This window comes from Mytilus galloprovincialis, chromosome 2 (assembly GCF_965363235.1).
Source record: "Mytilus galloprovincialis chromosome 2, xbMytGall1.hap1.1, whole genome shotgun sequence".
Taxonomy (NCBI): domain Eukaryota; kingdom Metazoa; phylum Mollusca; class Bivalvia; order Mytilida; family Mytilidae; genus Mytilus; species Mytilus galloprovincialis.
The window spans coordinates 47659871-47948228 of NC_134839.1; the positions used below are offsets into that span (position 1 = coordinate 47659871).

The 288358-nt window shown below is 32.2% G+C and overlaps 6 protein-coding genes and 2 long non-coding RNA genes across 19 annotated transcripts; 5 read left to right on the top strand and 3 right to left on the bottom strand.

Annotated features, from left to right (window-relative positions):
* Positions 1-13777: 13777 nt before the first annotated feature.
* LOC143063720 (protein STPG3-like) lies at positions 13778-42510 on the top strand. 5 transcript variants are annotated; one of them, XM_076236045.1, is made up of 7 exons: positions 13778-13938; positions 24361-24895; positions 38594-38817; positions 39445-39533; positions 40740-40857; positions 41577-41702; positions 42248-42510. In XM_076236045.1, exons 2-7 carry the CDS (start codon positions 24363-24365, stop codon positions 42373-42375), a joined length of 1218 nt encoding a protein of 405 aa, XP_076092160.1. In that variant the 5' UTR covers positions 13778-13938; positions 24361-24362; the 3' UTR covers positions 42376-42510. The 5 variants fall into 5 exon arrangements, with proteins under 5 accessions (XP_076092160.1, XP_076092159.1, XP_076092161.1 ...); XM_076236044.1 differs by lacking the exon at positions 13778-13938 and adding an exon at positions 19365-19505; XM_076236046.1 differs by lacking the exon at positions 13778-13938 and adding an exon at positions 22027-22181.
* A 26656-nt stretch (positions 42511-69166) lies between these two features.
* Positions 69167-75158, top strand: LOC143063722 (uncharacterized). The gene is made up of 2 exons (XR_012975085.1): positions 69167-69356; positions 70927-75158. It is a non-coding gene; the product is annotated as an uncharacterized LOC143063722 (long non-coding RNA).
* Positions 70413-72198, bottom strand: LOC143063721 (uncharacterized). Its single transcript, XR_012975084.1, has 3 exons — positions 71950-72198; positions 71487-71631; positions 70413-71018 (listed from the first exon to the last, which is right to left on the bottom strand). It is a non-coding gene; the product is annotated as an uncharacterized LOC143063721 (long non-coding RNA).
* Positions 75159-84496: 9338 nt separating the features above from the next.
* Positions 84497-125938, top strand: LOC143063723 (cdc42-interacting protein 4 homolog). Of its 6 annotated transcripts, none has more exons than XM_076236051.1 (17): positions 84497-84648; positions 95065-95180; positions 97406-97459; positions 100107-100254; positions 100941-101003; positions 101230-101334; positions 105068-105196; positions 105738-105884; positions 106719-106940; positions 109811-109825; positions 112047-112159; positions 113040-113172; positions 113684-113841; positions 114541-114588; positions 116112-116144; positions 119583-119692; positions 120725-125938. In XM_076236051.1, exons 1-17 carry the CDS (start codon positions 84625-84627, stop codon positions 120886-120888), a joined length of 1782 nt encoding a protein of 593 aa, XP_076092166.1. In that variant the 5' UTR covers positions 84497-84624; the 3' UTR covers positions 120889-125938. The 6 variants fall into 6 exon arrangements, with proteins under 6 accessions (XP_076092166.1, XP_076092165.1, XP_076092168.1 ...); XM_076236050.1 differs by lacking the exon at positions 116112-116144 and adding an exon at positions 117399-117431; XM_076236053.1 differs by lacking the exon at positions 116112-116144.
* Positions 125939-129871: 3933 nt separating this feature from the next.
* On the bottom strand, positions 129872-146158 carry LOC143063725 (calcium-binding mitochondrial carrier protein SCaMC-2-like). Its single transcript, XM_076236057.1, has 10 exons — positions 145937-146158; positions 143918-144044; positions 143153-143240; positions 142746-142860; positions 140763-140921; positions 140028-140180; positions 138151-138258; positions 136901-137068; positions 136031-136175; positions 129872-134356 (listed from the first exon to the last, which is right to left on the bottom strand). Exons 1-10 carry the CDS (start codon positions 146102-146104, stop codon positions 134184-134186), a joined length of 1404 nt encoding a protein of 467 aa, XP_076092172.1. The 5' UTR covers positions 146105-146158; the 3' UTR covers positions 129872-134183.
* Positions 146159-147429: 1271 nt separating this feature from the next.
* Positions 147430-152934, top strand: LOC143062045 (uncharacterized). The gene is made up of 2 exons (XM_076233894.1): positions 147430-147454; positions 151753-152934. The coding sequence occupies exons 1-2, from the start codon at positions 147430-147432 to the stop codon at positions 152724-152726; spliced, it is 999 nt and encodes a 332-aa protein (XP_076090009.1). The 3' UTR covers positions 152727-152934.
* Positions 152935-156278: 3344 nt separating this feature from the next.
* LOC143062266 (uncharacterized) lies at positions 156279-159490 on the bottom strand. Its single transcript, XM_076234010.1, has 5 exons — positions 159331-159490; positions 159052-159137; positions 157594-157671; positions 156952-156966; positions 156279-156580 (listed from the first exon to the last, which is right to left on the bottom strand). The coding sequence occupies exons 1-5, from the start codon at positions 159480-159482 to the stop codon at positions 156357-156359; spliced, it is 555 nt and encodes a 184-aa protein (XP_076090125.1). The 5' UTR covers positions 159483-159490; the 3' UTR covers positions 156279-156356.
* Positions 159491-178772: 19282 nt separating this feature from the next.
* Positions 178773-197933, top strand: LOC143063726 (WD repeat-containing protein 47-like). Of its 3 annotated transcripts, XM_076236058.1 has the most exons (10): positions 178773-180420; positions 182046-182492; positions 182997-183278; positions 185047-185150; positions 187098-187261; positions 187781-187947; positions 188416-188586; positions 192088-192210; positions 192653-192871; positions 193686-197933. In XM_076236058.1, exons 1-10 carry the CDS (start codon positions 178902-178904, stop codon positions 193829-193831), a joined length of 3342 nt encoding a protein of 1113 aa, XP_076092173.1. In that variant the 5' UTR covers positions 178773-178901; the 3' UTR covers positions 193832-197933. The 3 variants fall into 3 exon arrangements, with proteins under 3 accessions (XP_076092173.1, XP_076092174.1, XP_076092175.1); XM_076236059.1 differs by lacking the exon at positions 182997-183278; XM_076236060.1 differs by lacking the exons at positions 182046-182492; positions 182997-183278.
* The last annotated feature ends 90425 nt before the right edge of the window (positions 197934-288358 follow it).

Sequence of the window (288358 nt, forward strand, 5' to 3'; positions counted from 1 at the left end):
GGAGGATTGGACTCTAGGGTAGAAGTGTCCTAAGGAAATGGTTAGAAGTACGCAAGAAGAAGAGGTTGAGCCGGAGAAAACCAATGGGTCATATTCACCAACACGCCCCATCATCTATGAAGGGTTGGCCCTCCAGCAACTTACATTTGGACTTGGGGACTCCACAGCCATTTTCAAATTGGACCTTGGAGTGTCTATACGATTCTATCAAATAAATTTGAATGACTTTGTTCTTAGAGATCACAAAATGCTTGACGCTCTGATAAGAAGGATGACGGCACTGGTAAACATAAAATATGCAGGATCACATACCTTCTCTATCTATATAGATGGTAAACTAAAGTCTATAGTGACTCCAGTAGTAGCTAGGAAACTATCAATATCAGAGGAATATATAACAGATATAAAAACGTCAGATGAACTATTCCCAGGAAAACAGACAAAAGCCGTCACAAATCCTCTATCACTCTGAGAACGCCATCAACATCTGATATTATTTTGGAAGACAGCGACAATGAAGAACCAGAGATTCTAGAGAAAGCAACAAGCCAGAAGAAAGGTAGAAAGACCGAGAAGGAAGAAGATAGAAATGTAGAGAAAAGAAAGAAAAATACTAACGACCAGGAACAGAAGGCAAAGAAACAGGATGAGGAAATGACATTAACGGAGGAAAAACAGGAACAGGAGGAAAAACAAAAACAGGACGATGAAGTCACACGAAAGGAAGCAGAACAAAAGAGAAAGGAGGAACAGGGGAGATCAGACGGAAGGAGGAAGAACGTAAGAAACAGAAGGAGGAAAGCAGACGGAAGGAGGAAGAACAAAAGGAGCAGGAAAAACAAAAACAGGACGACGAAGTCAGACGAAAGGAGGTAGAACAAAAGAGAAAAACAGGAACAGGAGATCAGACCGAAGGAGGAAGAACGTAAGAAGCAGGAGGAGGAAGTGAGACTTAAGGCAGGCAGAACAAAAGAGAAAGGAAAAACAGAAACAGGATGAGGAAATAAGACTTAAAGGGAAGAATAAAGGAAACAGGAAGAAGAAGAAAAAGAAAAACACAATGAAGAAAGTAAAAGAAGGGAACTGGAAGCATCAGAAGATCAGGGCGAAGATTGTATAACTCTCAACGACAACATAACCGCAAGAGAACGGGCAAGGAAAATCCTTAGGAAAGGTGGCATGCCACTTTTCCCAGCTGGAAGAAGAGAATGGAACCAAGAAGAAGTCATCCCGCTGATAACCATCCCAGCAGTTGCTAGTTGGCCACCTCAAAATTGGAAAAAGATGACTCCAGAGCAAAAGTCTTTCAATTGGGAGTATGCCAGTATTGTTTTGGAGTTGAACTCAGGAAAGCAATTGCAATTCTCTAAGGAAGAGTTGCTTCTCAAGTACCACTTTTTAGCGTCACCAGACACAAAAACACCAACAGGAAGTGAAGAAAACACAATGGCAACCAAATCTCGGTTTTATCTATATCAAGCTTTGGTTTATATAATAAAGAGTGACAAAGAAGATGCATCAACTGTACACACATTGAAGATGTTAGAAACTGCAGTGAAAGAGAGAGATAACTCCACAGACGATGTGATAAAGAGAATAGACGATCTTGATATTCCATTGAGACTCTGAGAAGACAATTGAACACTAACATTTTAGATTTCAAAACTTAATCATAATTATGTGCTAAAATTTTCAATTCAGGAGAATTCATTGTCTTTTAAGGTGGGGGAAGTGGAAGGTACTGGTAAATGTTACATAAAAACAAGTAGGTTTTAATTGTGCGGTGTTATTTATAAGTAAATACTTAATCTGTGGCAAGCTTGACAAATATTTTATAAAGATTCTTAACAATTGTGGCAGTAATCCACTATACTTTTAACTATGGTCACAAGTCAAAATTCAAGTTTTTACCAAATAAAAGGGGGGAAGCATTTCATCAGCTATGATATAAATTTCTATTTAATGTTTGTATATAGGTTCAAGATGATGATGACAATTATCAAGTTAATCAAATTTTAATGTGTAAAACACTGGAAGTGAAACGAATTTTTCATTTGTTTACATTTTGTTGTACAAGTGTTACGGCAGGGAATGTATGTAATTACTCATGGCTCACCTTCTACATGCTATATATCATGTAATTCCCGAATTAAGGATCATTTCGTGTAAGCAAATATTCATATTTAAACGTCTGATATGCCTGATATACATAGGAAAATACTTCAACTGCAATAGTTTATTTATGGAGACTTTGTCGTCTGCCATTTTGTGGGGACAGATACATGTGTTATTATATCTTTAAATACCAATTCGCCCCCTGGACATTTGATCTAATATTGTATTTTTAATACCACAGATAAGATATTTTATAAGTATACCCTGCCGGACACAAATATATTGTAAATATTTAGATGGTTGAAATGAACTATGTTGTATGTTATTTACTTATTATGTACTAACGCAGATCGTCTGCTAAATCAATGCGCGCACAGTGGTGTCCAATTGTTTATTTCAAGCTTCTTTATCGATATTTAAGATGCTATAGCTTTGTTTTAATATTTTATGTATAGGGACAATGTTCGGACAACTTAAGATGATATGACGTATATTATGTTTTTCATTATCTGAAATTTCTATAGTTCCGGCTTCCCGGAAAGGGCAAGTTTCCATTGGATTAGTATGTCACGTGACAATTACAATTGAGTATATAAACGCGCGAGCACTCAGCAATGGCAGATAGCCCAAAGTTTTGCTGGCGGCAAGTTCAAACCTTGAAAAACAAATAAAGCAATAATAACCTTTATGTGAGAATTAGGATAACATAATGAAGTTTAATGATGTTTAATTAGCCGTCTTTTGTACAGTAAGCTATCTCCCACGTCGGACACCACGAATATGTATTTAAGGATTTATCATTCAGTACACTTGAACGCAACTGTTTATTTATATAGTTTTACGATGTTATAATGTTACATATTTTTAACAGTGAACAAATAAACTGTTAAGATTGGAAAGATAACTTTATTTTTTATTGAACTTGGACACATACAAAAAGCACATGAATTTACACTGATGAAAACAATAGATGTTGGAGGACGCTCGTTCAAACATAAAAACTCTGGAAAGCCGTTAGGAACAAAATTAGCTCAGTAACACTCAATATAAGGGATCGCTCAATACATACATATTAAACATTCTGAAGACCATACCTGACAAGTAATTTAGGAAGTTTAATACAAATGTAGAGTTGCTACATTAGTCACATACTGTATTTAAGTGTTATTAAAGTAAACAACCGAGTATAGGACAGGATGCTCTCGGGTGGCTTACAGTACTTTATGACGTCTTTAGTAGGCTTGTTTTTACCCCCCTTGGCTTGCTTACGGGTTCGAAGATGAATGGTTAGCAGTAGTGAGCGCACCCCAGTTCGCTGTTAAGTGAGTGGAGCTTCAGGTTTAGTTCTTCAACTTGCTGTCTCAAGGTTATGTCTTGTTCAACTAATTACTCTGGGTGTTTGTGGCCTTTTGATGTAATCAAGCGGACTATGGAGTAATTCGGCACTTCGAGGAATGTTAATTTTCAGTCTGGGTGTTTCTTGAACAGTTGTATGAAATTGGCATATAGTTTTGCTTTATATTGCACTGCTTTCTGTGTGTTTCCGTAATTTTTTTCTCTTGGTCAGATTGCATGTGCCGAGTCAAATGTAAAAGTGAATATTCCCATATTGCTGTATTTTGTCAACAATGTTGTTTTCCAGCCAGCGCAGTCGGCGTTGAATGTCGTCACCGGATTTACGCCACCATTTGATGTGTTTGTTTGCCAGACCTATTTAGTTTTTAACTTCCTGATCGGGATACCTGCTGCTGTGAGCACTCTTCGGCCTTGTACCGGCTTATCTTCTTTTTTTACGCGGCCGGGTCGACTTTAAACATTGGGCCTGATTGACGTGAAAGCGGATCCAGCCATATTAAAAAGGACTTTCAAGCACAGGATAAAAAGGAGGCTCCAACCATAAGTCTCCATACAATAGCATCAGTGGTTGGTGTTTGTTGCTGTGTAACATATTTGTTTTTCATTCATTTTTTTAATTTATACATAAATTATGCCTTTAGTTTTCATATTTGAATTGTTTTACATTTTTGATTTTTGTCTAGAAAAATTCTAATATATTATCTAATGTGCGTTAATGTCTGGTGTATCTTCAAAGTTCTTTTTTGTATTTTAAGTAATACAAGTAACTAGTACGTTTATCAAGTAATAAATTCATATTTATGTCATATGCTAACAAGATTGTGTAAGAATATCAAACTATGCATTTATATACAATATTTACAGTATTCAAACAAAGCATAAATATTTTTTTTTTATAATCATGGCCAAATTGGCATATGGCCTTAATCATACTGATTTGTACCTCTCTTATATGGTGTTGGTGTTCAGTTGGGTCTGGAAAGGCTATATAGAATTGATGCTGCATTTTGATTTGCTTCTTGTCTAAAACAAACTTCTTTATCTTAACCGAAATCAAATCTTTCTCAAATTATAATAATAATGTAGTACTGATTCCAGTAGTCTAAACGTTGAACAATTATTCTTTTATCAAGATATGATTTAGTTTTATTTAAATCATAATGATTTCAACCTTATTACCCATATAAATAAAGATATATTATGTTGTATATTAATATAACAACTCACTTTACATGTGGAGCAGGACCTGCTTACCCTTCCGGAGCACCTGAGATTACCCCTAGTTTTCGGTGGGGTTCGTGTTGTTTATTCTTTGGTTTTCTATGTTGTGTCATGTGTACTATTGTTTTTCTGTTTGTCTTTTTCATTTTTAGCCATGGAGTTGTCAGTTTGTTTTAGATTTATGAGTTTGACTGTCCCTTTGGTATCTTTCGTCCCTCTTCTTTTACATAACTGTCTGGCAAGAATTTCCTGATCAGAACACTCAACAGCTGACTAAGAGATCTAGCTTTTTTCTTGTCTAGATATTCATACTTTAATGTCAAATTTTGTCTTTCAATTCCATTATTTGAAGAATAAGAAAAACTAATGGATCAAAATTGTCAACATGAATCGTGATTGTTTCCCTGCAGGTTTTCAATTCAAGCAATTTAAACTATCATGATTAATTAGACATTTTATTCTGTCAAAATAAATGTGTGTTTCACTTAAAGCTGATCTTTGTTAAATTCAACTGTTAGAAAATGCATGTCAAGTTATTTGAAGAACAAGATATATCAACGTTTTAAAATAACAATTCAGATAAAAAAAATCAATAAAATATCAAGTACAATAAAATTGTATGTAGACAATTAGTGTATTCAATTTACAGGAAGAAGACTCATGTTTGTATACTGTAATTTAGATTGTTTGAATTTCTAATGTTACAGCTTAGTCTTTAGTTTTCTAGGTTGTGTCTTCTGTACATATTATTTGTCTGTTTGATGTTTAGCCATGGCATTGTTAATATATTTTCAATCTACTAGTTTGACTGTCCCTTTGATATATTTTGTCCCTCTTTTAGTCCAAGTAAATATATACAAAAGTATTGCTGTTGACATTTGATAAGTATCACAAATCACTGACTTTAATATCACACTTTTACAAAATTCAACTGAAGAAAAAAGAACATTAAACAAGGATATCGACCATATTACGTTTGGAGGACGTGTTTTTCAACAGACTCGACATTCCAATATGAAACAAATTGTGCCCCTCTTGTCGACTTGTTTCTTTATTATTATGAGGCGGACTTCATACAGGAACTTCTTAGGATGTAAAATAAGTAAGCAATATCCTTTAACTTTAACTTTCCGCAATATAGATGATGTTCTCTCACTAAATAATTCAAAATTTGGTGACTATGTTGAACGCATCTAATCCCATCAAACTAGTGACAATAAAATTAACGGTATCAATTTTCTTGCACCAGATGCGCATTTCGACAATACATGTCTCTTCAGTGATGCTCGTGGCCAAAATATTTGAAATCCAAAGCTTATATAAAAGATGAAGAGCTATAATCCAAAAGGTCCAAAAAGTATAGCCAAATCCGTGAAAGGAATCAGAGCTTTGCATGAGGGAGATACATTCCTTAATTTATAATAATTTCTATCATTTTGTAACAGCAAATTTTAATAACACAAAAAAAAAAATCCGTATTTTCATGGCAGTACCGAAGTACTGGCTACTGGGCTGGTGATACCCTCGGGGACTAATAGTCCACCAGCAGAGGCATCAACCCAGTGATAGTAATAAAATTAACGGTATCAATTTTCTTGCACCAGATGCGCATTTCGACAATACATGTCTCTTCAGTGATGCTCGTGGCCAAAATATTTGAAATCCAAAGCTTATATAAAAGATGAAGAGCTATAATCCAAAAGGTCCAAAAGTATAGCCAAATCCGTGAAAGGAATCAGAGCTTTGCATGAGGGAGATACATTCCTTAATTTATAATATTGAAACAGCAAATTTTAATAACACAAACAAAAAAAAATCCGTATTTTCATGCCAGTACCTAAGTACTGGCTACTGGGCTGGTGACACCCTCGGCGACTAATAGTCCACCAGCAGAGGCATCGACCCAATGATAGTAATAAAATTAACGGTATCAATTTTCTTGCACCAGATGCGCATTTCGACAATACATGTCTCTTCAGTGATGCTCGTGGCCAAAATATTTGAAATCCAAAGCTTATATAAAAGATGAAGAGCTATAATCCAAAAGGTCCAAAAGTATAGCCAAATCCGTGAAAGGAATCAGAGCTTTGCATGAGGGAGATACATTCCTTAATTTATAATAATTTCTATCATTTTGTAACAGCAAATTTTAATAACAGAAAAAAAAAAATCCGTATTTTCATGCCAGTCCCGAAGTACTGGCTACTGGGCTGGTGATACCGTCGGGGACTAATAGTCCACCAGCAGAGGCATCGACCCAGTGATAGTAATAAAATTAACGGTATCAATTTTCTTGCACCAGATGCGCATTTCGACAATACATGTCTCTTCAGTGATGCTCGTGGCCAAAATATTTGAAATCCAAAGCTTATATAAAAGATGAAGAGCTATAATCAAGGATACAACACATACAGTTAAGTCTGTCTCATATCTTGACTTACATCTAGAAATTGACAATGAGGGTCGGTTGAAAACAAAACTTTACGACAAACGAGATGATTTCAGCTTCCCAATTGTAAACTTTCAATTTCTATGTAGCAACATTCCAGAAGCGCCTGCATACCGAGTATCAATCTTCCAATTGATACGATATTCCCTCGTTTGTATGTCCTATCATGATTTCCCTGATAGAAGGTTGATTCTCACAATGAAGCTATTAAACCGAGAGTTCCAAATAGTGAAGTTGAAATCATCCCTTCGTAAGTTATACGGACGCAATCACGAGTTGGATGACCGTTGTGGAATATCCGTTTCACAGATGATATTGAATATGTTTCTTACTTCGTAACTACAATCCCCTTTCCTTTTCATGAATGTGACCTACCGAATGAGACTATTTACCGGGTTTGTAATAACATGAGCAACACGATGGGTGTCACATGTGGAGCAGGATCTGCTTACCCTTCCGGAGCACCTAAGATCTCCCAGATAAGCAACACGACGGGTGCCACATGTGGAGCAGGATCTGCTTACCCTTCCGGAGCACCTGAGATCACCCCTAGTTTTTGGTGGGGTTCGTGTTGTTTATTCTTTAGTTTTCTATGTTGTGCCATGTGTACTATTGTTTTTCTGTTTGTATTTTTCATTTTTAGCCATGTCGTTGTCAGTTTGTTTTAGATTTATGAGTTTGACTGTCCCTCTGGTATCTTCCGTCCCTCTTTTTTTGATGGGGTTCGTGTTACTCTGTCTTCAGTTTTCTAAGTTGTTTCTGTGTACAATTATTTGTCTGTCTGTCTTTTTCATTTTTAGTCATGGCGATGTCAGTTTATTTTCGATTTATGAGTTTGACTGTTCCTCTGGTATCTTCGAACCATTTTTATACATACCTTGCAGTCAGGAAATCTAACAATATGCCTTATCCTCAATTTAACTCCAAAGTTCTTCTTAGTTGGTTAATTGTCTCCTCTGTCTACTGAAATCATGATCCTCCTGTGATAAATGTGTATTACAATTACTGTTATGCATATTATATCTTTTGTTTTTAATATACATGATTTAAAAAAAACAAATATGGTCAGGGCACCAAAAAAGGAGTTATCGAGTCATTTATAAAGTGTCTCTTAATTTTACAGTTAATACGCCAGACGCGCGTTTCGTCTTCAAAAGACTCATCAGTGACGCTCGAATCAAAAAATGTTAAACAGGCCAAATAAATTACTATTTTGAAGAGCATTGAGGACCAAAAATTTTGCAAAAATACAGCTAAGGTAATATATTCCTGAGGTAATAAATTGTAGTAAACAAGCTCGGGTGATTTATTTTTTAAATTCCCTCCAATTACCATGTCTTACTCATTTGCTAGTTTAGAGATCCAATCTTGATACATATACTAGATTTAATCAAATAATCTTTTATCAAATTGAAAAGAAATATGCTGGATGTACCATTTATACTGATGAAACTGCATTTCCTCATTATGTAGGCCATGTCTATCATTATGCCATGCAATTGTTTCAATAAATTTCAAACATATGTGACCTGGCGAACAGTCTGCACTAAACAAAAAGATGCCAATTTATTAAAATCTCACAAGGAAAAAATACAATAAAACGTTTATATAGAATTGCCGTTTCTTGTATTATTTTTTTTTAAACCTGCAACTTGTATTGTAATATCTATTAATGACATAAAGTACAAAAAAGTAAGCATAAAAAAACATACTGTACCTGTTGTAGTAAGACTGGAATCAATTGGTGACTCCACCCCCTGCAAACCAGTAAAACTGGAGCAATCTTAGTAAATGTCGACGTTCTTCTCTTGCGCCTCTGATAAGGGTTTTGGTGGTGGACCACCGCCAGTTGTCTGATGGTCACGGGCCTTCTTTTTGTATGCATTTTTGACCTCTTGGTGCAAATTGGACAATTTAGTCTTAATTTCTTTGGTGGATCTAGGTCACACACCTAAAGACTTGACCCTTTCGGTAATGTGCTCCCAGAACAACCTTTTTTTTTCACTTGTCACGGAACTGGTACCGTGACTGGACTTATATTTGTCACTTATAATTGAAATATTTTGTTTCACCAGTTCCTTGATTAAGGTAATTTCTGACGATTCAAACTTTTTGGACCGATTTCTTGTAGTCTTAGTCGCTTCCATGTCCATAGTCAGATCGTTGTTGATGGTAGCAGACGACAGATGTTTACATCTTGTGGAATTGTGGGAAATATTTAAGGGAAACCCAATATTTAATGATAGCTTAATGACGCATCCGTCATTAGATGCCGATAGATAATAAGTATCAAAATATTGCTTCGTTCAACACGTTTTAATGGACTCGTTAACTAATGTCCTATTAAAGATTTATTGAATCATTTAGCCGTAATGACTCATTTTGCTAATGACACTTTCGTACAACCGGCTGCATGTATAATTAAACCACAGACTTTGTTCACTTTAACACGTTACACCTCGTCTCATTAAAAATTTGCGTCATAAATTAATACATTGTACTGTACAAGTAAGTTATTGAAAAGATGAAAAAATGTACTTTACATTCCTTACTTTCCAACAACAATAAAGGGTACACCAGTAGATGGTATAATAGGCACTGCATCTGACTGGGTATCTTTGAACCAGATCTTCTCCATAATAGCAGAAAAATCTGTCAAGATACAACAAATATATATAGGAAGATGTGGTGTGACTGTCAATGAGACAACTATCAATCTAAATAACAATTATAAAAATAAACCATTATAGGTCAATGTACGGCCTTCAACATGGAGCCTTGTCTCACACCGAACAACAAGCTGTAAAGTGCCCCAAAATTACTGGTGTAAAACCATTCAAACGGGAAAACCAACGGTCTAATCTATATAAAAAACGAAAAACGAGAAACACGTATAAATTACATAAACAAACGACAACTACTGTACCTCAGATTCCTGACTTACGATAGGTGCAAACATTTGCAGCGGGGTTCAACGTTTTAATGGTACCAAACCTACTTCCTTTTTTTGAAACAATAGCATAACATCACAACATAGAAAAACACACGATAAAATATCAATTGGAAGGCTTAATTCAATCAAAAAACGTAAATTTACACACTATGAACGAATAAATTTGATTTGCGATACCTGAATGCAAATGCATAGTTAATAAAAAAAATATTAATATAATATCTAAAAGTAATCTTGGTTCTACAGTACAATATTAACATAAGAAATCGTTATACATATTTCTTTCGCAAATGATAAATTTTTTAATCGCCAAAATTATTATTTTTTGGCAAAATGCGAAAATGGCGACCGCCAGCGGAAACCCGGCCCCCAATATACCGGTATGTGAAATTAAAGGAATTAGCTTCTTTGGTCTTCCTTTTTTGTGAGTTTCTAAAGGAAATTCGATTCATGAAAGTTGACAAGGTCCTAAAGGAGATTCATAGAAATTCGTACAGTTATTAATAAAAATGCCGACAATCTGCTGGAAAAACTGAAAAAATGTGTTGCCAATGAGAAACTCTAGCATTAACTTGTTCTTCAGTGAACAATAAAAAGCAAAAATACCTGAATCAATAGTAATTGCAAAAATACCGGTCTCCAAGGAAAATACAAAACGAAATGTCCTTCATCAAATGGCAAAATTCAAAACTCAAACGATTGGGAAATAAATATCATAATCGTGACTTTGTAAAAAGGAAAATTACAAATATACCGAACTCCGAGGAAATTTCATAACGGAATCAAAAGCTCATACACATCAAAATCATCCGTCATATTCCTGACTTGGTACAAGCATTTTCTTATGTAGAAAATAGTGGATTAAACCTGGTTTTATAGCTAGCTTAATACTCACTTGTATGACACGCGTAAAATTCCATTTCATTGACAACGATGTGTGAACAAAACTAACAGACATAACAGGTCAATATGTCAATATAGGGGCACAACATTCAGTATTGTGTTATATTCTTAATCACTTTAAAACAAAGAAACAAAAAAGGCATAAGATTATAAGCAAAGATGAAATGCAAGCATACAAAAATTTACCGTGAAAGTTCAATAACACAATGACGGGATGTACAAGTACCAAGCCACGTCAAATGGATATCACCAAAAATAGATCTAACAGTAAAAGAAATATTCAAATAAACAAATAAAAGAATATTATATAACGTTTTAAAGATGAAAAACAAAGACTGTAACCAGAATCTACTCTTCGTTGCCATCGTGTATTAATTTTGAAGTTGATACGGATCAGTACCTTGCTATGATTTTTTTTTTTAGAAAAACGAAAAGACTTTCCTTGATATAGCCCTGGTTCATCAACTACTCAGACACTGGGACACTAGAAATGTTTTACAAAGTCTCAGTAGCATTTGCAAGCTCTTGAAAACCGAATAAGTTGTGAAATGTATTTAAAGGCAACAGTAGTATACCGCTGTTCGAAATTTATAAATCGATTGAGAAAAAAACAAATCTGGGTTACAAACTAAAAATGAGGGAAACAAATCAAATATGATAGAACTACGACACAACGACATATCTCATATGCAGGTGAAGTTAGTATATTGCTACTAAGATGGGGGAAATTGATAATTTTAAATTAAAATCATCTCGTTTGTCATAGATTATGTCACTGAGATGACCGTGTATGTCAAATTCGAGGTATAAGTTTAAAATGAGGCGGGTGGAGCCGTGTCTGTTGTTTCTTTAATTTCTAGTTCTGAGGAATATTATTAATGGAAAGAACATCATCAACATATCTGAATGATAAATTAAATGACCTGGCTTCTTTTATCTATTGCTTTTGAGAAGTGTCTGAAGCTCCGACTCATATAAAAATAAGAAGAGGTCAGCAAGGAAAGGCGCACAGTTGATTGCCATGAGAATGTCAACAATTTGTAAAAACAAAAAGGATCTACCTCCAAATTTAACAAATATGTTGCCAATATGAAACTCCAGCATACTGTCCTTGTTCCTTTGTGTAGCAAGCTATATCTTTTTGTTCACTACTAATGAAATATGCTGTATGGTTTCCCAAAATAATAAACTTATAGCGTATGCTACCATTTTTATGTTGAAAAGCATTGTGGATTATTTCTTTTTGAAGTATGGTGTTGTTCCTGCGGAGAAAGCTCAATTAATCGTACTAATACAAGTGTCTGTAAAAGAATAACGAGTAAATGACAATCAGGTAAATAAACTCATCATAGATACCAGGACTAAAATTTTACACGTACGCCAGACGCGCGTTTCCTCTCCTCCAACATAAGTAGTACGATTTGTTGTCAAAGACATTTTTAAGCTATGTCCGCAGGAACAACAACATACTTATCGTGAAAAGACGATAGATATGTCTCATCCTCTTTTTCGCTGAAAACTGACTTTGGTCCATCATTAAAACAGTTTTCAATTTATGAATGTAACATTTTATCAGAGATCTGATTGTGCTTACGAAGTTTCCAGTTCTAATGTTCGTGTAGCACATGCTCTGTCGGAACCCTCAATGGAATCCATGACTATTTTAAAGTTATTGTTTCAATTGATGTGTTGGGACGCTCTAAACTTAGGACCATGAGATGTCACTTTTCGGAGATGTTTAGTTAATTTATGTTTAGATCCACAGTAATAACATAGCCAGAGGAGCTGTAAATATAAGGCGAATGGTAACTGTCACATATCAGAGGATTTTTTTTATGTATTGTTTTAAATATTTGTTGTGTAACTGTAGGAACCAATAGGAACAGAGTGTATTTGAAAATAAAGTTGTACTACAAATGTTACCACCTTGTGATGTAGAACGTTGCTGATGTTGATTGCAGCCATTCCTCATTCTTCATGTAAAGCGTCCGATACCGGTTTAAAAAGACGATAACTAGCTACATCACAAATTATACTGACAAGTCTGTATATTAAAGAAAATGTATTTATGCATCCTTTGTCAAGTGCATAATCTCTCAAACATTTTATAGAAAACCTCTCATCGTTGAACAAATTCCGTCATGCATTTAATTATAAAGAAATAAGATGGAGATCTCGAAAAGCTAAAAACAAAAACCAATCCAGTGAGAGGAGAAGTGACTAGAAAGGAATATATTTCTAATTTAAGGTCGGTAAGTTGAGGCGCACAGTTCGTACTAATTGCATATTTAATCCTACTATTCTTTGCATTAATTGTTGTTGTGCTTTTATTGTTCACTTTGTTTATATAAATAACATTTCATCTAAAAAAAAAAATTATGTCCATTTTATTTTTACAACTCGTACTGTGCATGCTTCGACCGTCTTGCGTTGTAAAACACGTACGTATCCAGTAGAGGTAAAAATGAAATAAGTTGGGAAGTAATATGAAATGAATGATAGTTTACAATTTGAAATCTTTTTACCTAGTAAACATGTTTACTTCACATATTAATATCAAATGTTAAGTATTAATTTAACATTTAAACTTTACTCTTTGTATTTAAATTTATAAATATTGAAAACATATTTAAACTTCAAAATGTATATGTATCAAACACATTGGTCGTAAAGAATTAATCTGTTTAAATGGATGGAAACGGTAATTGCTTGACTATATAATCTATCCGTCAGCAATTCACCATATATTATATACTATCAAAATAAAGGTGTCGGTCTATTAATCAGCCAAATAAAGAATTAAACGGAAGATCTTGACTACCGAACGCTTGATCAGATACAAAATGGCGGTTTAATTAGAAAAATGATATTTTGATAATAGCAACAGTGATAAAATGAACATATGACATGAGAATTTCTTAAAAGGAATTCAACTAAAAAAGTAAGTATTTTTAATTTTGGTTCCATGAATTTTACATATATGTTTAACCCTAACTTTTTATGAATATTTAATGACTACTGTATGAAATTGTTTACAAAAAGGATAATATCTTGAAGTCTGGATAAAGCGATACTTTTTGTAAATGTCATTGAAAACTCGACACTTTGATAAAACTATATATCTGTGTTTATGCCATCTATTCATATCTAGATTAAGAATTTATACATAGCTTTGGGTCTCTTTTTTAAGATTTTATCTTTTCTAGCCTATATTTCATAGCATTCTTGGCGTACAACCTTGTTTTCGTATATATATTAAGCCAATAGTATTATTAAAGGCGATTACTTAATATGTGGTATAATTAGAAATGAATGGCTGATTTTTATATCCGCCCACATATAAATGGTGCCAAATTGCAATTACTAGTCCATAAGGTTTTTTTTCTTCCGTTAACCGTCTAAGTTTGAATTTAACCAATTGAGTACTAGTATTTATAAGCAAAAATAAATTATTCAGTACAGTACACTAAAATATGAATCCCTGCTTTCATTTCACTCTTGTGCTTTTTCAATTTGTTTGTCCTTCCGTTTCTTCCATTTTTAACCCACTAAAACAATCAGTAATGTTTTTTTTCTTTCAAATCTATGCACCTAATAGCATGAAATTAAATTTCCAAAATTACAGACGTTCTTCTGAATGATATTTGTTAAATGTACAACGCAATGTAATGTTAATAAATGTGTTTTTCTGTATACCTTTTTTTTTTAACTAAGGTGATACCAGAATAAAATGATATATGATATATTAAAAAAAATTGACGTAATGTTTCATTTTGACTCTTGGTCTGTTAATTACTGTATGACTATCAGTCCCCAAGGATATGGTCAGCTCAGTCGTGATCAATTCGGTACTGGCATGATTTATAACAAACCTTTTTAAATCGACTCGTACAGTTTCTTTCATATTTTATAACTAAAACATAAGGCAACATAGTGTAAGCCCGTCACATTCTGTTCCAAGTTACGAGCCTGTAATTTAGTGGTTGACGTTTGTTGCTACACATCATATTTATTTTCGTTCATTATTTTGTACATATATCAGGCAGTTAGTTCCCTCGCTTGAATTGTTTTATATTTGTCACATCGGGCTTTATAAAGCCGACTACTTTTCTCATTGTTGAATGCTGTACGGTAAGCTATAATAGTTGTTAATTTCTGTGTCTTTGGTCTCTTGTGGAGAGTTGTTTAATTGGCAATCATACCACATCTTTATATTTTTATGCATACATTAATTTCAAGCATTACAACAGAAACTTTCATGAAAAGTAGCGAAGACTTAATATACTTATGTACACCTGTGAAAACAGTCTATTTAATAATGACAAAATATATACATATATTTGATATGGTGTCTACAACACGTGTTTGTTCTGACAAAAACCTTGACCAAGTAAGCTATTTGTACACTGAAAATCAATTTAAGAATTATTCACTTTCCCATTATTTTAATATCAAGTAATTAAAAATATTACCGTTAGTTTACCAAAGTATATTTAATGATTATGTTTTAGTTGAAATCATCATAAGCCATTTTCGTTTATTGAAAGTTCATCTTTTGAATAGAACAAATTGTGTTCTGCTCTTGAGACACTGTAACAAACAGGATATCAATAATACTAATTAAAATATGAAATTTATTTTTCCTAAACTTTCAATGTGAAAAGTCGTTGAAACAAATTAAGTTTTACCAGTTTAAAACCATGAAATAAATTGAATCAGAGTATTTGGTCTATATTGTTCAAAACGGTTTTAAATTGTTCGATATAATACATTCCCATTATGTCTGAGTATTTAAATCAAAATTGGATGTATTTTATAGTTATGTTTATATTCTGATAACATGACCTGAACTTAAAACTATCAATATTCAAGGCTATTAAATGAAAACCGTACTTTCCGATTAAAAATCGCGTGTTGATTTCCAATTCTGCGTAGTACATTGAACTGTATACTTGCCATCAAACTAGAAGAATTCAAGGAATAAATAAAAAAGTTGAGTATCAGACAGTATTTTTCATATTGAGATTATGTAGTTCACTTTGTTATCAAAATTTTAAAAATTGAATGCCTCGACACAGATTAAAAAAATCAGTTACGTAGTTAATTCATCAATTTGTTCTTATATAAAATGCTAACAATATTAATTCAGGAAAAGCGAGTTAAATAGGACTATTTTGTCGAACTTCCAGGTATGCTTTGTATCAACAGGTTTCGGGTTGTAGTTTAAGCCTATTTTAATTTATTTGCCTGAATATGCTAAAGAAGTGAACACAATTTAATCAAACGTATAGCGTATGTTCTCAGAAAGATTAACCACAGTAAAATATTACTATAGTATGCATGCATACAACACAACACAACAATTGAATTAAAAAGTAAAATCACAAAAATACTGAACTCAGAGGAAAATCAATTCGGAAAGTCCATAATCACATGGCAAAATCAAATAACAAAACGCATCAAAAATGAATGGACAAGAACTGTCATATTCCTGACTTGGTACAGGCATTTTCAAATGTAGAAAATGGTGGATTGAACCTGGTTTTATAGCTAGCTAAACCTCTCACTTGTATGACAGTCGCATCAAATTCCATTATATTGTAACCGATGCGTGAACAAAACAAACAGACACAATAGGTAAAAATGTCAAAAATAGGGGTACAGCAGTCAACATTGTGTTATCATCTTAATCACTATAAAAACAACAAATGTAACGAAGAAGCACAAAAAGGCATACATCAAATTAACATCCTCATTTTGATTATATTATACGATTTTATTTGTCTATGTAAAATGCACCCATCAAGGAAGGAGGGTTTTGAGTACTGGTGAAAATTGCGCGTTTGAAATTCGCACAGGTAGACATGAAATAATTTTGTCGTTCAAAGTATGACGGGATGTATAAATACAGTCACGCAAAATAAGATGTATTAAAATAATGATACGTGAGACTGTACATAGTATATAGATTGTTGTGAAAGTTTACACAATTAGAAACATCTTTGATTCTTTCTTGTAATAATTCCATATCCATTTAAAAGGAATTCAATTCTTTCTTCAATAGCTAGTAACATGAATTATGACCAAACTATAAAGTAGACAGCTCTCGAATACACAGTTCAGATTCTTATAACCACAACGCTTGGACATAAATGATTTTTTTTTACTCTTTGAAAATAATAATTTCTGAAAACGAATGTAGCTATGACCATCGAGTTTACGATTTCACAATTCATTTTGTATAGGTAGTTGGGCTTTTTATTTTGCATTCATGTTCCAGTTTCCCTAGGTAGTCTATTAAAGTTTATTTATTTATTGAATATAATGCACATTTGTACCCATATGGGTTGAAGGCATACATAAATCAACATAGTAATTTTACAATACATCATACAGAAAAAACCAACAAAAGAACCAAACATTATATACATATATGTATCTATCATGCAGTTGTTGAGTCCACCCTCCTCAGTGACCATGACTTTTTAACAAATGAAGCAGCATACTGCATAATTGACGGACAAGAAAGACATAAAACCAATTTATCCAAATTATCCATATTATCTATATAGGAATAGATATTTTTGAAGTAGTCCATCTATTGTATCACTATCCTGTCAACACTGATGTTGTGAGTTGCGAATTTCGCTAGTGGCAGATTTGCTTTACTCCAATATTAATTGACTATAGGACTGTCAGTTTTCCTATGTGAGGTCGGTTGTTTTTATAGCACAGTAATGCTGAAATGGATGTTAAGTATCAATCAATTACTCAAAATTCTTCTATACCCTACCGAAAAGGAAAAAGCTTCTTTTTTTTGACAAAGTATGCAATGCGCTCCAAAATTTAATACTTTGACTTCCTGCCGACATAATTATGATAAACATTTTATCAGATTTATTGTACTGGTATAGATGTTTTCAGTAATAAGTAGTCAATTCTGCATTGGTAAATTCAGTGTAGCATGAACAAATTATGTTGTAGACTAAAGGAGGAATACATGATAAATGCCATTTCACTCGAAACAGCAAAAAAAATTGTGCGACCACAACCCATCGCAATATATAATGTTCTACTAAAGATTCTTCGGGTGTTAAACGTATAGAACACAAATTCCCAAAATAAATAAAAAGTTGTACATGTAATACTTTTTTAAATGAACGATTTGAATGAAGTTCTAAGATATCAAATACTTTATTGCCATATAAATAAAAAAAAAAAACATGATCTGTGACAAACATATATACAAAAATAAACAATACAATATTATAATAGCAGTTCAAATAAATGTTTTGGGTCTCCCGTTCTAATGAATGTCTCATAACAGAAACTGTATTTTTAATTTGACTGTGAGATGTGGGGTTTAGTAATATTTTAAATTTTAGCATGTCATCTTTAGCAGTATCTTTCCACTCAGAATTGGTTTTAATGAAGTTAAAATATTTTGTCTGTATTTAGGGCATTTGGGAAAGAAGTGTTTTTCGTCCTCTATCTCATTACAGAATTTGCAATACCTCTACAGAGACTTTTATATAAACTGTCTTGGTTTTTTGTATAGATGTTCATAGACTTCATTCTCAAAGTACCATGAATTATTAGCAGACATAGTATAACATTGTCATGATTTACATGGTTAGAAAACTATGTTTCTTGTATTCTGTGAGTCCATAATATCCATGTTTTTAAACCATGCAACATTGTTTTAGATATTTATTTTTTTGTAGCTAAGTTGTATAGTTAACTAATTCCACGTCCTTCTACATAAGTTACAAGATTTTGTTTCGCATAAAATATTGTTTAAATTTAATTTCTTTAAGAGCAATAATTTTTTTTTTTTTAATTTTAAGGAACTTAACTTAAAGTTACCCTCTCAGAAGCCTCATTATACAAAGTTTTATTATTTATTTTCATTTTCAAAAGCCATAACAATAGATCTTGTTTTTTGATTATTTTTGATCTGATTCATTTTCCTTTAGATGTCCTTGTCTTAGATCTTTGTTAAATTAAACGGTGTATTGATTTCGATTTTGATTTTGTGACAACGAGGTTCAGAAGGGTATCAAAGCTGATATCAGAAATAAGGTATGATTGAAAATGAATGTTACCGATTTCAATAATATAGCATACGAAACTAAGACTAATAATATAAAACAAAAAAGAATAAATAAAGCAGAATAAATATCTAATATTAAACAATTGTTGTTAATTTGGTCCATTAACTTTTTTTGTTCGAGTGATTGATCAATTGATCGAAAGTATTATATTTCACAAATCACTGACCTTTGAAATTAATACATATATTGTTGTTTCCAAACATAAATTAAGAAATTTTAAAACATAAAACTGCCTTCAGATTTTTATAACTATAACAAAATGAAATTTGGATAGAGTTTAATGTAAATTTACAAAATGGTGCTTATAAGAAATCGTTTGGATAGAGTTTAATGTAAATTTACAAAATGGTGCTTATAAGAAATCGTGCTGGTGAAGGCCAGATTTTCCGTCCAGGTAAGATTTTAAACATATCTTTTTGCAAAATTACCTTATATTTTTCATTGAAAAAAAAACATCCGGAACATAGACCCAAAATGATTAAGTTTCAGTATTTGAAGGCTGCATAGGTGCTATAATAATCTCTGTTTTCGATATACTAACCGGGATCGGAATGATTTCTAAAGGTATTTTTGTACGATACGGTTTTTATCCGATACGACACTGTCACTCAGTTAAATGGAAAAACATTCTGTTCACACAATTTGAATATTCGCAATTTTTAATTCTAATAAAAATTATTATATGAATAAACCCATTCATTTATTTAATTAGATTGACTTAAAATTTTCTTTGTAAACTAGTCGAGCTCGTACCATATATACGCACGTAAGTAAAACGACAGCCACCTGGGAGATGAAAGTTTAACCTGGCAAAATAATAAAAACGAATACCCTGCATCGAGTTTGTAAAGAGTCAAATAACAAAAAACCGAACTCCGAGGAAAATTCTAAACGAAAAGTCCCTTAGCAAATCGCGAAATCAAAAGCTCAAACACTATCAAACGAATGGATATTAAGTGTCATATTCCTGACTTGTTTCAGACATTTTCTAATGTAGAAAATTGTGAAATGCTGAAAGTTTCACAATCTGTATGATCTGTGCCAAAAAGGCAAACATAAAATGAGATAAATTAGATGAATTTGGCAATTATGTTTATGTTCTCTTTTGGGTATATAGCTCCAATACGTTGCAGTGTATTTACCCATCCCTGACTTGCATGATTTTATGGTGTAGGTAAATATAAAAAAAAGGATTTCTGGACGCAAGGAATTTATAAGTGTATATTTAGTGTTCATGCACATGTTCAATTCAAATGTGGACTTAAATTATAAAAAAAACTGTCGTGTGCACTCATATATATTAAACAAATATGTTTATAGGTTTGGCATGCCACAAAACCAGGTTCAACCCTCTATTTTTCATAAAATGCCCTGTACCAGGTCAGGAAAACGGCCATTGTTACATTATGGTTCGTTTCTGTGTGTGTTACATTTTGGTTTTGTGTTTCTGTTGTGTCGTAGTTCTCTTATATTTCATACGTTTCCCTCAGTTTTAGTTTGTAACCCGGATTTTTTTTCTCTATCGATTTATGAATTTCGAACAGCGGTATACTACTGTTGCCTTTATTTACGTACAAGAAAAGATACATGCGATTGCTTGTTGGGAACCATAGAAACAACAATCCAGTTATTAGTGGGGTTCGTGTCGATTTATGAATTTCGAACAGCGGTATACTACTGTTGCCTTTATTTACGTACAAGAAAAGATACATGCGATTGCTTGTTGGGAACCATAGAAACAACAATCCAGTTATTAGTGGGGTTCGTGTTGCTTAGTCTTTAGTTTTCTATGTTGTGTCTTGTGTACTTTTATTTGTCTTTTTGTCTTTATTTTCGACCTATGAGTTTGACTGTCCCTCTGGTATCTTTCGCTCCTCTTTTATTACATTTAATACATACAAGTTCAGAGTGACATCTACTGATTATAAAAAAAATTAAAAACTGTCGTGTGCACTCTTATATATTAAACAAGTATGTTTATAGGAACGATCATTAAAAGTTATAGAAATTCAATATGATGCATCGTCCATTTATAATACTCAAGAAATTCCAAAAACCGAAGAAGATTAGCAATCGCATTATGGTTCTGTTAGTTAGAGAATGACAAATTAATCCTTAAAACTCACAAAATATATAACCTTTTGTTACTATGCGTATTTAACCAAATAGAAAGCTCCAGATGACTTAATCTTATTTGCTTTGTTAACGACAACATTGTAATAAACCTGAATGAGAAGGAATATAGATTCTTACAAGTGAATTCACAATTCCGTATTACTTCCTATATTTGTGATTTTAAAAGTCCAATAAATAGTTAGATCAATCCTGTGTTAAATATACTTTCATTATTTATAGTGATAACTATGCAAGGTTTATCAATATCCTAACCGATACTATAAACAAAGCATATAATGACTAAACTATATTAATTACGTAAGAAGGAGAAAGCCAAATGTAACCATCACGGGAGGGGAAATAACTGTTACAGGAGAATAAGTCCCGTATTAAAATAAGGGTTATGAAGACTTCCCTTTGTTGTAGATTTTGTGTCTTTGTTGACTTTTTATCTTTTTAAATAATACTAGAAAAACAATTTGATTACCAAAGGATTATCTGGATTAAACAAAGCAAGCATGTGAAGTAACATAACTTTGAAAAGAATTTAATCGACATATAGGTATAAAACTTTATCATAATGTAAACTATTTTACAGGTTACTCTGAACCTGGGGTAGTGTTTAAATACCTTTAATTTTTAGTACATACTATTTTCGTTTTACGTATATCTACAATTAGTCAAATCAAAGTATCAGATGATATTGATTAACATTATACAATTCTTTTGTGCACGTCTTCAAGTATGTGCTCGGGCATTTAAATTCTTCAATAATAGTCCCCTGACAGAATTAAACATTTATTAACTGTTAAGATCTCCAGGTTTGATAACAGTATACAAGTGTTTTGTGCTATGTATATTTTTTTTCTTGGATACAAAACAATATTTTTGATAGAATTGCTCTCAGTTGAAAGTTTGATAATAATTCAAGGCTGTAGAACGAAAATATAGTGTGGTATGTACGTTATTTGCTATTATAATTCCTTATTTAAAACATTCCTGAAGGTTTTAATATCCCATTTTATTCCTTTTCTCGTTTTGATATTGTTAAAAGACTTACTTCATTTGACTTTTTTATTGAACTTTTTGTTCGATCTTGGTAATGGGAGACTAAGGAGTTTTTTTTTTATAATATAGTATTAATCATCTGAACAAGAAAAATGGAAGAGTCATGAAATATATTTCCGTCATCATTTAGAGTTCAACATAAATGTATCAAGAATTAGAAATATAACACTTTTTACACATAAAAAAGAAGGTGCATGTGGTAAAATCGCCAATGAGACAACTCTCCACAAGAGACCAGAAAATAACAACTATAGGTCATCGTACGGCATTCAACAATGAGCAAAGCCATTCCGTATAGTCAGCTATAAAGGCCCTAAAATGTCAATGTAAAACAATTCAAACGAGAAAACTAACGGCCTTATTTATGTACAGCAGTTTGTTGTATGATTTGACTTTTTAAGTTCCCCTGGTTTCTCCTTTGAGTTGTAATCGATTGATAGGATTTGAAAAACTACTGTTTCCTTAATATATTATAAATTACTTCGAAAAGTTCGGTTTTGCAATTGGTGTACTGTCCACTATGATAAAACAAAGATTGCAACACTCTAAGGTAAAACTGATATTTAAGGTGTTCTGTTTGATTTCTATCGGAATAGGTGCATTTGGTGTCCCTTGCCTTGGGTCTCGGGTAGATATTGAGGAGACGTGAAGCATGTGCACTGAATCCTACATTTATATAAGAGTATGAGTAAAATATCACTGACATTTGTCTGGTAAATACTGCTTTAAAATCATATATGAAAGTCTACACATGTATGTCAATCATACTCCGTAGGTATTCTCCTATATGGAATTTGTATAGACATTTCCTTAGTCTTTTTTATTTTGTTTTTCATTGCTCTGTTGTGGCTGAATTGGTTTTCTATGATTTATTTTAATAATTTGTAGATAATTGGACCTTCCACACTTTTGGCATCCTAATGTGGGTTTATTCCCAAAATACATACTGTGCGCATTAAATTTGGTGACGTATATATATTATCACATAACGTACTTTTATCTTGTTTTTTTTTTCACTTATTTTTTTAAGTGACAATCGCAAAGTAAATTTTTGAGTTGTTGATACTTTAAGTCATATCAGTCTAGCATTCGACATTTCGGTGTTGATATAAGACATGTTGAAAATGTGAAAACGGTGAGTTATGAGGTTTCAAATTGATTGATCATATATATGGACAAGGTAAATAATTTTGAAGCTTAAAATAGTTAACAGTTACCATTAATTCTTAAATGTAAATACAAAAGATATAAACATCAGCAACATTTGTATAATTCAAATGAACTATTCTGCGTATAATATTATGGATTAATCAATGAGCTCTACCTTTTCTGGTAGTCACATGTACTTTTGTGTGTATTAAAATGTTCTCAGATGGATAAAATAAGTGATATCATTTACATCTGAAAAATGGTAATAAGCTTTTTAAGATTTTTAACAGCGAGAAAAACTCCGAATAATAAACAAAATCGAACAGTAAACGTTATACGAGCGTCTATTAAAAATGCTGATTATTGTCAAATATGCTACTCTTCAATTAAATAGAAAGATCGTTTACTTTTCTATATACACAATGATCTGAAAGAATGATTAACATTTACAAACATCAAATATTCCAAAATATGGATGACATAGGGAATAAAAATATGTCACCTTGTTCTTCTTCCGGCTAGCATTACTCCATCCCAAGTAGGGCGTCTGTCTGGCTGTGCGGGATTTATAAGTACGCAGCCACGTCCGGTTAGACTGGGGATTTAATCCAATGGCTCGTGTAAAATCCGAATTCAAAGCCAAAAACTAATAATACGAAATTCATATTTCTTAAACTATGCTTATAAATAAGGCGTATAGTCTTATATATTAGCCAGGTACATGTATCTTATTGACTTATCTGTATTACAAAATTAATTTTACGAATGCATAAAAATTTTTTTTTTATTCAACATCAATAATGTTTTGTTTGAAGAATTTTCTTCAGCTTCTCTGAATGTTAAATCTTTTACATATTCTATTTCTTTGTAAATCGATTATAAAGAATAAGTAATGAATTATAAATGTTCTCTTTCAGATATGGCGGTTTTAGTAGAAAATCCCACTTCACTAGATAATGAATTGAAAGGTCCGGTTACAGATGATGTGCATCATGCTAAGTTGGCAGATGTTATTCATCTTAAGGAAGCCAGATTCGACGACCGTGGACTTTTACAAATTTCAACAGTCAAACATAAACCGGAAATTATTAAGTATGACATGAAACACAAAACTAGATCTGCAAAAACGAAAGACACCGACAACAGAAGTGAAACAACTAGACCTCTAACTGGTTTGACCAATGAAAATAGATTAGAAGTTGAAAAATCGGAAATTCAAACAACTGCTTTGTCCGTTACCGTTGAACGAAAACCTCTTCATAATATACAACCTGGTAGGAGTGTAACCGAGCATGGACGAAGTTTCGGTGGTGCCCATCCTGTTCATATTGGTTCAGCGCCACCTATGTCTTCACCAACTGCATATGAAAGAGGTATGCTGATTCAGCAACACAGGACACGTCGTGTTCCTACTAGAATGGTCCGTCTAGCAACAGTCTCGATGTCAGCAAAGTAAGTTTAAAATATTTGTTTGCATTTGCTTTTCAAAAGAAGACGGTTGCTATACTGAGAATTTGTTCAAATCATATATGTTTCCAATAGTCTTGTAAGCATTGTTGTGCCTTTTTGCAGCTGTACACTATTAATTGATTATAAATAAGGAAAACATAGCAATGAAATTATAATCTGTTATTGCAAACCATAACAAATTTCAAAGATTTAATTCAATCTGTGTATCAAACTCTTCATGTCACATTCTTCATTCTCGGCATGTTCCAAAACTTTTAAGTTTTGTAGCATACACGAAACTGAATAAAATCCATTTATATGTAAGAATAAATAAAATTCAAAAACTTTATTACAAATTTTCTAAAAAAAAATCAAACGTCCACATAAGGCCTACTTGCACAAGATAGGGGAAATAATTCGATTTCGAAAAGGAAATCACCGTAGCATATAAGAGAATAAATAGATTTGTCGGGGTACGGATTGATAATTTAGTCTTAGATGCATGATTTTTTAAATAGTTGTTAGAGGCTTTGAACTAGCTGTCAGTTAACTGCGGGTACTCTCAGATCCGTACCCAGTGCCTTTTGCTGTTGGGATGTACAAGTACCCGTCCACGTCCACTTGCATTTATATCCTTCTGATGAGTTAAGCCTTTTTCAACTGATTTTTGTAGTTCGTTCTAATGTTTTACTGTTATACCACTGTTCCAGGTAAGGGGAAGGGTTGGGATTCCGCTTACATTTTACATGTTTAACCCCGCCTCATTCTGAATGTATGTGCCTGTCCCAAGTCAGTCTGTAATTCAGTGCTTGTCGTTTGTTTATGTGTTACATATTTGTTTTTCGTTCAATTTTTGTACATAAATTAGGCCGTTAATTTTCTCGATTATATTGTTTTACATTGTCATTTCGGGGCCTTTTATAGCTGACTATGCGTTATGGGCTTTGCTCATTGTTGAAGGCCGTACGGTGACCTATAGTTGTTAATTTCTGTGTTATTTTTGTCTCTTGTGGAGAGTTGTCTCATTGGCAATCATACCACATCTTTTTTTTTAATTTTTACTTGGTCTGATAGATTTACAACCGCACTCATTTGGCAGCACTGATGGAATACATCTTGTAAAATAAGTGACCAAAGCCATCGCTTTCTGAACAAATGGGCGGAGGTTTGATCCGGTAGTACATTAAAGATTACGTTCTTCTGCTTTATTTAAAAAAAAGATTAACACGGAATTAATCTGTTTTACAGCCGATTTTAATGAATATGTAGCTAAAGCCTAAAGGTAATATCTTTGGTTAGCTTGCTTGGTAGCTGAACCATGAAGCCATTGTTAGATAAGGTAGTCTACCCTCATTTCGAAGTAGCCTAGTCCTACAGACAGATAGATTGGTTATCTGTTGGACTAGTCTACTCTTAAAGGAGGGTTAAACCATTAAATAATGACTTCACGATTCATCTATCTAGCAAGCAGGCTAACCAAAGATATAAACTTTATCAACATACTTATTGAAATCGGCTGTAGTTGTGGATATTTTCAACATATTGTACGTGTAGCTGTTCTTTCCTAAAGGCTAGAAATGACAACATCCATTTGCTGTAAAAGAGGATGAATCCTTTGTTCAGTTGGATGAGCTCTACTTTGATAAGGGTGGTCCCGATTTGGACCAGTGAAGTATAGTAGTATTTATTAAAACAAACAAACTAATTTAATATTATTGCTTGTCATCTAACGATGGTTTCCATTTTGTTGTATTGTCTTGTGTACTGATTTTTGTTGTCACCGCATGATCACTAACATATAGAATTAGTATCAGGGCAGTCGTCATACATAGAGTAGGCATTGACTTATTTTCAATGGTGTTTTTTTTTTTGGGTCATGATTGTACATACTTGAATCGATTTTCGAATATGTATAAACAGTCTTAAAAAGCATTTCCCATGTAAAGGGAGATAACTCGATTTTTCAATAAAATTTTGTGAATAAACAGATGAAATGCAAAACATAAATTGGACGAACAAAGTACTGCTACACTTCATAATTTGTCAACAGCTCACCAATGATAAGTTAAAACACATGAGCAGTTTTTGTAATCTATCATACGTTCTTTCTGTTTGCCGGTACTTCGAATATTAAATTTAGTGAATGAACTTCAAATAAGATCACACTTTTCTGTCCGACACCTACTGCACTACAAAATAACTGTGTTCTCGGGCCAAATTGGGTTTTTTTCCCTCAGAACTAAACCCTCCCCCTTTACACCTAGATGTATGGCATAACACATTGTACAAAAGATCAGCTCAGAAAAAAAACACTTAAAAATATTAAATCGGTTTAACAGGGTAAAACATAAGACAATCATATCGTGTCAAAGTTTCCTTGACCTTACTAACTGCGGAACTGTGGTATTTAATCGTACTTTCTTCTTATTCTTGCTCTCATATCGTCCGCAGTTCTGTCTAGAAAATTTAAAACCTCAACCTTGTGAAGGGTAGAAAAATCAATCTTCTGAATTGTAAAAGTAAATTGTATACGGAATGTCAACACAGGTAAGAAAATAAATAATAAATATAGTTTGATTTCAAACTTAAATTATTTAATTGATAATAATGAAGAGGTAATACACACTGAAGATACTCTCACCATAGTATTAGAAGTATAACTGTTATATCAGCAAGTTATTAGCAAAAAGACCCAAAGGATATGCATGGTTTGCCACTAAAGTGCCTTATGGCAATACATCAGCAATTAATTTTTATATTTATGGTGGATTAGTTTAAAAGAAATAAGCCAGTACCAAGTCGGGAGCCTGTAACTCAGTGGTTGTTTGTTGCTGTGTTACATATTTGTCTACCGTTCGTATTATTATTAATTACTTTGGACGTTAGTTTTCTCACATGTCATTTCAGGACCTTTTATAGCTGAAAATGCTCATTGTTAAAGGCCTGAGGGTGACCTATAGTTGTTCATTTCTGTGTCATTTGGCTCTTGTGAATCATACCACATCTTCTTTTTTATATAAACAAATGATCTTCCATTTTTATCAGATTTTGTACAAGAAGTTGAAGTCCAATCAATGTACTTTCAGTATACTTTCATGTAAAATTGTAATTCTGGAATTTTACCTTGGACAAGAAATGGTTTGGTAGTATGAATACATTGAAATGTCGAGTATATGTCAATTAGGCATCAACCTAGCGACTAAAACAAAACCCAACAATATTAAATGATCACAACGGACTTCTGCTGTGAAGTTTTGCGTGAACAGGTACATTATTCAATATATTGGATCACACTTTACTATAATGGAGTAGAAACTACGTGTGATTAAAATAGTTAATTGACTGATCAAAAATTAATAATCTTTATGCGATCACGCATCAGATAAATTCAAACTGTTTAAGCTAATTGTAAAGCCTACCCCCACAAATGTTTATTCTTTACATCTAGAAACGGACTTTAATTCAGTTCCATCGAGATAAAATTGTTCTAAAATCAATGGGGGTATTTAAAGCCTCGTGCTGACAGCAACTTGTTCAAAGAGTCTGCATTAATAAATAATCAAATATATGTATTTGTATAGCAGTTTGTAGATAGTCGTTTATAAATGTTCAGTTAAAAGATTGGTTTACTTTGTAAAGGGGTGTTAAGTCAAAAATTAATACCGTTTTTATAGAAAAGTATTCCGACTGCTATACGTATATAAGGATGTGTTGATTGAAATTTGATCTGTTGTTTGGTGATATCACGGATAGTTTTGAATTATGACAGTATCTGGATGATTAAATTTCTTTATATGTAAGGATATACATATATATGTTTCCTCCTCTTAATGTACCAAAGATTAGAATAGCAAACTGGAGCTATAATGGAAGGTAGGTCTAATGACATAGAATTTTTTTAAATGTTTTAGACTTGGTTATCTATCAAATACTTTTGAATCTGTTGCAAAGTAATTGGACACAATAATGCAGTTTCTCTTTCTGCTGATGTTTAGTTCTTATACTTACATATAAGAGGGTCTGGATGGGTTTAACAAAATAGAGAATAATATGTCAAATCTACAGAGAAAAGGAATATAAAAATATACCAGAAAAATAATGGGTTGTTAAACCAAAAAGGATAGAGAGTAAGAGGCAAAATTCTTAAGAATAGAGAAAAATTATTAAAAAAAATTGAGAAGACAGAACTGGATGAGTTTTTGTAGACGAATCGCGACTGTCGTACACATTTTGGTCTGGTATCTACGACAAGTGTATTGCACATCTAACCTAAACTAGGGGGGGGGACATAATGTTGTATATTGTTTTATTTAATTTTAAGCAATACCTTACTTAGATCATGAAGATGATTGAAACCTTACAATCTGCATTATTTCCTGAACGAATCAGTCTCGAGATTAAAATGTATGAAAAGGTAAAAAAAAAAGGACTAAATTTACCAAATGTGAAGTACTTTTGTAAACAGACGCAGCTCGTTCTCCGCTTAATTTGCATCTGGGTAAAAGGAGGGAAAAGAGAAGTGGCTTTAATATGAAAAGAAGAAAATATAGTATGAATAAATATCAACCAGACTTATTTCCATGGTCCATAAATCGCAATGCACATCGGATAATACTGTCAGCTTTGTCTTTAAACAGAAAAGTGGACTACTTCTTATTACATTATTTCTTCTGTTCAAAAATATCTGTCCAAACTCATGAAAAAGAACTCTAAACTTCAAAACCATTTGTTTGTTCTTATAAGCCATATATACGCATATGATTCCGTTATTTAAGTTTCAAGCTTTGATGGCTTTAACTATTATCTAAATGTCGTTTTGATCATTTGCTTGTTTACACTTTTGTTATAAATTCTGCCTTATCTCAAAACTAGACGGGTAATAGATTTACGGTAACGACAGACATTTCTGCTGTATATGATATTGCACATGTTAAATGTCTCTTTTTAACAATATGGATTTTCTGTTTGTTTAGAACAATTAAATCGTTATCTTATAATCAAGTTTTTATGAACGATTTTCAATACAAAGCATGCATGAATTGAACTATTATAACAATCCGTTTACAAAAGCAAAGTACTATTCAATTTTACTTTTGTTGGTGCTGTTTTAAGTGGTGCTTGATATATGATGAATTTTAAGGGGAAAGCGTAAATTGGTGAGTTTTTAAGATATATTTATAAACTTTATAAAATGAGATGGGTAAATTCATTTTTTACATAACTGAGATAATCTTTTGATTTAAATATTTGTATGTATATCATACTTTAAATTTGAACCCATATCAAAAATGGTGGAATCCTTATTTATACGAAAGGTACTGGATCGATCATTGTATTTGTATACAACGTCAATCTAAAGCTGGAACTATTCCAATATATCACTGTTTTTATACTTTAATTGTTTTACCGAAGCAACGCGTTTTATAGTTGCATGACCCCGAAGGTAGTTTTGGGTATACACGTATTTAGAAGTTTAGCTTATTGTGCTCCTTGCTTTCGGTAGTACAACCCTTGGTGATTGGTTTCAATTTGACTATGGATATGGGAATACACAGTTGCATTCTGTTTTATTTTGACTGCAACTTCAATACCACACTTTAATTCAAACACAAACCCACTCTAGCTCACCGGACGGGTAGGTAGTTGACTTTAGTTACTTATCCTACTAAAACGCTTCGTTTTCCAGTCGAAATTATCCACTAAATCACTCTGGTCATTCTCTGTAAGATTAAATCCTTTCATCTCCTATTATTGACATTAGGCGTTAATCAGAAGAATGTCCAATAAATATTCCTGTGCCGTTTCCATTATTTAAATGTAAATCTTCGGATAGACTATAATTCAAAACAAAGTAAATTATATCGAAAAGGTGATACTATGGCATAATTGTTTCTGAAAGACATAAAATGGATTTTCGAAACGTATGAGAAAAAGGACTGATAAAGTTCATGTTGTTCGTCTATGTTCATCACAATATTGTATGAAATGTTTTTTTAGTATTATCACTAACTGACAGATAAATTCCTTTCTCAGCACAGTAGAGTGATATGAAAAATTATCGCTAGAAACTAATTGCCCACGTGCCATTGTCACTGATGAAATTAACAGCGTCGTCATAGGTAAAATAGCGATAAACATATTATCTTTGGTCATCTACACGGCCGACACTCGGCTAACCGAGAGATTGGTCGGTTAATCTATATTGAGTATGCGGCTATATCGGCGGTTGGTCTGTTAATCGGGTTGGCTAAAGTCTGTTAATCAGGTGTTATCGAGAAAATCATTGAAAGTTCAGCATGTTTCATTGTATAACTTTCTAAATATATTTTCATCATAAAAAGTATTCATGTCTAACAAAACAATTCAATGTACTGAATTCAGTGGTGTAATTATTATTTTTCTAGCTTCGATGTACGAACTATAAAATGAAAAGGCGGGTTACTCATCAATAAATTTATACACATTTTACACACATAAAATGTACACAAAATGACATATTGGTTAAATTTACTGGCATTCAATATTTTGAACATCGAAAAAAGAAAGGCATTATGTTTGTTAACCATATTGATATCATTGTGTGAAAAATCTACACGAAAATCTGTATTTTGGTGACATAAATCAATCTTTATTTAAAACCTGGTCTGTTAATGGGTCGGATGTATAAAACCCGGTCTGTTAATTGGTCTGTTAAGAGTTATGAATGGCAATAAAAGTACAATTTTATTGCTTGGGGTGTTATCGGATCAAATGAGTAGGCTCAAGACGAGCGGCTAAAATATACGAAAACAACACATGAGCAATGAAACATAACATATACGGAAACAACACATGAAATTGAAAATTGATAAAAATGGTTTCAAAAAGTGTAATATTAGGTATTATTAATTTCATCAAAGAATGATCGCATATATCATGTTGATTCTGTTTAATTGTCATGAATGACACAAATTTGTCATCTACATTGGTAACCAGTATATAAATTAGAGATAAACGTCGTAATGTAACTGAACATCAGTAAGTAAAATATATTGGGATGACAAAATATGAAAAATAAAGAAAGAATAATGAGTAAGATAAATAAAATGTAGAAAAAAATGACATAACAATTTAAAGAATACAGAAATAAACAATACCCCCAATCCGGACCCTCATGGTATACACGAGAATCTGGATGGAAACGCAGACATGATATAGAATAACATATAAGGACAGTAGAGAGTGATACATTGCTAAAAACGAGAGAAAAATAATACTTGTTTAAGAATACACACATGAAACACCGATGGCTGTTGAAACAGTAACGGATTGCGATGTACTTATATTGGTGACAAATTCTAGAAGTTTACATGCGGACAACTATGGTGGCAGGTTAATGCCATTTTGCGTTTTAGCGCTTTAGCGTTTTCGCCTTACATATTCTATATGGCGAAAACGCGAAATCGCGAAGTCGAAAACGCGAAAACGCGAAACCTATTTCTCATTTTCGACTTCGCGTTTTCGCGTTTTCGACTTCCGATTTCGCCTTTTCGCGATTTCGCGTTTTCGCCCTATAGAATATGAAAGGCGAAAACGCGAAATGGACTTCACCGGCCACCATAGACAACTGTAGTTCTCCTCTACACTTATGTAGAAAGGAACTAAACGGAATAAAATGAATTGAAACTTAAAATAACCAAATGTAGCTGCATTCGCTCCTTTCCGTTTACTTCGTTAGTGATTTGTAAACAACATATGATTAAGTAATAGAAGAAAAGAACCAATTGGATGATGCTGACGAATTAGGGTTTAACGGCCAGTGACAAATATCATGGTCATATGTGAACGAGAACACGTTATATGTACCCTGTGTTGTGTAAGAAAGACACTTTCAGTCGGAATTGAGAACGTGCTACTTCAAACAGACACAATAATTGAGGCTGATTGAAAACGTCAATAAAAAATTCATGCATATTCCAGAGGCCAATCCATATCACGCTATATTGAAGTGACACACCCTTCAATAAAATGCAAAGAAAGTCAAAATAAAAATGCTCTTTCTAGGATACTGTGGAACCGTATTGTCATTTTTGTTTATTCAGCAACATCTCATTCTTAAATTTTTCAAGGGGAAAATATAAAGGTAGCAAAATTATTGTCGTGGCTAAATAACTCTTAACTGATACAGTTTCAATTGTCCAACCCATTAACAGACTTTATTCCCATAATTTTCACTAAAACGTGGTATTATTCACGTTATTTTACAATTATGAAATATTTACTAATGTCAATTTATTTTTTAGAACCACAGTACTATTTTTTGTCCTTTAAATGATATCTAAATTTGTTTGTTTCGCCTTTTATTAAAAAAATTGCTATGCGTATAAGCATAAATACTACATACTTGCGCGACGCCTTTTAGTTTTACTGAAAACTGCGCAGACTAAGAAATGTTTTTACAAGTGCAAAATGTTCTATGATAGATATCATTTTGTCGGACACTTTTCTTTTTTTTTTGATTTGGTTCTTATAACCTGCCAAAAATCTGTATATTTAATAGAGTTTAACATTAAATTAAGCGTTTTACTCTTAACAGACGTATAACCAACCCGATTAACAGACCAATCACCCATATAGCCGCATACTCAATATAGATTAACCGACCAATCTCTCGGTTAGCCGAGTGTCGGCCGTGATCTAAACCCGATACATTTTCTTACTTTAGCCGTACCGGCTCAAACGAGAACATCATTCTCGTTGAGAGATTATCGTTGGCTATCATTTGGTTTTCTTCTGGTCGGCTATTAAATCCTCGACAAAATTGGGCACCGTATTGCTGTGCGGGATGTATAGGTACACAGCTACATTCGATAAGAATGAGGACGTTAAATCCGATGCCTCGTGCAAAGAACCCTTGCAACAACGCTTTAGGGTCAGCATAATGTGGTCGGTTCCAAGGCCAAATCGCTCGTCCCTATCTCATATATCCTCATTTTCCAATGGCAACTTCCAAATTATCCCGATGTGCATCATGGACGATCTTTATTAATACAGGACCTATCTATGTTTTTATTGTTTATTTATTCACGTCCTGAACATGCGTGAAATATTTGACACTTGACGTAAAGCTACCTACAATCATCCAATAAATTAGAATTAGAGTCATCGATATGTAGACGGTGGTATAATGCATGCATGCATGGTTTTGCTATTGACAGACGAATCATGATTTGTTAACTAGCTATTAGAAACTGTCAGTATTCTTTGAAACAGTTTAAGAAAGTATTGCTGTTCAAATTACATTCACCTTACCTCGTCCTTATATGCATTTAATTAATATTTGTCACTGTACGTTATACAATAATCCATCTAATTTGCCTGTCGACAATCCTCGTTTTGATATATAAAGCTGTATGAATCTTTGATAAATAAAGCTCTCCTGGACCTTAATTATACTTCATATAAAAGGGTGGTGTACTAACAGAGATGCTGATCTGTTACTTATTGTACCGTGGTAACTAGATGTGTCAAAGCGACACGAAATGCCCCGTCTCAAAAAGTTGAAAAATCTGCAATTTCAATAACACATGTGGACACAAGCATGATAGTAGTCTCACATATTAAAAATCAGCTCAAAATCTGGAGACGTATAGAAAAAAAGTCTGTATAAATGTGATTTTCAACAATTTTCAAAGTTGTAAACCCTTAATTTTGGCAAAAATTAGGAGAGCGGAACAAAACTTAAAACTTGATCTGTAACTCATCATGAGTAACTAACATACAAAAAATCAGCCCAATATCCGAAAGCGTTTAGTAAAAAAGGCTGTATAACTATGATTTTCAACAATTTATCATAGTCCATAGCCTGTAATTTCGGCAAAAATTAGCCGTTCAAAACTTAAACTTGATCTGTAACTCACATGCCAAAAATTATCACAATATCTGAAAGCGATAAGAAAAAAGGTCCGTATAACTGTGATTTTCAACAATTTATCAAAGTTCATAGCCCGTAATTTCGGCGAAAATTAGCCGAGCGAAACAAAACTTAAAATTAATCTGTAACTTATCATGCATGGTTAACTCACATACCAAAAATCAGCCCAATATCTGAAAGAGTTTAGAAAAAAAAGTCCGTATAACTGTGATTTTCAACAATTTATCAAAGTCCAAAGCCCGTAATTTTGACAAAAATTAGCAGAGCGGAACGAAACTTAAACTTGATGGTTAACTCACATACCAAAAAATCAGCCCAATATCTGAATGCATTTAAAAAAAAAACTCCGTATAATGGTTTGTTGCGGAATGACGGAATTACGGAATTACAGAATTTCGGAATTACGGACAAGGGTAAAACTATATGGCACCGACAACTTCGTTGCAGGGCCATATAAAATAAAGGCTGATTTATAGATATTAGAATTGATTGGAAATTTCTCTTTTTTCTACCGTGAGTGTGAGTAAATAGCCAACTGTTTTTACAGTGTGTGTAACAAGCCATTTTCTTTTGAAAAATGCAGAATTTTTACTTTGTGTGACAGTCCCACACAAAGGCTGACTTAAAGTCGGTTCATTGCTGGGGTTGTTAAAACCTTGCAGGCAATATTTCATACGAATTCATAACTATTGTATATATGAAGTGCCCTGAAAATCAACCTAACAATCTAAGAGTAGATTTGAGTCTTAACTTCATCCCCGAGCAGTACTGGAACCTGTACATTTCACTTCTCACTTCAACGAGAACAATGCCTAGCATTGCGCAGACGCCTTATCTCCTCCTCTAACTATAGCTGATGTATAGGAACTAATTTTTAATTTAGACATGTCTCAACTTATGTCTGTTAATGAAGACACATTAAGTTTATCTTTCCCAAGGTCATGATTAATCAGGAAGCAACTATAGTATACATGTACATGTACCTTTATTTCTATTACCCTTACTACCCTCAGGAGCCGAGGTCGGTGAGTTCAAGTGGATTATACGTATTTCAATTCGCATCGTTTATAATGGATACTTAAAGGACAACACGCAGGTATTCGTCTCTCTCGGTCTCTCGGGCCTTTGAATTAAACAGCTTTATTTACATGTATGGTAATTACGGTGTAGATGCTTAATTTACAATAGATCACAGTTGGAAATATTCAATGGTGACAAAATTGTGTTAGAAATTAATCCTGATTATAATTGGTCAATTGAACCTAAATTATAAAGTGTACATTTAAAATCAAATTAATATTAATATCCATTATTATACAAAATCCACCAAGCATACCAAAACAGACTTAAAGTATTAAGTAGCAAGTTGTTTAGGGATTATTATGACTGTAACAGTGTTGGGAATACATCTAAAATCAAATATGGAGCAGAAAGGCCGTGTACAGGCATTAAATAATGAGGGATGTTTTGCTATATATGGATTTTCTCCTCTTAAAAGGGCTACAGGATCGGGCAGGATGTTTTCACGTATTTCAAGGTTTGAAATTTAACCTAAAATTTATTCGTAAACTTTGAAAATAACGACCATAAGAGTCCATTTTCTAGTACCGTTTCTCATGAACATTTATAGACAAAATGCGTCTGGCGTACCAGATTTAAATTCTGGTATCTCACACGACTTATTTTCAACCACTGGGTCCATCACACTGATGGTTTCCTCCAGAAGATATCACCAGCCTGAGTAGTCAGCACTTCTGTGTTGATATCACTGATATGGTCATAATTATGAGTTAACTTAAATGTTCGAAGTAATAAGAATTTTCTATCCCTGGAATAGTAGTAGAATACTAGTACCGTACCTTGGCTGCTATATTTGGTAAAACGTTTAAAAATTTGGGTCCACAATGTCAATATTTTACTGGAATAGTTGTTTTCGAGCGCCACTGATGCATCGTTTGTAGAAATAACGCATTCAAATTTTAAGCTTTGGTATCTCTGAGTTTGATTTAAACAATATTTAAAAAAAAATCATATTGACAGAAAATGCAGATTGTACTTGTTTAACTTGTACTTTGGTCACAATTTATAATCAAGAACATCACTTGTTATATAATCCTTAATTTCTGACAATTGTCGGTATGCTTGTGGTGATTCAGTGGATGACAGCTTCTACTTATTTTTTTTTATCGTGGTCCTCTCTATACGAAGCAACATATACAGCTTGACTACGTCCTCAGTAAATTCCAAGATATTTTATATAGTTATATACTCTTATAGATAACTTGACATAAACTTGATGATGAAAATATAGAATTTTTCCCTAACCATGTGTTAAAATGTCATGGTCACTCCATCTACAATGTATCAAGTTCACTTAACTTCTCATTTTGAAATCTATATATACACGGGTCTGGAAAAAAAAGTATTGCAACACTTCCATTGAAAACAATGTAAAATGACATGATTGTAGAATGTGTATAATTTGGGTTTAACCAAATACTTTTAATCCGTATATGGTTTTAAATTGAATTTGTGTTATTAACTTACATTTCAGGCAAAATTAAGACTCGAGAGACGCACCATTAGAACTGTACTGAAAAAGTTATTCAAGCTTTGTCTTGTCTTATATACCGACATTATATAAAAAGTAATCTTTACAGCAAACTAAACATCAAATACAGAAAAATATTTGTTAAACTAGCCATTCCAAACAGTTCTGAAGGAGTTCGATGCATACAAAAATTTGTATTTATTGCAGAACTAATGTTTTGAAAAAATGAGTCCTTCAAAATTTGTGTTTTTTTGTGAAAAGCGCGAAAAACTATTTCCGTGCAGCTGTTATGTCCTATCCATGTGCATTAATATTTGATAAAAATAAGTTAAGACCATGAATTCAATTTTAAACCATATACGGATTAAAAGTATTTTGTAAAACCCAAATTATACACATTGTTCTACAATCATGTCATTTTACATTGTTAACAATGGAAGTGTTGCAATCATACTTTTTCCCAGGTGTATAGATAGGTTGCATTAAATTTTATAACATTTCTTAAGTTTCAATATGTGGATGAATTTACGTAATCCCTTGGTCCATTTTCGGTGGTCTGGACTATTTAAATATTGTGTATTTTATATAGTTGTTTTGATCATCTTGCATTAATGGAGGAGTATTTCAACTGTGCTTACTATTCAATTCGTTTGATTTGATTATCAATAAAAAAAATATTGAAAAGGAAATGTACATAATTGTGCATATTTTATTTTGTTCCTTTCCAAACATTTTAATGCTTATATTTTGTTATATAATGACTGTGGAATCCAGGGGGGGGGTGTTGAAACCCCCTTTTTTACCTTCCAGGCTTTTGAATAGAGACAAATGGTTTGAACCCCCACCTCCCTTTATCCTGGTTTAGAACCTCCTTAAAAAGTAAACTGACGAAATATGAACGAAACTTTCAAAAAAACTTTGAGACATATGACATTATGGCCCTCCTGTTTTTTTTTTTTTTTTTTTTTTTTTTTTTATCTGAATGACCTTATGCATCGCCTTTTCATCTGATGACATTTTAGCAAAACAACGACTTACATATGCCAGTAAAATGTTGACTTCTGAAGACCTTTCATTTTACTCATTGCAGTGAAAACATAAAAGATGGCCTTCTTTTCAGTTTGTCAGCAATTTTTTTAAGCATTATAAACGGGTTTTTACAAACATTGTAGAACGACCAAAAATTATTACCATAATTTCACCAAACAAATGCATTTAATCATTTTTTTCTTTACAGAACGAAACCACAGTCTCGTGGTCAAATGGCCAGTCTTTACTATGAAGAACCAAAGAAACCACCAAAAGTAATTACATGGGATGAGGCTAATAATGCCCGACCACCACTGAGGATTGATATGGAGGGTCCTGGGCCATGCACATATTCAGCGCATAATGTAAAACCACTCAACGAGACCAATTCTCCAGTTTGGACTTTTGGTGGAAAATGTGATCCCGAGAGAGGTAAAATATAACTTTTTGTATCTTGTTCAGTTATATTTCACGATTGTTTTTGGTTGTTTGTTTCCTTTCTTTTCTTTATTATGCAGACTTATATATAAATATAAAATGTGTAAAGGAAAATAGGCATACTTGGATTTATTTTCCCCGTAGCGCCATGCAGTATATTAAGCCGAGTGCTATATTACAAAACGAGAATAGCCATTGCTCTGATTTTGCAACGATTTAAACGTTGGCATAGTTGACCTTAGCTAAACGACTTACTATCAATGCTTACTTAGAACTTCTTTAAATGGAAAGAAACTCCAGGGTTTGAATCATGATTGTTCAAATACAAAGTTCAACCTTTAAGACTGCATTAAAACTAGAGCATTTTTAGATTTGTGTTCGGAGAACTGCAAAGATACTAGGTGGATAGTTTTATTTTGTCTATACAAAGACTCATCAGTTTAAATGGCCTAATAAAAGACGAAGTTGGAGAGCATTGAGGATCAAAAATTCCGAAAGTTGAATCAAATCCTGGTTACCACAGGGTTCAGGTATAAATATGTTTTACCATTTTTATAAAAACTTACTCGTAGTAACTAATATATTCAAAACGATTGTAATGTAGAAATGTTTGTATTTCAGAGGGTGGCTGTAGGACATCCTGGGAGAAAACATGGTTCCAAACTCCTCATATATGGCAAACTAAAGTGGACTTCTATAATGATACCAGTGTAAGTAATTGAAAGTCAACGTGTACGGCGAAGATACATAAATTCTGTTTTATCATATACTATAGAGTAAAAATCTTGCCATTTTTACAGTATGATAATAGCATTAGATTTACATTGATTTCATCATTTAAGAAACTGTGCTTAGCGGACTGAATTGAAAAATGTATTAACTGCCTCCGTTTATTATCAAACGTCTTTCCATAAAGTTTCAGTGAAAAAACATAACAAAGTAGAATACAAAACATATGATAACAAGAATGTACCAATAGTACACCGATGCCCCAACCGCACTATAATTTTCTATGTTCAGTGGACCGTGTAAAATCTCTAATTTGGCCGATTAAAATTTAGAAAGATCATATGATAGGAAACGTGTACTAATTTCAAGTTGATTGAACTTCAACTTCCAAAAACTACCTCGACCAAAAATTTTAATCTGAAGACAGACAGACAGACGGACGGACGGACGAACGGACACAGACTAGAAAACATTATGCCAATAAATAGGGCAGAAAAGACAATATAATTTACTATGTAAAATGTAAAACAAATGATATGATAAAAGATTTTTCAAAGTTTTAAAGTTCATCCTTCTATGTGTTTATTCAACTGACGTTTATGATAAAAAAAAAAATAGTATACAGTTGTTTTTGTCCTCTGTTGAGGCATATGATAGAAAGATTTCATATCGGATGTATTACATTTGGCGTCCGTCATTTGTAAACTTTTTACTTTTTGAACTTCTACTTGAGAACCACTTAAATGGATCAATATATAAAACTGTTATTTTTAAATATTTAAAACGCGAGGCTTGTCGAGTGTGTCCGATGAGAGGTGATCTTAAACATTTGCCGTTCCTACTGATGTACGTATCGTACTTTTTTTTTTCTCAAAATTTTGCTTCTTTAAAAAAGATACAGTAAATCAATTACTTAACTGTCTATAATTGAAAATGCTGTTGTATGTATAAGGCAGTGTCGATGTAGAAATTAGTTTAGCAAACACTGTTTTATAGACTTATTGTAGCATAAATACAATAGTGAGATTTTAAATCGTCTTATTTCTTATTTCGAATAAAATATTTAAATCATACAATGTTTTTGTATTCCATACTACTATTTATAGTTGTTTTAATTATTATGATATTGTATAGATTTATAATTATCATTAAGTTATTGTTACGTATTACTTTTTTTTACTTTTCAGTGGCCGTCACCAAATATATATAAACAAAGACCATTACTTGGCCCAAAGCAAAGAACCTTTTCAGAAGCTCCAAGTTTTACAATAGGAAATAGGAAAAACTTAAACTTAGAGAAGAAAGGTAAATATGCACTAATTGTATCTAACGAACTTCCGGTATCAACGTCTGAAAAGGAGGAACCAGTTTGTCCGTTGCAAGAAGGAGTACACAACCGGTGTTCAAATAAAAAAAAAGGCATAAACTTTGGGCCATTGAAATATATGCATTACACTTATTTGTGTCTTAACCGTACAATTATAAATGATTTTGTGTGTTGAATCGTATTCTAACTCATACCTACTTAAATTTTCCGAAATTGCATTTATGAACCATCCATGGCGGTGCTAAACATTTCATTTTGTATACTTCGACACAATATAAAAAGAGGAGGCTTATTCTGTTAATGTTAAGGGTTTGTTTTCTATTCATTTTCAATAATATATTTTTAATGTCATGCAAGCACTCAGGATTTTTTATATATCTTTAGATATACTGTTGGCATAAAATGCTAAATAAAAACTTTAAAATGTAAATAGAGACTGCACACACAACTGCTTCACATAATTAAAGTATCCAAGTTACATTTGACACCCTGTTCAGAAATAAAAGAGTGATTTTTATAAGACATATTGTTATAAGACATATTGATTGTACTGTTTGTTTATATTTTATCTTCTAGATTGCACTACCAATGTATTTTTTTTGGCTAATATAAACACTTCCTAAAAATAAAAATTAAAAAAGCTCTCAAAATTCTCAAAATTCACATGTACTCATCCTGTCTTTTTCCAATTTATTAGGTTCAGACAAAGAACCGTCACCAAACAGCTACGAAAAATCATCAGCAGATAAATCTACATTTAATAAAGCACCAGCATATTCCCATCAGTTCCGGAGATCAGGGACGGTTCTTTGGGCTCACCCTGGTAAGTATACCTATTATCATTTAGTCGTGTAATTAACGCACAAGGTAATAAAACAGAATACGTTTATTTGCCGTAACTCTACCTACCCAAAAAATAGCTGCCTACTCAAAATCTTGTATTGTCCTGATGATAATGTTTTTTTCTTTAATCTGATAGACATGAAAACTAAAACATCTCCGACACTTTTTGCTGAAAAAAGACATTGCCTACCTATCTACTCACTATATTTACTTTTGGGTAGGGTTTGGGTAAACCAAAATATATTTAAATGTGGCCATGTCAAACACTTAACAGCGGTATACTACTGTTGCCTTTATTTAACTTAAAGGAACATCAGTCATTTGGCAAATAACGAGATATTCAAAATAACACAGAAAAACATAAAACCTTTAAAAAAAGAAGTTATGGTTTTGTTCTTTACGTAAAAAAACCATATATATGTATTAATTTTGTCAAATACAATATGTTTAATTTGGTGTATGTGTTGAGGTATCCGCTTCAAGGTTACTTATTTGTGTTCGTATAATGTCATTTTTCATTTTTAGGGAAAACACCAGGCCCAGCTGCTTACACGCCTAGATTTGATACAAACAAAACGAATAAACCTGCCTTTACTATAAGAAGTTTAAGGAGGGAGAAATCTCATTGTTTAGGGCCATTCTCAACATTTTGAAGCATTACCTAGTGTCACTTTTGTAGAACGGAAGTGACGTGTTTTGATCGGATGTTCGTCAGAAACGATTGGACAGTGGGATATTTATATGATCTGATAAATCAGAACTACAATCTTCATAGTGCTTATCATGCTTATAAAACATGTAAAAGTTATTGCAAATATTTGAACTCTTCATGTATAGGCAAATTATGTTCAAAGTAGCTTGATCAATAATTCAATGTGCATGCATTAACTATTATATCTTTTGAATAATTTTTATTGTAAAATTTTGCATCTTGTCTTTCGTTATTTTATAACTTTTGTAACTCAGATATAAATGTAAAGCAGCAGTGGCGGATCCAGGGGGGGGGGGGTTCCGGGGGTGCGCACCCCCCCTTTATTTTTGCCGATCAATGCATTTGTATCGGGACATATGTTTTGCACCCCCCCCCCCTTTGCCCTGGGTGCCCTGGGTTAGCACCCCCCCCCCCCCTTTCGAAAATTCCTGCATCCGCCCCTGAGCAGTTTCAAGCTTCATTGTTTGTTGTATCTTTAATGTACATGCATGAACTACATGTATATCTTTAAAATAAGTTTTATTGTCAAATTTTACATCTTGTCTTTCGTAATTTTATAATTTTTGTAACTTAATAAGCTCGGATAAAATTTTAAAGCAGCTTTCAAGCTTCATTGCCTGTGGTATCAGTTTTTATACTTATCACCTCTAATGTTTACCAAATTTCTGTGGTGTTTTTTTGCTAAATTACAGTAAAATTTATTGCTGCCAAGTACTGATATTTATGTTTACATGACTGATGTAACCACGTCAATTCCCTGTAATAGATTGTCTGGGTAATCGTAAGCGATACTGTGATATATTTTTGGTGTCTGTGATACATATTTTTTTCAACTTGAAACCTTGCATACTAGTATACTTTACATGTAAATGCAGATATATATACACAATAGATTTTTTTATATGCGCATTTCATAGTTTGTGAAAAATAAATGAAATGTCGTTTAACAGTATTCTTGTTGAAGAGAATTTTTATGACCAGTATTTTTCATTAATTTGTTGACTTTCTTGTTTAAATGTTATTATATCTGTTTTTATATGTTTTGCAGAATATAAGCACAAATAAAATATAATATATAAACGTTAAAATGAGTGTGTTTATTCCAAAAGAAGTATTGCATACACCTTTTAATATATTCCAAGGTTATAAGTCTAATTCGATAGGTCACATTCGGGAAAAGGGCGTGTTGTTACGACAGTAGGAATATATCCGCTATCATATGTGAAACGGATATTCCTTAATGGCCAACTAACTCCTGATGGAGTCCGAAGGGATGATTTTAAATTCATCACTTGGAACTATTGGTTTAATAAATCTATATACAAGCCCTGGTATAATGTAAGAAGAGGGAGATATAGACCCCGTATGTATGCGCTACTGGAACGTTGCTACATAGAAAGGAAAGTTCACAAGCTAAAATCATCTCTTTTGTAGTTAAACAATGTTTTCAACTGACCATCATTGTCTATTTCTAGATGAAGTCAAGATATGAGGCAGACTTAGCTGTATCTGTTGTATCTGTTATCTCAAGTTCGACGGAATGGATGCATTCGACATAGTCATAAAATTTTGAATTATTCAGTGAGAGAACATAATCTACATAGCGGAAAGTAAAGTTACTGCTAACTTCTTTTCTTTTTTTTCGTGAAAAATTTCTGTATGAACTCAGTGTCATATTAATAACGGAACAAGTCGGCAAGAAGAGGGGGCACAGTTGGTTCCCATGGGATTGCGGATTATTTGTAAAAAAAATATGTCCTACAAACAAATATGTTGTCAATCAAGAAATAAAGCATCTTGGTTATGTCAGGTTTAGAAAATTTTTGTTTGAATCAGTGTGATTTTTACAAAGTAGAATTTATCCCTCCCCAAGACAAGATACTTGTTTCTACGTTGGCCATTCTTTTTTCATGAACTGGTTTTAAAAGCTTGTGACTTGCAATATCCGTAATGATAGCTGAAAGTTTGTATTGGTTTGAAATAGGATCGGTACCAGTGGTTTTCAAACATAAGTTGTTCAGAGAATGAAGTTTTGAAAAAGACAATGAGCAAAGCGTCATGCGAATGTAATGAATATAAATGCCAAGCAGGTTATTGAGACACGGCGAGTAGGTGATGTATATTGATAATGACCATTACTGTGTCTACGTCTAGGAGTAGAGCTGAGAATCTTCATCATACCATCAAATACCTATACCATCAAATTTGTCATAGCAACCATATGGTGTCGCAAATCCCAATTGTCGAATCCAGTAGTCTCCTTTTTGTCTATGAAGCGGTGTTGCAAGTTGAGGATTGTAAGTCTTGTGAAAATGTTTCGATGGTGCGAACTTGCATAGACACAATTGAATGATCAGGCGTAATGAAATACTGGTAAACAATGTCGCTAGCACTGATATAAATGTCTAATATATGGTTGCACATACGTTTATTTAACCTTCTTTTTGTTTCACCGACGTATGCCCAACCGCTCTAATGTTTGTTGATTTACAATTCAGATCATCATAAATTTCGATAAAATAAGACTGTTTAGTTACATTGCTACTGATTTGAGCATCTTTATAGCAAAACTCCACATGCATTGCAGCATTTGGCTTCACATTTTAAAATGAGACAGTGTTGTTGAGAGTCATCCAAACGCATTTTCGATGATGCAAACTAGCATAAACACGATTGAATGATCAGGCGAAATAAAATACTGGTAAACAAGGTGTTGTTGATGTCTGATCTATGGCCGCAAATATGTTTATGTTTCACCGACGTATACCAAACCGCAAAGGTAACACTCTTATCTGTAGACGACAGCTATTATTGTCAAAGATTTAAGAGATTAAACGTGAAGTTATGATACATCATACGAACCTGTATAAAAAAGGGATGAAAGATACCAGAGGGACAGTCGAACTCATAAATCGAAAATAAACTGACAACGACATGGCTAAAAATGAAAAAGAAAACAGACAAACAATAGTACAAATGCCACAACATAGAAAACTAAAAATTAAGCAAAACGAACCTCACCAAAAACTAGTGGCGATTTCAGGTGCTCCGGAAGGGTAAGCAGATCCTGCTTCACATGTGGCACCCGTCGTGTTGCTCATGTTATAAGTGAACTGCATATTTTTTCCTCAAAATATATTATTTTATTTCTGTCCTTGATAATGGTTTCTGTCTCGACTATAAAGGCCTGTTGACATAATATAGAACTTAATATAACAAATAGAAAATGTGTTGTTATAAAGCTTATATATCAGATAGCATCGAGGTTTAATCAGTTAGACGAGTTTGCGAAATCTTACTCTTCACTGATGTCTTTTTGTGTACTAGTATAACTATTCACGTGTTTCGGTGCTAATACATCCTTGGCTTTCATAAATGCGACTTTAGCGTACACGCTGAAGATCAATTCAGAAAATCACTTTGGAGGCATATACTTCATTGAGTTTGTTTTTCAGATATACATATAATATGTATACATTAATTATATTTTTGGGGGATGGGAACTACGAATCATCCTATATAAATGTTCAAATTCAATATGTGAGTTGTTTCCTCAAGCTCTTCGAAATTTCAGACAACAATACACAATTTTGGCCCTGGTAATTTGAAAATAAACTTTTTTAAATTAACTTCGATGGAAGATTCGAGGTTTATCGTTTAGATTAGCTTGCGATATAAGTTTTTTTCAAATCTATATTTCGTGCGTTTACTTGGCTTTCAAATATTTGGCTTTTCGCGTTCATGGTGAAGGTAATAAAAAAAGCATTCGGACGCATATAATTTAGTAATTAAGATTTTCATCTCATTTCATCTGACAAAAGAAATTATGTTTGCGTCTGTTTAAAGTCCGGAACATCTAGTAGTCGGAAATAGCCTTTTGTTAGTCTTGTCTGTGATTAATTAAGTTTAGGTTAATTGGTTTTATTTCAAAGTTTATTGTGCCGTCCATTTCTCTGAAGCCCACCTCTGGGTTTGATTTTCCTGCGGCATTGAAAACTCATAGGTTGCCTTAAACTGTATTTTTGGGTTGTTGTCTATTTGACACATTCTCTGTTTCCATTCTCAATTCTATCCAAAGAAGTTGTTGAGACAATCATGTCATTCATTTTAACTTTTAAGTTTGCACAAATCAGTTAAATCGTAAAATGTCTTAAAAGCTGTACATGTTTGTCTTTGTTTGAAATTCACCACGAGTATTCCTCTTCAAAATGAGTAAGCATGGCAAAGGATACATGAACATTCCAGATCACTTCAGTCTTATAAGTGTATCTAACCACATTTTATTTGATATCCAATTGCCAATCTTAATCAACTTTGAATTATACTTCTCACTAGTTTGTTTTCTTACAACATTGTACAATAGCACGTATTACAGCCAGTTTCTACGGCGAAATCCTATATTTGATTTATTAGCTTATACAGTTTTCTTTTTCAATACATTTGACTTATTTTTATTAGAGTAAGCAACACCCTTAAGAGTTTCATGCGTAATTTGTTAACGAAACACTTCTGATGGAATTACTTATATTCTTCAGTTTCTCCAGAAGCTGATGTCCAACACAATGAACATATTAACATGTTCTCAGTTTAAGACAACCGAAACAAAAAGCGTGATTTAGATTCCATCATTTTCAGTCAAGTAAGACTGTATATCTTGAAATTTGTCACTAAAGTTCTGAAAAGATATTTGCTTTTTTACAATCACTTCAGTGAACATGCCCAACAATTTTTCTATGCTTGGTTTTAAGAGAAATACGGGTAGAGCTGACCCTCCTTGCGACCATAGGTTTTTATCTTTAAGAAAATAACTTGTAAGTAACCGTTTATCTATGCAGTCATTAAGAAATGATAGCATTTCCATCATACATTTTGCTATATTTTTGCTTTCGTCGATGCATCGTAAATTATGATGCAAAAGAACTGCTTTGAGCATATACGTTGTCAGTACGTGAGTTTCCTCATGGTACATGCGAATTACTACAGATGAAAATCGGTCCGCAGTAATATTCAAACCAAGTGTTTTCATGTTATCCAAAGCGTCCCTTTGATTTGATTTTAGAAATTTAAGAATGCGGAAACATTTCTTATGTGCACTGTCCATACTTCGTATCATCTCTGTCTCGATGGTAGACAAAGAGAGCCTCCAGCACAACTTCTTGAACGGATCTGAATGACCTCCGAGTTTACAGTCCATATTTACAGCTGGAATTAAAAAGATATCTTTAAAATCTTTACCTGCATTTACAAGTGCATTTTCTAACAAGTGATAATTTAATCCTACAAAAGGAATTGAATCTGAAAATACTTTTAATGCAGGAGTTACGTCGACGCATATGCCATGTCGCTCACCACTAAATGCAGATGTCCATATCATTTCGATTTCTACGTTTGGTCCCTTCACAAACATATCTAAATGTTGTGCCACTTCCTCTACAAGTATGAGATAGCCCATCGGTTTGCTTACTCTTTGTTTATTTTTCGATATATGCACTGCAACGGAAGTAAATAAATTCCAAAATCGAATCCGAAATTTCACTGGCGATACATATCGTAAAGATGAATTTTCTATATTAGGTAAATGTTCCTCTTCGTCGTCTAGAATCTCTACTGGTAGATTCGATGACGTAGAACAACGAATATGTGCAGTTCCAGAATTTCCACATTCATTTATGACCTTTACAGAATATTTCGACTCGTCAAAACACTGCATCAAAGCCACGAAATCAAACTCATCCGGTTTTCCAAGTTTTGTTCCTTCTGCAATACTTCCTACGGACTCCAGTTTACTCACTACAAAATAAGGATCTACTTCTTTGATGCCCCTCAGGATATTCCAAACCATTTCTGTTACTGCCTCGCGGATATCCTCATCCTCCTGTCGACAATCAGTCCTCAATAACCTCTTTTCTAAATCATCTAAATAAGTAGAAAGAAGTTGAAAACCACCATTCTCCTGAATTTCGTGTTGGCCTGTCCTATCATATAAAATCGTGTACACATTTGAATCCATTTTTTACTGAATAACTATTTATAGAAATGGGAAATACCGTTACGGTATCTCCTTTCATTTTATGTATACGGTAAATATGTACACATGACTATAAAACACACATGTGTATGACTTCATACAGTAATATTCTCTTGAAATAATCTAACTTTAGTTTATAGGTGTACAATTTATTTCTAATATTGTTTGGCTTTTTATCATTTATGAATGAAAACAATTTACAAATTATGTAACCCGGAGTATATGTGAGTTGTAACTGATATGGTAAACTGAATGTAATAAACAATATATATGTTACAGTGAATTTGTATAATCAGGGATTGTGCAGAATCCCTGATTTTTCAGGGAATGTGTAGAATCACTAAAACCACTAGTAATTATATATAATCCCTGAAAATGACCAGTGATTTTACATAATCACTGAACATTTTAATAACTATTCTACAAAGTCCCTAATATGATTTCGGGGGTTATCAATAATTTAAGGACCCTTTGTTTGATAAAAAAAAAAATAATATTGACTAATTATCATTTTTTTTCTTTCATATTCCTTGCCAGATGAAATACTTTTGCTTTTAAACACAGAGGATGATCTTAAACATGTTAAAGATATAACCAACACAAAGTTTCTAGATAAAGTTGAAGACTTCAAAATTAATATCAACATTCCATTAATTGCGATAAATCATTTATAGCGATAACTTTGCGTTATTACCGGTGACCTAAACATTGTTAATAACACTTCTCTACCAAATGTGTTATCGAAAGGTCCAAAATATCGTGAGCCTAAATCCTTCAATTGGAAATACAACTTTAAAATTTTGATGGATTCAGTCGAGGATTATGCCAGGCAATGGGTTAAGCGCGAGAATGAAGACGGAGACATTCTTTCCGAATTAATTAAGTCAGTGAGGTCGTTGATACTAATAAGAATTAAGAAACTGAATGGGTCTGTCAATGCCCATGCTACGTCAATCTTTAAAGACCCAAATATTGCAAAACACTTATCCTACCTCAATAACGAATATTTTGTTGTCCCCGCAGATAAAGCCCCAAACAACATCGTTTTTGTGTGTAAAACTCATTACATTAACTGCTTGATAAACGAATTAGGTATTGACAATTCACTCGGAAACTCGATATATACCCTCACGACACTTACCATAGAGGAAATCATGGATAATCATAGGTTTGTTCTATGTTCCTTTGGAATTTCAACCAAAGATGAAGAACTGGATCTTCCATCACTCTATTGGATACCTAAATTTCACAAGTGTCCTTACAAACAACGGAATATTGCTGGGTCTTCCAAGTGCTCCACGAAACCTTTTTCTAAATTATTAACATCTATTATATCAGCAATCAAAGACGGGCTTCAAAGTTATTGTGAAACTGCATATACTAGAGGTGGCGTGAATCAGATGTGGATACTTAAATTTTCCAAAGATCTTTTAGAGTACATACAATATGGTTATCAAAGGTACCAGGATTATAATTTAGTACGGCAGATTCGTGTTTTGTCTACATAAGACTCATCAGTGACGCTCATATCAAAATATTTATAAAGCAAAATAAGTACAATCTAACTCTCTTTCATCTTGTAACAGTATTAAAACATTTGACTTTTCTACTCTTTACACAAGTATTCCACATTCTAAACTAAAAGACAAATTTAAAGAGTTGGTATTGCTTTGCTTAATAAAAAAGAATGGCCAACGTAGATACAAATATTTTGTCTTAGGGAGGGATAAATCCTACTTTGTAAAGGATCAATCTGATTCAAACAAAAAATTCTCTGAAACTGATATTATCAAGATGCTTGATTTCTTGATTGACAACATATTTGCTACGTTCAGAGGACGTGCTTTTCAACAGACTGTCGGCATTCCAATGGGAACAAATTGTGCCCCCCTACTTGCCGACTTGTTTCTTTATTATTATGAGGCTGACTTCATGCAGGAACTTCCTAGGAAGAAAGATAAGAAGATAGCGATATCCTTTAACTCTACTTTCCGCTATATAGATGATGTTCTTTCACTAAATAATTCAAAATTTGTTGACTATGTGGAACGCATCTATCCCATCGAACGAGATAAAGGATACTACAGATACAGTTAAGTCAGCCTCATATCTTGACTTACATCTAGAAATTGACAATGAGGGTCGGTTGAAAACAAAACTTTATGACAAAAGAGATGATTTCAGCTTTCCAATTGTGAACTTTCCATTTCTAAGTAGCAACATTCCAGCAGCACCTGCATACGGGGTATATATCTCCCAATTGATACGATATTCCCGTGCTTGCATTTCCTATCACGATTTTCTTGATAAAGGGTTGCTGCTCACAAGGAAACCAAGAGTTCCAAATGGTGAAGTTGAAATCATCCCTTCGTAAATTTTACGGACGCCATCACGAGTTGGTTGACCGTTATGGAATAACTGTTTCACAAATGATATCGGATATGTTCATTACGTCGTAATTACAGTCCCCTTCCCTTTCATGAATGTGACCTACCGAATTAGACTATTTACCGGATTTGTTATCACATAAGCAACACGACGGGTGCCACATGTGGATCAGGATCTGCTTACCCTTCCGGAGCACCTGAAATCACCTAGTTTGTTGTGGGGTTCGTGTTGTTTATTCTTTAGTTTTCTATGTTGTGGCATGTGTACTATTTTTTGTCTGTTTGTCTTTTTCATTTTTAGCCATGGCGTTGTCAGTTTATTTTCGATTTATGAGTTTGACTGTCCCTTTGGTATCTTTCGTCCCTCTTTTACGTGTACTGTTTGTTAATTAAAAGCCAGCGTCAAATGAATATTCATTTTATATTTGTAAATCCACAGTGCATGTTATTTGTGGTACATGTAAAGCAAATGGTGAAGAAGATTATGGAACATCTGTTGTCTTTTTTCCTTTTTTTTTTTTGTTCAAATGAACAAGAAATTCAAACTAAGAGAAAGGAGGGACGAAATATACCAAAGGGACAGTCAAACTCATAAATCTAAAACAAACTGACAACGCCATGACTAAAAATGAAAAAGACAAACAAAAACATCACACATGACACAACATAGAAAACTTAAGAATAAACAACACGAACCTCCCAAAAAAACTAGGGGTGATCTCAGGTGCTCCGGAAGGGTAAGAAGAACTTACGCATCTAAGTGTATAGAAAAACATGCCGAACTAAGGATTAACATATATAACAAAATGTTAAAGGAAGCTGGCATTTGGTGTTATATTCTCATAGCAATTCCTCAGGGTAAAAAAGGAAACGGAAACACAAAAAACATCAATTGTTCACAAAAAGTCTGAAAAAGATATCGCCTGGCCACCAAATATGTGCTCGGACAAGTTCTAATTCCTTTTTTGGGGAGTAACTTCAGATGTTTTTACTGAACACTTTATTTCTCTTAGGCGTGTCGTAAACTCTAATTCGATATGTGAAGGAAAAGTTCTTTTTTTTAAATGTGGATATTGTGGTAAAAAATATGTGAAGCATATTATTTTAATATATTGTGTTTAACATTTTTATATATTGTGCCTAACATTTTAAAAGTTGGGGTTATCATTTTGATATATTGTGCTTAACATTTTACAATTTATGTTTATAATAATGTTTTAATATATTTTTATAGAATAAATTATTTGACTTTTATTCATTTTCTTGTATATGCATACATTACCTGAAAAGATAAAGCACTATATGTATATGCTCACTTTAATAATTTAGTAAATGTATTGGTCCTTTGTAGATAGTCTGTATAGCGATTGCAAGTTTTATTTTTGCCGACAATTTATTTATACTATAATAAAGTGTTAATACTGCAACGTATACAATATCAAAAATACAAGATTTACACAATTTTACACACAAAACGACTTACCAAATCAAATAACATGGTGGTTGTATATGTAAGCAGCAAAAAAAAACCATAAAAATTCTGATACCATTATTACCAGAATATGGTATTTCTGAAATCATAAACTTGCGGAAATGAGTATGTTTAACAACCCTAATAACCACTAAAGTGTGTACTTAATATTCACAAAGGGATCAAAATGTCATAATCCGCATTTCGTTTATACAGACCCACTCAAGACTCTCCGAAACACACAACACCATACACTAACGAAATTTATACGCAAACACTTTGTTTATGCATCTCTGGATTAAATGAGATCAAACATAAATAAAAGACTACGTTACAAACAGAAGCCAACCATTGATACAAAATACAACTACATGTAGATCTTATTTGGATGACTAGTGACTGACAGAGATTATATACAGTATATACTGTATACTCAAATTTGATGTTCTGAATACAGAAAAGGTAAAACATACACAGAAATCCACAGAGAAAAAGACTAAACAAAATAAGTCGGAGAAACCAAACAGTTAACATCCTTCAGATTTTAATTCGGATGATAGGGAAACAAATGAGAAACACGTGTTTATCATGAACCACTAACGAGCCTTCAAATGTACAGAACTTAAGATAAATTTTTCAAAACAAAATGGAAAAGACCTAGAAATATTTGTCATAAAATTGAGAAAGGAAACGGGTAATGTGTCATTGCGACAACAACCCGACCATAGAGCAGACAACAGCCGAAGGCCACCAATGGGTCTTCAATGTAGCGAGAAACTCCCGCACCCGTAGGCGTCCTTCAGCTGGCCCCTTAAAAAATATGTATACTAGTACAGTGATAATGGACGTCATACTAAACTCCGAATTATACACAGGAAACTTAAATTAAAAATCATACAAGACTAACAAAGGCCAGAGGCTCCTGACTTGGGACAGGCGCAGAATTGCAGCGGGGTTAAACATGTTTATGAGATCTCAACCCTCCCCCTATACCTCTAGCCAATGTAGAAAAGCAAACGCATTACAATACGCACATTAAAATTCAGTTCAAGAGAAGTCCGAGTCCGATGTCAGAAGATGTAACAAAAGAAAATTAAAAAAAATGACAATAATACATAAATAACAACAAACTACTAGCAGTTAACTGACATGCCAGCTCCAGACCTCAATTAAACTGATTGAAAGATTATGTCTTCATCATAGAATGAAATTCAAAACAGTGTGGCTGTGGCCATTGATTGACACATTAAATTCATCCATTGACTGGGACAATTTACGTGAACGTTTGTCTGTAACGACCACTGTTCACGACGTACCTACGATAGACATTTAAACTGTGGGGTCACCGGCAAGGTTTCTTAACGCCTTTAATTATAAAATAATTCGAAAAATTAATCAGAAATAACCTTTATGTTTTGATTTATATAATTGATATAAATCAAAACATCGTGTTATTTCTGATTATTTTTTTCGAATTACTTTATTGAGGTGTTGAGAACCTTTGGTGACCCCATAGTTTAAGTGTCTTTAAAAAGTACATAGTGAGCAGTGGTCGTTACATACAAACGTTCACCTAAATTGTCCCAGTCAATTGATGGTGTCAATCAATGGCCACAGCCACACTGTTTTGAATTTCATTCTATAAATATCAGGCACAATCCCTCCCGTTAAGAGTTTAGTATCATACTTTCATAAAATATATGAGAAGAACATAACCCATGTCATGCCAACAACTGTTTTTAAATAAATGTGTTTAGTTCCGATGCAAAGACCCTAGTATAAGTGAATCAATATTAGAGCCAGAGTATGCAATCTTTAATAACCTGACAACAGTATCGTAACTATGTCCCTTCTTAATAAGTCTGTTTAAAGGTTTTGTAAGCTTTTGAAGTGAATATACCAAGTAAACCCGTCGTCATAGACTATCATTACATTTCATCAATAGTCAATACCAAAAAAATAAAATCACAAGATAACTGAACTCCGAAGAAAATTCAAAACGGAAATTCCCTTATCAATGGCAAAATCAAAGCACAAACACAATAAACAAATAACTAACAACTCAAACTCCTGGTTGGCTTTGACTATTTATCCAGCTGATACAGTATTCTCATTTGCAGTCTTCCCTGTGACAGTTTCTGCTGATGGAAACTGCCTACCTTATTTTGACAGTATGCATGCGCTTGGAAATGAATTAAATAGCAGGGAAATGAAAACCTGGGTTATATTTGAATCTGTCGCTCACAAAAATTAATACCTTAGAATTTTTTTGTTAAAAGTTTTGGTGAGAAAAATATTCACAATTCCATAGCTAAGGCCTTTGCAATGTACTCAGATGAATTTGTACCGGAAACACATATTTTAGACGGTTCTCGTTTATCCAACTTTTCAAAATTATTGGTAGTACAGGTAAAAAATGTTGGATAGATGAGATCAAAGGTAATCAAAAGCAAAGAGTTTTTTAATTAGAGTTTAGGTTGAATGACAGGTGAAAAATAAGACTGAAAATTATACCCGGATTTAATTTTCTGTAATGTTATTTAGCATAGCATGTTAGAATGTGCAACTGACATTTAGTTAATGTAATGTAAATCATTTTAAAGTATTTTTAAGTTTTTAAACCGTTATTTAAAATGTGAATTGGATAGAAAATATCGGTTGCACTTTTATTCATGAAGAAATTTGTCAATGATATGGAGCTTTTATATGGTCCGGCAACGAAGTTGTCGGTGCCATATAGTTTTACCCTTGTCCGTTATTCCGTAATTCCGTCATTCTGTCATTCCGCAACAAACCATTATACGGAGTTTTTATCTTGACGCCTTCAAATATTGGGCTGATTTTTGGTATGTCAGTTTACCATGATGAGTTACAGATCAAGTGTAATTTTTGTTCAGTTCGGCTATTTTTTGCCGAAATTACGGGCTATGGACTTTGATAAATTGTTGAAAATCACAGTTATACGGACTTTTTTCTAAACACTTTCAGATATTGGGCTGATTTTTAGAATGTGAGTTACTCATGATGAGTTTCGTTTTGCTCAGCTAATTTTTGCTCTAATTTCGGGCTTTGGAAGCGAATATAAAATGTTCAGTGGCCCCCTCTTACAAATTTTTTTTCCGCCACTGGTGCATGTATTGTGTAAAGCTGCTTAAAAAGTAATGGACTAGCGTAAAAAGTTCCATCGGCGATTATAGGACTTGACTTAGATGTCGAAGGTTGTCTGAAGTACCAAAAACCAGGATTTTGGCGGGCTGCCTAGGTAGTTCAGTATTGTGCAATAATGAAATTGTGGATTGAATGGCTTTATATACTACAACATGAGCTTAACTTTGAAATGTAGCACATACAATTTTAAAAAGTAATAAAGACAGTCATATTTACTTTCATAAAATTTTAATAAGAAAATATTCCTGAGTTTCTTCTGTTCAAATGATGAAACATTTATTTATTATTTAAAATATACTAAAAAAAATTAAAATAAAATGTTACAAGTTTACTTATCGCCTATTTTATGATCATTTTATATATATTATTTTAAATAATATAAAAACATACAGGAACAAATTTACTGTCAAATTTCAGAAAGACACCTTATTATTACTAAACAAACAACCCAATAATTAACAAAAAAACAAAATTGGCTAAATGAGAATATCTTATTTTAAAAAGTTGGATAAACGGGAAGACACCATTTTTGACAGTCAAGAAACAGAGAAGATATTAAAGGCTGAAGTAATGAAGATTACGAGAAAACAAAACCTAAATGAGGATGGGGAAAGTTTTTGCACTATTAAGCGTGTTATGTAGACGGGTTTACTTGGTATATCACCTACTAAGAAATACCAATGTCAGGAATGACCTTAATCGACTTGTTGAGCCGAGAGAAAGAAAATCTTAAAATGTCGCATATAGTATGAAGACAATTACTAGAACTGACTTGTCACAACAGAATGTGGGTTCCTAACCATTTTGTTGTTGTTTTACCCGTCGATAATCCTTACACCACCAATATCCCGTTGAAATGCAACGTTGGATATTAATCAGGCTAAGAAAAATAGAGAAAGACAGAAGAGAAAAAGTGGAACATGAGGCACACGAATCTGCGTCAAGGAACGACCATGGAAATGATGTAGAGAATATCCTGCTACCACTGAAAAGATTCGAAATTGACAATACTTTAGGTACTGAAACTGCATTTAACCCAGAAGATGTTTTACAGAAACATGTTCTTGTAGACTATGGAGGCAAGTTCTACCCCGAAGTAGTTGTTGTTTGTGTAACCACAAAATACAGGAAAATTGGTATCCAACGAATAATAATGAACCCACAGTATTGATGACAATGAAGTTATGTCAAATGTATGCACCCATTTAGGAAAACGTTTTACTGGCCAAATGCGATAACTGATGTGTGTTGGTATAGTAGGCAAAAGGTAATTGCATGAATACCAGAGCTAGTAAAGACCAGAGGCGGTATCAAATTGACAGTGACGTGTGGGAAACCCCTCTTAGAAAAATTTGTTTCCAAAGTTAATGTTCACAACCCTATTGCTTGTTAAAAGCATCTCAAAAGTAAAATCACAAAAATACTGAAACCTAGGATATTCAACGGAAAGTCCCTGATCAAATGGCAAAATCAAATGATAAAACACATCAAACGAATGGACAACAGCTGTCATATTCCTAACTTGGTACAGGCATTTTCAAATGTAGACAATGATGGATTAAACTGGTTTTATAGCGCTTAACCTCTCACTTTCATGACAGTCGTATCAAATTCCATTATATTTAACACGTTGTGTGAATAAAACAGACATAATAGGTAAAATAGTCACAATATGGGTACCGCAGTCATCATTGTATCACAATCTCAAAACAAACAAATATTTAACAAAAAAGCACAATAAGCATCTATCAAAAAAAAAAAAAAAAAAAACACACCCATTGCTTCGCGTGTATTACTTCAGAAAATATAAACGTCACATAGGAAGAAATATAAATTAGTTTTGTCAAAATTATTATAATTTCACATGGGGAATGGTGGTATACAGGGTTAAAAACAAAAGTTATGTTAGAAACAGACCGAGATTTGAAATTATCCAGAAGTTCTTTAGAATTTTTAAGAATCCACATATGGTTAATACCACTACGCGAGTAAAATAATTTTGTCGTTCAAAGTATTTTCAAATTTATAATAGAAAAATAATAGTATGACATATAATAGAACAATAACATTATGACATATAATAGAACAATAACATAATGGCGGGATCTTAAAAAGTGCAGAGCCACGTCATATGAACCAAAGAAACACAAAAAGTCGCACATACAAAACTCACCAGCAAAAATGAAAGATAATACAACCACATTGACGGGATATATAAATGCCGAGCCACGTCAAATGGATATCACAGAAAACAGACCAAACAGTAAAAGTAATATTAATAATTGAACATATATATATTCCCGTGTTAAGGTGATAAACAAAGTCAATGCGCATAATCTATACATTCAGACCATCATGTTTTATTTGTAAAGTTGAAACGGAATATAATGTTAATTTTCTTAATGCCCTGTAAATGAAATTTTACAAAATATCCTGACTAAATATTTGTCATAAGTTTTACGTGTAACCAGGTACATCATAAGTGTTACTAGATCACAATGTTTATGCTATTTCATTTTTTTCTGCTTCTATTTCCATGACTGTTATTGACTGGCTACCTTTTAATCGACTTACAAAGTTCAATTTGAATGTTTGAATTTATATATTAACTATGAGGGGGAGGACAGGGGTAAGGGAGACAGGGAGAAAGGGTGTAGGAGAAAGGGGTGGGAGAAAGGAGAAAGGGGGTAGGAGAAAGGAGAAAAAGTTGGAGAAAGGAGAAATTTTTTTAATTTATCTCAAAAGGAGATGTTTTATTCTAATTGGAGAAAGGAGAACGGGGGTAGGAGAAAGGAGAAGAGGGGTGGGAGAAGGGAGAAGGGTACCCCCCTGTCCTCCCCCTCAACTATGAAAATCCTCCTTCTTGTCATTGGTGTTACAAATGATGTCATTGAAATTACTAGTACTAAGCTAATGTTGTTGTTATGTTGAGGCTCCCATAGGGTACCCTCCTCAGGTCGCAAGGTCGTTTTTAAGGGAAATGTGCAGGTCGCAGGTCATTTTTCCCAACACAGAGGACGGACGTCGGTCGGAGGTCGGTTTTTTCCAAATTTTACAGGTCGCAGGTCGTTTTTAGAAGGCCCTCAGGTCGGCAGACGCCTCTAAAAAGCCCAGAGGTCGCAGGTCGGTTTTGACCCTGCAGGAGCCTCTATGTTATTATATAATGTTATGTTATATAATTTTATGATTGTTTAGCCTATGATTGGTGTTTTTCACGCACATTTTTTTTCTTTTGAATACTGTTCCTTGTTTTGTGTTCAGTACTTAATAAAAGTCAAATTTGAACTTTTTTATCAATGGTGTTACTTTTGTGTCATTGTAGTTACTGAAAGGTCAGTGGTGTTATTGCATACAATATAATATTTTTTTTTCTCAAAGGCATGTTTTTATGCCGTATACGAAGGATTAGGCACACAGGCACTTAATTGTCTCAGAAAAAAATTCCTATATATATACCTTTAAGTTATACTAAGGTATATAGGGGGAATCTGAGACAAGTGCCTGTGATTAGGCATTATATTATCATTTAGTCCTACACATTTAAGATATATTCAGTGTTGGTGTATTCTTCATTTTAAACAGCTGCCATAATTAGAACAGCTATGTTTTACAAGAATTTATTCTGAAATGTATGTTCAGATAAAATGCATACCTATTAAAACAATGGTTTAATCCTTAACAGTTGTGTTTGGCATCTAAAACTACAACAAGTTTGCTGACGTCTTCGTGGTATTTATCTGTATGTATCTTTGATTTTTTTATTCAGTTGTGCTGTATGTCAGTGGTGTATGTTTACACAGTTCTGGCTCGTGCATCCCAATTATAGTCACATTAACCATTTATGGGTGTTTGGGTTGCGCACCCAATTTTGTCAATAAAACCACTATCATAAAAATGACAGGTTACGCTAGCTATTAAAACCAGGTGTAATCCAACATTTTCTTCACAAAAATCCAGTACCAAGACTATATATATATATATATATATATATATATAAAAGAAGATGTGGTATGATTGCCAATGAGACAACTCTCCACAAAAAATCAAATGACACAGAAATCGGATGTAAAAGAATATTAAAAAAAAATTTAGCAGCAAAGTAGATCTTCGGAAAGCGAGAACGGCTATTACATATAAAATATAACCTGTTGTTCAGTGGTTTATAAGTGTTTCTCGTTTGTCTTTTTTTATATACAAGTACACACCCGTGATATCGCGGGTCCGTGACTGAATTAAAGTATATAACTATGCCTAAGCCTTATTTTAGTAATTAGTATTGTCATCTGATAAAGTCATGTCGATTATAAGATACAAAGTTTTCTCTGCTTTCAAATCTTTCTGTTTGAACCCGTCGACCTGGAACTTATCAATTATTGGTAATATTAATTATTTGGAAAACAAAAGGTCCTGGCTATCCAGGAATGGAGTATTTTTTAATCAACAGCATTGTCCTATATTAGTTATCTTAGAAACTCTTGCTGATTGCTGAATAAAACTACAATAGGGAACAATTTGACAATGATTGAATTTAGTAGTGTCAGCCCTTTGATTATGACCCGTGTATATAGCAAAATCCTAAATACACCGTTTGGTGGTGCGCCTGTCAAATGCGGAACGTACAGATAAGGTAATAGCTAACAGGTGAATATACTATTGGTATCGGTATCGGATTCGACCCGGAACTTGTTAATTATTGGCAATATTAATTATGTGGAAAACAAAAGGGTCTGGAGTGGTGTCATTTTTAATCTACACCATTGTCCTATATTAGTTACATATAGAGTTGAGTTCTTTGATTTGTCGGTTTTACCCGATGACGGCTGACAAATTGGACCTCGTAATCGTAATTTTAGTATTATAGATAGACTAGACAGTTGGTTTTCCTGTTTGAATGGTTTTACAATAGTCATTTGTTGGGTCCTTTATAAGTTGCTGTTGGGTGTGAGCCAAAGCTCCGTGTTGAAAGTCGTGCTTTGATCTATATTGGTTTACTTTTACATATTTTGACTTGGATAGAGAGTTGTCTCATTGATACTCGTACCAAATCTACTTATACCTACAAATAAACTCATCATAGATACCAGGACTAAATTTAGTATATACTCCAGACGCGCGTTTCGTCTACTAAAGACTCATCAGTGACGCTCGAATCCAAAAAAGTTAAAAAGGCCAAATAAAGTACGAAGTTAAAGAGCATTGAGGACCAAAATTCCTTAAAGTTTTGCCAAATACAGCTAAGGTAATCTATGCCTGAGGTAGAAAAGCCTTAGTATCTCAACAAATTCAAAAATTTTGTAAACATTTAATTTATAAATATAACCATATCAATGACAATTCATGTCAATGAAATTGCAACTTCTGTTTGGCAAATCGTCTGGCAGGTTCTTAACACTGAAGCCACTTTACTTATATTGCTCAAAATTATTATTCAATATCTGTAATTGATTTCGGTATCGAGACTGATGTGCAAGTGTTAAATCATTTTTTAATTCCTCGATATTTAACTCGTTATTTATCGAAAGAAATCAAATGAAAGATATTTTTTCTGCAAACACTTAGGTTTCTACCTCGTGTATAATATAATATAATAATTCAAAATTTGGTGACTATGTTGAACGCATCTTTCCCATCGAACTATAGATAAAGGATACTACAGATACAGTTAAGTCGGCTTCATATCTTGAATTACATATAGTAATTGACAATGAGGGTCTGTTGAAAACAAAACTTTACGACAAAAGAGATGATTTCAGCTTTCCAATTGTGAACTTTCCATTTCTAAGTAGCAACATTCCAGCAACACCTGCATACGGGGTATACTAGTATATCTCCCAATTGATACGATATTCCCGTGCTTGCATTTCCTATCATGATTTTCTTGATAGAGGGTTGCTGCTCACAAGGAAGCTGTTAAAGCAAGAGTTCCAAATGATGAACTTGAAATCATCCCTTCGTAAATTTTACGGACGCCATCACGAGTTGGTTGACCGTTATGGAATAACCGTTTCACAAATAATATCGGATATGTTCCTTACGTCGTAACTACAGTTCCCTCCCCTTCATAAATGTGACCTACCGAATTAGACTATTTACCGGATTTGTTATCACATAAGCAACACGACGGGTGCCACATGTGGAGTAGGATCTGCTTACCCTTCCGGAGCACCTAAGATCACCACCAGTTTTTTGGTGGGGTTCGTGTTGCTTATTCTTTAGTTTTCTATGTTGTTTCATGTGTACTATTGTTTGTCTGTTTGTCTTTTTCATTTTTAGCCATGTCGCTGTCAGTTTATTTTCGATTTATGAGTTTGACTGTCCCTCTGGTTTTTTTCGTCCCTCTTTTTGGGATAGATAGTCACCAATTTTGAGATAATTTTGAGCGTACTAAATTATAAACCTTTGATAACCAATTATATAGACGATAACCGCTTTAAAAGCTTTGTTTTGAAAATTATCTCGAAAGATATTCGTTTATTTATTAACTTTGCATCATTTTTTTAATACAGCTTTGCGTCTTTGTTTTCTCAAAGACAAACGATTGTTTCTGTGTATAGTTGGTCTGGACAATTGCTGCTTATACCCAATGGAAGATATTACATACATCTAATTTCGACTTAGATGCATGTTTTTTTATTAGTTGTTAGAGGCTTTGAACTAGCTGTCAGTTAACTGCGAGAACTCTCAGATCTGTACCTAGTGTCCTTTTAGTTGTTAGGGTTTACAAGTACCCGTGCATGTCCACTTGTATTTTTATCCATCTGATGAGTTTAGCCTTTTTCAACTGATTTTTATAGTTAGTTCTTATGTTGTACTATTATACCACTGTCCCAGGTTTATAGGGGAGGTTTGGATCCCGCTAACATGTTTAACCCCGTCACATTCTGTATGTATGTGCCTGTTCCAAGTCAGGAGCCTTTTACATTGTCATTTCGGGGCGTTTTATGGCTGACTATGCGGTATGAGCTTTGCTCATTGTTGAAGGCCGTATAGTGATCTATAGTTGTTAATTTCTGTGTCATTTTGTTCTCTTGTGGAGAGTTGTCTCATTGGTAATCATGCCACATCTTTTTTTTTTTTTATAATTATAGAGCGATGAGATGTTTCGTGTAATAGTAATTGATTACTTGTCCTAGTAAGCAAACTTCCCGATATTGTGACTTTGATGGAGAGTTGTCCCATACCACATCTCCTTATATCTATGTTTAACTTAAAATGAGCTGGCTGACAGTGTAACATTCCGTCACCCTGCTCGGGTACATAACATGACTTCAAGCAGCACATACCAATTGTAAAGTCTGGTGAGACATTGTCTCTGATCATACGCATGACCTTTCACAGTCATGTCGAACACCCTACCATGCGAACACTGAGGCAAAACACTTAACTTCACCATGATATTTTTTAAATATATACCAGTAAATGGTTTTTTTCTGTAAGGAGTATTAAAATCTTGAGATGTTGTTGAAAATATGCATTGATCAAATTCAGTATACGAGTAAGGTTTAAGGTAGAAATACTTTTTTACTGCAGTTAAGTTAGTAAAAGGGAAAATTTAAGCGTTTAAGCTACCATTATCGTATTTGTTTCTGAATCAGTGGTTTCATTTGTGTTTCATATTTTTCATATAACATTGCAAATTATGATATGTATACGTTCAATGATCGTTTTTCGCTCTATTTACGAAGAACCTGTGTAGTTTCTGAATTTTAAAAAGGCCTTTTTTCCAACAGAACACATATATCCAATAATTTTAATCAGTTCTGATTCTGTACTTTGAAAATGTATGACACGAGACGCGTATCCTTAGAATACACCTTGATATATCACTAAGACTTCTTCATTTATTTTTTAACATCAGTAAACTAGTAATTCATTAGATTGTACGTAAAGACCTGATATTTCCGTACTCCGTGCATACCTTACAACAAAATAGTTTGTTATTTACAAGTGTATAAAGGGTACATAATTTTATTTGGCGGCATTTTTCTAAACTTTCTGATAATGTTTTACATCTAACCCCACTTTTTAAAATAATTTTGTATTAATATTATGCCATCGATCAAATTTATTCTTTCAGTGTATGTTCACTTGTTTTTGTTAATGTTAATGTTTTTTAGTCGAGTTAAGCCATTTCAATTAATATTTTATATTGGTTTTTTTTGGGTTATGATGTAACACTACTGTTTCAGTGTAAGGTGAATGTTGGTGCCTATTTAAAAAGATTAAAGCCGCTAAATTTGTTTGCACCTGTTGTCACATCTTCTTGTATCTAAGAATGTCTTTGAGGCAGTGACGATGAGATACCCGTCTCTCCTTTACAACGAAACACGACATTGTATTGTGAAACCAATGCTTCAAACTGAAAGGGAAATTGTTTTTGCTTTGCAGCATGTATGAATTTAGCATTCTTTCTGGATGGAGACTGTAAAGATTGTTGCCAATCTTTAATTCAAAACAATATCTTTGGTTTCTGGATATTAAATAATGACTAAATATCCCACCGCTGCCACCAGTGTAAAGATTGTTGCCAATCTTTAATTCAAAACAATATCTTTGGTTTCTGGATATTAAATAATGACTAAACAACTTTTAAAAGTATCAGAGATTATTATTATCAATAATAATAAATACAGGTAAATGAAATACAATATGTTAAAACGTTTGAATGTGTTTTTCGTGTATGCGTTATTACCTCTCGGATTCTTTCAAGCTTGGTTCAAATTCGTTTCGTTATCAGAAAAGTCCGGTTTTTATAGTTCTTAACACGCCTTATCCTTGCGTGTAAGAATATAGTCCGTTGCCGGTCAAGGTTAAATCATGTAAATAACTGTCAGTACATGCACACATATGAATTATAAAGAAAGCAAGCATGATTTCGTACGTCTCGACACCGATTTAACAATATAAAGTATGTAAATACAAGTAACTAAAGAAATGTAGGATTCATAACAAGCTAGAAAACAAAAGATGTTATTCGGACGTCACATGTTGGCGGAATTTCGTAACGTTAAATCGGCAACTGTCAAATTTGCCGGGAACGACGTTACGTTTATATTTAACTAGTCTGTTTCCCGGCCGTTATTGAAATTCTTGACAATACCGTCCGGTATGGGCTAATTTTACTATTTCAAACAGCCGATTTCCGAGCATGCGCATTCACCCTGGTCGTTCAAATTCTTCGCTTCAAAGATGTGAGAGCAGGACATAAAGCACTGAAACTGTTGACTGAAGTAATTTTGTGTTGCCCAAGTTGAAAATAAGAAACTTATATATCATCTGAACGATATTATTCGGTTTTAAATATGCAAATCCTATATTCTCAGATGGGCAAGCTTTTGAAGTGGCCAATTTGTCCATTGTTTATGTTTTACTCGCAACACCAGCTTCAATTACACAGATAGGAGACGAAACAAACAATGTAAACCATAAATTATCATAATTTTCCCTGTATTTTCCCTGTATATAGATTTCTTCATGAAAAGAAGTGTATAAATAGCTGCTTTAACGAAAAATGAGCTGAAAAACATATTTTAATGGCAGTGTCTGCGCGTACCCGCATGTGGGTACGAATAGTCAAATTGACATTCGTAGGCTACGCGTACCCACATCCGGTTTTATAATAAAATGCAATCAAATCGGGAATTAAACGTGAAATATATACAGAAATTATCGATAATATGGGGATTTCGAGTAGAACGAGTGAAGGGTATGACAAATAATATTTTCGAATTGTATTTATAAGTTAATAATATATAATAAACCTTGCAAATTAAATGCACACTGATTGAAAATGAAATATACAGTCCCTGTAAACTATAGTCCTATAATATATAATATCCGAATTTTAAGTTGCTTCCACGCCTCAGAGGCAAAATATTTTTTGATGCGCTGAATGTTTACATTTTCGTCAAACATTTTGTTATTTATTAACGAAGCTTTCATAGAAGATTATTGGCATCGGCCTTTGTTTTTCAGAAATAATGTATTAGGCCTTCATTTTTCCTGGGCGAACTTGTTTAGAATTTTTTGCCTCCGTGAATACAGGAACAAATTATTCTGTAAAACTTGATTTACTCTTTATTTTTTGTGTTTCCAGTTCTTTTTTTCTCTGCAGGTGCAATTGATTCTGAGTTTGTTTTTATATACAATTGTATAAAATTAATCGACTGATACTTTTGAACAAATTGTTCCAATTTAATTTAATGATAACTTTGAAATGTCTGCCCAACATGTATCTATCACTCTTTTCCCATTTTAAGAATATTTATTAACCGAGAAAAACTGTTCACTTACATAAATGTTTACAAAACTTCTAAGTACACAATGTAGTTGATCAATTTTATTCACTAATTGCGATAATTTCTGTATATATTTTACGTTTAATTCCCGATCCGATGGCAATTTATTATAAAACCGGATGTGGGTACGCGTAGCCTACGAACGGCAATTTTGCTATTCGTACCCACATGCGGGTACGCGCAGACACTGCCTATTTTAATCGTTCTGACATCGCGAGTCTTGACCAGTTTTTCAGAATTTCTTGCAATCACCTTCAACCCACTATTTTATTTTGCACTTTTTATGGTGTGAATATGGGTGAGGATTGGCCTTGTAGAATTATGTCCCTAGACAAAAGGTTTTGATTGATGTACTTAGGTCAAATTGAAAATAATAAAGACACATAATATTGACACCATGGAAGGATCGATCCAAACCCCACAAATATGAAATAGATTTTAAAGGCATCATTTTTATATGTAGAAGAAGGGCTAGTGAGAACCTTTCTAATTCACAGGCTGATTGTTCCCAATATTCTACTCCTAAAACACAGATCAAAAATTTATTGCTAATTAAAAAAAAAGCACTGGCTACAGTTAGATGGAAATGTAACAATACAACTGTATTATAAAGAACCAAATATTATTGTTACATTCATGATTAATTGGTTCCTTACCCGACATTGCATTCCCACAATTACCCTCCAATGTTGCAATAAATTTTATATTAGGCCACACCAATTTAATTCCTTGTTCGACGGACCCGCCCGCACCTATTTTTTTTTTATTCCCGCTTCCCGCATCGGGAAATGTAATCGTGTCCATTTTCCGAACCGTTTTTGTAAATATTATAAAAAGATATATACAGTCTTACTTGTATATAACGATTTTAAACTTATAAGCACCCCATTTGTGTAAATATCTGAAATAATATTTGATTCAGCATGATACACATTTATCCCAAGACTAAAGTGGGAGTGCTCCGATAGAAATATGTAACAGAGGAAAATACCAGTCAAAACAAAACTTTGGTTTCCTTTCCCTTACTTAAATTCTCTATTAAGAAATTTTCGTTGTTAGAATAAACTTCAAAGAACTTCGGAAAGAAATGCCTTCAACTGCATATATGCTGGCAATACAAAACTAATCCATACCCGCCGCATGTTTAAGCACCTTTCCTGATTGCTTCAGGGGCCTGTCGTTCAGCAGTTACAATGTAGATATCGTTTGTTGATGTTTAAAAATTATTTGTTATTTTCCCGTTTGTATATATAAATAATTTCAATTACAAACGAAAGTGAACCAACGCCTGGTAAGTCTGTAGTACGGTAGAGTCCATAAAGTGGATACCTCGCCGAGTATATATAAATAAGATCGTTGGTTTTCTAGTTCGAATTGTGATTGCTCTATGGTCGGGTTGTTGTTGCTTTGACACATTCCCCATTTCCTTTCTCAATTTTACTTATAATTTTGTGTCCCTTATAGCTTGCTGTTTGGTCTGGGTCAATGCCCTGTGTTAACAGAGCTCATATGGGATCATTTTACTGTTGTAGAAAAGAAATACTAAGGATTTGTATAGTGCTTTTATACAAATCAATTGAAAAACTTCAATTTTATTACTTAAAAAAAGGTGAAATACATCATATTTTAAACAACTAGAGGTGTCCGCTTGTTTTAAATAATATTAAATAAAATGTGTTAAAATGTCTAAGGTCAAGGAATATCACAAAATTCTTGGACATGTTTTTATCATTTAATACCAGATAAATATACAGTTCTTTGGGAAAAGATGAGGCCTTTTGTACTAAAAAGTGTTATTTACCAAAAAATACATTATAACTTATATTGACCCCTCATTAAAAGGGATACTTATAAAATTGTTTTTAGGATGAAGAATTGTCTCATTAATTGGCACACATACATATAGCAATTCCAAAAAATAAAGAAATGTCAACATGGTCAAAGTACAAGTGATCAGTTTTAAAATTGTCAAAACCTACTATTTTATGTTTACAAAAAAAAAATATAGCCGCTCGCCTTTACTTTTCAAGCTTCGCCTCAAAAATTTCCAAATCAAATATTTTTTTATTAAAATTTTCAAATCGCTTGCTCGCCCCAATTTTTGAAGTCCAAAAATCCGTAGAACAAGAAATTAAATTAGTGTGGCCTTACTGTTACATTTACATGTAACCATACTGAAGGAATATGACAGCTTATTTAACCTCTATTTTGGGGCTCACTTGGAAACAGATATGATATCTTATAGATTATACTCAAGTTTTATCATTTTTATGAGTACAACAAAACATGAAATTACTCAGGGTCAGAAGTAAAAACCAAAAGTGTAACATGTAATGTAATTAATTTATTAATTATTATTTAACAAACAATATATAGAAGTTCATTATGTCCTGATCAGGATACAATCATGACTTTAGTATAGCAACTTACACAAACAATGCATGCATTTCAAAAATACAAATACAAATTATGATACAAGTACACATGTAGGAGAATATCAATATAAACCAATATGGACCTCTAGATATCAAGTTACTTGCAATGCCTTCTTGAAACTGAATATATAATGTAGTGTTAACAATTTTTTTGTGTGATTAAAATATTGAATGGTGGTGGTATAAAACAACAAAGAACAATATTCAAACATTTTTTAAAAAAGATTGACTCATCACATTTAAACAACCATTGAAAACATCTTAAAAATAAATATCAGGAAAAAAGAACAGAAGTAATCCAACACCTTAAGATAGGTTGCTGATAAGAATATGATTTAAAGTCTAAAATGACTCGGGTCATGAAAAGATAAATTGAAAATTGGTGGCAAAGAAATACTAGGCATATGAACAAAAGGTTAACAATATTTTGTTACTAAAAGAAAATTATGAAAAAAATATAATTTTGGACAATTTGTTAGAAACACACACATCCATGACAGCTTTATGATAAAAGGCCTTATCGGAATATCATGAAGAAATGGACACTTACTATTTTGGTCAAAAATCATAAATGAAATATAATGGACAGTTACAAAAAAAGAAATAGTAAAACTATGCAAAAATAAAGACTTTTAACTGTGTACTATCTTAAATGTTATTAAACATGATTAGTGTTGATTTAAGTGATATAAAAAAGCATATATTTATTTTTTTTTTCAGCTCCTGAGTTCAGTGTATGATTATTGTTTGCTGAAGAACAAAAGATACTGGATAGCCTAAGATGGCAGATATAACATATTTAGAGGTGAAAGCTATACATTTTATCAATCACAAAGTCTTCATTGACATTCAGATTGTGCTCTCTCCTATTTTTTCAATGCCAACTAAAATATTCAGATGTTGAAATAAATTACTATGACATTTAAGAGATAATTGTATTGGCTCAATGTAACATACATGTATATATTTGTATAATCAAATTGATAATTATATTGGATGAAAGGATTTTGTTATTTATTTTACAGATGCAACAGAGATTAATGAATACATAGAACTACTGCTAGATAATGGGCAAACAATACATATTCCTGTGGCAGTATCTGAGTATACTTTCCAAAAATTGAAACCTGACAAGGTAAAAGATTATGCCCATTACTCATTGGAAGTAGGACTGATCTTCCGATATTTTCTTAATCTTTGTAAGGAACCAGTAAGGGAACAGTTTCTCCCACTCCTTAAAATGATGATGGTGCAGCTCAGAGGCCATAGTATATGTGCTAAGTACCCTAAGGAGATTTTACGAATGCTAGTACAGCAATATTCTGTAATGGGTTTACAAGAAGCCTGTCAGGTATTCTGTGCTAGCTTTGTAAACCTTCATGGAAGGAAAGATGGCAATGTTCCCGCTGATTTAGTTCAAGAATGGAACGTAAAAGAAAGCAAAAAACACATTAAACATATGTTTTCAAACAAAGAAAATTCAACAATTGAGCATAAGACTTCAGCTCTACCAAGCATACACAAAATTGCAAGTAACTTTGACACTGAAGTTGGAACTCTTGTTAGAGCCAAACGACACAAAGATAAAAGCTATGATGATGAAGTATGTGTTATTATGGAGGATTTAAGAGAAATTTTGCCATTTACTCATAAAGAAGGAAGATCATATGAAACTTTTAAAAATATTCCTAAGTCACTGTGTGAGAAAGTAGATGGTTTGAAATTACAGAAGTGGTTCAAGAAACACAAAAACTCTTTTCCCTTGTAATCCTATTGAAATTTATCATTATAGATGCTTTTAACACACATTGATTATATCAGACCTACTCCAGGTAGTATGAGAGCATTTCTACAAATTATTTGCTTACAAAATGCCAAAATGTAGTTTTCTAAATTTTATAAAACTATAAATATAGTGCTTATTTTTATTTTTTAATTCACTATGTGCAGTTTGTGCTTTGCTCATTGTTGAAGTCTGTACATTGGCCTATATTAAACTTTAAACAAAATGTAGTTTGCAAAGGTGATTGTATTGATAAATTTGAGAAAATATATATACTAAATGTTTATTTCTTCTTCGTTCAGATATTTGTATTTTTTACATCTGTAATGGAATAAATAAATGTTTACATTACTAATTGCATTAATGCATCAAATTTATTTTTTTCATACTAAAAAGTTAACAGCCGTCAGCAAATCAAAATTACATTGGTCTCATACTACCTTGAATACAAATTTAAATAGACACTGTATTTGTACAGTCATATCTAGATGCTTTCTACTCTGGCTATAATTTTAGAAATGTTAAGAACATAACTCTGCTTTAAATCTGGGAAATCCTCTGATACTACCTGAGGGTCTGCATAACGCTTATTTACAGAAATTTTGAGAGCAAGATTTTCAGACAAACCTGTATAAATTTGTGGCAAAACAGAATTTTGAATACAATTTTCAGATCTGAAATAGGTTTTCAACATATTTAGGGCCACAGCCTTTTGTTTTTTATTAAATAACAAAGATTCTGATGCAGAAGTGATTTCAATGTGTGTGGAAATACACAGTGAACATTGACATGTTCTCCTGCAGATGTCACAGCAGTTGTGTGCATTTCTTGTTTTATCTACTTCTGCCTCAAAGTGGTTAAGTAATACTTGTCTGCGGCATATTGATGTGTTTTTCACATACATTTTCATTTTTTCATTTAGATTTGTTGAACATAAATCTGTATTGTTATAGAAAAGAGTTGCACTTGAGGGCTCACCATCTCTTCCACATCTTCCGATTTCCTGAACAAAAGCTGTAAGTAAAATATCAGTTGATCAAACATTACAGAAGAGCCTACACAACCACTCTATACTTATACATATCCAACATAGAAATTATCTTAATTGTAATAATGCCTACCCATGTTAAACTACAATAAAGTGTGGCTTACATCAGCTATTTCTTAAACTTCCGTTTCTTAGTTGCCATTATAGGTTGGATCAACTCAATCAAATAGTTGAAATAATTGAAAGTCTATCTTGCATGATTCATCTGACCTTGAGGTTATTTCATTTCATGGTTAATTGATTAAACTTTTCATTTTACATGTATTTTGTGGATACTTAAAATTACAAGTCAACTATTTGGTTTATGGATTGGATGAACAATATGTGATTAAAAAATAATTCTAATTCTTTAAATTTAAGACCAAGAACTGTGTTTTAACTTAATGTTTAATAGGAAAACAGTTGGATTTCAATATTGTTTTCATGTAACATACTTTCCATGGTACTTGGAGGCCCAATATGTACCACATGCCTCACATCAGGCACATCGATTCCCATGCCATATGCCTCAGTTGCATACAGTAGTCTTAGACTTCCTTTTTCCAAATCCTTCATGTCTTGGGTGATCCAAGCTTTTAGCTGTGAAGGAGATATGGTTTCAAAACTTTGATAAGAACAGATCTCAATCATTGTTAAACCAAGGTTTTATAATTTTAAAATAATGACAAATGTTATAGATGATATTCACTGTTATAGGAGGTTTCTTCCTTGAATCTTAATATATTGAGAAATGGAACCTAGAAAATTCCAAAATGTTAAAACAAAATTTAAAAAAATACAAAGGATGACATAAATTGATGGCTTACTTTTACAAAGAACTATTGTCCAGAAAAATAAATAGTAAAAAATCAATCAGGGTAATAAATGAAATTGGAATTTTGGTATATTTATGAGTACCTGCTGTGACTGTGGTGAGTGATATTGAGAAACTATAGGAGAAAAACTCTCTGCCTCAGTATCTGAAGTAACATTTCCAATAGATGTCACAGTTCTCTGGTGAAGCACCCCACACCATTTTAAGGGTACATATACTATTGTTTTTCTGTAGTTTTCCATTTTTGTTTTAAGTTCTTGGATTATGGGATCCACTGTTTTGAACATTGACTCCTCTGCAGTATTTTCCCCTCCAGTAGATGGGGGTCTTTTTTCTACACTGAGGTACACATTTGGTCTATTTACAAGAAAATGTTATGTGTATTTTAATGAATTAGTTGTACAACCAGGGTTATAACAGATAAACTCTAATTTGATTTTGAAGAATTTTTTTATGCAATTACACCTTATGTAAGAATCTTGGATTTTGATTGGTTGATAGCTAGTGTATTTTTTCACCAATTTACTGTTATCAAATGAATATCGATCATTTTTAAACACCGCCAGGGTATTTACCTTAGGTGCTACAATGGTGCGAGAATAGGTATATATTTTGCGTATACATTTTTATTGTAAACCTTAACTGGTTCACCATGGGTATGTTGTCCACATGGCTAAGAATATTGTTTGGGGATTACTGGAATACAAGGAATGCTTTAGTATACAGTCCAATTGTTTTAAATGACTTTATAATTTTTGAAAATATTTGATAAACAAACAAACAATCAGTTTGTATGTATTCCAGTAGAGAAATGTGTGTTTTATATATGGTTAAAATAATACCATGGTCTATATGCTTTCGGTGACCTACGAAATTACATATTGGGGCACCAGATCAAGTGGTGTAGTGCTCTTGTATTTAAGACTTAAAGACTCTCGGTGAGTCAGGATTTTATAAGAAGAATGTGCTTCTTAATTAATTCCAGTGTCTGACTGAGTATCAGAGATAAAACTGAAATTTTTTAAGGCTCGAGAAATTTAACATTCCATCAACTGGTATTTTTTGCAAATACTCATCATTCACATAATATATCTGTTTACAAATGAATCACAAAAAAATAGAGTTATTATTGATAGTTAACTGTTATAAAATATTCATAATGTATTGTCAGCTTTATAGTCACCATTCCCAAGTTTTAATAAATTGATACTATGATAGGTACATGTATGAAATGTATAATCAAAAGTTAAATTATAACTTATACATATATTGAGATATATTTTCATGTTTTTCATTTTGTTATTGGCTGTGAACTAACTGTCAGTAGATGTGTGTACAATATATCAGATATAGATTTAGTGTCTTTTTATTGTGGGGATGTGTAAGTACATTGCCAACTCCACTATATTTTTTGGTTTAAATGTTTTTTTATAAGTATCCATCTGATGAGTCAAGCTCTTTTCATTTCATCTCTGATTAATAGTTGTCTGATTGGCAATCATACCACATCACATTTCATAATATCATGTTTCTAAATTTTTAATAAGCTTATGTCTCTACCTATCTGGTGATTCAACAATAATTACTGGCTCTTTCATTCTCAGTGATGAGCAAATATTTTTTTGAGACATGCCATTTGCTGTTGCTGTTAGAGCTAAGATGTTTGAGTCTTTCATTACAGCTCTGAGTAGACCTAGCTTCTGGTAAGCAGGCCGAAAATCAGAGTTTCCCCAGGATAGGATGCAATGTGCTTCATCCACCACAAGATGTGTTATCTATAAACAAGTAATTTTATCAGTTGGATGATATTTGAATTTTTTTTACGGATCAACTCTTCAACATCAAGGGCATTTTTATTTTATTTTTTTCATACTTTTAAGTTTTACTTTTTTTTTCTTTCATCTGCCTGACCACAATGCATTTTATCATTAAAAATAACATACGTACATCTTCACCCACTTTAAGTAGTTAAGTAGTTTGTCCCTTTATTTTGTATTTATTTTGAAATTAAACTGGTTTGTTGGAATTTTGTATCAAATTACACGTTACTGAAGATTCTCCTCAACATTTGCCTTGCACTACATGACAAAAATGTAAGACTATACAAAAACTCAGACTTTAAAAAAACATTAATACCACAGTTTTTCAATTTGATGATTAGGCTGTAAGCTTGCCATACAACACAGTGGTCATTTTTAAAATCAACCAATGGAAAACAACTAATGTATAATTTGTTTAACTAACGAATACTGGTACGTTTGGTGTGGTCTTATACATATATCCAAACACATTTGTAACGAATATGTTGTCAAAGTAAATCTGACAAAGATGTTTACAGGACAAATTTCATTTGGTTAAATCATGTCCAGGGTATAGATCTGTGCAAAATAGAATTTTTACCTATTTTTTTAATGTTCTTGGCCAAATTGGTACAAACTAAGCTATCATAATAATGCAGCTTGAAAATTATACCACATATGTTGTGCTAATATTATTGTTTACTCTGTAACTACTGTTCTATTTTATTTGTCGTATATTGTATATATTTTTGTTTTCCATATATAATTACATGTTTCAAATTTCATGGTTAATAAATTCAAGGTTTTTGGGGAGTAAAGAATAAGAGATTTGAATAATGGGACACTTAAGAGGATAATTTTATACAGTGGTAAAAATTTAATTTCATAACAGAGTTTGAAATTGACAGTAAAATGTATAGCAATCATTTGAGGTACATGATGTTAGAATAATTTTCCGTACCATACCCCTTATTACTTTTGAAAGTGTCATCAGACATATGGCTATATACATATATATAAATGTCTCATATTTATTTTAAATAATGTTGGTATAATAGTACATACACGATTAGCAATATTCTTTTTCATGAGAATCTTTTTAACCTCAGGATGAACAATATGCTCAGGATGAGATATGATATAGTTAATTCCTGCATCACCGTCAGTTAATCTTTGCACAATGAGTGCAGTCTGAAATATTTAGAAGTATGTGTTGAGTTGTACAGTTATTATCTGATTTCAATTTTTATTTTGTTCATTGATTGTTTATTACCATTGTCAAATTTACTTTTAGTCATGTGAAATAAAGGAATGAAGATGTAATAAAAATGTATTGATAAAGATATTGTCTAATTATTTTAATGTATTTAAATGTAATCAATGAAGTTTACAAGATAGATATTAACCTGTCAATATAAGTGATTCCTTTACATGTAGTACAAACGTAATTAATTCATTGCCAAAAAGCAAGGTTAATAAATTGATACCATACACATATAGTTATTTTTAATGATTATATCAAAGAAAGAACTGCAATTGCTTGCTTTCAATGTACAAATGTTTTCAACATGCAACATTAATATAACTGAAATCTTTTAAGAAATTGAACCATTAAATGAAAAAGATTACACTCATGTATGCAGAACACTTCATCGGATAAACAAACCAAAGAAATAAATGTTCAGAAATATCAATTTACAAAAAGCAGTAGTTAAACAATCCTTTAAGTTTACATGAGAGACAAAGGACCAGTTGAATATACATACTCCTAAGTTAAAAGATGGTTGTCAACACCTTGACAAAAAAAGGTGAAATATTACAAAAGTAAAACAAAACACAATATATCAAGAGAAGTTAGTTCAAACTCTTAGAGTTATGCTAAAATTCAAATCTTGTAAGTTAGAAATGAACATGCCAAAGTATGCACAATTTATCCCAAAATATATTTTATGTATAACGATTAGAAAATGTGGTATGGTGGCCAATGAGAAACTGTCAACCATCAATGAAATAGTATTGATAAAAGCAACTATACAGAAGGTCACCATTTGGTATTCAGCAATGAGCAAAGTTCGCTATATTTGGCTACACATGAAAAATAAAGAATTGAAAAGAATGGTGAGGTGTATGCAATAAAGATTAAAGGAAACCCATTATGACCAATCGGTAATCAATTTCATTCTGAAAAGCTAAAGTAACAAGTTCTTCATGCATTACAGATAACAATCAAGATGTTCACAAATAAAAAAAAGTCTGATTGTGTCTGAAACATCTGTTCACAGGCAGTACTGCACAAAATCTTAGAGCAGACATTAATATAAATAAGAAGATTTAATATGAGGGCCAATGAGACAGGATTGTTTTTACAAACTTTATAATTTAAATTGTATATGAATGTATATATATACAACATTACTTTACATTCTGTGGTGTATGTCTGACACTCTAAAAATCTCAGAAAGTTTTAGAACAGTTGAATTTTTTCACGAATTTATTATCGCTTCCCAAGTTAAATAAAAGAATAAAAACCAACAGAATGAAAAAAGTTGTGATAACCCTCACTTGTCAATTAAACAAATTTTTCACTTTCTCCAAATCATCAATCTGTGATTATCATTGCAACAACAGTTAATGCAACAGTTGAAAGCACATATTTGCATAAACAGTTATTGTCAATGCCAAGAGTATCAGGACATATTCTGGGTGTAACATTAACCAAGGTTAATGTTAGCTTAATACCCAGTCCCCAATCATGTATATCAAATAACTGAAAATGCCAAATGTGCAATCTATTGCAATAACTACATTAACTGCAGGCAATGGAAACTGTACTTCTCTATTTCTTTTATCTTTGAAAGATTTTACAATGACACAGACTCACACTAGGCTTTATAAATATAACTTGAACAAGAAAACAGTAACACAATAACAATTTTGAAAAAAAAAAAAAAATAGAACTTTTTTTTTCAATACCTGTTGGTTTTTATACGACCGCAAAATTTGAAAAATTTTTCGTCGTATATTGCTATCACGTTGGCGTCGGCGTCGTCGTCCGGCGTCCGAATACTTTTAGTTTTCGCACTCTAACTTTAGTAAAAGTGAATGGAAATCTATGAAATTTTAACACAAGGTTTATGACCACAAAAGGAAGGTTGGTATTGATTTTGGGAGTTTTGGTCCCAACATTTTAGGAATTAGGGGCCAAAAAGGGCCCAAATAAGCATTTTCTTGGTTTTCGCACTATAACTTTAGTTTAAGTGAATAGAAATCTATGAAATTTTGACACAAGGTTTATGACCACAAAAAGAAGGTTGGGATTGATTTTGGGGGTTTTGGTTCCAACAGTTTAGGAATTAAGGGCCAAAAAAGGGCCCAAATAAGCATTATTTTTGGTTTTCGCACAATAACTTTAGTATAAGTAAATAGAAATCAATGAAATTTTAGCACAAGGTTTATGACCACAAAAGGAAGGTTGGGATTGATTTTTGGAGTTGAGGTCACAACAGTTTATGAATTAGGGGCCAAAAAGGGGCCCTATTAAGCATTATTTTTGGTTTTTGCACCATAACTTTAGTATAAGTAAATAGAAATCTATGAAATTTAAACACAAGGTTTATGACCATAAAAGGAAGGTTGGGTTTGATTTTGGGAGTTTTGGTCCTAACAGTTTAGGAATAAGGGGCCCAAAGGGTCCAAAATTGAACTTTGTGTGATTTCATCAAAAATTGAATAATTGGGGTTCTTTGATATGCCGAATCTAACTATGTATGTAGATTCTTAATTTTTGGTCCCATTTTCAAATTGGTCTACATTAAGGTCCAAAGGGTCCAAAATTAAACTTAGTTTGATTTTAACAAAAATTGAATCCTTGGGGTTCTTTGATATGCTGAATTTAAAAATGTACTTAGATTTTTAATTATTGGCCTAGTTTTCAAGTTGGTCCAAATGGGGGTCCAAAATTAAACTTTGTTTGATTTCTTCAAAAATTGAATAAATGGGTTCTTTGATATGCCAAATCTAACTGTGTATGTAGATTCTTAATTTTTGGTCCAGTTTTCAAATTGGTCTACCTTAAGGTCCAAAGGGGCCCAGTTTTCAAGTTGGTCCAAATCAGGATTCCATATCAAGTATTGTGCAATAGCAAGAAATTTTCAATTGCACAGTATTGCACAATAGCAAGAAATATCTAATTGCACAATATTGTGCAATAGCAATTAATTTTCAATTGGAGTTATCTTTCTTTGTATAGAATAGTAGTTGATAATATATGTTGGAAATTTGCCAGACATGACTATGATGTCATTTTCTATTTTTATTTGCCAATAACTTTATGTAAATAACTTCATTGGAAATTTGCCAATATAAAATGTTGCTGATGAAGTTTTTTTTATTGTTTTATACAATAAACAATGTATATTCACTTTTACTACCAACCAATCTTTACCATTCAGTGATAACAAGCACTTTATTTTACATTTTAATATTTTATGATGTATTTAAAAGAGTAGTTATTGTTGCAAACTCCATTAGAAATTTGAATTGATATCAGTTTTGGAAAAAGGGAAACGGGGATGTGAAAAAGGGGGGGGGGGGTTAAATTTTTCTCATTTCAGATTTCATAAATAAAAAGAAAATTTCTTCAAACATTTTTTTGAGAGGATTAATATTCAACAGCATAGTGAATTGCTCAAAGGCAAAAAAAACCTTTTAAGTTCATTAGACCACATTCATTCTGTGTCAGAAACCTATGCTGTGTCAACTATTTAATTTTAGATTTAAATAAGAAGAAATCTTTAATTGATTTGTAAAAATCTTGACATTTGTTTTGTGTAAAAAAACCCATGTAATGTCAAAAATTTGATCACAATCCAAATTCAGAGCTGTATCACGCTTGAATGTTTTGTCCATACTTGCCCCAACTGTTCAGGGTTCGACCGCTGCGGTCGTATAAAGCTGCGCCCTGCGGAGCACCTGGTTACTATTTGGAGTTGGAAGGTCCTCTAAATATTTTATAATTTCATCGTCAATTACAATGGCTTTGTCTCCAAATCTAGTTTTTTGTTCTTGAATAATGCTTGTGAGGCCATTAATAATGACCACACAAGCATTTTCAGCTGTCAAAAATGGAAGAGCCTGTAAACACAAGTTCTCATGTAAAAGTTTAAAAGTACACTCAAATCTTGAAAGATAAAATAACAGTAGCCTCATCATGAATAAAAATGTATGTGGGATATGATGCAAAAAGGAAAGCCTTCATACATCTTAAATTCTATGGTATAAACAATTAAAGAAAAGTAGTCTGAATAAAATTGGGACATTTTTTCAGCATTTAACTGAACACTCAAATAAAAAACTCTTAATATCCAGGAACAATCTATACAATACTCAAATTGCTAGGAACGAATTTTCTATTTCTTTTTAAATAATAATATAAATACCGTTGTCTTCTGACATATATCGAATTGATAAAAGCTGACTGTCAATGAGTCATTGACCAGATAAAAAAAAATCAATTAAAAACTACTGAGCGTTGCTATCCATTCTCTTAAATATTTATTATCATATCATGTCGATTCTCAATTGAAAATTGAATGATACAGCTTAAACAGCAAATATTTGGATTGTTTATTTACAAAAATAAAATAAAAGTTTGACAGCACATGAAACTAAATCTGCATTTGCCTGTATTATGACGGTTTTGCCGTATCCTGTTGGCAAAACTACTAGCACATCATTCCTCTTTTGACATTCTGTAATTGCTGCTGTTTGTTTATCTTTTAAAGATGAATACTGTGTAGTCATCACAGAGTTCATACGCTGCAAAACTCCAGAAACGTCGTCTATAGACGCTGACGACATTTTCAACTGGTACCGTATGTGGACGTCGTCAAACCGGGAACCGAAACGTTCAAGTTCAAGGCCATCATTAGCTCATACCGACCGTTAATATTTGTATATTCCGAAGGCATACTGAATGTTTTACGGAGGGGACCAACCTAATATTTAACGTTCACAACAGAGACATTAAATATAACTAGAACACACCCGCGAAATCGCGGGCATATACAGCTTGTGAACTGTTGTAGGATGATTTTTTGTAAAAGATATTATATATGGAGAATTTCATAAAAGGTATCAAAAGCCCTCTCCCTTTTTCCAAAGTTCGATATTTGTTTCCTTTCTGTTAAATTCAATTATTTTTGTGTTTCTGCCCTCAGACCATAATATATTCTTCTCCTTTGCTACAATGCTTCTTTTGGTAAAAGTCGAATCAAATTAAAAAATTGCACCGTTTCAAACATGAAATAAATGTAACTGCTTATATATAGACCATTATTAAGTCTAATAAAATATGCTTCTAGGACAATCATGCCATCAGTGCCCTTTCTTTTGAGAGCCTTATTAACATACCAATGGTAGGATATAAATCATGTATAAATGACTAAGACCGGCTTATTTGAGGGGTGGTCGGAGGGGTCTTGATCCTGAAATCCCGGGCCTAAAATCATGAAATCCCGAGATGCAGAATTTAAAGTAATTCATATCCCGAAATCCCGAAATCGAAAAATATATTCCCGGATTCCGTAAGGATCAATCCCCAAATCCCGAGCTTAAAAACACCCGATACCGACGCCCCGAAAAAGGTCCTGCCTCCCTCTAATCTCTACCTTACTTTCATTTTTGCCAAATCACTATTTTCCCTTTCAACCATAAATTTTTATGCCCCTTTTATGGGCATTATATTTTCTAGTCTGTGCATACGTGCGTTCGTTCGTTCGGTCGGTCGTCCGTCCGTCTGTCCCGCTTCAGGTTAAAGTTTTTGGTCGAGGTAGTTTTAGATGAAGTTGAGCATGTTTTACTTATTAATATATATGCAAGTGGTATGACCCCTTAAATAGTAAACATTTCAAAGAAAACAGTAGACAGGATCAGGGACTTTCTATACTAACATAGAAAGTCCCTGACAGAATACGGAGTCTCTATATATAAAAGTAGTATAATCGTAGTTTACATGTAGATAAACGCCAAAAATAATTCTCCTCTCTAAGGAGGTATGATAATTGTGGTTCTTGCGATCTAAACACCATGATATGAAACGCGAAAAATAATTGTCCTCTCTGAGGAGGTATAATAGTTGTGATTCTTGCGATCTAAACACCATGATATGGAGAACGCTCTGGATGGCTTATTTATTTTTCATTTGTGTTATCTATCATACGATTGGTTGTACTTGTGTCACATGTTTTATTTATTTTAATATATTTGCAACTGGTATGACCCCTTAGATAGTAAACATTAACATTTCAAAGAAAACAGTAGACAGAATACAGAGAGTCTCTATATATTGAAGTAGTATAATCGTAGTTTACATGTAGATGAACGCGAAAAATAATTGTCCTCTATAAGGGGGTATAATAGTTGTGGTTCTTGCGATCTAAACACCATGATATTGAGAACGCTCTGATTGGCTTATTTATTTTTCATTTTTGTTGTCTATCATACGATTGGTTGTATTTGTGCATGTTTCAAACCGGAAGTCTTAACTATGACTAAAATTTAGTCTGATGACGGAATCATATCCGGACTTCTTTTTTGCCGTTTTTCTCCCAAAATAACTCAATCTGAAAAATCATAAGAATGGATGACAAATGCGACTATGCATGTTACCTATAGGACACAGAGGCATGATTCTTGATTTATTGTGGAAGGAAGAGAAGCGACACACAAAATGAGGTCTTCTCGTTTAATAGTATAGATGCCTTGTGTAAGGAGAATGCTATGCTCTCTGAAGATGGCCTGTTAAAGGTTAAACATATTGAGTGGATTGGGAAACAAGTAATTGCAACGTATATTAATGCCTTTTCACTTTGCTGGTGCGAGTGCTGTCCTGTAGTGGCATTAGCCTGCTCTTTTTCTAAATCTATACAAGGGTGTTTTTTTACGTGCAAGAGATATTGCACTCTCTTAACGCAGGTCAGCCGTACATATCTTAATTCCCCTTTGATTTGACAATCATTGTTTCTCAAGACCATACTCGTAAATGGTGTCGAGGAGTGGTCCTGTTGGTATGTAACATATGTCCTTAAACAACATGCATGCATGTTTTGTGTTGTTTTTGTTGTTGTTGCTGCTGTGTATGTATTGATTTAGTGTCATTAATAAATTCCACATATCCTTTGTTTTTTTTTCCCATTATACATTCGTATGAAGCGTCAGTCAAAGTTCTTATCGTGTATCCGATCAATCCATTGCATTGCTTACTTATTTTATTTATTATCATCTGTCTTTGTTCTAAATAAACATGAATTATTTACCACTGAACGTAAACAAACAACAATCCATCAATCAAACAATATCCTTCCTTTTCCGTTTGCTTAATTTTTCACACTATTGTTTTGAATCTAGATTGTCGCTTATGATTCATTTGTAAAATGTATTTCATTGTGTAGCAGTAGCAATTCTGCTTGAGCTTTGGGTGCAGACACGGGGGGTCAACTTCCTATTATTGGGTATACGGGGATGTGCCAAAAATATGGGTCATAATTTTGCGAGATTTTATATAAAAATGACCCTCCTTTTTAATGACATCCTATATTAAAATGCATTTACGTTTGATAACTATATATTGATTCGGGGTATGATCTACATATCATATATAAATATGTTATTGAGAATCATACATTATTAATGGTCAATTATTATATTAAATTAAATCAATTCATTTGAAAATTCACCTTTCAAACAAAGTGCTTTCAAATAAGTTCCCAAATGAACCCCGGTGAGTTAGTGCTTATATAAGTATGGGTCATATTTTAAATATTGTATATAAGAATAGGTCATTCTTTCTGAAATATTTATATAACTATAGGTACTGAATTTCAGTGAATGTTATATTAAAATGGGTACGTTTTTTGAGGCAAAATTGGCACACCCCTACCAAGAAAATATCGAAGTTACCCCCCCCCCCCCCCCCCCCCCCCGTGGGTGCAGACCACGGCTTGGTCTAGTTTGTTTTCAACAGAGACAATTGATGCCAAATGTAAAAGCGCTATCAAAATAACTAAGTAAATGAAACCAAAAACAGTGAAACAATATAAAATTTCTTGATCGATGCCACTGCTTGTGGACGTTTCGTCCCCGAGGGTATCAACAGCCCAGTAGTAATATCAATTATATGGTCATTTTAATAAATTTCCTGTTACAAAACTTTGAATTTTCAGAAAAACTAAGGATTTTCTTATCCCAGGAATAGATTACCTAAGCCGTATTTGGGACAACTTTTTGGAATTTTGGGTCCTCAATGCTCTTCAACTTTGTATTTGTTTAACTTTATCTGAGCGTCACTGGTGAGTCTTGTGTAGACGAAACGCGCGTCTGACGTTTTAATTTATAATACTGGTACCTTTGATAACTATTAACTGAAAAATGGAGCATTCAATAACTTCAATATTACCAGTATTATGTAGGAATTTGGTAGCTACACTTTCATTAAAGGGCGATTGCTTTCCTAGGTTGGACTGAACATGTATGACGACCGTTCAACATAATAATTCCAAACCAATAAAACCAATGGTGATTGGAGTTTTTAACGACGGCTCGCACGGTCGTTAAACCAATTATATAAAATGTATAAGAACTATAATTTATTTATAGTCTATAAAGAAGGTTGTAAATGAGTTGCGAAGATGCATGCAAATACTAAACGTTTAGAATATAAATAAGTATCTTTAACAGATGAATTCAAAATATCAACTTGTTATCTATTCAATTTAAAAGCATCATGTAAATTATTCAATAAAAAAATATGCAATTTATATTATAAATAAGAGAGATAACAATAATGATTACATATAGAAACTGTCTGCCGTTTTGGCGTTCTCAGTGTGACTTCAAAACCCTGAATTTGAAATTAAAACTGCCAGCACGATTTTTTTTTTAATATATCAGGCTAGCTACAATTTAATATTGAGGGGGAGAGGGGTAGAATGAAATTAAAAAAAGGCAAATCAGGACTGAGTTTTGAGTGAATAAAAGGGTTAGGATGTGACAAAAAAAAAAAGTCTCGACTGATAAACACAATTAAAAAAAAAAAAACACTTTGCGGCAGGACCGACTATAGAATGAAAAATAAAAAGACAGGACATGGATTACAAAAAAAAATTTAAAAAAAATGCAGGACAAAATTTGTCATCTCCCCATAAAAATCAAATTGCAGCTTCCTATTAAATGTCATGTATAAACGGGAAATTTTCTGAAAATCTGATCTAGATCGAGTGCCCAAAATAATTTTGAAAAATGTGTTTCTTTGTAATAAATATATATATACAGTACAGTAAAGAGAAATATTTACTTTTGTCCGCATACTGTATAGAAAAGTATCCAAATATCAAGTATATCGTACACATGTATTTATGTCTCTGCATAAATTATATGTATAAAAACCCCGGGATAAAAACTCTGATAATTTTGACAATCCTGGTTTTATATATAGCAGAGACATACAATATTATATGTCTCTGGTTATAAAAATCAAATTTTAAACCGAACAAAATAAATATACTTCTAATCTCAATAATAAAGTTAATCTAAAACTTAATTAAACTCTTAACTACTGATTAATTTACATATCATAAAAAAAATGAAAATAAAACAAAAATGAAAAGAGTTGTCTCCCATGATTTTTATGTGTCTGTCAAATACCCTGTAAATAATCTGTTTGTAAAATGGGGATAGCCTGATTTAAACCCAAGTTCATCTTTCTTCATTTTTTTAACAGTAGAAATTCCAAAAAAAACCAGTAACACTATTCCGTATACGAAACTTAATGTAAATAATAATCCCTATTCATTGAGTCAGATCCGCCATATTGGATAAGTAATAAGAGGTTGGGCTAATGTTATTGTCAAATATTTAACGTTTCATACATATTGACTGCCCTAAGGGCTCATTAATGCAGACATGAGCTGGGGAACAGAGCTTTGGGTAAGTTTCCAAATTGTTGCAACGGTCAAAAGTTGCAATATAATTACAAAAGTCTCCCACAATTTACCAAAACAACAGGAAGCCGTTGTCGTTTCAAGGAAAATATTTAGTGTGATACTCAAATCGTTGTCAGCTTGGCTAACAAGGCTCTATAGTGTGATAAACTATAGCACCACATTCTTCGTTAAAGACATGCTTTTGATACTGCATATTAGTTTGAACACAATGAAATAAGTCATGTACATGTATGTACAAATGAAAGGCAAAATATAGTCTCGGAATCCTGGTCCCCTCTAGATCTCTGATTGATCATTTCCATGTTCATCAAATTAAATTCTGTCCCTTTCCATTTGTGCTGAGTTATTTTGCCCCAAATAAATAAATCTATATTTTGTTCGACAATAATATGTTTTTTATTGTCGGTTTTTAATAAATAATAAACATTTTGATTGAACATGATGAATGTGGGATAAGATTAAGTCAAATCAAACAGACTAAAAAGTAAACTTGGACCTTCTATAAAGTCAAATCTGACAGTCAATAAAGTTACCATGGACCGTCAACAATAACAACTGTAACAAAGTATTACATTACAGGGTTTCAGCTAGGATTTCAAGAGCTTTAAATAGTCACTTTTGCGTGAGATGAAAATCAACCTTATTTTGGATAATAGCAAGGGATGGAGGATGTTTATTATACAAGCCATATTAACAAGTCAAAATTGAAAACAACGTTCAAAGAATCAAACCTACACAAATGTATGATTGATTTGGATACAAATCACAAATTTTATCATGTAAGAAATTTCGTTGAAGAGGGGTCTAAATACAGCACAAACAACATTTTCCAAAAGACCAAAAGAATGAAGAAAAAAATATTTTAACAAAACGCATTTGACAAGCAGGTCGAACAACTGATGTTCTTAAACCCTGCTGACTGCCATTGACGATTGCCAAATAAATTGATCACAAGGTGTAAAAAAAATGGATCTCTATATTACTTATAATACCAAGTAGAAAACAATAAACTTGCGTCAATGATGTAAACCACAACATGAGGTGCTAAATCTATTACACCACTCCACTTTTAAAGAGTCAAAATAGGATGAATAGATTATATAAACCAGAGGGAAAATATAATACAAGCCCAAACGAAATTTATATAAACAATTCTTCTCATATATTTTATGATAGTATGATACTAAACCCCTATCGGGAGGGATTGTGCCTGTTATTCATATGATGAAGACGTAATCTTTCAATCAGTTTAATTGAGGTCTGGAGCTGGCATGTCAGTTAACTGCTAGTAGTCTGTTGTTATTTATGTATTAGGCCACACCAATTTAATGCCTTGTTCGACGGACCCGCCCGCACCTATTTTTTTAATTTTTTTTATATTCCCGCTTCCCGCATCCGGAAATGTAATCATGTCCATTTCCCGCACCGTTATTTTTTGGTAAATATTATAAAAAGATAATTACACTTGTTTTTATAATCACATTCTTACCTGTACATAACGATTTTAAACATATAAGCACCCCCAGTACACTGTGTAAATATCTGTGATAATATTTGATTCAGCATGAAACCCATTTACCCAAGTGGGAGTGCTCCGATATAGGGAAAACAGTAGTATTAAATTTTCCCAGCATTAGGTTGGCCTTTTGTGCACCCAAGGCAGGTGAAGGAAGTCAAATTAGGAGCGCTGTGATTGGATGTAAGGGTACAATATATTTTTTATTTATCTATGAATAACTGCAGTGTGTATATTTACAATATAAATTTTGAAACCTATTGAAATATTTTCTAGAGAATTATTCGAAATGACTTCCAAAATTTCGTAAATTTAGTGCAAAATGACGGTGGGCATGGATAACATAAACAATTGCAAGCTCTGTTGGAAGTTGGTCGTGATACTATTTGGCTTTAATTTTTGAAACAGAATAATAAAGTTCTAACACAACATATAACTGTTTTATCCAGGTTTTTATCTTAAAAAGTGGTAAATTTAGAAAATGTTACTATTGTCGCCTATGGCAGAATAAATAGTACCATTTCCCCATAAATATCTACATGTATAACAGAGGAAAATACCTGTACAGAACAAAACATTGGTTTCCTTCCCCCTTTCTTATATTCCCTATCAAAAAATGTTTGTTGTTAGAAATAAACTTCAAAGAACTTCTGAAAGAAGTCTTCAAATGCAATTATATAGCATGCTGGCAATACAAAACTATCCATAACGGCTGCATGTTTATGCACCTGTCCTGATTGATTCAGGGGCCTTTCGTTCAGCAGTTAGATATTGTTTGTTGATGTTCATTAAAAATGTTTGGTATTTTCCCGTTTGTATATATGTCAAATAATATAAATTAGATCGTTGGTTTTCCTGTTCGAATTGTGTACACTTACAATTTTGGGGTCCCTTATAGCTTGCTGTTTGGTCTGGGTCAAAGCCCTGTGTTAAAGGCCGTACTACATGTATGACCTGTATTTGTTATTATAAGGTTGGGAACAATCCTCCCTCAGACAGGGCACATATGGGGTCATTTTACTGTTGTAGAAAAGAAAAAAAGAAATACCAAGGATTTGTATAGTGCTAGTTACAAATCCTTTGAAAAACTAAGAATTTTTTACCTATAAAGAGGAGGAATACATCATATTTTAAACAACTATTCTAAAAGAGGGGTCCACTTTAAAATTTTGAATAATATTTAAGTAAAAGTGTTAACATGGCTAAAGTCCAGGAATATTACAAAATTCTTGGACATGTTTTGACCATTTAATACCAGATAAATATGTAGTTCTTTGGGAAAATATGAGCCCTTTTGTACTAAAAAGTGATATTTCCAAAAAATATATTATAACTTATATTGACCCCTCATCAAAGGGATATTTATAAAACTGAGGGGTTGTTCCCAACCTGATTATGACTTGGATTGAGAATTGTCTCATTAATTGGCACACATACATATATACCAAATCTAATTATTCAATTATTTCTTGGTGAATATAATATTGTCAAAACCTACTATTGTTTACCAAAAAAAATTATAATCGCTCACCTTTACTTTTCAAGCTTCGCCTCAAAAATTTGCAAATGAAATATTTTTTATTAAAATTTTCAAATCGCTCGCTCGCCCCAATTTTTGGAGTCCAAAAATCCAAAGAACAAGAAATTAAATTCAGGGTTCTCGCTAAGGATTTTTGAAGGCGAGTCCAGGGACTCATCATTTTTGGGTATGATGAGTCCAACAGTAAGAAGAAAATATTTTATTGCAATATAAAGTAATATTTTAGTCCCAATTTCCTAACAGAGCAATGAAATCAATTCAAATTCAGATCACTTTTAAACTTTTGCTATAAAATGATGATATTTGTGTTTAACTGTGTTCAGTTTATACAAAATATTTCAATCTTGATGCATCTGTGGACTCACCAGTTTTGAAAATGGTGAGTCCAGACAGATTTTGATGAGTCCAGGACAGGACTCATGGACTCGCCTTAGTGAGAACCCTGAAATTGTTGCGGCCTTATTGTCATTTTGTTTATTTTCTTTTGTTACATCTTCTGACATCGGACTCGGACTTCTCTTGAACTGAATTTTAATGTGCGTATTGTTATGTGTTTACTTTTCTACATTGGCTAGAGATATAGGGGGAGGGTTGAGATCTCAAAACATGTTTAACCCCAAAGTCGGGAGCCTCTGGCCTTTGTTAGTCTTGTATGATTTTTAATTTTAGTTTCTTGTGTATAATTCAGAGTTTAGTATGACGTCCATTATCACTGAACTAGTATACATACATGTATTTTAAGGGGCCAGCTGAAGGATGCCTCCGGGTGCGGGAGTTTCTCGCTACATTGAAGACCCATTGGTGGCCTTCGGCTGTTGACTGCTCTATGGTCGGATTGTAGTCGCTTTGACAAATTCCCCAATTCCTTTCTCAATTTTATTTTAAGTCTAAATTGAAAACAACATTCAATCATATGACAGCGTTGGATAAAAACCACAATTTTTATATGTGTGCATTTAACAAATGTCATTGTAGAAGGTTCCAAATACTGCACAAACAACATTTTCTAAAAGACCAAAAGAGTGAGAAAAAAAATTGTTTTAACAAAATGCATTTGACAGGGTGCTAGTGAAAAATGGCAATTTTACGCGTAAATGTCATTGAAAAAAAGGCAAATATCTAAGCCTCAAAATTTATAAGCATATGTCTTAAAATGCATACATGTACAACAAATGTATATGTACATAATATTACAAACAAAATACTTTATATAACTCGGGCTATATGGTAAAATCAAGTTTCAGTTAAAATGGAGTAATAATATTCAATACTTAAAGTTACAATCTTCTCTGTTTGACTTTAAAATCGCAGGAGATCTATAAATCCCCTGAGAAACGACAGACAAAGGTGCAGGCTTCACCATGAAGGGAATGGGGGTCAATATAAAAGGGTAGGCGCTTTGCGCTGTTCAAACTTTGTACATTAGCTAGAACACTGCATACAAATAGAAATAAGTTAAACAAAAACACTGAGTGGATGTGGCAGGGTACTTGTACATCCCAACAACAGAAAAAGACTAAACTGACAAATGAATGATAAGTGCACTACTTGTTTTATTACGACCGCAAAAAAAATTATAGATCTTCATGAAATTTTTTCAGAAGGCTAAATACCACCTTTTTTTTATGAGGCCAACAGTTCAAGATTAAAGGGCCAAAAAGAGGCCAAAAACAAGCATTTTTCTAGTTTCCAGATAATAACAGTTAAACTTGTGTGTAAGTGTATGGATCTCTCTGAAATTGTACCACAATGTTCTATATAACAAAGGGAAGACTGGGATTGAGTTTTGGGGTTATAGCTCTATTGCACTATAGATTTGTAAGATCTTTGACTACATTTATATTTTATATTGTGTCAGAAACCAATATTATGTCAAAAATTTGATCACAATCCAACCCAAACCGTATCAAGTTTGAATATTGTGTCCAAATTTGCCCCAACTGTTCAGGATTCGACCTCTGCGGTCATATCAGGCTGTGCTCAGCGAAGCATTTTAGTTTGTTTTTCTACCTTTAAAATTGTGCTTTATTAATAGTCCAGGCAAGAATGCTAATATAAAGACAAATCTGCCAACATGATAGAGAGGGTATATTTTTATTGATCTTAAATAAATTTTGTGTTCAGTTTTCCTTTATTTATTTGCTTTTGTTACCAGCTACATGTTTGTAAGTACAAGTTATCACCTATTATGGGCTTGTAATATAATGACTCCGTGGACAACTTGAATGTATCTGAAGCATTTGCAGATCCAACAGTTTATTTGACTACACTTAAGTTAATTCTTTTGGCCATGTTGGCTGAAACAAATTGTAACGAAACTGCCTGTAACTACAAAACTTTAATCAAATTTGAGTAGCGTCACTTCTACGGTTCTTGAGTAATGTCAATTTATAACGTAAGATGCAGGCATCTTTAAATTTTGTCAATCAGCCATCTGCATACATGTACTTTTTTTTGCTGCATAAGAACCTTCTTGCAGATGGGAATTCATCTACCAGGATGATGAACTTTCACAATTTTGACATGCAGGCAGAGCAGTACAACTTAAATGTTCTAAACAACTGTTGCAAGTCTGAATTTTGCAATGCCCAAAAATCACAAGAAACAACACTTTTGGTTGGCTTATCAATGGGATCATGAGAAACACAGACTAAATGAGTAAATGATCATGATTGTCTAACTTAGAAAAGTTCAAAATTAGGAACAATCATTTATTTTGAGTAGTTCATGTACATGTATGTATTTCACAATATTGTGTTTTAGAGCATTTTCATGATCATGCAATTGTGACAAATCATGAAAGTTAGTACAAATAGGAATTATTGTATGTACATGGCATGCATGGTATGATTTAGAATTACTCCACATTTCAGAGTTACATTTTGTAACATTGTAGATTTGAAGTAAAAAAAAAGATAAGGAATCCATGTAGTTTAAATAGCAGAAATATCAGCTAGACCAGATCTAGTTATAAGTCAAATGGCCTGCAAACTGATAGGAGCTATTTAATATCTTATAGCAATTTTTATAATTTTGATGAAATGTGTATATACATTTGTAAGTAATTATTATATTACAAAGTGGAAGGAGAAAAATTTAAGTGGCCAAAATAATGTGCAAAGGAAGGTCTACAATGTACATAGAAATCAAATGAAATAATCATCAATTGACATCTGATTAGGAGTTATTGCCCTTAAATGAGGAAAACTGGCAAATACTTAGTTCATTCATGTTAACTAGTCAATAACAATTTTTTGACTGGACATACATGTAACTTTACCATTTTTCCTGGTCAAAGTCTTGTTAGTGACAGTTAGGAGTATACAAAATTTATGTTGGTTACATGTTATTGTAATTACTATTAAAGCCTTTTAATGTTTCTTTTCCTAAATAAATATATGTTTGAAAATTTATATATATATATATATATATATATAAGAGATAGAGAGAAAAGAAATCTTTTTACAAAATTTTACTTTGTCAAGGATATCATGAAATATATCCCAGATTTCTGAAATAAACATTGCAATTTGTCTAGACATTGATTTGACATGTTAAGATTTAATCAGATGTTATTTGTCCATTTGACTCATTCTAAATCAGATTTGTTCCTTCTTCAACTGATTGCCAAAAAATGCTTTAAAATGAGTTGCACTGGTGCACCAGCTGCATTATAATACATTATGGAGCTGGCTAACAATCATGATTTTATTATCATAGTAATTGCTTCCTGAAGACCCATTTACATCACCTCTATAGATACATACAAGTGTATTGTTTATAGATTATGTGTCAGATCACTGTCTGTTTTACAAGTGTTTAGAGAATGAGGAAGATGTTGATACTGACCTGTGGTGTTCCATATGCCAGGTCTTTTGATATGACCTTTAGTGCAATTGTACACCTGGATAGAAAATGTTTATCTATTACAGCTGATATATTAGCAAAATCTGCTGCTCCAAGAAGGATGCTCCAAAAATGTTTTTCATGAAAGCTAGGTTTGTTAGATAAAATTTCAAATAAAAAGTTTTATTCAAATCCGAGGAGGGAGGCAAATTGAAAACTTTCTCCCTCCTTTAGACACCTACTTATATGACAGTTAAGTTTCACTCAAAAGAGTTCAAACTAGCATATATATGTGTGTGATAAAATGATTGTCCATATTTATTTTTTATGTGGTTCAGTTGCTAATTAGGTAAAAATATATCCACGTCAAATAACTAGTAAATTTTGTACAGTTACAAAATTTGTTCAATTGTCAAAATGCTATGCACAAATTGTTGTGTAAACATGGTAAACAAAATGATTCACGAATTCCTTAGTTTCTGCTAGACAAATTATGTAACCAATACTATGAAGTGTAAACCTGAGTTTTTGTAATTCATGCTGTCTTTTTCTGCAGATTAAGATCGGAAATGTGGAATAAATTTGTTACCACACCTAATTTGAAATAATTACTGTACTGAGCAGTGATTCAGGGGGCAATAATAGTAAGGCAAAAAAAAAAACTATATTTGTTTAGGATACTCTATCTTTCCTATTTTGAGTGCCTACCCTAAATCAATTTTTGGAAAGTAATCAAGTTTTATACATATTTTTATAATCTGGTAAGTTTAAGGGAACGATGAATGGTTAATCAATATTTTGTATGCAGTTTTACCAACTTTGACTCGTCTCAATCTCATTTTCATGGAGCTGTTATAGGCCCTGACTCCTCAGTCATGGTTTCTTTGATTTTTGGCCTTTTTTTGCATAGTTTTCATGTTTAAGTTTGTGAAATTTGAATAGGTCAGTTTAAAGGAAAACCTATAGCTACATAAACTAGGATCAGTCAATAGTATTTGGTATGTAACTGGATAAGCTTTATAAATTTATCTCATTTCCACTGAGATTTTTTGACCCTTTTACTGTCAGTCAGAATCATGGCTTATTGACTAAAAAATTTCATAATGTGCATGTGAATGTATTGAATAATTGATAATTAAAATTTACTTTACAAATTACATGTCATGCACATATATACATGTAGTCAAGAAATATTTCTGTGTTAAAAAGTTATTTTAGAAAAATCTTCATATACATTTTGGGGCCTTGGTGGTCAAAGTAGTCTCCTGTATCACTAGCCTTTCAACAGTAAGGTTTTAAGTTCAAGTCCAGCATTTGGCAGGTGTGTTCTCCAACCTTAGTTGACTAGGATTGTTAGTTTCCCTACTGAATGTAGTGGTTCTCTCAGGGCACTCTGGTTTCCTTCTAATAGAAATGTATAGATCGATCTGCAACCTTATATTGTTGTACATATGTATTTTCAGTTCTGTCTGTATTGGTAGTGACATTGAATAATCTAATACATGCACAAAAAGTACATATACAAATTATCCTGGTATTTTTTCCTCATATTTAAGGTTTTACATCTGAAAGGGGGTTAATTATTACACAGCCCATTGAAGTTCATACGTTTCATCCTGGTCATTATTTTTAAATATATCTGTATGAATTTTGTTAATATATATAGATCAAAAGGTTTTCAATTTATTGTTCAATCTGATGCTATACAACCAGGATGCAGCATTTATTTGAAGTTTAATATTTAGAACACAGGATTAAAAACACTGTTGTTTCGAAGGAATTTGTGACCTTATATGTTCTTGATGATTTTAATCTACAAAAATGACAGAAAAAAATGACCCAGTTGCAAACAAGGTGAAATTTGATTTGCCCTTGGAAAAAAACATGTACTGTATTTCGTCTCTTCTCTTCTCATTTGTAATCATATATCTTTTTGTTATGTTCCCCATAATCATTAGTTGCTTGTTCTCTTCTTTTTAGTTTAAACTTTGAGAAAAGGTCAAAATTTATCTTGTCTTATATATATTATTTGTCATACTAAGTGTTTACTTTACTTTAAAGTCTGAAAATCATAGATGTGTAAAAATGTTTTAAAGATATAGGTATATATATATATATATATATATACCATATCTGTAGGTATGATTTATGGGTCAAGAAATTTGACCTTTCATTCATAAAACTGTCATTAGAAATTGACATACTTACACTAGTACATGTAATACAACACAAATCATGTGTAAAGATGTATAAACCTTACACTTTAGATGTGGTTTAATGATGTGATTATGTGTATACCAACTGTTATATCAAATTGTCGTAAAGATGATTAAGATCTGTACTGTTATTATGAGAGTTCTACCCATAAGTCATCAATTCCATGTGTTGTAGCTTAAAAAACATGCATTCCTAGTAAAAAATTTATTATATATATCATTCTAAGTACATTTAGTGCAGTATTATTTGTACAATATATATATGCATCTTAATCTTTTTTTTTTTAATAATGCATGGAACGGGTATAAAAATTTTAGTGAAAACTTTCCAACATGTCCAAGGTGAATTCAAATCTTAAGAAATTCTTTTTTGTATGTCATTTTTACCTAAAATTTATGAGTCTTCAAGAACACTGATCTTTTGAAACCATTATGAATTCTTAGTCAGATATCTTCTCTGCTTTGTACTGTACCATGTTCTCTTTCAACCTTCATGTTTGACAATTTTTTGTTCATTTGACAACAATGTTTGGTCATGCAAGTAAATGTACATGTTCAACTTTGTTTATTTTTGATTTGGATAGGAAATAGAATTTGAAAATTTGATGGTTTGATAAACATATCATAGAATTACAAGTTTGAGTGTTAGGATTTAATAGCTTCATAAACACATCACACTGACATATGACCTCAGGCAAGAAAAGTTATCTTAAAATGAATGTCAAATTTATTTATACATTCAGAGATGATATTTCAACTGAAAGATCTTGATTTCATTCATGAGAATAACCATTTTGTAAAGTCTAACAGGAAATCTTTACATACTACATGTACAAAGATGAAATGAAAAAAAATGTTAGAAATTCATTTCATTGTCTATGTAAATATTATTAGATCAAGATGAAAAGTTTATTTACAATGACTTGTGTAGTTGTGATAGTGTATAAAAACATGATGGTTTATTTTCATACAATACACTTTTTGTAGTCCCACTTTTCCACACAGCGTTGATAAAAAACAAGATCAAACCCTTTTGGTGTCTTGGATCAAAGATCAAGCATATTGGTTGATCTCACATAAAACACATTATATATTTAAATCATTAGCCAGATATGAATTTATTTATGTACATATTTTCTTATGGGGAATATATTGAAATGAAGATACATGTAATTACTCTACCAACTAAATGAAAAATATAACCAACTATGCTGTCCCTTTCTTAATTCTTGACTCCTTTATTGTTACATGCTTAATGTATAATTTAATGTATGATTTCAGGATCAGTATGATACAGTAGCTGTTCACACACAGAAAGGAGTGGATTTTTGTGAAAGATTTACTAATTTTCTAAAAGAACGTAGCCATATTGAATTTGAATATGCCAAAAATTTAAAGTAAGTTTGGAGTTAGTTTGAAGGAAATACAAAAGAAAGATTAAACCATAAAAATTTGTAAGGGTTCCGTGGAACCCAGTGTCTCGCCTACTTTTGCTGTTAATCAAACACTCATCAAAAATGATGAAAAAAATCAATAAAATTATTCCTCTCGATACTATCTTTTGATTGTGAGAAGCTTCTGTCCAAGTTTGGTAAAAATCCAGGCTAGTTTAAGAATCTTAAAAATGTTTTAAATACTTTAACTGCAGACTGTATGTAATGTTAACTGGAAGAAAAACTAAGTCCATTTATAAGTAAAATACGGGAAAAATGGAATTTTATTTTTACAAAATTTACTTCTGGATACTATCTCCTGATCATAAACAAGCTTCTGGCCAAGTTTCTTACAATTCCAGGATAGTTTAAGAAAGTTATTAAAATTTTAAAAACTTTAACCACAGAGTGAATGTAATGTTTCCTGGCAGAAAAAACTAAGTCCATTTATAAGTAAAATACGGAAAAAATGGAATTTTATTTTTACAAAATTTACTTCTGGATACTATCTCCTGATCATAAACAAGCTTCTGGCCAAGTTTTGTACATTTCCAGGATAGTTTAAGAAAGTTATTAAAATTTTAAAAACTTTAACCACAGAGTGAATGTAATGTTTCCTGGCAGAAAAAACTAAGTCCATTTATAAGTAAAATACGGAAAAAATGGAATTTTATTTTTACAAAATTTACTTCTGGATACTATCTTATGAACATAAACAAGCTTCTGTCCAAGTTTCGTACAATTCAAGGATAGTTTAAGAAAGTTATTAAAATTTCAAAAACTTTAACCACAGAGTGAATTTTTGTGGACGCCGCCGACGACGACGACGCCGACGCCGACGGAATGTAGGATCGCTATGTCTCGCTTTTTCGACTAAAGTCGAAGGCTCGACAAAAATACATTGTGACTTGGATGTAGAATTGTCTCATTTACACTGATATCACATTTTCTTATATCTATGTACATGTATTGTAACACCCCAGTTCCCCAAATAATATAAATAACCAACAGATATCTTAAGGGTAATATACTATGGTACAGTCTATACAATAGTATATATTTATTATGTGTAGCTTTAAAGTGAAAAATCTATCAAAATTATGAAAAAAATTAATAGGAACAATCAAAAGATAAGCTGTTAACACCCAATTCTCCAGATAAGTCAAAACATCAAGATATGACATGCAACAACTATTAACAAAGTTCCTGACTCACAAAGAACTCATTAAAATTTCCATTTAAGTGCATATAAATATTTCAAATGCTTTTTTTGAAACCAGACACTAGGGTACTTGAGTTGTCAGATGTTGGTTTGTCATGAAAAAAAACAAAGTGGTCCTTTGAAATAAGCTTTTTTTTAATGATTGAGAATTCGAAAGATCTACACAAAGTTATATAGTTATTTGCAACTTAACAGAAGGATTATAATAGTTGTATGAAATATAAGGAGATGTTGATCAGAAAGTAAACCAATGACACAAAAAAATCCATCCGACATCCAACATAAAAATACTGAGTAAAACAAAGTTTAACAACAAATATTCTTCATTTATTATTTCCAAAAGAAAACTGTATAAACAATAGACATGTAATTGTATCAAGAAATAAACATGAGTTTCAATTTTTAATTGGGAAAAACATGTGACTATTAATTTAAGGTGGTACCTAACACTACAGGGAGATAACTCTGTAAAGTCAGCTAAATGTTTTAATTACGTTATGCTGTAAAAAGAATATTCAGCTTCTCAATGATCGAAATTGGTGTTTGTCATATTGCTATATATAACCAGTGTAATTTTTCTGACAAAACGGTTGGTTCAAAATTTTTGAAATTTTTATATTTTTGTTAAAGGGTCAAAGTTAATACTTTGACAAAATTTCATGAAAATTAAACGAGCCAAATTAATTTTAGTGAAAGTGTTGGGTACCACCTTAATTTTTAATTTAAAGTATTTCTTAACTCTTTTTTTTTTTTTTTTAGCTCAGAATATAATGCTTTTACAATAGAAAGGTGTATATCATATTTATATATATGTATAAAAAGATCAAGATTTCAATTGGCATATTTTTTTTAAAAGTAAAAATAGACTGTCAAAGATCAGTTATCATTCCAAAGTCTCTCAAATGAGTAGGCAAATTTGTTAATGCATGCTAGTAAAAAATACTAAAAGAAAGATTTTTAATTGCAGAAGACTTGTAAAGAATTACCAACCAAAAAAGAAAGATGAAGAGGAATATGGACAGTACGTAGGATAAGTTTTTGCAAGGAATTGTGGGAAGACTGGTCACTTATTTAAAATCATATGAACTCTAGATTAGTGTTATTACAAGATCTTGATTCTAAAATTTAGCAATTCATTTACATTTTATCTAGTTTATTAAACGGCTATAAAGATTGATTTTTTTTATATCCCAAACTGTTTATAAGTAAACAGACCTTAGTCAGTTTATTTTAAATGATTGTATCAGGAATGTTATGAAAATGTTTGGTGTTGCAACCAAAATTACTTCAACCTAACTCAGATAAATCTAAAATTGAACAGGCTGTTTGGCTAAGCTAAATTTTCTCCATATTTTTACAATTCTTATTTAGCTAAAGAGTTAATTTAGATTGAACTTTTCAAAAACCAGTATAAGTTTGTTATCATATGTGTAGTTTTGGTTGTTATGATATTGTAATCACGGATAAAAAGGAAAGGATTAACAGAGTGCTATAAAAAGAGAGTAAATGTGTAATCTGTATTATTATATGATTATCATAGTCTAAATGTGCACAACTAGGATAAATGCCTTCCAAATAGAACCTAATTGTAGTTAATCCTATAAAACATTGTGGTCTAACCTATTAATTCACGGAAGGATGTTTGTAATTGAACTCAAGTTGTTCTGAATTTGACCTTCTTCAACCTAGAATTAAAGGGATAATGTATTTCCTTAGGAAATTGTGAATGTAACTTTCTGTTCAATTATCGTTGATCAAGAGATGAAATGGGATATGAGATAATAAGATATGCTGATTGAATTCAAAAATTTATATGTATTATTGATTTTGGCTTTCGATTTTTGTATTGTTCTGCATATGATGAGGAAATTGGTGGTTTGTGCATATAAGATTGATTTTAGTTATTTGTTTTTTCTTAAAAGAATTTAAGAAGGAAGTAATTAAGTGAAAGGAAAAGATTTTCTATTTTTGGTTTCTCTTTGTAGTATGAATTTTGAGAAGACACTTATAACAAGGCAGTATAATATTTCCCTGAACTATTACAGGAAATTGTAATATGATTTGTAATTCCATGTTAGGTTGTAATATTGGATAAAATTTTGAGTTCAACGTTTTTTTTTTAATTTCAACAACTCCCTGTCCATAGACAACAGTACAAATCCAATCTCCATTAAAAAAGAATCGTAATATACTATACTTTGTGCTACTCTTAAAAACAAGGAATCAATCTTTGATACACATGAAGCAATTATTTGTAATCTGCATTCAGTAACATTTTAAAGTTGTGTGACATGCCATAATTACTGTCATTTTATATGTGTGTCAAGGGTTGTTCTATTCTATACTTGTTATGCAAGTACACTTGGAAAAAAATTATAATTGCAAATACACATTTTCTTAAAAGAGGCAAATATGTTTTAAGGTCTTAGGGGTCAGATGTTTTGAATTTGCCCTTGACCATATACAAATGTGTGTAATGTTTTAACTTTAAACTTGTTTCTCCTTTATGTGAAGTTATTTACTATACGAATCATTCAACCATCACAGAGATCTAAATAAAATAGTTAAATGGGTCAGATCTAAATAAAATAGTTAGATGGGTCAGATCTAAATAAAATAGTTAAATGGGTCAGATCTAAATAAAATAGTTAAATGGGTCAGATCTAAATAAAATAGTTAAATGGGTCAGATCTAAATAAAATAGTAAAATGGGTCGGATCTAAATAAAATAGTTAAATGGGTCAGATCTAAATAAAATAGTTAAATGGGTCATCTTCAAGAATTCCAATTGAATGCTTTGAATTGTTTTTCAACTACATCTCTAGCCTGTTAGAGTTCTCTAAAGTTTTTCAATCAAAATTTAATTAGATTTAACACCTCTTAATTTTCTAATGAAATCAACAAAATATTATACTGTTAAAATTGATGATTCTTCAGTATTTTATTTCCTATGCATATAATTAAATGTAAATTCATGGAAAAAAGTGTGAAATACATGATGTATTATCCCCTATTTTTATCAGCAAAATTCTGATGAACAAGTTCATGAAGTATATAATTTGATATGGCTAGTTTCATCATATAATTCATGTTATCGCTATTTTGTGCATTTTTCCTTTGATCTTTTTTTGTGATAATTTTTCATATCATTCTACCTGCTTGAGATGGAAAATTATCGCAAGAAACTAAGCAGGCACGTGGCGTTGCTAACGAAATTGACATGAAATTGACCATGTCGTCATAGGTAAAATAGCGATAAATAGATTATCATTGGTCATCTCAACTCGATTGCCTTTCTCGCTTTCGCCATCCCGGCTCAAGCGAGAAAATCAATCTCGTTGAGATGATCAACGATAATCTATAATTATTATTATATGTAAACCAATGTTGTGTCTTGACCTTGACTCATCCAGAAATTAATAAAATAATAAATACTATGAAAAGTCATTCATATAATAGCATTGAATAGGTGGCTCTTAATTTGTGGGCTATGAATTGTTTATGTTGAACTCACATTTATACAAGGAAAGATAACTCTTACCTGTCTGTACAGTTAAGATGTTTATATCTTTACCATGTTTAACCAGAACAATATATCTTCAATGGATTTAGTGACCAGATCTTTAAATTCAAGTTATTTTTGAACTAAATAACTGTTTTCTTTTTAGATTTTCCTGGGCTAGAGCATTCTGGGATTTATTGAAAGAACTACATGATTTGGCTGGTCAACACGAAGTTATAGCAGAAAACACACAAGGAAATGTTATGAAAGATTTAAGTAATCTTATACAAGACTATAAACAAGATAGGAAAAAGGTAACTTTGAAAATATTTATTCCCTATAACATTTTTAGGCTGTATGGAATTTATAGATAAATCATGCCCATTAAATTAGGAATTTCACTCTTAAAAAACCCAAATTTTGAACTTTCCTCTGGTTAGATTACCTGAAAAAGTTTAAGAATTTAACAAAATCTTAACAAAGTAATCTCAATTATTTTGAGTCAGTGAGTGCAATGGTCATTCATAGGATACACCATCTCATCAATTGCTAATAAAAGGAGAAATATGGTGTATTCAGATAACACTAAACTCGTAGAATTTCTAGTTAATTTCATAGGGGCAATTTCTAGCAAATTTCATAGGGGCAAATATTGAAAAAATATTTGGACATACACATTTTTGTAGTAGACAGTACAGTAGATACAAAATAAAGTGGTTATAACGAAAGAAAATATTAGGATCTAAAGCAGACATCAGCTGTGTAGAATATGGCTGTGCTTATATAACAAATATACTGGTGAGACTGAATATTTATGAAGATGAACCATAGAACAAACTAAGATATAAATCATATCTCTAATTTGTCTATGAAGATAACATTCTAATTTGTCTATGAAGATAACTCTTTAATTTGTCTATGAAGATAACTATGAAGATTACTCTCTAATTTGTTTATGAAGATAACTCAAAAATTAATCTCTAATGTGTCTGTTTTACAGGAACTTCAAGAAGGTGCTAAAATACAGGAACAGTTAAAAGCATCACTTGCTCAACTAGAAAAGGTATGATTATTTAAAAAAAACTATGTCCTTTAAGATAAAACTCAATATTAGGATAAAATGTCTACATTTGGTAAATTATTTTTTTGAGAACAATACATGAAGCAGAGCATTTTGAATTATTTGATTTCCTGTCAGTATTAAAAAGCTTTAAATTATTTTTTTAACTTGTTCTGTTTGTATTGCAAAATTAAAACAAACATAAAATTCATATGATATTTATTTACAGAGAGAAAAGCAATATGAAAAAGCATTTAGGGAAGCTGAAAAAGCTACAGATGCCTATAGAAGGGCAGATGCTGATATTAACCTCTCTAGAGCAGAGGTGGAAAAGGTATTACTACTCTTTGAAAATAGAAAAAAATAACAATGAAAAAAAAGAAAATATTTAAACGTCGTTGGTAATAACGATACCTGAAAAGAATAAAAAAAAAAACTGAAAAACCAAAATTTTTGTGATAACCAGGATATTTATATTATTATGCCTCTTTACAAATTGAAATTTGCTGAATTTTTCGTTTCCCTTCTAAACTGGAAGTTTACCTCAATCAGATGTTATGAAACTTATACACAATGCTTATTACCACAAAACTCAGATCAAGTAGGTATTTGGGTAGCGTCACTTTTACTGTTCATGAGTAATGTCCCTTTTTAATGTTAAATGCATGCAGGGGCATCCATCTGTGTCCCATTGACTAATTCCCCATACATTTTTAGCTCACCTGGCCCAAAGGGCCAAGTGAGCTTTTTTCATCACTTGGCGTCCGTCGTCCGTCGTCGTCGTCGTTCGTCGTTAGCTTTTACAAAAATCTTCTCCTCTGAAACTACTGGGCCAATTTTTACCAAATTTGGCCACAATCATTATTAGGGTATCTAGTTTAAAAATTGTGTCCGGTGACCCGGCCAACCAACCAAGATTGCCGCCATGGCTAAAAATAGAACATAGGGGTAAAATGCAGTTTTTGGCTTATAACTCAAAAACCAAAGCATTTAGAGCAAATCTGACGTGGGGTAAAATTGTTAATCAGGTCAAGATCTATCTGCCCTGAAATTTTGAGATGAATCAGACAACCCGTTGATAGGTTGCTGCCCCTGAATTGGTAATTTTAAGGAAATTTTGCTGTTTTTGGTTATTATCTTGAATATTATCATAGATAGAGATAAACTGTAAACAGCAAAAATGTTCAGTAAAGTAAGATCTACAAATAAGTCAACATGACCAAAATGGTCTGTTGACCCCTTTAGGAGTTATTGCCCTTAATAGTCAATTTTTAACCATGTTTCGTAAAGCTTAGTCATCTTTTACAAAAATCTTCTCCTCTGAAACTACTAGGCCAAATTAAACCAAACTTGACCACAATCATCATTGGGGTATCTTGTTAAAAAATTGTGTCCGGTGACCTGGCCAACCAACCAAGATGGCCGCCATGGCTAAAAATAGAACATAGGGGTAAAATGCAGTTTTTGGCTTATCACTCAAAAGCCAAAGCATTTAGAGCAGATCTGACGTGGGTAAAATTATTTATCAGGTCAATATCTATCTGCCCTGAAATTTTGAGATGAATTGGACAACCCGTTGATAGGTTGCTGCCCCTGAATTGGTAATTTTAAGGACATTTTGCTGTTTTTGGTTATTATCTTGAATATTATTATAGATAGAGATAAACTGTAAACAGCAAAAATGTTCAGCAAAGTAAGATCTACAAATAATTCAACAAAACCAAAATGGTCTGTTGATTTCTTTAGGAGTTATTGCCCTTTATAGTCAATTTTTAACCATTTTTCGTAAATCTTAGTTATCTTTTACAAAAATCCTCTCCTGAAACTACTTGGCCAAATTAAACCAAACTTGGCCACAATCATCATTGGGGTATCTAGTTTAAAAATTGTGTCTCGTGACCTGGCCAACCAACCAAGATGGCCGCCATGGCTAAAAATAGAACATAGGGGTAAAATGCAGTTTTTGGCTTATAACTCTGAAACCGCAGCCTTTAGAGCAAATCTGACACGGGGTTAAATTGTTTATCAGGTCAAGATCTATCTGCCCTGAAATTTTCAGATGAATCTGACAACCTGTTGTTGGGTTGCTGCCCCTGAATTGGTAATTTTAAGGAAATTTTGCTGTTTTTGGTTGTTATCTTGAATATTATTATAGATAGAGATAAACTGTAAACATCAATAATGTTAAGCAAAGTAAGATTTACAAATAAGTCAACATGACCAAAATGGTCTGTTGACCCCTTTAGGAGTTATTGCCCTTAATAGTCAATTTTTAACCATTTTTCGTAAATCTTAGTCATCTTTTACAAAAATCTTCTCCTCTGAAACTACTAGGCCAAATTAAACCAAACTTGACCACAATCATCATTGGGGTATCTTGTTAAAAAATTGTGTCCGGTGACCTGGCCAACCAACCAAGATGGCCGCCATGGCTAAAAATAGAACATAGGGGTAAAATGCAGTTTTTGGCTTATCACTCAAAAGCCAAAGCATTTAGAGCAGATCTGACGTGGGTAAAATTGTTTATCAGGTCAATATCTATCTGCCTTGAAATTTTGAGATGAATTGGACAACCCGTTGATAGGTTGCTGCCCCTGAATTGGTAATTTTAAGGACATTTTGCTGTTTTTGGTTATTATCTTGAATATTATTATAGATAGAGATAAACTGTAAACATCAATAATGTTAAGCAAAGTAAGATTTACAAATAAGTCAACATGACGGAAATGGTCAATTGACCCCTAAGGAGTTATTGTCCTTTGTAGTCAATTTTTAACAATTTTCATAAAATTTGTAAATTTTAACTAACATTTTCCACTGAAACTACTGGGCCAAGTTCATTATAGATAGAGATAATTGTAAGTAGCAAGAATGTTCAGTAAAGTAAGATGTACAAACACATCACCATCACCAAAACACAATTCTGTCATGAATCCATCTGCTTCCTTTGTTTAATATTCACATAGACCAAGGTGAGCGACACAGGCTCTTTAGAGCCTCTAGTTCGTAAATCTTAGTAATCTTTTAGAAAAATCTTCTCCTCTGAAACTACTGTGCCAAATTTAACCAAACTTAGCCATAATCATCATTGGGTATCTAGTTAAAAAAATGTGTCCGGTAACTCCGCCAACAAACCAAGATGGCCACCTTGGCTAAAAATAGAACATGGGGGTAAAATGCAGTTTTTGGCTTATAACTCAAAAACAAAAGCATTAAGAGCAAATCTGAGAGGAAGTAAAATTGTTGATCAGGTCACGATCTATCTGCCCTGAAATTTTCAGATGAATCGGATAAACGGTTGTTAGGTTGCTGCCCCTGAATTGGTAATTTTGAGGAAATTTTGCTGTTTTTTTGTTATTATCTTGAATATTATTATAGATAGAGATAAACTGTAAACAGCAATAATGTACAGCAAAGTAAGAACTAAAAATAAGTCAGTCTGACCAAAATAGTCAATTGACCCCCTAAGGAGTTATTGCCCTTCATAGTCAATTTTTAACAATTTTCTTAAAATTTGAAGATTTTCAATAACATTTTCCACAGAAAGTACTGTTATAGATAGAGATAATTGTAAGCAGCAAGAATGTTTAGTAAAGTAAGATCTACAAACACATCACCATCACCAAAACACAATTTTGTCATGAATCCATCTGTGTCCATTGTTTAATATTCACATGGACCAAGGTGAGCGACACAGGCTCTTTAGAGCCTCTAGTTTGTAATAGAAAATAATCCTTATTTCAATTTATGGGACACTGACCATACAAAACTGCCTATGTGAGCATCAAGGTGTGAAGTCATTGCCTTCATTAAAATTCAAACAGATGACTTAAAATTATAATTGCTACTTCTTAACTATGCAAGCAACATTGAGGATAAAGAGCAAAGACTGGTCATCTCTGAGTCATTCAAATGTTATTGTTACTTCATGGGCTGACAATTAAATGTTAAATAACAGGTTTTTATACACACATCTTACAGAAGCTGAAGAAAAATTAATTGATTCATAAGCTCAGCAAGTTTCTTTGTTGTATGTTTTTAGTGAAATTCTTTCTTTCTGTTTGTAGCATCGGAATAACATGATGTTGAAAAGTCAACAAAGTGACGATTGTAAAAATGAATACGCTTCTCAACTACAGCAAACCAATCAGCATCAACATGAACACTATCATACACACATGCCACAAGTGTTTCAGGTAATACAAAATGTGTCCAAAGTGCTTCAGGTAATACAAAATATTTTAATGTGTTTCTGGTAATAAACTGAAGTCTGTCTATGAATACCTTGTGCTTCAAGTAAACCCAGGTATTTGTAAGTGTCAGTCTACTGCTGATGATTCATATTGTCGAATTTTTTATGTAAAAAAAACAAGATCTATTAATTTCTAATTTCACAGTAACTTAAACATGTAAAAAATGTTTTAGAAAAAGTTGAACACAAGTCGGCCACTGTCAAGCATTTTCAAGTATATAAGCAGTTAAATCGTTTATATGTAAAATACCTTAAAGACAGGAAGATGTTTTGATTAGAAAAATTTCTCTAAAAAAATACCACCATGGGGGCAAATGACTTCACTGGAAGCATACTGAATTGTTCATTGATTTCATCTGGCTTGAATTGCTTGTATCGCATACAGATTAGGAGATACACATTTTAAAAATCTAGATTGTATTATAAAAGAAATATTTCAGATGTATGAAAAAAGTTTATTTATTTTCTTCTTTTTTCTCCAATAGAGATTGCAGAATATAGATGAAAACAGAATAGATAAAATGAAAAGTTATATAAAACAAAGTGCTGACATTGAAAGGAATATCATTCCTATAATAAATACATGTATAGATGGAATGGTGAAAGCATCAGATTCTATAAACGCTGTGGAGGTATGTCAACACTATTTCTTATAATGTACAAGTCTTTAAATGCTATGGAGGTATATCAACACTATCTCTTATATTGTTCAATTCTATAAACGCTATGGAGGTATGTCAACACTATCTGTTATTATGTGAAATTCTATAAACGCTATGGAGGTAGGTCAACACTATCTCTTATAATGTGAAATTTTATAAAAGCTATGGAGGTATGTCAACACTATCTCTTATTATGTGAAATTCTATAAACCCTATGGAGGTATGTCAACACTATTTGTTCTAATGTGGATTCGTTATCATTTGTTGGATACTAATTTTCATGGATTTAGTTGGTATAGATGGACAATTCCGATGTAAAAATATTATTAAAATGCCCCAAAAAACAAACATACTCAACAAAATATGTAATGAGTGTATTTCATGGTCACCATTATACACATACTAAACAAAAATCAGTGGACATAAAACAACCAGAAATACAAAAACAACAGTATACAAAATGCAGCATATATAACTTAAAGACTGAGCAATGCAAACCTATATAGTAAAGAAAAAGCATTGTTATAATTCATTAATTAAATAATGGGGAAAAAGGCATTTGTTATATATTGTATTTACATAGAATATACTACACTTTAAATTTACTTTTCATATATATGGGATATGAAGAGTAACATATTGCTTCAAATAAACACTGAAGTATTGTAGAGTTTATATTATATGATGACTAATTTAGATTAAGGACACATTAGTATAAATATAACACACATTGAAATTTCACATTGATTATTGTTTTTAGGATTCAAGATCAGTTGTAAATAAAAATATGATTATTGTTTTTAGGATTCGAGATCTGTTGTTAATAAATATAAATCTGGTTATCCAATTCCTTCGGACATTGCGTTTGATGACTTAAGTAATTCACAAGTTCCCGATGGACGTAATGGAAATACATTAACAACACCCAAAAATTTAAATCTTGAAAAAGGTAGTGTGCGCCAAACTGTAAGTGGAGGAAAATCAAAGAAAAGAACTGGTATATTAGGATTATTTAGCTCTTCAAAGGTGAGATTCAGAAAATTTGAATTATATGATATTTTTTTTAATGCTCAGTCTCATTTTCATAACTATTGGACACTTCAACTATCGATCAGAATTTCTTGGAGAAATATTTCCTCTCACTTTCATCTTAACATTGTATGGTTAATATACAATGTATTGACAATTTTTTGTAAACGCAATGAAAACTTGGATAAAATTACTGAATTCAAGATTTCTGTTATTGTTGAATTACATGAGTGTGTCCAGAATAAATAGTTAAAGTGGACATGCAAAAATTGAATCTGCAATCAGTTTTGTTTTGGGGTTTGGTATCTTTCTTTTTTTTTACTTTTTGTTAATTAGTGGGAACGAAATTGTCTATAACTGCTATTAAATCAAATCAAATATTGTTAAAAAAACAACTTAAGAGTGACCAAATACTTAAACAGGGATAATGAAGAAGTAATGGTTCACTTAACAAATAGACATCCTTAATCCAGTATATTACACATACTTAAACAATTTGGCTGTATTTCTTTGATAATTTATTTTTATTTTTTTATACTGGATAAGTTATTAGAATGATTTATAGTTGATTTTTCCTATTGACTTAATACTTAAAGTTTGATTATCTGTGGGTTCCATATATGTTGCATAATTACCATGTAATAGATGTTGGTGTATATTTAGTGCTAGCAAGTCCTATGGATATTACACTTCCCATTAAGCCACAAGGATCCTGCATTAGTGAATCTATCCAGAACAATTTGTTTTCAGGACCTGATTACCCCCCCCCCCCTAAAATAAATCTGATCTCAAAAAGTGACATTTAATTTAAATCTTTTAAAATAAATAATAAAATTTGCATGTATGTGTATAATTGTTTGGCATTCTTTTAAATTTAACTAAATTTGAAAATCAAATCAAAGAGCCATCCCCTTTCAATAATCAATGATTAAAAATGCAGTCATCATTATTTCAAATATAAGCACCAGTTGAAAACAGAGTGAAGAAGAGATATCATTTAGTGCCTGGGGAAAGTGTAAATTCCATCAGATCTGTACTGCACTTTAGTGTATGTCATGTACTTGTATATTGCTTGCTGGAACTTGAGAGTTATTTCTTGCTGAGCCTGTAGGGTATCATATCTTCTATATCATGTTTCTCTTTACCATTACATCATGTCATCATCTTATAGTTTCTGTTGATTTTAAGGCACTTATCTTATAATTAAATTTCATACTAAATTGCAGATAACCTGCGTTGAACTCTTTGCTTTGCTATGGCTTGTATGCAAACTTTTATTTTTAATTGATTATTTTGAAATTTATGATTTGAATATACATGTAACATCCAGGTTAAGATAAGACAACACAATTATGTACTCTTACACTAAACCTAAATCAAAAGCAGTCCAAGACAATTTTTCGGATTGATATTTTTAGTATTTTTGGTCTTTGTTTTAAAAATAATTATGCTAGATATTTATGCTACATGTTATATCATGGGTCATGGATTTCCCATTAAGAGTTTATTATGTTGGTCAGCATGGTCAGCAGGTTATAATTAATAATACTTTACTTTTAATATACCATTTATTTTAGCATAAATCATATAAAATATATCAGGTAACTCATATATATATGCCATTTAAATTTAAATAAAAAGTAACTTTTTTTAATCATTTTAATTTGTATTAATTACTTGTACTTACAAATGTACTACTGCAAAATTAATCATCCAAAACATTTCAAAATCAAATGGCGCACATTTATTTTCAAATATTCTATGGGAACAGGACTCTTAACCCTGACAGAGATGTTATTTTCTTTAAATAATTACTAACTAAGATGTTAATAATAAGGGTAAAGGTTATTTAATCTTGTATGACAATATATTGCATCAATAATGAAGATCTGTGGTTTCAAAAATGGTTTAGTATTAAATTATGTCTAGTGTATTATTTATACAATATAGACATGCACCTATTCTTGCTGTACATTATACTACTAAATACAATAAGTGGAACCTTTTAATGATAAAATAGTAACACAGATGTTGTATTTTATACTAAAACATAATCAACAAAGAGACTAAAAATTAAAAAAAAAATCAAATGAATTATAACCTTTTGCATAGAAATAATAGTTCTCGGATTACTGATTACATTTGTATTAACCTATAAGCAAGGCTGACAGAGAAAATTGCTCCCAGGACCCTATGAAAAAATTGATTTCATTTATTATTCTTTCTTTCTCTCCACTTCCCATTGCCCCTTCCCCCTGAGTATTGTTCTCACTATGATTCTATTTTTATTCAATTTTTTTTTTCATCACCTGATTTTACCCCTATTCTGTGTCTAAGTTTTATTTTTTATCTGAAGTCACATTACTTTAAGTGCTTTAAAAAGACAAAAAATAATCAGGTTATTAATTGACCAGGTCATTAATGAGCTTTGACATTTGCATGGTACTTTTACAGAAGATCTCAACTTTTCTACACACATGATATTTTGTTGCTACTGGTCAGCTGCATTTTGATATCAATTCTAATGTGACTCTCTTCTTTCGCTTTGAAAGCAAAGCTGTGTTCTAATTTAAAAAAAAAAACAACAACATGTGGAATTGTGCTTGACATCACAAAAGAATTTGCTCTGTAAGTTGCAATTTGAATGATCCTCTTGATCAAAATAGACAATTTTTGAGAGTTACTTGCCATGAAGTTCAATAAAATCTTCTAAAAGTTTTAATAGAAATAACCATTTTGTAAATTTTTTGGATGCTTAAGCTTAAGTTAAAACTAATTTATAGGACCTTTTTGATGCCTTGGTTTCAGGTATTTAGATATTAATCAATTGCTTTATTAGTAGCGTTATGTATTCTGGTGTATTTCAGACAAATGTAACACGAGTAAGTGATATTACAATGGCAGGGTATATGTCTTGGTACCCTTTCATCTTAATTGTCAAACTAACTATCATAAGCTTCATTCTTAACACTCAACAACATTTTGCTCTGCAATAATTTGATGAAATTATTCTGTCATCATTTTTCTTTTTTCGAAATTTTGATAATAGAAAAAGAAGAATTATTAATACAACTTAAACTTGGAAACGTTTGTCGTTATCTGTTCTGTACTAATTTTGTCAAGAAATAATTGCTTTGTTGTTTTGTGGCTTGAAAAATATCATGAATATATTTTTTAAGTTCAAAAATTTTGTAAGCATTAAAAAGACACAATAATCAAAGCAAAATAATTAGCAGAATATTTTATAATTTATAATTTTGAAAAATAAGTACATGTAGTACATTTGTACTTTTGTATTTTTGTATGAGCAAAATGTTGGAACACTTTTATTTGTAAGTTTTTGGTTTGGTTAAGAGTCTTAGAGTAGTATATATTTGTAGACGGTTAACACAATTTTAATTGGTAATGGTTTATGATACACTTAGAAATGGGGAATAAAAAGGAAAATGTGTTAGAAATGTGGGATGTGAATGTTTTTCTTCTTTTCTGTATATTTTATTTGCAAACATCCTACCTGTCTTGAATTTTGATTTGTTTAGGTATTTCTAAGTACATGTATTTTTATTTTGTATTTTTCTTGTATATCTGTTTTTCATTTTGAATGACTCGTTGTTGTTAATAGTTTTCTTACTTTTAAAGTATGATAAAGAGATGTCAAATGCCTTAAAATTTAACAAACAATTTTACTAGATTTCTTCTACTCTAAAGAATTCAAGAACATTTTATTCTAATCTGAAAGTATAATTCCATTTTCATATTTTTCACTAAAAAAGCTTGAATCATCATTTCATTAGAATCACTATGCATCTTTTATCATATCATTGTATAACTGTATATATATAAGCTATCTGTTGATTTGTTTCCATGCATATCTCAGATAATTGGATTGCTGGTATGTATGGGCATGACCTGTAGCATGGTCTGAATTCTCTCCCCTGTCTGAGTTATGGCACTTGATTTATGTTGTATAATTTATCCCTTGTTTAAGATTGTACGTTCATGTATTTTACATCACCAAAACAGGTATTGCTTTTACCCTAAAAAGGCATTCATCAATATGGTTTCTATTTTTTTTTTATCCAATTTGTATTAAGTTTGCCTCCAAGGTTTGGCTTTTTTACTCAATCCCTGCTTATAGGACCTCGCTTTATTGTGTCTTTGAGCGCTTCTCAAAGAAAACAAATAAGTGTATTGCAGTGTTATTAAAAGAAAAAATAAATGTCTAACAGTGTAAGTAAAAGAGAAAAAAATAAGGTGAATTGATTTAAATAACACCGGTATACTTGCATGTTTTGCATATATGTATGTTATGTTTATAGAGATAGGTTTATTATATATCTATATCATTGCATGACATATATTATATTTGCATCAGATGCAGCGTGTTATTATTATGAAGAGAAGAGGAAACACCTTTTAACCTTGATGTGTACTTAGTTGTGAATTACTGTGAATTTATTTATTCTCGTGGGTATCAATTTTCATGGATTGCTGAAAACTTGCATATTCGTGGATAATTGATTTCGTGGTTTTGCAAATCTCTGTATACAAAGCCTATTGAAAATATGATAATTGTTGAACATTTTAATTCGTGGTTCACCTGTACCCACGAAACCCACGAAAATTGGTATCCAACGAAAAATAATGAATCCACAGTAATACAAATGTAGGAAAACAGTTTTATTGTTTTTACCAAAAAATGTAGTTTCCCATACATTAAAAAACTGATGTGTTTTTTTGAAAAGGTAATATTCATTTGATGTATCTTTTTACATAAATTTGTAATTCACTTCATTGTGAAGTGAAAATGTAATTCCTTTTCTTTTGACAACACCAAACCTTACCAAATTTGAAAATAAACTCTTTGCAAAACATTCTTGTACACATTTGGTTGTTCATCTGTTTAACTTAAGGGGTGAACACATGCATGGGACCCAGGGTACACACTTCAACATTTCAAATTTGCTTCTGTAATAGGTAACCTCATTTTCAAAGTTTGTTTTAATGTAACAGCCTTTTATAGAGGGAGTAACATAATACCTATCCAAGCAATATAAGAATGAGAAGGTCCATTGTTAAGTGTGTTGTTTTCTCTTTTGCCAGAGTGATGATCCTAAAGAAGATTTTAGTGATTTACCTCCCAGTCAGAGAAAGAAACAGTTACTGAAAAAGATAGATTCAATAAAAAAAGAAATAACTAGGGAAACGGCAGAGAGGTATAGCAGCAAATTCTATTTAACAGTGTATACCTGCAGTATATGATGTGCTGGATTTTCCAAGTGCTGAAATAATAAAAAAAAGAAAATGCATATAAAAAGTACATGTGGTATGATTACCAATAAGACAACTCTTCACAAGACTGGGACCAAATGACACAGAAATTAACAACTATAGGTCACCATACAGCCTTCAACAATGAGCAAAGCTCATACCGCATAGTCAGCTTTAAAAATGACAGATGTAAAACAATTCAAACGAGTAAACTATTGACCTAATTTATGTACAAAATGATGGTGAAAAACAAATATGTAACACAGCAACAAAGCAAGCTTTTGTATCTTTTCTTACCATGTATATGACTGAAGGAAAAAGTAAGGTATATAATTGAAGGAAAGAGTAAGGTATATGTCAGTGAGAGAGCAAGCAAAAAACCAGAAATAAAAGTTATTAAGTTCCTTGAGAACTGCTTCATATTTCCACATAATGAATGGAAAACGCTTAAACTAAAGAAATATTAATGAGTTTCACAAGATTTTAGATGTTATAACATTACTGTAAGTCATTGTATGCACCTATTTTTTAAAGTAATAAATTGATTATTGGTGTCTTAACTTTACTGTAGCACATGGGCAGTAATTGGTGGTGAAAGCAAACACTTTTGGAAAGAGAACCAAGAAGCTTCATTACAAATTTAAAAAAGTGCCTATTTTAAAAATTGTATAACCCAAGTAAAAATGATGATTGAGTGAGTTGACTTTAGGCGATATATTTTCTTATTTAGCTGTGTTTTTGAAATCATATTGAAGAAACTATTTTGATAGCAACACAAGTAAATGCGATATCTCAGATGAATATATATACTTTTTGAACTTGCAGGGAAGGCATGTTAAAGATGAAAGATGTTTATGTACAGAATCCAGCATTAGGAGATCCAAATAGTTTAGATAAAAAAATTGAGGAAAATGGTGAAAAATTAGATAGCTGTCGAAAAGAATTATCGAAATTTGTGGTATGAATAACAATATGATAGAAATTTTCCCTGCAGTTTTAGCTTTACACCCCATGCAATGAAGTCTTAAAAAGTAAACTGTTTTTGTTCCATTCTTTAATAATTTTGTTGTCTCTATGCTAGCACCTTTATATTTTTGGGATCCTCTTTAAATTTGAATGAAGGTTTTCACAGATGTGTTTCATAATGGGGGATCTTTTTTTTGAAGTGTTGACTTAAAAATATTGATTAAGATTTTAATGTTGAAAAAAGAGCCTTAATTTTTTAACAGATCTGCTTCAAATTTGTATCAAGGTTTCCATTCATTGAAATATCCTATGAGTTTGGTAATAACAAAAATTCCTTGTTTTCAAAATTCCAATAGGGAACATACTTTTTATAATTGTATAAATAAATTTAAAAAATAAAAAAATTGTAAGTAGGAACAGTTTTTGAAAGACATATTATTTTGATAAATGCATAAAAGTTTGATCTTGATGTCAAAATAATTTTGCCTATGTATTTATTGCAGAGTTATTTAGATGATGCTGAAGGGAAGAAGAGTACAACAAGTTTAGCTGTGTCAGATGATTCTCTGTCCCGAAGTACATCTGATGGTAGCGTTAATCGAGATCCTAACATAATTCCTCCACCTCCTAGTATACAACAGCCTAATAACGATGTCTATACGTATGTATTTATCACAAAATATATTTATTATATGAAAACTATGTATTCTTCTACTGAATATAAATTTCTCATATGCTTGCGATTTTTTATGAAAAGTACTAGCCGGTGTGTGCTTTACCAATTATTATTAAATGTTGAAATAATTTTAGCAACATTTCAGAAAAATTTCCAACAAACTTGGTACATGATGCATGAGCATGGTTAGTTACTAGGAATAGATATTTATTGTTACTAAGAATAGATATTTAATGTGATGTAAAAATCATGTCTTTTTTTTGTGTGGATAATAATTGTTTTTTATGGAAACTGAGATATATAGTGAGAATTTTCATGCAACTGTTGTATGAAAAGTAGTAATAGATTTATTGAAATGGGCAATGTTTAATGACTTTCACATATAGATTCAAATGTATTTGATTTCGAACTGAATTTGAAATGCAAAAAAAAAATAAGATGCTTTCAATTGGAATTAAAAATGCAAAAATAAAAAGACTTTAAACATTTTGTTAAAAAAAGAAAATAATGAAATCCCAGTTTCTCAATTTAAATCAGCTTATTTTATTTGCTGTTTCATTTTATGTTTAATCACTTTTCTTTTATCATTTTCATCAAATCACTGATTTTATGTTGTGTGCATCTTATTACGTTCATTATTAGCTGTGGGTTTTAGTTTGTGTTTTCTGTAATGAAATATTTCAGGGGTTATAGTAGAAACAGTTCAAATAATTGGCCTCCACCATATAGCAGGTTTGACCTTTGTAAAAGTAGAAGTGTAGTTTTCTGTCCGTAGCATCTTGTAGAATCAAGAATATGTTTTAAAAAATTCAGCAATGGGTCGCTTTAATTACTTCGCATTTAGAAAAAGATTTGTGAATAAGAACATGTAAATTATGTTTAAAAGGAAAAGTGGGAGATTAAATTGCAGGATTAAAATATTTTTTTTACATGTGTTATTGAAAGAAAAAAAGTTGCAATAAGAAAGACAAATATTTGTTAATGTAGAGAATATTTATTTCTTTTTTTACGCTATTTAAAAAATATTAGCTTACGCTATTTGAAAAGCTTATAAGAATAATCTTTAAAAAATGACGATGTAGTGTTTTTCCTTCTCTTTAATTTTTTTTTTAATACTTTTTTTGTTTTAATACTTTTATTATTTTTTATTTCATCTAAGTTGACATAAATTGCTGGGTTTTCCTTACCATGTCTTATTATTGTGTGGCTTTGTGTACTTAAAAAAAAAAAGTTTAATATAATCCAAACTCACCATGTTTCTTTGTCTCTGTTTCCTGCACAAGATATTAAAATGCAAAACATACAGATTCGCAACTAATAGATTTTACATGCTTACATATGTGAGAGAAGACTCAAAACATGAGCAAATTATTAAATCACGTATTAAAAAAAATCCAAACCATTTGAATTAAGAAATATATGATTATATGTCAAATGATTTTGTTATGCAAAGAGTGAAACCTAGCCGGGTAGTAAAAACTGATATATGATAGGGTTACATGCAGATTGCAGAAACCATTTAATCAAAGAAAATCAAAAGATAAAATTGACCCCTTGGACTCATTTGATAATAATAATACTGCAATAGAAAGAATTTAAAATGATCAATTATAATATTACAAAGCAGTAATGGAGAATTTTCATTATTAATGTATATGTAATGTATATGTATTTTATGTGTGTATGTTTTGTTATTCTATGTTTAGAAAGGTCAAGGGACATTGTTGTTCCAATATAAAAAGGTCAAGGGACATTGTTGTTCCAATATAAAAAGGTCAAGGGACATTGTTGTTCCAGATATAGGAAGATGTGGTATGAGTGCCAATGAGACAACTCTCCATTCAAATAATAATTTATAAAAGTAAACCATTATAGGTCAATGTACGGCCTTCAATGCAGAGCCTTGGCTCACAGCGAACAACAAGCTATAAAGTGCCCCAAAATTACCCAATATAAAGGATTTTAGGGTACACCATGGAAATTTTTATATGCTATTTTGTTGTATAATCTTAGAAGTAGATTACATTAGTTCCCAAATTGATCTGCTCAAAATTATTTTCTGAATGTTAAAAAAAATTTTCTGATGGCAGCTGACAGCTTTATTATTGCAGCACAACATTTATATATATTAGTAATTTTTATATCAGTATAAATTATAACCAATTTTTTTCTTGAAATAAAATGTCATTTCTATAACAAAGTAAGGGGATTTTATTACACAAAGCGAACTGAATTTTTGTCATTATTATTTCTAGTTCTAGGACGAGATCAGATGAAGTAATTTATTGGTAATACCACCTAAACCATTTCTGTGTCTTTCACACCTTTGAGCTCTGTTTCATTGCTAGAAATTGACCAATCCAACGTTGAAGTGAAGTTTGCTAGAAGATATAATAGATGATAGGATATCTGTCCATTTGTCTATCACGTCTACTTTCCATTTGCTTGCAAACAGAAACACAAGTGCTTTACACAATTGCACTCATAACATTATCACAAATCCATTTTCAAATTTTCTGCATACAAACTTTTAAGTCTAACATATGTATATACTCAAGAAAGCAAAGTTATCAAAATCCAAGACTTGTTGAACATTTCAAAACTGAAAAATGTAGAAATTATAGGTATATAACTAGTCGTTACTTTTTTACAGGGTTTGAATACAAAATTAAGGGTGTTATTGCATCAAATGAAAATGACCTTTATTTCTTGTTCTAGGTCAAAATCAGCAGAAGTAATTTATTGGTAATACCACTAAACTCATTTTAACTGTTGAGAGTGGTTGACTATTAGAGTTAATGGTTTAAAGGGATGAATGATGTTCTATGATGATTTGAGCTAATAATAATAGAAACATATGTAGTCGTAAATTACAGTCAAAGAATAATTTGCCAATCTAATAGAAATAAAATTTCTATAATACCAAAACTAATCACTTCTAAGGAATAAGAATTTGTGAATAGAAGCTATGTCTTAATGATTCTGTTTACTAGGACATATTTTAATTACATGTACTTCATTATCGAAGTTGTCAGATATTAGTTAAAACTGGCTAATTTCAATATCTGTACATTTATTTGGTTCACCTAGAAAAGATTGAACATGTAGTTCATTGATTTAAAAAGTTTGTCTCATTTATTTGCACTATTTGTAGCACCCTCTGTGTTCATGTGGCGGTGCATATTCTTAGCAAGTTTTATTGTGCAACTTGATAATTAGTTACTGAAATGAAAGATTTACGAGTCATCTCAATTTATTTACCTTCCTTATGTCTCCTTAAATCTAAAAGGTTTCCTTCATTTCAAAACATTATTTCATTCTGAGAAATTCAAGATAAAAATAATGCTAGCACAGATCACCCAGGTTGAAGGTAAATCAATTCAGAAAAGAACGATCAGTTGAACACAGAAACATATAACTCATCCAGGGAATGAATGAAAGTCATGATTTGCAAAATTCTTAATGGGTATATCATAAACATTTATTTGATAGTAAATATTTCATTTGAATAATATAACTGACGAAAAATCATTTTACAACAGCCCTGACATCCCTAACAGCCCTAAGAAAAAAAGGTAGGCCATTATTGTCTATAAATTCCTTATAAGGGTCTTGCATGTAGATAATAATAATCACTAAAAGGCTTTTATTTGAGATTATTTTATCTATAGCTATATCTAATGCTTATACTAATACAAAAATATAATCACCAATTGTCCAATATTGCAAATGATAGCTGTTGGAAAAACGGCTCTGACTTGATTTTCGATATTTATATTTGACACATGTTTGAATGAAGTATTGTGGCTCTATATCAGGTAAGGTCCTAAACAGACTAGCCAACACTGTCTTAAGTGAAATTTTTTTGAGAATTGTAACTTTTATACAAATATTTATTTATTTATATATTGTAAATTTACAATCAAATTGTTACATTAAAATCATGCCATTACCAAAGCACTGCAACAGCATAAAGTGTACAGTTACCCTTATGGTTGACACTTTTGCACCATTTTGGTAGTAAACTTAGTAATATTTTTTTTTTATTCAAATTTTAAATGTGAACAAAAATAGATATTGGTTATCAATCAATTCAACAACACTGAAAGCTGAGAAAAGACATGTTCCTGGAAAAACCTTCATCAAGTACTTTAAAAACTTAAAGGGCTTGAAGTCAAATGTTTGGGATTGTCTAAATGAATCCAACTTTGAGCTACAGATTTAATATATATATATATACACCCATACTAATTAAAAAAAAAAACAGTGGGTACAAGGATGTGCATGTTGTAACGTCATTACTTTTTTTTGAGAAGTTTAAAAATTGTTATTTTCAGAAATCTTTACTAAAATACTTGTTGCAAAGTTGCTAAACTTTCTTTCATAATTTCTTACATGATTTGCTTAAGTTTACAAAGAGATGCTTAGTTTTCTTTAGCCTATTTTTGCTTTATCAAAATCAAATGAAAGCTAGCGAAACTTTTTATTCCTATGAACATTGCAAATGAAACTTCATCTTCTAAAAAATACTAATCTTGATTAAACATCCTGCCTTTCTTGAATTATTTTGTCTTAGCTATTTCATGTGAAATGTCTTCTGTGATTTAGCAAACCAATGTCTGCCCTATAATACTATAATAATAAGTTTGTATGTTATAAAATATAAGTTGTGACTCCTTTCATTTATATTTTTTTTATGAATGTATTAACTTTGTCACTCTTAAGACATTACGTTTTTTTGTTGACTGAGGTAAATTACTTGTAACTAATCAGATGTAAATTATTGTGTGGCAATTATTATAAGATTTTATAAGGGGTTTATTTTTTACGAAATTCCTGATTCAGATAAAATTACACATCCTCATGTGTAAGAATTAGGTGCAAAAAATACATGTACATAGAATCATGTATATAGATATAGTCCTAAAAAGTCCATGTAAATAGCCATTTTACAATTTTCAACTGAAATTTCTGTTTAAAATATATTATCCATCTGATAGAGATACAGCTGTGGCAGAACATTTTAACCAAGAGGATCATTGTAAAGAGGACATCACAGTTCAGGTTCTGCAACAGATTTACGATAAATCTGCAAATTACAAGAGATATATTGAGGCACAATGGATGCAAAAATTAAATACAATTAGACCATTTGGAATTAACGTTAAAAAGGAATGACTTTAATTGATCAAAACTTATATAATTTAACTTTCATTCATACAAAAGTATTGTGACGTCATGACGTTTCCAAGGACATTTATCTATAACATCTTTTCAATGATTGAAAAAAGAAATGGCAGCCATGTAGTTTAGAGGAATAATAAACAACTGAAGAAGGCCAATGGCCGAAACGTCTTGAACAATTGGTTTATTTATACAATTATAAAATATATTAGATAAAAGCAGTGATACACATACGGTACTTGCCAACCTCTGACAATGAGAAATCATGACATGTCAATAAGCGTGTGAAAACATGTGACGTAGATGCGGACTTAATATGAATGTGGTAATGTTCATAGTTTCACATTATACAAATTTGTTAATATAAAAAAACAATATTCTACATCAAACTTTTATTGTATTCAACAGTGGTCTGATATTCTGCTTTTAAAAGCAACATCACTATATATAGGTAGGCACATATTCAAAACAACTGCCAGTTTCAAGTATCACTGATACATCAAAGGTTCTGCATGTTTTAATGTTATACATTTGTTTTCCAGTTCAATACCAGATGATGATGAACTTCACAGCCCTGATGAATTTGAAGATCCTGAAATTCTAGAACAATATCCTGTAATAGGCACATGTAGAGCTCTTTATTCATTTACTGGTAAGTTGAATTCCCGGGGTTGAATTATGATGTATTGACTCCTTTAAGTGAAGCTTTGTTTCTATGATTAAAGTAAATCTGTTAATAAAAATAAGTCAACAGTTTTTAATGTAAAACTTCTAAGGATGAGGATATTTTTATGCAATTTTTATACAATAATTTGTATTTTGAACAAAAACAAAAATTGGTAAAAATAAAAAAAAAAGTTGAAGTTGTGGTATGAACTCTCTACAATAAACCAAATGACACAATAAGTAACAACTATAGGTCAACAATAAAAACTATAAAAGGCCGGAACTGAATAACAGGCTTCTGACTTGGGACATATGTATACTAAATGTGGAAAGGGTTAATCTTGTTAGAAGTAAACTGTTTCTAAAATGAAAACACAAAGAAAATAATGTATAAGACGCAATTTGAGTTTGGAGATAGTTTAGGCCAAAAAAAAATATATGTCTGTTTCCTGTTTCCCGACCGACCCTGGCTCAAACCCCCCGACCCTAGATCTTTTTATTCAAATCCGGAAAAAAATCGTTTCCGGTCCGGAAAAATTCATTTCCGGTCCGATCCAGATCCGTATTTTACTGCCCAAACAATCAAAATGGCTGCTCCCAGCACAAATGTGCTACAATTAAGGTTTAAAAAATGTTAGCACTGGGAGGATTATTCAATTAAAGCTTCTTTAAAGGGATTAAATCATTTTGGGGTACAGGACCTTAACCAAAAATGACATGTAACCGACTGCAAATCTGACAGGGAGTGCAAAAATTAAAAAAAAAAAAAAAAAAAAAAAAAAAAAAAAAATCCCGACCTACCGACCCTGATTTATTTGCCTTGGAAGCAGGAAACAGACATATATTTTGTTTTGGCCTTAGAACATGTTAGCTGGAAAACAGGTTTCAGATGTATGGCCAGCATATGTCCAATTCATTGGTTTGAAAATGATTTTAAAATCAGACTTGTGCCTAGAATAAATAGTTAACAAGATTTAAGAATATTTTACTCACTTATTTCACATTTGTGTTTTTGTAGCTGAAAATGAAGGTTCTGTTACAATGGAAGAGAATGAAGAAATGAGTGTGTTAGAGCAGGATCAAGGTGATGGATGGACAAGAGTAAGAAAAAAAGATGAGGGAGAAGGATTTGTACCTACATCATACATACAAATACATTTCTTTGATCAAGATGAAGTTTGATTAAAACACTTTCATGACATAAAATGCTAATGCAAAGGGGAGATAATCATTAAACTTGAGAGAAAAGTCTCAAAATGTTCAAGAACTATATAACTTTCTGAAATGGACTATAAATAGATCATGATATCATACGACTGACTATAATGTATTGAAATTATATTTTATGGAAAGTATTGAGGTGTAAATATACAAGTGTCTGTTGAGAGATAAATCTGTCGACTTTTTTAATGAGATAATTTTACTTTTTAATTATTTTTTGCATCAAATGCTAGATTTGGATTTTTATCTTTTATGTTTAAGATTTTTATGTATTAGTTCATTTCAAAAAATGAAGTGATGGAACAAGAATAAGATAAAAGATTTCTTAGTATCACTCAGTGTTTTTTAATTACTTTAATTTTTACTAGCATTTGTCGTCTTTAACCAACTAACAAATGATATGTAACTTCCAATGTTTCTTAGCATTGACAAGTCAGGAGGGATGCTACTTGCTAATTTATTATCATGTGACCAGTCAATATAAGTGATATTACCCTAAAGTATGACCATTATTGCCTTTAGTAACAATCTCAATGATAAATATTGTCATGATTGTACATGGCGAACAGTGCAATTTTGTAAATATTTTTTTTTTAATTCTCAGTGTCTATAGATGAACTGTATTTGTTAGCTTATATACATACCATGATTGAATTATAGTTCTCTTGTTCAAAAAGGGGAGATAACTTAAGTTATGGTCTCTGTGCTGTAAAGTTTTTATGTAATTGTAATACTTAGAAATGTGGAATCACTGTAGTGAGATGCTTCTTTTAATGTTAATCTCCATATTTTATCTAGATTCAAATTTCTTTTTTTACTTTCTCTAACTCTGTAAACATCTTTGTTAATTAAAGTAATGAATATGCAATCACTTTTATAAATATCCCCAAATCTTTTGACTATTTTCTTACTTTATTCAAGAAGAAAAAAATAATCACACCTTATCAAATCATTTCATAGATAAATAAATAAAGACAATCAACTCTCTATGTACTTAGAGAGAACACATTCTAATTGATTGAAAAGTTTTTTTTGGAATGTTAAACCAAATGTTTAGATCATTTATACAAAATAAATAACTTTTACAAAAATTGTTCACAAAATTTACATGCATAGAAAAAATGAGGGGACCATATTTCATTATGAAAGGTTTTTCTTCATTTTTTTTTCTAATTCAAAACCACGATAGATTTAATCAATGATATTGAGACTGAAGTCAAATAAAAGATAGACATGATTGTAGTTGTACCCGCTAATATTTAATTGCTTTGAAAAATTTCACATACAAAAAATCTACAATCATTGAAATGGAGTTTGTCCTCTGTGTTACATTATTGAAATATATCAAAGATGTGCCCAATATGACTATACATGCTTCTGCTTAACAAGCTATTTGTTAGCAATCAGTATTACAGCATTATTTTCGAGAAATTGACAATTTGAAAAATCTTTAGATGTTTGAAAACAATACTTTAGTATTTTCAATATAGAAATCTGAATTGAATAAATAACGAATATTTTTTTTAGCATTTATTTTTATTGCAAATTTTGAGAAAAACAAATGTACAAACAGAAGAATATTTAAAACATAATCTGAAAAAAAATGAAACATTTTTTTTCAAGTGAGGTACAATATAGTTCTGAATATGAGTAACATCCAACTTATACAGTTACTTCAGAAGAGAATTTTGCACAGAATATTCTATTTCCACCCCATAATTTTTATCAAGAAAGAATTGTTTAAAAAAAATTCATTCTAGGGATAACAAAAGATAGTAATATTTTCATTCATCAGATTTTAATCGAATTGTAACATGTACTCTGTACTAAGTGTTTTAATTTATTTCATATCTTACTCATTAATGTAATATGTTGAATCAAACCATTTCTATCTCCATAATACATATGTAGATTTTGTGTACTTTTTATCAATGTATATATACAACATATACATATAAGTTAACTGTATTTTGATGTGTTCTGAAGCATTTTTTGTATGTATGGTTTGCCCCCCTGTTTTTATGTGTAATTTATTATTAGATAAACGTAACAACTCAATATTATACAACCTTTTTATATGCAAGTTTCTTTTATGGTATTTGGTGCTTTTACACATTTTTTTCCTAGATAAATAAAGTTCCATGACTTTCACAAGCAAATTCTTTGGAATCTATGTTGTACTGTATACCAGACATTAAAATTCAGTTTCTTAACATCGTACCTATATTTGATATATATGTCAGACAAAAAGATTCAAATTTTAGTTTTCAGAATTTTTTTTTATTGTGGCTGTGATTGACATTATAATACTATTTTCTGATAGCATTTCCCACATTTATTGTCAAAAAGTCATTAATTTGACATAAAAAAAAAATTGAAAAGAAATTTTTGTTTATAACTTAAATTGAGAAAAGTCAAATTAAAAAAAAAACAAACTTGATATGGCAGGAAGCTGTTGTTAATTGTCTGGTCCTAATTTTTGATGAAATGAAATGTCCGCCACAATCTACAAGGAAAAGCAAAAAACTTTTCATTTGCTTGAATTTATGAAAAAATTGGGAAATTACGAAGTTTTTTTTTAGATTATCCGTATTGGCTCCACACAGTCATTGATTGTTTCAGGGGCTGTTGATCACTGCAGTTCTTTGGGAAGTTATTTTATTTAAAGGAGGACATCAACCAATACACTAATACTGATTTCTCAAGTCTAATTTTGGAGTCTTAGGTTACAATAGGGCGTAATCATGTAATACTGATGTTACCTGTAATCTATTTCTGCACTAGAACCAATCCATGAATCAAAGCGATATTCAAATAAATTTGAAGTCTTCATAGTTTTTATTCTGTAGATATACATGTAAATTATGTACTGTAACTCTGTTCTATAAATTATGTACTGTAACTCTGTTCTATAAGATATATAAAGTATGCTAATGAGAGACTTGTAGTGTGCTGTATGATATAGTATGTGCTATCTGTTATTTTGGATGTGTGTGGTATGCTATAAATTGTGGAGTTGTGCTATATTCAGCTTGAGTGATATATAAGTGTATTTGCTTATCTTTGTTTATCTGTTAACTAGAGCTATCTTCTGTGATGTGATTTATTTTGCTTTGTTGGATACTCAGAGCTGGATCTGTTGAGTTTTGTAATTCCCCTCCCCCTTTTTTCCCTATTCAGAGATCTATACATTTGATTCATGAAGTCATTCTTAAATCATTCATATCATGATTAAAACCACATAAAATATGGAAATTATATTTATGTATTCTGACACTTGTAATGTAGTTATACTGATTTCAGACTTTCTATCATTTTGTAGTGTTAATTTTTATATAAGTTAATATTGCAAGACATTATAGTGTAAATGATTTCACAATTAATTGATAAATACATGATTTCAAAAGCTATTTCATTTTATGTACAACTAGTAGAACTTGTTTCAGTAGCTCAAAATTATGTGCTCAATACATAAATCGGACATAAGAATATAATAGAGTTATTTTATGCAATGTTATAGTTGTCTTAATTTACGGTAACAGTTCATTTCACAAATCTTGGTTGAAAATCAGACTTTTGACTGCAATAAAAAAACTTTAAATGGCAACTTTCTGAATTCATTTTTGGTGAAAATACTTCTTATAGAAGTCATTATTGTACTTTATCTTTATTTTCCCTTAAACTTAAACAATCAGTTTCTGTCTCTTGAATTACATAATGATATTTAGTCTCGTAAACCATGTCTTGCGACGTCTGTCGATTTGTCTGTGAACAATTAATTGCTTCGAAGTACTTTTTTTCTTGTGGCTGATTTTTGATGGAATATTTAGTTCCTAGTTGTTTATTTCAGACCTTCATTTTTCCAGGCCTCTTAACTTTAGTAACCATGAACTTCAAATGCATAAAAAATAATTGGCATCGAACCAAAGTCTTTTAAATGAAATCAGTCACAAGAATTGAGACAATTTTAGTCCCCATTGAAGATTATCATTTGTTTTGTTCGCTAAATGAAAAGTATTTTATAAAGGTTTTACCCAGAAAAGATTACTTTAAGTTCCACATTGAGTTACTGGTTAACAGTATGTAGTTTATTCATGTATTGTAAAACATTATATTAAAGTAATCCTGAAGACATATACACTAAATAAAGTATGATATTTTTTTCAAAACACTTTTATACTTTATTGCATTGATTGATATACTTTTGTATTGTTTTATACATAGAATGGGATTTAAAATGATTGATTCTAGTGCTAAACTAACATTTTGCATATTTTATTAATCCTGAGGCAACTATAAAAAAGAAAAGACAGTATCAATGAAAGTGTATCTGGGAAGTAACTTATTTTATAAAACCATTGAAGATCTGAAAAAATGTCTTCCAGCCGTTCAAGATGTTATCCTTTGGTCTGAATGAATAAAAGTTTCACATAAATAATCATTTGAATGGTAATAATTGAATTCTTATATTCCAGTGAAATCTTGTAAAAGAATAATTTTGTGGAGTTTAATTGAGTTAAAAACAGTTGTTTTGATTTTAGATTGGAAGCAATCATTTGATATTTATTGGAGAGATAAGGAAATTTGCAAATTCAAAATTCAGAACCATAGAAAAAATAAAAATCAAAGACAAACTGACAAACAAAATAAAGGAAGTACATGTACCGGTACAAAAAATGTTTGGGTATAAAAGTTTAAGTTACAATTATCAGAGGTCACAAGCCTCTTTGTGTGCCCCAAAGTGAAATGGTTGCTCCCTAATCTTTAAAGGTTCAAATATTTAATGGACAAATCAATGATAATCTACAATGGCTCTCTCTAATTGTTTGTATTTGTACATATAAATATAATCTGCATTTTATGTGGACATCCTTAGACTGCTGTCATATTGACTCCCTAAGGGTAGTGCCAAATTTTTATTATTCTATTATATATATATACTTAACAGTTTTGTTTATACAATGATAATGCAATTCAAAACTTAAAAAAATAAATCTGAATGAAAAGTTAATTTGTTTTTAATTAATTTGTTGTTGGTTTGCCATTTTTTTCTGCATCAATCCAGCTCAGTCTGCTTTTATTTTTTTAAACGTTTCAATAATACATGTACCTTGAAAAAAGACCAAACAACATTAACTTAACACCAATTAACCATGAAAATGAGTAACCTGTCTTGCTGACATGTACATAGTAAAATATTTCCAAACACCAAATATAGTTGACTTGCTGCAAACAGTATTAGAATCAAAGAGCAGATTGCTCTGAGGGATACGATTGCCGTTGTTTCATTGACACATGTATACATGTACATGTAGCTGGATAAATTATTTTCAAAACTAATTCAACTGCACATGTAAATAGTTACAAAATAGCCAAACCCGGATAAAAGTGTATGAATAATGTAATTAGGCCTATTCTGTTTTATTTTTGTACTATCAATTCCAAGTTTACTTTCCACAGCAGTCACTGAGACTCAAGAGTGAGAGTGAGAGAAGGTATTTCACTTCGTATCTTATCACCTATTTTCCTACGTAAATTCTAGGAGGAACCCCATTCCTAACTCTTTAAATATTTAATTTCCTTTGGGTCAGTGATCATGACTCCTTTCCGTACACATTTATCGGTTTAAATTGCATTCGTTTTCTAATATAATACGACGTTTATTGACAGAACGAGCTAATACTTGACGTCTTGTTTAGGTTCAGAATTCACGGAAGATACTTCCGGAAGGGAGACAACTCAAAACGATAATATGGAAGACTCCATTTCGCCTGAAGGGGTGTTCTACAATATGGAATACATTTATTTTAATTTAAATGATGCATATGATTTAAAATTATGCAACAACAATAACCCTCAATAGCAGACATTCATAGAAAAGATCCCACGAGTTATAAATTAATTAATTGAGTGGGGAATCCAGATCAACCATTCAATCTAAAACCCCTTGAAGTCAAGAAAACTATACGCATGCGAATAATTTCCAAAACAAACCCTGGGGCAAGATATATTAAATGTTTATTAAACGACCTAGATGGTTCTCTATTTCTTTATGGAAGTACAATCTCAAAAATCAGTTTCATAACGGTAACATATAAGAAAAACTCCACTTCAGTTCTTATATGACAGAAATAGATTTATCGGTATTCAGAGAACTCTCACATTTTATCAAAACTGGGAAGTCCCTCTGACGTGTTTCTAAATTTATAAAAACACTAAATATAAATACTGCTTAATTCTGATTTTCCGTGTTGTTAAAAACACGCATATAAGTCGAGGGAATTATCAAACATGAAGATTATGAAAAGAACATTATAGGAAAGTTGATTAAGTTCAATCCCTTTGTTTGTTTTTACCTTTTAAAGCAAGACAATCATAAGAATCTGAGATGTTCCTTCATGTTTAGAATAAAACGATTGACGTGAGGGCAATGCTCTGAGCCACCAGTATAAGTCTACAGATTGCTTGAAAGCAATCGTATCCCAAAAACATACCAAAACTAACCAGATGCTCCGCAGGGCATAGCTTTATACGACCGCAGAGGTTGAACCCTGAACGGTTGGGGCAAGTATGGACACAACATTCAAGCTGGATTCAGCTCTAAATTTGGATTGTGATTAAATAGTTGACACAGTATAGGTTTCTGACACAGAATGAATGTGTTCTAATGAACTTAAAATTTTTGTTTTCTCTTAGAGCAATTCACTATGCTGTTGAATATTAATCCTCTCAAAAAAATGTTTGAAGAAATTTTCTTTTTTATTTATGAAATTTCAAATGAGAAAAATTGAACCCAATTTTTTTAATCACATCCCCCTTTCCCTTATTCCAAAACTAATCTCAATTAAAATTTCTAATGGAGTTTGCAACAATAACTACTCATTTAAATACATCATAAAATATTAAGATGTAAAAAAACTGCTTGTTATCACTGAATGGTAAAGATTATTTTAATTTATCAGTTGGTAGTAAAAAGTGAATATACATTGTATATTGTATATAACAAAGATTTAAGTTGATTCTGGACAAAGAAAGATAACTCCAATTAAAAAAAAATCTTGCTATTGCACAATATTTTGCAATTAGATATTTCTTGCTTACTATTCTGGACAAAGAAAGATAACTCTAATTAAAAAAAATTTGCTATTTCACAATATTGTGCAATTAGATATTTCTTGCCATTGCGCAATACTGTGCAATTGAAAAGACTTGCTATTGCACAATACTAAATATAATAATTTTAGATCCTGATTTGGACCAACTTGAAAACTGGGCCCATAATAAAAAATCTAAGTACATTTTTGGATTCAGCATATCAAAGAACCCCAAGATTTCAATTTTTGTTAAAATCAGACTAAGTTTAATTTTGGACCCTTTGGACTTTAGTGTAGACCAATTTGAAAACAGGACCAAAAATGAAGAATCTACATACACAGTTAGATTTGGTATATCAAAGAACCCCATTTATTCAATTTTTGATGAAATCAAACAAAGTTTAATTTTGGACCCCGATTTGGAGCAACTTGAAAACTGGGCCAATAATCAAGAATCTAAGTACATTTTTAGATTCAGCATATCAAAGAACCTAACTGATTCATTTTTTGTTAAAATCAAACTAAGTTTAATTTTGGACCCTTTGGACCTTAATGTAGACCAATTTGAAAACGGGACCAAAAGTTAAGAATCTACATACACAGTCATGACAGTTAGATTCGGCATATCAAAGAACCCCAATTATTCAATTTGGATGAAATCAAACAAAGTTTAATTTTGGACCCTTTGGGCCCCTTATTCTGTTGGGACCAAAACTCCCAAAATCAATACCAACCTTCCTTTTATGGTCATAAACCTTGTGTTTAAATTTCATAGATTTCTATTTACTTATACTAACGTTATGGTGCGAAAACCAAGAAAAATGCTTATTTGGGTCCCTTTTTGGTCCCTAATTCCTAAACTGTTGGGACCTAAACTCCCAAAATCTATACCAACCTTCCTTTTGTAGTCATTAACATTGTGTTTAAATTTAATTGATTTCTATTTACTTAAACTAAAGTTATTGTGCGAAAACCAAGAATAATGCTTATTTGGGCCCTTTTTTGGCCCCTAATTCCTAAACTGTTGAAACCAAAACTCCCAAAATCAATCCCAACCGTTCTTTTGTGGTCATAAACCTTGTGTCAAAATTTCATAGATTTCTATTAACTTAAACTAAAGTTATAGTGCGAAAACCAAGAAAATGCTTATTTGGGCCCTTTTTGGCCCTTAATTCCTAAAATGTTGGGACCAAAACTCCCAAAATCAATACCAACCTTCCTTTTGTGGTCATAAACCTTGTGTTAAAATTTCATAGATTTCCATTCACTTTTACTAAAGTTAGAGTGCGAAAACTAAAAGTATTCGGACGACGACGCAGACGACGACGCCAACGTGATAGCAATATACGACGAAAAATTTTTCAAATTTTGCGGTCGTATAAAAATTCTTTACAATGAGCAATGAAATGTGCAAATGAGGTAGAAAAACCAAAACACAAATACTTAACTATAAGCTCTGAACTGTGACAATGAGGTCCATTTCAGATAACACCTGCCAGTTGGACATGTCCACCTCACAATCTGACATGTATGAGGTACAAATCTACCAATTATAGTCATCCTTTTACTAATAATAAGAGAGAAAATTAACATTACAATAAATCTAAACTTTTTTCCCCAAGAGGTCAAGGACAATAGACATTTGACAGACAAACCAGCATGATTCTTCCATGGATTGGTGGGGCTTGCAATAATTGGAAATATTTGAATTTCAAAACAAATATTCAAACAGGATAAATGATTAGTAAAATATTTCTCTGAAACTTCCACTCATAAGTGTTAACTTTTTAAAAAATACCAAAAAAAACCAACATTTGATTCGACTTCAATTAATAACATCAAACACACAGTGAATTTGTATTTTTTTTTTTAATTGTAAAAAAATAGTGACATATAATACAAGCAGAAATATCCTGCATTTTAAACAGGACGTTCATTACAACGAGTACAAACTATTTCAGATTATTAATAATTATGGGTAAAAAAAATGAGATTTAATCAAAACATTAACGAATCATCACATTTAAATCACATTATAATATATAAGACAGCAGATTACATGACATATCAAACATTCATAAATATTTTTGGTTTTATAAGCATATATCTTGTATGATTCCAAATTTACTTTATTTCAATGCAAACATGTAAGGTGTACATATATAAGCAAAGTTCTCCAGGTGTAATCCTCAACCTGACGTAATAGACACTTCTATGAATCCCAAGCATTCTGTAAGACATAACTACAAACACTCACAGACAGACAGACAAACATACATATATGTAGTCAACTAAAACACAAAGAGTATAGAAAATCTTCAAAGAGGTACTTTTTTTATGTAAAATTGTTTAACACATAAATTCCATGTTTATGGCAGCTATATTGAAAGGTATAACAATCAAGCATCAAAAACGCTTGTCTTTTAAATCCATAGAAAGGTTAGAATTGTTTTTCCATTTCCATTTTTCTTTTTATATAAATCAAATGAAAAATTAAAAAAAAAAAAAAGAATCCTCCTCCTCAAATATAACTTACCCTTTCAAAAGTGATCAATTCCATCAGATTTGTTCCTGAATATTGACTTATGTTTAAAATATAATATTGTTACCAAAGCTCTGTTTTACAATCTCTTTTACATAAATATACATGAAGCATTTAACAATATAGATCTGTATTCATTATCAATGAAAAACAATCATGTTGTGCAATGCATGAATTTTTCAATAAATGAGCAATATTGTATATTTTTATTATCAGTCACAACTTTCATTCATACTTGTAAACCAACATTCATAATCATTTTTCCTATATTTAATCACTAAATTACACATGCCTGCAAGTTATAAACAATGTAAATCAAATATATGGTGATCATCCTTTTCAAATAAGATTTTACTTTGTATTCTCCATTTCTATCTTGAAACTGGAAAGACCAAAGATTAAATTATACAAAAAGCATCAAGTCGCAAAAAAAAAAACTTGTCAGCAGTTTGTAGCTTAACACTTTGTTTTATCAACTGGGAGTTGGGGGCTGTATATTAATTACAGTAACCCTAAAGATTTGTAAAATGTTCAAAAATAAAAACAGAACTACAGAATAAAGAGCAATTTAATTGTTCATACACCAAAACTAAAAAATAAAACCCCACCCCTCAAGACTATTACCACATATTGCAATATTGAAGTATGTAAGTTTTATCATCTCCCCCTTAAACATGTAGACCTGAGACTTTATTCCTTGATGCACATTCTCAGCAGCGCTATCAAGATGTTAATTACCAGTCACATAGACATACAGACAGAAATTCAGACAGGCAAACTAATTGATTCACATATACTCCCAAAAAACTTTTTTTGCAATTGGAGGGAAGGGGGGGGGGAGTATAATAATTGCACTATTGATAGGATACCCACTGTCAGCAATTTACTGTATGCTTTAGGAAATATTATGCTACCACATTAAATACTGAAATGTTACCAAAATTTCGATTGAAAATAAGATATAACCAGAGACAAAAATTTGCCATTAGCTTTTCACTGAACTTATTTTTCTAACTACTACATCTTATCTTTTTTCAGATCAACTGCTGTTTATGTACATCATATATCTAAAATCATGTATATATAACATAAAACTGTCAATGTCAAATTTGGTTTTCACTAAAATTTCGAAATTGTGAAATCCCAAAACTTAAACATTATGAGTATCAATGTCGTTTTATACAAATGACTATGGCTAAATTACATCCAATACATGTATACTAAATGCATTTGAATTGTAAGTTGGTGAATTTGACGTGACAATTTTAACAAACTAATTAATAAAAAACACGGAAATTTCTACATAGCCAATTTCTATAAAAAAAAAGTACTCAAAAATTTTGGAATGCTTCAGAAAAATATGTCATGGTAAAATGTTTTGAAAACAAACATATCACTGATACCAGGCTTAAAATGTGTAGCCAGATGTGTGCTTTGTCTACAAAAGACTCATCAGTGACTCTTGAATCAAAAATGTTTAAAAGGCCAAATTAAGTACAAAGTTCAAGAGCATTAAACATTACAACAAATACTTTACATCACAGTTAAGACTGAATACATGTCTTTAATAAAAAAAATAAAAAAATTCTGAAACAAATTTAAGGCAGGTAGATGACAGAGAAGGTTTGCAATTCTTAACATTTATTTGCAACATTCACAACAAAAGAAATAACAAAATTTAACTGCACCAATGAAAAAAATACAAAATTCCTTAGTAACCAAATCATGAAGGGGAAACAACTAACCGTTGGTCCATTGGGTAATCATTTAACAAAATAAACTTAACAAAAGTTGCTGCAAACAAAACTAAACCACCTTTCTGTGTTCTCCCACATATATACAAGTAGCACTTTGCAATTTGAAATAGCACTGCTTTTCGGAAATTATACCAGCACATTTATAAAACATTTTATTATAAATTTATTTTGTCCTGAGCACTGTGGAAAAACACATATAGTGCGACGGGTTCACAGTGCTATATAGCCCTGTGGAAAACACTGCCTTTGTAAATAAACATAAACAAAAACAAGTTAAAATAATTGTCAGTATTTGTGTTTTAAATAATAGAATTCAATGAATTTAATGCAAAAAGGTAAGTACTAAAATCCAAGACAAATTAAAAATGGGGAAAATATGAATGATGTAATGGTTATAAATTTCTTTGGCTCAAAATTTTGAATTTAAAGTGTTGTCAATGTAGGGAATGATTACTGGCTATTTCATTCGGGCAGTGATGTGAGGGCAAGGTTATTTCATAATTCCTGAATTGCAAAAAATAATAATCCTTTCAAAATTATGCTAATTTATTGAAAAGAATAAATGGCACAAGTAAGTGTTGTCACTTTAGTACAGAAATGTCATTTGTGATGTCAATTTAACATTCTTAGCATATCATAATCTTGCTCATCTATTTTGTTAAAACAGATATGAACATCCTATCCCAAAAAGATATTTTTGGCTTAAAGCAGCTTTTCATCATCTTGAAAAAAGACATTGAGTGGCAAAAATTTTAAACTTAACAGGATGTTGTAGTATCAATTTAAACAATTTCTAACAGATTAATTAGGAAAATAAAAAACTTCAAAATTAACAATCAACTTATAATAATTATAAAATGGTTCAGACATTAACAAACCGTTTCTATATAACTGACTATATAAATATTTGAATATTACAATACAATAATACAGCTATATATATATATGAGATTTAAGCCTCTGTTAGTATGGTTTTCTATATCCTTAACAAAAATACATGGCACACAATTAATAATTTACTAAGATATGATTATTACTTCAAATAAACAAGAATGTGTCCAAAGTACACGGATGCCCCACTCGCACTATCATTTTCCATGTTCAATGGACCGTAAAATTGGGTAACAAATCTAATTTGGCATTAAAATTAGAAAGATCATACCATAGGGAACATGTGTACTAAGTTTCAAGTTGATTGGACTTAACTTCATCAAAAACTACCTTGACCAAAAACTTTAACCTGAAGCGGGACAAACGGACACACAGACGGACGAACGAACAGAGGGATCAGAAAACATAATGCCCCTCTACTTTTGTAGGTGGGGCATAAAAATATAACATATCGTTATCTATTGCATATAATCAGAAAGATAGAATAAGAAAAACATGAAGATCTTCTCGTAATTGAAAAAAATTGAGACAAACTTAACTTCTTTGGACAAATTCTTTTCACCAACCATACTTTAGCATTTATGTCCTCTCAAACCTTTTTTCTTATCAATATAAAGAATTCGTAAACAGCAGAAAATGGTTTTGAAAGAAAATAATTTTACTATCAACGATTCTCATAAAGATATAATTTTTAAACTCTGTACTGTAAAAAATTGCTACCACTCGAAATATCCTTAAAAGTTACAATATCAACTAAATAAATAGGTTCCAACTAAGAAAGATACAAAAATAAAGACAGCCTCAGTCTGATTTCCAGTCACATGGCATGTAACTTCCAATCAAAAAGCCTGAACATTAGTCTAAATCTCTTAATTATGCAAGTGCTTATAAAATTGTAGTAAATGTATCGCAGTTTAATAATGGACACTTACAATAAAGTATTTATAATAAACACCTAAATAAAAATCTACATTAAGACATATTTACACCAAGTGCAGTCCGAGTCTTTTCATAAACCACATAACTTATACTAACTGCTGGAAGAACTTTGAGAAAATTAGGTGTCAAGCCACGATACAGTCCCAATGGTCCATCTTGTTTGATGATTTTCTTAAACATTCCTGACATTGTGTCATGTCCTTCTCCTGCAAAAAAACACAATGTATATGATAATTTTTTTTCCTCAATTTTACAGGAAATTGAAGGAAGTCAGGAATGAGGTACTAGGAACGAAGGACAAATATGTTTTTATGTGGAAATTATTACTTAACTAGTATTTCTTAGAGTGACATTCTTGTTTGTAAATTTAAAAATTGGACAGCAGTAATAATGTTTTTTCGATTTTCCATCGTCATTGGAACCACTGTTTTTATTAGCGTTTTCAAATAACATGTATGTTGTATTATTTTCCTTCATTTAGAGTGCATTAATATACATCAAGAAATAACTCAGTGATAATGTTGGAAAGTGAAGAGAGTAGAACATGAAGTATTCACAAATACACCTCCTCTTTCATGATCTTTGTTGCAAAAGGGTTTCTATTCTGTTTTTTATCTCAATACTAAACACATATATTTTTTGTCATGATTATAGTGGTAGATAATTATATATAAACATATAATATCACGCGAAAAGTAGGTGCCCATTGATTATGTTAGACAGGTGATTGATGAAGAGAGTTAAATTATATAAAGAATACATTTGGGAGAGTCTTAGAGTGACAGTTAGAGACAGGTGACTGCTGAAACAAGGCAGGTTTAACTGTACCAGAATGTCCCATAATTATTATGTTCAAGTCAATATACAGTTCTTCCAGGCAAAATAATTCAATTAATGAATTTATAAATATATTCAGTGATATTAATATATATTGTCATGTCAACACTTAGGTTACTTATTGAACACATCATCCTCCCATGTTAAATGCTGATTTTTATGTTCAGAATTCATGAGAAATACTTTAAAAAAAAAAAAAAAACACACAAGCAACCATAAAATTGAATTAGTTTAAAAAAATACAAAAAAAAATCACCAAGATTTTAAAAATGAAATGATAAACACCAATAAAAAATAGAATTAAATAGAATAAATGCACAAAAAATTCCCTTGTATTGCCTTGTATCAGATATTCCAAAAAAATTTTTACAACACTTAAAACAACGAAATATAAAACTTATAAAACCCAAAAACAATGCTTTTTTTGGTTTGTTTATTCCCTATGATGAAGTTCTTATGACTTTTGAAGGTACAAAGATGGCAGAGCATTGTTTATTGAAACAAATTTTACATGACATTGCAAGATTAATTTACAGTGACAACATTTGTTCACACACAAACAATACATACTTGTCTTTACATGTCTTTCTAGAACATAAAATTCACAGAATCAACTTGTTATTCAATTATTAAAGATACACAAATGTAGTAAATTGGACAGTGGTTGGTAACTTTCATTACTTGTTTTAATGTAATCCTGCTTACTGATGTTGTCCTTTAAAAACTGTGTTTATCACTTATAATCACTGCTTTATACATAGTTATAGAAGACTGTATGACCAAAAAAAATCATTTATAAGGACTATATAGTATATAAAACTCTTAAAAGTATTTCCAATAAAAAATAAATTCTCAAAAAAACCCTATACAATTGCTTCAGCCAAAAAGAAAGAATAAGTTAGTAAACCAAGTCCTTTCAGAAAAACAAAACCTGGGACCACCGTAAATCTTATTAAATCTGAAAGTTAAAAACTGCCAATATTTGCATTAATCCATAATAATCAAAGTGTTGTCATTTTCTACGAATGTCTTAGAATACTTACGTTGTGCCTGTAGCCTCGTTCTGACCAGAGCTAGGGGATAACTAGCTAACTGTCCACATGTACTACTACATGTACCACAAGCTAATAATGCAAATATTCCTGGGTCAGCTCCTCCTGTTCTCTTTGTGTAGATGTTTCTAAGTGTCTGAAAAATAGAAATTTCAATATCTAAAAGTGTGTTTTCCAAATGGAATTCATTTTCCAATTTAAACTAAATAGCAAAATACAGTAATTAGAAAACTAATTCATTTCCTAACTAAAAACTTTAAACTCTTAACTTGAAAATCCAGCTTTGTGTGTCTGTTAAGTATTAAGCATCATAGGGCTCATATGAATATTGTATTAATAAGTTCTGGTCTGGACTATGCATTTAATTTGCTGCTGGATTTTCAAGTCATCATCATCCCATTAAAAATTGAAAATCATTTATGGTTATATTGAGGGCCAATATGATTTGCTTTCTTTTATCACCTCCTGTTACTAACATTAATGACTTGACTGTGGTTCTTTCAGCAGTTTGTTAAAATGAAAAAGAATTTTGATTTGATGAAACAATAATTATCTTTAATAGGTGGAGAGCAAGGCTAGCAAGGCTTATTATCAAGTCACAGTAACATAATTTTTCAATTAAACATCATTTAGTCAATATCAACAAACATTTTCAGATAAAATGGTAATGCAATAAAAATGTACAGAAAATTTAAACTTCTCAAAAAGCAAATTTCCTTTCAGATTCTTCTTTGGAAAATTCTGAACATGCTGAAGTCACAGACTTTAATTACTAAACAATGATTTTTAATTGAAAATTGATTGTAGCAAAAAACACCATTCACAAGTTGTAAATCTTAATATATAGTGGATAGTTCTTACCTCATATATCGCCAGATCTATGCCAGCATATGGAATAATACCAAGCATATTAGGAACATAGCCTCGGTAAAATACTTGTGCTCCTTCTGACTTGTAAACTTTCTTTGCACAGTCAATGATACCATCAAACTGACCAGTCTTCCTCAATGCTAATCTTGTCTTTAACACCTGTAAGAGCAAATGTCAAAATTTTAATTTCATTGTATTTCATCTCTCAACACTGCTGTCAAAATTTAAACAGTTTTTACATTTATTTTTTATTTATGTTTTTACATACAATGAGATGAAACTATACATATTTGTCAAAAGTGGGATTCAGAGAAAACTTTAATAAATCTGATTAAATTGTTCAGCTGATTTAAACAGAGTTATCTCCCTGTAGCGTTAGGTATCACCTTACTAATTTTTTAGTTTTCAGAGACAACACAAAGCAATTTTACTGAAAATCTGGTGTTGAAAGTGTGTTCCCCATTATTTATCATATCATATATCATAGTGTCATATAGAAATCCCTTCATGTATTGCCCCTCTCATAGAAGGCATTGCCATCATACTAATGGAGTAATACTGAATTATTCAAGTCAAGGTTAGTATTTTGATGTATATCACCTTGGGCCATTTCTAGAAAAGGCAACAGTTTCTCTACTGTACTGTAGGGATGGCCTTTATGTTCTAAATATAATAATCTGTCCCTTTTGAGCACATCCACCACAGGAAAATGCAGCTCTGCTTATACTTTGACTGCTATCAGCTCTCGATATATTCCTGAAGTTATATACACTAAGACTGGAAACACTAATCTGTGGATTCATCATTGTTTGTTGGATACCAATTTTTATGGATTTTGTGGAAGCAGGTGTGGATGGAGCAGCCAAACTGTTTCCATGGAAATGAGATGTGCCAATTCTTATACATCTGCATACCAAATATCATTGACTAATAGTAACCACTAATAGTTCCTCTCAAACTGTTTAACTGACCTAACCACAAACTAATACGTGTAAAATAGGCAAAAGTTTAAGTCAATAGTCCATCACCGAGGTGGCGGGTAAAAAAATCTACATGGACATAATATGCCAATGCTTATATACATTTCCATACCAAATACCACTCATGGTTTCCCATAAACTTAACCTTATCACAATAGTCTTGCTTTTTCAATTTTGCCATAAAAAAATCTGAAATCCTGAAATATCTTCTATTATGGTATAAACAGGCTGTGATAGGGAATATTTCACTTAATAACAAACCTCCATTGGATAGATAATTGTTTGTGCTGTAGCTCCTGCCAAAGATCCAGACATTAATCTCTCTACCATTGTAATTTCACTTCTGTCACCTTTGAACAAGGATTTATACTAATAAAAGAAAGTTTGTATTATAAAGCTATGTCAATGAAGGTATGATTCCAGTTTCTTTAATTTTTGTACAAATATAATTTATTCCAGTGTTCCAGCTAGGTTTTCAAAAGGGCAGGGTGCCAATCCTGAAAAAGGGCATTTAACGCGCGATATGATAATATGAAAAGGGCATATTTTAATAAAAGATGTTAATCAAACATTTGTGTTTATTCGTTGAATCACAGGTTATACAAGAACAACATCTTTAGCCCATATAAAACTCTATCTTTCTACTTTTAAGGCTGAAAAACTTGTCAAGCAGCTTGTCACACAAGTTTTTTTATCATTGCTTGGCACAGTTAACTTTATATGCAGTATGTTTTGAAAGGAGATCTGTTTCATACTGTTTCTATGGTCTACCACATTTTACCAGTTTCACCTTTCTACCCCTGCTGTGCTTGATGGCAATACAGCACAAAACAGCTGTGCTCAGTAAATTCACAATTTTAGGATATAAAGCAACAGTGAAAAATAGTATCAAAAATAAAGAATACAGAAAAAGATGACCAAGGCACCCTACCAACACTGCTACTTAGACCCTCTTTAACTTTTCCCATAACTCAAAATAAATACCTAAACATATATATTCTTAAGCAAGAAGTATGGAGACACATTTTAGAATATGTAAATGGGTTACTCAATGCTAGGAAAAAAATCAGATTGAATCATTGAGTTATCTTTCTTTATTCGGGTGTGCTCCTTCTTTGGAGGATTATAAACAGTACGTAAATATGATGTAAATATGATCACAATATGGTGGCCGATTTTGTTATTTTCGTATCAAAAATGAAGGCAGTCAATGACAAATACGTCTGAATTTTCTGTTTATTTCACAGAAAACAAGTAAAACAATGTCTTCAACGAGTTTATAATGGTTTTCCAACTTTCTGTCATTACGTTTCTTCCATGAAACTACGGTAAACATCGCAAATTGTGCCCAAGTTGTTGTATGCACATTTCTTCAAAGATAATTGCCGACTGACCGATTCTATTTGAACGAATTAATGTTGATGATCATTAATGACCCACCGAATAAACGGATTACCTATAACAACAGATTATGACACCAGTTGTAACCATTGATTAGCTTGGGGTGGTAAACAAAGTCATAATCTTTTCCCCAGGTAAAATTTAGTAATTAGCGTATCATATCAATACGCAAATTAATATGCAATCGATCTTCAAAAAAGGCAGGGCGCCCTGGAAACTGTAAAAAGGGCACAGGGCGCCACTCGGAAAAGGGCGGGCGCCGCCCCCTCTGAAAACGGCCTAGCTGGAACACTGTATTCTAAAATACTTCAAAGATACAATTCAATAACATGGTTATTTTAATGTGATACTAAAAGAACAGAAATGAAATATTTTTACAAATGCGAAAAAATGTAAAATACGAATGTCAAGCTGAATGAATCAATGCTTTATTGGAAACAGCAGTCAAAGGTAGATCAGTACTAAAATTTATAAATAACATATTTTTCATTTATAATTTGTTTAAAAAAAAACCTAATTCATTTCAAAAAAGATGATTTTTCAAATCCAACCCTTACCATGCTTACAGAAAATACAAAAAAAAATAATAATGACAAAATTGCTTAAATGTGGCAATGTTTTGTATTATTATGAAACAATTGAATGTTTGTTATGTTTTTCAACATCTCATTTTTCTGTTATATTCAGTTTTTGGTTTTGATACTTGTTTATCTCTTTTATTTACTCTGAATACTTACTTGTTCATAAGCCATAAATTTGATAGCAGATTCTGGTGCAATTTTAAGAACGTTTATAAAATTGCCCCTCCACAGAGATTTTACTCCTCCTTCTTTGACCATGTACTGCAATCCATTTACAACACCATAATTTGAATTTTTACTACCATGAACCTATAAGAAAGAAATTATACAGTAAAAGCCATTTTCATTCTGATCTTAATTAAAAGGGGAAATATGAAGAATTTCAAATTTTGAAAATTTAACAATTTTTGGGTAATCTTAAATACAATCAACGGGATATTGTTGTAAAATGTGTTTATTTCTTCCTGGTTTCACTCCTCCAAAAATAAAAGTTTTCTTAACCAGATATCGTAGAAAAGAGAAACACAGTATAGGGTTATGTGTTTGCTACAAGATCGCCATTAATTATAACATCTTCGCAGCTGTTATCATAATGCTAGCAAGTTAAAGGTTTGGTTGATAAAAAGGGTCTGGTAAATAAGTGGTTACAAATCGTAACAATTCTTTTTATGTCACAACATGCTCCTCCCATATTCCTTGCATTGACATTGAACCTGTTTTTCCTACATACATTTGTTAGTGTTTTCTGCTTAAGACAAAAATTCAGAAACTGAAAACAGATGTTTATTTGATAACTGATTATTATCCCTGACCTATTATTATCATAACAAAATTCCATATTCATGATATTGATGATGAAGGATGAAAATTTCATCTTGATGCTCAATTTACCTGTAGGAATATTTTAATACGATCCAGCGGTGCAGTAGCTGTTCTTGATACAGCTCCAGCAATTCCTCCTGCCACTAGGTGACGCCACCACATTCCAGTCTGCATTTCCTTCTCTGTAAAATCATCAGGTACAATGGCATTCTCACCAATGTCTATAATCTGCAAAGATTACAAGTTCTAAAATTTTACATTTCAGAATTGGAAATGAATATCTCAATAGGACAGATTCACTTTATTAAGATCTAGAGAAGTCATTGTTGGGTTCTAAACTAATGTTTACCCAAGATTCAAAAATAGCAAAGGCATTGAAAGTTATTTAATGGTTAATGCTGACATGAATCTGCATCTGTTTATTTTATCATGTTGAAAGTGATAACTGGACTATCATATGACCAGTACTCTATAACTACAGCTTAATCTCATCTCACCTCACAAGGTAATAAAGGGCTGCACGATACGCCCGTCACTATTTTTAACATATAAAGTTCCATAAATCCTTTATAACATATCAGAAATTAATAAAACAAAAACTTAAGGGAGGTTATCTAATAGATATAAACCAGTAACCAAAATTCATGAAAACTGCTATTGGTATACTGAGTAATTTTCTGAGACTGGAAAATACCCCCTTTTATGAATAAAATGCCATAACTCAGAAATGTAAAATCAAAAATTTGTAAAAATTAAAAGGGAGCTTAAATCAATAGATCTATGAACAATTCACCAAAGTTTTATGAAAACTGCTCAAAGCATTTCTGAGTTCATGTCTGAAAACAAGAAAATACCCCTTTTTTTAAATAATAAAACCCTTAGAAATGCATAATCTTAAAATTGACAAAAATCAAAAGGGAGCCCCCCTTTCCAAAAATTAACCCAATCTTGCCACACACATATACACAATTGCAAACAGATGCAAAAGAAAATCAGTGCTTACCTCATTATTTAGAAGATCACATCTTATTATGTGTGTCCATCTAGCATACATATGAATTTATTAAGTTGTCACATGTTTTTCATAAGTATTTCATCCTCATCTAGTTTTATCTTATGATTAATGACAGGTGAATTACACCTCTCTCTGTTTTACCTGTTGTTTTCCTTATTAATTACACACAAAATCATGTACAACATGCATGATGTTGTTTACACTGATAAAGAAAGTACATTTAACTTAACTGGATATAACCAGTTACATGTAGTCTAAGGGAGATAAGGCACAGAAAAAATAATTTATTATCTAATACATTTATTGTTTATCTTGCACTTTTAAAATCATCTTTATTGAAATAATTAATTACTGATGTCTACTAAAAACAAAATCATGTTTTGCAGTCTATTTCTTTTATATCTTGTTACATGTTTAAAAAAATGTTGACTTATTACATTGTCTACTTTGCTAACAACAAAAAATCTATCATCATTAATGATTGCATTATTTTCTCATACCTGTTCTGTCTTTTATAAATATTTACATGGAGAAAAAACTATGCTTTGCAAACTATTTGAAGAAATATATGTGATTTCAATACTGTAAATTCAGATATTATTGCATGCATTTATTATTGCTTTTTTGTCATTTTAGACTTAATGAGAATTGATTTTTTGCGATATTGAGAAAAATCTTGTTTAATTCATGTAAAAAATTTCAAAATGCGAGTTTGAATTATTGGAATTATAATCCTGTCACATTTTTCGCAATAATTAAAACATCTGAATAATTTCTGAATTTACAGTACTTGAAAGCAACTTGGAAAAGTAAAATGACACACATAAAAACACCTTCTTTTGTCCCTGACAACAGTTTAAGAAATATATGAAACATGACTAATATGCACTCTGGACATTCAAAGAGGAAAAATCAAATACGGTGCTTACAAACTCCATGATCCTGAAAAAACATCCGCTACAAAAGTGTAAAAGCTTAAACATGGACAGCAATATGATCATATGAGATTGCATTTACTACTATTGTCTATAACTTACTGTTGCATGTCTCCAGTAATGAAGTATATCCTCTAGTTTAGTCACACCAGATGACAATATTAAGTAGTCCCGCCATTCATGCCAATTTATCTTCCTAGATCCATCTTTATCCATCCTGTCAATAAATTAGTTATTACTTTAATTTTAATTTTACAGAATGGATATTTTTAAGGGATGAGTCACAACATCTCCCATGCAATTCAATCATTATAATTTGTTCAATGTCGTCATTTTATATAAAATAGTCAACCATGTCCATAGAGAACTCTTTCTGGACTAAAGATTTTATCCTTTACTTTGGGAGAGTATTGTTACAGAAATTTCAACATTTAACTGGCAAGATAAGATTATGCCCCAACTTTCCAGGAAATGAGCAGTAAAGCAAAACTTGAAAAATTAATACTTACATTTTCATTAATTGATCTGCTTCTTTCCTTTCTACCTTCATGCCTAGCTTCTTGAAACTTTCCATTATTTCATTCACATCAATAGAACCTAAAATATAAAGAAACTTTAAAATATTTTTTTTTTCCAATTTGTGTTCCATCTTATTTTGAAAAATAGATGATATTTAAAGATATGAACAAAAAATATATGAAAAAGAGTATCTTGAGACTCTTAAAAAACCAACTACATGTAGAATAAACAACTTTGCTAAGCGCAGCTGGATATGACAGAAAAGGTCCAAACTTGAACAGTTTGGGCAAAAATGGACACAATATTCAAGATACCGGTCTGAATTTGGATTGTAATTTAATATTTGACACATTATAGGTTTCTGACACAGAATAAATTTAGCCAAAGAACATAAGATAGGTTAAATGATTTGAATTTAAATTCAATTGAAGAGTTCTTGCTTTTGTGCAATAGTGATACACTGTCCTGTTGTGCAATACTTAATAAATCTGTTTTCAGACTATATACAAAGAATAAGCAATTGTGATCCCCCAATTATTTTTATGGAAATTTGACATTTTCTTAAATCTTGAAGAATAAATATTGACCCTTCCCCCCAAAAAAAGAAAATTGTTTTACTCCCCCTTCCTTTCGGAAACTCTTAATGTCTTCAGACAACGACATGACAGCAATATACAACCTCAAAATTTTTTGATGGTAGTATAATAAAATTAAAACATTTTTTTTTGGTCACATTCATAGGAATTCATACTTACCATCACGATTTACATCTACTTTTGTGAAGATCTCGTGAAGTCTTTTCTCGTGCTCAGAAATAAATTCTACAAATTCTTTGAATGTTATTTGCCCATCATGATTTGTGTCGTGTCTCTGGAAAAACTCCTGAAAAAATAAATAAACTTGTGAAATTTTTGTTCATCCAATATGTGTAAAAATTTGTATTCTTGGCAAATAACTGTGTTTATACTGTTTTTCTAAATGATCATTGATGCCAAACTCAACAACCAAAATTAGTTAAAATGATAAATATTCAATTCTTCTGCAGAAGTTATTTTTATACATGTACAATGAATTGAAAACTATGGATACCCAAAATTAGATTAAGAAGTTGAATGGTCCTGGCTAAAGAAATTTATTTCAACATTTCCTTTAAAAATGAAATGAATGAAGACCAGTCCTGAATTTTTAAATATCATTAAATCTGACTCTGAGATTATAACAATCAGTTTCTCTTATCATTGAATAAATATGCACCAAAATATATCAGTTTAGAATTTAAATTATTTATATAGTTCAAGTCTAGAATTATTTTTTTTGCACAGGATGCTGATGACAGCTTTAATTGGGGTAATCTTGTAAATGATCTTTTGTTCCAACGTTGGAAAGTTCCGGACGAAAAGAACTAACTAGCCGAAAAGTTCCAGAGGAACTTATTAACTAGTTACTTTGTTCTTCCTCTGGTTTAAAAGTTCCACCGGAACAAAGTGACTAGTTGAAAAGTTCCAACAGAACATATCAACTAGTTATATATATTTAGAAAGTTCCTTTTTGCCAAATTAGTCAAAATTGGAACTAACAAACTAGCACCAAAGTTCCAACAGAACTTATCAACCAGGCAGAAAGTTCCAATTGGAGAATTGATGCAAAGTAAAAGCGCAACATATATTATATTTGAACCTTTCAAAGGGAAACCAAGATACTGATTACAAAAGTCAAAAGGAACTTATCAACTAGCCACGAAGTTTCTCTTTGGCAAATATAAGTCAAAACCAGACTAACAAACTAGCCCAAAAGTTCCAACGGAACTTATCAACCAGTCACAAAGTTCCATTTGGAGAATTGATGCAAAGACCCACATGACGAGGGGAGTATTCTTCCCCCTCTTGAGAATACTATGAATACTAAATTTGCATGATAATGCAACTTATTCCGTATTATGTGAGCTATGAAATACAACTTAAATTTATGCTTGGGGAGTTTGTTCTTCCCCCTCAGTACATCAAAATTTTAAAAAATTTTCATTATTTCCCCAAAAGTTCCATGCGCCTTTTTTTATATTTGTCCCAAAAGAAACCCCTTTCAGTGTGTTGGGTAGTTGGTAAATTAATGATTAGCTCTTATATATACTGATACTCATTCTTCCCCCTTTCTACAAAATGGACGAAATATAGTATATTCAGAACGATGTAACTAGTTGTTCCGTTCAGCCAGATCTATTCAACTAGCTACAATATTAATATTCCAGGACTTTTCAACTAGCTACTTTTCCAGAACTTTTCGACTGCACTCAGAATAAAACAACTAGTTGGAAAGTTAAATCAGAATGAAATAGCTAGTTGAAAAGTTCTGCCGGAACAAAGTAACTGATGGAAGATAGTGGCTGTTACAATCTCAGGGACTGTATAAATCTAAAAAAATATGTCTCTCTACACCAAACTGGCATATAATCTATAATTTCAAATAAGGCTTGATGAGAAAGACATATTTTCCATGCAGAATATGTTGTGGCACTATGAACACTATCATTTTATTTATTAAAGGAACATATAAAAAATATTATTAGAGAAATATTGAGGCAGGGTGGTGTAGAAAGAGAGCAAGACCTCAAGTTATAGTTTTCATGTATGAATGATGTAGATACTTCATTTCAAGTTGTTAGTGACTGTTGACGTATAAGAGAAATATGTAATATTTAGTTAATATGTGTAGGCGTATCTTATATTCAGAATGTTTTTCAAAGAGTTAATGAACTGGAAGGACAGGTAAAAAAGCACCTGTGCATGACCAGGCAATTGTGCCACTTTGAGCTCCGATAACGCTGTGCTCAAGTCTATTATGTCTATCTTTCCATCCCTATTTTTATCTATTTTGTTAAACAGTTCTTTCAGTTTAGCTGTTTCCATAGGATTCAGTTTGTATGCGTCTTCTTCGCCACTAGACATCGTGAACTGTATGTCCTGGTCCTGTCAACAGTAGACGATATTTTGGTTGAACAATCCCGCAGTGAATGTAAGATCGTTTCTAATTGGTTAATGCACATGTTCTAGCTAATCGCCACAATAAAAGTTTAATAAACGTATTCAACAACGTTTATATAATACAAGACCATAATCATATTAATCTATTGCAATAAAAAATCATAATATCTTATAAAATTTGTAGATTTAGCTAACAAAGTCCTTATATTTGTATAAAGTAACATTCGTTTATAGTGGAATATTGGTTCGACGTTGAATAAGCCACAATTAAAAATTGCTTGCTAGTCCCCAGTGGCGTAGCTAGGCTATTTTTAAGTGTACGCCCAAACATCGGCGAGGAGTTTGAGAGCTCCAATCGGATCCAGGTTATAAAACCTATTCATAGTAGTGGGTAGGAGGAGGGGAGTTCCATTTCTATCATTAAAACGAACTGCATGTATTAAGTTGAACATACTTTAGAGATTATTGTTTTTAATCTTTTATGTTAATGAACCCATTTTGTTGATTTGGAATCTTATGGTCTTATGTTTTAAAGGAACCGTGGGCTAAAGCAATTACTTGACTAAAACCCCTGTATTTGTGCAAATGAATATGAAATGATAAATTTGCATAGATTTTTAGGTAAATTATGAAAATTCGTAAAGGGGTCCGTGGATTACCGTGATTCTCGTCTGAGATTAACCCTTCAAAAAATGAATCCATCAATCAGTCCATTACATTACAAGATTTACAATAATCAAACATTAAGTTTCTTAAGATATTTTTTTTTCTTGATCTGGAATATTAACTTCTGCCAAAGCTTCAATACAATATCTGTAGGTTTTCAAAATTGTCTAGTAAAAAACAATATTAACCACAGACCGTCTGTTCATTGCTAAAAGTTGCTTAAGACATTAATCATGTTAATCACAAAAAAAAAAGCTTCTGTCACAGTTTCATAAAATTCGATGAAGGTTTAACAAAGTAATTGAAGTGTAACACACTTTAACCACGGACTGTATCTACTCTTTAACTGCAAAAAAAAATCCCTTTAGCAGTAAAATACGGTAAAAATAAAAATATAAATTCATCATTATGCTTTGGATACTCTATTAGGAATAAAAAGCTTCTGTCCAACTTTCGTAAAACTTCATGAAGGTTTGACAAAATTATTGATATTAAAATAACCACATATTGAACCTAAATGTTGACGCCACTGAAGAAATCTAGGTTCGCTATTTCTTTTTTTCGCGTCATAAATGTTGCAGGCTGGGCTAAAATTCAAAGCACATATCGAATCTCAGCTGATCATGAATTTCTTTGAACAAATGAAAAGTAAGAAGAATTACCAGGAGATTCAGACTTTGACCGAAAGAAAATAAACAAATATATAATTCGGTACTATTTGATCGGAAGTAGATTTCGTCACTTTTATAAGCAATTACAAGCTATTAAAGATTGATCTACAACACTGATGTGCTTTAAACCAGATCTTTTTAATGGAGCTAATTTTTTTTTATCAAAATTCAAGTGTACGCCCGGGCGTTTTGACGTAAACGTAGCTACGCGCCTGGTCCCTCTCTGTGATTACCATTCGATAACTCTGGTACATTTCCCAATCAATCTATTATCAAGGGAAGGTAAATAATTCGATATATGTGGTGGTGTTTAACGACCTTGACTGGCCTTTCAGCCCTCGCACGGTCGGCTCGTGCCCGAAGGCGTTTGGTGAGCTTTAAATATTCTGGAGCCATGGGTCAGGAACAAGTAGTGGAGGTCGCAATATGGAGGCCGCCATCTTGGTTTTGGTGAGTTGTTTTTGGTTTTTGACTATTTTGTTGTTTATTCTTCACTAACGGCTGCTTTCAGGGCCAGTTTGGACAGCTTGGCAGCCCGCTAGCCTCGATGATGGAGTACTGGTAGATGATCTCGGATGTAGTTCGAAAGATGACAGGAAGCATTATCAGGACCAAAGCCGTGAGGCAGTGAAATGAAGGTCGTATCACCCAACAGCCTAGGATACAGCCCTCGGACGTTAATCGGCATAACACTCCCCATAATACAATGGTTTTGGAGTGCATGTTAACGCGGGTGCGCCAACCGCTACGTCTATCTGTACGGCATGGATCGGTTTCTGTCATCTTAAGTAGTAAGTCGTTGATATCTAACTGTAAACCCTCATCGAAGATAGCGGGTAAAGGAGAGCTGGCCCAGCACGTCCGTTCAGCTGTAATGACTGAGACGTGACTGGTAATGATGAAATAATTCGATTGTCATTCATAGTCTTTTTCAAAAATGATGAACGGTTCTTTATATTGGGATGTAATCATTTTAAACGTTTCAAATTTATGAAATTATATTCGTACATCAATGTTTTTGATACACCAATAACAAACACTGAAATATATTGAATTGATACATTTGTACAATTATTCAAAATTATATCAGAAACCTAAACTTAATTATAAAATAATGAACCTGTTAAAGGGAGACAATACTCGCATAACTTTTTCGAATTGGTACATAATACAACGGAATGTCACTCTTGCATACAAATGGCACATCAATATAATTAATTAACTGTGCAATCGTGCTCCACCTTCAATGATGATTCTTAATTATAAATATAACCAAAAGTTGTTAATCTACAGATAGTGAAGACTAATGAAAGCTAACCTACTGTAAAAATATTTCTTTGCAATTTTTTAAAACTTCCTCAGAAAAATGTTCGAGCCACTTGACTTTCATAGCTCATAATTAACATTTTTACACAATATTTGAATAAAGTAATTAAAGATTATTCGCTTCTCAAAGTGTAAGACGCAATAAAAATCGTATACTTGCACCATCTTACCGAAATACGGATTTAATTAAGTCCTAAACATTTCGACATTCGTTTATTTTTTATTAAAACCGGATTTAAACAAATCACACTTCCGTGTTAAGATCCGACTAAATACCTATTTCCCGATATGGTCAGGTAAATTTGTTAGGTAACCATTGTTCTTCCATTTGTATTTTGGCTAAACAAATGAAAAAAAAATAAATATATATATTTATAATATATCTAATTTTATTCAGAGATTCATCCTATGGGAGTTTGATATTGCACAAACTGTATATAATTTAACTTGAATCACTGTATTTAAAGTTTATAAATTATATTAAGAAATAATAATAAAAAAAATGTAGTGTATTTACCAGAAAACAAACACCATCTATAAACCGTTACAATGATCAATTACATCGTTCATGACAGAAATACTAATACTCTTTCCGCTTTATTCAACTAACGAAGTAAAAAAAAATACAAGATGCATTTTCTAAGTATTCATTTAATTCATAAGTGGGACTAGTTGGTAGGCCCAATCTGACTGAAATACATATCATATGCCCAAGCTTTGCTTGTACAAGGATCTGAAAACGCTCTTTTTTTACTTTCTGTTTTAAAGAATTTATAGGTTTTGTCTGATTGATACATAACGCTTCAAAAATTTGAAGGCTAGCTAAAATGTCATTGGCTGATTTTAAGAACAGAAAGTTAGATTACTAAAATCGGACTTAATATACTAATAATTCTGTAACCATGGACTTTTAATACTAGTAAAATTTGTCCGCCCACACATATTTTACCAGGTCACATTTATCTCTTTATTATTATGAGGCTGACTTCATGCAGGAACTTCTTAGGAAGAAAGATAAGAAGTTAGCAATATAATTTAACTCTACTTTTCGCTATATAGATGATGTTCTTTCACTAAATAATTCAAAATTTGGTGACTATGTGGAACGCATCTATCCAATCGAGCTAGAGATAAAGGATACTACAGATACAGTTAAGTCGGCCTCATATCTTGACTTAGATCTAGAAATTGACAATGAGGGTCGGTTGAAAACAAAACTTTACGACAAAAGAGATGATTTCAGCTTTCCAATTGTGAACTTTCCATTTCTAAGTAGCAACATTCCAGCAGCACCTGCATACGGAGTATATATCTCCCAATTGATACGATATTCCCGTGCTTGCATTTCCTATCATGATTTTCTTGATAGAGGGTTGCTGCTCACAAGGAAGCTATCAAACCAAGAGTTCCAAATGGTGAAGTTGAAATCATCCCATCGTAAATTTTACGGACTCCATCACGAGTTGGTTGACCGTTATGGAATAACTGTTTCACAAATGATATCAGATATGTTCCTTACGTCGTAACTACAATCCCCTTACCTTTCATGAATGTGACCTACCGAATTAGACTATTTACCGGATTTGTTATCACATAAGCAACACGACGGATGCCGCATGTGGAGCAGGATCTGCTTACCCTTCCGGAGCACCTGAGATCACCCCTAGTTTTTTGGTGGGGTTCGTGTTGTTTATTCTTTAGTTTTCTATGTTGTGTCGTGTGTGCTGTTTTTTGTTTGTCTTTTTCATTTTTAGCCATGGCGTTGTCAGTTTGTTTTAGATTTATGAGTTTGACTGTCCCTTTGGAATCTTTCGTCCCTCTTTTATCACTTACATTATCTATCATTGCAGGCAATGCTTGGACACATGAAAATATTGTGGTAGGCTATAATTCAGTACTGGGTAATCATTTCTTTCATTTAGTGGGACGAGTTGGCGGCAGACGTTTATTCATTGTGATTTAACTCATTTCATAAGTGGTTCGAGTGTGTATTCCTTAATGCTGTAAGATAAAATTCTTTTATCAAAAGTTGGGCGAGTTGGCATGAGTGAATCCAACGATCTATTACCCTTTTCCTTAAGTGGGTAGAGGTAGAAAAGTATGGCGATTTGGCAGTGGGGATATTTTTCAAGGACTCTAAGTAGCGATGGTGCCCCTAAAAAAACTCGAGACGGCTACTTTAGAGCTTATTATTGTAGCTGTATATTAATCATCTTATTGTGTTTTTGTTAATGTTTTCGTTTGGTTGCTGTTTCATCGGTGTTCATATTATCTTGTCATTTTAGTGTTATATTTAACATTGCCATAAAAGCGCGAGGTTTTGCTCGCCACAAAACCTTGCAAGATTAACCCACTATTTTTCTTAAAATGTTCTGTTTTAAGTCATGAAAATCGAAGTTGTTATCTTATAGTTCTTATCTTAGTGTGTTGCATTGTCTTTTGATTTTTTTGTTGCACTTCAGTGTTTATGCTGTTTCGTTGTTTTCCTTTTATAGTTGATGTGTTTCCCTTGGTTTTAGTTTGTAACCCGGATTTGTTTTCTCTCATTCGATTTGTGACTTTCGAACAGCAGTATGCTACTGTTACCTTTATTTATTTATCCCTGATCATTTAGAACAAATAAACTCAAAAACTCTACGTTCTTTGAGGAGTGGAGTGAGTTCCTCGACCGTCTAGTAGTCACACCGGAAGAGTTGGTTATCACAGGAGATCTTAATTTTCATCTCGATAATAAAAACAATTGTGATACCCGAAAATTCCAAGAGACACTTAGAGACCATGGTCTTGTACAACATGTACGAGGCCCAACACATAACCATGGTCATACACTTGACGTGGTAATTACAAGGGAAAACAGTTTAATACTTAAGACAGTACCATCTGTCCAAGATCCTTCCTTGTGAGATCGGAAAGGAAATCCATCTGGTGATCACTTAGCATTGTTTTCAGCGTTGGAAATATCGAAACCTCCAAGAGAACGCAAAGAAGTGACTTATCGAAAACTGCGTAATATCAGTACAGATGATATAATTCACGATTTGGTCAATTCGGAAATTTTTCAGAATCAAGAAAGACCTCTCGAAGACTTGGTGAACTTATATTCTACTGAGCTTAGTTCCATACTTGATAAACATGCACCATTAATATCTAAAAACTTAATACTACGACCTAATAACGAGTGGTATACAGACGACCTCCGTGTCGCTAAAAGAAACCGCCGCAAAGCAGAACGACGTATGCGGAAAACGAAACTGACTATTCATCGTCAAATGTTCCGAGAGTCTTGCATTACAACAAACCAACTTCTTATAAAATGCAAGAAAGACTATTTCTCCAGTAAAGTTTCCGAAATTGGACACGATCAAAAACAACTGCATCGCTTGACTAATGATTTGATGGGAAATAAAAGAGAAATATTTCTACCCGAGCATGAGGATGACAAGTTACTTGCCGACAAGTTTTGTGAATTCTTTGTTGGGAAGATTAGTATAATTCGTGACAGCCTGTCAACAACAAACACCTCCTCAAGTGACAGTAATCCTATGAGAGCTGACATTAAATTTGAAGGTAATCAACTAACATCACTGTCATCAGCATCCAATGAAGAAATACGGAAAATAATTCTAGCGTCTCCAAAAAAGTCATGTGAACTCGATCCATTACCAACCCAACTTCTAAAACAATGCTTGGACTACTTGTTACCAGCTATTACAAATATAGTCAACAGATCGATATCGGAAATGTGTGTTCCAACGCCTTTTAAACAAGCGTTAGTGAGACCACTATTGAAAAAACCGAGTTTAGACAAAGAAGTGTTAAAAAACTATCGGCCGGTCTCAAATTTACCATTCATATCCAAGATAAATGAGAAAGTCGTTGCCACTCGTTTTGATAAAACCATCGCCTACCTGACAATAACATAAAAAATAAGGAAAAATATTTCAAGATGCTATGAATTAACCAGTAAGATGGGAAAATTATGGTACATGCAATTTCATCCTGGTAAATGCAACATCTTGAGGGTAAAAACTAGAGGCTCTTAAGAGCCTGTGTCGCTCACCTTGGTCTTTGTGCATACATGTATTAAACAAAGGACACAGATGGATTCATGACAAAATTAAATTTTGATGATGGTGATGTGTTTGTAGATCTTACTTTACTGAACATTCTTGCTACTTACAATTTTCTCTATCTATAATAAACTTGGCCCTTTAGTTACAGAGAAAAATATTTTGTAAAAATTTACAAAAAATTACCAAACTATAATGAAAATTGTTAAAAATTGACAATAACTCCTTAAGGGGGCAACTGACCATTTTGGTCATGTTGACTTATTTGTTGATCTTACTTTGCTGAACATTATTGCTGTTTACAGGTTAAATCTATCTATAATAGTATTCAAGATAATAAACAAAAACAGCAAAATTTCTTTAAAAAATACCATTTGGGGGAGGGGGCAGCAATCCAACAATCGGTTGTCCAATTCATCTGAAAATTTCAGGGCATATAAATTTTGACTTGTTAAACAATTTTATCCCATGTCAGATTTGCTCTAAATGCTTTGGTTTCAGAGTTATAAGCCAAAATCTATATTTTACCCCTATGTTCTAGGGCGGCCATCTTAGTTGGCTGACCGGGTCAGCGGACACATTTTTCAACTACATACCCTAATGATGATTGTGGACAAGTTTGGTTAAATTTGACTTAGTAGTTTCAGAGGAGAAGATTTTTGTAAAAGATTACAAAAAATTACGAAAATTTGATGAAAATTGACTTTAAAGGGAAGCAACTCCTTAAGGGGTCAATTGACCATTTTGATTATGTTGACTTATTTGTAGATCTTACTTTACTGAACATTCTGGCTGTTCACAGTTTACTTCTATCTATAATAATATTCAAGATAATAACCAAATATGGCAAAATTTCCTTAAAATTACCAATTTAGGGTCAGCAACCCAACAACGGGTTCTCCGATTCATCTGAAAATTTCAGAGCAGATAGATCTTGACCTAATAAACAATTTTATTCCTGTCAGATTTGCTCTTAATGCTTTTGTTTCAGAGATATAAGCCAAAATCTACATTTTACCCCTATGCTCTTTTTTTTTTAGACATGGCGGTCACCTTGGTTGGTTGGCTGGATCACCGGACACATTTTTAAACTAGATACCCCAATGATGATTGTGGCCAAGTTAAGTTTAATTTGGCATAGTAGTTTCAGAGGAGAAGATTTTTGTAAAAGTTAACGACGACGGACGATGCCGGACGCCGGACTCAAAGTGATGAGAAAAGCTCACTTGGCACTTAGGCCCAGGTGAGCTAAAAAGGAAACACCAGTTAAAGCATCATTTCATGTCATGACCACAGTTGAGAAGTAGTACAGTCATCCAAATACTTAGATATCACCATTTCAAACAACCTGAAATGGAGATCAATACACACAGCAGGTAACGGACAATTCAAATAACACTTGGATTTTTGCGACGAAACATCAGAATTTCATCGACAAAAGGAAAGAGCCAAGCTTACATTGGACTAGTCAGATCGCAGTGTTTGGGACCAAGCCACAAAAACGTCCATTGAAACGCTATTCAAAAGGTGCTGGTAGAAATCGATACGTATCAAAGAAATGATAGACCACGTACAAATGGAAATCTCCACAAGCTCACAGAAAGGAAAACCAGACTAGTTACGTTTTATGAAATAAGAATAATATGGTAGCTATTTCTTAAGAAGTAGGACTCACACCACCAGTGCATCAAGGTATAAATATTCATTAAATGGCATACCTAGTAAAACACTCATGTTTTCATGTATAAATATTTCTACTTGATATCCAACAATCAAAGAAACCACTGGAACCATAGATGCTCCCACCGTTTCAGGCCATTTTTAAAAGTTTAATTTCACTTGTATATATTGATTACCATTGAACCCCAGCACAGAAGTTCCTTACATGCGGTTTTCTCAATCAAACGAAACTTGTCAGATAAAACAAATCTTATATATCAGAATCTTCAATTTATTGAAGGAGGATATAACCCGACAGAAAAAGAAACAGAAATGTCACTTTGATTTTGACACATGCAGTGTTTGACAACATTGTCTATCGACAAAGAATGTCTAACGGACCAATAACTTTTTGTTTTGTAAGTATTCATTTTTGCAACAAACACAAGAAGACAATATCATCCGTTTTATTTTATATGCAAATTGAAAAATAGTTATGTTACTGTCTTAGACCATTCACTTATATAATAAGTCGTTATTCATGTTATTCATGCACACAACTTACGGAATATTTCATTTTCCTGAACTGAACCATGCACAGTTTTATGACTACAAAACGGTATAACGTTCCTTTGTAGTCTTTACTTATGTAGGTAAATAATTATGTTAACTGAAGGATGTATGATCTAAGGACCCTCACTGTATTTTTTTACACTTAACCCTTAATTTTGAAGGAAAAAACATAACTTTTCCTTTCCAGATTTACTTGTGATATTAGATTGTTTTATCTATTTTATCACCATTTGGTTTATCCATTTATTGGTGTCTTTGAGAACTATCGGTCAATCGACATAAATATGTTCAAAGAACTATGTCAAACATCTGTCGAAGAAAATGAGAAATGGAATGATACAATATACCAGAAAATTCAAACGGATGCACTTCTATCTGCTGATAAACTACTCATCAGAGATACCAGTATTAAAAATGTGTACACCAGACACGCTTTTTGTCTACAAAAGACAAATCAGTGACGTTTGAATAAAAAAGTTATAAAGGCTTCAAGAGTATTGAAAACACAAAACTTCAAGAGGCTTTACCAAATACAGCTAAAGTAGTCTATTCCTGGTGGAAGCAATCGTAGTATAACGAAGAATTCAAAGTTTTCTAAACAGTTAATTTATAGTTATGAATTATTCATGTCAACACAAAAGTTCTCACTAATGGGCTGGTGATATCTTTTGGAAGAAAATCTAAACCAGCAGTGGCATCGACCCAGTGGTTGTAAATACACACATCATAGATACTAGGATTAAAATTTTGTATGTATTGTATAAAGCAAATTAAGCAAACATTTGATTTTCAAATACCACTTTTGCTGTCTTTATACATTATTTCATAGTCAAATCGAGACGCAAATAAGACAAAAAACACGACAAAAATTAACAACAAAAAGAGAGCATATATTCCGTATATTTAAGCACTATTTTTTATTTTACTGTCAAATGGAAGGTAAACAATACAACTATGCAAATAGTAAAAATATACTAATTTATGTTTTTGTTTTGTATTAAGGAGTTAAATTTCTAATTCAAAGCTTAAGAACCTTTAAAAATCAAATTACATGTAAGATTAACACGTGTATTAGGAGAAGGGAATTACGCCACACAGAAAAGTTGTAATGGTTTCAAGGGACTAGTCGATATAGAGTTCATATATGAAAAGGATAACTAAGATGATACTAGAATGCTGATATTTTATTTCATTTATTTGCTTTCTATATTTAAAAATTACAGTGGTTCAGCATACTTTTTCCTTGAATGTTTAGCGTTTGTAGTAACTTCTAGTAAATAAATCATAGGTTGATTTGTCCTCCTCTACGGGATATGAACCATAGGTTGATTTGTCCTCATCTCCGTAATTTGACTCTTCACACGAGCTACAGCATATGTCATTATTTGGTTGGTTCTTTTCACATCCATTGCATTTCTTTGCTGTACTGTCTCCTTCTCCCAGAGGACAGTTCTTTGGTACATTACATTCTAAAACTAAAAAAAAAAAAAAAAAGATGAAAATGTACAACATTTTGTTAAGAATGTTTTAAATTGGTGAGTTATATAGTTTGCGCGACAAAACCCATAACCTTTGAGAGAGATTTACCTGTTGAAAAGTTTTATGTGTGTGCTAATTAAATTTTCTAATAAAAAATGAGGAAAATTGGAACATAGAAAAGTGGTTTAAAAACGGCCGGGATTTGCGATTTGCAATTCTTTCAACGGAGAAATTTAAGTGCAGTTTTATTTTAGATGATTAAATGTCAAATGGTTAACGCTACTGATAATAAAAGCCACAAACTATTTGCCAACTAGTTAATTAAAATATTATTAAAACAAATTTAAGTTTACTGAGCCATACTCACGAGTTTTCTCTTTTGCTGAAACAAAAAAAAAAGATAGGTGTATTGAAATATGTGATTGATAACGGGGGGAAGGAACCACAGTGGTCATTTTGCATGTTAAATTAGTTATCGGTCTTCAACTTAAACAATGTATTACACATCATATTGCTGTATATGTGCTTAAAGATATTTAGTTAGCTATCTACAAAAATCACATGTTATATAATTGTTGACGAGACAACGTTCGACTGAAGTCAGACTTTGATTTCAGCTAGGTCACCACATGTTTGCAAATGTCAAATGAAATATTTCTCACTTTGACTGTGCTGCTCTAAACAGATTGCAGTTTATTCAAAGTTTTCTTTAAATTGCTATTTCTATTTAAAAAAAACTAGCTGGTCACAAATATTAATCAACTGCTGCAGAATACCTCAGTCAAATCATCAAATAGAGTGGTGATAAGGTTAAACACACTTACAATCCTACAAGACTAATTTACTTCATTGATAGTAAACCTTAAGATTATGGACACAACTATTCACGTGAAAGAGCTGCAATCTTAGTGTGAAATGTTTTCCGATTCCAGACAAGAGCGTGCCTTTCCATAATTAAGATCCAACAGTTTCTTTGTTATTGCAACATGTACATTTTATTCGTACTTACCGACCCATACTTGTGGTTTGCTGGTTAGTTTCGCAGGAGAGCAGATGTCACACAAATTCGGGGGAGAGTCCAGTTGGTCTGTGTTACAAATAAATCATTATAAAACTGGATTAGTGAACTATTAGGAATATGGAAAGGTTGATATAACAAAGTAGTATGTAATAATTGCAAAAGCTTAAAGGTTTACCAGACTTGCTAGTGTGGTCTTAAAATACAAAACATTACATCCGTACACATTTGGAATATATAGCCCTAATTGATTAGATAAGGCAATGGTAATTAAAAACGATGTTCAAAATTCATGAGAGTGATAGTAAAACTTGTGTAGTAACGATTTTCGTCTATTTACCTTATACGGTAACACTATTTGGTGCAGTTTTTGGGTAAGGATCACACCCTTGTAAATGAAGTTCGTTCAGTGTCAACATGCACGAGCGTAATATACACACGAGATATAACTGGGATATGTTGAGATGCAAGAACCCACTGAAATGTAGATGGAATGTCATCAATTTGTCTGAAAGGGAATCCAAGAACTTTGAAAGAGGGACGAAAGATACCAGAGGGACAAACAGACTCATAAATCGAAAATAAACTGACAACGCCATGGCTAAAAATGAAAAAAAGACAAACAGACAAACAATAGTACACATGACACAACATAGAAAACTAAAGAATAAGCAACACTTACCCCCAAAAAAACTATGGGTGATCTCAGATGCTCCGAAAGGGTAGGCAGATCCTGCTCCACAGTTGGCACCCGTTGTGTTTCTCATGGTATAACAAATCCGGTAATTAGTCTAATACGGTAGGTCACATTTTATTTGTCGTTGAGAAGGTTTCGTATATATTCTTTTTTCAAAGACTGTCTGTTGAAATATCAATCCAGCAAATTCGACAAATATGCTGTCGATCAAGAAATCCGACATTATGTGGAAAAGGATTTGCTTATTCTGCCAGAGCACCTGAGATAACCTCCAGTTTTTGGTAGGTTTGTGTTACCAAAGAAACTGCGTTGTAAAAAAAATTGTAATGTAAAGCCTAAAGTGGACAACGTAGACTGCATGGCTTTGCATAAAGAGATACCTACAAAAGGTAAACTATCAAAATACCGAACTCCAATGAAAATTCAAAAGCTCAAACACATATAAAACGAATAGAAAAAAACTGATATATTCATGGCTTAGTACACTTATTGATCATCAAACAGTTAATCTATTAAGAAAACAATATGCAATAGTTATCAAAGATACTAGGATAATGATTAAATACGCCAGATGCGCGTTTCGTCTACATAAGACTTATCAGTGACGCTCAGATCAAAATAGTTATAAAGCCAAACAAGTACAAAGTTGATACCAATTGCATTTCCCTTGCTACCATGGTTACATTTTCCAGTGTATATCCTATTTTCAGCATTTCTCTTTCCTTTTCTACTTTTGAGATAATTGAACTTACATAGATTCGTCTCTATCACAACAAAGCTATCATCACACACGTCGTTAACCTTTATACATCTGTAAACGTCTTTATTGGCACCTCGTCTGAAGAAAAAAAAAATCACAATGTATCATTGAAAAAATAACTATGTATTTGTTGAGGCCAATTTTTTCCCAAATTGATTGTTTTGTTATTTATTTCAGATTGAATAGCATCATACCAGACAATTTTCATTTCGACAACACAAAAATAAGATTTTTACAAAAAAGAATACGACTGAAACGGCATTTTACTCACCTGCTCACAATGAACGGTCCTTCTCTAATCAAACACTCTATAACAGTGTCAGGTGCAATCTTTAATTGGTATGCATTTGGAACAAGAAGATCAACTTCGGCTGCGTCATTGTAGAATGTTCGCTCTTGCCAATTACATGGCCATGAACACATACAGTTCACTTAAAACAGAATGTACATATGTGTAAAACATTGTCTTGGTATTGATTTCTATCACTACCAATTGTAAAATTGTCAGTTTACGTCATTATATTTTATAACATCTACACGAAAATCCAATTGTTGTTTAATTCCGCGCATTCTTACAATATTATATCGCAGTTTATCGCTAAAAACTAATAGAGATTGCTTATTAAAAAAAGTATCAGAAAAAACTAAAACAATACCATATGAGAAAAAGAATATTTGCCAATATTAATATATATTTACACCAACTTATTTCAGAAAATACACAAAAACAAACTGAGTATAGTTAAAGGAATTAATTGCTTTTTATTGGAAAAGATAAGCAACAAAGTATAGATGTATGTATTTCAAAAGTAATTAAACTCATCAAAGATGCCAGGATTAAATTTTGTATTTACGCCAGACGCGCGTTTTGTCTACAAACGACTCATACGTGACGCTCAAATCCAAAATAAGGCCAAATAAAGTACGAAGTTGAAGAGTATTGAGGACCAAAATTCCTTGAAGTTTTGCCTAATACCGCTAAGGTAATCTAATCATGAGGTAGAAAAGCCTTAGTATTTCAAAAATTCAAAAGTTTTGTAAACAGAACGATTTTGAAAGAGACGACTCTTACACGACTCTTCATCTTTTATATAAGCTTTGGATTTCAAATATTTTGGCCACGAGCATCACCAGGGGCGGATCCAGGATTTTGGAAAGGGGGGGGCGAAGGTTATAAATTTCGCCGAGCGGAGCGAGGCGAAAATTTTTTGAGACCTTTTTTGAGCTAAAAAACATAAAAATAAGTGTAATATGCACTATTTAAACGGTTCCTGGCGTGGGGCATGTATATTTCATAGTCGCTGTAAAGTGTAAGGGTTGGACATTTTTCATGCTGTTTTCTCCCTATTTTAAAATTGTCTATCATAAAATGATAGTATTGATCTAAAGCTATGTACTGATATATTTGATGTAGAACTTGTCAGTAAAAAATAGACATGGAAATTCGTTGAAATTTACAATACGACCGACACGAGTTAAAAAAGACAAAAAAGCAGTTTTTATCAAAATATGTGACTAATTATGTTTCACCCAACATAACTAAGGGAACCGAAGTGAGGGGTTCCAAATCCACCAAAGACTACGAAAGTGTCTGAAATGACAACAAAGTTATGAATGACGGTCGACAAATGGAGACATAAAGGTCACATCCAGCAGGCAGGTTACAGTCTGGTCTTGAAAAAAAGTATTCAATATATATAAGTCCGGCGAAACAGACATTCCGGTCAGACATGCAAACCCCGGCCACAAAAAAATACGCCCGTTTTTATTCATCATGTTCATTAAATGCTAAATAATTATGTTGGAAATTTTCGTTTTTAATAGCAAAAAAGTGGAGAAGACTATTTTTTCAATCCAGATACGGCCAGAATTTTTGTTTAAGGCAAGAATCAGTCATTTTTTTTCTCTCAAATATCTCAGACTGCCTCCTCAAATCAAATGCTTCGTACCTGAGACTTGAAATCTTTCTAATACTGACTGGGGATCCTTATTCAACTTTTTTATTTATAAAATATAAAATAGGCTGGGGCATTTGGGGTTAGACATGTTTTCGTATGTAAATAATATTGTGGAACTTTTTTTTCATGAGAGTATAATAGTCTATAGAGTATTTACTATTACTTTCTTTTTGGTGGAATAGTGAAACAGAAGTCAATACGTTCTTGCTCAATCCTGTGTCGCTTTGAAGGTGTCCTGATTGTCATGTCATCCTCAGCCTAAGCAATGTGTATTACTGTAATTTGAATTTCAAAATGACCGAGTGACGTTTTTTCAACGCACTGGTCAACTCCACCATAACAAAGCACATGACTTTGACAGTCAGTAAATACCAGCGAAAAATATCTTCATAAGTAAAGAATTGTCGTATATAAATTAAATACTCGGGAAATGGCAAAGTTCACGAAGTCTAGTCTGATTAATCATTTTACAAAAAAAAAAAAAAAAAAGTCCGAGCAAAGGGGGGGCGTACGCCCTCTACGCCCCCCCCTGAATCCGCCACTGAATCACTGAAGAGACATGTATTGTCGAAATGCGCATCTGGTGCAAGAAAATTAGTACCGTTAATTTTATTACACCAGATATTAAATGAGCATAATTGACCAACTTGATTTTAATCATCACGAATTACGTTTTGAAAACGTTTTAGACAACAAGACTACAATATAAAGCAATATGTAAATATGTTAGATGTATTTCAACACTCAATAAGTATTTCGAATACAAATATCTTAATGTGAAAACAGTATGATACTTTTCGAATAAAACGATTTCACAGTACTATTTATAAGTAAGTGATAACATATTTACCTGGTTTATAACAAAAAAGAACAGCGAACACCAAAGCAATCGTTGCCCTAAGAAACATGCTGAAGTTGGAAGTGCTAAAATCTACACTGACGAAAAACAACCTTTTGGTGTAGCGACTTTCTTGAAGGGTTGTAATATATATTTTGCAATTATCCTTTTTGTGCTTTATCGAAAGCAACGAATTAAATTGCATATATTGACAAGTGTCTTATTGTGATTGGATGAAAATCTCTTTCATTCGAAAAATCAGTTTTAAAAATCAATGATTGTATTCTTTTGAATGCACAAAAATAATTTAGAAAAAATGTATACATAAATATATACATAAATATATATATATATCAAGAGCGGCTTATGTGAAAACAATAACGATACTTGCAAGCACCTGTTACAACCAGCATCAAAAGCACAGCTATTTCTTTGAAAGTTGTATTATAAATTAATTTCATTTAAAAAATCAATAGGTTTTTTAGATATGTCAAAATTGATCACGAGTTGAAATCGTAGGAAGAATACCATCTAACGGAATCAAATAGACGCTAAGAGTTGAGTTTAGAAGACAAAGTGATGATATGATGAATATTCTCTGAATTAGACTCACCCTACACATCATCAATTTTAAATTGTCTTCCAGAAGGAGTAGACGAACACAGAAACTGGCGCTTTCATAAATGTATGGCCGCAGGACAATCTGCAGAAATTCACAAGTCACAAGTCGGAAAAGAATTGATTATGACATGGAAAGAAAAAGGACGAAAAGACGAAAAAGTCAACAAGACTCTACACAAAAAAAAAAATGAAAATTTAACAACACGAACCTAAGAAAAAACCGAGAGTAAAGTAAAGTATTCCTGAAAGATAAGCAGGCCATGCGGAACTTGTCGTGTTCTTCACGTACAAATTATGTGGCAAGTCTCGTTCAGTGATGGCACAAATGGGGGAAAGAAACAATGCAAAATAACGTACTAATAAGGTCAAATATGGCAGCACATGTGAAAAAGAAGGGAAGGATGTGTAAGTTCAGGGTAAACACTTATATAAATCAAAATCTAACGTCCAACAAACTTAAGGACACAATCTCCCAATCTCCGGCGCAGAGATCACATATCCGTTCATATTAAGTGCAGTATTGCGGAGAATGTATGGAACGGATATGAACTCTGCGCCGGAGATTGACAATCTCCGACACAGAGATCATATCCGTTCCGTTCAATACTTTGTAACACTACACTCATAGTTGAAAAAGGCTAAACTCATCAGATGTATAAAAATACAAATAATACAAATACAAGTGGACGTGGCCGGGTACTTGTACATCCCAACTACAAAAAGACACTAAGTACATATCTGAGAGTACTCGCAGTTACTTACAACTAGTTCAACGCCAATAACAACTAATTAAAAAAAAATCATGCATCTAAGACTAAATTATCGATCCGTACACATCCAACATCCAATGGATTTAGTTTAAAGACGTCATAAACAGTCAAAGAAAGACATGACCTTTTATATGAAAACACTAGATGTAAGAAGATTTTTACTACTTTTTAGTCTATAAACTTTATGAAAACTTTGGGCGAGACTACAGTGCTACTATCCCTATATATACTAGATGCTAGAAGATTTTACTGGCGGTACTGAAACTTACATATCTATAGATAGGTCTCTTCGTAGCCTTAAAAGTGTGGTGTTTCTCTTCATAGCCTTAGAAGTGGGGGCGTTTCGTAAGATTCTAAAACATATATACCGTATAGTCAGCTATACAATGCCCCGAAATGACAATGTAAAGCAATTCAAACGAGAAAACTAACGGCCTAATTTATGTACAATAAATGAACGAAAAACAAATATGTAACACATAAACAAACGACAACTACTGAATTACAGGCTATTGACTTGGGACAGACATATACAAAGAGAATGTGTCGGTCCCAAACAAGTACTGTAAAAATGCAGGTTCGAATACAGAAATCTTATCAATTCTGTATATGGCAGATGTACCGTAAGATTAAAGTTTAGGATACGTTCATCTTTATTGTTTCGTTATGTTTACCGTACTCATATTTTCATAACTCTATACCGGATCGGTATCATTCTTGACGGCTAACAAAAGTACTTATTGAAAGCTATTGCTCCTTGTCCAGATTTGGATATACGTAATGTCGTTTTTGTTTGATCAACGTCTTGATGTTCAAATATCATATGATAAGAGTTTTAGTTTCAAATATTATGATGTCGTGAATCACTGAAGAGACATTATTTGTCGAAATGCTCATCTGGTGCAATAGAATTGGTACCGGCTATTTAATTGAATTTTGCATATATGATAAATGGACGTACGAGAATAATGGGTAGTGGTATATTGAAAAATGTCGCTTATTTGCGCGCTTTATTATTGAGAAAATGTATCATATTTTACTTAATAAGACCACAGGCACTTCTCTCAGAAAAAATATTTCCTATATACCTTAAAATAACAGGTATATATAGGTATATAGGATTATTTTTTTTCTGCGACAAGCGCCTGTGTCCAACCGGTAACGTAGTAATTTAGCCGACATGCAATATCTCTATATTGGCAACAAGGACTTTCTTAAAAGTTAACACCGTTAGTTATTTATAATTACTTTTTGAACATTACAAAACCTTCATCATACTTTTAGACTTTTTGATCGGCAACATGTATTTTCAGTTAGGTGGGTTAATAATCTCTGATTATGCACTACAACTGACTGGCCGAATTGCTTGTGTACTCATATAAAGCAGAGTTTATACCTAACCTTCTTAAACAATAGAGGAAAAAACATCTTCAGTTACACAGTTGTTTACATTTACTTTAAGATATATTGATGATGTCCTGTCCCTTAATCCACATTTCACTGTGTGCTTACATCTCAAAATTCAAATAAACTAAATATTAAGGATCTGATTACCCAGTAACCCTTCCGGAGCACCTGAAATCCTCCCCAGTTTTGGTTGGGTTTGTGCTGTGCTGTATCCCTATTTGTGACCTTTTTTACCTTTTGTGTCGGTTTGTTTTGTTCACACATCGTTGTCAATATAATGGAATTTAATGTGACAGTCATACAAGTGAGAGGTTTAGCTAGCTTTTATATCGGGTTCAGTTCACTATTTTCTACATAAGAAATGCATGTACTAAGTCAGGAATATGACAGTTGTTTTCCATTCGTTTGATGAGTTTGAGATTTGATTTCGCCATTTGATTTATACGGACTGTCCGTTTTTAATTTTCCTCGAAGTTTTTTTTTTTATTTACTTTCCCTGTTCGAATACAACAATAATAGGGTTCGACTTTTAAGATTCAAGACTATTACATTCATCTTGATGGAAAAATATGGCAAGATGGGACCCAGCTATAAATTATCTTATTTCCTTCAAACGTCTGTTAAATTCCATGGTTTTCGCGTTTCTGTATACTATGAACAAACGCAAAAATCATGGAATTTAACAGAAAAACAAAAAAATAAAGGACTTTAGAAAAAAGGGAGAGGGCTTTAAATAATCTTCCTGTCTCTAAGTACCTATGAATTTTGATGACTTTTCTAGAAATTCTCATCTGGTTCAATAAAATTGGTACCGGCTATGATATAAAACTGCGAAAATAAATTGACGTCCGGGAATCATACGTACCAGCTATGTTATTAATCTGCGCACTAGTGTTGCATAATCAAGAAAAAAACGAAAATGATCATTTAAGATTTTAATTTAGAGTACAAGCAGAAAACAATGACATTGTTCATATGTGAAAATAATAAAAACATATTCTTTGAAAGCAATTGTTTTGTTACAATCAGTCAAAACTAGACAAATATTTCTACATATGTTGTATCGTAAAAGTAATTAAAAAAAAATGATTTGATATCAATTACACATTTAAAGCTAGTCAGAATTGCCATGAATCAAACAGATTACAATTGCAGTTGGAGAACAAAAAGAAAACAGTTGCATTGTTGTAACATAAATTGATACAATCAAATAAAGATTTGCAAATAAATCAAAAGTCAGTGTAATTAACTGTTACAGCTTTTACATTAAAGGGAAACTTCGCAAAAAAATCAAAAATTGATATTATGTCCATTCTGTATAAAAATGCTCAAATTTATAGATATTAAAGTTTTATTCCGCTAAATAAGAGATCACCATCGATTTTAAATTTTGAGTATCAGTTCTCTGCTCTCCGCCATCTTGTCACCTTCTCCGATGAAAAATCACGATATGTCTATAAACCACAAAGGAACAAAACTACAGTAAACGATGTAGTCGTAATTGCGTGTCGATATCTTGTCAATCGTACGGTTGTTTTATCTGACTGACTAACTTGATACGGAAAATGGTCTTATATTTTTAAATAACCATATAGTCTGTTATTTTTAAACTGTTAATATTGTATATTGTAATTAGTTAAAAAGTCAAAGTTCAAATCATAAATAAGTGTTCCGTGGAAATTGTTTTCGAAAATCTAATTCGTTCATAATTCTTTCAAGTAATAAACTTTATTTAAATAAATTCGGATCTTCCCTCATCGGATCATCAGCATGGCTAAAGGTATTACTCCCAAAGGTATTGGAAGGGGTGTAAGGTGACACGTCCAGGTATTCAATCGATTTCCTGTCCGGCGGGCTTGCAAGTTCATGCATCGTTTCACTTCTGTAGGTATTGATCAGTGTACACGACCGTTACTTATAACTTTCCATTTTGAACTATCAGGTGCATGTATAATATACATTTTTGTCTTGCGTGTCCGAAAGTGATATAATATACTAGTCATTACTGAACTCATACGCTTGTTTATAAATAACATTTCTGGTGTAAATAATATTATTTATAAAAAAAAAATAATACAAAAAAAAAAATTGAAGAAATACAAATCTATTTACATATTTTTCCAAGGGTTAATTTGGGAAAATGTAATATATACTCGTTGTCAATAGTTTAGGACAGTTTGGAACATACCAGAATTATTGATTTAAAAAAAATGTGCGCACTTGTCGACGATTCGTGTATACATACGCCTGGGTAGAAAGTTACGGAACTATAGTCAGTAGCGCAATTTAAAATATGTATACATGTATACATTGAACATAAGAAAGAAACATACATTTTGTGTAAATTGTGGTAAAAGTTTTGTAAATAGACTAGTCCACGTATGTCAACAGTATGTAATCAACGAATTCGATAGACTATTGTATACCAAAAGAAGAAGAAGAAAAAAAAGAAACAATTTGATTTAAATACAGGTCAATTTATAACTTGCTTTGGTTCATCAATGTTAAGAACATAGTAAACTCACAGATTTATATATCAATTAGATTGTTCTCGAATAAAGGTCTTAGGACGAAATTCGTCATCATCACAATTGTTCCAACATTCATGTAAAATATATGCAACTGGACGTACACTAATAATCCCCAAGGGATGTGAATATTTTCTAGGAAAACTATTGAGTATCAATTTCGGGATTTATTTTCTTTCTTGATATTCAATGACAGCAATTTAAAGAATAAACTGCTTGTCGGATATTTGTCCGCTTTAGGGGTATTCTTGCAAGTTGAACAGACTTATAATAACATTCAAAAATAGGGAAAGATAACATTAAATTCGTTGTCTTTAATTTTAAACATCGTTGGTCAAATAGTTATTTAAGTATATATATACGTTGGGAGACGACGATTATTATAGTAGTCTCAGATTTTAATAAGGACGTTCCCGATTATGAATAAATTTGGTCGAAGTTTTTCACACTTGAAAAGAATATCTATTCGTAATTTTTCGATTCCATTCCAATACAAAAGTATTTTTTCTTTATTCGTACATATTATATTCCGCTTCGGTAGAGTTATCTTCAGATAGTTTCATATATTACTTAATACATGGCTTTCAAAAGTCTAAATGTAAGTGTTCTCGTACATTTTTTCGCCTAATAAAGACAAATAAAAATGATTTAGTAAAGCTATTTCTAATTTCTAAGTCCCCCTTTTTTATGAGACATAAATCAAGGACAAGACTTGTATATCATTTCATTCTGACATATGAATTGAGTTTCCCGTCTTTAACCGAAAATTGTGTATTTCTTAGTAAATTAACTTATTTGAATTCAAATAAATAATAGCACCAAATATAATTAAATAATTCCACGGCGACCAATTTTTATTTGTCACCAACTTGAATATGTTTTTTTTATGTGTGTATTAAATGCTCCCACTGATCCGAATAGACAGTCACACCTGGCAAGGTGTGCCCTAGAGGCGTGGTTAAATACCGAAGTGCAAATAACAATTTACCTTTCAACAAGCCATCTACGAGTACTGCCACAGAACCGTGAATACACACATCGTATAAACCTAGTCATAGCAGAGATAGTAAAAGGTCAATAATAGTACACCAACATATTGTCTTGACAGATTATTGTACTTTAATTTGTTCACCTTATCAGTCCGAAAATGCATTTATTAAAAATAAATTTATAACTTTTTGTGTTGTCTACAAAAATAATTCGAATATATACGTTTAACATAGATAATTTATCTCACGAATGAGTACAATTGAACGTTTGTGCGTTTTATCTTCTTATTATCGGATGGTTATTAGATAAAGCATAAGTCATCGGCGCGCTTACGATTACGTTAAAATATGATTAAAAACCAAGACTTTTAATGATTGTATTTTAAATCCCGGCATGCAAAAATCAGGAGAAAACGTCACGACCTACAGGAAGTAGTTGATATTTTTTCATTAATTATTGAATTTCTCCTTTATTACTGCACATATAGCGATAAAACTTTGTGAATATATATATTATGTCATAATGAACATATTTAAACCATAAGTAAAAAATCGTGAATTTTCCCTTTATGCCCGCGTCACACTGTCCCGATTTTTATATACGATGGACACCCGAATGCGAAAATTGTAAGTTCCTACGAAGTTGGTCCCGATCTCGTTAAAATACCAAAAAGTGACCGAAGCAAGTACGATGAATAACGAAGTCTATACGATGGTGCCGAAATTATATACGATAGCAAAAGATGGACATACGAAGAATAACCGAATACGGGTATTTAAGCCTCATATCTCAGCCGAAGCCTACACGATGGATCACGAAGGCTACAAGATGGATTACGAAGGCTACACGATGGATTACGATGATGGCGCGATGGTCATACGATATTTAAAAAACTAATATGTTTTAAAAGATTTTAACCACATTTGGTATAGTGTTCCTCCTTGTAATGATCTGACATTTTTTACGTTCAAGGCCAAAGGTCAAGGTCATGCAGATGGACTTGTTTTTAATCCTTGAAATAGCATAATACACAGGACATTGGTTGCTCATTTTTTTACCTGCTGGTTCTAAAGACAATATTAAAGGTATTCCCAGTTACTGAATGTTTTGGTTGATTTCTAAAAAAAATAGTTTATGTATCAAATATGCATATTCAATTTACCATTTTCTGCATGTGTAATATACAAATATAGTGTCCATATTTGTCCCCAATATGTTACATACGAGGGGATGCCACGCTCGGCATTGCCTTGTTTGAACTGTAAAAATGTGTGCACTAGTCTGAATAATCACCCATAATTATGCCCATGTTTACTGATCTTTCTTAAAGGTAAGGTAATGGGTTCGTTGATCCCTTTTATTCAAAAAGAGTTCTTTCCAAGAGAATATCATAATAATATAGACAAAAGGAAGGATGTGGGGAAAGCAACAAATGCGGCAAAATATGACATATAGAAAACAAAATGGTTATGGAGTAAACATTTGTGTGACAACAACTCAGACGATACATAAAAAATCAGAATAATGAAGAAAAAGTTGGTGTCCCTATATACGTGTACCTGCAGTGTTGGTGTACGAGGCGCGTTTATGATTTTTATTATGATACTTGATATGAAAAATTGACAAAAAAATAATATTGTACTTGTAAAAGCATTTGAATTAATAAAAACAACGCTGTCGCTTTTCTTGTTCTCATAGAATCATATGATATGAGCTCCATGTTTTGTGAACGTCTTTCTTAACTGTCGTATTAGACTGACCAGTGCATATCGCGCATGGCACTTTAAATGTATTTTAGCGCGAAAATTAACTTACATTTAGCTGGATTTATTGCCGTCGCAGTTCCATCTTGTCGCCTTCGTACATTTATTCGATGGCAACACGACGGGATTACGAGGTCTTCACGAAGTCGTGTTGCCATCGTAAGACCTTCGGGTAGCTTCGTGATTCATTCGTGTAGACATCGTAATGTCAAAACTGCCCGATGGAAACGATGGAAACACGACTGCAATACGATGTTCAAAGATGCATTCCCGGTGACATTACGATGGTGAGGATGGTGATACGAACTCAATACGAACCCTCAACATCGGATGCACCTTCGGGGATTTTTTAACATGTTAAAAAATTTAGAACCCTTCCCGAAATTGTCCCCGAAGGCAAGAAAAAGTGGCCAATGGTTCTACGATGGTTAAAGATGGCACTACGAATAGCCCGATCTGGAAACGATCAGTCCCGATTTTGAAAATTTCCATAATCGTGTTGCCATCGGCGTAAAAATCGGGACAGTGTGACGCGGGCATTAATGCTGGCAAGACAAATCTTTGTTTGGCTTGCTTGCTTTCTTTGTATCAGTGTTTGCTCAAGCATGGTAATTAAGATAGGCGGGGCTTCAGCTTGTATACATCATTAGATTGTATTGGACGTTATGTCTGAGGTTAAGGACACTTAATTTTAAAACATCACATGACAAATATTCTCACATGTTTTCTCACCTGTAAAAATACAATAATCCCAACACAGAGTAAAGGAGTGGGAGGTCCAACTATATGCAAATGCATTGATCGGCCAAAAAAAAGGGGGGTTCCAACCCCGGAACCCCCCCCCCCCCCCCCTGGATCCGCCACTGTCTGTCCTTCGATTATGCAACTCAAGAAAATATTCCAAAAAATGGGAAACAATTGTATAGAAAAGAGAAAATCGAGTGCACCTTTTTTATGTTAGGGTGTGTTTGAGATGAATATTTTGTCTTGAAAATGTACAAAACAAGAGTATTTGATACATCATCTCGCTTCAGACTCTATCATTTTATATAGCTACAGGTTGACTTCATAACATAAAAAAAATCACAGTACTAAAAGATGAAATATAGGGGTCAAGTGAAATACCTATCCAATGGATCACAAAATCAGAGTAGGTGTGTTCGAATAGCTATTTTACTTTAAGTTGGATCTCTGAAAAAAATTGTCTTCCGTTTCTACGATTGTGAAAATGAACTGGCGTAATAGGAAGATAATTTCGACGAAGTAGAATCCTGTCTGTATTGTATATTTACAGGTAAGGAAACATGTGAGAATATGTATCATGTGATGTTTTAAAATTTAGTGTCCTTAATCTCCAACATAACGTCCAATAAAAATTAAGTATGATGTTTACAAGCTGAAGCCCCGCCTATCTTAATTACCATGCTTGAGCAAACATTGATACAAACAAAGCAAGCAAACCAAACAAAGATTTGTCTTGCTAGCATTAATGTAAAAGCTGTAAACAAAAGTTTAACTAACGCCCTGTTCTAAAAACAAGTCCACATCGTTTGTTCGTCCTGAATGTTTTTGTATTTATTTGTACTGTATTCCTGTCATGTAATGGTCTCATTTTAGTGTTATATTTAACATTGCCATTAAAGTGCAAGGTTAGGCTAGCCACAAAACCAGGTTCAACCCACTATTTTTTTGCTTAAAATGTCCTGTACCAAGTCAGGAAAATGGCCATTGTTATATTATAGTTGGTTTCTGTGTGTGTTACATTTTAGTGTTGTTTTTCTGTTGTGTCATAGTTATCCTCATATATTTGATGTGTTTCCCCCAGTTTTAGTTTGTAAGCCGGATTTTTTTTTTCTCTCAACCGATTTATGAATTTCAAACAGCGGTATACTACTGTTGCCTTTATTTCGTACAAAGTAAAAACACACAGTTTATAGGACCTCGGTAAAATTGAAAGTTATTGTGCCTAAAAAAAATAACCGTCATAAATTGCTGATATAAACATCGATATCGTTTTACGTAGGTTTTTAAGGGAAAAGTTTTGCTACAATTTGCATTCTAATATTCATACCAGAAATTACTGCTTTTTTCAATCGACGTTTTTGGTACAGTTTTACGGGGGAGAGGGGGAGGGGGGTTGACGTGAAAAGTACCTGATTGTTTGTTTGATATCTTGAAAATCTCAATGGTTTCAGAAATTATATTACTCAAAAGAATTTAAATTGTGGCAAATAAAGTCAGAACTATGATGTTCCTATGGATAACACAATCAGGAAACTTTTATCACAATTATACTATCGAAATTCAATTTGTTTAAGACACAGATAACATATATTTGCATGTATGATACACGCAGTTGGTCGAAAGCAATCTTATTTCAAATTGTGCATTGCTTCCTAGTTGTATCTGAGGGGAAAATGCATGTTTCAAGATAAATCATGGCTCAAATTTGTGGTTCGGTCTTCAGTGTGGATTTGAATATCAAGAGTAGTAAGCCATAGACGCTTACCCAGTTGGTCGACCGGTTTCACCCCTGTACATTCTGCAATTCCTTCTATTCTCTCTGGGTTTTTTTTATCATTTTATCAGTGTTTGTCTTTTAACCAATTTATAATATTTTAATAGCGGTAAACTAGTGCTGACTATATTGAACCGTGTATCTTATAGGCTTCATGGACTAATAACTATAAAGCCTCGGTTTTCATGTTTAGAAATCAAACAAATATTTTAGCAGGTTTTAATGTGTTTTACAAGTTTTTTCAATCAAGGCTTTTATATGCTCAACACATCAAAATTGATCGTTACGCGCATCTAAATAGAAAATATTTCAAATTAATGCTGTCCAAGACACGGGTTATTTTTAGATTTGAAACATATAAAGACCGAAACAAAATAAATAGTGCAAGAAATTCAACCAAATATTGATGCAGAAATAATAAAGGGCTACTCCGACCTTGCATTTCTTTCAACCTCTTTTCAAGCACTAGTATACCATGTCAGGAATGTGACAACTGTTATCCATTCGATTGATGTGTTATAGCTTTTGATTTGCCATTGATTAGGGCTTTCCGTTTTGAATTTTTACTCGGAATTCAGTATTTTTGTGATTTTATTATTTTTCATATCCACTGTATGTACACAATACTGATTATACAGCATGATTTGACTTACTGAAGTATCATAGTGTTTAAACTAAATAAGAAAGATAGTAGCATAACACAAAATAGAATTCCTCCCCCTTTTCTATTTAAGTTGAAAAGGGGGTGTTTTGACGATGAAAAAAAAACCAACACTGACAGTGTACTGAATAATATAAACAAATGCAATCTAGGTATCTCCCACATGCCTTAGCTTTACACCTTGCTAATTAAACTGGTCGAAAATTGCATTTCCGATGTCATCTTGGAATTCTTATATTTAAGTATAGACCAATTTCCTCAAATGATACAATAATTAACCAAAAAAAACAAAAGTGGTAAAAAGAAAATTTTGACCAAAGACACTCTGTCTACTATAAACCAGTCATAATAAACATGCAATTAATTCTTGTCCAAATAAATGCCGCTGAAAAATTGAACATTCGTGTTTAGTCTCAAATGTAAGCGTGTAAATTGACCAAATATGCTGATATAACTCATTCGTATGAACGTGTAACTTGTCAGTTTAATCGTGTTCGTGTTGTTTATTCTTTAGTTTTCTATGTTGTGTCATGTGTACTATTGTTTGTCTGTTTGTCTTTTTCATTTTTAGCCATGGTGTTGTTAGTTTATTTTCGATTTATGAGATTGACTGTCCATCTGGTATCTTTCGTCCCTCTTTTAATCGCTGTGCAGGTAAAACGATTCAGTCTAGGGGTATCAATATAGGAGGATGATACGGGAATATAAGGTTTTATTTAAAGAAATTGAAATGTAATACCATTCTGACAGTTAAATGACTTTTTGTTAAAAAAATGTAAAACTATGGCAAAATATATATAACAATATACATTTATACAAGTAATATTGATGTCACATTCACTATGCATGAATGATGCACCTCTAGAAAATGTCTCAGAACATAAACATCTTGGTATAACCTTATCAATTAATGCCAAATGGTCTAGTCACATACAGGATATTTATTCAAAAGCTTGTAAACGTCTTAATATTATGAGATATTTAAAACATAAGATTGATAGGCAGACTCTGGAAAGACTTTATATTGCATTTATAAGGCCTTTTTTAGAATATGGGAACACAATTTGGGATAACGGCACACAAGAAGAATCAGATCTAATTGAGTCTGTACAACAAGCTGCTGCCAGAATTGTAACTGGGCTTCAAAAGGGAACTCCTAGATGGAAATTTTATAAGGAATTAGGTTGGGATTGATTCCCTCCAGAATAGACGTCAGAAAAACAAATTATTGTTTCTTCATAAAATTATTTCTGGAGATATTCCTAATTATATTGCTACTGATATCTTGTATACAAACACTAATGACCAGTATGGACTGAGAAAAAAAAGGGAATTTAAAACTCCTCAGTGTCGAACCACAGCCTATAAGAACAGTTTTATTCCACATACTCTTGAAAAGTGGAATTCACTTGATGGAGAAGTTACAAATATTTTAAGCTTTACAGGATTTAAAAGCAGGGCCGTAACTACATTGAGGCAAATGAGGCAAATGCCTCATGCTGGAAATTTAAAAAAAAAATGAAAAAAAAATTGTCTTTATATCAAATTGTTTTCACGGAAAGTGTCTTGCAAGAAGCAAGTTCTCTTCACTGGACTGATGTCGCCCCTGCATTTTTTTCGTGATCTATGTTTCTATTTTACTTTTGGTTTTCGGAGTTGATGGTCTATTGTTGGTACAGTGGCGGATCCAGAAATTTTCATAAGTGGGGGCCCACTGACTGACCTAAGAGGGGGCCCGCTCCAGTCACGCTTCAGTGATTCCCTATATAAGCAACCAAATTTTTTCCCAAAAAGGGGGGGCCCGGGCCCCCTGGGCCCCCCTCTAAATCCGCCTCTGTGGTACTTCTGTGTCTCGAGTTTGTCTTTTGTTCTTTTATTGTCCTACTGTATGACTATAGTCTGAGTGTTGTTTTTCATTTGTAAACGTGTGCAATGTTGCATGTCCACCGATGTCCAGATATTGTGCGGGAAAATATTTAAAGAATATGCTCTCGTTTTTTTATATAGATTAGACCGTTGGTTTTCTCGTTTGAATGGTTTTACACTAGTAATTTTGGGGCCCTTTATAGCTTTTTGTTCGGTGTGAACCAAGGCTCCGTGTTGAAGGCCGTACATTGACTTATAATGGTTACTTTTATAAATTGTTATTTGGATGGAGAGTTGTCTCATTGGCACTAACACCACATCTTCCTATATCTATCTACGATGCTATACTGGACACAGAAAAAATTGGCGTTTCTGCATGGATAATTGAACTTGATATCAAAGAATACAAATATGTTTTTGTCTTTTTTTTCCGTTGATTAAGATATTCAGTTTTCTATATTAATTATACATATCTATCACTTTTGTGCATGTCTCACCTTGTTTCGAGTCAGAGAAAATACCAGCAATCTTTCTTAGTATGGATTGTAAAATTGAGTATTTTCTCTGAGTCGTTTAAATCACTCGAAACTAGCTATATATAGGTGAGACATGCACAGAAGTGATAGATATGTATTATAAATATAAAAAAAATACTATTTTAATCAAAAACAAAAAAAAATAACAAATAATATCTGTATCATATACCCAAGCTCCTGTGGATAAAACTATATAGCTGACATGGTTTAAATTAAAGAAAGACCACCAATTTCCCGGTATCAAATCATTTAAAAAAAACAATGTATTGCCATATAACCTTTTACATTGAATGGTTAAACTTGCATTAAGTCGTGTTTAGACAGAAAATAAAGGAATATGGAGTAAACGTGCACGGGACCTAATCGCACACAAAGTCAATGCATAGAAAAAATACAAATGATCAATGGTCAAAGTTTTTATTCCTGTTCTATAGTTGCTGGAGGGTCTTGGACTTCAATAATCATTAAAACCGTAAAAGAAGGTCAAGATGGTCCCTATTGTCGACTTAAGCAGTACTAGTACTTAAAGTATAATACTGCACTGTCACTATATTTAAATCTAGTCATAAAAAAATCACCAAAGTCAGCACAATAAAAGACAAGAGCAGACAGACAGACCCGGTATTAATGATTATGAGAAATACGATTTTTACTTTATCCTACATATCGGTCTTTTAATGTTGCCCCTAAAACCTAAAAGATTTAAATTACAATAAATCTATGTTTTTGCTTTGAGACTAGAATGTTGTCGAAAAAGTAGCTAAAGATTATTTGCGTTTCAATGTAAGAAAGAGTCCGTGGAACGCTCAGAATGCATGATATTGCGTTATTTTTCTCAGAGCTTCTGGGGGCCTTGAGACGCCTCAAGACCCCTCGACAAAATTTTTTCTCCTCGCTACGCTCGGCGAATATGTTTTGCCTCACTATTAAAAGAGGCTAGTTACGGCCCTGAAAAGAAAACTGAATGAGGACATAAGTCCTTGTCCTGTTTTCTTTTCTACTGGTTCACGTAAAGTTAATATAATCCACTGCCAATTAAGAACAAATAGTGATCTAAAAGATATATTCATGAAACTGGAAGATTTTTTATAATATTTCATGTGATACTATACTGTTTAGAAATCAGCTTATAACCACAGTGTACCACTCTTTAGTCTTAATTAAAAACAAACCTAACTTTTAACACACAAAAAACAACCAATTGTGTTTAGCATCTTTTTGCAAATAAATTTATATATATTTTATTTTATTTTTTGTATTAGTAATTATATTTTCAAAAATCAAGAAATTAATAGTCTTGTAATAAGATGATACACTAAATTACTTATGTATTGCAAAAAAGGGCCAATCAATTCTTGTTATTCATATAAATAGAACAACTTTGTTGCAGTGAGTTTGTGAATTTGAGTAAAAAATCACTTAATGATCTACTTGATTCCTAACCAACACTTATTAATGTGGTATAAAATTCGACACCACCTTCATTAGGTATTGCTTTGACTTTGTTAACATAGTTATTTATATACGTATACACAATAAAATACTTCAAGAAGTGAGGGAATTGCCTCCCCTGACTCACTGCAACACCGTATGATCTATTAACTTATCAGAAAATTATATACTATCATGCATGTTATTCAATCCATCTTGTATGGGAAAGGATTTGTATAGGCACTGCCTTTTGTCCAATCCCTTTGTTTAAATGTACATTTGATATTTGAACAATAAAATATTTTGAATTGAATACATGTATACAATTTGAAAATACCAGAAACAAATGATACCAACTACGGGACATACCATTTAAGGTCGATACATGTTTTCCCCACTCGTCCTGAATTAGGACGAAATGACAGAACCTAAATAACAAAATATGAAATTAAAACTTCAAAATACAGTGTTTGTCTCTGTTATCAACTTTTTATTGACCAAAGTTCAAACAGTTATCAAAGGTACAAAATTAGATTACTTCACTGAAATACTGTCATTAGTAAAATATGCCTGACCAATGATATTTGTAGAATCCGGGTCCGTTCGACCTGATTCACGTTCGCCCTAATACATGTTCGCCCAGGGTCCATTCACTATGATTTTTCTTTTTTTCTTATTGGATTTGTTCTCTAGTTGTATACTGTTTATTATTTGAACAGACTATGTTACAGTTTGTTGAAAAATTCGCCGAATATTGCCGCAATCAATTTCTTATTTCCCCTTTGATGTGCATTGTACAATATTGAAATACAATATATTTATCTTTATTGATAGATAGATGTGGCCCAAAGGGCACTAGCTGTCAAATTCATGTTCACCGATATGACTCAAATTATCATATTTGATTTATAACGATGTAAAACATTTATCCAAATTATAAAAAGTCTAAAACAAACAATTTACAGGATGATCGACTCGATAATATGTAGCTCCGTCTAGACGCCATCTAATAACCTATCGAGTTGACCTCCGAAGACCTCCGAGAGTCATAAAAGCGATATAATAAAAAAAAATAAAGATATAAATATATTACGAAATCGTACAACTGGATTGTTCTAGGTCTGTTTAATTTCATATTATAGACTAAATATAAATGTTAATCATCGTTTTTCCCTGTATAAGAGTGATTTTCCTTGTTTCACTTTTAATGTTGACATTCTTTTCCTTTACATAACTTTACACGAACAATTCATTTGTTATCCAATTCTATCTATTAAAGGGATTAAATTGCAGTTCACATGAATACGGATTCAATGAGGTCGAGTCGAATTATTCACTTGCAAGTGAATAATTCATTATCAATATGTATAAGCTTATTTTGACAAAATTGAACGAGACTTTAGTCATAAATTGAAAAAAAAAATCATATTTTCAGATGTTCAGTCAAGTTATATATCTCATAGCTGCTCTGCTTTAATTTAGATACATTTTTTAAATAGGGAGAACGAACCCAGGGCTAACAGACTCTATGGACGAACGAAAAGGACCCATGGTTAACATGTAATCAAGGCGAGTAGATCCGATACCGCGTATTTGTTTGAAAGAGAGAGAGAAAAAAAGCTTTGAAGTTTGTGTTTTTTTCAAAATACGGAATAATGTAAAAGCAAAGCAAAAATATACATACAGTATTTCAATGCTATAACTTTTTATATTGACCACGTTAGTATACTCTTCCAATGTAAATGTATGCATTTATGCATTTCGGTCGATGTCGTGACGCTTTTATACAATATAATTTTGGTAATGAGTCAGAGCTTCTCACCGGAAGTGGATTGTGAATCAATGAAAACATGGAATGTTAATTTTGACAGTTGTGAAGAAAATGTTGTACCCTTGTAATTTATATGAAAGTAGTCAATCGCAATGAAGAAAATAGTTTAACCTAACGCATAGCAATGTCATCGTCAGGCCTGTCAATAAATGAAGCGGACATTGTCCGTTTAGTATTGGAGTTTCTCCAAAACCGGGAACTCAACATCTCCATGTTGTCGGTCGAAAGAGAAACGGGTATTGTAAATGGAATTTTCTCAGATGACATGTTATTTCTTCGTCAGCTTATCCTAGATGGTCAGTGGGATGATGTCATTGAATTCATTCAACCTCTTGGTTCGATAGATGGTTTTGATTTGCAGAAAGTTCAGTACATTGTCATGAAACATAAATATCTTGAGTTGCTTTGTATAAAATCTGAACCAAGTGCATTTCAAAACTACGAACTTACAGTAGATGAAGTTGTTAAATGTCTAAATAGTCTTGAAAGTCTTTGTCCTTCAAAGGAAGAATATAATGTTTTATGTTTGTTACTGACTGTTCCAAAACTTTCTGACCATTCTGAATACGTAAACTGGAATCCAAGCAATGCTAGAGTGAAATGTTTTAATGACATTTGTCCGTTTATTGAGAAATTCTTAACTTCTGAAAAGAAAAAAACACTTGCTGAAAATGACCGCCTAATGCAGTTGATTCTAAAAGGGATGTTGTACGAATCATGTGTTGAGTTTTGTCAGACCCAAGCTACAAGCACCAATAATGAAGGGAACGAGGAATTAGAGTTGTCATTTCCTTCGGTATTTAGTAATTCGGGATTTAGTGATGCTGACTTAAGTTTATTATCTTGGTTACAGTATATACCATCAGAAACATTTTCCTGCCCGTTTGAACAAAAACCTTTGAAGGTTGATGTCGATCCATTAGTAAAACCATCACTAGAGGCTTCATGGTCAGAACAAATTTTAGTAACACCAATTAAACCAAAAATGTTTCCTCATTCTGCTGTGCCAACATCACGACCAAGATCGGCTGACTTCATGACCAGATCGTTAAACCCCCAGTTTGATGGTCTTGCTTTTGGACTTTTAAAGAGAGGACCTATTAGTATGACACAGTCAATTAACACACCTAGTTCTCTTTCACGATCAATCACTCCAGGCTTTGGTCTGGATGGTGCTAATAAAAACCCAATGTTAATGTCAATTGACAGAATGTTTTCACAAGGAGAAGTCTTAGATACAGAAGCATCTATAAGTGTGTCTGAAGAACCTAAATCACCATTATTAAAGACAGCCAATGCTTACTCTGCTAAGAAAATCTCTATTGAACCTACAGGTAGAAAAACACCACCAAAAATTGCAACACCTCCCATGTCTCAAGCTAGACGGAAAAGTTTGACTGGTGATTCACAGTCACCACGTTCTCAATCCCCAGCTAGGACAGTTTCTACAAAGGAAAGTATCAGTGAAGTCTCGGCTAGCACAGAACTTCTACACGAATACCAAAAACAAAAGCAAAAATTAAAGGAAAGACTTGAGAAACAGGATGTGGAGAGAGAGAAAGTTCAAAGAGAATTGATGGAGATAATGAGAAGACAAGATGAAATTGTGATTCAGAGTCAAGAAAGGCCGTTTCAATCACAGGGTAAGGAATGTAATATGAAGTACATGTATTACACTATTTTGTGTATTTGCACATATATATATTGCCTTTTGACTTGTACATTTCTTGACTACATGTACATTTATTTAAAAAAAATTCTCAAAATTATGTCTTGGTTTGCTTCGTGCATATCATGATGCAATGGAAATTACATTTAACACATGTTTAAAGCCCTTAATGATATATGTCTTTTGCTAATATTCTGAAAAAAAATAGGGTGAAATGTTAACATGATTAATAGTGCTTTATTACTGTGCTTCTTAAAAAATGAAGAAAAAAACCTTTTTAAGTTGGATGTGCATGTATATGAAAAATTTGACAAAAGCTGTGGTTAGTCATGTTAGTGGAAGCACAGGTATTTTGTTCTGTCTAATATATATATATACATGTATATATACATGTTGGTAGATGCATCTTCTTCTTTTTGAAAAAAATGTTATTTTGACTTCAATCTACATCATGTATGTACATGTTTTTTAAACACTGAGCTTTTTGTTTTTATAAGTTTATCTTCATTTATTTTAAATTTATTGTTGTATTTATAAATGTCGTATACTTTATCATGTTTATCGTTCACTTTCCTCCCCAAATACATGTTCCAGTTCTGACCTCACTTATTGATTGTTGTTAATACATGTACATGTATTTATTGTCCTATTGCAAATATTTCGATTCAGTAGGGATAAGAATTTTGTATTTATTTGATCTACCCTTTGGTACAATGTAGTTAATTCATTGTTACTTAATTTTGTATCCATATTTTATAAAATGTTTAAGATTACACCTTCACTCATACCAATATACACTAACATATAAAACTACATATACATGTACTTGTATAATAAAGATGATATCAGCGGACAACCTGTATACATGTACATGTAATTCTAGTAGCAACACGGATTAAGATGAAAGGACCATTCACACCTGGATCTGTTGATTAATGACCATACTACCTACCATAAAAATGTCGGATTATTCATATCCGACTAGACGGATTAAGACATCCATAAAAATAAGTCACTACCCGTACTGTATCATGTGTATCTATGGATTTAGAATAAATTTTACAACTCTCTTTTACCAAACATGCACTGAAAAATAAATGCTACATCTGTTTTTCCGAGAGCACCTTTTGTGATTTTTTTATGATACTAATAAAATTGAGAATGGAAATGGGGAATGTGTCAAAGAGACAACAACCCGACCATAGAAAAAAGTTTACTACAGCTCCTGTGATCTTGTCCAATTTCAATATCACTCCTCCTTTGTGGGACTTTGCAGAGAGTCAGAAAACTTTGAAATGGTCCCATGGTTCACCATGTACAAAAATGTATAGAGGACATACCAGGTTTTTTTTCATCATAGGAAATGGAATACATGTACTATAAATTTTTCTTAACTTGGTACCATAATAACATACAAAATGTAAGCTTTAGAATTTAATATAATTACAATTTCTCAAGTTAAATTGCAGTTGGCTTGTCATATTAGGCAAATGAAACTGACAAAGTCTACATGAGCTGTACTTTAATCATATTTTTTTGTAATGTAATTTTCTTGGTGTAATATTATTTATAGATGTTGTATGTATTTTCTTTGTTCAGATGATTTTGATTTAGATACACCACAAAGAATGGCGGCTATGGCAAATGGCCCAGTTTCAGCACCAGTGACTCCTTATTCCCATGAAGGTTACAATATCTTGGATACTCCACAGTTCACTCCCTTTATAACACCAACAAATCATAAAACACCCCTCCAAGGACCCCCTATTTTTGATTTAACAAACAATATTTCTGATAGTGAAACAGATGGCACATTCATTGAGAATGACAAAAACAATTCAGTGACTAATACAAGTAAAACAGTTAAGGCCTTAGTAAATCAGGAGGTGAAAGATAACTTGAATAAAGACTGTTCAAGGGGAAATAACTCTACTCTGGACCAAAACAACATTGTAGAAAATTCAGATCGTCAAAGTGATGCAAATAAAAGAAACAAGTCCATATCTTACAGTATACCAACCGAAAAATCTGATTTGAATAAGATTGGTAAGTGAAATGTATAAACTAACAAAAGAATTACATATATAATATACATGTATATAATATAACAAAAGAATATTTCAAGATGGATATTATAAGGAAAATTAACCTGGCTGTCCATCCTATAATTTTAAATACCATATATATATATATATATATATGCCTAGTATAATAATTGTACTGCTATACATGTACATGTACATTTGTATATTGCAGAGAATTGAAAATTTTAATATTTATAATTTCAAAGTGCATTTAATGTCAAAATCAGAGGCATATTTTGAAGTATAGATAAAAATTGTAGTCTAAATTATGAAAGAAAATACTAGTACATAAATTGATTTTTTTTATGTTCTGAAAATGATCTAGTAAAAATACATGTAGAATTTTCAGATGGTAATTAAATTAAAAAAAATTGCAAGAAACTTGAACAGCATTTACATGTACATGTATGGACAGAAGGTGTGACAAATTCTGAAGAAAAAAAATGATTAATTTTTACACGGTTAGGCTCAAGTGCTACTTTGCCAAGAAGGAGTGGACCAAAAGTAAAGGGAAGTGTTCAAACCACTGGCAGAGTTTGTCGTTCAAAACTGACAGGAACCAAAAAAACAGGTCTTAGTCCAGGACCTAGCACTCCAAAATGCAGTCCAAGCAAATCTAGTCCAGGACCTAGCACTCCAAAGAGCAACCCAAGCAAATCTAAGACATCACCAACAAGACCAAATTCACTGAAAGTACCAAGCAAATTAGACAAAACTAAAACTGGGTCTTCTCCCCTTGGAAACAGAGGTATTCTGCATGATGCATGTATCATGCATTTCCTCTGGGTCAAAACTAAAGAAAATTATTAACCTCAGACCTGCTCTCAAACACTGGAACAGAGGGCTTTTCTGTTGATTTGCATGCAATATTTTTTTTATGTTCACTGTTTCAGTTATATTTTCTATGGCATTTATTCTTATTTTTAATTCTGAATGTGCTTATAGTAAAGGTATATTATTCTTTGTTTATGTGGTTTTAAATGATTTCAGGAAAACACAACAGACTTCCTTTTGAAATATGACAAGAACTCATCAGCTGTAGAAATGATTGTATCTGATAAATAATGTTTTTATCAACAAACAACAATAAACAATAATTCTCTAATTCTTCGTCAATTTATCCCTTTCTGCACCCATTGTAAAAAATTTAATCAACGTGTGGTTCGTTTGATCTCAGTACTTTATTGGTTAAAATCAGATTATGACGTCAAATTTTCTTGCTTTCCTCTGAATTTCCTATTGTGACTGCATGAAAAAAGGCGACAGTGCCTGATGATGTCAAGTAGAAAGAACACATCTTTTTGCAGATCATTTGAAAAGAAGGAATAAGTTTGCCTGCATAATGTTAGAAAATCATTAGAGAAACAGATTCCACTACCAAATCTTGTGTAATACGATATTTATCCACTCTGGACAGTTAAATTTTAAATATTTAAAACGCTCTGGCAAGCCTTGCGTTTTAAATTTGAAAATTTAACTGTCTCGAGTAGATAAATATCGTATTAAACTCGATGCAGTGGTAGAATCTATATAAATCAATTGGCTTTATTAGTTCAGTCTTTTTTAATAAGGGCAAAAAAAGAGCTCAAAACTATATATACTTGTGATTATTCACTGATATCCCATGATCCCTATCACTCATGCCATTCAATAGCTTATTTGATGTCAGTGGTTGATAAAGTGAATTGCAGGTTTATTCTTAAACAATTGCATCTGAATTCATTAGAGGTGATAGCAATATAAGTCCACATGAAAATAATATACATTTGTATCACACAAGCATGAATGACTAGAAAAAAAATAACTTTATTCTTTTTGATTTTAGATATTCAAATTAAAAATTTACCTTTTTGCTTTATGGGAGCTTGTAAAACTTTTTCAGGAAAAACTTTAAAACTAAAATCATTTTCCAAATGGTGTAAATATTGAAAGGATCTATTTTATTATTTAGTAGCTTTAAAACATTTGCTTTCATAACAGCTGTTCACATTTACTGGAAATTTCCCATAGGAATGCAATTACAGAAACTGTATAATATTGATTGAGTATCGTGTATTAATTATTCCTTTATTTATTAACGGAGCTCATCACTTAATGACTATACTTATTGTCTTGGTGTGAATTGGAATAAATGAGCTTTCCTTTTCCTGAATAACTAATATACCTTCCATGCAATGCCTATAAAATCTATTTATATATGCATGGATTTTGACACACATGGCAAGGAATTTTTTTTTACTGGTTAATTTTAGAGATTATAAGATACTTATTTACTTATTGAATTTGGATATAAATATCAGTATTAAAACATCAAACATTAGAATACTTTTTAGCTTCAATTAAACCTTATCTGTCATATAATATCATATCAAAAGAAGTCTAAAATTTTCAAAAGCAACAATTTTTTCTCACATAACAGTTGATTTACTACCACTTTGAAGCATGATATATCAAGTGCCATATATATGTTTTCTATGAAATGTTATATATATATGAATGTCATGTGTGCTCCTTAGAAACCAAGCCCCATAGAGACAGTCCAACAACAGTCCAACACAGAGCAAGTCCAAAGCCAAGTCCAGAACAAGTCACATCTAGTCCAAGAAGGCAACCAAAACAGGTATACAATAATGCAAGGTATTATCAAGAAAATGTCTGAACTAATTTCTCAGTTGACTAAAACAGTCAAAAGCTTATTCCTTTATACATGTATACTAGAAAGTAGTCTTAACTGAAGTCAATTATCAGAAAATACAAAAATACTGCTGAATATTTTTTTAGAGTAAAAAAAAACCCAGAACCATCCATCATTTATTCAAAGAGTTGGTTGCTAAACCAATTATATTGTAAGTAAGGTGGACAAATGAGATTTTTATGCCCCACCTACGATAGTAAAGGGGCATTATGTTTTCTGGTCTGTTGGTCCGTCCGTTTGTCCCTCTTCAGGTTAAAGTTTTTAGTCAAGGTAGCTTTAATACAACTGCAAAAATTGAAAAATTTTTTGGTAGTACAAATGTATATTGGTATCACGTTGGCGTCGTCGTGGTCGCTGCAGACATTTGGTAACTTTAGTAAAAGTAAATAGAAATCTATGAAATTTAAACACAAGGTTTATGACCATAAAAGGAAGGTTGAGATTGATTTTGGGTGTTTTGGTCCCAACAGTTTAGGAATTAGGGGCCAAAAACGGCCCAAATAAACATTTTTCTTGGTTTTCGCACAATGACTTTAGTATAAGTAAACAGAAATCTATGAAATTTTAACATAAGGTCTATGACCACAAAAGGAAGGTTGTGATTGATTTTGGGAGTTTTGGTCACAACAGTTTAGGAATTAGGGGCCAAAAACAGGTCCCAAATAAGCATTTTTCTTGGTTTTTGCACAATAACTTTGTTTAAACTTGTTTGATTTCATCAAAAAATGAATTATTGGGGTTCTTTGATATGCCAAATCTAACCGTGTATACAGATTCTTAATTTTTGGTCCTGTTTTCAAATTGGTCTACATTAAGGTCCAAAGGGTCCAAAATTAAACTTAGCTTGATTTTAACAAAAATTGAATTCTTGGGGTTCTTTGATATGCTGAATCTAAGATGTTCTTAGATTTTTGATTATGGGCCCATTTTTCAAGTTGGTCCAAATCGGGGTCCAAAATTATTATATATTAAGTATTGTGCAAAAGCAAGAAATTGCCAATTGAACAGTATTCCCCAATAGCAAGAAATCTTCAATTGCACAGTATTGTGCAAAAGCAGGAAATTTTCAATTGCACAGTATTGCGCAATAGTAAGACATCTTCAATTGCACAGTATTGTGCAATAGCAAGAAATCTTCAATTGCACAGTATTGCGCAATAGCAAGAAATATCTAATTACACAGTATTGTCCTGTTTTCAAATTGGTCTACATTAAGGTCCAAAGGGTCAAAAATTAAACTTTGTTTGATTTCAACAAAAATTGAATATATGGGGTTCTTCAATATGCTAAATCTAACCATGTATTTAGATATTTAATATTTGGGCCTGGTTATCAAATTGGTCCACATTGAGGTATTGAAAATTATTTGATTTCATTCAAAAATTGAATTTCTTGGGGTTCTATGATATGCTGAATCTAACCATGTATTTAGATTTTGGATATTGGACCATAATAGGTAAATGTTCAATTTAAAATTTTTAAGTTTTTAAGTTTAAGCTCTTAGACCACATTCATTCTGTGTCAGAAACCTATGTTGTGTCAACTATTTAATCACAATCCAAATTCAGAGCTGTATCAAGCTTAAATGTTGTGTCCATACTTGCCCCAACTGTTCAGGGTTCGACCTCTGCGGTCATATAAAGCTGTGCCCTGCGGATCATTTGGTTTTATGAAGTTGAAGTCCAATCAACTTGAAACTTAGAACATATGTTCCCTATGATATGATCTTTCTCATTTTAATGCCAAATTAGAGTTTTAATCCTAATTTCACGGTCCATTGAACATAGAAAATGATAGTGAGAGTGGGGCATCCGTGTACTTGGGACACATTCTTGTTTTTAGTATGTCTAATCATAACATGACTGATTTCAGATTGAGAATAAAAGCAACAAACCAAGATTTGTACCAGTAGCCAGTCTAGAAGATGCTCAAGCTATTAGAACTGTTACCTTTCACCCTGCAGGGAACCTGTTTGCTGTTGGTTCAAACTCCAAAATACTAAGAATATGTGAATTTCCTGATGTATCTAACCTAAGGTTTGCTTTATTCTGTTAGTTATTTTTTTGAATGTGGTTAAGTTTGTCACCATTGTTTGATATAATGTATTTCATTGCTATAAGGAATTACAAGATGTGATGGAAGTGATCATATTCACAATTTTGTACACAGAAAAATATAAGTGTGTTGATACGTTTTTGCTCACAGTTAATATCAAAACATCTTCCATGAGAAGTTTCAGGCACATATAAAAAGGGCTGGAATAGTTAATATATAATAATAGTTTTAAAAAATAAATATGATTGACTTTGTTGTGCAAAACCCACTCCTCATAGATACCAGAATTAAAAAAATTGTACACCCAGACACATTTTTTATTAAAAAAAATTAATAAAAAAAGTAAAACAGGCCAAATAAAGAACAAAGTTAAATATATTGAAGTGAGATAAAAAAAAATTCTACAGTGCAGTACAAGAGAAAATGCTTTCAAAGGTATAATTTAAATTCTCTTGATTACCTGATGTCATAACTTCATATTTGGATCTCTTTTATTTTAGTGAAAACTGTATCGTAGAAGATGCCAAAGTTGTTCATAGTAAGAACAAGCACCACAAAGGATCCATATACTGTTCAGCCTGGAGTCCTATGGGAGATATTATAGCTAGTGGCTCTAATGATAAGACCATTAAAATGTTCAAGTTTGATGTAGATAAAGGCACTGATGGTAATGACCAAAATTTTTCAATACTGACTAATTTATGGTGTATATAATTTATATGAGAGTTAGGGACGACATCTAAAGTTCAATGAAGGATAAAAAACTTAATTCACATAGTTTTTTCACTGACCTCATCACCCCCTCTTAACTTGATTTGGGAAAAATTGATTGACCCATATGGATATATGTAAAAATTAATGTCAAATAACCAAATCTTGCATTATTCAGTGTTACAAAAAAGTAAAAAGTTCTTAAATTCTTTTAAAAAAAATATTCTTAACAAAATAACATATGTTCACTCAACCATTTAAATGTTTATAATCAGGTCAATATTTGTACAGATTAAGACAATATTCAAACATCTTTCAATTATTATTGACAACTTTAATGAGTAAGTATATATATAATGAACAAAAAAAAAGTCTCAATGGATTGACAGGCATCTCTAGAAAAATCATCTCTGTTTATTTTAAGGGCCAGAAATGGAATTAACCTGTCATGATGGTACTATCAGAGATTTAGTTTTTATGCAAGATACCATAAATAGATCATCTTTACTGGTCAGTGGTGGAGCTGGTGATTGTAAAATCTATGTAACAGATTGTGAAACAGGAATGCCTGTTAGGGCAATGATGGGACATTCAGGTAAAGAGGGAAGCAGAAATTTCCATCAAAGATACAAATGATAAGTGCAAAGCACATTTTAAGTATAAAATAAGAGATTTTTTTGGTCATTTCAACAATGAATGAAGGGCAACTTTTTGACGCTATGAATTTTAAAATCAACAAGGTTTTATAAATCTATCAAATAATACCTAGCAGATACTCGTAAGAAACTAAGACTGAAGAGGGCAGTATATATTGATAGGACATCTTTATGTTTGCTTTTCTGTCATTCAGTCCATTTTGTATCTGCTACTGCTACTGAACTGACATTTAAAGAATCTTACTCTCATAATATACTTACTTTTACACCTTAATTTTTCATTTCTTCCAAATGAATAACTGCCCCAAGTGATGGAGGTTGTGTGTTCAATCCTTAGCTTCTTTATGTATGCAGTTTTGCATTACCCCCATCAGTTTAAAGTATATTTGTTCTATGGTGTGAAAATTTAGTAGAATTCAAATACATATAAGATCATAAATTCCATAAAGATTTTCATTGTTTTAATAAGTATTAGCCAAATATTTTTGTTGTTAGACCAGTTTTACATATCCAGAGTTTTGATATGTCTGGAGATGACAATGATCCTCAGAACTTATTCAATTTTATGACAAGAAAAACTTGAATATAAACCATCATTTACCATTCAGTAACAATTATTATAAAATAATCTTATTAGATAGAAGAAATTGGTCATTGTTTGACAGAATGGTGTACTATTAATATTTTTTTCATAGAGTTAAAAAAAAAAAAAAAAAAACAAGGATAAAAGAAAAGATCTCATTCCAAGTTTTGCAGCAAGTAAAATTCTATGATATCTATAATTGGATACAGGATGAGATTGTGACTTAAATAATGAATATATGCTGCTTGAATATAATTAGTGGTTTAATTTATAGGTGATTAAATAATTTTAAATTTACCATTAAGAACCTTTTTTACTTTTATCTCATCCGTACTTTAATATTTATATTTTGTGACCTGCTCTTATCAGCAAGCAAAGCTCCAAAACTTCCTTTTTTACTTTTATCTCATCCGTACTTTAATATTTATATTTTGTGACCTGCTCTTACCAGCAAGCAAAGCTCCAAAACTTTTATTTTTTTTCTTATCTTTACTAACCTGTTTTCTTTTATCTCTTCGTACTTTAATATTTATATTTTGTGACCTGCTCTTATCAGCAAGCAAAGCTCAAAAACTTTATGTAATTTAGGTATCCAATACATAGACTCTGACATGGGTCTATTTTTGTTGTAGAATTTTCAAAATAAATGAACTAACTCAGTCAATATTAAAGTTTTCCTATTCAAATTTTCTTTTGAAATGATAATTTGTTAAAACTAATGAATATTGTAAGACCACAAATTGTAATAAGAGTTCGCATATATGAATAAAATAGTCCATCAATTGTTTATTTTCAAAATAAACATAAAATGTTGTATCATGACATATCAAGGGAAATAACTCAAAATAATCTTGTGTAAAAGTTTTGTAGATTTTAAATATCTATTAAAAAAAAAAATAATTCATTGCAATGTGACTTGTTATTATTTTCAATAATAAAAAAAGAATATTAAAGTATACATACATGTAGGAAATTGTCTTTGACAATGCCAATGGAGACAGGTCTGTTGAAAACTATTTTAAATATTTGAAAAATAGAAGTATTTTAAATATTGAGTAAAAAATGTTTACCTTCAGCCAAAGAATTGTATTGGAAAGGTTGACAATAAAATCACTTCTTTTTTTAAACTGTACATTTTTATGAGATTATATTTGAGATCTTAGAGGTTATCATAAATTTGCATTACCTAATATTAGGTATGTTTTTCTATAACTCATTTTTAAAATTAACCCTTAGACTGCTGCATTCATTTCTATTGTACTTTTGTGTATTGCTGAATAAAATTTGAATCACTGATGAAATAAACATGTTCACTTACAATTGCTGTATCTTTGTAAATATTGAATATTCAACAATAAAAGTTATATAAAAAAGTATTGTTAGATTCTGTATTTTTCATTTATTTTATTTTTGTGTGAGTCTCTGGTCAATTTTTACCTGTACAGGTGCAAATAGAGGTAAACAAAGGTAAACTTATTTTTTTCATGTTTTATTAACGAATCCATCAATGTAAAAGTATCCATGACTTCAGAATTAAACCAATATAGTTAAAAATCTCTTTTAAGAACTAGTTCCATTGTGATTATCAGATAAAAAAAAGTTTCTTCTCGGACCAACAGCCTTTTTTATGCAAATATTTTCCGGTATTTTTCTCCGACTTTCACTGCGCCGACTTTTACTTCCATGTACAAATATATTTATACAACAAGTTCATTGTTATAGCTTTCATCAATAAATAATCTTGACAGACGTAAAGTTCGGATCTATCGATGTCAGTCAATATTGATTCACATTTGAAAGGCAAAATGATAAACATCGCAAATCCTGTTTCATGTCATCCATTTTGAACAAGGTCTGGGAATCCCTGTGGTTCTCGCTTTAAAAGTCTTCTGTTCGCAGTTTTGATAGAATGTTTCTATTTCCATCTATTATATCTTCTGTTCTCGTCCAAATCCTTTTTAATCGGCCGCCGCTGTTAAATCGTTATCATTGAAATACTTCTGAACGTGTTGGCCATTTCTCCAAATAATATCCGCCATTTTGTCACTTTTTTCATCAAAAATTTTCACTTTCGGTTTTATCTCTTATACCTGATTTAAAGTCAAGAGACACTCGAAAGAACGCAGATTTTTAACCAATCAGAATCCATACAAGTCGAAACTGCCGCAATCTCATGAATATTGGCTCCGCCCATTCCATGGTAACTGTGTAAACAAACGAGGTACGGAAACGACTATAGTCGCGCGTAGCAGTAGCGGACTGCTTTATCGGAACGACAATAGTCGCGCGTAGCAGTCTAAGGGTTAAGATATAAGAAATGAATACTTATAGATTGCATAGTGGTTGAGGATGTTAAAAAAAATGTTTGCGAAGTTATGGCAGTGTATTATTTCTTCAGAATTGTCTATATGACTTGTTTGGTATTAATTTTTTGACTATCAAGACATTTTAAGGTGATACCCAACACTTTCACTCAAATTAATTTGGCTCGTTTAATTTTCATAAAATTTTGTCAAAGTATTTACTTTGACCCTTTAACAAAAATATAAAAATTTCTAAAATTTTGAACCAACCGTTTTGTCAGAAAAATTACACTGGTTATGTAGCAGTTTGACAAACACATTGAAAAGCTTAATATTCCGTTTACAACACAACATAATTAAAACGTTTAGCTGACTTTACAGAGTTATCTCCCTGTAGTGTTAGCCACTGTTAGGTACTACCTTAAACTAGATTCAAATTTGAATATTCATCAATGTAAACTAACAAAGCTTGAGTGTTTTGTGTTTGTACTGAACTCTATCCTCAGTAAACTGGAATATATAAGTCACAGTAAACTTTTATTTTCATATTGCAGGTCATGTCTATTCCTTACATACAACAGGAGGTTGCATGTTTGTCAGTGGGTCACAAGACAAGACTGCCAGATTCTGGGACCTAAGAGCTTCAACAGCTATTACAGTTGTACCTAGTGCTACAGGTAAAACTCAGACAAACCTCTTTGAGTCAATATAGTTGTTGTCTCTATCTGAATGATTTTAGTTATCTTAAATTCAGATATTTTTGTTTGTATTTAATATTTTGAGTGTTGAGGAAAATATTTAAATAAAAAGATTATGACCGTTCAAATATCTTTTACTTTTTTCAAGACTTTAAGATTTTGTCTAGAATTTTGAATATGCATGTTCCATCTTCTCCATTTAATGTCATTAAATGCTTACAGCAATCATAGGGGCTACAGAGAACACTTTAAAAGATTGTATTTCAACAATTCAGGAGAACAGTTTCTTGTGAATTTATAATTAAAAATGTATTTGCTAAAATAGAACAAACATTGAAAAGATCACATTTTTTAGAAATTTCAGGGGAGGTAATATTATGAATTAAGATTACTCACTGTAGGACAATATTTTTGTTTTCAGGAAGTGCATTTGCATCTGTTTGCATAGATCCCTCTGGACGTCTGCTAGCTTCTGGCCACGAAGATGGCAGTATAATGCTGTATGACATTAGAGGCTCCCGAGGGATACAGAACTTTAAACCGCACAAAGGGGAATGTAGATCAGCAAGATTTTCGATGAATGCATACTATCTTTTGTCTACTTCATATGATCAAAAGGTTGTTTTGACAGATTTGCATGGTAAGCCTGTGTTTAATAATGATTCATTTCAAAACTGTTCAAGTGTATTGGAAAAGATGGCTCTCAATCAATCTGAATTTGCTGTTCACATTAAGAGTCAATAGATTTAAGAAGATGTGGTACGAGTGCCAATGAGACAACTCTCCAAGCAAGTCACAATATATAAAAGTAAACCATAATTGGACAAAGTACCATCTTCAACACAGAGCCTTGCCAATGCACTCCCAGTTCAGGTCTTTATTTCATTTAAAGAACTTAATTTTAATTGATATAAAGATGAAAGAATTATCATCAAACAGCTCATTCTAATGTTTTGTTTTAAATACTGAAAGCCAACTTCTTTCTTTGATCATGACAAGATATTATAGATAAACTGAAAAATTAGAGGAGCACATGAAAAATGTAACAAAAAGTAAAATAACAAAATACTGAAATTCGATGAAATTCAAAATGGAAAGTTCCTAATCAAATGTAAAATTCAAATGATAAAACACATCAAACGAATGGACAACAACTGTCATATTCTTGACTTGGTACAGGCATTCTCAAATGTAGAAAATGGTGGATTGAACCTGGTTTTATAGCGCTAAACCTCTCACTTGTATGACAATCACATCAAATTCCATTATATTTATAATGATGTGTAAATAAGTTATTGGTTGAATTTTACATCTGATGTCTTAAATTCCTTGAATATTCATGAAGATATAAAAAGCATTCATTTCAAATGAAGTCATTGTAAAAGCAAAACTTGCACATTGTTCAAGGTTTTTTTTACTACAAAAAATGATATTTACTCATGTTTCTATTTTAGGTGACTTATTAAAGCCTTTACCGAGTGTAGTTGTTGCAGAACATCAAGATAAAGCTCTGCAGTGTAGATGGCATCCCTCTCAACTAGCATTTGTTACAACAGGTGCTGATAAAACTGCAGTATGTTGGGGTCTTCCAGTAGTCTAAGAGTACAAACAATAGCCTGTATATAACTGCTCAGGCCTTTGTCTTTCTTTTATTGTTATGCTTAGTGATACACGTGTGTATTTATAAGAAAGAGTATTGAGGAGGTTACAGAAGTTTCAATGTGTTCATGGTGACATTATAGTGTTGGTATAGATCTGATCCATTGCAAGATGTAATATATTTATTTATTGATTTTTTGTGTGTATTTATTTGTTAATTTAGTAGTAAAGCATAGATCTTTAGTGAGTATTGTATCCATTGGTCCGTAACTTTTTCATCTGCAATATCTCCTTAACTATTTCCTGAATTCTAATAAACTTTCAAGAAATCATTAGTGCCTATAAATAATAATGTTTACTAAGTTTTTTTTTGTTTTTGTTAAGATTTTATAAGATTTTCAATACTAAGCTACAATAGAAATATGTCTCAGTTTTACAAATGAGAAAGTATGGGTATAAATTTAACCTCTTCTCAAACTATATTCAGTTTATAAGTTTTCCATTGAATATTTCAAATTTTGTAGTACATTAAACAAAAATTTGATAGGTAATATATTTGTCTAAAACAGACCTTTAATTAGTTCAAACATCTGTAAATAATTAACCCGTATCAGAAAATAATGATGTCAATAGAGAAAAGTTTTCTATTGACAATATAACACTTTACATGAATCCCTCCTGAACTTGACTATATGCATAACTTTTATGAAACATTTCATTTAGGCAAGTGGGTTAGTGTTAAGGTTTTTGGTTAGAGTAAAATTTAGAATTTTTGGGCAGAACAATCATAATCCATATCATCGTATTCACAGAATTCCTTTAAATGTATCAAAAATATGATCTATTTCATTGTCACCATTTGACATTTTAATCATTTCTATATAGCATTCAAAAAAGTAAGTATAAAAATGTAAAAATATGATAAACAGATGATGTGGTATGATTGCCAATGAGCTAATTTCACATCAGATATACTGATAAGATAAATATTCAAAGAGCTTATTAACAGTGCTGAATTGTTAACCTTTTAGACAAAAGTTTATATAAAAGATTGATACGTTTTCAAGGATCATATCTACAATAACAGGCTCAGTAAACCACATCACTGTAAAAATAAGAATATGCTATCTCTTTGTTTCACAGGTTCATTGTTCATTATTGATAAGGTGCCTTCTTAATAACACTTTAACAAAGTTTTAAGGGAGGGGCATGAATTATGAAAATATATTCTTTATATGTACCAATAAATTTGACAATATAATTATAGTAGGCCAAAAAGTATTCAGAATACATTTTTTAATAATAAGTAGAAATATTAGAAAAATGCAGTCAATTTACTTGAATAAACATAAGATTGTTCATAAAACCAATAAGAAAAGAAATTTTTCTGTATTGCTGTACTTGTCCTAATAGTTTTGAGTAAAGTGCTACATACAGTGTAATGGAGTTTAAACATTGATTGTTTTTTTCATTAATGTAATTTCTTCCATAACAGTGAAACCTGTTCAGATAAACTCACCATAATCTAGCAAGCTGTGTGTGAAATATTTATTGAACATTAATATTTTTAACTGACACATGTCTGGCATAAATATAAAATTTGAATTCTGGTATCTATAATTAGTTTATTTATATAAAAATTAGAATATGTATTATATCCTATTTAAACAAGATCTCTGTCTTATTTTTAAACAAATTTCCATCCAGAAGATGTCATGATAGACAGATTCTACTGTATATTGTTGCTAAAAGCACTTCTGCTATATAGAACTGGTTTTAACTATGCAAAAAACACATGATGCATAAAATCTTACTTGTATGTTATGGTGTGTTTAGTCTCCAATGATGAAATAATCCATGCTAATCCACTGGATTCATCACAGAATTGAAATACATGTACGAGTAAGATTTTTTGTTAATGTGCAAACAGATCTGTCTCTTGCCATTATTTTTTTGATGTTTTATATTTATAGTTTATTATGATCTCAGTTTAATTGCTTTATCAAATGTGTTTTTTTGTTTTTGTTTATTATTTATTTATATTTGACATGTAATTCTACAATATCTGTCCCAGAAATGTAACGTCCAAAGATCATTTCAAGTGCTTTCTGTATGTTTGTATAAATTTATTTTATATACTTCTTTCATCATTTGTTTATAAACACATATTTATACTGTGTGTATTTCTCTTGTATGTGTCAAGATAAATTTCAGTAGGCTAATGCTTATATATAGGTCTGAAAGATGATTCTCTTATGTATGTCATAAGTATTAAGAATTAAAGTTTCCCTTAAAATAAATCCATATAGATTCTACCACTGGGGGTAGATAAATTTTCAAATCTAAAAAAAATGAGGCTTATTTTTTTCAAGACATATTCTGATTTGTCATTATTACGTTTATTTTTTTTTTAGAATGTAAAATGATTAAAATGTTATGAAATATAGAATTTTCCTGTTTTGTCTGAATTTGTGCAGATGTATTTATTATTTGCTTATCTGAATGAATGCAAGGAATAGCATGTATTTGCAGTGTAAAGTTTATGGTTGATTAACTTTCAAAGTAGTGTACCATTACCTTGCAAAGTAAGAGTTTTTGCCGTTATGTGAACTTTTGAGAAACCTTTTAACACATCTGAAAGCAAAATCTTCCATCCATATAATATACCATCTTACAGTATTTTTTTCTATATCATTTTTATTTCATGTATTAGTCTAGTTGTTCAAAAAGGTTTAATAGTTAACAAATATATTTTATTTGCAAGATAAGAATAAATAGTATATTTAAATATTAAAGTTGTTTATGATAGAGTGATATTAAACAGAAATAGAGTGATATTAAACAGAAATAGATAACTTATTAATCAGTATTGTAAGATTTGCATATTTCGGTCTATATCACACATTACCAACTGTCTCAATGTTCTTATTATCATGAAAGTTTTCTAAGAACAACAATATTGTAACAGCTTTTCAAACTGTAGTATGTGTAGGTATAGATGTTTTTGTTTTAACTACCTATATACCTTTTACCTTTTCTAAAATTACCAGATTTTTTTTATACCATATTTCTCTCAGTCTAAATTTCTCTCCAAATTTCCCCAATTTCACGGTCCACTGAACATAGAAAATGAAAGTGGGAGTTTCAGGTTAAAGTTTTTGGTCAAGGTAGTTTTTGATGAAGCTGAAGTCCAATCAACTTGAAACTTAGTACACTTGTTTCTTATGATATGATCTTTTAAATTTTAAAGCCAAATTAGACTTTTGACCCCAATTTCACGGTTCACTAAACATAGAAAATGAAAATGGGAGTTTCAGGTTAAAGTTTTTGGTCAAGGTAGTTTTTGATGAAGCTGAAGTCCAATCAACTTAAAACTTAGTACACTTGTTGCTTATGATATGATCTTTCTAATTTTAAAGCCAAATTAGACTTTTGACCCCAATTTTACGGTTCACTTAACATAGAAAATGAAAGTGGGAGTTTCAGGTTAAAGTTTTAGGTCAAGGTAGTTTTTGTTGAAATTGAAGTCCAATCAACTTGAAACTTAGTACATATGTTCCCTATAGTATAATCTTTCCAATTTTAATGCCAAATTAGATTATTACCCAATTTTTACAGTCCATGGAACATGGAAAAGGATAGTGCAATTGGGGCATCTGTGTACTTTGGACACATAGTTTTTGAAAATTTGACACCTCAGACGTATATAATTATTAAACGTGTTGTTTTCAATTTTTTTTGCTCAGCATAGTTAGGTTAAAGATGTTTAGGAGCACAAAATACTTACCCTATATTAAACTGGAAATAGAAAGTACATTTTTGAATGGAAAAATTTAAGTATTGCACAGTATTGATGTAAAACATGTAAAATATATTAACGTCACATTTTTTGCATGTGGATTTTATGGAATTTACAAATAATAATACTTTGAAAAAGAATTTCAGGAATGTAGGCATATTTTTATGCGTATGTAAGGCACATGTTAAGAATCTACACAAGTTATCATACATTATTATGCATGTTGAAAGAGTGATCTGCTATCATACTTATGCTTTGTGTATTTGAAAATGTCTGCTGCAAATAAAATTATACGTGAAATAAGTTTCAGTTGTATTTGTGATCAAGTCCAGCAAATATTAATCTGGATTAAATGACCAAGATGTAAAATACACGAAAAGGAAAATTACCATATGCTTTAGAAAAATTGTGAAATTATATCGAGCTGAAACTTAATCATACAGTTGTAAAACTAGGTTAAGTTACCTGAATGTTTCTGTTTTACTTGAACATTAAATTTCATTATATTGACAACGGTGTGTGAACAAATCAAACAGACATAATAGGTAAAAATGTCAAAAATGGGGGTACAACAATCAACACTGTGTTATAATCTTAATCACTATAAAACAAACAAACACATATGATATAAAGAACCACAAAAAGGCATATAGACAAAGCACATTAGTGAAAGCTTATTGCTTTTTAGGTCAAATATAAAAAAGAAGATGTGGTATGATTGCCAATGAGACAACTATCCACAAAAGACCAAAATGACATCATTTCTTACTGACTTAGTTTATAAGAATGAAAAGCGATAGATCTTTATGTATTTTCTATTCTAAAAAACTACATATTTACATCACACTACAAATTTACAACTCTCAGTAATAGGCTACCAGTGCTGTTATGTAAAGTCAGGAATTTTCAATAGATCCATACACAATAATGACTATGCAGTACACACCTATGATTTCATTAATCAGTATTTTAAAGATAAATATAACAATACTTCATGACTCTTTAAGCGTTCCATGATATGATGCCTAGATATAGTTTGATGCTAATTAATTTTATGGCTTAGATGGTACATATGGAGACATATATTTATGTGTATATATGTTTTTTCTTATACTCTTGCAATGTTTTTGCAAGGACCTTAGTGTTTCAAAAATTGCAAACACTTTGTCTTTGGTGTTGAAACTCATTTTAAATCTAGCAATCGTGGTACCAGTAAACAGCATTAGGAGGAACACTATAGCAATCTTTGTGTTCTCAGCTAAACAATGCAGACAAAAATGCAGACAAACTATTTTTTCAAGACTGTCTATTTAGGTGTATGGACTGAACCAGTATTTTTGCAATCAACCAAGATATTTTGTTTTTCCTGCCACATAGGAATTACTATCAAGCGGCTGCATGAACTGTATGCACAAACATTTATATGTCAGAAGGTAGTAGCTTCGTTTGCAGATATCTTATGTTACAAAATTTCCGTCTGTGATACGTCAAGTGTGCCAGACCTAATTTTCATGGTTCAGCGATTAGTTGAAATGTTTGTCATGTGAATTCCTCATTTATAACGGTTTCTTGCATCGCACAAATGTCCGTCAGATTAATTGTAAGGTGCACATGTCTATGTTGCTTGATTCATCTGACCATGACCTCATTATGAGAGAACATTAATAACGTAAAGTTTATGTCATGCTTATAGTTAAACCTTCATATAACAGACTTTCAAAATGAATTCAGTAAGTAAAACAGGTGAGGCATTTCAGTGTTAACTTCATAATTGGCGTAATAAAAATTACAGAAAATGGGCTATAAATTCAGGAAAGTATCAAACTAGTTATATATCGTTAACAAACTCTTTAATATTTCTCAAAACACTTCATTAGATTTTATAGAATTCAGTACAAAAAGACACGAATTCTTAATCTTTATCGATCCATTTTCATGTACGAAATATATTTTTTCGTTTGGGCTTGTATCATATTTTCCCTCCGATTTATATGATCCGTTCATCCTATTTTTATATGGCCTTCCAAATACCTTTTCGATCCCTAACATCACTGAAGAGACATTTATTGTCGAAATCCGGATCTGGTGTACTGTGACAAATCTGGACTGATAATTGTTATTATTTATTGTATTATTAACTGTATATTACATATATTTATTTGAATATTGCCGGGTGGTCAACTTCTCGAGTGTGCTGAAATGCATTGACTTTCATACTCATGATTTAAACTATTTGTACTTGGCAAGTGATAAGGGCCAGTTTTATATGTATATCTTGGTAATGTTTACCTATGAAATACTTTGATTCTCTCGTTATATAGTGGTTTATTTTGACAAACCTTGTCGTGAGATTCAACTTGTTTACCTCCGCCATGACACCTTTCTGTACTTTCACTTTGCGATCTCAATATCATTATTTGTTTAAGTTAACACTTTATCAATGCGGATAAATTGCGTATTTATTATGTTTGTGCCTCCCTTTTCATTAACAGTGTCTTTATTTATGATAGAACAGGGTTTTCATTGATCTCATTTAAGCATTATATCTAATGCGTAAGGTTAGGTAAATTACACATAAGTTCATACGCCGTAGTGAGAAAGGAATTTACTGTCCGTTTCATTATAGTATTATATAAAAATGTCCTTTTGGTTTTATTTGCTTTTAAAAATAATTCGGACAAGAAGGACAAAATGAGGACAAGCCAATAATGAGTATTTATTTAATAATAACGAAATCTGATTGTCCTCTTGAACGTTTCAAGCCAAAAGACGTAAGAAACGTTGCTTTTGATTGGACGATTGGACGTTTACTCTTACGTCATAGTTAGGGCCAAAACACATAAATAGGAGCCTGCAGAACAACATGTGAGTCGGAATCAATCCTTTGAACTGTCAACATAAAAATAGAAAAGTCAAATAATCAAAGTTAAATAAGAAAGGTACTAATGATAATTTAAATACTTGAGTCTATATTTAGATTTTGATCTGTTTTAGTGAAACTAGATTTTTGGCGCGAAACTAGACTTTTGGCGCTAAAACTTACTATTCTTTAAAGGGATTTACAAGTCATTTCTATTGTCCAGAAACAGAAACTCTTAATTAGATGATTTTTCCGTGGTGTTTCTCTAATGATTATAAGTTATAACTAGTTCAAGTTCTTGGTGACCACCCGGTGCATTGTTGTTATTTGTTGAATGTTGAATGTGTATTTATTGTTGATGAAATAACAAGTCAGAAATACTGCTTAAATAAATATTATCGTTACGCTTATTACATCTGATTCTTTACACTTCCGTTAAATTGAACCAGTATTCCACTCCTCCTGAATGAGTTAAACAGTATTACAGTAACCCTGGGTTTGTTACAGTTTGGTGTCAGAAGTGGGATGACAAAAATAATTGTCATCCAGTGATCGAATACCTCGCCTGTGATTTTTAAGTTTGATTAGAATATTAAATTTTCAACGATTTTAGTAAACTGGTAATAATTTTCAATGTCTGACGAATCCGATTCAGAAATCGAGTTTAATATGGATAAACGTGAAACGGTCGAGAAAAATAATGAAGACTCTGTATTAAATACAGTAAAACAAGGTCAAGGTGATATGGAAAGTGAATTTAATGACAACATACGAGATGATATGGTCAGACAAAGAAATACAGTCGAGACGGAACGGAATTTTGAAGTTAATCCGGGTGTTTTGTATTTTGAAAATAATAACAGTCAAGAACGAAAATGGGGAAATGCACCACGATTTGGCCGTGAACAGTTACCAATTGCTGGACATCCTGCTACAATTCGCCCAGATGCTTATAGTGGATCAGATTGGGAAGAATATTATTCGCATTTTCAAGATTGTGCAGAACTAGGCAGATGGAGCATGGAGGATAGAGTGTTGACACTTGCTGCAAGTTTAAAGGGCCCTGCGCGAACTTTTTATATGAGCCTTCCTTCACATGAACGCCGAACTTATAATATCCTTGTCCGACGCTTAGAAGAAAGATTCGGAAGTGCTCGTCAACAAAATCGCTGGTTATCGCGTTTTGAAATGAGAAAGCGAAATTCAGGTGAAACAATTGCTGCTCTCGGTGATGACCTCCGCCAGATGGTACAAAAAGCTTATTGTAATTTAAATTCAATGGCACAAGAAGTTTTGGCACTCAATCAATTATATAAGTCAATTCCTTTAGAAATGAAATGTCGATGTGTAGATCGAGAATGTAAAACGGTCGGTGACGCTGTGGATATAATTGAAAGATATGAGGCTCTGTTAGGGGAGTCAAGTGATAAGAAGAAAACTAGTGTCCGCTCAGTTTCTTATGAAAATTGTATTGAAAATAAAGCAGATATGGAATGGCAAAATAATGTTGACCCAAATGTTAGATTAGTTTCCCAACAGCCAAATAATGACAAAACCATTCAAATGCTTATAAGTAGGATTGACAAGTTAGAAAATCAGACTCAGAATAAGGGAAACCGATCAAACTTTAGATTTGGACAGAAAAATTATCAAAATGGGAGAAATACACAGAATCAAAGAACCTGCTTCATTTGTGACTCTCCTGATCATTTTTATAGACAATGTTCTATGTACACTGGTCCAAAATTTAGGGAAAATAAACCACCAAATTCCCATAATTTCAGAAATTTCAGACCAAATACAACTTTGGAACCAGTTCAGGGAAACGACCATCCGTTGATTCAATAGGTCGGGAGTTGACGGTTACAGAAGGGCCTCGGGACTTGTTAAATAATTTTAAACATGTTGGAAAAGAAATTCAGACTCAAATTGTTAATAGCAGAATAGGTCAAATAGGGGGACTAGGAAATATAACCGACAATGGATTTTATATGCAAGGTTCTGTTTATGGACAGACATCCACTTTTTTAGTAGACAATGGATCTACAGTAACTTTGTTGTCGCAAAATTTGTTTCAGAAAATAGATAAAACTATGTGCCCTTCATTACAAGAATCTAATATAGTATTAAATGATGTTAATGGCAAAAACATAAATACTTACGGTGTAGCAAAAATGAGCATAAGAGTGGGAAAAATTAGTTATGAAAATAATGTGATTATTTGTGATATTGCTTTAGATGCAATTCTAGGACAAGATTTCTTATTAAAGTTTGTGAATAAAATTGATTATAAGAAAATGACATTACATACAGATGAAGATGTCATTCAATGTTGGATAGGAGGGAAAAGTAATATGATTTGCAGAGTTTTTGCTAGTGAGGGTATTAATCTACCAGCAAATTGTTATAAATGGGTTGATATTCAGTTTCCTTCCGCTAAAGTGCATGATGAACCAGTTTATATTGAGAGTTTATATGAAACAGTTATTGAGAAGAATATATGTGTATTAGCTGGGATAGTTCAACCAGTATCAGACAAGCTTTCTGTGTTGGTTGCAAATTTTAACAATGAAGATATAGATTTGAACCCAAATACTCAATTAGGAACATGTGAGTCATGTTCAAAACGTGTTTCTGATACGGATGCAAGATGTGCTAGTGTAGTTGTTGATAATCCTGAGAGTTCACCTTCTCAACTTCCAGAATATTTAAAGGATATGTGGGAACGGAGTTCAAAGCATCTTACAACTGATGAATCAGAAAGAGTGGCAGCCTTATTTGTAAAATTTCAAAATGTGTTTTCTAAAACTTCAGAAGATATAGGCCGGATAGAAAATGTGCAACACAGAATAGACACAGGAAATGCACAACCAATCAAGCAGATGCCAAGGCGATTACCATTGGGCAAGCGGGAAATTGAGAGACAAGAAGTTCATAAAATGTTAGAAAGAGGAATAATTGAACCGTCTCAAAGCTGTTGGAGTTCACCTATAGTCCTTGTGACAAAGAAGAGTGACAATTCCGTGCGATTCTGTGTTGATTACAGGAAAATTAACCAAAGCACAGTTAAAGACGCCTATCCACTTCCTAGAGTAGATGAATGTTTGGACTCCTTAAATGGAAATACTTGGTTTAATACTATGGACCTTTCTGCCGGATTTTGGCAGATTCCCATGGCCCCTGAAGACAAACATAAGACAGCTTTTACCACAGGGGTTGGCCTATATCAATTCTTGGTAATGCCGTTTGGTTTGGTTAATTCTCCAAGTACCTTGGAAAGAGCACTTGAGGACATTTTAAGAGGAATTCAGTGGGTTGAATGTCTGTTATATATGGACGACATAATTGTACCTGGTAAAACTATTAACATGTGTATAGAAAGACTTGAGCATGTTTTTGACAGATTAATAAAGGCAAACCTTAAATTAAAACCAGCCAAATGCTCTTTCTTTCAAAAGAGTGTGAAGTTTCTAGGTCACATAGTATCTAGTGAAGGTACTTCAACAGACCCTGCTAAAATATCTGCTGTTAAAGATTGGCCTACTCCAACAAATGCCAAGCAAATGAGAAGTTTCCTAGGGCTCTGTTCTTATTATCGTAAATATGTAAAGGGATTTGCTCAAATAGCCCGCCCTCTACATAAAGTATGTGAAAAAGGTGTAAAATTTATCTGGAATGAATCTTGTGATGAATCTTTCAAAAGTCTGAAAGAAGCTTTAACAACTTCTCCAATTTTGTCATATCCAATGCCCAATAAACCTTTCATATTAGACACAGATGCTAGTAATAAAGCTCTAGGTGGTGTCCTGTCCCAAGAACAGGATGGTGCTGAAAAGGTTATAGCTTATATGAGTAAATCTCTAAATAAGCATGAACAATTATATTGTGTAACTAGGAAAGAATTGTTAGCGGTGGTTACAGCTCTTCGTCATTTTCATGTCTATCTATATGGACAACAAGTATTATTAAGGACAGATAATGCTGCTGTTAGTTGGATGTCTAATTTAAAACAACCAACAGGACAGATGGCGCGTTGGCTACAAGAACTCTGTTTATATAATTTGACAGTTACTCATCGGGCAGGAACGAAACATCGAAACGCAGATGCGCTTTCAAGAAAACCTTGTAAAGTATGCTTGAGACAGGAAGCTATAGATGATTGTTCTGATGATGAATGTGAAGAACCCAAATATGAAATTAAATTTCAAGATGCAAGAGATGATGAAAACAAGATTGTACAAACTCCAATTGAAGAAGATGAAGCTCATCAAATTCGAGTCATAACAAGAAGTCAGTATTCTGAAAGAAAAGATAAAGTAAAGATTAGTGATTGCATTTTAGATGGATGGGATACAACAGAGATAAGACAGCTACAATTAGAAGATCCAGTTATAGGTTACATTTTAACAGCAAAAGAAGATTCAAATCGACCACAGTGGAATGAGATATCTCACCTTTCATCCTTAGTCAAAACTTTATGGCGACAGTGGGACCGATTAGTAATTCATATTGGAATGCTTTATAGAAACTGGACAGATGAACAAAATGAAGTGAATGTATTGCAGCTCCTATTACCTATTACCAAGCATAATGAAGTATTGAAATATTTGCATGATACACCCACAGGTGGACATTTAGGTGTCGAGAAAACTTTAGATAAAGTACGGCAAACCTTTTACTGGCCTAATATGAAAGAAACAGTACAAAAGTATTGTACTAAATGTGATCTATGCACTTCTCGTAAACATTCAAAAGAAAGCCCAGCTCCTATGGGAACCTACATTGTTGGTGAACCTATGGAGAAAATAGCTATAGATATTCTGGGTCCTCTCCCGCTTACAGATAGAGATAATAAATATTTGCTAGTAGTCCATGATTGTTTTACTAAGTGGGTAGAGGCATATCCAATGCCAAATCAGGAAGCTGTGACAGTAACTACAACTCTGGTGAATGAATTCATTTGTAGATATGGAACTCCAATTCAGATATTGACAGATCAAGGTCAAAATTTTGAAAGTAATATCTTTCAAGATACTTGTAAAATGTTGGGTATTGATAAAGTCCGCACAAGTGGGTTAAGACCTTCCTCCAACGGAAATGTTGAAAGAATAAACCGTACGATTGGTACCATGTTAACAATTTTCTGTGAAAAGAAACAAAAACTATGGGACACTTTTATTCCACAAATTTTAATGGCATATCGTTCATCAATTCACTCCAGTACTGGAAAGACACCAAACAAAATGGTATTTGGCAAAGAGGTTACATTGCCTTTACAAGCAGTTATTCCTACACCATGTAGAGAAACTGATATACAGGAAGTAAATGAGTATGTTGAAATTTTGCAGAAAAGATTTCAAAGTGCACATGAGGAAGCCAGAAAAAGTTTAAAGAAAAGTAATTCATATCAGAAGAGACATTATGACCTCAGAGCAAAGAAAAGATCCTTACATGATGGTCAAGCAGTATGGGTTTATGAACCAACCAGAAAAGTTGGAGTTTGTCATAAATTAACAAGTAAATGGAAAGGGCCATACATAGTGACTAAGAAAATTGATGATGTGAACTATATTGTAAAGAAATATCCAAAGAAACCAGGAAAAGTGTTCCACATAGACAGACTCATAGAATATAAAGGAAACAATATTCCAAAATGGTTTAAAGTGACAGCAGATTCCAGCAAGTAGTAAAAAAAAAAACCAAAGAAGAGAACAGATGCCATTAGAAATTTATTGTGCTTATGTGTTTAAATGTGTATCATTTGTTATTTTTTATTTTATGAATAAAATTATTCATGTGTTGAGATATAGTGTTTATGAAGAAGTATTGGTGAAGTGTTGTGAATGCATTCAGTAGTTATGTGATACTTTCTAGAAACGTAGCCCAGATTTGCCTAAAGGGACTGATCACCCCAGAGTTGGTTGAAAAGAGGGAGTTTTCTAGAAAATTTGGTGAAAATTGGAAGTTTATTGTGATATTTCCAAAGTAGTTTATAAAGTTGCAGAGTCAACAGAAGTTATTATTTGAAGTGACAATTGTCATGGTATATTTTATTTTTGTGAAAGTGATACAGTGTTTTGTAAATAAGTGGAAGAAATTCAAAAATGGTTCTGATGTTTCTCAATGGTTTTGAAATGTGTCCTTTGTCTTATCAGAAATTGTTAGGAGTGACATAGAGATGACTTGTGATTTACTTGAGAATTTGTGTGTTGCTTTGTAGAGTTGTTCACTACATTGTCTAGAGATATTTTATATATAGTTTTGAGTTAATGAAAATCATTCAGTGGAAAATAAAATGAATAAATAGTATTATCATATCGACAACCTAAAAAAATATGCACATAATTATACATGAAAACAACGAATTTTGGAATCACAGATGATTCTATAATTACAGAACAGATTACCTTATATGACAAACAATTATGATGAAGCAGTAGGGTTTGATAATTAGAAATAGAAATAAATAAAAGGTGTGAAATTAATATAATGTTTATGAGTTTTATCTTTATTTTTTCAACAGAATGACAGAGAAATATAAATTAGAATTGTGTTGGCTTTGTCCGGAGAAATTCACATCAAGAAGAGATCTAAAGAATCATTTAAGTACATCCTTTCATGATGTGTTAAGGGTAACATGCCCATTTTGCTATGAGGAGGAGACAACATGTCGAAGAATGGTGGACCTTAAGAAACATGTAGACAGACATCATCTAGACAAAGTAAGAAAATTATCTCCGTATTTTTTTTCGGAAAACAATGGGTTTTGGTTAGCCAATAAGCCTGATGATTATAAGAAGATAATCAACCCATCCAGAAGGGAAAGTACAGAAGCAAAAGAGGCGCGTCTAGAAATCTTGCAATTGCTGACCATTAATAAGACTGTAAAAAGAAAAGACGAGTGGTATGAGGGCTGGAAAAAACACAAAGAAGAGAAAAAATCAAAGAAAACAGAGATTGAATCAGAATTTGTTCCATCTTATTCTCCAGAAAAACCACTGAAGGTAGACATCATCAACATTAATTTAGCATTAGGGCACATACAATTAGATATCCAGTATGGAACAGATTTCTATAGGGTCAAACTTACAGATAATACCTTAAAAGATCCTAAGGTTAGAGAAAGTCTCTGCAGGAAGATGGGCACATTAACAAATGATCGGTCTAATATGGTTCAAAATCTCAAAGAAGAAGCTTTACATCCCTCAGAAGAACTAGTGAAGGTCCAACTATTTTCCAAAGGAACCAGTATATTAAGTTGTTATTTCCAGAAAATCTTCAGATTAATACATCCTATGACCATATCAACAACTCCAACTTCTTCTTTGACATCAGATTCTGCCGTGCAACCATTGTCTCCTTTGATATCAGTTCCAGTTCCTACATCAATTCCTGGTTTGACTTCAGATTCTGTTTTGAATTCAACTGCTTCTTTGACAGCAGCTCACACACTTACTCCAATTCTTAGTTTGACATCACTTCCTGCACCGACATCAGTTCCTGCTTTGACTTCAGCTTCTGTTTTGAATATAGCGTCTTCTTCAACTTCAGCTGCAACTTCAGTTACTATTACATCATCATCTTCCACTTCATGTCCATCATTGCCCACCATTTCACCTATAGATTCTACGTCCCTAAGTTCCATGGTAGAAGATATCAGTGATGAAGATGAGTTCTCTACAAATATAAAATCTAGGGCGAAATTACTTTTAACTATGGGTTGTATGCCAGTATTTCCTCCTTCCAGGAGAGATTGGAGTGGAAATTTTGTGAAATTAAATGAAGACATAACTTGGCCGCCTGAAAATCATAAAGCATTAACTCCAGATCAGAAACTTCTTGTAACAGAACATACTGCCATGCAACTAGAATTGAAGAAAAGTCCAAACGCTATACCACACAGATCATTTTTATTAGAGAAATATAATTTTCTCATTCTACCAGGTACCAAAATCCAACCCCCTCACAAGAAAGACCAACATATCACAAAATCCAGATATTACAATCATGAAGTGTTAAAGCAGATTGCTCTAGGGGAAATAGATGATGAAAAGTTTCTTCAGATGATGGAAAGATGTTTTCCTCAAAGAGACAGAAGTGTAGATGACATAATTAAACAATGTAAATATATTCCATTAAGACTGCAAAATCCAGAGTCTGAGTAAAGAATAAAAGTACTGGGATACTGTTACCTCCAGAAAATACAGGAGTATTTTAAGACTTGGGTGGGGGAAATTGTGACAAATCTGGACTGATAATTGTTATTATTTATTGTATTATTAACTGTATATTACATATATTTATTTGAATATTGCCGGGTGGTCAACTTCTCGAGTGTGCTGAAATGCATTGACTTTCATACTCATGATTTAAACTATTTGTACTTGGCAAGTGATAAGGGCCAGTTTTATATGTATATCTTGGTAATGTTTACCTATGAAATACTTTGATTCTCTCGTTATATAGTGGTTTATTTTGACAAACCTTGTCGTGAGATTCAACTTGTTTACCTCCGCCATGACACCTTTCTGTACTTTCACTTTGCGATCTCAATATCATTATTTGTTTAAGTTAACACTTTATCAATGCGGATAAATTGCGTATTTATTATGTTTGTGCCTCCCTTTTCATTAACAGTGTCTTTATTTATGATAGAACAGGGTTTTCATTGATCTCATTTAAGCATTATATCTAATGCGTAAGGTTAGGTAAATTACACATAAGTTCATACGCCGTAGTGAGAAAGGAATTTACTGTCCGTTTCATTATAGTATTATATAAAAATGTCCTTTTGGTTTTATTTGCTTTTAAAAATAATTCGGACAAGAAGGACAAAATGAGGACAAGCCAATAATGAGTATTTATTTAATAATAACGAAATCTGATTGTCCTCTTGAACGTTTCAAGCCAAAAGACGTAAGAAACGTTGCTTTTGATTGGACGATTGGACGTTTACTCTTACGTCATAGTTAGGGCCAAAACACATAAATAGGAGCCTGCAGAACAACATGTGAGTCGGAATCAATCCTTTGAACTGTCAACATAAAAATAGAAAAGTCAAATAATCAAAGTTAAATAAGAAAGGTACTAATGATAATTTAAATACTTGAGTCTATATTTAGATTTTGATCTGTTTTAGTGAAACTAGATTTTTGGCGCGAAACTAGACTTTTGGCGCTAAAACTTACTATTCTTTAAAGGGATTTACAAGTCATTTCTATTGTCCAGAAACAGAAACTCTTAATTAGATGATTTTTCCGTGGTGTTTCTCTAATGATTATAAGTTATAACTAGTTCAAGTTCTTGGTGACCACCCGGTGCATTGTTGTTATTTGTTGAATGTTGAATGTGTATTTATTGTTGATGAAATAACAAGTCAGAAATACTGCTTAAATAAATATTATCGTTACGCTTATTACATCTGATTCTTTACACTTCCGTTAAATTGAACCAGTATTCCACTCCTCCTGAATGAGTTAAACAGTATTACAGTAACCCTGGGTTTGTTACAGTACCATGGAAGTAATATTACTTCCATGGGTGTACTAAAAAATATTGACACCGTATGTTTGTGGCATAACATCGAGGCCACAAGTTAATTTTTTTTTCTGTTTAGTATTAAATTTATATTAAGATCCATTTTGTTCAATCTTGTGATAAATTTTATTTGGCAATCGCCAATGTCAGTCAGCAGGGTTAAAGAACATCAGTTGTTCGACCTGTTAGTCAAATGCGTTTTGTTTAAATATACTTTTTCACTTTTTTTGGTCTTTTGGAAAATGTTGTTTGTGCTGTTTTTAGACCCTTCTACAACGAAAATAAAAATTGCGTTTTTTATCCAACGCAATCATAGGTTTGAACGTAGTTTTCAATTTAGACTCGTATATATATATATATATATATAAATGTCTAAGAATATAACTAAAACACACTAATTGATACATTAAAAAGTTCTATTAGATGTTAAATAGAAATACGCAATATTTCGCTAAACAAATTAGCTTCATCAGGCGTGTGCATCTCTCAAGGTGAAATCGGATGCATGACAGAAAAATATTTTTGTAGCTTAATCTATACAAGATTTGAGGGATGGGTGTAACATATTAATTCGGTCATAAAATATGTTTGTAGCTACAACTACATGAAGTTGGAATAAAAGTTTAACACATTTATAGATGTTCGATTAATTGTATGAATTTTTATAAATTAATTTGTATGATTTCAAGATAACTATGGTTTTGATTTGCTTTGAAATCTTTTTTCGTCTCTCTCATTGAGTCCATCAGGTTCAAGAGTTCGTAACTGGTGCATCCAAAATCTCTCTCTTTTTTGTCTTCCTTGTGTATCCCAATTTTGATTTTTCTCAATGATTTGAAATGTGATGTTTTCAAAATCATGTCCTGCTCTTAAAAGGTGTCTTGTAATTGGGCAGTTCCTTTCTTTTGTATAAAATGACCGATGGTTATTTAGTCGGATGTTAAATGGGGTTTCTGTTTCACCAACATATTGTAATTTGCAAGTTCCACACGTTAGAACATAAATGCAATAAATGGACTCAATGAGAGAGACGAAAAAAGATTTCAAAGCAAATCAAAACCATAGTTATCTTGAAATCATACAAATTAATTTATAAAAATTCATACAATTAATCGAACATCTATAAATGTGTTAAACTTTTATTCCAACTTCATGTAGTTGTAGCTACAAACATATTTTATGACCGAATTAATATGTTACACCCATCCCTCAAATCTTGTATAGATTAAGCTACAAAAATATTTTTCTGTCATGCATCCGATTTCACCTTGAGAGATGCACACGCCTGATGAAGCTAATTTGTTTAGCGAAATATTGCGTATTTCTATTTAACATCTAATAGAACTTTTTAATGTATCAATTAGTGTGTTTTAGTTATATTCTTAGACATTTATATAATTTTAATTCAGTAACTGTATCAGTTTATTTTCACAAACTGATCCACGCTTAATTAGATTGAATGTTGATTGTTGCTATTTTTAGACATTATATATATATATATATATATATATATATATATATATATATATATATATTAAATGACTGAATAAATAGTCAACGATAAATCTTACGGGGCGATGGATCATATAATTATGATTCAGTACACTACAAAATATAATATATAACAAGTCTAAAAGGGTACAACATCACCAAAAACGCAATAAAACAAATAAATATATATACAACTCGTCTAAGCATCAATCCAACAATGTTAGATCTGTAAATTTGCTTTCGCAAAGTTTTGTTCTTCCCTCGCCGGGATTCGGACCCATGCTACTGAGATATCGTGACACCTAATCGCCTGCACTGTACACTGGTGGTAAGCGGATGGTCGTACCATCCGGATATGGGAGACAACTCTAAGGATAAGTTTTTCTTTTCCGATTTTCGTGCAGTAAAAAGTTCATTTGAGCCAAACCTCTTGTCTCATATATCATTATCGTGAGTGCGTTGATATTGAAACCAAATTTGATAGACAAAATCATTCCAATTTTCGTAAAATAGTCATTCAAAAATTCGAGAATGATGGTCGTAACTTTAAATGTGTGATGGTCGTAAATATAAACTATAATATTTTGGATGATGGTCGTAACTTTGAAAGATGACCGTAACTCGAGTATTTAGACAAACTTTTATTAATGTATTTTAAAAGTAAAAGTAATAAACTCAAATGTCCTATATGATTTGTTACAAACAATATTATTTGTTACTCTGATAATTGTATGCAGAAATTAAGCCAGAGAATTATTAAACATACAGAGTTCTGATGTATTCCAAACGCTCATCATTTAGGAGCAACACTGAAAACTTATCAACTCGCATTAAGCCAAAAAGTATGTTAGGGTTGAGTATTAATATTTTTTTTATTGTACGTTAAGGCATAAAATTATTAAATGCACGTGTATTCCTTCATATTTGTTTTTTTTTTTGTTTTTCTTTTATTTACGACTTTTTTTTTATCTGCAATCATGTCGGCAGATGAAATTATTAAACGTGCAATTCTGAACAATCATCTTTAACTTTTAATCAGCTATTGCAGTTCCTATAAACTATTTGCCTTCAAATATTCGGCTTTTGATCGTTGATGAGGAACTTAAATCCACAAAAACACTTCGGAGTCCTGGGTTGAGTTCAATATCGTAGATTTTGACTATTGAACGTATAGCTATAGACTAGTTGCTGCATAGATATCAGCTACGTAGCCGCTACGTAGTTGCTACGATATTGAACTGAACCCAGAATTTTTGAACGTGTTGTCTTTATTTTTATCGATTACAAATAACGATTATATATTGCGGTATATCATTGATATTAGTTCTAATTATTGGCACGGAATGAAAACTGAATCCATGGTGTCGCAATGAAAAGTGTCTGTACAAATTACAATTTGTACAATATTAGACGAAAATTCACTTATAACTTGTACAATAATTCTTAATGTGAATTTTGGTGAAAAAAGCATTGATACACACCATTCAGGGGCGGATTCAGGAATTTGTAAGGGGTGGTCGCCTTTTGAAATCTTATATTAAAATTCTCTTTTTTATTGATATCATGAAAATAGTTCCAACTATAGAATACACAAGGTACACATGGGAATTTTCCAGAAAATCTCTAAGAACAGTTCCCAGACGTTTTCTAAAATGTGTACCATTAAATAAGGATGTACTTCGTGCTGAGGAATGTTTGTATGTATATACTTAGAAAAGTTAATCTCTAATTTTGATTAATCCTTCCTTTTATTTACGGAAGAGATCCGTTTGCGCCACAACTTTTTTTCTCAAATGCTACGTTTGCGCCACATGTTTTAAAATTAGATGGTTTCATTTGCGCCAAAAATAAAACATACGATTGCGCCAGTTAAAAGAAAATTACTTCCTTACTCCTTTATTTGGACTTGGAACCGGCAGTGTAACACGGCACATGTTTCCTTTTCTAAAACATGTTTTTATTACTGCTGCTGCATGGGTACTTCCCAATTTAATGTATGTAGTAGCTTTTAACTTCTTTTTATTGTCCAAAAACACAAACATTGAAGGATGAAATCCATAAAATAGTTAATAATAGTTCATAATAATAATAAAGCCCATACGTATGGTGGGAACAAAGCTCTGTGTCATCAACATTTGTGGCTAAAACATAAAGAGCAAAAACTTCGATTTTCTATATTGGCATATCTTTGTTAAGTAAAGCAATAAGTTTTATTCTCTCTCTGTACATTGACTGTCTAATGCTGTTTAAGTCATTTAATTCTCTTCAGAAACTCGTCTTTATGGTGAAATATCTCCTAACATGTGATACCTTTTGGGGCAAAAATAAGAATACATATATAGTAATCATTAATATTTATGATAGATATATGTACAGGTAAATTGGCGCAAATGAGTTCCGAATATTGACGCAATTGATACATTTTGAAAATAAAATTTGGCGCAAATGATACCCCTGAAAAACAGTAATTGGCGCAAAAGGACTGCTGCCTCATTTACATAAGAAAACTATGACCCCTTATGTAACGAGTGTGTAACAATTAACATATGCAAAGTAAGCTGGTCAAAATATAATGTATTATACCCTATCAATAACATTTTTATACTATATAACTTACATAAAACCCTGTCAAATAAAGTAACGTGAAACACTTGTACTCGATCAATTTCCAATATGAGTTTACATAACAAAAAAGTTATTTAGTACATTTTTTTATTTGTAGCGTTCATGGTCGGAAAGTTGCATAAGAAACACGTGTTTTTTTCTACGCAAATTATATTTGTATTGCAAAAACTGCTGACGTTTTGAGAATAGAAGAGTATAATTATATAATTGAACATGACGAGTGACCTTCAATATTGGATTGTTTTTGAAAAGGTTTAAATACCTTGAATTTTTCGAAATGCTAAAGTTTTTTTTTAACCCACGTAGCTGTATTTTGCAAAATCTTTCGGAATGTCTAAATGTTTTTCAACTTCATACGTTATTTTGCCTTTTTAACATTTTTGATTCCAGCATTACCGGAGTCCAGAGTCTGGTGTACCCTATATCCTGATATTTAGGACGAGTTTATTCATGTTATATTCTATTAGTATCGTGTTCATTATCACTGAACCAGTATATATTTGTTTAGGGGGCAGCTGAAGGACGCCTCCGGGTGCGAGAATTTCTCGTTGCATTGAAGACCTGTTGGTGACCTTCTGCTGTTGTCTGCTCTATGGTCGGGTTGTTGTCTCTTTGGCACATTCCCCATTTCCATTCTCAATTTTATTATAGTTTTGCACTAAATACGAGATGTGTGAATCTCCAATGAAAATCATAAAGACAAAATAAAAGAATAAAATGATTTCAGACATTTATTGTCGAAATCCGGATCTGGTGTACTAAAAAGATATTGACACCGTATGTTTGTGGCATAACATCGAGGCCACAAGTTATTTTTTTTTTCTGTTTAGTATTAAATTTATATTAAGATCCATTTTGTTCAATCTTGTGATAAATTTTATTTGGCAATCGCCAATGTCAGTCAGCAGGGTTAAACGGGCATCAGTTGTTCGACCTGTTAGTCAAATGCGATTTGTTTAAATATACTTTTTTCACTTTTTTGGTCTTTTGGAAAATGTTGTTTATGCTGTTTTTAGACCCTTCTACAACGAAATTTGTTTTACATGCACACGTATAAAAATTGCGTTTTTTATCCAACGCAATCATAGGTTTGAACGTAGTTTTCAATTTAGACTCGTATATATGGATATATACTCGTCTAAACATCAACCCAACAATGTTAGATCTGTAAATTTGCTTTCGCAAATTTTTTGTTCTTCTCTCGCCGAGTATATATATACAACTCGTCTTAACATCAACCCAACAATGTTAGATCTGTAAATTTGCTTTCGCAAATGTTTGTTCTTCCCTCGCCGGGATTCGAACCCATGCTACTGAGATATCGTGACACCTATAATCCCCTGCACTGTACACTGGTGGTAAGCGAATGGTCGTACCATCCGGATATGGGAGACAACTCTAGGGATAGGTTTTTCTTTTTCGATTTTCGTGCAGTAAAAAGTTCATTTGAGCCAAACCTCTTGTCTCATATATCATTATCGTGAGTGCGTTGATATTGAAACCAAATTTGATAGACAAAATCATTCCAATTTTTGTAAAATAGTCATTCAAAAATTCGAGAATGATGGTCGTAACTTTAAATGTGTGATGGTCGTAAATATAAACTATAATATTTTGGATGATGGTCGTAACTTTGAAAGATGACCGTAACTCGAGTATTTAGACAAACTTTTATTAATGTATTTTAAAAGTAAAAGTAATAAACTCAGATGTCCTATATGATTTGTTACAAACAATATTATTTGTTACTCTGATAATTGTATGCAGAAATTAAGCCAGAGAATTATTAAACATACAGAGTTCTGATGTATTCCAAACGCTCATCATTTAGGAGCAACACTGAAAACTTATCAACTCGCATTAAGCCAAAAAGTATGTTAGGGTTGAGTATTAATATATTTTTTATTGTACGTTAAGGCATAAAGTTATTAAATGCACGTGTATTCCCTCATATTTGTTTTTTTTTGTTTTTTTTTTTATTTAGGACTTTTTTTTTTATCTGAAATCATGTCGGCAGATGAAATTATTAAACGTGCAATTCTGAACAATCATCTTTAACTTTTAATCAGCTATTGCAGTTCCTATAAACTATTTGCCTTCAAATATTCGGCTTTTGGTCGTTGATGAGGAAATTAAATCCACAAAAACACTTCGGAGTCCTGGGTTGAGTTCAATATCGTAGCAGCTACGTAGTGCTACGTAGATTTTGACTATTGAACGTATAGCTATAGACTAGTTGCTACATAGATATCAGCTACGTAGCCGCTACGTAGTTGCTACGATATTGAACTGAACCCAGGATTTTTTGAACGTGTTGTCTTTATTCTTATCGATTACAAATAACGATTATATATTGCGGTATATCATTGATATTAGTTCTAATTATTGGCACGGAATGAAAACTGAATCCATGGTGTCGCAATGAAAAGTGTCTGTACAAATTACAACTTGTAAAATTTTAGACGAAAATTCACTTATAACTTGTACAATAATTCTTAATGTGAATTTTGGTGAAAAAAGCATTGATACACACCATTCAGGGGCGGATTCAGGAATTTGTAAGGGGTGGTCGCCTTTTGAAATCTTATATTAAAATTCTCTTTTTTATTGATATCATGAAAATAGTTCCAACTATAGAATACACAAGGTACACATGGGAATTTTCCAGAAAATCTCTAAGAACAGTTCCCAGACGTTTTCTAAAATGTGTACCATTAAATAAGGATGTACTTCGTGCTGAGGAATGTTTGTATGTATATACTTAGAAAAGTTAATCTCTAATTTTGATTAATCCTTCCTTTTATTTACGGAAGAGATCCGTTTGCGCCACAACTTTTTTTCTCAAATGCTACGTTTGCGCCACATGTTTTAAAATTAGATGGTTTCATTTGCGCCAAAAATAAAACATACGATTGCGCCAGTTAAAAGAAAATTACTTCCTTACTCCTTTATTTGGACTTGGAACCGGCAGTGTAACACGGCACATGTTTCCTTTTCTAAAACATGTTTTTATTACTGCTGCTGCATGGGTACTTCCCAATTTAATGTATGTAGTAGCTTTTAACTTCTTTTTATTGTCCAAAAACACAAACATTGAAGGATGAAATCCATAAAATAGTTAATAATAGTTCATAATAATAATAAAGCCCATACGTATGGTGGGAACAAAGCTCTGTGTCATCAACATTTGTGGCTAAAACATAAAGAGCAAAAACTTCGATTTTCTATATTGGCATATCTTTGTTAAGTAAAGCAATAAGTTTTATTCTCTCTCTGTACATTGACTGTCTAATGCTGTTTAAGTCATTTAATTCTCTTCAGAAACTCGTCTTTATGGTGAAATATCTCCTAACATGTGATACCTTTTGGGGCAAAAATAAGAATACATATATAGTAATCATTAATATTTATGATAGATATATGTACAGGTAAATTGGCGCAAATGAGTTCCGAATATTGACGCAATTGATACATTTTGAAAATAAAATTTGGCGCAAATGATACCCCTGAAAAACAGTAATTGGCGCAAAAGGACTGCTGCCTCATTTACATAAGAAAACTATGACCCCTTATGTAACGAGTGTGTAACAATTAACATATGCAAAGTAAGCTGGTCAAAATATAATGTATTATACCCTATCAATAACATTTTTATACTATATAACTTACATAAAACCCTGTCAAATAAAGTAACGTGAAATACTTGTACTCGATCAATTTCCAATATGAGTTTACATAACAAAAAAGTTATTTAGTACATTTTTTTATTTGTAGCGTTCATGGTCGGAAAGTTGCATAAGAAACACGTGTTTTTTCTACGCAAATTATATTTGTATTGCAAAAACTGCTGACTTTTGAGAATAGAAGAGTATAATTATATAATTGAACATGACGAGTGACCTTCAATATTGGATTGTTTTTGAAAAGGCTTAAATACCTTGAATTTTTCGAAATGCTAAAGTTTTTTTTTAACCCACGTAGCTGTATTTTGCAAAACCTTTCGGAATGTCTAAATGTTTTTCAACTTCATACGTTATTTTGCCTTTTTAACATTTTTGATTCCAGCATTACCGGAGTCCAGAGTCTGGTGTACCCTATATCCTGATATTTAGGACGAGTTTATTCATGTTATATTCTATTAGTATCGTGTTCATTATCACTGAACCAGTATATATTTGTTTAGGGGGCAGCTGAAGGACGCCTCCGGGTGCGAGAATTTCTCGTTGCATTGAAGACCTGTTGGTGACCTTCTGCTGTTGTCTGCTCTATGGTCGGGTTGTTGTCTCTTTGGCACATTCCCCATTTCCATTCTCAATTTTATTATAGTTTTGCACTAAATACGAGATGTGTGAATCTCCAATGAAAATCATAAAGACAAAATAAAAGAATAAAATGATTTCAGACATTTATTGTCGAAATCCGGATCTGGTGTACTAAAAAGATATTGACACCGTATGTTTGTGGCATAACATCGAGGCCACAAGTTATTTTTTTTTTCTGTTTAGTATTAAATTTATATTAAGATCCATTTTGTTCAATCTTGTGATAAATTTTATTTGGCAATCGCCAATGTCAGTCAGCAGGGTTAAACGGGCATCAGTTGTTCGACCTGTTAGTCAAATGCGATTTGTTTAAATATACTTTTTTCACTTTTTTGGTCTTTTGGAAAATGTTGTTTATGCTGTTTTTAGACCCTTCTACAACGAAATTTGTTTTACATGCACACGTATAAAAATTGCGTTTTTTATCCAACGCAATCATAGGTTTGAACGTAGTTTTCAATTTAGACTCGTATATATGGATATATACTCGTCTAAACATCAACCCAACAATGTTAGATCTGTAAATTTGCTTTCGCAAATTTTTTGTTCTTCTCTCGCCGAGTATATATATACAACTCGTCTTAACATCAACCCAACAATGTTAGATCTGTAAATTTGCTTTCGCAAATGTTTGTTCTTCCCTCGCCGGGATTCGAACCCATGCTACTGAGATATCGTGACACCTATAATCCCCTGCGGTGTACACTGGTGGTAAGCGGATGGTCGTACCATCCGTATATGGGAGACAACTCTAGGGATAGGTTTTTCTTTTTCGATTTTCGTGCAGTAAAAAGTTCATTTGAGCCAAACCTCTTGTCTCATATATCATTATCGTGAGTGCGTTGATATTGAAACCAAATTTGATAGACAAAATCATTCCAATTTTTGTAAAATAGTCATTCAAAAATTCGAGAATGATGGTCGTAACTTTAAATGTGTGATGGTCGTAAATATAAACTATAATATTTTGGATGATGGTCGTAACTTTGAAAGATGACCGTAACTCGAGTTTTTAGACAAACTTTTATTAATGTATTTTAAAAGTAAAAGTAATAAACTCAGATGTCCTATATGATTTGTTACAAACAATATTATTTGTTACTCTGATAATTGTATGCAGAAATTAAGCCAGAGAATTATTAAACATACAGAGTTCTGATGTATTCCAAACGCTCATCATTTAGGAGCAACACTGAAAACTTATCAACTCGCATTAAGCCAAAAAGTATGTTAGGGTTGAGTATTAATATATTTTTTATTGTACGTTAAGGCATAAAGTTATTAAATGCACGTGTATTCCCTCATATTTGTTTTTTTTTGTTTTTTTTTTTTTATTTAGGACTTTTTTTTTTTTATCTGAAATCATGTCGGCAGATGAAATTATTAAACGTGCAATTCTGAACAATCATCTTTAACTTTTAATCAGCTATTGCAGTTCCTATAAACTATTTGCCTTCAAATATTCGGCTTTTGGTCGTTGATGAGGAAATTAAATCCACAAAAACACTTCGGAGTCCTGGGTTGAGTTCAATATCGTAGCAGCTACGTAGTGCTACGTAGATTTTGACTATTGAACGTATAGCTATAGACTAGTTGCTACATAGATATCAGCTACGTAGCCGCTACGTAGTTGCTACGATATTAAACTGAACCCAGGATTTTTTGAACGTGTTGTCTTTATTCTTATCGATTACAAATAACGATTATATATTGCGGTATATCATTGATATTAGTTCTAATTATTGGCACGGAATGAAAACTGAATCCATGGTGTCGCAATGAAAACTGTCTGTACAAATTACAACTTGTAAAATTTTAGACGAAAATTCACTTATAACTTGTACAATAATTCTTAATGTGAATTTTGGTGAAAAAAGCATTGATACACACCATTCAGGGGCGGATTCAGGAATTTGTAAGGGGTGGTCGCCTTTTGAAATCTTATATTAAAATTCTCTTTTTTATTGATATCATGAAAATAGTTCCAACTATAGAATACACAAGGTACACATGGGAATTTTCCAGAAAATCTCTAAGAACAGTTCCCAGACGTTTTCTAAAATGTGTACCATTAAATAAGGATGTACTTCGTGCTGAGGAATGTTTGTATGTATATACTTAGAAAAGTAAATCTCTAATTTTGATTAATCCTTCCTTTTATTTACGGAAGAGATCCGTTTGCGCCACAACTTTTTTTCTCAAATGCTACGTTTGCGCCACATGTTTTAAAATTAGATGGTTTCATTTGCGCCAAAAATAAAACATACGATTGCGCCAGTTAAAAGAAAATTACTTCCTTACTCCTTTATTTGGACTTGGAACCGGCAGTGTAACACGGCACATGTTTCCTTTTCTAAAACATGTTTTTATTACTGCTGCTGCATGGGTACTTCCCAATTTAATGTATGTAGTAGCTTTTAACTTCTTTTTATTGTCCAAAAACACAAACATTGAAGGATGAAATCCATAAAATAGTTAATAATAGTTCATAATAATAATAAAGCCCATACGTATGGTGGGAACAAAGCTCTGTGTCATCAACATTTGTGGCTAAAACATAAAGAGCAAAAACTTCGATTTTCTATATTGGCATATCTTTGTTAAGTAAAGCAATAAGTTTTATTCTCTCTCTGTACATTGACTGTCTAATGCTGTTTAAGTCATTTAATTCTCTTCAGAAACTCGTCTTTATGGTGAAATATCTCCTAACATGTGATACCTTTTGGGGCAAAAATAAGAATACATATATAGTAATCATTAATATTTATGATAGATATATGTACAGGTAAATTGGCGCAAATGAGTTCCGAATATTGACGCAATTGATACATTTTGAAAATAAAATTTGGCGCAAATGATACAGGCGCAAATGATTTTACCCCTGAAAAACAGTAATTGGCGCAAAAGGACTGCTGCCTCATTTAAAAAGGAAAACTATGACCCCTTATGTAACGAGTGTGTAACAATTAACATATGCAAAGTAAGCTGGTCAAAATATAATGTATTATACCCTATCAATAACATTTTTATACTATATAACTTACATAAAACCCTGTCAAATAAAGTAACGTGAAATACTTGTACTCGATCAATTTCCAATATGAGTTTACATAACAAAAAAGTTATTTAGTACATTTTTTTATTTGTAGCGTTCATGGTCGGAAAGTTGCATAAGAAACACGTGTTTTTTCTACGCAAATTATATTTGTATTGCAAAAACTGCTGACTTTTGAGAATAGAAGAGTATAATTATATAATTGAACATGACGAGTGACCTTCAATATTGGATTGTTTTTGAAAAGGCTTAAATACCTTGAATTTTTCGAAATGCTAAAGTTTTTTTTTAACCCACGTAGCTGTATTTTGCAAAACCTTTCGGAATGTCTAAATGTTTTTCAACTTCATACGTTATTTTGCCTTTTTAACATTTTTGATTCCAGCATTACCGGAGTCCAGAGTCTGGTGTACCCTATATCCTGATATTTAGGACGAGTTTATTCATGTTATATTCTATTAGTATCGTGTTCATTATCACTGAACCAGTATATATTTGTTTAGGGGGCAGCTGAAGGACGCCTCCGGGTGCGAGAATTTCTCGTTGCATTGAAGACCTGTTGGTGACCTTCTGCTGTTGTCTGCTCTATGGTCGGGTTGTTGTCTCTTTGGCACATTCCCCATTTCCATTCTCAATTTTATTATAGTTTTGCACTAAATACGAGATGTGTGAATCTCCAATGAAAATCATAAAGACAAAATAAAAGAATAAAATGATTTCAGACATTTATTGTCGAAATCCGGATCTGGTGTACTAAAAAGATATTGACACCGTATGTTTGTGGCATAACATCGAGGCCACAAGTTATTTTTTTTTTTTCTGTTTAGTATTAAATTTATATTAAGATCCATTTTGTTCAATCTTGTGATAAATTTTATTTGGCAATCGCCAATGTCAGTCAGCAGGGTTAAACGGGCATCAGTTGTTCGACCTGTTAGTCAAATGCGATTTGTTTAAATATACTTTTTTCACTTTTTTGGTCTTTTGGAAAATGTTGTTTATGCTGTTTTTAGACCCTTCTACAACGAAATTTGTTTTACATGCACACGTATAAAAATTGCGTTTTTTATCCAACGCAATCATAGGTTTGAACGTAGTTTTCAATTTAGACTCGTATATATGGATATATACTCGTCTAAACATCAACCCAACAATGTTAGATCTGTAAATTTGCTTTCGCAAATTTTTTGTTCTTCTCTCGCCGAGTATATATATACAACTCGTCTTAACATCAACCCAACAATGTTAGATCTGTAAATTTGCTTTCGCAAATGTTTGTTCTTCCCTCGCCGGGATTCGAACCCATGCTACTGAGATATCGTGACACCTATAATCCCCTGCGGTGTACACTGGTGGTAAGCGGATGGTCGTACCATCCGGATATGGGAGACAACTCTAGGGATAGGTTTTTCTTTTTCGATTTTCGTGCAGTAAAAAGTTCATTTGAGCCAAACCTCTTGTCTCATATATCATTATCGTGAGTGCGTTGATATTGAAACCAAATTTGATAGACAAAATCATTCCAATTTTTGTAAAATAGTCATTCAAAAATTCGAGAATGATGGTCGTAACTTTAAATGTGTGATGGTCGTAAATATAAACTATAATATTTTGGATGATGGTCGTAACTTTGAAAGATGACCGTAACTCGAGTATTTAGACAAACTTTTATTAATGTATTTTAAAAGTAAAAGTAATAAACTCAGATGTCCTATATGATTTGTTACAAACAATATTATTTGTTACTCTGATAATTGTATGCAGAAATTAAGCCAGAGAATTATTAAACATACAGAGTTCTGATGTATTCCAAACGCTCATCATTTAGGAGCAACACTGAAAACTTATCAACTCGCATTAAGCCAAAAAGTATGTTAGGGTTGAGTATTAATATATTTTTTATTGTACGTTAAGGCATAAAGTTATTAAATGCACGTGTATTCCCTCATATTTGTTTTTTTTTGTTTTTTTTTTTATTTAGGACTTTTTTTTTTTTATCTGAAATCATGTCGGCAGATGAAATTATTAAACGTGCAATTCTGAACAATCATCTTTAACTTTTAATCAGCTATTGCAGTTCCTATAAACTATTTGCCTTCAAATATTCGGCTTTTGGTCGTTGATGAGGAAATTAAATCCACAAAAACACTTCGGAGTCCTGGGTTGAGTTCAATATCGTAGCAGCTACGTAGTGCTACGTAGATTTTGACTATTGAACGTATAGCTATAGACTAGTTGCTACATAGATATCAGCTACGTAGCCGCTACGTAGTTGCTACGATATTGAACTGAACCCAGGATTTTTTGAACGTGTTGTCTTTATTCTTATCGATTACAAATAACGATTATATATTGCGGTATATCATTGATATTAGTTCTAATTATTGGCACGGAATGAAAACTGAATCCATGGTGTCGCAATGAAAAGTGTCTGTACAAATTACAACTTGTAAAATTTTAGACGAAAATTCACTTATAACTTGTACAATAATTCTTAATGTGAATTTTGGTGAAAAAAGCATTGATACACACCATTCAGGGGCGGATTCAGGAATTTGTAAGGGGTGGTCGCCTTTTGAAATCTTATATTAAAATTCTCTTTTTTATTGATATCATGAAAATAGTTCCAACTATAGAATACACAAGGTACACATGGGAATTTTCCAGAAAATCTCTAAGAACAGTTCCCAGACGTTTTCTAAAATGTGTACCATTAAATGTGGATGTACTTCGTGCTCAGGAATATTTGTATGTATATAATTTTGAAAAGTTAATCTCTAATTTTGATTAATCCTACCTTTCATTTACATAAGAAAACTATGACCCCTTATGTGACGATTGTGTAACAATTAACATGTTCAAAGTAAGCTGGTCAAAATATAATGTATTATACCCTATCAATAACATTTTTATACTAATATGACTTACATAAAACGTTGTCAAAAAAAGTAACGTGAAATACTTGTACTTGATCAATTTCCACTAGGAGTTTACATAACAAAAAAGTTATTTAGTACATTTTTTATTTGTAGCGTTCATGGTCGGAAAGTTGCATAAGAAACACGTGTTTTTTCTACGCAAATTATATTTGTATTGCAAAAACTGCTGACGTTTTGAGAATAGAAGAGTATGATTATATAATTGAACATGGCGAGTGACCTTCAATATTGGATTATTTTTGAAAAGGCTTAAATACCTTGAATTTTTCGAAATGCTAAAGTTTTTTTTCACCCACGTAGCTGTATTTTGCAAAACCTTTCGGAATGTCTAAAGGTTTTGCAACTTCATACGTTATTTTGCCTTTTTAACATTTTTGATTCAGCATTACCGGAGTCCAGAGTCTGGTGTACCCTATATCCTGATATTTAGGACGAGTTTATTCATGTTATATTCTATTAGTATCGTGTTCATTATCACTGAACCAGTATATATTTGTTTAGGGGCCACCTGAAGGACGCCTCCGCGTGCGAGAATTTCTCGTTGCATTGAAGACCTGTTGGTGACCTTCTGCTGTTGTCTGCTCTATGGTCGGGTTGTTGTCTCTTTGGCACATTCCCCATTTCAATTGTCAATTTTATTATAGTTTTACACTAAGTGCGAGATGTGTGAATCTCCAATGAAAATCAGAAAGACAAAATAAAAGAATAAAATGATTTCAGACTCATCTGATTACTAAGAGATTTTAATTTTCGAATTAAAGATGAAAAATTGGCCTCACTCTTTCTCCAGTTTTATGTTCTGCGTAGTAATAAGCTGAAATTAAAAAAAAAAAAAAATAATATATATAATTGTTTAATTATTTTTAAATGTATCCTTAATACCAGTATTGTTATAAAATTCCTTTATAAAACGGCAGCCGAACTCGACCTTTATCACTGATATTGTATTAACAGGGGAGAGAAAAAAAATAACAAAATCTTTTTTTTAACATAAGGCTTTCCCTAAAATAAATTTCAATCATTGGTATTGACATTTCCTGTCAAGGAAACCGCAATTTTGTATCGCCTTAAAAGCATATGATATAATAATTAATGGTAAAACGTGTTTCTGAAACAACCGTATCAAATACAAATTTATAAGGTTATGTAAAATTCCACCACATTAAATTTCTTTTGCAATCTATTATAATGTATAATTAAATATATAACACTGTCCACGTGTTCAAAGTTTCAGTCATCTTATTTTATTCTTTTGATATCATTTATATGTCAAGTTGACGAAAGAGTTTAAAAAACATCAATTTACTACTTCAAGTGAACGTCGATAAACTTAAACATGAAGAATACTATTGTCTGCTTTCTATTTATGTGGACTTGCGTTGCTCTTGATCAGCGTGCCAATTCTGCTCAGCGTGCCATTCCTGCTCAGCATGCCAATCCTGCTTATCATGCCAATCCTGCTCAGCAGTCTGTAAACAGTTTTCAGCAAAGAATGATGATGGCCATTATGAAAGGGTGTTATTATTGCAGAATGTGTTCATTAGGCTTACAATTTTGTGGATATTGTAAGAACAATACACAAGGCGTTTGTAAGTTTTGTGCAAAAACAACTCACTGCAGAACAACGTGCGTGACAATTTGTGGTTACTCTATCAAGAATATTTCCGGGAGATAAACAATGGATTTCGAATATTGAAAACAATAAATAGTGTATTCAGCTTTTACATTTCATATAAGTGTGATGGATGTGTGTAACAAATGAACAATTTTTAGTTATATTGTGAGACGTTATTAGTTTATAAAGATTTGACTTATATTTTGTGTTATCAAAGGTAGTATCTGCTTCGACCAGTACTACTTGAACGAAAAATTAAATGATGTATTTTTTTTGTTACTTTCTTGTACGAGTTCAATTTTATGATTACATTGAAAATAAAGTTGAACTGAAATGTTACGCTTTCATTCAGGTTATAGGTCGTATTCGAGCTTAACGTACATTGCAGCTTTGACTTTAAATGGACGTTTGAATTAAGACTGATGATTGTCGAATTTCTAGCAAGAGTCGTATGGTTAGGATAACTGCGTATGGAAAAGCTGTCGGTAAATTCTATTACATTAGAGAACAATTACAAATCCGTAGATTTCTAAAGATTTGGATAATAAATTATTTTTAAAATTTGTTTTTTATGTCAAAATATTGTATAGTAAAACTTCGCCGTTCTTTTATAAAAAAAAAAAAAAAAAAAAAAACATATTCATCTTTTTTTGTGTTAAATTTGGAGGATCATTTAACTTTAGACAAAGTTCAAAATCATTGTTTATACTAATTAGCAAGTTAACCAAAAAATCCGGGTTTTATGAGTAATTGATAATCATAGATACCAGGACTAAATTTAGTATATACGCCAGATGCGCGTTTCGTCTACAAAAGACTCATCAGTGACGCTCGAATCCAAAAAAGTTAAAAAAGCCAAATAAAGTACGAAGTTGAAGAGCATTGAGGACCAAAATTCCTAAAAGCCTAAAATTTCAAGCCCTGTTGAAAATATTAATAAAAACCCAGGTTTTTACTGGATGATCTTCAAAAAAGGTAATGTGAAATACAGCAAATCATTTACACGATGAATATTCGATGAAGTACAGAACAAATTTAATCTATGAATTACTGGTCAATTATTAAACCAGGATATCGTTACCATAAATTACTTAAAACCTTTACTAAATATTTCCATAGATATAAAGATTTGGTTTTGAAGTTTGGTTGTACCTGTAGAAAACTTATTTCAAACGGGATAGCACATCTAGCACATCCTCATTTTTACGGAAATGTTGTTAACCGTGCCCGGAAATTTAGAAATGGTCCTTGTAAACGTATCGCTCCGTTAAATAAACTTCTTCTAAAAGGATACAAATTCAACACTGTTATAAGATCATTGAGTATTGTTTTTATTGGTATAAATATTGATTTTGTTATCCGTAAATTAAAAGCTAACTAAATATTACTAGTATGTAATATACATACACAAATTCATGGATCTACAATCTGTCGATACCTGTAACTTGGCATTGCACAAGGTCATGTTTTTCTCTGATTGTTTATGACGTCTTTACTCTAAACCCATTGGAGGTTGGATGTGTACGGATAGATAGTTTAGTCTTAGATGCATGATTTTTTTTATTAGTTGTTAGTGGCTTTGAACTAGCTTTCAGATAACTGCGAATACTTTCAGATCTGTTCCTAGTGTCTTTTTGTTGTCGGGATGTACAAGTACCCGGCCACGTCCAATTGTATTTTTGTCCATCTAATGAGTTAAGCCTTTTTCAACTGATTTTTATAGTTCGTTCTTATGTTGTACTGTTATACCACTGCCCCAGGTTAGGAGGGGGGGTTGATATTCCGCTAATAACATGTTTAACCTCGCCGCATTATTTATGTATGTGCCTGTCCCAAGTCAGGAGCCTGTAATTCGGTGGTTGTCGTTTATGTGTTACATATTTGTTTTTCGTTCATTTTTTTTTTATATAAATAAGACCGTTAGTTTTCTCGTTTGAATTGTTCTACATTGTCATATAGGGGCCTTTTATAGCTGACTATGCGGTATGGGCTTTTCTCATTGTTGAAGGTCGTACGGTGACCTATAGTTGTTCATGTCTGTCATTTTGGTCTCTTGTGGACAGTTGTCTCATTGGCAATCATACCACATCTTCTTTTTATATTAAAATTATTTTAACTGTAGTCATTGATGTTATGTTAGTAAGGCAGAGAGTAAAACGTCAACACATAATTATTTTATGAATTCACTTTGCTATAAGCTGTTATTTGATAGTTTATAAATGAGACAGTTTCTAAAGCCATCTGTTTTATTAAAATTAGTTGATATTTGTGAAATATATATAAGGCTTGGTATCTTTGGTCGATCATTTGTAAAGGTTTTAATCAATTTTCTAGTATTAGTTATTAGTCATTCGTATATCCGATTTGTAATTGTTCCTTTCATAACGCTAAGACACCACAAATTGTCTCCCCCTAGTATCTAACTCTTATACTTCACCAATATCGTGAACTATCGGTCATGTAAATTGTCTAACCCTGAAACATCATCGAATGTTTTTCATGACAAGCAATAGACAAAACTGTCCCCGGTACAAATCAAACAGATGTTGAAAAATAAAAATTTACAAAGTACAAAACTTAAAACTAAAGTAAGAGCAATAATAATCTAGGAGTTGTATCAGGTGCTCCAACTGTAGGACAAGCAATTCCTGCTGATCATGGCACACCCGTTGTAATGCTTAAGCTTCGGTCACACCTTAACGGATAGCTCGAACGGATGACTAAAGCCTCGGTCACACCTTACCGGATAGCTCGAACGGACGCCTAACGGATAACTTTTTTCCAATCCGTTCATGTCCGTTAGACGTCCGTTCTTATCCGTTAGACGTCCGTCCATATCCGTTGCATGTCCGTTAAGCGTACGTTTTATCCGTCAGCGTCCGTTCTGTCCGGTGGAAAATTTTGAGCATGTTCAAAACTTTGAACGGACGTCAAACGGATAAAATGTCCGTTGAACGTCCGTTAGGCGTCCGTTTTGTACGGTACTCGTCCGTTTCGTTTCCGTTTTCTATCTGTTACGTGTCAGTTATAATCCGTTGGAGGTCTGGAAGATAAATTCACCAAACGGATAAATGCCAATTATTTGTATGTCAGATTTCTTAAAAGGTTCATGAATTCTTATTACTCATAATCGATCTTAGAGTATAGGCACGTCTTCACAATCATGCAGTTTTTATTCAGGCCAGACATGCACTGCCCTTTGCCGGAATTTTGAAGAATAAACCAAAACCAGTTACACAGAAACATTTTGAATATATATGCGATTTACATGTATTATTATTGTCGCTTTTGATTTTTCCGTATATCTTGTTCATCCGTTTTATCCGGTACGCTTCCGTTAGGTGTCCGTTTAAGGTAGCAATAAACAGTTGGGAAAAAATATTAAAATTTGCCCTCATAAATTTTACCATCCCCTTTTCATTGCTTTCTTGCAATACTAAGCTTACTGTTTGCGTCATATATGTGCATATGTATGTAATCAGAATCTTCCATAGATTTTATATCCAGTATATAAAATGGTAAAATATAATTTATTTTGGGTGTATCCATGGCAACAATCTGCACTTATTTGCTATAAAATATTGCAAAAAGGGGGGAAAAGATGTCACATATTTCCCCAAAATTTGGCTAAAAGTAGAATTTCAATCGCTTGCAGTAATACCTTTTCTGAAACTGTGTACATATATCATTCAGTAGATCCAATGAAAATCATATGTCTTTCGTCTCATTTTTTTGTAAAATTGCGTCAAAAACTTCGTGTAGAAAAAAAGTGTTTGTAAACATTACATTAATTTCTGGACCGATGGCCGGTCAAGCTATGAAAATACGGATTGTCAAACAGAAAACAGCCCATAAAACATGTTAAAAACAATCTTGATGCTCTTATAAACCATCTTTGAAGGCTAAATTAGTACTCAGCTGTCTAAAAATGAATTTTATTACACAATAACTTTCCTATTTGAAAAATCCACAGGGGCCAAAATGCGAAACTAAACTCCTAACTGTGTATTGCTACCTTATGCGGTACTCATCCGTTGGATGTACGTTTGACATCCGTTCTGTCCGGTACGTGTCCGTTTCTCGTACGTTGCATATCCGGTGTGTGTCCGTTATGCATCCGTTACATGTCCATTTTATTCGGTCAGTACATCAACGGACTCCCAACGGATAACAATTTTGTCAACGGACAACTTTTATTTTCATCCGTTAGTCGTCCGTTCGTGCTATCCGGTAGTATGTGACTGAGGCTTTACGTAAATACATATTGTGTGATAAGTGTAATTAGGAAGGTCACAGTTGAAGAAAAGAGGACGGGATGGTAGTTTCGACAATTGGAACATATTTAGCGTTATCCGTGGAAATAGATAATTCCATAACGTTCAACAAACTTGTAATGGCTTTTTTTCTTAATATAATCCCCTTGATTGATAATGGCTTTTTTTGTAAGCTGTTAACCCTCATCAAGAAAATCTTGATGAGAATACAAGCTCTGAATTATCATTTCAACTTGGATTTACATATACACCATATGCAGGCGGTGACAAATTTAGTTTAATATAAATAGAAAGTTTACAGTAGGGAAGCTGGAAGCATCTATTATGTCGGAAAGACTTTTTCAACCAACCCTCTTTGTCAATTTCTAGATGTTAATCCAAAAATGTGTCAGACTTACATTTATCTGTTGTACCTTTTATTTCAAGGGTGATGGGATAGATGAGTTCAACTTTCGTCCACGAACTTTGCATTATTTGGTACGATAATATCGTTTACATAGCCGAACGTGAAGTTAAATGATAATGCTAGCTTTTTTCATCTTTCCTAAGAAACTTTTGTATAAAATCTGCCTAATATGAATATGAGAACAGTTGGGTTAAAAGATCATTTGATTCCCATGAGAATTGTGTTGATAAGTTCACGTCCTCCAAACAACGAATATGTTGTCAATCAAGAAATCAATTTAAGCATCCAGATATTGTAACTTTTCAGAAATTTTTGTTTGAATGGGAGAGAGTTTGATGAAATACATTTATTCAAACCTTTGACAGGATACAACGCTGGACGTTTTTTTGCATGAACCCCCTGAGGGGTTCATGCTTATATATTGGCGAGTTTTGGATGTGTCTATGGGCCACTCGATATCTCTCGGCCGGAAGTCAGAATTAAATTCTCGGAACGTCTCGAAAGTTTTCGGTCATTTATACAGGTCTTAACAGGTTGTTATCTACGTCTTTGATATGGTCGCTTGATGGCCCTTGAAGACGCAATTATATTTGTTTTAAAACGACCACTGTACACTGTGTATATCTGGGTCAATTATAACGTGGTATTGTCTGTTGTCTCGATAACATGTAAACTAATTATGTTTGAAGATTTAACCGCGGGATACTGTGTATTTCATCATAGACTTACGGGAGAGAACATTCCGGTTAGAATATTAATATTAGATCGGAAACAGAAAGATAATATTCTTATCAAAAGTATTTAATACAATCGGAATCAAAGAAATATATACAAAATATAACTGAATTTGTGTTTCTGAAGAAACTAACAATGATTGAAATCAGAATATTTTCAGAGTTGCAATTAAGAAATAAGTTTTTTATATGACAAGATACTCTGTTTTGGTATTTTTAAATATTCATTTGTAAAGGAAGCATAAAAATTAAATCTAAATAAATTCTTTCATCCTACCAAAAAAATTGTTTATAAACAATAATCATTATATTTTTACGTTAATTATTTCATACCATTTTAGTATTTAGGTTTTATGAGTAATCATTATTTATTTTTTTTGTATTTGAATATATATCCATAAAACGGAAAGTAAGATAAATTTATTAAATATTTAAATTTTAAACGGTCGTGAATAAAAATACTTGTGTGTTTTCAATTCTTAAAGCATGATTTTAAATCCTTGCAGCTCACAACAACCGTAAAAATAATTTACAATAATCACAACAAAATTTAATTACAACCATAATGTTGATTATTTTATACTGTTTTAGTATGGATTTAGAAGTCTTTGCTTATATTTTGTATAGTAATATATTCACATAGTGGAATGTTAGAATTTAAAAATAGATTCATTCGATAAATAAACTGTCCATGATCGGGCATCCGTAAATACTTGACGTTCGTGTTTATTGATATTATATATATATTCAATAGAATTTGAAAAAAATAATAATAACAGGAACGTAACTTTATTATAAAATTTAATTCAATTTTTGTTTGTTTGTTTTAATAGTTTAACCTTATAGCATCTACATAGTTGTACTATGGTACGGTTTTGAAAATTGTATTCATTGTGTTAACCAACTACTAGTATCCTTCACGTCTTGATTCATTCACATTATAGATCACATTTCAAAAGCACACTATCGGTTTGCGTTCTCAAAAATTCCGGATAAAATGTCAATGAATCCGGAGTCAAAACATTTAATGTAGGCTGTTTGACATTCGAATTCAATTATTAGATTAAGATATGTGATGACGCAAATGTGTATCAGTGAGATGCTTTCTATTTACTATTTCGTGCGCTAAAATACTACTTGCATGCAATACTATTAAATTCACTCGTGAAAGCTTATTTTCGTCTTTGTTATCTAAATTCAGGACACGGCAGAAAGAGCTTTACATGTGACTTTCAAGCACAGCCATCATTACTAACGGTATTCTGACCCCGAGTTGTTTCTCTTTTGTTTCTTTTTTGAGTCACTGTCCTATTATAAACTTTGATCTTTTCGAAAAGCTAAGGATTGTATACCCAAGGAATAGATTCCTTAACTTTGTAATGTATTTAGCCTTTTAACTTTTTTCATTCGAGCATCACTGATGCTTTTTTGTAGACTTAACTCGTGTCTGGCGTACATCATTTTAATTCTGGTATCTTTTTATATATACATACCTTTTTATATAAATTGGTTATTTTGATATTGTGTACAAGTATTCATAAACTTCTGAATTCAGAAATTCTTCGGCAAAACTAAGTTTCCCTGTAGAATGTTTGAATTGATTTAAGTAAAATCAGGAAATCCTTAAAATTTGAGATGTTTTATGAGACCAAAATAAGAAAAGAGGTCTCAATCAATTGCATGCCACAGGTTTCACGGCATACAACATCTACCATGAGTAAAGACAGCTTCAAATACGAGTTGAAAATATAAAGGCATTCATGTAGGAAACAAAATATAAAGATATGATAGATAAAATAACTTAAGATGTTTTTTAGATCTTAACTTTCATAATTTGTCGAAAACAAAATGTATTTTTAACGTCGTTTGATAGTAAGGTGTTCGTCAGTTTCTAGGTAAATATCAAATTTCTGTTATTGGATTTGAAATAGTATATATATGATTTGGTTCGAAATTTGTATAATATTAACGTCGAACTTGATTACAAATCAAGCTCTGTTAATAGCTTTGCTTTACAGAAGTGAAAATTACTGCAAACGGAGAAAAAATGGGGATTTTAAGGTTATGAAACAAAACTTCTATTAGAAACAGGTAAAACAACCCATCCTACATATACAGAAGACTAAATTAGCAACCATTGGCTATAATGTTCACAAGTTTTCCAAAAAATTAATAAGGGAGAGGGCTATGTACAGCACCGATATATTTTACAAACAATTACAAACGAAAAAGGCGTGAGAAACCATAGGGACATTAAAAACTTATAAAATGAATACAAGCTGACAACAGCATGGCAAAAACACGAAAAAAAAGACCAAATGCAAAGAGCAAATTATGATCAAAGCTTATGAGGTTTCAATTCCCTCAGGCAAAGTTAGCTTTAGATGGATTTGGCTAATTATTTTAGGAATTTAGACATATACCTCTTCAACGGTTTCGGTACTTTTACATCTTTGGATTTCAAATATTTGGGTTTGAGCGTTCCTGATGAAGGTATATCCAGAAAATCGCTTCGGACGCAAGAAATTATTAAACTGTGGTTTTCAATTTTTTATAACCTACTGCGTTCTATGGTTCCCAGTAATTTAAGCCCACCATCACCGTTTAGGTTAGGGACCATATGGCATGGGTTTTTTTTTTGTTGGTTTTCCTATATATATTTCCCAACTAGATAGATTATTACTATATTTCCCACGATTTCAAAATTGAGTAGATGTTTTCTTTATTGTTTAGAAAATAGTATTAACTGCTTAATTTTCAGTCGATAACTAACAACTATTCATAAGGTACAAACAGAAAAATGAAATTTTATACAGTGTCATCTTCGTCGTCATCAATGTTTTTAACTGCAACCCGATGAGTATTGACATTTTGACATATGATATATTTTGTTCGAAGCAAATGCAACCCTTTGAAAAAACAGATTTCCCTTTCAAGTACAAACTAAATGATGCTGAAAGATAGACAGGAACAAGTCATTCTTCTTTTTCCATCCGAACTGAAGGGAGAATGAAGGGTAGTTTTGTTGTATGGGGAGACTTCAAGTTTATGTCTTGAGTGAAGCTTTTATTACATATTGTTTAAAAGTAGATTCACAAGGAAGAAGTGTGACAAGGGAGAAATTTAAATTGTAAAATTGAGAATGGAAATGGGGAATGTATCAAAGAGACAACAACCCGACCATAGAACAGAAAATTTTAGCCAGTTTTACGCTCAATTTGTTTAGGTCACAATGATCTAGTTTACATATTCCGTGGACAGGTATCTAGCGGTGCAAATCTTGTGTGCAAGTTATAGTGTCTGTTTAAAACCATAGCTCATGCGTATGCTGCATGAAGGGGAAGTAATGAAGGCATAAGATCAGTGCATCTGTATATTGTGACTTAATTGTTCCTCTACCCCTGTTTCCTTTTACACCGAACTCTTTGTCTACACGAATAGCATGTAATATGCGAGTATCTACTTCATCGGGCTTACAAAATAATTCTTAAAACCTGAATACTCCTTCTGAGTAGAAATAGTTAGGGTGATTGGAAGTGCTAGCTAGATAAATGACTTCCTCATGTATCATAGTAACTGTTGATCTACCATGATGCTGAACAATTAATTCGCCAAGAAATCTGATGGTCTACTGGTTCTCACCGACTCAAAGAACTTTTTCCAGTCAGGAATTTGATGACCTTCTATATAAATATATGACCGGAAACACTTTTACAAACGAACAAAAACTTGATTCAATTTTAGAATAACTTCATTTACGTCTGCTATTGTAAGATTTATAGCAAGAATGATGGTACAATATTTTGTAATCATGAGTACGAAGATGATCTAAGTCTGAAGCATGATGCAATATACTAAAATATACATGATCTTTCCGTGCTCCCATACCGTTCCTCCATTCCTCGCATATCAATAAGCAATTCAGAAGAAGAACCCTGACATATTACATACTTATCCCATTGTATTTCACTCCTGCTTCGATTAGGGCTTGATTGACATTAGTTTTATAGAACTATGAATGAGTGCCATATTCCGGGTCTGAAACGTGACCATAGGATTTGATTTGTATATTACAATTATAACAAAACTATAAATTAAAAAAAAACAATAAAAGTTATAAACACCAACGAAAAAAATATTTCCTAAAACAAAACAATGATCTTCAAACTAACTGGGCTATTCAAAACATACAAATCGACCATACAATTAGCAAAAAAGAAAAATGAAGTTAGTGACAATTTTTCTAGTTAATGACCTGATAGTGTAAGCTACAAAACGATTCACGGTACCAAAAAAGGCGTGTTTGAATCAAGGCAGAATTATCACTAAATTTGTGTTTAAAATTGCTATTTTCTTCTCACCGATTAACATGACACGAAAGATATTTGGCACACATATGCATACGAACCATATCTTATTGATGTAATCAGAGAAAAAAATCCGTGCAAGTAACAAGTAATGAATTTTCTTTTGTTCAAAATGTGGTAAATTTCAGCGAAAAAAAAATAGTCTTACTAAATTTATGAAATACTTATACTTAAATTATATAAATCTTTTCAGCTTTCGCGTTATGATAAATTTAGTTTATCAGCTAAATAATAAGTATCATTTGAACAAATAACACAGAAAGCAATAATTTTATTTTTCGTATTGAAAAAGGCCTGTACGGGGAGGTATTTTTGTGTACCATAAGAAACTACAAAATTTTGAAAAACGTGGCCACGGTAGCTTACGACGACATTCATGATTGGAATATATAATTAATTTCCAATAGTTTGCATATAAATATAGCCGTGAGTTATCCGTTAACTTAAACTCGTTAACTAGACGTCTTTTTCGATACTGGGCACTTTTCTGGATCATGATTGCTCAAACCTAAACGTTAGAAATCCAGATTTGTTTATGACTTAAGACCAATCTTAGTCGTAAGTTTTTTTGTGTGAAACTGACTCCAGGGATGTATATATAAGAAGATACACGGTAACTCTAGAATTAAATGTTACATCTGTATTCATTTATAACATATATGAATAAAACAAGAAAGTATAAGATCTTAAATGCTTTAGATATTAGATTCAGACCTCATATTGAATTTTGACATCTATAAAATCAAAAGAATTATTATACTGTTGGGTTTTGCTTAATTATCTGGATTTTGGTACATCAGCACGGGGGTTGCAATGTAATACGACATAAACACGTGACTGTGTGTTACATACATATCTATATTTTTTCTACAGCTTATGTAAAACTAAAAAAAAAAAATGTCATATTTGTGAACGTCATTGTGATATATCTGATAACATATTTTTTAACGGTGCATTTCAGTTTGAATTCTTATTTTGTTCGTATGTCAAGGTTTTCATTCTTTATATTTGTCTACTTCGTTATATATTTGTCTCGTTTATAATTTATCTGGATGTTACCATTTTGTGTCCTTTTTTTCCCGCGCTTTTTAATACTTCAGCTTTCACATGTTTTGAATTTAAACAAAAATGCCAGCATCTTTTGAGTGGTTTTCGGTTGTTGCTTTACATTATATTTGTTTTTAAATTTATTGTTTTGTCAATAAAATTAAGCTTGAAGTGTTTTTACATTTTTGTCATATATGATACTTTTGTAGCTTCCTTTGTGGAATGGGGTATGCTAATTCTCGCAGGTCTGAAGATGACCTATGATAAGCTTTTAGGCCGTAGAATGATGTTGTCTCATTCGGTATCATTTAGGAGATAACTGTATTGTATTTTAAGCTCCGACGGCATCAATTGGGGATTTGATGGTCGCAAATTAAGTTTACTGGCGACGCGTTATCGGAGACAGTAAACGGGTATTTGCGAGCATCAAATCCCCAATTGATGCCGTCGGAGCTTAAAATACAATATTGTTATCTCAATTCTAATAAAACTGACTGAAAAAAAAACGTTAAAACATGTATTTAAAGTTTGCCATATGCCGTCTGCACTTGCGCGTACGTCACATAGCATCAATTGTCAATTGATGCCATGTAAATATGTGACGTTATCCAATCAAAATGAACGATACAAATTTGTTGCATTAGAATCCACAATCTCTTATTCTTATATTGTTGATCGTTATTTCTACCTATCGTACTTTTTGCTAACTCAAAATAGTTAAAACATGATATAATGGCTCAATTTGTAACAACAGTGAACCTCTTCTTGAAAAAGAAGACATGAGGTTGATTTTATGCCGGACTCCAGAATAATTCTGAATCAGTGAATTCTATAATGTTTAAATGCTGAACTCAGTCATTTCTGATTTTTACATAAATAACGACATTCCAAAGCTCACAAAGTAAAACAACTTCACTAACTATTGTAAACTATACTTTAAGCATCAATTCATCACAAAAGGCTAAAACAAATGCATTTTGTTAATTATACATGAAAAAAATTTCGCATAAAATCCCCCCCCCCCCACCTTTTTTCAAGATTTCACAGATAAGACTTGCATAACACAACTGATCGTGATTTAAATGTTTTGAGTGGGAATCTATACCATTTTGATGAAAAGAATCTTCTGAAACATACAATGAAAGGAAGTTACCAAAATATTATAATGTAACAGATCGCATAAACAATCGGGAGAGATCCGTTTGCGCCAAAAATGCGTCCTTTTGCGCCACAACTTTTTTCTCCAATGCTACGTTTGCGCCACCTGTTTTAAAATTACATGGTATCATTTGCGCAAAAATAAAACATACGATTGCGCCTATTAGAAGAAAATTACTTCCCTCTTCCTTTATTTGGACTTGGAGCCGGCAGTTAGCACTGCAAATGTTTCTTTTTCTGAAACATACTTTCTCTTACTTCTTGACTGCATAGGTACTTCCTAATTTCATGTATGTAGTAGCTTGTATCTTCACAAATATTGTTAAAAACCAAACAAAACACTGAAGGATGAAATGCATAAAACAGTTCACAATAGTTCCTATGGAATGATTCTGCTTCATGACTGGTACGTCTTGCGGAAGATAAAGTTTCATCCCATACGGAACAACACACTGTGCCATCAATATATGTGACTAAAACACAATTAGCAAAAGCTTCTATTTATTTCTCTTTTTGGCATAACTTGCATTAAATATTCAGCAAAGCAATAAGTTTTCTTCTCTCTCTGTACATTGACTGTCTGGATGCATTTCAAGTAATTTCTCTCCAGATGCTCATCTTCATGATGAAATATTTCCGAACATATGATACTTTTTAAGCCAAAAATAAGAATAGATATTAATCATTAATATTTATGATAGATATGTGTACAGGTAAATTGGCGCAAATGAGTTTCGAATATTGGCGCAATTGATAGGTTTGGATAAAAAATTGGCGCAAATGATACTCCTGAAAAACATTAATTGGCGCAAAAGGACTGATGCCAAACAATCAACACACAAACTCAGAGAAAAAAAAGTTGTTTTTGTCCGAAGTAAATTAGCATATGGTAAGTCAATATGTTGCATTTCCACTACTTCTAGTATCCAATTAGTATTAATAAGTTTGACATGTTTCTTTACTTGACAGTTGTATTGAAAATGACTGCAGAATCATATATTACTGTGTGACGCATCTGATTTTACTTCGTTTTATGTAAATGTCTGCCTATTGTTTTCGTTCCTGCTTTTTTAACAAGGGCAAAATATTTCATTGCTTCTGACTATAGACAATAAATTTCTTATTTAGCAGCATCATTCATGTTGATGTTGCGAGCTCACATTTGACACAAGTTTAAATGACAGTTGACATATGCTATTATTTGGAAATAAAATTATTATATTTAAATCGTCGTTTTATCACTAAGGTCTGACTTAGAAATTAACAATGAAGGTCGGTTGACAAAACTTTTCTCAAAAAAGATGATTTCAGCTGCCAAATTAATTGGACATTTCAGCGGCACCTGCACGTGGATAATATAAAGATATCCCTATTGAAACGATATTCCAAAGCCTGTTTTTTTGTATCATGATTTCCTTTTACTAAGGATTCCAAGTTGTTAAGTTGAAGTTCAAAATTTGAAAGACGCCATAGTATGTGGTTGATTGTTTTCAGAATATCTGTTGCCCAGAACACGAATGCATTTAAAATGTCGTGACGACAGTCCAATCCTCGTTTCTTTGAATGTGATAAAACCGTATTAGACTTATTATCGAATTTCTATCTACCGGAGCAACATGGCGGTTGTCAAATTTGCATCAAAATCTACTTACTGTTACGAAGCACCTGAGATATATCGCGGTTTGATGGTAGTAAGGGTTATTCCTTGAATGCCAACATCCTTTGATATACCGACTATTTACCTGTAAAATAATGTTGACGTTCGAGGAATAGGTGCAAGAAGTTATCACAACAAAAGTGCTTGCTTATGAAAACAAACATACTAATTATACAGATAGGTAATATCTAATTCATTTTTTACAAGTTGTTGAAAATAATGTTTTGCTGTAAATGCTTCAACAAATATGGATTTTCTTAAAATGAACTTTTGAAAAGTCTTGCATCACAAACTCAACATGTACATAGTATATTGTCAGGAATTCCAGTTAACACAAATTCTATAACTGCTTCTTTGGACTTTGAAGTTTTGTTTTCAATATTTCTATAGCTGTATGTGCTGCAATATCCTCCTATATTGATAGAAGTTCTTGTAACTTTGTTTGATGTGTTTGATTACTATGTTTTAGTATGTTCAGTTTGTTCAGGATATTTTTCTTAGTTATAATACTGCACCCTTTTTTGTAGATCATGATTCATAAATATATATTGGTAAGGGGAAAATTACAGGCTTCCGACTTCGGAACAGGCACATACATACAGAATGTGGCGGGGATAAATATGTTAGCGGGATCCCAACCCTCCCCCTAACCTGGGACAGTGTTGTAACAGTATAGCATATAAAGAACGAAAAATACACGTCGGTTGAAAAAGGTTGTTGTTTGCTCTTTGGTCGGGTTGTTGTCTCTTTGACACATTCCCCATTTCCATTCTCAGCTTTAACTCATCGGATGGATACAAATAGAAATATTACACAGAGTGGACGTGGCCGTGTACTTTTTATATGAACAACAAAAAGACATTAAGTACAGATCTGAGAGTACTCTTGGCTACGGACAGATAGTACAAACCCACTGAATACTAATAAAAAAAATCATACTTACATGTACGTGAAACTATACGAAAGATTGCAGAATCTTTTGATATAAGTTTCAACATTTAAAAACATATTAAATACTCTTGATGCCATCTTCATGCAAACATGAACATTTTACCAATATTCAATGAAGAACTTCGTGATTAGTGTAAAACTGATGATACACACGAGAACTAAGATGTCATGCAGCTCTGTATATATATCACTATCACAAAATAGATTTGTCGTATCTAACATCAGTAATTTCTTATTGTTTTAACTGGTATATTTTTATGAATTTTATTGTACACGTTATCTGCGTTACAACTTTAAAAATCATATACACATGCATAAATATGATAAAAAGGTGATTTAAAAAGTAAAATGATTAAAAATGATAAAAAAAAGTATGGTGCACTATAATATTCAAATTAAAAAAAACAAAACACATAAAATACATTGTAGTCAATGTGTTTAAAATTTATTTACATGAACATTTTATTTGTATTAGCAGCTTACTACACAAATCCTTGATTTTTCTTATTCAAAATTAGGCAACTATAATATAATCTCTATTAGGCGAGTGTTATATTTGAAAAAAGACGTCTAGTTAAGGACTTTAATGCACCCACCTAACACACGGCTAATTTCTTTTTTAAATGAAAGAATAATGATTTAACTTTGATTTTTGCCCGGTCGTCACAAAATCGTACGGTGCAGTTTTTGTAAAATTGACGTTTATTTCAGAAATAAGTTGAAAATTATAAAATTACGACATGTTTTTCAAGCAAAGGAAATTAGTCGTATCTCTTCTTTTAGACAGAATAATTAAGTGAATTAGATTCTTGAAATAATGAGAAACAATATTAACAACTGTCAATCCGCACGCTTTTGCATTCCTTCTAAATATTTACATTTTGTACGAAAATTTTCATAATCCTGACCTTTTCGGATCTACAATTAAATTTTTATTAAATGCTTTTGCACTCTATCCGTTTTAGAACACACTAAATTACTCATCAGTTATATATTTTTTTTTCATTCAAGATCAAGACTTTATCTCAACATTTCTGAAAATCACGAATTTCTGTAATTTTATGATGTTGGGTAAAATCACTATAGTTTCCGGAATCCCTTATCTATTTCGTTATCGTTTTTTACTGAATATATTAGTCAATTTCCGTGTACTTAATGGTGGCACGGTAGTATTTGCATTCCAGAATTTAGGTTGCTCTTTTGTGTACCCTACTTAGGTTAATGTATCTAAACAGTGTGATTGGACAAAAAATACAGTATCAACTGAACATACTTTCCCAAACTGAGGGATGAATCAGGTGTAGAAAAATATGAAATAATTTTACATACAGATGAAAATGAATTTTTGAGAATTTTTTAAAATTTTGTATTCACTGCACCATAAAAGACCTAAAAGTACTAGTGGCCTTAGGTTTTTAAAAATAGCAAAAAAAGTAAACGGTCATGATACATATTCAAATTCATTTCTGAATAGTAAAATGAAAGTACTTCAGTTAACTGTGAATGTAGAATTTTTTGCAGTGTTAGAAAGTGGTGAAAATTCTAAAAAGGCTATCATTATCCCTTATGGGCTAGGAAATACTACCATGCCACCTAATAGTGCAGCTGCTATTAGTGTAGTGTATGATAAATTATATTTAAACGGTTCTGTTTTTAACTTTAACTTCAGTGTAGCTTAAATCGATATAAAATCGTCCGAAATATAAGATCAAATCAAAGTAAAACATAGTTTTTGAGTTCTGTAGGGAAAACAGTAGTATTACATTTTCCTAGCATTAGGTTGGCCTTTTGTGTATCCAAGACAGGTGAAGGAAGTCAACTTAGGAGCGCCGTGACTGTATGTAAGGGTACAATATATTTTTTTATTTATCTATGAATAACTGCAGTGTTTATATTTACAATATAAATTTTAAAACCTATTGAAATATTTTCTAGAGAATTATTCGAAAAGGCTTTAAAAATTTTATAGATTTGCTGCAAAATGACGGTGGGCATGGATAACATAAACAAGCTCCGTTGGAAATTGGTCATGATACTATTTGGCTTCAATTTTTAAAATAGAGTAATAAAGTATTAACACCACACATAACTGTTTTATCCAGGTTTTTGTTATAAAATGTGGTAAAATTAGAAAATGTTAGTATTGTCGCCTATGGCAGAATAAATAGTACCGTTTTCCCAGTAGAATTAACCCCTTTCTAAATAAGGAATCGTATCGGAAAATTGTTGAAAATCTTCCGAGTCGTGTCAAATTTTCACAGTCCAGTTCACATTGAAACCTCTCCTATGCTAAAAAGCAAAAACTGTCCATTGATTGACACAGATGCATAGTCTGTCATGTATTTACTACATAACAACTATGTAGTTAAACACTTAAATGTAGATACAGTTGTATTGCCGCATATTGCACTACAATAAGAAAAAAAAATCTTCCCTATGGTTGTCTGATCTTCAAGCGGTTGGCCGGCTTTCAAACTAATAGGAGACCATACGCTTCCTCTATTTTAATGTAGAGCTCATCATGGGACTTTTCTAAACAATTAAAAAAATGTCGTATGTTATGTTTTCCCCTTGCTTCAAATATTTTGTTTCGGATTATTTATATCAAATTTGCAGATATATGTTTGTTAATACATGCAATCAAATGATATGGCGGTATTATAAGATTTAGATAATGCAAGGGGGACTACAACTACATTTGTGTGACTTAATGGTTGATTTTCAAAGACTCCGAGAGAAAACGTTACGTAACATGCGTTACCGTTAAAATTAACCAAAATTAATTAATACTATGATAGAAATATATTTCCCTAACAATAATACAGCATTCCTATAAAATTGTTTCGTTTTTGCATTTGTTTTGACTCGATTTTTCTACTGGAAGTATCCGCGAATTGAAATTGTACCCATAAACTTTGACCTCGATTTAAAAAAAAAATGCACCATAATTTCTTTTGACGACCGGGATATTTAGAAAGTACACATTCTTAGCTTTCCAGTGATATATAATTAAGCCGTGTGTTAATTACAGTGTAAATTAGGTGCATTAAAAATGTAAATTTGGCTCTCATATCACTCGCCTATATGATAAGATCACACATAAAAAGTTAAGATTGGTTAAATAAAAAGATGCAAAAGAGAGCTGTAGGTACATTAACAAGACGGTAGATGATCGACTCTGGTATAAGGTTGTCTCATTGGCAATCATACATCATCTTATATTTATATATGGTCAAGAGATTCAGTGTATGAAACAATGAGAATAATCACATATAACATGAATGATTATATATTTTTCTCAAAAATTGTTTGATATGATGGCTAAACAGTACTGTAAATTTATATAATAATAACGTAGAGCTTTTCTGTACCGGTTTTACAATATATAACGTTTATTACAAACATATATAGTTTGATGAAAAAAATACAGCATTTCTCTTTACAAAAGAAGAATGACCAGTGTCATTACCTTTCTTTAAAATTAAAAATAGACGAAAGTACGTGTGTCATTTATTACTTTGTAGATGTTTAAGAGATCAATTTTGGGTGGTGCTTTAGATGAAATGGTTGACCAGTTTAGAATTCCCTTGATCTGAACATGGAAGTAAAATGTCAATTTAATACTTCCATGATCAGTACATAGTATGCGGTATTTGCATTGTCTACTTGTAATATTTTTTAAGTAAGATGTTTGATAACCTCCCGCGGACTACATGTATGATAAGGAGATAAACAACTGGTAGTCGATCGATACAATGTTGATACTTTCTGCTAGAATATTTTGCTCTTAGCACCGCATCTCATATTTATGCAATGATTTAATGTGAGTTTGGTTTATTTCGTTCTCTATACTTTGTATAATTAAGACTGCTTGGTGTCGAACATAACGAGTTTATTGCGTAAACCTTGCGTAAACCCCTGAGGGTTTACGCAGTATATATTGGACGATGTCTGTTGTCTTTCGGAACACCGGATGTTATTCGGAATACATCTGTCCTTTCTATTGCCACCTTTCATATACATGCGCAATAGCTCATCAAGAGTTCTGTTGAATAAGCATTAGCATCTTAAGTTGCTATAGAGATGCAAAATTTATCATGACGCAAGCTATGTTAATGAGCATTTGAATACTTCCTTGCACGCAATTGAAAGCTGCTAATATTTACCTTACATATATCCGTAATTATTTTAATTACAGTCAAACGTTTAAACCAGCTGTGTTAATTCATGAGATAAGATTTCATGTAAACAAAGCGATTTATATTCGGAAACGAGATTTGTAAAAAATAAAAGCTATAAAAGTAGTATAACTAGCATTTTATTTAAGATTCTGATTCTATGGGAAGATGTACATGATGTACAAAGCAAGCTATCTAATGTTTTTCATACTGGAATTAAGAGGAAGTCTTTCTTGCACTTTATTAAAATTTGACATCTAGGATAGACCAAGGACGTATATCATCTAATATACGTCCTTTAATAGATGTAAAAAAACGATGATTTTACAAAAAAAAAAATTGTTTGTTGAAAATAACGTTAACAATTATAAAAGTACATTTCCGTTTTTATTTTCTTCAAATTGCACATTTGAATACAGTTATTTAATTAATTTAAATATTGCAACATTATTTCCTTTTTATTAAAAAAGGAGGTCACATAACCTCCCTGATTAAAATAACAAATCAAATTGTTAAAGGTACATCTAAATCCTTTTCGTTATATTAAATATGAAGAAAAAATAAAATACAACTGAAATCTAAATCATTTGACTATGCAGATGTAAGAAATAATACTTCAAGCAATGACATAACGAATTAAATGTGCCGCTTTAATTACGATCGATAACCTTAAAATTAATCATGCATGCAATTTTAGCAGACTTAACAGGGTCAACCTTAAGATATCAAATGTTTTTTTTTTAGACACCGAGTGATGATAGACGTAGACAGAGATAACCAATAATAATTTCTATCTTACATGGTCAGGGAACAGATTATCTAACTATATGTTCCTATTGTAATTTTAAAGGCTCTTCAAAATGTTCGTCAAAATAAAAACAAATAATTATTATTTCTTGAAGATGATTAGATAATGAATTTTCGGTTTTAATATATATTAACTACGAAAATTTAAAATAGTGTTAGGAGATTTTGAGCCATGTCCCTGATCAGTAGTTTGAGCCATGTCCCTGATAGTAAGCTACACAGTACCCCCAAATGTTAAGTATAAAACTATCCAGCAAGAGAGAAAAAGATGGATCAATATAGGAAATTAACAAGGCAACTTCAGTTCAATTTTAATATATACATGTAGATTATTCTAATGAATAAGTCAAATGTCAGAGGGAATATCTTTTTAAATATGGTGGGGAAAACAATTAGACAACTCTCCATGAAGTGTTAGACACAGTGTAGTCAAAGTTAGCAGTTATAGGTTATAATACAGCCTTCATAACAAAGGCTTGGGTAACATTGGAAAGCATCCTACTAAGGGCACCAAAACACTGTTATAAAACAATTTAAACAGGAAAAACAAATATAACTTAACTTCAAACCAGAAACAAAAAGCAAATATAAACTGAACCAAAAAAAGTCAACCACCAAACAATATGCTTCTTACTTGGAACATTCAGAAAATATCTTCATAGCGAATTAAAATTTTCGTTTTTAACAAAAGCGTTTTGCCATCTAAACTTTTAAGAGCACAACGCACACAACTTAAAATTGCCAATGCTTACTACCCTAAGCATCACAAAAATCTTGCAGAGCAGGTGTAAAGATATTAATGATGATCAATATCAAGCCATTGTTCAAATAACCATGAACATATCAAATTTCATAAAAAAAAACCACAACTATTCACAGGTTCACGAACTGCAATTTTCTTGAACACAAATAATCATCAATTAATTACATTTCTTCCCATTTGTATTTGAACTTTCGCCTAACAAACTAAGTCTTATAAAAAAAAAACAGCACCTTAAAATGGAACATCAAGTGGGTGACTCAACATATTGTCTTTCGGGAGAGAGGAGAAAAAATATTCCTTGGCCGTGGGCAATGATTCCTTAATGCGGGGTTCACACATTGCCGATTATTGCTCTTGTTTGAGATCAGACAGCGATAAGACACGAAAAGTGAAAAAGTCGGATTACTATCCTCAATTATCTGGAATGTCCTATCATTGTCTGAACGCAGTCGTTTAAGTTCGTAACCAACACCTAAAGGTAGGGAATGGTCTTGATAGTTCGGCGAAGCACCCCGACATTTAGGTGCCAGATTCTGCTGTATCGGATCAAAATCCTGACATTGTTCTGTGTTTTCTGGACAGGTGTCCTGTGGAACAGGAATGATCTGGAGAAATTTTCATTGATGTTTTTCTGCCGATTGAGTGCAGATTGCATCCAGATCTAGTCGATTTTAAACCGTCTTTGCCGAAATCTTTCCGGAACAGTTCCGTTATTAATACGAAATTCGTCAATGATACCCACGTCAGAGTCCCGACAATTACAAAATACAATACGACTGAGACCAGACAAAGACGTTTGCAATGCGATAGAGAGGATCGTGATAGGAATACGTTCCGACAGTACCTGATCATCCCGAGTATGTCGACAGTTTTCGAACGGATAACTTCCGTCAGCGTCGGTTCGCTGTCTGGTCACTGTCTGTTCACTGTCTGATATCTGTCGGATTACATTTGGTAGAATCGGGATGCAGTTGTGACAAATTCGGTGGAATTTTACCATGCGAAAGATACAAATCGGATAAAAAGCGGATTGAGAACGGGATTATCGTGAAAAAGTTCTCTTGGAAACGGTTGAATATCGACGCTTCCTGAACAATATCTGATTGTTGTCGTGATTAAAAAAAATACAAATTTTAATTAAAGTTTGAATTTCCATCCACGATTCACAGGATCTTGATCAGACTTTTGACATTTTAAATCGGGAATGGTCCTGTCAAGGACGGCAGTAAAAATCGTGAATGTGTGATCCCAGCTTTAGCAAGAATAATATTATATCAACCCACATTGAATTGTAATTTCATTAAGTAAACAATTAATGTCAGTTTTTAATTCTTATACCACAATAACTATATAAAACAATACATCTTTATTAAACAATTATCTAATATTTAATACCAAACAAGCATTTGGGTTAACGATTGCATTTCTCTTTTTTAAAGAAAGCAACTTGTTTCATTAGTTGTTTATTATGCCAATATTTTTATAAAGATTTCAGATAACAATTCTGATGTTGCTTGCGTAGACGATTGCCGATTTATTGAATGAGCAAAAGAATGGACAGTTATAACTATTTAACTGTTAAACTTTTATATCAAAGATTCAAATTGCGAAAAGAAACAAAAAGGTCCAAAACCGACCAACAAATTTTACAAGTGAAATGTTAGGAGGTATAAACAAACACACATATATGTAAACACATCCCCATCATTCCTCGAAAAAAAGAATGATAATAAAAAATCTAATTAAAAAAAATAATAATATAAAATTTAAAACAAAAGACACGTTGTTAATTGCATCAAAACTTAAATAAAATAGAGAATGGAAAAGGGGAATGTGTCAAAGGGACAGCAGCTTGTCATAGATGCGTTCATAAGAACGGGTTTTACGAACAAATTTAGAAAACTAAATCCAAAATGTTAACAGAGTCGGTTCTTGATATATAATCAATTTCCATGATATAATCAGAAAATTTGATGTGTATGTTTATAACATGAATTTAAGATACAAATTGGAGATAAACGACAAAAGGTACAAGGTGCTAATTGCCAGACCTCGATTTGCACACAATGGGTGGGATTGATAACAATATATGCTAGAGTTATCAGTAAATAAATTTATTGACAAGATTGGATTACCTCTCTTAGATCGAACTAATTCTTGGCAATGATATTGTAAGGGGAATGCATAAAGCGTTTGAATTTTTATTGACAAAAAAAAAAAAAAACAAACAAAAAACAATCAATGCAAAACAAACTGATTCGCCATTTGTAGTTACTCAGTAAAATATAAATACAAATTTGCTGCCGGATAACAACATATGTTCTTGCTGCAGAAAATGTATATCTGGGTTTAATTATGTGGACATTGTAGAAAAAACAACAACAAAAGCATGTTACTTATGTAACAAATTGACAACGAAAATAAAATATGTTCAACATTTTCGATTACTCTATAATAACACATGTTTCTACCACAAACTTCATCATTTATGCTCCAGATCGCGTGACAAATAACTAAAAAAACCTGGTTATTTAACGACTTAAATCATCTTAATTGTAATATTATTTGACAATGATGTTTCTATGTAAAAAGAAAATCTTAAAAATTTTATTTATAGGATATACTACATTATAAGATGTTATTACATAATATGATACTTTGCACATGTTAATTGGTGCAAATTCATCATATTTTGATGATATTGTTCTTATATAAATAAAAGGATACAACAACCTCTCACAAATATTCGAGCACATCGTTTAGCAGAAACATGAAGGTTATTATTATATGCCTCCTATTGATAAGCACATGTGGTGTGCTTTCTCATTCTTTGTCGAGCTTCCTACCAAACTCGATGTTTGAACGATGCAAGGAATGCGAAATGTGTGTCTATGGGTTTAGATTTTGCGGATTATGTCAAGACAGCACATTTGGCAGCTGTTCGTATTGTAAAGAAATGAAGCACTGCAGAACAACATGTGTCACCCATTGCGGTTATAAATGGAATTATGGTGGATGAACTTCTTGAGGAAAAGTAATTGATTCAATCAGAAGAACAGTTCATATCATTAACATGTAAACAGCAATGTGAAATATCTATGCCATATTAGGACTATTTTCAACAAATGTAAGACATTACCATTTAGGGCTTTGTTAACATTACATTTAGCAACCACATGTTTTTGTAACGTATACGAATTTATATTTTGAAAATATGTTTGTGATTTATGATTTAGAAATTTGAAAAGGAAAATAAGATAATAAAACAAATCATTTGGCTTTATTTGTGGATTTATTTTTAAATGTGGTGCCATAAGTTGGACTTTGAGTGTTTCTCAAGTCGGAGTTAAAGTTTGAGCTCCAAATAAGTATCACGAACGAATCAGTCAGCATTTATGTCATTTATATGGTCATATTTATAAAACTGATTACACAACTTTTGATTTCCGAAATACTAAAGATTACCATCCAAAGAATTGATTACCTTAATAGCTGTATTTGGTAAAAACTTTTTAGGAATTTTGGGTCCTCAGGTTCATTAACTTCGAAGTTTATTGGGGTTTTTAAACTTTTTTTATTTGAGCGTCTCTGATGTGTCTTTTGTAGACGAATCGCGTGTCTGATTTGTGTTCGTTCGTTTGGTTCATTTAGTCGATCGTTTGGTTTTGTTAGTTTTAATGAACTTTCCAATTTTTAATTTATATTTAAGTTTGATATTCTTATTAATACATTCACTTGTGTATATACTGTCTTTTTTTGTTATTTATCAATACAACTACGAAGCAGGTTCACAGCAGTTAAATTGAGAATGGAAATGGGGAATGTGTCAAAGAGACAACAACCCGACCAAATAAAAAACAACAGCAGAGGGTCACCAACAGGTCTTCAATGTAGCAAGAAATTCCCGCACCCGGAGGCGTCCTTCAGCTGGCCCCTAAACAAATATATACTAGTACAGTGATAATGAACGCCATACTAATTTCCAAACTGTACACAAGAAACTAAAATTAAAATAATACAAGACTAACAAAGGCTAGAGGCTCCTGACTTGGGACAGGCGCAAAAATGCGGCGGGGTTAAACATGTTTGTGAGATCTCAACCCTCCCCTATACCTCTAACCAATGTAGAAAAGTAAACGCATAACAATACGCACATTAAAATTCAGTTCAAGAGAAGTCCGAGTCTGATGTCAGAAGAAGTTAACATATGTTCGAATCTGATATTTTTATAAAATCACATCTAAGCTGATTTTTTATATAAAAAATGGCAATATCGACATTCAATATCTTAAGCTCTATAATAAATCAAGTTCTAAGCATGAAACAATTTTCTGTAATCTTTATATAAACCATTTTTCGTGCATCCCGGTCTGTTTATGACCGCGGGACTTTCAACATAAAACTACTTTGTGTAAATATAACGAAGACTTAAATTATTACAGGAAATCATTTTACAACAATTCAGGTCAAAGGTAAACTGGTAACACTATGGACACAACAGAAAGACGACGAAAAGACAAAGCAAAAGTACACAAAACACTTTGTAGAAAACAAAGCACTGGACAATGGTCAAAAACTCGGGATAATGTAACTGTAAAGAGCTGTAGTTTTTTCCATTTGAGTTAACAATATGTCGAAATGGTTTACATTTATCAAAGCATTAGTGTTACTATTAATTTCAAACAATTTCCCATTATTCTTTGAATAGCTGGTGTCAAAATTTGTAGATATAAGTGAGGTCTTCAAAATTGTAAATCTTTGCTCAATTAAAGTTTTCTTTTACCGAAGTCTTTATAATTCGACTGTAAAAACTGCTCAAAGAACCTGGGCTTGTTGACACCGGGCGAGGGATTCGTCGTCTGAATACTAGTACAAAAATGTAAGACTAATTGTTGATTATCGATTCAAAACAGCTGGAGGACCAAATTCATAGTGAAATTAATAAGCGTTTACAACCAAAAACAAATCTGGGTAAGGTCGTCTATGGTGTATAGTGCGGTGACAGAAGTGTAAAAAGTCGTCTAGATCGCGAGTTTAATCTCCCCCAAAATAACACACGGCTAAAAATGGTCTAAACTTAAAGACAAATATGTCTTCCTTAGTTTTTGCCCTGTCGTCAGAATTTCGTACGGTCACATTTTTCTAAAACGTCGTTTAAATAGCTAGTAGTATATTGGAGAGTTTCAACCCCCTTTATTCAAAATGAAAAATTGTGTATGTTTGCTTACATTTAATTGAAATAGTTTTTCCTGAAGCTATTTTTATATGTCATAATATTCTATTCAGTATCTTATTTTCTCCTAATCTATAAAATTTGCGAAGTTTGGACTTTTTAAAATCGAGGTAATTTTAATTGCAAATTCAGACACAAACTTTAGTTTCTACTTCACAGTAGTAATAAGTATTATCCCATAACATTTTAAGCATATAGTATTTCATAAAACTAATAAGCTGATAAAAATTTCGGAACCAAAATATAAAAAAAACTTAAGAAATCAATGAAAAAGAATGGAGTAAAAAACCTCAATTTCAACACGGAACTTAATCACTTGCCTTCCGTCACATTTGATGTATCAGTCAATAATTTTCTCTTAACTGATGTATGAAATTACTACTTTTTTCGCTATTATATATGTTCCGGACCATATGAGTATTTGGACCATACGCGTATGGTCATGACCATATGCGTATACTCATATGGTCCGACCATATGAGTATATACTCGTTTGGTTATAAACGGGCCGGACCATATGAGTATTTGGACCATATAGGTATATTTTTCAATAATATGCATGAGAAAACTTTATAAAATAACAATGATTGCTACATGCAATTGTATTATTTACAATTCAAAAACATTAAATATTGATGTGAAAGTTAGTTTTCATCGCTAATTGTACTCTTGCATGGATGCGTAGGGTAACATTTACGTCCACACGGTATCATAGCTTTTCTTGGATCCTGGGTCATTCTGATGTGTCTACGGTGAAAAAGCTCTAGATCTCCAATATCGTAATATGACTGAAGTACATCATATCACCAGACAATTTTTAAAAAAATAAACAAGTGTCCTTGCCGGTGACGTCATTCATTTTTTTTTAAACAAAACACGTATAAGTATAAACAATTATGAATATTGCACTGCTAATGCTAATTATATCAATTCTCAAAAGTAAGCAATTTATTAGACTCTTTATCCTGTCGACCTTTAGGTCAGGTTATAGTAAAACAGTTGACTTCTTGTGTAACAAATCATTAAGATATTTTTGGAAGTTATCTTCCCAGGTCGACATTTTGCCATTCACTCGTAATAACATATCGGTAATGAAAAAAATGTGTTTCCTATAGTTTTGACTAGTGATGAAATTTACTGTGTGAAACTGCTTATATTATTTTGTTAATCTTCTTATTACTAATTTTTAATGAAAAAATGACCTTTGGTAGTGGTTTTTAATGACGTGACAACTAGAAGGGTTATATAAAGAGGTAATCATAAATGTTCCTCTCATACCCCGACCATACGCGTATGGTCGGACCATATGAGTATGTACCCATATGGTCATGACCATACGCGTATGGTCCAAATACGCATATGGTCCGGAACATATACACATATTGTCAATTAAAGTGCACTGATATATGCCACATACTTTGTTTGTATATGTTTATATTCTATGTTTTTATTAGTGCGTGAATGCTTCTTACTACCTGATAGGAAGAAATTTCGAGACGTGAATAATCAAAGTTTATTGATTGGTAAGGACAATCCAAACCTAGTAAATGTCCTTCAATCCTGTAGAGTATCGGATTTGTCCTCTCTATTTTAGCAATTCGATTTTTCCTGGTCATTAATCATGCATATTCATGATACTGGTACACAGGTAACTTTTATCTATAAATAGCCGAATCTTCTGGAGTTTCGTAAACAACAACGTTAAACAATATATACTACTTCATAACGTGTGACCTCGTGTGTGGTAAAATTTGTTGATTGATGCACGTGGCTATTCTAGCAAATGATTTAATCTACAAAGCGAGAGCACTTTCCATTTTCATCAGCTAAGAGACGACTAGCCCTTTTTGAAAGGCTAATACTTGTGTTATAAATCACCAAATATACTTTGTCAAAAAAGTCTTATTGTAAAATCAAAATAATTGACGGATAGTTTCAGTAAATATTCCGTGATATATCAAGTCTCCCTTAAGTTCAAAGAAAAGAAAAAAGTCGTTAATTTTTATGCAGTGCTTAATATGCAAAACAAAAACCTCGACTGAAATTTTTAGTCAATTTACCAGTATAGGGAAGTCGATTTTTTGTATCTGCATTGAATAAAAGATTGGATGAGGTGAACATTAAGATGTTTCATGCGATAGCTGATAATTTGAAGAACTCCGTGCAGACTGTTTATCATCGTTAATGCTACAAAAGTTACACAAAAAAACATATTTGTCCCCCCTTTGAGAGCGAGGAAGCTTCTAATCTGATATTTAATGACGACATACAATATTCTGACTGTTGTCCCTCAGTTTCGGGTATTTGTACGCTTTCTAGAATGCAGTCGTTCAACTGGAGCGCTTGTATATTTTGTTGCAACAAAAATTTTTAAAAAGATCAAAAACTAATCAAGTTTGAATCAGATGAGCGTATTAAGAATGTTTTATCCGTATCAGATAAAGTTAAAGTTAAAATAGTTTCCCGTCAATCTGTTAAACTTCAAACACTCTGTCATTTTGGTTGCATTACAAATTATTTGCTTAAAACGAAACAACAAAAAAATAAAAAAAAATCCAAACCCGTGGAAGCAGATATCTCATATCACGATACTGCTTTTACTAATTTTATTTTGGCTATTGACAACGATTCAATGGCCATTCCTCATGACACCGTTACTTGATAAATATAGATCTTTTCTTCCGGCTGATTTTAATTTAAAATATTCTACTTGTAAAATGTAGTCTAAACTCATTGATTTCTATAGAAATTCAGTTGTCAAACAACTTAACCAAAACAAGTTCAAAGCAAATATAACATAATATTTGGTAGCAAAATAACTATTTCAGATGTCATATCAGCTGCTAGTCAAGTGAAAACTGACCTCAAAATCTCAATGTCAACTGTAATAGACACAAATAACGGACAGATATTTCATTCTGCTGCAAATATACTTAGGAAAGACATCGAAACTCTACCGAAGAATACCTAACTTCGGATGAATTTTATCTTCCTTCTTCAATTCAGTCAATGCCTTCGTATCTATTGCAATTCATTTTATGGTTACTCGATGGAACTGCATACAGCCAAGACTATTCTCAGGAAATGGCACCAGAGAAATTGCGTAATGTTAAGCAATTGTTGAGTCAATCGTTTGTGTGGCCAATTTATTTTTTACTCCTTTTCATTTAGGATTGGCTTTACAAATGTACCATGAGTTTAGTTCAAAACACCTTGTTGAAACATTGAATGCCAATGGATTTTATGCTTCTTAAAGTAAAGTGCGACGCTATCTAATGTGTTGCCAACCATGAAATTGAACGAATTCAAGATAGTGTGTACGTCTCGTATGATGTTTCCCCAGCATCTTTGCAGACAAACATATGGATGTCACCACACCTTCTCAAAATCCCTTTTAGATCTCTGTTAAATCTTTGATGAATTGATAGGGATGGTTTGAAGCTGGTATTTTTTTAGGAACAAATGTCTTCGGACTTTCTACAATACCTTGTTTGTACTTGTAAAGAAAAACTCAAAATAACGTGTTTGCTTTGAGCAGAACCTTCTATGTGCAGACCTGTGGCCATGAGTGAAATGTGTAGAAATATTAAAACATGTCTTGTGACGGTTGATGAAAATAAAGATGATGGAGATAACGGTTGATTTGGTATAAAGCTTGTTGCACTGGTACACACGGTCCCAGTCCCCAGGTTAGGGGAGTGTTGGCGCGCCCTTTAAAAAGTTAAACCCGCCACACTCTGTATGTGTCTGTTTCAAGTCACGAGACGGTAATGCAGTGTTTGTCCCTTGTTTCTGTAAACTATATTTGTTTCTTTCTTATCTATTTTTTTACATTAATCAGGCCGTTAGATTTTTTGTTTCTTTTTCATTATTCATTTCGGGAATTGAAGACTATGCAGTATGAATTTTACCGATTGTTAAAGCCCGTACAGGATCTATAATTGGAAATTTATGTCTCATTTGGACTCATTTAGAGAGTTGTCTCATTCGCAATCATATCACATCTTCTTTTTTATATGGAATACTTTTGAAGTTTGTGGTATGTTTCAAGGAAAAAAAGAAGGATATACGTACAAAACCTGTAATGTAATAGATATTAACCAGAGTAAAATACACAACAACAGATAATACTATGGAAGCAGTAATAATTGGGGGGAGGGGAAACAAAAGCAACAAGTAGTCTATAAAAAAAACCTGAAGTATCCGCAAATTCAATTTGAGGTCATATTTGACTGTAGTGTTCTACTGCTTTGGTTTGATACCTCACCCAATATGATAGTTTAAAAAATAATTTTAAAGTACTGTCCTGCATGACAATTGATTTTTACCTGAAATTGAAATTTGTCATAAGGTTAAGGTGTTCTTAACAATTAGGTTGAAAACTTGATTTTTGAAGTTTTGTTTATAAAACGTCGTTTCAGGAATTATTTTGATAAACAAATGTTAATGATTAAGGTTTATGTATAATAACAAACAATACTAGAGCCAAAACTGTATCATTTGTATTAAGGTAGAGTTTAGAAATAGAAAGAAATGTCAAAATTAAAACCCTCCCAAATGTTCAGATTTTTACATATGACCTTTGAACTCAATTTTAAAAAAGTGTGACCATATCAAGTCCTAACGACAGGCATATTATTATAGTACACGATTTCCTCTTTCCAATGATATATATAGAGTGTTCGGTGGGGAGATTAAATTAAAAAAAAATCAGCCTTCGGTCACCGCACTGGTATGGACTGATTCAAAAATTTTGTGATTGAAAATTTACCGAAATTATACAATATATTCTATATGATAAACAAAACTGTACACATCGATCATGATAATTATGTTACAGCGGTATACTACTGTTGCCGGGTCAAGTAGGATATACGGTACTGTAGTTCCATCGGAAGAAAATAGGAGTAAATTGGTTTAACTAAGAAGTAAATCGGTTTACATGTATATATATATTTTAACATATTAACAGGTCGACAATGAAAAGGTCGACAAGTATTAAAATCGACAAGTTTATAAGTGTTAAGATCAACCGGATAACAGGTCGACAAGTTGACAGATCGACAAGTTGAAAGACCGACAGGTCGACAAGTTAACAGGTTGAAACATCGCTTTTTTGCGCCTGTCCCAAATCAAGCCTTTGTTAGTCTTGTATTAATTTTAATTTTAGTTTCTTGTGTACAATTTGGAGTTTAGTATCACTGAACTAGTATATATATTTGTTTAGAGGCCACCTGAAGTACACCTCCGGGTGCCGTAAATTCTCGCGTCATTTAAGACCTGTTGGTGACTTTTTGCTGTTTTCTGTACTATTGTCGGGTTGTTGCCGTCTTTTTGACACATTCCCCTTTTTCATTCTCATTTATACAATTAATTTATTAATGTTTCAAAATATATGAAATATATTTGCAATGTGTTGTGTAAAAGAGGGACGAAAGAAATCTGAGGGACAGTCAAACCTTCTGTTATGTAAAATGCATAACAACAGCACAATTTTGAAAGAAGTTTCTTTTGATATAAAAAAAATATTATTCAAATACATAGAACAACAGTCACATGAAAATTTCAAATTTTTAAAACCATGACATTTACTTATATCAGTTACAAGTCTCTCGTACACATCTCATCTCCATTTGATTTTCCGAATCTCTATCTATACATATAATCGTCCAATATTTCAGAAATATGTGATGGTAGAACTCCTTTCATCTTTTTAATCTTTAATTTAATATTCCCCCAAAGACCTTCAATAGTATTTGTACAACACCCTATTCTAGACTTGAATGCTTTGCTATGGTTAACTGTGTCATGTGTATAACCTTCTTCATTCAGTGTGAAGTAAGCGCCCCATTGGTCAGAGAAAATTGTTGAACCTGTTTTTATATGTGATTTGATGATTGGAAGTAAGGTTGCCCTGTCCCGCTTATCAACTATTTGCATAAATGCATTCCTAGTTGACCTTTCCGTTACTCCAAATACCCATACATACTGATTTCCACTTCCACGGTGATGTTGTCTCTTCTTACCGAATAAGGATTCGTCAATTTCAATTACATTACCAGATATATCTCCTCTTAATTTCCACGGCATGTCAATAAACACTTTGGAACATATTTCTCTTAATATACTGAACCATTCGATAACAGTGGTATGCGATAAAGAGTGGATCAGTTTTTCACATTCATATATTTGCAGGTCCATTCCAAAAAATACACAGCCATCATCAAATGCTTCAACTGGAGTCTTGAATTTTAAAAAATAAAATATAACATAAATAAAAATAAGGGTTACTTCTTTTCATAATAAATCAATAATTAAAGCATTAAAAACTATTAAAAGTAATAAAATGACCTCTGTAAGTGTTTTCCGTTTTTTATTATTCTAAATTTCTAATTTTGATGACTTTTGGTGTTGTTAAAATGAAATTAAGATGACTTGTGACTACACGTTAATTTTTAACAACCTATTTTAACTACAAAATTGCCCATAAAAAGTCACAGGTATAAAATGGATTTCAACAAGGAGAAAACATATTTTGCAAAAAAACCTTCGATTGAATGAACATAAATAACAAATGAAAATTATATTAAAACAAAACAGAAATATTGCGGCATGATTTATGTTCATTTCAAATCATTTAAGAATTAGCTTTTGTTATTGGGTAACAATGGGCAACATGGCATTCTTTTTTAATTAGAAAGAAATTCCTTTGATTTTCAAAAACATAAAACGGACTAATAAACTTTCGTTATCTACTTAACGGACTTTTACTTCATAATGAGTAGTGGGGCGTGATTACTATTTAGAGTGTTATCCCCTTAATGAATCGCGAATCAATAATTAATAAATGATTAGAAGACCTTATTATGTATTAATATACTGAATGATTGAACACAAACAAATGGCATTGACTTACAGTTATCACTATGACTTAACTTAAAGGACTTCTACATATAATTAATGAATAGTGGAGCGTGGTTACTGCTTAGAGTGATTTCTCCGTAATATAACGAAATCGCGAATCACTAATTATTAAATATTACAAAATCTTAGTTTGCATTAATATACTGAATGATTGAACAAAAACAAATGGCAATAAAATGGTCATTGGAGAGCTATTTCTATTTATTACATATTTACACCGAAATGTAATTATTATAAAAATATTTAACTGAAATATTTACCTCAAAAATAGATTCTTTCTATTTGAAATCTTGGTCAAACATTCTGTGCATCTAAAAAATTCTCCATCGCTAATATCTCTTCTTTTTATCTTGGACATTTCAATGTTACATGCAAATTTACAGTTTCATATTACTCTTGATAAGAATAATTTCCTGACAAAAATGTTTTTATGTACCATAAAATGATTTCCTTCGACGTTTATGACGTCTTCATGTTTTCTTAAGTTTTTCCATAGCGCTAACGTTGTCTGTATAACAATACGTACCAAAAATTGGGGAAAACAGACATTTCGTAAAATAATGGCATTCCGCCGAATTTCGGATGCAGACTTATAGAACAGCATACAGCGCAAACATTCCATGGGACAACATTTTAGATGCAGATATTTACAATTGGTTGACAATTTTTGAAAAATCTACAAATTCATCTCTGAATCTTATTATGCCAGCACTACTATCCATGACACCAAGCATGTGTGGACCAAAATCCAAAGTTGAAGGACAAGGAAAAGCTTTTAGCACAACTTTAAACTCGTATTTAATAGCTGTATGCGATCCAGGAGGAGGTAAAACTGTGACTTACGACAAAGTAATAGAACCGGTTATGGATGAAATCTTAACAAAGTTTCGGAAAAAAATGCAATTGGATAATTACACAAATCCAGGAATTCAAAAACACCAAATTACAAATGAAAGCTATGGTCTTATAACCTCGGACGAGGGACACAGATTTTTGTCGTCAATAAACTGCAAACAAATGAAAGGAGAATCAGAGAGATCCATCATTTGTAAAATGTGGAACGGCAAAGGAGAATTTACACAACTTTCGTCAGGTTCTCGTGGCTTCAAATAGACATCAATGTCCATTTGTATTTACATACAGCCACAACCCCTAATTTGTGAATTGACCAATTTCACTGGAAATGATGGGTTTATTGATAGATTTTTGTTCTTAGTATCTAGACCGGCCCTGTACCCGACCTCCATTGTAAAGGAACATTACAAAATATTACAAGAATCTAAACTACAGAATTTTGTTCCAGTATTTTTAAAAATGTTCGAGAATCATACCAACGGAGTAACTTACAGTTTGTCTGCATCAGCACAAGAGGAATATGACAAAATGACTGACTCTTTCGTTGAATTTTTGGATGAAAAATACAAGGAAAATGATGGTATGATTAATTTAATTAAATTTGATGTATTTTAAAGATATTTTCAATGTGTCCTTATTTCAACTGTATGTAGTGTTTATTGTCAGCAATATAGCAGCCTTATTGGGCTGCTGATTTTTTAATGTCGGTTTTTGGTAAGAACTAATTTAAAAATTTTGGACCGGGCTATTTACAATCTTTAAATATTTGATGTGTCACTAAAAATTTAAATGTTGTAGGATGTGTATATTATCACGATTAATAAACAGTTTTCTCGCAATTACACAATTACAGGTGTGATAAGATGGTTTTGAAAAAAAATAATAAGCCCCGTACTCTGTGTCAATACACGATATAACGCCGAAGCCTGTGTCAGTTCGCAATCTTGAACAGTAGGCTGTGTTCATTTGCGATATAACACCTTAGGCAGTGTCATTGTGCGATCTAGCGCCGTAGGCTGTGTTAAAACTAAGCTAAGGAAAGGGTTACACTTAGAAAAACAGTTATGGTTACAGTGAGTTTTATGAATTGGTGTCAATGTGTGATACAGCCCCGTAGATTATGTCTAAGTGTGATCTAGCGCCGTAGGCTGTGTCAATAGTCGGGTTAGGGAATGGTTAGAATTTGAATAAAAGTTATAAGTCAGTTTTAATAATTTGCGATCTCACGCTGTTGGCTGTATCAATGTGCGACCTAGCTCATTAGGCTGTGTTAATAGTAGGGTTAGGGAAAGGTTAGATTTAGAATAAAAGGAATAGTTATAGTCAGTTTTATGAATGTGCGATTTAACGCGTTAGGGTGTGTCAATGTGCAATCTAGCGCCATAGACTGTGTCAATAGTAGGGTCAGGGAAGGGCTAGAATTAGAATAAAAGTTATAGTTATAGTCAATTTTATGAATGTGCGATTTAATGCCGTAGGGTGTGTCAATGTGCGATCTACCGCCGTAGGCTGTGTGAACAGTAGGGTTAGGGAATGGTTAGAATTAGAATAAAAGTTATTGTTAAAGTTAGTTTTATGACTGTGCGTTCTAAAGCCGTAGGCTGTGTCAATGTGCAATCTAGCGCCGTAGGCTGTGTCAATGTGCGATCTAGCGCCGTAGGCTGTGCCAATGGGCAATCTAGCGCCGAAGTCTGTGTTAATATTAGAGTTAGGGAAGGATTTAACAGTAATGGTTAGTGTTAGTTTTAAAAATGTGCAATCTAACGCAGGAGGCTGTGTCAATAGTAAGGTTAGGGAATGCTTAGAATAAGAATAAAAGTTACGATTATAGTTAGTGTAATGAATGTGAGATCTAACGCCGTAGTCTGTGACAATGTGCAATCTAGCGCTGTGGGCTGTATCAATAGTAGGGTTAGGGAAAGTTTAGAATTAGAAAAAAAAGTTATTGTTAGAGTTATTTATATAAATGTACTATCTAACGCCGTAAGCTGTATCAATGTGCAAACTAGCGCCGAAGGCTGAGCCAATGTGCGATCTAGCGCCGTAGGCTGTGTCAATGTGCGATCTAGCGCCATAGGCTGTGTTAATAGTAGAGTCAGGGAAAGGTTAGAATTAGAATAAACGTTATTGTTACAGTTAATTATATGAATGTACCATTTCACGCCGTAGGCTTCATCAATGTGCACACTAGCGCCGTAGGCTGTGTCAATGTGCGATTTAGCACCGAAGTTGGTGTGAACAGTAGAGTTAGGGAAGGATTAAAATTATAATAAAAGCTATTGTTAGAGTTAGTGTTATAAATGTGCAATCTAAAGTTGGAGGCTGTGTCAATGTACTATCAGCGCCGTAGACTGTGTCAATGTGCGATCTAGTGCCGAAGTTGGTGTGAGCAGTAGGGTTAGGGAAGAATTAAAATTATAATAAAAGCTATGGTTAGAGTTAGTGTTATAAATGTGCAATCTAACGCTGGAGGCTGTGTCAATGTACTATCAGCGCCGTAGGCTGTGTCAGTGGTAAAGTTAGGGAAGGGTTACACTGAGAATAAAAAAATTATGGTTACTGTTAGAATTATAAATGTGCGAAATAACGACGTAAGCTGTGTCAATATGCGATCTACAACCGTAGGCTGTGTCAATGAGCTATCTAGCGCCGTAGGCTGTGTTAATGTGCGATATAGCGCCGAAGGCTGTGTCAATAGTAGGGTAAGGGAAGGGTTACACATTTAATTAAATTTATGGTTAGAGTTAGTTTTATGAAAATGCAATCTAACGCCGGAGGCTGTTTCAATGTGCTATCTAACGCCGTAAGCTATGTCAATGTTGAAGGGTAAGGGTTAATTTACAATTTAATTCAGGTTTAACTATTGGCTATAGTTAGGTTGGGTTAGGGTTACAGTAAGGTTAAGGTTAGGGTTAGGTAATATTTAGAGAAAAATTAGGGTTATGGTAACAGTTTTTTGTCCTATTAATATTTTATAAGTAGTACTTTGTAATTACCAGATTTTAATCTTAAAATAATGATTTGATAATAAAAGTTTATTATTAAAATTTACAAATACATATAAATACATTACATACATTTTTTGTTTATAATTGTGAATTTCAGAAAACAATGAAGATGATAAAGAAAACATACCAACCACACAAATAGATTTATGAATGACAAGTAGCAAGGACACAATACATGTACTACGGCTGGCTGCACTACTTCATATTCTGTCAAAGTACATCTTTTTGCAGTTGAAAGAAGAAGTAAACGAATCTAATGAAATTACAATTTATCTGAATATATTCAATTCAGCAAGAAGACTATACAGCATTTTAGCACAGCAAAAATCTGTGTTGTTTCAGGTATAATATTTGACAATTCTAATTTAATAGTTCGGAAAAATTTAACACACTATTACCAGTGTAAAGTATAACTTAATTGCATCTAGTTTTGAATTAAAGTAGCGAAATTCTTAAATTTATATACTCATAATGTTAAAACCAAATATTTTAAAGTAATATTATAACAACTATTTTTATTAAATTTGAAACAAATATGACATCATGAGAAATTTTTCTTTTTATTTTAAACAGGCAGTGAACAGTATGCAACCAGCTGATTTCATAACATTGAATAAAGTTCAAACATTTATAAACGTTTATACGAGTTATACGAGCAGAAGCAAACAGTAAAGGGCCATCGGTGTGCTTGCGTGATTTACAAACTTTAAGACATTTAAAGGGTGCCCTCAAGTACAGCATACAAAGTATGTATATACATGTAAAACATATTTATATTTTAGAAAATTGTAAATTAATAAACGGACTACTGGCGCTTAAAAACAGACAATACAAATTGTAGAAAGAATATAGAATATTTATTACTAATAATACAACAAGTATATGTACAAAATATGTATGTGTGGATATTTGATAGGCCGCAGATAAAATGTTTAACCAGTTCCAGGGAGACAAACAAACCGATAGCCAAAGGATTGAAAAGAGCATATCGGTGACCCTATGATAACATAAGTGTCAAAACATCCCTCCTACGTGCAAGAGTGGACTGGACGGAGAACCCCCCTCTGTTTACACAGACCTCTGAAAACAACAGTCTCTCCGATTTTTTAAATGCAAACAACCTGAATTACGTGTACTGCGGAGATGAGACCTCCCTTCTGATACCAGAAGTGGAGGGGATTCCTCTTGATGACAAGAGTGAACCCTAGGAAATTATTTGATACCCTCCACTAAAGAGCCGGTAGGGTAGAGATATGTGCCAGAGGGGGACAGTTCCAAGTCCGTTTATTGTCTCCCTGAACCGCCAAATGAATGGGGGTCTTATAAATCCCCATTCACCGCCAAACATTCTCTGCGCTCATTTATCTGGTGGGAAAACCTTAGCAACACCGAGTACGAAAGTTTCAATGGCAGCCTGAATGTTATTTAGGAAAATGCCAATACCGACTTGTGACAGGTGGCAGCCGTCATGTCTAAATAAATTGTGCTCAGAGGCTTTGATAGCTGGATACCTCGAAATATATTGGCCTTCGGTCTTTATAAATGATCTTACGGCACAATTGACTCTTTTTCTAGCTATTTCCACTAACTTTGGCCTTAATGTTCCATGCCAATAGGGCCTTGGTAAAATGTCTGACCAAATTATTCTAATGTCAGGTGCAAAAACCTTTATTCTCAAAATTGAACATTTGATGTTCTCTATTAGCTCTTTTGATTTCATAGAAACTAAATCATTTGCACCTAGATGTATAAAAATATAATTAGGGGCTGACCACTTTTTGATTTCACTTTCAAAAGATGAATCCAGATCTTTCCATTTCATTCCTGATTTAGTTATCCATTCAACTTGTACTCCAAGCCTATCCAAATTAAGGTTTTTCCCACCAGATCGACTAGCAGCTGTTATGCCAGCCCAATGGGGAATAGAAGATCCCATTATCCAAATAGTTGACTGCAGCTCATGACCTACAAACCGAAAACTATTTAAGGAGTTTGTTATAATGTTGTATACTTCTGTTCTATATGTACATATAAAGAAATTGAAAAATTTTGAAATTATTTTCACCACGGAATCCTGATGTAACGCTCAAATGCACCTGACGACCACCTTCCCCATTTTTTAATAGTTTCGTCATTAATACCACGTTTGCTCGCCTCTGTGGCGGCTCCAAATCTAAATGAATGAGATTTCAAAAGGTTAGGGTTTGGAATGTTACAAAAATTAACTGACTTTCTTAGCATGGCTGACAGTTGATAACGGGTAAGCGGTGATCCGTCAAAATGCATAAATAAATGATAACAGCCTGAAACCGCAGGACGTGCAGCTAAATATTTCTTCAAGGTTAACACAGGGCAAATGTTCGCGTTATCTCTGTATTTATTTATCACAATGAACGTTGAATAACCTCTCTGATCCGTTTTAATTTTCTTAATGTTAATTTTTTAATTGACGATCTGACACGACCACATCCGACAATTGCAGTGCCTCGGCACTAGAATCAGATTTATTTTTTGTCGTAAATTCACTTACACGTAACATAGCGAAAAATGCCAAAATAAATGAAGATTTAAATAATAAAGATTCATAAGTAGATAAACAAATACTAGTGAGAGCGTCTGTAATCTGTCGTAATAATGGTAATGTAACCGGGGCCCTATTGTCTCTCTGTGGGTGATTTCTGTGTAAACCTTCAAGCATTTTTGATTCCACAAAATTCTTAGTAGTATCCTCTAAATTACGTTCCTTGTGAGAAAAAGAAATGCCACTTATATATAATCGAACTGTAGCTGGAGAAAAATGCTTCAATGATAAATAAGCGATGAATTGTACTAACTGTTCAACAGGAACTGGCCATACTTTATCCAGTGTATATAGAAGTTGGAATGAATCAAGAACAGATCTCGCTCTTGAATAGCTTTTCCATGTATTTCCGGCTAACGAATCAGAAAAAAGTCTAGCTGATTCCTCTGTTATAGAATCCATACTTGGTTCGGAATTGGAGTTGGTGTCAGAGATGCATTTGGTGCTAGGTTCCGGAAACGGGACCACTGGCAACGAGAAATAGCATCAGCTATAGTATTAACCTTACCTGGGACGTGATCTGCTTTAATTAATATGTTATGATGTAATGTTTCTAGAACTAAACGTCTAACTAAAACCATGACATCTGATGATTTTGATGATTTCTTATTAATAATGTGCACTGCTCCTTCGTTGTCAATATGAAACAACACCTTTCTATTTCTAAGTTCAGACCCCCACAGAATGATCGCTACCATGACTGGAAATAGTTCTAAAAATGTAATGTTAGACAATAAACCGCGCTTATGCCACGTTCTCGGCCATAACCCGTGAGCCCATCTACCCTTAAAATATATGCCGAAACCAAGTGTGGACCCCCCGGCACTGTCTGTGTAAAATTCGAGCGCCTCGTTAGAGGTCCATAGTCTATCTGGCATAAGAGTAAGACCGTTAAAATTTTTCAAAAATGATTTCCACATCAAAAGATCAGCTTTTATGTTCGAAGTTATTCTTATTCTGTAATGTGGTTTATTCAAACCAATCGTTGAATCAATCAATCTTCTGCAAAAAGCTCTCCCCGGCACGACAACACGACATGCAAAGTTTAATGAACCCAAAAGGGATTGCATTTCTCTTAGCGTGACCTTCTTGCTTTTTAAAACAAAGGAAATTTTTTGAAGCAATTCATCAAGCTTATCTGAAGGTAAGCGGAGAGTCATGTCGGAAGTGTCAATTTCTACACCCAAGAATGTAAGCCGAGTCGTGGGAGAGATTGTTTTCTCATCCGCCAAAGGAATTCCCAGATCATTGCAAATAACCTTGAAAGTATGAAGCAGGTCAGCACATTGACAAGTTCCGCCCCTTCCCAAAAATAGAAAGTCGTCAAGATAGTGTACAATGGCGCCCTCAGATTGTCTTACAGAAACCGCCCAGTGTAGAAATGACGCAAACTTGTTAAATAAAGCACGGCTAATTGAGGCTCCAAAAGGGAGGGATTTATCAAAATAAAATTCTTGATTAATTTTGAAACCAAGAAGATCAAAATCAATCGGCGAGATAGGGAGTAATCTAAATGCTGAGCGGACATCGGACTTGCTGGCTAATGTCTTATTTCCGTATAATTTTATAACATCCACAGCGTCATCAATATTTGAATAGACAACTGAACATTTCTTTGGATCAATAAAATCGTTGACGGAGGAATTTTCGGGATAAGATAAGTGGTGAATAACTCTAAACTGACCGTCCTTTCCCTTTGGAACTAATCCCAATGGCGAGATTCGTAAAATAGGAATAGGCCTAAACTTAAAGGGACCAGCAACACGCCCTGCATCTATTTCTTTCTTAATTTTTTGAAGAAGTATGTCTGGTCTCTCAATAGCACTTTTTAAATTTTTGGAATCTGTAGGTAAACGAGGTCCTGAGTAATGTAAAGAAAAACCAAATTTGAAACCGGACAATAAATACGAGGCATGTTCTAAAAGGGGGTAATCATGTAAATATATTTCTAAATTTTCAACCTTAACTGGGGAAAAACCAAGTGAAAATGTGTCTATCTGTTTTGCCATTTTAATGTCTCTTACAAAAATAAGCTGGGTGTTGACCACCGCATGCTGAGCATCCACGTTTGAATCGGCAGGGGTTAAAATTACACCGCTTCCCTTTTGTGTTGTATGCATTGCATGTTCTAGGTTGCTGAACATTTTGTTGGCCTGATGACTGACGAAAGGAATGAAGAGGCTCAGTTTGAGAACTGAAACCTACTTTACTTTCATTACTTTGACCTTGATCTCTCATAGCTGTTGTTATATAAAATGACCATAAGTCTTGGTTTATGACAGCCCAAGATGACTGAGGTCTTTGTGCTTTGCGGAGTCTGAATTGCTCATCGTATGTTCCCCAACCGTGTGATTTATTTGCTGCAAAACGAATATCTCTCATGTACTTTAGCAATTCTTGAGCCAAAGAACTCTGTTTCTCTAGCAAAATACTCATATAAATCATGAAAGCGCTTGTCCATGTGTGTATATTTGGTATAGCGCGACATGGTAAAGATTCAATCCGCATGTGACCCCCTTTTACAACTAAATCACCTTTGTGGTCAGGAAAATTTGCCAGTTCTCTAGGAGATTTAATCAACAAATTTAGGTCGATAAATTCATGTTTCCAAATTTTATCTTTTAGTTTCATGGGTACATAACACCCGATTTGGTCAAACAAACTTTCCTCAAGACAGGGAAGGCTTTGTGAAAACTGAATGTTTTCGTTAAATATGTTAGATTCTGTCCCAGTTTGGGAGGGCCCTGGGTCACTATTAAAATCTATAACCGACTCACCAGATGATCTTGGATTAACTACACTAGCTATAGGTTGTTCCTTCTCCTTAGGGTCGGCCATTCTTCGTCGTTTGACCCCTGCCCTCTAGCTGGAGTCCCTTTCTTTGAATTTCCTCTTGGCATGGTATATTAGAAAACTGGTCAGCAAATGAAAAACTAGGATGGCACTAAATCTGGAAACTGGCAGCAAACAAACAGCTAGGATAGTTCGTAATTAGGACAAAGAACGTCACACTTATATACGGCTAATGTTTCTTCGTTATAAAAACTCTTAAGTCAACAAAATGTTTGTTTGCGATGATACTCCGAAAATAACTACACAGGTGGAAATTGCGCAAAAACTAAGAATATAGACTAAGTCGAAATTATTTTTTTGTTATAACAAAATGTTTGTATAAAGCTAAACAGATGCTATGTGAGAAAGTTATAACGTGCTTTACACTCTTAAGAACAAAATGCACGTGATAGTAATCATTCTTAACAAGAGGCGTTCCCAAAATGTAAGACAGTGTAAACGGACACTTTTTGATTTACAATACAAACACGTGTACAGATCCAAAAACAACATACGCCAGTAGCCTCATTAAATTCAATTATCTGATAAACAATAATTGCTATTATATTATACAGACAATATCATACTAAATAAATAATTGCTTAAGATAAAAAGTAATAAAAAAGAATAAAATTATAAAACCAAGGGAACATATTAACTATACTTAGAACTACAGAAACTCAGGTTTACAACATAGGCCAATGCGAACACACAAGTACATAAAAAGTGGAACGTAAATAACGATTTGAAACTGGCATATTCCAGATAAGGTACAGGACAATATTTAGTAACATAATGGTAATTAAGCCATGCTTTATCTCCCGCACGTTCGACAGCTAAACAGTAAAGCAATGTTGTTAATTTGCAGGAATTACATTAATATAATTGAGGAGATTTAACACATCAATTGGTATTTGTTAAAATTTTACAAATTGAATTGTATTATTACTGATTTAAATTTAAATATTTTTTTATCAAAACAAACATTATCCTCAGAAATAACTATAATTCACATATTACTTACCAACAATAAAAGAAAATTATGTGCTTTTGGGACTTCATATTTTCTGCCCTGTTCGTCTGGTTTTTATGTCGTTTTTTTTTGTACATTACTCTGACCGTTAGTCCGTCCATTCGTCCGTTTGTCTCGTTTCAGAAAATAGTTCTTGATATTTCAGGTTTAAGTTGTTGTTCTAGGTAATTTCTGATGAAGTTAAAGTCTAATTAATTTTGAACTTGGTACACGTGTTCCGTATCATGTGATTTTATTAATTTCAATTACAACTTAGAGTGCGAGTGAGGCATCCGTTTACTATGGTTATATTCTTGTCTATTATTAAAAGTTTGTTTTAATTTTAAAATATATTTATTGAATGTAAATTAAACAATGGTATGTTAACAAAATAATACATTTGCTTTTTAGATGAACTGGAGGAGCTTGAAAAGGAAGGGTTCGGAATGAATTTAAAATTGAGAAAAATTCCAAAATTTTGTTCATGAAATCAAGCCAAGTGAAGTAGAAAAATTAAAGATATTACAAAAAGTAAAGATTGACAACCAGACATACAGAAACAACTTAAAACATTTTGAAAACATGGATAAAAACATGTTAATGTTTCGTCTCCCAAACCATCATCATCATGACGAAATTATTGATTGGTTTCCTGTATATTGATGATTGAAGAGGACAAGAAAAAGAAACACATCAAAATTTGTAGATTTCAATTTTATTAACATTTAAAATTTGTTTACTAAAGACAATCCAAAACAATGTATAACTTTATGGACTGTAAAATATTATGTAAAATGTTAACTTTAATAGCTAGTTTTGAACTTTACCTATTGACCATTAACTATGCAATTGAATTCAATACTGAATATTGTAATTCAAAAAATAAAAATTAACTGTATGTTTTTAACCTTTATTTTAGCCAAGACGTTTAACTGCATATCGGCCAATTATTAATCAAATCTGTAAATTGTTAACCAGTCGACTTGCTATTATTATGATTGTTTTCATTTTGTACAGTGTATAGGTACAATGTCAACTTGTCAATTTGTCTACCAGTTATACATAACAACATTATCAATTGGTCAACGTCTTATTAACCTGTCGACCTGTCTACTTGTCGACCTATCTACTTGTCGACCTGTCGACCTGTCAACCTGTTAACTATAATTTGTTTTTACATTTTTAACATTGTCAACCTGTCGACTTGGCAACCTGTCAACCACTTATTTGAACGATAACATTTTTTACATTGTCAACCTGTCGACTTGTCAACCTGTCGACTTGTCAACCTGTCGACTTGTCAACCTGTCAAGCACTTATTTCAATGAGAACATTTTCAAAGTTGTCAACCTGTCGACTTGTCAACCTGTCTTTAACTCAATAATTTTACTTGAATGCAAAATTTAAACAGTTTTACCTTTATTACCCATGAATACATACGCGTAGGAATTTATTGCAAAAAAGCCGGAACTATAGTTCGGTTTCTAAACTCATGTTTTGGTTACAATTTCAACGCGAAATGTGTGTACCGTTTGGGAGAGTTTGGTACTGCATATCTTTTTATTTATTGATGATTTGCTTATGGCCTGTCCTGCCGTTTAATTTCAGCCTCCCCTTCTACAAATCATCAAACGGTCGTTCTCTTCTCTTGGTGCTGGCCAGAATTATTGTTTTTACCAAAATCAGACTAAAAATATTTTGTTCTAAAAAAATATAAGCCCCCACCACTCCCACCAGCAAGTGCTCCGTGACTGACGACCACATACAAAAAAAAAAGAATAAAACAGGCAGTACGCGTATCAATCAATGAAAAAATACACTTATAAGCAAAGCGAGATAATAATGAACACTTAGGCTTCCTAACTTGAAATTAATGATCCCGCTTCGTGTCATACGGCAAAGTAGGTGATACGTTCGTGATTCGTACGTGATTCGTGATCTCACCGGTGACCTCTAATAAACCCGAGGACTTATGTTTCAACATCAGCCGTCTCGACGCAGTGCTAGTAAGCAAAATATCACTTAATACATATGTAGCGTTAAAAGCCCTTTTATGGATCATGATTGCTCAAACCTAAACATTAAAAATCCAGATTTGTTCATGACTTAAGACCAATCTTAGTCATAAGTTTTTTTGTGTGAAACTGACTCCAACGATGCATATATTATTAGTTATCTTGGTGTTATCAGGGGTGTACAGAATTTTACACCGTTGTTGAAAATTCATAGACCCTGAGGCGCAGCCGAATGGGTGTATGAATTTTCAACAACGGTGTTAAATTCCGTACACCGCTGATTACACCAAGATAACGAATTTATTTCTTATGAACAATTCCTTTACTCATTTTGAAACCAGGACGTAAAATTGAAAAAATGGTAGTGAAAAATTTCCAGCATAATATTATGTCAATGTCCATGTTGCTGCACATTGCCAAACACTTTTTTACTTTATTTTCGGAAAAATTCTGAAAATTTTTGTGTCCTTTTGAGTTTACAAAAAAAACTAAAAAAACAAAATATTTTTTAAAAATTTAAATTCTTTTTTTTTTAGCATTTTCTTCTTATTATTTTTTTATTTATTTTGGGAAAATTTTATTTTTTAATTTTTTTTGGTGAAATTTCATTTTTTTTTAAATTTTGGCAAAATTTTATTTATTCCCGGGTGAACAAGGGTGGGGTGTTATTTACACCGGGGTAGTCAACCAATCAGATTGAAGTATTTTTGCTGATAAGAAATAAAAGAACATACACAGAAACGTTAGAATTAAATATTACATCTGTATTTATTTATAACATGTATGAATAAAAACAAGAAAGTATAAGATCTTCAATGCTTTAGATATTAGATTCAAAACTCTTATTGAATTTTGACATCTATAAAATCAAAAGAATTATCTTACTGTTGGGTTTTGCTTAATTATCTGGATTTTGGTACATCACCTCGGGGGTTGCAATGTAATGCAACTTAAACACGTGTGTGTTACATACATATCTATATTTATTCTACAGCTTATGTAAAACTTAAAAAAAAATGACTTATTTGTAAACGTCATTGTGATATATCCGATATATTTCTTAACATCATATTTGTTTTTTAATTTATTGTTATGTCAATAAACTTAAGCCTGAAGTGTTTTTACATTTTTTTCATATATGATACTTTTGTATGTCAAGGTTTTCATTCTTTATAGTTTCGTCTACTTCGTTATATATTTGTCTCGTTTATAATTAATCTGGATGTTGACATTTTGTGTCCTATTTTTCCCCACTCTTTTTAATACTTAAGCTTGAAGTTTTTTTTACATTTTTGTCATATATGATACTTTTGTAGCTTCCTTTGTGGAATGGGCTATGCTAATTCTCGCAGTTCTGAAGATGATCTATGATAAGCTTCTAGACCGTAGAATGATGTTGTCTCATTCGGTATCATTCCACAATCTCTTATTCTTATATTGTTGATGGTTATTTCTACTTATCGTACTTTTTGCTTAATCAAAATAGTTAAAACATGATATAAAGGCTCAATTTGTAACAACAGTGAACCTCTTCTTTAAAAAGACATCAGGTTGATTTTATGCCGGACTCCAAAATAATTCTGAATCAGTGAATTCTATAATGTTTAAATGCTGAACTTCAGTCATTTCTGATTTTTACATTTATAACGACATTCCAAAGCTCAAAAAGTAAAACAACTTCACTATCTATTGTAAACTTAACTTTACACTTTAAGCATCATTTCATCACAAAATGCTTAAACAAATGCATTTTGTTAATTATACAAGAAAAAAATCTCGCATCAAATCCCCCCTTTTTTCAAGATTTCACAGATAAGACTTGCATAACACATTTGATCGTGATTTAAATGTTTTGAGTGGGAAACTATACCATTTTGATGAAAAGAATCTTCTGAAACATACAATGAAAGGAAGTTACCAAAATATAATAGTGTAACAGATCCCATAAACAATCGGGAGAGATCCGTTTGCGCCAAAAAATACGTCTTTATGCTCCACAACTTTTTTCTCTAATGCTTCGTTTGCGCCACCTGTTTTAAAATTACATGGTATCATTTGCGCAAAAATAAAACATACGATTGCGCCAATTAGAAGAAAATTACTTCCCTCTTCCTTTATTTGGACATGGAGCCGGCAGTTAGCACTGCAAATGTTTCTTTTTCTGAAACATACTTTCTCTTACTTCTTGACTGCATAGGTACTTCCTAATTTCATGTATGTAGTAGCTTGTATCTTCACAAATATTGTTAAAAACAAAACACTGAAGGAGGAAATGCATAAAAAAGTTCACAATAGTTCCTATGGAATGATTCTGCTTCTTGACTGGTACGTCTTGCGGAAGATAAAGTTTCATCCCATACGGAACAACGCACTGTGTCATCAATATATGTGACTAAAACACAATTAGCAAAAGCTTCTATTTACTTCTCTTTTTGGCTTAACTTGCATTAAATATTCAGCAAAGCAATAAGTTTTCTTCTCTCTCTGTACATTGACTGTCTGGATGCATTTCAAGTAATTTCTCTCCAGATGCTCATCTTCATGATGAAATATTTCCGAACATATGATACTTTTTAAGCCAAAAATAAGAATAGATATTAATCATTAATATTTATGATAGATATGTGTACAGGTAAATTGGCGCAAATGAGTTTCGAATATTGGCGCAATTGATACGTTTGGGTGAAAAATTGGCGCAAATGATACTCCTGAAAAACATTAATTGGCGCAAAAGGACTGATGCCAAACAATCAACACACAAACTCAGAGAAAAAAAAGTTGTTTTTGTCCGAAGTAAATTAGCTAGTCAGAGGCAATGGGTAGGATGTAGCGAACATATGGTAAGTTAATATGTTGCATTTCCACTACTTCTAGTATCCAAATAGTATTAATAAGTTTGACATGTTTCTTTACTTGACAGTTGTATTGAAAATGACTGCAGAATCATATATTACTGTGTGACGCATCTGATTTCACTTCGTTTTATGTAAATGTATACCTATTGTTTTCGTTCCTGCTTTTTTAACAAGGGCAAAATATTTCAGTGCTTCTGACTATAGACAATAAATTTCTTATTTAGCAGCATCATTCATGTTGATGTTGCGAGCTCACATTTGACACAAGTTTAAATGACAGTTGACATATGTTATTATTTGGAAATAAAATTATTATATTTAAATCGTCGTTTTATCACTAAGGTCTGACTTAGAAATTAACAATGAAGGTCGGTTGACAAAATTTTTCTCAAAAAAGATGATTTCAGCTGCCAAATTAATTGGACATTTCAGCGGCACCTGCACGTGGATAATATAAAGATATCCCTATTGAAACGATATTCCAAAGCCTGTTTTTTTGTATCATGATTTCCTTTTACTAAGGATTCCAAGTTGTTAAGTTGAAGTTCAAAATTTGAAAGACGCCATAGTATGTGGTTGATTGTTTTCAGACTATCTGTTGCCCAGAACACGAATGCATTTAAAATGTCGTGACGACAGTCCAATCCTCGTTTCTTTGAATGTGATAAAAACGTATTAGACTTATTACCGAATTTCTATCTACCGGAGCAACATGGCGGTTGTCAAATTTGCATCAAAATCTACTTACTGTTACGAAGCACCTGAGATATATCGCGGTTTTGTTTGAGGATTCGTATTTTTCATGCATAGTTTTCTTTGTTGAGTTTGTAATATAATAAAATCAACGGTACCAATTTTGTTGCACCAGATGCGCATTTCGACAATTCATGTCTCTTCAGTGATGCTCGTGGCCAAAATATTTGAAATCCAAAGCATATATAAAAGTTGAAGAGCTATAATCCAAAAGGTCCAAAAAGTATAACCAAATTCGTGAAAGGAATCAGAGCTTTGCATGAGGGAGATACATTCCTTAATTTATAATAATTTCTAATATTTTGTAACAGCAAATTTTAATAACACAAAAAATCCGTATTTTCATGCCAGTACCGAGGTACTGGCTACTGGGCTGGTGATACCCTCGGGGACTAATAGTCCACCAGCAGAGGCATCGACCCAGTGGTAGTAATAAAATCAACGGTACCAATTTTGTTGCACCAGATGCGCATTTCGACAATTCATGTCTCTTCAGTGATGCTCGTGGCCAAAATATTTGAAATCCAAAGCATATATAAAAGTTGAAGAGCTATAATCCAAAAGGTCCAAAAAGTATAACCAAATTCGTGAAAGGAATCAGAGCTTTGCATGAGGGAGATACATTCCTTAATTTATAATAATTTCTAATATTTTGTAACAGCAAATTTTAATAACACAAAAAATCCGTATTTTCATGCCAGTACCGAGGTACTGGCTACTGGGCTGGTGATACCCTCGGGGACTAATAGTCCACCAGCAGAGGCATCGACCCAGTGGTAGTAATAAAATCAACGGTACCAATTTTGTTGCACCAGATGCGCATTTCGACAATTCATGTCTCTTCAGTGATGCTCGTGGCCAAAATATTTGAAATCCAAAACTGTGTTTTGTATTATGTTTGTTGTTCAGTTTTTGCCGTGGCGTTTCAAGTTTGCCACCGTCAATTTAATTACCATAACGTGACTTGTTCATCAAAAAAAATTAACACTGGCAATGAAAACATCTTTTCCATGTGATGCTTAAACGCTCACGTTGAACAAGATTGTCAAAAAAATATTTGTTGACAATCTCGTTCAACGTGAGTGATAGAATATGCAAATGACATTTTTATGACAATTTTTGGTCAATACTTTTTGAGAATTGTTATTCATATATAAATGACACAATGAGTTCTTAAAAGATTTTGTTACATAAGAGCTTGTGCACATCGTTTGATGGTAGTAAGGGTTATTCCTTGAATGCCAACATCCTTTGATATACCGACTATTTACCTGTAAAATAATGTTGGCGTTCGAGGAATAGGTGCAAGAAGTTATCACAACAAAAGTGCTTGCTTATGAAAACAAACATACTAATTATACAGATAGGTAATATCTAATTCATTTTTTACAAGTTGTTGAAAATAATGTTTTGCTGTAAATGCTTCAACAAATATGGATTTTCTTAAAATGAACTTTTGAAAAGTCTTGCATCACAAACTCAACATGTACATAGTATATTGTCAGGAATTCCAGTTAACACAAATTCTATAACTGCTTCTTTGGACTTTGAAGTTTTGTTTTCAATATTACTATAGCTGTATGTGCTGAAATATCCTCCCATATTGATAGAAGTTCTTGTAACTTTGTTTGATGTGTTTGATTACTATGTTTTAGTATGTTCAGTTTGTTCAGGATATTTTTCTTAGTTATAATACTGCACCCTTTTTTGTAGATCATGATTCATAAATATATATTGGTAAGGGGTAAATTACAGGCTTCCGACTTCGGAACAGACACATACATACAGAATGTGGCGGGGATAAATATGTTAGCGGGATCCCAACCCTCCCCCTAACCTGGGACAGTGTTGTAACAGTATAGCATATAAAGAACGAAAAATACACGTCGGTTGAAAAAGGTTGTTGTTTGCTCTTTGGTCGGGTTGTTGTCTCTTTGACACATTCCCCATTTCCATTCTCAGCTTTAACTCATCGGATGGATACAAATAGAAATATTACACAGAGTGGACGTGGCCGTGTACTTTTTATATGAACAACAAAAAGACATTAAGTACAGATCTGAGAGTACTCTTGGCTACGGACAGATAGTACAAACCCACTGAATACTAATAAAAAAAATCATACTTACATGTACGTGAAACTATACGAAATGATATGAAATTAGAAAAATCTCTAATACCTTTTTTTAGTTTGAAATAATTGTATTTAACTTAAATGTCTTTAATATTTCTAATGTTTCTTATGTTAACATTTTCCATTCCAAAATTTTGATTTTTTTTTCAATAAAAAGTCATAAAATATTTTCATTTTGTTTCTTTAAATTCATAATAATTTTAACCCTAAAATTTTGCTATTTTTTTCTAATCAAAAAGTGAGAAAAATGTTGCATTTTTGTCAAGTTCACTAATTATTTTTATCAGTTAAATACTTATAAAAACACCTATTGTTATTATATAAACATCCATTGAAAAATTTTTGTTGGCATTCAAGGAATAGGTTACATATAAAATGTTGGCATTCGAGGAAGACACCGTAGTGATGCGTCAATGCTATAATTGCAAAATGTTTTTATAGAGAGTTGTTTTGTTCTGACATACTCTTGTTTCCATTATGTTCTTCAATATGTTAGCAAACAGGTAATATCTTTATTTATTTGTTCGGATTTTTCTTTCTTGATGCCAATTTAACTTTAGTAACAGTCATTGTTATATTGAGAATATACTTATATGGTAAAAAGCAATTGATAACCAATAAGGGCACATCTTTAAAAAATATTTTAAAATACTAAATCAAAGAACATTTATTTGACCTTGTTATCATTTAAAAGTAGAAAGATTGCAGAATCTTTTGATATAAGTTTCAACATTTAAAAACATATTAAATACTCTTGATGCCATCTTCATGCAAACATGAACATTTTACCAATATTCAATGAAGAACTTCGTGATTAGTGTAAAACTGATGATACACACGAGAACTAAGATGTCATGCAGCTCTGTATATATATCACTATCACAAAATAGATTTGTCGTATCTAACATCAGTAATTTCTTATTGTTTTAACTGGTATATTTTTATGAATTTTATTGTACACGTTATCTGCGTTACAACTTTAAAAATCATATACACATGCATAAATATGATAAAAAGGTGATTTAAAAAGTAAAATGATTAAAAATGATAAAAAAAAGTATGGTGCACTATAATATTCAAATTAAAAAAAACAAAACACATAAAATACATTGTAGTCAATGTGTTTAAAATTTATTTACATGAACATTTTATTTGTATTAGCAGCTTACTACACAAATCCTTGATTTTTCTTATTCAAAATTAGGCAACTATAATATAATCTCTATTAGGCGAGTGTTATATTTGAAAAAGACGTCTAGTTAAGGACTTTAATGCACCCACCTAACACACGGCTAATTTCTTTTTTAAATGAAAGAATAATGATTTAACTTTGATTTTTGCCCGGTCGTCACAAAATCGTACGGTGCAGTTTTTGTAAAATTGACGTTTATTTCAGAAATAAGTTGAAAATTATAAAATTACGACATGTTTTTCAAGCAAAGGAAATTAGTCGTATCTCTTCTTTTAGACAGAATAATTAAGTGAATTAGATTCTTGAAATAATGAGAAACAATATTAACAACTGTAAATCCGCACGCTTTTGCATTCCTTCTAAATATTTACATTTTGTACGAAAATTTTCATAATCCTGACCTTTTCGGATCTACAATTAAATTTTTATTAAATGCTTTTGCACTCTATCCGTTTTAGAACACACTAAATTACTCATCAGTTATATATTTTTTTTTCATTCAAGATCAAGACTTTATCTCAACATTTCTGAAAATCACGAATTTCTGTAATTTTATGATGTTGGGTAAAATCACTATAGTTTCCGGAATCCCTTATCTATTTCGTTATCGTTTTTTACTGAATATATTAGTCAATTTCCGTGTACTTAATGGTGGCACGGTAGTATTTGCATTCCAGAATTTAGGTTGCTCTTTTGTGTACCCTACTTAGGTTAATGTATCTAAACAGTGTGATTGGACAAAAAATACAGTATCAACTGAACATACTTTCCCAAACTGAGGGATGAATCAGGTGTAGAAAAATATGAAATAATTTTACATACAGATGAAAATGAATTTTTGAGAATTTTTTAAAATTTTGTATTCACTGCACCATAAAAGACCTAAAAGTACTAGTGGCCTTAGGTTTTTAAAAATAGCAAAAAAAGTAAACGGTCATGATACATATTCAAATTCATTTCTGAATAGTAAAATGAAAGTTCTTCAGTTAACTGTGAATGTAGAATTTTTTGCAGTGTTAGAAAGTGGTGAAAATTCTAAAAAGGCTATCATTATCCCTTATGGGCTAGGAAATACTACCGTGCCACCTAATAGTGCAGCTGCTATTAGTGTAGTGTATGATAAATTATATTTAAACGGTTCTGTTTTTAACTTTAACTTCAGTGTAGCTTAAATCGATATAAAATCGTCCGAAATATAAGATCAAATCAAAGTAAAACATAGTTTTTGAGTTCTGTAGGGAAAAAAGTAGTATTACATTTTCCTAGCATTAGGTTGGCCTTTTGTGTATCCAAGACAGGTGAAGGAAGTCAACTTAGGAGCGCCGTGACTGTATGTAAGGGTACAATATATTTTTTTATTTATCTATGAATAACTGCAGTGTTTATATTTACAATATAAATTTTAAAACCTATTGAAATATTTTCTAGAGAATTATTCGAAAAGGCTTTAAAAATTTTATAGATTTGCTGCAAAATGACGGTGGGCATGGATAACATAAACAAGCTCCGTTGGAAATTGGTCATGATACTATTTGGCTTCAATCTTTAAAATAGAGTAATAAAGTATTAACACCACACATAACTGTTTTATCCAGGTTTTTGTTATAAAATGTGGTAAAATTAGAAAATGTTAGTATCGTCGCCTATGGCAGAATAAATAGTACCGTTTTCCCAGTAGAATTAACCCCTTTCTAAATAAGGAATCGTATCGGAAAATTGTTGAAAATCTTCCGAGTCGTGTCAAATTTTCACAGTCCAGTTCACATTGAAACCTCTCCTATGCTAAAAAGCAAAAACTGTCCATTGATTGACACAGATGCATAGTCTGTCATGTATTTACTACATAACAACTATGTAGTTAAACACTTAAATGTAGATACAGTTGTATTGCCGCATATTGCACTACAATAAGAAAAAAAAATCTTCCCTATGGTTGTCTGATCTTCAAGCGGTTGGCCGGCTTTCAAACTAATAGGAGACCATACGCTTCCTCTATTTTAATGTAGAGCTCATCATGGGACTTTTCTAAACAATTAAAAAAATGTCGTATGTTATGTTTTCCCCTTGCTTCAAATATTTTGTTTCGGATTATTTATATCAAATTTGCAGATATATGTTTGTTAATACATGCAATCAAATGATATGGCGGTATTATAAGATTTAGATAATGCAAGGGGGACTACAACTACATTTGTGTGACTTAATGGTTGATTTTCAAAGACTCCGAGAGAAAACGTTACGTAACATGCGTTACCGTTAAAATTAACCAAAATTAATTAATACTATGATAGAAATATATTTCCCTAACAATAATACAGCATTCCTATAAAATTGTTTCGTTTTTGCATTTGTTTTGACTCGATTTTTCTACTGGAAGTATCCGCGAATTGAAATTGTACCCATAAACTTTGACCTCGATTTAAAAAAAAATGCACCATAATTTCTTTTGACGACCGGGATATTTAGAAAGTACACATTCTTAGCTTTCCAGTGATATATAATTAAGCCGTGTGTTAATTACAGTGTAAATTAGGTGCTTTAAAAATGTAAATTTGGCTCTCATATCACTCGCCTATATGATAAGATCACACATAAAAAGTTAAGATTGGTTAAATAAAAAGATGCAAAAGAGAGCTGTAGGTACATTAACAAGACGGTAGATGATCGACTCTGGTATAAGGTTGTCTCATTGGCAATCATACATTATCTTATATTTATATATGGTCAAGAGATTCAGTGTATGAAACAATGAGAATAATCACATATAACATGAATGATTATATATTTTTCTCAAAAATTGTTTGATATGATGGCTAAACAGTACTGTAAATTTATATAATAATAACGTAGAGCTTTTCTGTACCGGTTTTACAATATATAACGTTTATTACAAACATATATAGTTTGATGAAAAAAATACAGCATTTCTCTTTACAAAAGAAGAATGACCAGTGTCATTACCTTTCTTTAAAATTAAAAATAGACGACAGTACGTGTGTCATTTATTACTTTGTAGATGTTTAAGAGATCAATTTTGGGTGGTGCTTTAGATGGTTGACCAGTTTAGAATTCCCTTGATCTGAACATGGAAGTAAAATGTCAATTTAATACTTCCATGATCAGTACATAGTATGCGGTATTTGCATTGTCTACTTGTAATATTTTTTAAGTACGATGTTTGATAACCTCCCGCGGACTACATGTATGATAAGGAGATAAACAACTGGTAGTCGATCGATACAATGTTGATACTTTCTGCTAGAATATTTTGCTCTTAGCACCGCATCCCATATTTATGCAATGATTTAATGTGAGTTTGGTTTATTTCGTTCTCTATACTTTGTATAATTAAGACTGCTTGGTGTCGAACATAACGAGTTTATTGCGTAAACCTTGCGTAAACCCCTGAGGGTTTACGCAGTATATATTGGACGATGTCTGTTGTCTTTAGGAACACCGGATGTTATTCGGAATACATCTGTCCTTTCTATTGCCACCTTTCATATACATGCGCAATAGCTCATCAAGAGTTCTGTTGAATAAGCATTAGCATCTTAAGTTGCTATAGAGATGCAAAATTTATCATGACGCAAGCTATGTTAATGAGCATTTGAATACTTCCTTGCACGCAATTGAAAGCTGCTAATATTTACCTTACATATATCCGTAATTATTTTAATTAGAGTCAAACGTTTAAACCAGCTGTGTTAATTCATGAGATAAGATTTCATGTAAACCAAGCGATTTATATTCGGAAACGAGATTTGTAAAAAATAAAAGCTATAAAAGTAGTATAACTAGCATTTTATTTAAGATTCTGATTCTATGGGAAGATGTACATGATGTACAAAGCAAGCTATCTAATGTTTTTCATACTGGAATTAAGAGGAAGTCTTTCTTGCACTTTATTAAAATTTGACATCTAGGATAGACCAAGGACGTATATCATCTAATATACGTCCTTTAATAGATGTAAAAAACGATGATTTTACAAAAAAAAATATTGTTTTTTGAAAATAACGTTAACAATTATAAAAGTACATTTCCGTTTTTATTTTCTTCAAATTGCACATTTGAATACAGTTATTTAATTAATTTAAATATTGCAACATTATTTCCTTTTTATTAAAAAAGGAGGTCACATAACCTCCCTGATTAAAATAACAAATCAAATTGTTAAAGGTACATCTAAATCCTTTTCGTTATATTAAATATGAAGAAAAAATAAAATACAACTGAAATCTAAATCATTTGACTATGCAGATGTAAGAAATAATACTTCAAGCAATGACATAACGAATTAAATGTGCCGCTTTAATTACGATCGATAACCTTCAAATTAATCATGCATGCAATTTTAGCAGACTTAACAGGGTCAACCTTAAGATATCAAATGTTTTTTTTAGACACCGAGTGATGATAGACGTAGACAGAGATAACCAATAATAATTTCTATTTTACATGGTCAGGGAACAGTTTATCTAACTATATGTTCCTATTGTAATTTTAAAGGCTCTTCAAAATGTTCGTCAAAATAAAAACAAATAATTATTATTTCTTGAAGATGATTAGATAATGAATTTTCGGTTTTAATATATATTAACTACGAAAATTTAAAATAGTGTTAGGAGATTTTGAGCCATGTCCCTGATCAGTAGTTTGAGCCATGTCCCTGATAGTAAGCTACACAGTACCCCCAAATGTTAAGTATAAAACTATCCAGCAAGAGAGAAAAAGATGGATCAATATAGGAAATTAACAAGGCAACTTCAGTTCAATTTTAATATATACATGTAGATTATTCTAATGAATAAGTCAAATGTCAGAGGGAATATCTTTAAATATGGTGGGGAAAACAATTAGACAACTCCCCATGAAGTGTTAGACACAGTGTAGTCAAAGTTAGTAGTTATAGGTTATAATACAGCCTTCATAACAAAGGCTTGGGTAACATTGGAAAGCATCCTACTAAAGGCACCAAAACACTGTTATAAAACAATTTAAACAGGAAAAACAAATATAACTTAACTTCAAACCAGAAACAAAAAGCAAATATAAACTGCACCAAAAAAAGACAACCACCAAACAATATGCTTCTTACTTGGAACATTCAGAAAATATCTTCATAGCGAATTAAAATTTTCGTTTTTAACAAAAGCGTTTTGCCATCTAAACTTTTAAGAGCACAACGCACACAACTTAAAATTGCCAATGCTTACTACCCTAAGCATCACAAAAATCTTGCAGAGCAGGTGTAAAGATATTAATGATGATCAATATCAAGCCATTGTTCAAATAACCATGAACATATCAAATTTCATAAAAAAAACCACAACTATTCACAGGTTCACGAACTGCAATTTTCTTGAACACAAATAATCATCAATTAATTACATTTCTTCCCATTTGTATTTGAACTTTCGCCTAAAAAACTAAGTCTTATAAAAAAAAACAGCACCTTAAAATGGAACATCAAGTGGGTGACTCAACATATTGTCTTTCGGGAGAGAGGAGAAAAAATATTCCTTGGCCGTGGGCAATGATTCCTTAATGCCCGCGTCACATTGTCCCGATTTTTATATACGATGGACACCCGAATGCGAAAATTGTAAGTTCGTACGAAGTTATTCCCGATCTCGTTAAAATACCAAAAAGTGACCGAAGCAAGTACGATGAATAACGAAGTCTATACGATGGTGCCGAAATTATATACGATAGCAAAAGATGGACATACGAAGGTTAACCGAAGACGGGTATTTAAGCTTCATATCTCAGCCGAAGCCTATACGATGGATCACGAAGGCTACACGAAGGATTACGAAGGCTACACGATGGATTACGATGATGGCGCGATGGCCATACGATGTCTAAAAGATACGAACAAAATTTCAACAACATATCGTTTCTGTACAAGTCTGCCATGCATGGCGGGAAATCGATCTTTTTGTCTAATTCTTATAAAACTTAGTTTATTATCCCCTCGCCTACTACATGTAAGTTGCGTGTAGATAAAATTGTTATGGACACTCTAGAACCAAAATGCTCAAAACTTGGTATGGTGTTACTCGTTAAGAATATCTTAAGCGCTATTGACTTTAAAGTTCAAAGGTCAAGGTCACAGTGGCAGTTGTAATACAAGGCAATATCACCCTTGTGGACACTCTAAAACCAATATGCTTCAAAAGATTTTAACCACATTTGGTATATTGTTCCTCCTTGTAGTGATCTGACATTTTTTACGTTCAAGGCCAAAGGTCAAGGTCATGCAGATGGACTTGTTTTTTCTCCTTGAATTAGCATAATACACAGGAAATTGGTTGCTCATTTTTTTACCTGCTGGTTCTAAAGACAATATTAAAGGTATTTCCAGTTACTGAATGTTTTGGCTGATTTCTAAAAAAATAGTTTATGTATCAAATATGCATATTCAATTTACCATTATCTGCATGTGTCATATACATTGTACAAATATAGTGTCCATATTTGTCCCCAATATGTTACATACGAGGGGATGCCACGCTCGGCATTGCCTTGTATGAACCGTAAAATGTGTGCACTAGTCTGTATAATCACCCATAGTTATGCCAATGTTTACTGATCTATCTTAAAGGTAAGGTAATGGGTTCGTTGATCCCTTTTATTAAAAAAGAGCTCTTTCCAGGAGAAAATCATAATAATATAGACAAAGGGAAGGATGTGGGGCAACAAATGCGGCAAAATATGACATATAGAAAACAAAATGGTTATGGAGTAAATTCGTGTAACAACAACTCAGACGATACATAAAAATTCAGAATAATGAAGAAAAAGTTGGTTTCCCTATATATACGTGTACCTGCAGTGTTGGTGTACGAGGTGCGTTTCTGATTTTCATTATGTTACTTGAAATGAAAAATTGACAAAAAATAAAATTTTACTTGTAAAAGTAAATCCTGAGCCTGTAATAGCTGCTCTTCTTGTTCCATTTGAATTAATAGAAACAACGCTGTCGCCTTTCTTGTTCTCATTGAATTATATAATATGAGCTCCATGTTTTGTGAACGTCTTTCTTAACTGTCGTATTAGACTGACCAGTGCATATCGCGCATGGCATTTTTAATGTATTTTAGAGCGAAAATTAACTTTACATTTAGCTGGATTTATTTCCGTCGTAGTTCCATCATGTCGCCTTCGTACTTTTATTCAATGGCAACACGACGGGATTACGAGGTCTTCACGAAGTAGTGTTGCCATCGTAAGACCTTCGGGTATCTTCGTGATTAATTCGTGTAGACATCGTAATGTCAAAACTGCCCGATGGAAACGATGGAAACACGAATGCAATACGATGTGCAAAGATGCATTTCCGGTGACATTACGATGGTGAGGATGGTGATACGAACTCAATACGAACCCTCAACATCGGACGCATGTTAAAAAATTTAGAACCCTTCCCGAAGTTGTTACCGAAGGCTAGAAAAAGTGGCCGATGGTTCTACGATGGTTAAAGATGGTACTACGAATAGCCCGATCTGGATACGATCAGTCCCGATTTTTAAAATTTCCATTATCGTGTTGCCATCGGCGTAAAAATCGGGACAGTGTGACGCGGGCATTATGCGGGGTTCACACATTGCCGATTATTGCTCTTGTTTGAGATCAGACAGCGATAAGACACGAAAAGTGAAAAAGTCGGATTACTATCCTCAATTATCTGGAATGTCCTATCATTGTCTGAACGCAGTCGTTTAAGTTCGTAACCAACACCTAAGGGTAGGGAATGGTCTTGATAGTTCGGCGAAGTACCCCGACATTTAGGTGCCAGATTCTGCTGTATCGGATCAAAATCCTGACATTGTTCTGTGTTTTCTGGACAGGTGTCCTGTGGAACAGGAATGATCTTGAGAAATTTTCATTGATGTTTTTCTGCCGATTGAGTGCAGATTGCATCCAGATCTAGTCGATTTTAAACCGTCTTTGCCGAAATCTTTCCGGAACAGTTCCGTTATTAATACGAAATTCGTCAATGATACCCACGTCAGAGTCCCGACAATTACAAAATACAATACGACTGAGACCAGACAAAGACGTTTGCAATGCGATAGAGAGGATCGTGATAAGAATACGTTCCGACAGTACCTGATCATCCCGAGTATGTCGACAGTTTTCGAACGGATAACTTCCGTCACCGTCGATTCGCTGTCTGGTCACTGTCTGGTCACTGTCTGATATCTGTCGGATTACATTTGGTAGAATCGGGATGCAGTTGTGACAAATTCGGTCGAATTTTACCATGCGAAAGATACAAATCGGATAAAAAGCGGATTGAGAACGGGATTATCGTGAAAAAATTCTCTTGGAAACGGTTGAATATCGACGCTTCCTGAACAATATCTGATTGTTGTCGTGATTAAAAAAAATACAAATTTTAATTAAAGTTTGAATTTCCATCCACGATTCACAGGATCTTGATCAGACTTTTGACATTTTAAATCGGGAATGGTCCTGTCAAGGACGGCAGTAAAAATCGTGAATGTGTGATCCCAGCTTTAGCAAGAATAATATTATATCAACCCACATTGAATTGTAATTTCATTTAGTAAACAATTAATGTCAGTTTTTAATTCTTATACCACAATAACTATATAAAACAATACATCTTTATTAAACAATTATCTAATATTTAATACCAAACAAGCATTTGGGTTTACGATTGCATTTCTCTTTTTTAAAGAAAGCACTTTGTTTCATTAGTTGTTTATTATGCCAATATTTTTATAAAGATTTCAGATAACAATTCTGATGTTGCTTGCGTAGACGATTGCCGATTTATTGAATGAGCAAAAGAATGGACAGTTATAACTATTTAACTGTTAAACTTTTATATCAAAGATTCAAATTGCGAAAAGAAACAAAAAGGTCCAAAACCGACCAACAAATTTTACAAGTGAAATGTTAGGAGGTATAAACAAACACACATATATGTAAACACATCCCCATCATTCCTCGAAAAAAAGAATGATAATAAAAAATCTAATTAAAAAAAAAAAATAATATAAAATTTAAAACAAAAGACACGTTGTTAATTGCATCAAAACTTAAATAAAATAGAGAATGGAAAAGGGGAATGTGTCAAAGGGACAGCAGCTTGTCATAGATGCGTTCATAAGAACGGGTTTTACGAACAAATTTAGAAAACTAAATCCAAAATGTTAACAGAGTCGGTTCTTGATATATAATCAATTTCCATGATATAATCAGAAAATTTGATGTGTATGTTTATAACATGAATTTAAGATACAAATTGGAGATAAACGACAAAAGGTACAAGGTGCTAATTGCCAGACCTCGATTTGCACACAATGGGTGGGATTGATAACAATATATGCTAGAGTTATCAGTAAATAAATTTATTGACAAGATTGGATTACCTCTCTTAGATCGAACTAATTCTTGGCAATGATATTGTAAGGGGAATGCATAAAGCGTTTGAATTTTTATTGACAAAAAAAAAAAAAGCAAACAAAAAACAATCAATGCAAAACAAACTGATTCGCCATTTGTAGTTACTCAGTAAAATATAAATACAAATTTGCTGCCGGATAACAACATATGTTCTTGCTGCAGAAAATGTATATCTGGGTTTAATTATGTGGACATTGTAGAAAAAACAACAACAAAAGCATGTTACTTATGTAACAAATTGACAACGAAAATAAAATATGTTCAACATTTTCGATTACTCTATAATAACACATGTTTCTACCACAAACTTCATCATTTATGCTCCAGATCGCGTGACAAATAACTAAAAAAACCTGGTTATTTAACGACTTAAATCATCTTAATTGTAATATTATTTGACAATGATGTTTCTATGTAAAAAGAAAATCTTAAAAATTTTATTTATAGGATATACTACATTATAAGATGTTATTACATAATATGATACTTTGCACATGTTAATTGGTGCAAATTCATCATATTTTGATGATATTGTTCTTATATAAATAAAAGGATACAACAACCTCTCACAAATATTCGAGCACATCGTTTAGCAGAAACATGAAGGTTATTATTATATGCCTCCTATTGATAAGCACATGTGGTGTGCTTTCTCATTCTTTGTCGAGCTTCCTACCAAACTCGATGTTTGAACGATGCAAGGAATGCGGAATGTGTGTCTATGGGTTTAGATTTTGCGGATTATGTCAAGACAGCACATTTGGCAGCTGTTCGTATTGTAAAGAAATGAAGCACTGCAGAACAACATGTGTCACCCATTGCGGTTATAAATGGAATTATGGTGGATGAACTTCTTGAGGAAAAGTAATTGATTCAATCAGAAGAACAGTTCATATCATTAACATGTAAACAGCAATGTGAAATATCTATGCCATATTAGGACTATTTTCAACAAATGTAAGACATTACCATTTAGGGCTTTGTTAACATTACATTTAGCAACCACATGTTTTTGTAACGTATACGAATTTATATTTTGAAAATATGTTTGTGATTTATGATTTAGAAATTTTAAAAGGAAAATAAGATAATAAAACAAATCATT

Bases quoted from the DNA above. Each gene is read 5' to 3' on its own strand.
- LOC143063720 (XM_076236044.1), top strand. From the start codon at position 19,457: ATGGTGCTTATAAGAAATCGTGCTGGTGAAGGCCAGATTTTCCGTCCA. The intron at 24,896-38,593 runs GTAAGTTTAAAA...TTTTCTTTACAG, and splicing joins ACAGTCTCGATGTCAGCAAA to AACGAAACCACAGTCTCGTG. The intron at 39,534-40,739 runs GTAAGTAATTGA...TTTACTTTTCAG, and splicing joins ACTTCTATAATGATACCAGT to TGGCCGTCACCAAATATATA.
- LOC143063723 (XM_076236051.1), top strand. From the start codon at position 84,625: ATGAGCTGGGGAACAGAGCTTTGG. The intron at 101,335-105,067 runs GTATTACTACTC...TTCTGTTTGTAG, and splicing joins CTAGAGCAGAGGTGGAAAAG to CATCGGAATAACATGATGTT. The intron at 119,693-120,724 runs GTAAGTTGAATT...GTGTTTTTGTAG, and splicing joins AGCTCTTTATTCATTTACTG to CTGAAAATGAAGGTTCTGTT.
- LOC143063725 (XM_076236057.1), bottom strand. From the start codon at position 146,104: ATGTCTAGTGGCGAAGAAGACGCATACAAACTGAATCCTATGGAAACA. The intron at 136,176-136,900 runs GTAAGAACTATC...TCTATTTTTCAG, and splicing joins TAGATCTGGCGATATATGAG to ACACTTAGAAACATCTACAC. The intron at 134,357-136,030 runs GTAAGTATTCTA...GTTTTTTTGCAG, and splicing joins AACGAGGCTACAGGCACAAC to GAGAAGGACATGACACAATG.
- LOC143062266 (XM_076234010.1), bottom strand. From the start codon at position 159,482: ATGTGTTCATGGCCATGTAATTGGCAAGAGCGAACATTCTACAATGAC. The intron at 159,138-159,330 runs GTGAGTAAAATG...TTTTTTCTTCAG, and splicing joins GGACCGTTCATTGTGAGCAG to ACGAGGTGCCAATAAAGACG. The intron at 157,672-159,051 runs GTAAGTTCAATT...TTTGTAACACAG, and splicing joins TGTGATAGAGACGAATCTAT to ACCAACTGGACTCTCCCCCG.
- LOC143062045 (XM_076233894.1), top strand. From the start codon at position 147,430: ATGAATTTCTTTGAACAAATGAAAA. The intron at 147,455-151,752 runs GTAAGAAGAATT...CATTGTTTTCAG, and splicing joins TTTCTTTGAACAAATGAAAA to CGTTGGAAATATCGAAACCT.
- LOC143063726 (XM_076236058.1), top strand. From the start codon at position 178,902: ATGTCATCGTCAGGCCTGTCAATAAATGAAGCGGACATTGTCCGTTTA. The intron at 187,262-187,780 runs GTTTGCTTTATT...CTTTTATTTTAG, and splicing joins CCTGATGTATCTAACCTAAG to TGAAAACTGTATCGTAGAAG. The intron at 187,948-188,415 runs GTAATGACCAAA...GTTTATTTTAAG, and splicing joins TGTAGATAAAGGCACTGATG to GGCCAGAAATGGAATTAACC.